The following is a 258,853-nucleotide window of genomic DNA, read 5'->3' as shown; positions in this document are numbered from 1 at the left end:
GAATTTCTCACGTTTCTATTCTGCACTGACCAGCATCTCGTCAGTGAGTTATTACAACTTTTTTTCTTTTTTTTTTTAATAATCATGGTTCAAACAAGAATAAAAGCAGGCATGGATGCAGACATCAGATGACCATTTTATCTGGAAAAGGTTCAGATAGGTCTCCTGGAGCAATTAAAAAAGCATCTTAGGTCTCAGGCATGGAGCATGGGACTTGCACAGATGATGCTGACTGTATGTTCTCAGGCACTGCCCCTCACCCAGCTCCTTCCTTGCTGTGTGACCCCCTAGGAGGGCACTGCCCCTCACCAAGCTCCTTCTTTGCTCTGTGACCCCCCAGGAGGGGGTCCACGGTGCTCTGCATCCACTCCCCGGCCAGCACCACCCACGACTGCTGGAGAGGCTGGTTGATCATGGCAGGAAGGTCCCTTCTCTCCAACCTCATTCCCTCCTAACCTTTCATAGAGCCTCTCTCTTTAGAGATTGACAGCTTTATCCATCTATCTAGCTCAAAAGGCTGATCTTAACTGCCCCGTGCCTTTTCACAATATTGTTTTATTGTTATTTATACAGGAAATGTATGGTTCCCTATGGAAAATACTAAAAATATGATGTAATTTCAACACCCTACCTTAGGCATCTCACACAGCCTAGGCTTTGTGTTTGTCAGACTAGGGATTCTCTCCTTCTTGTCTCATCTTTTTCTTTTGTTTATATTGCTCTTTTGTTTATTCTGTCTCATTGTTGACCCCTGAGTACCAGTTTACATGTTGTGCAAGTTCCACTGGTGTCTTCTTGTGAGTTGCACAGTGTGAGTGAGAGAGAATTGAGTCTTTTATGCCTCGACTTAGAATGTTTGTCTATCAAAATATAGAGGCAATTGTGAATTATTGTGCCACTAGTGCATTCTAACCATGATGTTTGATGTGGTTTGTTAAAATTCTTGTGCACTCACATTGTTTAAGCTGCTTTTACAGGACAGTATTTTCAGTTCAGACAGAACAAAATCTCTTCCTGCTCTCTGTGGCCTGGTTTCCAAGGCATTGACTTAACCAAGCTTTGTTGTCATCTTTGTACTTCCTTGGATGTCATCCCACTTTGCAGAATGAATCATAGAATCGCAGAACGGTTTGGGTTGGAAGGGACCTTAAAGATCGTCTAGTTTCAAACTGATAGGAAGCAGAGAGCAAGAAGCAAAATGTAGGCAGGTAAACAAAATTTTCAAACTGACATGTCAACTCCAGCATGCTTCAACTGGAGCAGAGGGAGGAGGTCGCTTCTACTGAAAACAAATATGAAGAGGAATTTGACTGAAAAGAGAGAGCAAGATCTAAAAAAAAGACAGAAACAAATCTGTAGAGATTTTATAAAATCAATAATGGCCAGAAGGACCACACTACTCTTCTGCACTGACCTCTAATTACATTGATAAGTTTTTACACCAAGCCTATGACATATACCTATTGCTGAATTTATTATTAAAGACACTTAGGTGCTACAGCAATAGGAGCTTACTAAAATCATGTAAAGAACAGACTAGAAAACATTGAGAATGAGCTACAATTTACCTTTAATTCCATCAAATCTTGGTCTGAAAGGTATAAGAACCCACCTTAACTGGCCCTTTCTTTTTTTTAACCAGATGTATCAACAGTCTTCAACACTTTTCCTCCTTCTAACCCTGTCTTCTAAGACCTGAGGTTTCCAAATTGACCCTTTTTAAATAACTTACTTCTGTAAAACCAGTAACTGGTTGGAGAAGGTAAGTGATCACTGGTTTTGATCAATTAAAAATTATTTATAATTTGGATGCTTCACTTTATATTCAAGCCAGCCCTCTCTGTGCAAATGTGCTCCAAGCCTTTATGCTCTTAGCTAGTCCGGCATTTTAGGTCAGGTGAAACAGATGATGTCCAGATTTGCCATAAATATTATCTGCCAGACTAAACTGTGCTTTCTCTTTGATCAAATTTTTAACTCTGTGATGTATGTGCGTGTATTTTCCTCTGACACTGTGACTGATTGGAATTATGCTGTAGCAAATCACAAACCTTCAGCTTGTGTGAGTATCATCTCTTTTCAAGGACCTCTTTTTATATCCTAATCCACCTTGGAGGCTGACCTCTGTGCTATGTACCCACCTCAGCACTGTATGAGGGAGTCCCTTCTCTGTTGGGGGCTCGTTGCCCAGCCAAATAATCTTATATTGGGCTGACTGACAGAATTCTAAGGGCCCTGTCCATCAGTTCTCTGTCACTAGCCCGACCATCGCAATAGCCAGCTCTCCTCAGAAAAGCTGGACTGGAGAGGGAAGCCAAGGAAAGCCCCTTCTTTGCCAAAGAATCACATTCCCAAGAGCATGAAAGACAGTTTGCAGTGGAGGAAGGGACCTAAAATTGGTGAATAATGTGACGACTAAACAACCAAAGAAAGGAGGAGAAAGAAGAAATTAAGAACTACCTGGATCCCAAATGGATTCAAAAGGGAAAGGATCCAGCAGATGGATGTGCTCATTGAGAGGGGCTGAGCAGGTGAAGCTGCCATCACCTTCTTGTGGCCGTAAACATTTCATTCCGTCGGATATCCACAGCTCAATTTGATGCTCTCCTTAACTGATGCATTTCATCATACCTGGATGTGAACTTTCTTCTTAAGATAAGTCTGTGCCCACAAATACAGATACTTTAAGATATGAGTACACTGGTCATTCTCTCTCTACCTCCTACTTGTTTAGTGCTGGGACCAGTCGTGTCCCAGCCAGGAGTGGTCTTGTAGGTATTAATATCGTAAGTGTGAGGAGGAGCACCCATGGACATGGGTGTCATGTCTCCTGCTGCTGCTCCCCATCCACACTTCCTACATGGAAGGTGCAAGAGGTGCTGAGTCCTTCCCCGTGCTCCTGTGAGCAGCTTCAGGGTGCAACCTGGGAGGTGTTTGGGGACATCCAGAAGATACCTAGAGAGCAGGGACTACGATGACATTGCCTCTGGAGAGAAGCAACTTATGGCCAGCGGCTGACCAGGCCTTAACAATTTTGGAGTGAACCTCCTGGGAGCCAGGGAGGAGCAGGGCGAGATTTGGCAACTCAGCCACAGTATGGGCTGGCAGGGGAGATCTGCTGGAAGGACACGTTATGTGTTCAGGCTTTTCCATTTAGGCATTTCTGCTCTGTTTCACCTGATTGCTTTATCTGCATGGAGGAAGATAACTATCATCATTTATGGCCGTATAAAACCTGACTTCATGGGAGTTTAAAAGCCTTCCTTCTTTTTTTTTTTTTTTGGACACAGTATGGGTGATGACTGAGGCCCGTTTACCTCAGTGTTTTAGCTGGGACACGGTGATTTTACTCCCTGGAAAGCCTGACAGCTCCCTGGAGCACCCTGTGTCGTGAATCAGAGCGTGCAGATGCAGAACGTGACTTCTCCGTAACCTTGTGAAGCGTGGCCATGGTTTTCAAGGCATCGCTGTCACCTCACTGGATCTTTACCAGTGTCTGATTTTGAGCTGTCCTTCCTTTAGAGTGACTCTTCCAGAGAGCAATGGTGCTCCTTCATGCTCAGCTTTTGCTAAAACACTGGAATGCAAAGAGCAAATCTCTTCTGCAGCTAATCCGTTGGTTTTGGGAATGGTTTTGTTCAGATGAAAGTGCCCATTCAAAAAGCCCCAACATGAGCCACCCTCGCTGTCATGGTTCCTCAGGGAAGCAATACGCATTATTTTCCTGAGCTGACACTAAGGAGGCTGTCATAGAATCATAGAATCACAGAATGGTTTGGGTTGGAAGGGACCTTAAAGATCATCTAGTTCCAACCCCCTGCCATGGGCAGGGAAACCCTCCACTACACCAGGTTGCCCAAAGCCTCATCCAACCTGGCCTTGAACACTGCCTGGGCTGTCACAAATGTCTTCTCCTACAGAGCTGACAACAAGTAGCCAAATGCAACAAGAAAAGGGGACAGGAAAGGTGTTCAGGTTGCGGATTTGGGTTGGTTTTTTTTTTTTTGAAGAAAGATGTGGAGAGTCTGTTGTGTCAGAGAGGAATCTAAACCAACGTGATCCATTTCAATGTATTGATGGCAACAATAATGAAAGACAAATACTAAATAATGAATATTAGGAAGGTAAATATTGCCATTTATATTTTAATAAAACCTGTTTGGGTTTTTTTCAGTTTTTTTTGGTGAGTCTAAAAGTCTTCTGGGCATCTTTGCAGAATTCAATATGGATCAGCATCGAGACATATCCACAGAATCCCAGAACGGTTGAGGTTGGAAGGGACCTCTGGAAGTCATATGGTCCAACCCCCCCCTCCCTGTGCTCAAGGAGGGCCACCTAGAACCAGCTGCCCAGCTCTGTGTCCAGATGGCTTTTGAATATCTCCAAGAATGGAGACTTCACAACTCCTCCAAGCAACCCATGCCAATGCTCGGTCCCCTTCACAGTAGGAGTGTGTTTCCTGATGTTCAGACAGACCCTCCTCTGTTTCAGTTTGTGCCCATTGCCCCTTCTCCTCTCTCTGGGCGCCACTGAAAAGAGCCTGGCTCCGTCCTCTTTGCACCTTCCCTTCGAGTATATATATCCATGATAAGATCTCCCCGGAGCCTTCTCTTTTCCAGGCTAAGCAGCCCTGCCTCTCAGCATCTCCGTTTCCATTGTTTGGGAATAAGAGTACATTTTGCTAAACAGACAAGCAGCAGCCTGTTGCAGATTCCTTTGCCTGCAGCAAAGCTCCTTCTCTGGCTCAGCAGCAGTTCCTCAGGGCCTTCACGGGTGGGTGTAGGCATGGCACCTCGTATCAAGTCACGCTCCTCTGCCTGCGGCTGTTCTCCAGGGTGGGAACGTTGTGATGAGACGTGTCAGGATATCCCTTTCTCGGAATGAAGCAGTTACTGGGAGATCTGCCAGTTTCCCTGGGCTTGTAACAAAGCAGGGGGAGGCTTTTTGAGGAATCCCTTTTCTGCTCGTTTGGTGGGTTTAGGGAGACTTGCCCACTGCCTGGACTCCCGGGCTGAGCTGCTTCTGGTTGCCAGGCTCCCCAGATCTGCAGGTTTCTTCACTCCTCTGTTTCCAGGTGAGACGGGAGATGAGGTAGCAGAAGCGTCACGTGCCGCTGTGGAGCTGGGAGCCTCTGACTTCATCCTCAGTTTTGCTTTTGGATGATGCCTATTTTGCAACCGTTTCACCCATCCCCTCTTCCTAAACCTGCACCATGGGTGGCAGGAATGATGTTTCTCCTTACCCTTCGTGATCTCAAGCAAAGTCTTTGCAAGTATTTAAAAGGCCAAGCGCCGATCAGGTTGGAGATGTGCAGAAGTAGTCAAGGCTGTTGGTATTTTTCAAGTATCTTTTATTCTCCTGTGCAATCTTGCAACTATTTATTTCATGGAGGCTCAGGTTAAGGCCATTGTGAGAAACAATGCTGCGTACCAGCAGCCTGTCTGCAGCAGACAGCCTTGGATTTCATTTCAGCTGAAGGGATCCCATTGGTGCATGTCAAAGCAGCTCCACGGCAGTGGGAGATGAGGCATGGGAAGCAGTGGCCATCGCTTGAATGACCTCACAAGTGCCTTCCTGATCTGAAAGCCAATGCTTGCATGAAGCCTCTGTAAAGGGACCCTGCAAAAAGCATGTGCCAAAGTAGCCTGGGGAAAGGAGGAGGCTGGACCGTTGGTTTCAGAGCTACAAGGTGGATAAACTGCAGGGACCCTCTCTCTGGGAGGTTGCTTACAGTGCAGGCTGGAGCTGAGACTTTGCTCAAGACAGAGGTGATCATTGGGAGCTTCCTGGGTCCCAGGCCTTCAACACAGAAAGGATCCAATGGATGAATGTTCTTGCAACAAACTTGTGTTCCTTGAGAGGGGCTGAGTGAGTGAAGCTGCCATCAACTCCTTGTTGCTCTGATCCCCTCTTCACCCCAGAAGACACCCACAGCCAGCAGGATAAAGTTCAATTTGATGCTCTCCTTAATTAATGCATTTCATCATACCTGCTTGTGACTTTCTTTTTAAGATTAGGCTGTGCCCAGAGATACAGATGCTACAAGATATAAGTAATTCTCTCTCTACCTCCTGCTTTTTTAGCACTGGGACCAGTTGTGTCCCAGCCAAGAGTGGCCTTATTGCTATTAATACCATGAGCATGGGGAGGAGCACCCATGGACGTGGGTGTCATGTCTCCTGCTGCTGCTCCCCATCCATGGAGAGCATGGGAGGTGCAAGAGGTGCTGAGCCCTTCCCCGTGCTTGTTGGGGGCTTCCTGTGAGCAGCTTTGTGATGCAACCTGTGAGGTGTTTTGGGGTGCCTGGAGGATATCTAGAAAGCAATAGCTGATGAGCAGTTCTTTCTATCCTCTCCCTGTGTAAGATACATCTCTTCCTAATGCATGTTCAGAGAGACCTGGAGGATGTCAGCCTTTTGACCATAGTGGAGACAATAATGTATTTCTCTGTGTGGTTTGAAGTATCTGTTGCATTGCTTTAGAAAGGGCTTGAGCAGGTGGAGCCAGTCTATCCCCGAGAGTGGATTGGTAGCCACCAATCCACCATCTCATCTAGGACAGGCTAAAGGGGCTGCGGGGTTGCGCTGGGCACCGTTGCTGGGGATGTTGCAGCAATATACGGCTCAGGAGAAGCAGGGTGTGGGCAGCAGCTGGCCAGGGCTTGGAGGTGATGGAAAGTGCTTCCTAGGGATGAAGGCACAAAGCCTAATGTAACTCAGAAAGCTACTGAGCTGGCACCGAGTGGCACAAACCGGTTTACAAAGCATTTACACTTCCATTCTACCTAATTGCCTTATCTTTATAGAAGAAGATAAACATTGTTGTAAATACCCTGATAAAACCTGTTTTTATGGGAGTCTAAAAGCCTTCTAGGCTTTTTTTCAATGCTCAGTACAGGTGAAGATCGAGCTGTGTCTGCCTAGGTGCTTTAGCTGAGTCACGGTCCCGTCGTGCCCTGGGCAGCCTGGCAGCCCTCCCGGGATACCCGTCCCTGCACGTCCCCAAGCTGCAGTGTGTGGGTGCAGGCACGGAAAACGTGGCGGTGGTGTTCAGAGCACGGCTGTGTTTCGCAGGTGGCCTTCCTGTAGGATGCCTGGGGCAATCTGTGAAGCCAAATTATTGCCCTTTTATGTTATACCCTGGCGCTCCCAGCCTTCAGTGTGTTTTTGAATTGTTGTATTCTCTCAGCCTTTCTTTAAAAACAAAAGTAAACAAACCCCAATAACTTATAGGAGGAAATGTCTGCTCTAATCGAGGAAGAATGACTTCCATCAGTCTTATTTGCTCCATGTCACGTTTATGGTTCTGGCAGTGTCAGTATGGAGCGGTACGTTGGCAGCAATGAAGGCTGGGTATGCGACACAGACGTATCTAAAGGGCTTTGATCGATTCTCACCTCCTGGAGTGCAATGGGCAGTACACAAACATAGCAGCATGTCATGGATTTTCAGTACTTACCACAATCACCGACCTGCAGCACCTGCCTGTGGGGTAGTTGCAAGACACCGATTTTACCAAGATAGAAGGGAAACTTTTCACCAAAACTCTTAAGATCAGGGTTAGAAATTCATTGGACCTGAATCACCAGAGCTCTACTGAATCTCAAGCCAAGCATGTTGTGCTACTCCAGAAGCATGTACCTTAACTGTGTGCAGAAGAGCTATGAAGGCTTTTTTCAGCTCAATAATTGTGCAGTATGATTGCTGTGTGTTCTGTGCTTTTTGGACCCTTCGTCTCTTCCTTTCCTCCTTTAAATTTTGGAGCTCTTCCATTGCAGTTCACTTTAGAAAAGAGCTGAGGCAGCATCTTGGATCTAGATAAATACCTTGACACCAACTCTGATTGCCTGAGCTAAGCAGTGGCTGGCCATGGAGGAGAGTGTAGGAAAGTTGTGATCTGTGAGGAAATCATAGAATCATAGAATGTTTAGGGTTGGAAGGGACCTTAAAGATCATCTAGTTCCAATCCCCCTGCCATGAGCAGGGAAACCCTCCACTACACCAGGTTGCCCAAAGCCTCATCCAACCTGGCCTTGAACACTTCCAGGGATGGGGCATCCACAACTGTGGTGGTGTGGCAGAGATCCAGCTCTTTGTGCTCTGAAGGGTTGATAGTGGATGTCAGATATGTGTCAGCTCAACCTCATGCGATTGTTTCTGGATATGAACAATCAGATGTGCCTGGGTGGCACTCGACACACCACATGAGAAGATATTTACATCTGGTAACTGGAAATAATTGATTTTTAAATGGCTCAGATGGTGGCTCATTGCTGTCATTGCTGCCACAAGACAGTTGTCAGTCTTTTATTTGAAGGTCTTATTAAAATAAATGCACTTGTGTCAAGGAGGAGGTATACTTAGAAATGATGAGTTAATCATGTTTATGTAACCAGAGTTGTTTGCTTTTATTACACTGCTACACTCTTAGTTTAAATTTTCGTTTTCTTGTTCATCTACAGACATTTTTTTTTATATCAGACTTTTCTAGAATCATAAGCGTGGTTGGTGTTTGTGGGTAAAGAGGAAGGGTCCTGTAACTCTCTGCAGATGAGATTCCAACTGCAATTTTACAACCTCGTTTGGCAAGAGAAGGCAACCATGTGCTGGAGTCAATTCAGGATAGGTATCATGACGGTTTTATTTTCTTTCACTCCAGAAATCAAATTGTTAACAAAGCTGGAATGTGCTTACAATCCCTTTACACAGAATCCACCTTTTCAATAGCTTTAGGAAGAACAGACAACTTCACCATGTTTTAAGTAAAGAGAGAAAAACTGGAATTTTTTTCTAAGGAAATTATTTTACTTGGTTACTTTGAGTGGCTTTGTGCTTCTTTTCCATATTCGAGGTCTAAGAAAGCTTGACAGACTCTCTGGTATTATGAGGGAATAAAGATCACAGGCCCTATCTTTTCCTAGATCATTTGCAGAAGATCCTGCCATTCTTCCTTCAATTTTGGTGTAATTTATTCTTGATCTTAAAGCTACTGATTTAGCTGAAGATATGTGCAAACCTTCCTTGTGTATATATGATGGCCCTTATAGCATATTAGGATTACCTGCATGTCAACTGTGAACTTTCAAAAAAAGAAATTATTATACTTCTAGGTCTTTTGGTTGTGAAAATTGAATTGCAATGTTTACACCTAGACCATCTTATTGTCTGAGTTTTCTGTACCTGAAAGGTATAAATAGTGGATTCTTCCTTACCCTGAGAATCTATAAAGCCTAATAACATTGCTTTAAGACTTTATTGCAGATCTTCAGCAAATCAGGAAGAGAGTGGAAGAATAACAGGTGGGGAAATCAGGGGAAGACTTAGGAATGGGATAGCAAAGAGATTAGACATGCGGAATGAGAGATGGAGAGAGAAAGGAGAGAGGTAGAGAAAGCAGGGTGATTGTGCTTTTAAATGTAAATGTGTTTTTCCTCTGAGTCCCTCTGAAAGCAACAAAGTTCTTTAAAAACAAATAACCAAAATGCTCTTAAAGTGCATCATATTTTATTGTAGAGCTTTTGCTGACGTTGTTTTCTTATTGACCTCAATGGGTTTCAAAATCAATTGAAAGCAGCTGTTTTAAATACACATTGAAGTCATCAGGAGAAGTGGTGTACAGTCTTTCCCTAGGATATACTTGTCTTTTCATCACAAGTTCTTATCATCAATCAGTGACTGCGTTTATGTTTGCTGCAGTGTAACATGTAGTAAGGCAGATGTACCGGATAAGGGTGCGCTGTAATATACAGCTGGTTTTACCAAATCCATCAAACCCACTTTCAGCTGAAATACAATATTATTTACTTTGGTTTTTTGTCAGCCGCTGTCAAGATTTTTCTCTTTTAATATTTTAGAGGATGGCTCTCTTTGGAGGAAATAAAGTTCAAATCACATTGATTTAATTTCTCATATCTATTTATATTGATTTTTGTGCTAGTGTATTAGGTTGAATGATTTTTATACAGTGAATATTCAGTGCATAGTTACATTGATATATTTGTTTAGCTTCCAGTCTTGACCCCTTTTTCAGACTAAGAATATCTTTTTGTATTAAACTTCAAATTCCTTTCCAGAGTGACACTGAGAAAACGTGTGCTTTACCTGAAATCATCTTGTCCCTACAAGAAATCGTATGATTGCTGCTGGATTTTTCAGTCTTACCTTGTGGAGTCAAAAGTGTCTCAGGCAGACAAGTACAAAGAATATGAACTAGTACCCGGAGAAGAAAGCCTGTCTAACTTAATATATAGTGAGATACAAGGTGATTATGTGAGGCTAAATGTATTGTAGGTTTTGGTCCTTTTAAACACCTTTCTTCTAATATTTCAAAGTATAAATGTAAGAACTTTGCCTAAAGAAGGCTTAAGGTCACTGCCACATCTCCAAGGAAAAGCAAGTGCCCTCAGCCCAGCTAGGAGTAGTACTCTGTACTTAATTGGAGAGTAAAGGGATCCTCAAAGTCTCTTCATGACATAGATGTCATATATGGCTTGATGCTTGAAGGAGAGCACTCAGAAAGGTCTGAAAGGGGGAGAACAGCCACTCCCCCATAAATACAGCACCCATAAATACTGGATTCAAAAACCCTACAAAATCTGCTGTTGCTGGAGCTGGAAATCATGCCTATAGTTGTATTTTATTACAGGATGGGTATGTTTGTAGTTTCTCTGTATCCTCCTAGGCCTGCAGAGGGTGCAAAATCTCCATGTAACAAGAAGCTGCGTTAGGGCTGCCTTCTCTTTCTGCGTTTCGCTTCTCTGATAACTCGTAAGAACACTTCACCAGCAGCAAGATCCTTGCTAGAAACTTAATAGTAGAAAAATTGGCGATAAAAGCATTTTTTGTTGCAAGCAGGGCTGTTGCCGTTCATTTGCAGGAGTCTTTGATGTCTAAGCCTGGTGCCTGAGCCATTCTCTCTAGCCTGGTGCCTACCTATACTGTCCCTTGTCATCTTACCTTTTTCCTTAATAATATAATTTCCTCGGCATCGTCTCTATTTTTCTTCTTCCTCTCCAGCCTTTTATTTTAATCTCTGCATTTCTTCTGGCTAACTGCTTCTGTTTGAATTCTGGCTTCCAGCTCTAAGCTGTTTCATTCACATCGTGAATGGAGGTAAATGGCCAACTACCTGGCTTTGGCAACATGTTTTATTTTCACATGATCTCGGCTGTGCATAGAATAGCAGAATAAAATATCAGAGAGATTATTGTAATTTCACTTTGTTGCTTTTCACTGATCTAGCGGAGGTCTTCAATGTCAGAAAGTGTGAAACCAATGATTTGGAAAGATTTCTTTTAAAGTAGTAGGGTTTCTGGGATAAAGCTTATCTGCTGTATCTCTTCTGCAAACCACATGCCTAGCTACCCCTCAATTACAGCAATATTATTAGGAAAAAACCCTCAAACTTACAATGCCTGGCAAGCGAGGTGCAGGAAAGATTTTAGCATATGGTGGTAAAACTCATCTAACTTGCATAACTTTCCTTTTCATGAGAAGTGGGGTTTTTCCTGTTTGCCTTTTTTTTTTTTTTTTTTTTATATTTGGTTCCATTCCAGCTTTGAGAGGGTTGGGTTACAACATGTTTAGATATACAGCAGTCTTGCAGATTGGTAAGATTCATGTGATGAGCCTTTGTGTAGGAATGAATGGGCACTTAAATTGGGGTCTCTCTGTATCTAGTCAAGGAGAAAATACTGTGGGGGTTTTTAAGTAAGTTGCAATAGTTTTCCAGCTGTTACAAAAACCTCTTCTGCAGTGAGCTGCTTATATGTCATCTTTGGGTTGATGGAAAAACTCAATGTGGATGTCAAGAGGCAAAATGAGTATCCTGATGCTAAGGCCCAGTGTAGTTCTTCATGTTCTGCGTGGCTGTGGATGGTGATGATACCAGGCTGAGTAGGAAGAGCTCCGTGAGTCTAGTCCTGATCTCACCAGAAAGCAGAAGCTGAGCCATTGCATTTAAGGGGTGGAGCTGCACAAACTGATTCTAACAGCAAAATGTTGGGAGAAGCGGGTAGACTTCTTTGTGTCTTTTATGTTTTTATGTTCAGTCGACACTTGTTTGATATCTCTGTTTGGCTTGTGTCCTGGGGAGAGCAGCTAAGAGATGTTTTAGAGCTTTACTGAATAAGGGTGGACAGGTACTTGATGGTGTGTGTCAGCTGAGAAATTATTTGTTACGTGCAAAGGATTATTTCCCAGTCCAAGACCTAGTGAAATTGTTTCTTATAAAACTGTGAGATGGTGTGAGAATCGCAAACTAGCAGGAAAATTTCATCTTGCCTCTAATACTTACCCAGTGCAAGTCATTTTGGCCAGAAGTTTCAAAAGTAGTCGCTTAGCGTAGTATAATTTGTATTTGAAGATTTTTAATAACTTTGACTAAGTGTGTACATGCAGTTTTTAAAGATGAAAATGATTAATTGTAAACAAGACGTTTGATTTAAAGATTTTATTAGGACAACTTCATAATACCTGTGTTCACATCATAATGACAATCTTGTGTTCTTTGTATCCAAGAACCACGAGATTTAGGTCTGCTAGAAAGAACACAGCCTCAGTGATATAATTTGGTAAGGAAGAGGAGTACTGCTCTTCAAAAATGGAAGATTTAAGAGCTTGGGGCTTATTATGTACCCACCTGCAGCTTTCTTATAAACCAGTGACATTTGTTTGAATAATTTAGAGGAAGAGCTATGAGTAGCCACCTACTCTTTGTGCACTGTGGTGGTCCTCTAGGATCAGAGAGCTGGGGGCTCCCAGTTGTAATAATTGCTCAAAGGGGCACGTAGTGCAAGGCAACCTCCCCGAGGAAACACTAATGGTACAGCTTATTGCAATCCGTGGCACATTAAGTAATAGAAGCCTTAGGATCAGGGAATTATTCTGCAGACTTCCTTGCTCATTATACAGAGATACAGGGGAGCCCCTTAGAGAGCCTATAGGCAAAGCTACAAATGATGAAGAATAAAATAGTGCCTTTAGATTTATTTACATGCTCGGCTGAGATGGCAGCAGTATCACCTCCCTGAGCAGCAAAGCGTTTGTTTTGGTTGATGCCCCGAATGTGGGTGGCAGGAGTGGCTGGTCTGAAGGGAGGGGTGAAGTGCAGAAGCCTGGCGTGGACCCATTAGCAGTCTCCTCCTTGGGACTTTGTTTTAAGGACAGCCTGGCTGGAGTGGAGAAGTTTAATGTGTGATTATTTCAACTAATATTTTATTAAGCTCAGAGTGGTAAGAAGGAAGCCATGGGGCTTATCTTCCCCTTGGGAAACTTCTATCTCTAGGACAATTTATTGTTTCCAAATATTTTATCATATTGTGCTTTATTATCAGCTGACATTTTTAGAAGTCTGACTGCAGTGTTAATTTTATTTTCCATGTATCCTAGAACGCAAGAATTGATGCAGGGCCTTGCCAGGTGGAAAAAAACACAGTGATTTTAGTCCTTTTTGCTGATGTCTTTGATTCTTACTTTTCTGTATTAAAACCGTATAATTCTAATAAAGAAACTGATGGAGCTTCATATAAATTTAGCAACCAGACAGACATCAAAAGTCGAATTAGTAACAGGGATAAATAAGAATTTTTACATAAAAATAGATGTATGAGGGATTGCTGAAGAAAGGCAGAGGAAAATAAAGGTCTTAATTGGCAATCCATTCCAAGCATGCTGCCTCCAAGGGACTTAATTATCTAAGCGACGAAGCTCTTGTTACAAGAAACGATTTGTAAAAGCTGCAAGGTTCTTGGAGTGGTGTTCCTGCCATGAATTTACCATTTACAAAAATAGCCATTGCTTTACCTTTACTTGTATTTATGAAGGAGAATAGACGGGGAAGGGCCCTGCAAAGACAACCTTATGGTAAGGCAGGGGCTGCAGTGTGGGTTGTTAAACTCATTTTTTTTGGAAAAAAAAACCACATTGACTAAAGTGGAAGCACGATGGGGCTCTCTAGGTACAAGATTTTTAACAGTTTTCTTGACTGAGTAGTTTCTAATGATGCAGAGGAGCACCTAAGCTGTGAAGTTCATGTCCAGAGCTGGATTTGGGCACAGACTCTTCTGAACACCCCAGAGGTCAGTACCTCTGGGACTCAGTTTGGTAGGTGTGAAGCACAAGATCTGGCCAGTTTTAAATGCTACATCTCTCTGATAACTGGCATAGTTTAAGAGCTCTTCAGCTTTTGTGGTGTCCCCCTTTGTAAGGTACTCAGCACTGCATATGGGCTCCTTTGTATATGCAGATGATGTCACTTCTTAGAAGGCAGTAAAATCCAGTGAAAAGTGATTTCCTTCCTGCTGGCTCTTTAAAGAGAAGACAGTTGTTTCACTCTGGCTTCACACTCAGGAATAGCTGGTTTAGAAAAACAGTCTGGCTCTGTTTGTGTCAAGAAAAGCCTGTGCAATATTCCGTGACCAATGGATAAATGGAAAGGATTAAATGGCTGAGAGAATACATTTAAAAAATTTTTTAAAATTACATTTTTCTGAACGAGAAGTGAGAGAAACTCTTAATATTTTATAATTAGGCACAATCAGGATAAATTCCAACCAAGACCCTGTATTCTGCAAAACCAATGTATGGTCAGAGTGAGAAGGAAGATTTTTCTTTTAAATGCTGTTGGATCCTCACTTGATTTCTCTTTGCAAACAGGATGCTGTTAGTGCATTAAACAGCAGGAAGCAAATTCTCCCCTCTCCTTCCTAGACAGTTCTCTTCCATACGATCCTTAATTTTGGCCACTTTTTGTTTTCCTGAGGCAATTTAATACCCACCAGGGCAAGGGACGTTATATCAGCACTTCAACCTTTTGTCAAAGAAGTCGTGATGCATGTTGAAGATTTGGTGGTGCATGTGCAGATTCTACATTAGGGAGTGGGTCAGGGCATCGGTGTTTCCAGGCTCTGATGCCCACAGTCCGGAGGACAGGCACGTGTGGTGATCCTTGTCTTGCCAGGCAGAACAGCCTATGGAAAACTGATAGAAATAGGTGAGCTTCTCCACATCCGTAGCTCAGAGTTTTGATATCACCCAAGTGTAACTGAAAGGGAGGGAGGGCAGAGGTGCCTTTGGGGATCTGTGGTTTCCTGCTATGGATCTGGAGCTTCCTTCCTTCCCACTGCCTGTCTGTCCTTAAAACAGTCTTGTTTTGTCACTTTGCTATCTCCTCATGGTTTCCCAAGGGAAAAGGAGATCAGCTGTTGTGTTTTAGAGATGAAGGAGTCCAATCCGAAGCAGGATTGCCTCTTCTCTTTGGGGTAGCTGCTGTGATTAGCTTCTGGCTTTCAAATGGTACTAAGTCATCACTATGTTTCTAGGACCCTTCAGTTTCATTATCTTTTAATATTAAAGAAACAGAAGTCTGCTACATCTTTTTTTTTTTTTTTTTAAAGCAGCTTTTATTGTTTGTGAAGGAAAATATATTGAAAGCTCTAGAAACCTGAAATTCTTTCATCAACTTCAGATTAGATGCATCAAGTCATCCTCAGTGTGAGCTTCCAGTTCATTCTGGGATAAGATTCCTACAATGACCTGACTAAGCAGAGGTAAATGTATGCCCCAGCCTGGTTTTGTTTGAGAACTCAATACACATGGCATAAAAATAAAGTGAGTTTTTTGGAACCTTTTCTGCTGGTTTTGTGATAATCATTCAGTCATTATATTTTTTTGCAGTTCTTTGCAAATGCAGATGAGAGCTTTAGTCAAATTCTCGATTCAAGAAGGCATCGTCTTAAATCACAATATATTAATTCTTTCTGCAGAAAAGAACAGAGTGTAGAGAAGGACCAAACTCCTGATTTATCTCTAAAGACAGATTGGGAGAGAAAAAAAAAGAAAGAGTTTGTCTTATCTAAATGCAAAATGCTTGTCTGGCTGTGTTTTTTAATGAACTACTCATTCCTTATAAAGAGAAGTTGAAATCCTTGTGAGGTGTTTCTTACACACAAACAAGCCTATGAACTTTCATAATATCAGGATATACAAATCTTCACCAAATAAAAAAAGGACTTAAGCGGGGTTTTGCATCGGAGCTACAATAATATTTTTCAAAACATTCATTTTTGTTTTACATTAGAATCCAGATGTTCTCTGAAACATTTCTTGAAAAAACAGATTTGCAGGTATCCGAAGCTGAAATACAATGGCTCCTAAACACCTGCATCGCATTTGGTGTAAGGCTTATCTGAAGTTGAGTTATAGTTCTCCCTGGGCCTGACTGAAACCCTGAGAAAATCAGGGAAAATGCTTCCCTTGTATTGAGTATGCTTTGGATCGGTCCCAGCAACGTCACCTGCTTGTTGACAGCAGCGTAGCATCAAAGTTGGCTCAAACCAGCCCAGTTCTGTGCTAATCTGGTCCTTTGAGCTTCTCTCTCCACCTGCACTTCTTAATGCACAAAAACATAGCGCGGGTGAGTTACATCATGGTGCCTGTGCTGAGACCCATGACGTGGCAAACCCCTCCGGTGCACTTTGACTTCTTCCTGGGAAAACTTTGGAGGGAACAGTCTCAAAAATAAATATTGGGTTATGCTCGGTACCTTTTCTCTAAATGTAAAAGTGCTTCAAAGAAGAATTTTAATCTTCGCTGTCTCACGCCTCTGCTAATTTGGAGACCTCTTGCTGGCCTTCTGCTGCAAGCTCTGCTCACTGGTACGTTTTGGCTCTAAATAAAAGCTGTGATCTATCAAGTGAGGTATTTTCATTACAATTAGAGGGACTGTTAATGCCATTAAAAAACACAGCAAGCCCTTATCTGAAACACTACGCACATATTTAGTCACCCATCTTTAGAAAGGTGGAGTCCAAGTGGAATCAAGTTGGGGCAGATATGGGGAAGCATGGATCGTTTCACTCGAGGAGCTTACAAGAGCCTGTCTTTGAAATAATCCAAAGAGAGACAAATAAAACTGAGGGACATGCCAGGGAGGGAGTAAGAGCTATTAATCGAAAGTTGATTTGAGGACAGCTTTTGAACAACTTAAATTTTTTGGTCTTTTTCAACAGCTAGTTCAAAAAGGGAGTAGCCCAAAAGTGAGTAGGTGTCAGTTTAGTTGTAATGATCAGCTGAACTAAAAGACACACTCAAATGTAGCAGCCATTAGCTGTTTGGCAGGCTTGGTAGAGAGGAAGTAAACCCGATTAGAGCAGAGAGAGAGAAAAACCCTTTGGCAGTGGATTTGCTAATGCAAAAAAATAGCTTCAGAATGACTGGGTTGTAAAATCCTAATGCAGATCAGATGGCAGTTTTTATTTCAGTCAAAGAGTCAATGTAAACTCTCATGTCCTTGATAGATTTTATCCTAACTAAATTGCTTACATAAAAACAGCTCAGGTTTAAATTTTCACTGATTTTTTACACTAAACTAGGTATCTAGAATGAAGCATGTTTTATCTCTTTCATAGAATCATAGAATGATTTGAGTTGGAAGGGACCTTAAAGATCATCTAGTTACAACCCCCCTGCCATGGGCAGGGACACCTTCCACTACACCAGTTTGCTCAAAGCCTCATCCAACTTGGCCTTGAACACTTCCAGGGATGGGGCATCTACAGTTTCTCTGGGCAACCTGTTCCACTGCCTCACCACCCTCACAGTGAAAAATTTCTTCCTCAGATCTAATCGAAATCTCCCTTCTTTCAGTTTAAAGCCATTGCCCCTTGTCCTATCACTACACGCCCTTGTAAAAAGTCCCTCCCCAGCTTTCCTGTAGGCCCCCTTTAGGTACTGGAAGGCTGCTATAAGATCACCCCGGAGCCTTCTCTTCTCCAGGCTGAACAGCCCCAACTCTCTCAGCCTGTCTTCATAGGAGAGGTGCTCCAGCCCTCGGTCTTTGTAGTGACTTCAAATCAGGACAAGAGATTTGGCATGTTTATGTCTAACCATCAGACACATTTTTCCAGCAGAAGTAACTACCAGTATCAACCGAGGATTCTTCTAAAAAAACAGTGAGAAAACTTTAGCTATTGAAGGAAACTCCCATTACCCATGCTGGTACTTTATGTCCTCTCTGAATACCAGAAGTTCATGGTTGTCAAGTTTTGGAATCATCTTGACTACATCTTAAAAATAGATTTCTGTTATTAAAAGGGTAATCGTCTTTCTCCCTTTCACTCTAGGAATTCCGAAGGAAAATACTACCATGTGAAAGAGAAGCCATTTCCTTGGTCACTTCATGTGCAGCTAAAACAAACGTCAGGAATAAGCAGAGTACATCTACTGCAAACAATCTGAATACTTCCATGTGCTCAGCATCCTGCCGATCTCCCTGGCACTCAGAGACCCACTGGAATGGGAGATGTCAGTTGTGTCCTCTGGCAGGGCTGAGAAGACCTTGTCTCTGCTGAACTGCTGCCATAGGATGGCACTGCAGAACACTGTGATGGCTTTTCCTACATGATCTTGCACTGGTAGTGCAGAGAGTAACTTCATTAACACTAGCAATCCTCATCAGACTTCCATTTTGCTATTAACATCTTACACCAAATAAAAAAATAAAAATCGCTTGCAAGCATCCTTACTATCAACTGCTGAAATTCTAATGACTTTTTAAAATGTTGCTGGTTTACACTCCAGCAAGCTGCAGGAAGATTAGTGTTCTTCACATTTTATCAGAGCCTTACAAATGCTATTTTGCTGAGTTCTTGTGAAGAAGCTTGTCTATCTTTTCCATAAATAATTAGTTTCCCCAAACGCTGGGTGCAGTTTCATTAAAGCTTTGTTATACTGTCTGTTTTATGTCACACTCTTTGAGTTTAGGTGTGGAATTCATTTCTTCTGTGCTGCTGATTTGCAAACAAAACAGATTGCTAATTTGACACGTACAAGAAAACTGGAAACTGAGCTGACATAAAATACTTGACAGCTCCCAAGTGTTTTGTTGTACATGCCAGAAAACATCCATAGAGTAAGGTGTGTTAATCAGCGACTGCTTTGTCGTTTTGGAAACGGAGCCCCTTTTAATGGGATTCTAAAGTATGACAATATCACCACAATGGTGTTTGTTATTCTGCTGTTGTAACTTATGTGTAGTTTACATTACTGCATTTTCTTTTTCACCGACTTTCATAGCCTGGTTAGCTGACTCATACACATAGTCACATGAAAATATACGCACAAAGGAAGATTTTGGATTTTTAGTTTATGGAAACTTTTGAAACTGCCTTTTTCTTATCTTCCTTTCCTATCGTTCTGATGAACTTACTGTTTTTAAATTCTTGCCATGCCACTACAAATCACAAATCTTCTCTCTTGGCTAATGCATATATTCTCTGATCCGATGGCATAAAGTATAGTTTTGTAATATTTGTATATTCTGCCTTACAATGGTCAACTTCAGAATGATTCCTCTAACATTAACATTTCTCCCTTGAAAATGACGCCAGGTTTCTCTAGCACTCCTGTAAGAACTCATAATATTTGCCAGCATGTGATTGTTATTATTTTTTTTGGTCCGGTCCAAATCTTTTCAGGCTGCAGTCAGATCCACGGATTGCAGAAAAAAAAAAATTTCTGATGATGGCAACCTCCACTGTGCTACCCAACACAGCTATCAGCTATTTGCAGACACGATGATTATCGGTGTGGTAGGTGGGTAAGGAAGAGGAGGGAGAAAATGATTCTTAACTAGCTCAAGTCAGTAAAAGTCTGTCTTGACTTCTAGATCTGTGATACTACAGCTCAGCCTGCAGCTTCCATTCAAAGTATTTTCCTTTTACAAAGGAGGGTCCAGCTAGGAAGAGTTGTCAGTGGGCTGGGTCTGTCCCTGTTAGCTCTGTCATTTCTTACCCCAGCAGCCCTTCGCCGTCCTTTCCCCCTCGCTGCCCACCTCCTCTCACTTTCCTTCTCCTCTTCCACTGGGCTCCTCTGCAGTCCCATCCACTTTGCTCCTGCACCTTTGCTGCCCTGGACTCACTCGCTGCTTCTTTTAGCTTTATAATGAAACACAGTTAAAAGAAAGTATATGTTGGGCGACATCAAACTGATGCTTTGATCGTGGAGTCGGTCTGCTGTTCCTACCCACAACGGAAATCTGTCTGTCATACACTTTTCCACGGATTTAATTAAAAGCAGCAGTGCCAGAACGGGATACCCCAGTTTTGTTTTGTTTTGTTTTGTTTTGTTTTGTTTTGTTTTTTCTTTCACCCGTTTCTATAGTTTTCTCCTTTAAGCTCTTAAGGGCAGGGATTCTGGCAGACATAAATTGGAAAAACAGCAGCAGGGAGATGGCCGTGTTATGTGACAAGGTTCACACTTGGAGGACTCACATCATGGGGAGACCAAGCCCTGTCTTGTTTTCCTGCTTAAAGCAGCCAGCGACTTCTCCTCTTTTCTAGCACGTTCTTCTTCCCTGCGCTTCTGCAAACACCTGAGAAATTAATCACTTTCTAGATCAAATTTACTTGAAAGGCCAAGTGTTTTCTAAAGATTAATTACTGGCCTGGGTCTCTGGAGGGCATCATTTTCCTTCCATCTGGCTGCTGTGGCTCTGAAGATCCAAATCACCTCAGCACATGCATCGTTTGCGGACCCTGTTGCTGTGAGTCAGCAGAGCTGAAAAAGTGACTTAACGTGTATCGTGGGTGTTTTTTCATAGGGCACAAGTAAAAACGTGTTCTTTCCTGTGAAACTCAAGTAAACCCCTAAATCAGGAGAACACAGGGACTCCTCTGCTGTAACACAGAGTGGATTTTGTATTTCAGAACTATGAAGTGTCGTGGTTTTAGACTGATCCAGCAACTAAAACTCACACAGTCTCTCCTTCTCCAGTAAAGTAGAGAGGAGAAAAAAAAATAATAAAGGGACTGAGGGTTGAGACAAGAACAGAGGGAGCACCCACCAACCATGGTCCCGGGCAAAACGGACTGGACTTTCTTAAAGCAAAACAGTTTATTAATGGTTACTTAAAAGGACAAAGGGAAACAAAACCGGTTACTTGAGAGGATAGAAAGAAACAAAGCCAGATCTTAAAACTGACACCTTCCTCCCCCCCACCCCACCCCCCAGCGGTGCACGGGGCAGGGACTGGGGGAGTGCAGGTCAGTTCATTCCGTGCTGTCACTGCTGCTTCTCTCTTAAAGGAGGAGGAGTCCTTACACCCTTTTCTCCTGCTCCAGTGGATCCCCTACCCATGAGGAAAAATCCACAAACTTCTCCAGCGTGAGTCCAGCCCACTGGAAACAATCCTTCCCCACAGATTGCTCCGGTGTGGGCTTTACCACAGTCTCGGGTACTTAGGGAGTTGTAGCCACTTGCTCCGGCGTGGGTTGTCATGCAGACTCCAGATGCCTCTCTGCCTTGTCGTGCACCCCAACACGACCATCCTCAGGCTCAGACATCTCCTCCCCACGGGCTGCGAGTGGGTCTCTGCTCCACCGAGGCCATCCTGGTTGCAGGGGGGCCGCCTGCTATCTCACCATCAGCCGCAGGGGAAACTCGGCTCCGGCACACCTCCTCCCGCTCCATCCTCACTGACCTGCTGTCGATGCGGCTGTTTCTCTCAGATCTCAGTCCTCTCCAGGTGAAGTCAGCCCAGTGGGCACCCCGGGAGTGGGGTGCCCCCGAGTTCCCCAGCCGGCTCCGCCGCCACCATTCTCCGTGGGCTGCCCAGCCGGGAGCCAGGGAGCGGGGGCAGTGCCCTCCACCCTTCTCTGCTCAATCCTGGGCAAAGCACCTTTTCTGGTTCCTTTGTCCCAACTTAAATAGGGCAATTCGCAGAGGCGCCCTATTGGCTCAACCCCGAGGGGGATGGCAGTCTGATCTGGTGGCCAGAACTAAGCCTAACCCGGTTCCAAAACCGGGAAGGTCACAGGGAGCAAAGCCCCTCTCCTGCCGCCAGAACCCCCACCCCCTCCACATCAAACCATGACATGAAGGAATACACTCCTTGTTCCTTTGCAATTATCTTAGGATAAGGCAAACGGTGGGAGGACTGGTCATTTGAGATATTTAGGCCAGGGCCCTGTGAGCACAAATAAGTCTTAATTCTCCAGTTAACCTTACCTCTGCCCATTTAAGCATGGAGCTCCTGGGGGGCTGAGGTTGGTTAGAAACAGTGAGGTCTGCTAGTGCTATTAGGATCCTGAAGATTCAGCTAAGTGGCTTTTATTTTCTTCCTTTTCTTCTTTTTCCCCTCCTATAACTGCTTCTAAAGTAGCTGTAGCTTTCCTATACTGTGTGCTGACTTACTGCATTTAAGAACACCCTCACACAACGCAAACATCCTCCCATGCATGAACTGGGTGTTGGGGATGTCCTAGGTGGTGAGCTTTTGCAACTATTACTGTAGAAGTCCCACAACCAGGAATTAGACAAGCTTTTCCTGCTTATATTGGAGAGTAGGTAAGTCTTTTAATTGATGCATAGCTCAGGGAAGATGTGATAGATAGGCAGCTATTTTTCTAGATAATGCTGGGGTTTTTTTCCCCCTATTCCTGAGACCTATAGCTGAATGTATCTGTGTTTTGCTATGTACAATCTGTTGCAATAAGCTCGTGAAGACATAGATTAGCACTAAGAGAACGTTTAACATTAATACTTAGAGTTATTAGCTGCAAATATAATACTCTGATTTCTTTGCATCTAATCTGGGTTTTAAAAAGATAAGGAAGTTACAGCGTCATATCAGCAAATAGCTTTTTCTATACTTCTCATGGACCATGATTAGTGTGGTTATTTATTACGGCACTTACATAATGATTGCATGGTATCTTCTGGCCACAGCAGTTGTATTTTAGTGCTTTTCACTTTCTTGTCTGTAATTTTACTTATTGGACTTTAGAGAGTAGACACTAAGGAGCTGGTGAATGGAGACACTTCTTGATTTTGTGTCTTCCATCCTGCTGCCCAGTATTCTGAAGAGTACATCTCTTGCTCAGTTTTTATGTTAGGTGATCCAAGGTATCAAAAGAGAGCAATAAGTCTGAGTTTGAAAAGCTCCAGTCAGGCTGGAGGAGAACAGAGAACCTAATAAAAACTGTTCTGTGCTCTCTATGCAGTTTTAGCTGGTTTGGTTATCTGGTAGATGGTAAGACTGAGACTCAAGGGAGAAAGTTAGGAAGATGCATTGTGACATGTTATGTGTCTGAGTCCCAGAAATTAAAGTGTTTCTAACTTTCCCAGTGCCTTAATCAGACTGTAACAGTGATACATCATCATTAGCTCCTATTTAACATCTTTGTTGGTGACATGGACAGTGGGATTGAGTGCACCCTCAGCAAGTTTGCAGATGACACCAAACTGTGTGGTGTGGTGGACACGCTGGAGGGAAGGGATGCCATCCAGAGGGACCTTGACAGGCTGGAGAGGTGGGTGGGCCTGTGAGAACCTCATGAAGTTCAACAAGGCCAAGTGCAAGGTCCTGCACGTGGGTCGGGGCAATCCCAAGCACAAGTACAGGCTGGAAGGAGAATAGATTGAGAGCAGCCCTGAGGAAAAGGACTTGGGAGTGCTGGTGGATGAGAAGCTCAACATGAGCTGGCAATGTGTGCTGGCAGCCCAGAAAGCCAATCGTGTCCTGGGCTGCATCCAAAGCAGCGTGGGCAGCAGGTCAAGGGAGGTGGTTCTGCCCCTCTGCTCTCGTGAAACCCCACCTGGAATACTGTGTTCAGCTCTGGAGTCCCCAGCACAAGAAGGACATGGAGCTGCTGGAGCAGGTCTGGAGGAGGGCCATGAAGATGATCCGAGGGCTGGAGCACCTCTGCTATGAAGACAGGCTGAGAGAGTTGGGGCTGTTCAGCCTGGAGAAGAGAAGGCTCCGGGGTGATCTTATTGCAGCCTTCCAGTACCTAAAGGGGGCCTACAGGAAAGCTGGAGAGGGACTTTTTACAAGGGCGTGTAGTGATAGGACAAGGGGCAATGGATTTAAACTGAGAGAGGGGAGATTTAGATTAGATATAAGGAAGAAATTTTTCACTGTGAGGGTGGTGAGGCAGTGGAACAGGTTGCCCAGAGAAGTTGTAGATGACCCATCCCTGGAAATATTCAAGGCCAGGTTGGATGAGGCTTTGGGCAACCTGCAGGAGCTCGAGAAAATGGCAGACAGTAAAACTATCTGTCTTGTCAGAGACTGTTAGAAAAAAAAAAAAAAACAGCTAGAGTTTAATCATCTTTTTTTGTGTGTGTGTGTTTTTTTGGTTTGGTTTGGTGCGTCTCCATTCCATCTCTCAGTTGCTGTTTGTTTCACACCTCCTGCCCGCCCTCCCAGATCTGTCAAGTCTACATTTTGTACTACTTACACTGGTGTTAAGTGTGACTTAGCCTTACAACAGAATCAGTCTTTCTCCTGGTAAATAGCTGGTCTGGTCTAATCTTTAACTGGATGCATCCCAAAGCATTCAACTTTAAAAAAAAAATAAAAATATTAAAAGGCATCTGAAAGCATCAGCAATTAAATACAAAGTACTAATCTCCCCAAACTTGGAACCACCTACGGCTTTTATTGCAAATACTTGTTGGGGAAAACTATTTCCACTGTTAATGGAGGTGCATAGGAGGCAAAGCAGTTGTCACAGTTCAAGAGCCAGAGAAAATTTTTTGTTTGTCTGTTTTTTACTGTTATTGCTTTCATTAAAGCAATGCTCTCACTGGAGCACCTAACTAGCTGTAATACTTGCCAAAGAAATGATATTTCTTTATCACAGTGTAAATCAACTCTGAGCACATTTTTGAGTACAAACACAACTAAGATGCTTCAGAAAAAAAATAAATAATGTAAGTCGAATATTCTAGCGTTATGTTTTGAGCAGAGCATGTGTGGAAGTCATAAAGAGGGGACTGAATTTTATTCCAACTTTTCCTCTGGTCTGAAGCCAGAGTTGCTTCTGGTGCTGGGGATACCTGTGCCCAAGCTGCTTAGGTTGGAGGTAGGACATCAAGGAGGTCTGAGAAGGCACTTCAAGAGGCTGGCTGTGAAGGATGATCTGGGGAATGGGAGGAGGGTAAGTCTGCCAGGGTCATACAGAAGCTCATTTTCTTGCTCTCGCAGGCACCGTGTTTTATAAAGCTTTTTATGAACTTGCTGTGAATTTATGAGTTTATGCGCCTTTTATGAACTTGCAGAAATTGCAAGCAGGTGTTCAGATCCCAAGGTTTCTCTGTCTAGTTGACTAGCCCAGTTCATTTTATTGACCAGCGCTTCCAACTTATCAAGTCTCTCCTTTTGATACAGAAAACTCTTGTTATCATTATTAATCCCTTTTATTTTTTACTTGGCAAGTTTTTGAATGATTGACTCCAAAATTATTTTTGCTGTGTTCTTCCTAAAATATCCTCACTGCTTCCTGCAAATAAAAGTGTCAAACACTGTCACCTCCTGTAGGCTGCAATTTTTGATGAAAAAAAGAAAAACAACACAAACGACAAAAACCCAACAAAAACCTGCCAGCTGTCATGGTGTGGGACTTTGGGGTCCTGGCACTATCAATAGCAGTTAGATCATCAAGGCTTTGTCTGCCATAGTCCTATAAAGGAGCCCACAACTGAAGTGTTGCTGCAGGGCATAGGCTCAGGCTGGCTCTGGGGCCGTGGTGGGACAGAGAGCCTGGGGAGCCTTCTCCTTCCAGCACTTGCTGTGCAAGGCTGGGAGAGAGCACGTGGCCCATCTTGCACCAGGACAGCAAAAATCCGGGATCTGCGTATCTGCTCTCCTGCATTTATAGGTATTCTCCAACTGATATAATTAAAAACCTAATAGTGGAGGTTCAAGATGGAAAAGAGATATTAGATAATATCGTTCACTGCTTTGGGGCCAGCACGAGATTGTTTCCTGTGAAATAACTCGCTGACTTCAGGGGAAGATGAGGGCTATAAGCAACATGCAGGCTCAGGCTCTTCCTGAAGAGCTGCAAGGCTTATATATACATCTTTATTAAAACTTTTATTAAAAAAAAAGTCATTTCCATGCCCACTTGCTCTTGCAGATTTCAGCGGTGCTACCTTATTTCTCTGTGATAAAAATACATTTATTAGTTTTCTGCTCAAAGGGAAGTAGAAAAAAAATAAAAGAAGAAATTGGAAATGAGTAAATACTTGGCCGTATTAAGTCAGTGGAAGCCTTCAGGTGGTTTGGAGTTTTACCCAAAACCTCACGCTTTTCCCCATTTATTTCATTGAGACATAATAGTTGTAAAAGAGTCTTATTTTGTTCATCTTATTTATAATTTTAAATAAATGGCTTATAATCCATAAATACCTCAGTTTTCAGGGTAAATAAGTCTCTTCAGTCATGACTAAAGTGGAACCCCAAGTGGGTTTAGTAGTTGTAGTCATAACAAGAAACAACAGACAGTGGCTGTGCTCTCTGAAAATCCTTCAGCTAAGTTCACTAAATGTTTTGGGTTTATTTTTTTTTCCCTCTCTGTCCTTAAGTTACAAATCCTCAGGAAATATGCTTTGACTCCCTTTCTGTCAACCACGCTATAAGCTGTGATCCTATATAGTGCTGTCTTTAAAGTAACTATTGCTGGGCAGGCTGTCCTAGATCTTGCTGATGTGGAGTTGTGCTGAGGCACGCCAGGCTGAAAAATATATTCCAATCATAGAATCATAGAATGGTTAGGTCTGGAAGGGACCTTCAAAGGTCATCTAGTCCAACCCCCCTGCAAGGAACAGGGATATCTCCAACTATATCAGGTTGCTCAGGGCCTCGTCCAACTTGGCCTTGAACGTCTCCAGGGATGGAGCATCCACCACCTCTCTGGGCAGCCTGTTCCAGTGAACAATCCTTCTGAGTCCTGGCAGTCCCAGGTGCTCTTTCCACATCCTGCTTCCGCATCTACCCATTCTGGGGTAGTAGAATTACTAGAAACTGCCACACCACCTTTGTATGCAGCGATGGTGCTAAGATTTCCGTATAGCCATAGTCACCAATTAATCTCTGGTTTAAAAGTGAGGTACTTCTCTTTTCTCCAGATGGAAAAAGATCTCATGAGGTGCATGCAATTACCCAATGCACCCTGTATGTTGTGTAGTGAGAAGCACTCTTGTACCTACCAAAGTTTGATTGTTACTGAAGCTTAAAAAAGAAACAAGAACCAATGAAACATCTCTGCTGTGAGCAACACCGAGGCACTTTGCTGCAAAGACTGGATTAAATGGGTGCAGCCCCAAAACCCTTCAGATAATCTGGTGTTACCAAAGTCCCTGGCTACGTGGTTCTGCTGAGATGCTCTGAACAGCAGTGTTGTGTAGTGCTGTGTGGGTACACGAGGGCAAGAAGCCTGAGGACTTGATGAGGAGTAGATGTAAGAAAGTGAAAGCACATGTGAACACGAGGAGGATTCCTTCTCTTGTGAAGGAGCCTGAAAAAATTAGCAGCTTAAAGTATCCATCTTTCTATGTGGAGTGATGTAGGAGAGTAATGCGTTTAAAACGTTGGAAGTTTGTAATACGTTGGACCGCTCGATGGATAAGGAATTGGCTGGATGGTCACACTCAAAGAGTTGTGGTCAACGGTTCAATGTCCATGTGGAGGCCAGTGACGAGTGGTGTTCCTCAGGGGTCAGTACTGGGACCAGTGCTATTTAACATCTTTGTAGGAGACACGGACAGTGGGATTGAGTGCACCCTCAGCAAGTCTGCAGATGACACCAAGTTGTGTGGTGTGGTGGACACGCTGGAGGGAAGGGATGCCATCCAGAGGGATGGCATTAGTGTGGTTATTTATTATGATTATGATTAGTGCTTGCAACGAGACTGTCTTTGAAGCTAGAGGTAGGCAGACCCAGCACTCCTGTCCTTTCCAACTCTGTGTGATGCCACCTGACTCGTGGGCTCCCTGAAGCTCTACCATACAGCAGGACTAAAGGAGAGTCGTGGCTCCCCTATGTAGTACAAGTTGGACTTGACTTCTTTTCATGCTGAGGTAGTGGCCTTGGCTGCTGGCGGAGAGAGTTCACCCAGATCATCAGCCTGTAATTTGTATACTAAGCAGCTTCCTTCCATAACCATCAAAGTCTGGTTGTTACGAAAGTTAAAATAAGCACCTCTGCTGTGAGCAACAGCAAAACATGATGACAGAATGGCTTACTTGCTAACACTTAGTCTGCTATGTGTCAAAGGCGAGTTCAGGCTTAAAAATCAAGCCCATTAACTGAGAAAATTTATCTTATTACCTGGATCAGTACCTGCAGCCTGACAGACTGAAAATATCACAACAAAGCAAGGATTCCTGACCTTTATAATTTGTTGTCATTACATTAAATTACCAGCCTTAAATTTATTACATTAAATACATACGGCACTGGAATTGCAGAGAGAGTTTTGCTCTGTGTTCTTTTCAATATCTTGAATCTCTAAGCTAATTAGAGTGACTTGACAACTCAAACCCATTTTCAGGTTGTGTACAAAAGTAGGGATTAGAAATTACTGCTGTTTAGAGTAATTTTAGCATAAGTCAAGTCTTTGTCGCAGTCTAAATAGTAATGGCGATGCAAGTATGTTACAAAGTCACTCTCAAAAATTTTTGAAAACAGTGCCAGTATCTGCTGGAAATTTTCAACTTACTTCAGTACTCTTTTGAAAAGTAGCCTCAAAAAGTTATTTCTCTGTTCTCAACTGGAAACTCACAGAATAATTTATATTGTACATTGCTTGTAAGGTTTTTGTTTGTAAGTATGTTGAAGAAGTCTCTCTGATGAGGCAGTGGCATGCTGATTTGTATCAGATGGGAGTCTGAATCAAAAGGCTCTTGCCTACTTGCAGAAGGTGCCTTTACAAATGATGATGATGAGAAAGAGAACTTTGAGATGCTACAGTACCAAGAGAACCAAGTTAGAAATGTTGAGCCATGTCTTAGTGTTTCTGAAAACAATGGAACCAACATGAGTGTTTGTTCCAAAACAGAAAAGCTCCAAAACTTTCTAACAAGTCTTACTGGGTTCAAAATTTCTGCTGTTCAAATGGACACACTGAAAGAATAAACACTGGTGTTTGCCTTGCATGGGTCATAGTAAATTTATATGTTGAGGTTGGCTTAAGACAGGCACTAACTGAAGCTATGAAGGAATGATGTTTTACTGCTCTATTAAACTTCACATTTTTATTAGCTTTGGTAAAAGGATAAAATGGGAATAATCTAGGCCAAAAAAAAAGGACTGAAAACATGTAATTGCAGCCTCTGAGAAGCAAGATGTCTTCAAGTGAGTTCAACAGTGGTGTCTAGGATTAGACAGACGTATGAGTGAAGTCTTCAGTTCTGTTGTGAACCTTTTCTTCTCTATGAAACGTCACAGCGCTGCCACGAACACAACTATAACGACTGTGTCAATCAAGAAAGGGTTGAATTGAGTCTACTTGGAGATGAGAAGCTACAATGCTCTGAGAAGAAGTCCTTGAGGCTTCAGGCCTTCCAGAGCAATGAACTTTCAACTCAGTGTATTTGCTAGCTGTTTATGTTATGCTTTCGTCGGGTGGTAATTCTCAGCTGTAAACCCAGCCCATGCCATCTGGAGCTTCAGACTGTACATCCCAAAGCAGGTACGAGTCTAGCACCACTGCTTAGGGTTTAACTGTGTGTCGTGGGTTAGGCCAATCCGGCAACTAAAGCCCACGCAGCTCTCCCACTCCAGTAAAATGGAGAGGAGAAAAATGTAATAAAAGAGCTGAAGGTCGAGACAGGAACAGAGGAGCACCCACCAACCACGGTCCTGGGCAAAAGAGGCTGTTTTCTTAAAGCAAAACTATTTATTAACAGCTACCTAGTAAGAGAAAAAACAAACAAAAACGGTTACTTGAGAGGGTAACAAGAAAACAAGGCCAGATCTTAAAAAAACACCACCACTCCCCTCCCTGCTTTGCCTCTTCTTCCCGGCTCTACCTCCTCCCCCCAGCGGCGCAGGGGGCAGGGAATGGGGGAGTGCCGGTCAGTTCATCCCAAGTTGTTACTGCCGCTTCTCTTAAAGGAGAAGGAGTCCTTACACCATTGTCCCTTGCTCCAGTGGATCCCCTACTCACGGCAAAAGCGTGAATCCTACCCGCTGGGGGGCAAATCCTTACCCCATCGGATTTGCCCCAAGTGCGGGCTTTACCAGTCCTGGGCTTTTAAGGAGCTGTAGCCACTCTCTGTGGCGTGGGTCATCATAAAAACTTTAAATGCGCCCTGGCGTGGGGCGGCACATCGACCTTCAATGCGCCTCCGTACAGACTCAGATGCGTAAATGCACCTCGCCCTGTGCCCATGATTCACAACAGTCTCAGGCTCAGGCATCTCCTTTAACAAAGCACCTCCCCATCGGCGGGGGCATCCCACGGACTCTAGATGCGCACCGTGCTCAGGCTCTGGCATCTCTTCTCGACGTGGGTCCTCCACTGGCTGCGAGTGGGTCTCTGCTTGCTCCACCGAGGACTGTTACAAAGGGGCTGCTCGCAAGGGGACTCAGCCGCGGCACACGTTGTTCCGTTCCATCTTCCCTGACCTCTTATCTGTGTGGCCGTTTCTCTTAGGTTTCAGTCCTTTCTGGGTGAACTCGGCCCGGTGGGCGCCCCGGCAGCGGGGCTCTCCCCGAGTTCCCCAAGCGCCTCCACCGCCGCCATCCTCGACGGGGCGGGCACCGGCCTGGCCGGGCGCCGGGAGCGGGGGCCGTGCCCCCCTCCCTTCTCCTTGCCCCTGGGCACAGGCACACACCTTTCCAGTTCCTTTGTCCGACGTAAATAGGGCAATTCGCAGAGGCGCCGATTGGCTCAAGCCCCGAGGGGGATGGGAGTCCGGTCTGATGGGCAGCTTCTGCCACCCGGACCTCCCCCTCCACTTCAAACCATGACACTTTGTTCTTAAAGTTTCATGTGAAAGCAGAAAGACCAAAAATCAGTTCAGGCTAAGTTTTATTCCTGAAGTACTGTCTTTTGAATTGCGCAAGCAATTATGTTTTCTCTGTCTGCTTCTATTTTCTTTCCTCATTTTTGTAAAAGATTCCCTTATCTGTTTTGGAGCTGACCCGACGTGTCCACTGGGGTGAGGAGGGGGTGAGTACACAGGAGAAAATACAGTCCCAGGTGAGATGGGGGGGGGGGAAGGGGAGCAAGAGAGAGGCAGGCTTTGAAACCACATGGCTGCATCATATAGCACTGAGCAAATTACCATTTGATTTGGTCTGGCAACTTTTGAACTTTTGATATATGGGCGCGTGGTCTCCATAAGATGTGTGAGTCTAAGGTGAGAGATTGTGTAGGTTCCTGCATAATGTGCAGCAAACCCAACGTGTATATGTCTTGGCCATCCAGACACAGCATGTGGAGGAGGTGATAATCAGTGTCTCGTTTTCTCTGTGCGTGCTCTGCATAGAAGAACGCATGTGTGAGGAGCTTCTGGTTGTCTAACGTCCTGTCAAAGGTAGCATTGAGGGAGGTGGAGAAAAGTTTGGTGTCATCGAGGTGCTGGCTGTCCTACCTTTGAGCTTCCTACTAAATCTATGCCCATGATATAATTCCAGCCTGAAGAAAGGGCTTTTTTGTTTCCATGCAGAAATCAAGTATTTTATACCAGGTTAGACCTTGTAAATCAAATTCTGTGTTTTCAAAGTGTTTCATCATTGGAAACTTTCCATGAAAAATACTTCTGCTTCAGTCGCTTTAGTGTTATATTGTTTAACTAAAGGACTTGCTAAGATTTTTTTCAAGACTAAAAAAAAAAAAGTATGAAGAAAATTAATTTTAGAAGGTCTAAGCAGGCTTAAATGATTGAAGAAGTTGTACTTGGAAGAAATCAGAGTAGAGGCATTTGGGAAATTGCCTTAAAAATATTCTGTGAACTGTGCAATGGTGCATATATTCTAAGTACTATGAACTGCCAAAATGCTGCCAACACCTCAGCACGCTTCTGTCCTTTGCATGATCCACACAGTGAGTAGGAAGGGTTGTCCAGGGCTTTGCGGAACCCACGCAGCTCAGTCGGATTGTGGGTCATGTCAAGAGCTAAAAGATACCTTCGACACTAATCACACATTATTTCTGTCTATCACATACAATATCTAAAAGAAAAGGCTTGAGTTTGTAAGTGCTACTATAACACCAATCAGTAACAATCATTTAGAAGTAATGGGTATGTAAGAACAAGGAGTTAAAATGAAAATCAGTAGGCAAACCCAACTACAACTGACTCTGCCAGATGCATGCCATAATTTACACTCTCCAGGATTTGTGTACATATTTATCAGTTTATGTTGACACTTAGGTAAATATATACACACAGAAACATATGCAAATGTACATATATTCATTTAGAACTACAAGGGGGACTTTCATTATGTAGAATGGCCAAGCGTCGTGTGCTGGCAATCAAATTCTAAAACCCTGGCTACTGCAGAACGGTACAGAAAAATGAAATCTGTTGAATCATGAGGAGCTGGGACCTTTCTTCTGAGTATAATCTCTGTAAATGAAAGCTGTGGACATGGTGAGACTAGTGTTGTACACGATCTAAGATTCTCACATCTGAACATAGATGAAATTCAGAAACAAAACGCCTTTCTGGACATTAAAAAATAATAATTATTTTGTGAAAACCAAGGAGATCTCCTGCGCTTCCAGGTTGTCAAAAGAGAGACAATGAGCTTGTTGCATGCCTAGCTTGCTGGTTGATTAATGGTTTTTCACTTTCACTGTGTTACACTGAAGATCTGCTGAAGTGGAGACTTCAGCAGGCTGAAGATGTGGCATGTTCACAGCCCAGGAGATATGCATCCAGGAAGCCAAGGGCTCTAGAAATAAGTATGTTTTTACCTTAAGCTATAAGCTGGTTTCTGTTAAGCAGATCTGGTACAGTTAAGAGAAGCTTGAATACTTTCATTCCTCTGTGCCCTCTGAAAATGAAGAAATAATTGGCTGGAAGTAGATTTGAATCCATTACACTTCAAAGAATACCAGGATTTGTGCATGTGTATGTTTTACAGTGAGTTCATACCACTAGTCAGCTTTCTTCCTGACCATGAATCTTTTTAGAAGAAAAGTATATTGCAGGGTTTGTTCTGAGCCTCAAGATGCTGGCTGTGAATAAACCATAACAATTCAGACCTGGCACTGAGGCATCCTGCTTCTGCCACCTTCTATTTTTGGATCTTCAGATTTTCCAGAATATCAGTGGTAAATGTTTTCCTGCACAATATTCCAATGAAGCATCACCATCGCTTTCTCCAAGGAAGAAGATATGTAATGCCATGTATTACTCTTATCTAGAGCTTCAGGAAATCTGTTGCTTAATTCAGAATAATATTTATCTATTTCTCAATAGGCTGCATAAGCCATTTTACATTTTTGAGGGTTGACTACGTGGGCCTTTGAACTTTAGCTTTTGAAATGTTGTGAGGAGAAAAAAAACCCCAAAAACCAGAATTCACACGTGGATCAGATAATGTTGATGTGCCATAGGCACAACCCATTTGCACCTGAGAGTACAGGCGGTAAAGATGTGAACGGTAGCTTGTTTTTTAGTTGATACTCAAGGAGGAGACACTATGCAGCTCCTAACGCACTGAAATTTTAATTTTGGTTAAAACCACTCAGTATTTCGATGTTAGGATTACTTTCATGCACTCACCTTCACGCTCACCAGAGCCCAACACTGAGGAATACACGTACCAGTGTCGCTAAACTGTCAGGTGCAGTCACTTGCAAGACCCCAAACAGGCAGAACGAGTAAGAATAAGTTGTAGGAGTTAAGGCAAGAAGAACGTGAGAAAAGTAGCAGTTTCTCCTCATCTCTGCCCACCCTCCCCCCAAGAATAAAGCAGCGTGGAGGAAGAACTTAACTTCTGAAATGCTTGAGGTGAAACAAGTCAAGGCAAGATGAGTGCTTGTTAACATACAGGCTCAAGAGAAAACCATATGTTTTAATAACCAAAGGGATGTTTATGATCACCTAATTCACACCTTACAGAGCACTGGCCATAGTGTTTCACGGGATGGTTTCTGCACTGACTCACTGTTTCTGAGTGAGAAAACTGAATTTTGAATGATGTGCAATCTTCATCTCTCAGATGAACTTGTAATATCAGCAACTTGCAGGTACTCTTGGTGAGACCATGATGCTAATATCCTTCTCTATTCTAATGTTATACCTATGCTAACCCCTATAGATGTTCCCAAATTAGCTCTAAATCAGGTATTATGGCTACCAGATGTGGACAGTCTATAGTGGCATGGAGCTTGCTGTGAAATCTTTACACCCTGTCAGGAAGCAGGGCAAAGACTGCAGGAGAGCTTGGCAATTGCTATCAATTGCCACAAGCACCTGGACCTTGATGACCTATAGAAGTTCATGTCATTGATTGTTGGCCTCTTAGTAGACTTGGCAGCTACATTTTAAAGACACATTAAGACAAATATCCCAAGTACCTATTGTGATTCTCTTAGCAGCAAAATTGGCTGAGAGAGAGGAGATAACGACAAGGTAACATTTGTGATCAAATTTCTATACCAACAGCACAAAATGTAAATAAAAATAATTATAAAGAACTCTCTTTGTCAAAGGGTGGCCAAAGATTAGCTTTCCAGCTCACATAATTTGGTCTAAAGTTACAGACGTGGAAATAATAGGCAGCTGGTTTCATTTGGAAGTCACACGATACAGTTCTCCTGCAGCCTTTTCCCTGCCGCAAATTTAGGCAAGCTTTGCATGAAACAGAAATAATACTTGCACTGTGCTTTTGAAGAGATTGCAGGCCAAGCCAAGAGAGCTGGAGTGGAGCAGGAGAGCCAAAGGATAGCACAAACCAATAATGAAAGCAACATGTGATATCATCTGGCCAGAGAAAGATGAGAACAGTGGTGGGATTTAACGGTTCATTTTGAAATACCCCTTGCAAGGAAAGGAATGTGTTCAGGGATCAGGATGGGGTCCTATGAATTAGGAAAATTGGGTTTTATTTCTGACCTTGCCATGTCCTATCTGTGTGATCTTCTCTCCATGCCTCAGTTTCCCAACCCATGTAAGTGCTCAACTTCATCGTTGTTCTGTGGACTCCTCCATGGAGGCTTTCAGCCTCTTTTGGGAAACCAGCTGAAGAGCTCAATAAGAGAATGTCACTATTTTAATTCACTATTAAATGTTCTGTATTTCAGATGAAACTAAAAGCTAAATAGAGTGAAAGTTCTGTACAGGGCCTTGGAGAAACGAGAAGGAAAAACTCCACTTCTTTGTATTTTAAACAGATTCACCTTTCATTGCGTCCTTCCTGAGCATGTCCATCTCAAACACCTCTGACAAGTGCTCTGGAAAGCTCAGTTTCTGCTAGCAAATGTGTTGGGAACGGAGTCTCTCAGGTCCATTAAACACCATCAGCGCGGTGTCTGACGTGAGCGCTGCACGGTCACGTCAGTGCTTTGCTGGTTTTGAAGCTTCTCATGGTACTGAGGTCTGGGCTTCGGGTCTGAAGGGAGGAGGAGGAAGAAAGAGGGAAACCATTAAAAGATTTTTGCAGAGGTGTAGCAAAGAGAGTCCTGTTTTGGATGATGAAGTCTTTTTCTGGGAGTGATTTCAGGGTAGGTAAGAGAGAAATGAGGAATGGTGTCTGGCAAAGAAGCCATTAATGGCTGAAGGATGTGCAGAACCTTCTCCTTACTTGTGAGGAAAAGTGCCTATACTTCCCTCACCAGAGGATAGCCATGCTTTTGAGAAGAACCTGAGGGATATTTGGAAGACAGCTTAAGGAATGACGTTCAAGAACACTTATTCTGCGAGAGAATCGGACCCTAAAACTGTCTTTGTGGCTGCTTGTTACTACAGCGTGGTCAGGCTGTGTTACAAGAGTACTGAAAGTTAATCTGTGTTTCTCCACTAGGGAAGACCATTCTCGGACTTCTTTTCCACTGGACCAAGAATAAGATTGGGCACACCTTATAAACCATAGACTATGAAGACTTTGAGGGAAACTTTAGGAAAGAGAAGGTATTTTTGGTCACCAGGATGAAACATTAAAGAAATATTAGGGAAGGACTTACTCCGAGAGCAAATGAAGATATTTCTTCACATTCAAAGAGCCTATATTTGTCATCCCAAAGTGTCAGCTATACCAGAGCTTTGCTGATGAGCCCTTTCCCACCTTTCCTGTGTGAGAGAGTTGAAGCTACAACTCACAACACGAATTTTTGCTCTATAGCCATCACTCAGTTCACCCGACAGCCGGGAAAGAGGGAAATGTCCCGTTCACACAGACACCACTAGAGGCCACCACAAACCTCAATAAAAGACTAAAAAGCCTCTAATTTCTAGTACAGTGCAGATTTACAAGGAGAAACCAGAAGTAAGGCCATAACCTGTGTCTCATACGAGCATATGTTTCATGTCTTCTGTAATGAAAGAAAATGTGGCTGAGCTGACATCAAGCTCCTGTATCCATCCGGTTTTTAATTTTTTCTAAAGGAAAATTTGCACTGGAAAGAGGGATTTGGTGTAAGAAATGTTTTTCATCATCATAGTGATTTTTTGTAGGGGTAATACACATTATCTTTTTTTTCCATGAAGGGGCAATATTAGGTCCAGAGAAGTTAAGAGACTAGCACAGGTTATTAGGTATTCTTATTAGTTCTTGCTGTAAAAGCATAACCTGCTCTGAGCCTCTTTTAAATTTTTCTGAGCCAGAGATTCTTTATTCTTTCATTTTTATTCTCTAGGCTCAGATATCACATGTTATAATGAAGAAAATGGACCACAACTCTCTTAAAATTCAATATTTAATGCAGTGAACAGCCTTGCACTGAAGTGCTGTCTTTTCTAGACCTGTTTACTGACACCAGTTTCCAGTATTCCCTGAACTACTTATAAACCACGTTCACCTGTAACATTGCAGCTGTAGGATCAGGAAGCCTACTTTAGCATTTTCCATGGCTGAATGCAGAAATTTGGCTCAGCCAGAATAAAGAGCAGAATTAAATAAAATCTGATCTGGAAGGAGATACCCGTTCCACCTTTCACTCTGTTTAGGAGCACGCCTCATGCAGAATATTTTGCTGTGTCCTAGATAAGGCTAAATGGATTATATTACATTTCACGACAAATTATTTCATACAAAGTTGGCTTTTCTCCCTACAAAGCCTCCATCTCTCACTTTCACCAATAAATATTGGCAGCAGCTACCCGAGGCTTTTGAGTCAGCCTTTCGCATTATCTTGCATGTTGCTTTGTGGTGTATCCTAGGACATGTTACCCAGTAAAGTCCCGTATTGGTACCACATACAGGAGACGTGTCTGGCTGAGGCGTGATCAACACCTTCTTAGGTGGGCATGGATTTTTATTTGAAAGTGAGAAATCGTGCTGATCTGAGTCTGTAATGCACGTTTGAGATGTTACCAGTGATTCTTTCTTTTTCTCTTTCCCACTCCCTCTCATTCTCCATGATGTTTGACGTTTCTGATGGCATGTTTTGAATGTACAAATTCCTGCCCTGCATCTAAGACGACAAAGCCAGGCTGAAGAGTTGATTTAGGAGGTACTTGTAGGATTACAGAGGGCGCAATGTGGCAGGAAATACCAAAAGGAGGCAATGACTGCAGTACCAGTGGTAAAATAATTTTCCCTGATAGCAAGATGGGTTAACTAGTGGACAGAGAAGGAAACTCTTGACTTCAGTGTATTTGAACTGTGTTGTCCATCACCATCACTGCTATTGTTACTGACTCTTCCACCTACTCCTTTGAGATAGAAAGACGCTTCTCTAAGCGGAACGATGTTGTCTTACTGTAGGGAAGAGGAACTGCTTTAACTTTACTGTGTAAAATTCCGTGTATGATGACGTAGAATAGGGAAGGCCTGTGGTTTGCATGAGGTAATGTTATGTGCAAGAGGATTGCACTAATGCAAAACCTTCCATTCCATCAGCTGTGTCTGAAGTGAGGAGTCTGGTGTTTGAAAAATGGATATTTTAGAGCTAATGGGCAGATGACATGGAGATGTAATGGAAATTCACACCAATGGGGTAATATTTTTTTTCTAAGTCAGTAATGAGAAAGGAAACAGGGTTGGTGCTGTACATGTTTTCTTCTTTTCATGATGGAAGCAGCGAGATGTGTGGAGCTGGATGTTCCATGCTAATTTTTTCTGCCTGTATTTCTCAGGTTTTTGTATTATGCCTCTTATAATTGTGAAAATATATATATATCGAGACCCAACTGACATATCACAGGTTTCAATGGTCCGTCTCAGGCGAGAGAAAAGAATTGTAATTCTTCCCTTAGCATTCAGCAATGGAGATCTTTCCCCAGGGGAAAGGGACCTGGGGGTCCTGGTGGACAGCAGGATGACCATGAGCCAGCAATGTGCCCTTGTGGCCAAGAAGGCCAATGGCATCCTGGGGTGTATTAGAAGGGGTGTGGTGAGTAGGTCGAGAGAGGTTCTCCTCCCCCTCCACTCTGCCCTGGTGAGGCTGCATCTGGACTATTGTGTCCAGTTCTGGGCCCCTCAGTGCAAGAAGGACAAGGAACTGCTTGAGAGAGTCCAGCGCAGGGCCACAAAGATGATGAAGGGAGTGGAGCATCTCCCTTCTGAGGAAAGGCTGAGGGAGGTGGGTCTCTTTAGCTTGGAGAAGAGGAGACTGAGGGGGGACCTCATTAATGTTTGTAAATATGCAAAGGGTGACTGCCATGAGGATGGAGCCAGGCTCTTCTCAGTGACACCCAATGATAGGACAAGGGGAAATGGATATAAGCTGGAACATAGGAGGTTCCGCTTAAACATGAGGAAGAACTTCTTCCCAATAAGGGTACCAGAACACTGGAACAGGCTGTCCAGAGAGGTTGTGGAGTCTCCTTCTCTGGAGATGTTCCAAACCCGCCTGGACGTGTTCTTGTGTGATCTGATGTAGGTGGTCCTGGTGTGGCAGGGGGATTGGACTAGATGATCCTTTGAGGTCCCTTCCAATCCCTGACATTCTGTGATTCTGGGATCTGCTAGATGCATTATGACATATTTGTTTTGTTTTCTCTGATTACACATGGGAGATTACCAGATCTGCTCTGGTAAATCCTCAACTCTCTTTGTATTTTTTTGTATGCTAAATAAAACCAACCAATTTTGTGCGTGCGTTCTGCTTTTCTCCTTTGAGCCTCTGTTTGTTTACATGTAACAAAGGTTTTGTTTGGACTGTAACAGATTCTCTTTGCCAAAATAAGGGTATTTTTATCTTGTGAATAAATACACAAGCCCTTACCAAGTGTGCTTTTATGAAGAGTTAAAGTGGTGCACATCACAGAGACGGACTCCGCGTGCTGTTGCTGCCTCGTGCCCCTCTGTGCTCTCGCTGAAGCGGACCACTGTCAGCTGTGGTGTCTCCCTGGGGCTGCTGCTCGTGGCTCCTTGACCTTCATAAATCACGTGAATCAGGATTCTCCAGTGGCCTCCGAAGGGCTGGAAATACCAACATGGTAATGCAATTTTCTCTCTTCCTCAACTCTACCTCCTCCCGTAACTCATTAGCTGTTCTCCTTGGGTGTTCAGGTTGCTGTGCACAGCCACCCAAAGCAAGTGAAAAACAGAGGTAATGTTTTCAAGTGTGCTTTAGGAAAAAGTCTTTTTAAAGTAGTTACTCACCAACGCCCAGTGAATTCAGTGGGAATTATATACCTAAAAATGTAACATGGGGATTTAAAAGCCTTTTAAAAGAACGACCTGTCCACAGAAGCACCTGAGGTGCACTGATTCTCTGTAAATGTTAGGCTCTGTAGGTCTGCATTCATCTTGCCTAACTTTAGGTACGTAATTGATGCACTTCAGTTAGGAACATAACTGTCCAAAGCCTCCCCTGTAGTCAGTAGAGAGAAAGACGTTGCTTGCAACCACTAAGATTTCAATTGCTGTCAGTAGGTGCCTTGTTATCTCCTAGGATACTCAGAGTAACTCAAGTTAAGTGCCTAAAATTAGTTAAAAGGGAGCTGGGGACTACCTGTCTGTCAATCACCTTAAGATTGCAATGTATGCAATGCTCTTGAGGTAACTTGTTAACTTGAAAAAAGTTTCTGACAGAAGTCAGAATGATTATTTTTTTATTGTTATTTTTTTAGCTAAGGAAAAGGCAGCTGACACTCTTCTTACAGCAGATACTCAGCCCTGCGCTACAAAACTAAAATGATAAAAGCCTGGTTTTTGTTGTAGGCACTCGCCGAAGCGGAATTATGACTATGGTGCTTTGGAAAGGATGGGCTCCACACCAAGGAGCTGTGGTGCTACACAGTGCTATTTCCATGGTTGTTCATGTCGCCTGCCTTTGCTTCCCCATCAGTTATACACCTGTGGAAAGGGTGCTGCTGTGAGTATATATTTTTAACCATTTATTTCTGGTGAATTTTTTCAAGAGGCTGCAGAATCTGTATCTTAGAAGAGGAAGTTTCTGAACAGCAGCCAGTGAACCAGGCCATGTCACAGACAGAGTCCCAGGTGGGTGGCTGAATGGATTTACGTATTATGTGGGAAAAAAGTAATTAGTTGGGATCTTCCATGGACTGTGTAAAAATGCTTTCCTATGGAGTCAAAGGGTACAAAGTAAGATGATCTTTTGGGTCAGAGGTTGTCTTATTTCCCTGTCTGTTTCTCAGTGTGCACCAAAATGTCTCTACTATTCTTAGACCCCTTTGCAAACACAGAAACTCATTGGCAGTCACTACTGGATTAAAAGATTTATCTCGAGAAACAGTCTGGCTGGTGTTGGAGAACGGATGGTAGATGGCAGAAATAAAAACAGTTGGATATGAAGAACGTGGTTTCTTTCTTGATTTTCTTTCCTGCATATGATCTGCTTTCACACCAAGTCATTAGTATTGGAGACTCAAGGAACGGTTGTACAATAATTTACATAATAAATCCTGGTGCTTAGTCTGCAGTACTGACAAACATATGTGCTGGTGGGCTGAGGCTCATTAGACGTAGCTCTTTCTCACCCGCTGCTGTTACCGATTTTAAAGACTACACTTAGCTAGATTGGAACTATTCTTGCTCTGAGTTAATGGTATGGAAACGTAAAGACAGTTGAAATGGTCCCTCAAAGGCTTGTTTTCAATTCAGAAGAACAGTGTGAACAAATTAATGGCAAGATCATGAGGAACTGTAAACCCAGATGTTAGGGTGGCTTAAATTAGGCAGGGGTGTCTTGCTGCCCTACAGTGTGGAGAAGAACGTGGGCCTCTGAACTGCTTCCTGCCAGAGGTTTTTGCGTGACCACAAATGGGAGATCTGTTGGAGCCTGTTTCTTCTGGCAGTGGTGGTTTTAGCCAAGCAAAAGCAATGGGTTTATCCCTACTCCTTAATGGCTTAATGCTGTAGCAAGAGATTCATCCCTGGGATGATCCCAGTGACCCATCCAGTAGAAAAGAAGCAAATACAGCTTTCTTCCATGGGCTAGGGGCCTTTGCAGACCATTAAAATTCTTACTTAAGTTAAAACACGGCTTCAGGGCTCAGAGAGATTGCCTTACATAGGACCTAATTACATGGTAGGTTCAGTTGTTGCTATATGAGGTTCTGCTCCGTTGCATGGAGTGGCACCTGGGCACAAGAATTTGCAGGTAAAGAATGTCCTGCAGCTCTGTGCACTTGGGCTTTTAATAAAGGACTTCATGAAAGTGTATTCCTTATCATGTTTTTTTAAAAAAATATACTGTTACGAGGCAGGGTAGGCTGAATCCCTTACATGTAACGTTTCTAGAAGCCACAAACATGATTCCAGTATAAGTCTCCAGAAGAAAAATCCCCCAGCTCTCCCACATAGCAAGACTTCCACTTCCATCATCAGTTTTGAAAACAGCCCGCACTTACAAATAGGGATGCACAGAATACTTTGCAGGATCAAGTTAGCTTTGAGCACAGCAGGATTAGAATTGTGTATGCTGCACGTTGCTGATTGCAAGATGTTGATGAGCTAATTAAAGGTTAAGTTGTGAGTTCCTTAATCAGGGGCTAATCAGTTTGTGGGAGTGTTGCCTGACAACAGGAAACCTATGGGAGGGTTAGGGGGTGTATTCTTTCCTCCTCGCCCCCAGCAGCAGGGTCTGGAGCTGTGAAGGAAGAGAAAAGTGGCTTCGGTGTTCTCTGCCTGCGTTCTTGCCTGATATTTTTGATCTAAATTGATTATTCTCTCCATATTTATCATTAAACCTTTGTATTTTACTTTGCCTTTTTACGTAAAGAACCAAAAATAGAGGTAACTTCCCTGTTCTGGGATTTCTGACCCTCTCTCAGGTGAGATTAATTTCTCAAGGGTCTTGGAGAATGCAAACAGAACAGCGCTTCTGTCTTTGATATCTGTGGCCTTGAGTGATTTCTTTGGCCTCTGTTTCTCAGAGCAACAGAGGCTTTAGCATCCTGACTACCTGCTTACATTTAGTCTGAAGTGTCTATTTCTTTATTTGTCTCCTGTATCACATGGATTTCTGGCTCTTTGGCCTCTTTGACATTTGAAGGAGGAGATTTGTTTCGGTGGACCCCACTTGCCCATCCAAGGTAGGATTTCTCTGGACAAGGTGTGCCAGTTACTCTTAGTATTTATAAAGTAGGAACTTCTCAGGGTTGTCTTCTTGCTATCCTTTATTTCATCCTTCTGAACTTTGGCTGTGCTCAGTGTTTGGCTACTGTCTTGTCTTAGTGGATAATAGAGTTCTGGACTATGTTCACTCACGAGTGTGGCCCATTCTTCTGGCTTTATGCCCAACTTTTACAGGATGTCCCTTTCACTTGTAAAACATTATAGAACATTAAGAGATGGAATTGCTCTCCTACCTAAAACAAATGTAAGAAGCTATTTAAACTAAAATTCACATTCTTCTAAGTCATGTTGATTTGCTCCAGTCTTTTATTCCGACTCTTTTGTTGTTTTCTTTCTCCCTTCTTCAAGAAGAGGTAGGGCAAAAGTTTCTTAAAAAATGTTGGAGGTTGCCAACATGTTCAGACTCTCAAAACTTTTATCAGCCAAGCTAATGGAAATATTACAGTGTCATGCAAATGTGAATGAGTTGGCAGAACATCTTGTTGCAGACAGGGGAAAAAAAAACCCTGCATACTGAGTGGCATATTTATACTTTTCAGGGGCCTACTTATTGGTTAAAATGGAACACATGTAGCTGTACTTTGTAAAAATAATGAAGTCAAGGATATAAAATAACTAGGCTCCTCTAGTTTTCAAACACTCTTTCAGATCAACAAGCTGAAAAGGTTTTTCAGGATTCTCTTGTGGCTTTATGCACAAAAGATGAAATCGTTCAAAGAACAGCATAAAGATACCATCTGATATGAGGATCACAATAACGCTCTCTCTGCTAAGAAAATAAGATCGGTACAGAAACAGTTTTGAATGAGGCTTAGCATTCATTGTTCCCTATAAAATTGATTGACAATTCTTTTCCAACTGTGTAATTTTTAAGAGAGCTACAGGAATTGTTCAGCCCAGTCTCACTTATATTTTTAAATAAAGCATTGTGTGCTTTTATTCATCATGGCAAGCATAGAAAAAATACCAGCACTTATCTGATCCTGGCTTTACATAATGCTGCATTAGTCAACAAAGTTTTACCTGCATTCCTCCTGTAGGTTACTGGGTCAAATACTGAAAGTCATTACCATTTCATGGCTGCTTGGTATCTTGTTTAAAAAGAAGTTGGAGAGCTTGGCTTAGCTCCTGACAGGCCAGCAGAGCTGTACCAGAGATGCGTAGGCTGTTTTGGACAAAACGAGAAGAAACTCGAAAAAACTGAGCTAAGCCCCAGCTTTAGGCTACGATCCAGCAATGAGTTCCATTGATGTTTCCATGGAGCTCAGTGCAGGATCAGCCACAGTTGTTGTTTTTTAAAAAAATAGTCTCGTGAGGCCACAGTGTTTCCTGTCTTGCTGGGAGCATGGGAGGAAGAACAGTAATTTTGTGTTATTTTGGCACATCTTCCATGCCTTTCAGGGGAGCACAGAATGGAGGCAGGAGCAAAAGGCAGATATATTGAAACACAGTGAATTTTTTTCCCCTTATTAATTTTTTTTTAATCCCAAAAGAAGTTCAGACTTGCAGTAAGTTATGAAAAAAGGGTTGATGCAATGGATTGAGACGTTTCTTTGGAGAAAGATTGCTTTGTCTCTTTTTATTTCTTTTTTTCTTTGAGAATTAGATACTAAAGATATCCCCAGACAGAAGACTGGTTCAGAATAATCCTAAGTGATGGATGCAGCTGCATGAACCTAGTTCCTGATTGTGTAGACTCTACGCTTACTTTAGCTCTACAACTGCCAATCAGCATCTCAGATCTGAACATCTCCAGCTGCAGCAGCTATATCATACATTCCTAACTTGATTTCAGCTGACACGGTTATCATGGTATAAAGGAAGGAGAGGCAACTTGAAAGAGTTATGCTTATCTTTATGCTTATCCCCAACCTGAAGCATATGACAAAACTCTTCCAGAACTTCCACAACTCCGCTGCCCTTTCTCTCAAAAAGACTGGCAAAACATTAAATAAATTAAACTTCATTCTGAAAGTTCATACGAATAACCTTTGCTCTTTTCACAAAGCTAGTGAACAGCTTTTGAGTGGGGGATGATGCTGCACCAGCTCCTGAGAGGAGGGGTGTTATTTTAAGCCAGCTGTAATTCTAGGCTTCTGCAATTGACAGCTCCAGTTACAGGCTGGGGTGGGAGCTGGCTTCTGGCCCTGAAAGGGAAAACACAAAGTCCTGCATACACTGGCTTCTAACACTGCTGATGCCACTCAATTACTGCACAGATCAATGGGACATGATGGTGCAACCCTGCTCCCTGCTTTGAGACGTCTACATCATACAACTCCCCAGCTCATGCAGACTCCTCCAGCTGGCGATGGAGCTGTCTGTACTCCCCTGCACTGATTCACCGTAGCATAGATGGCCAAGCCCTGTCCTGCAGATAAAGCCCTGTGCAAGATGGTTCCTCTCTGGTCTTCAAGTGGGGTCTGCTCAACTAAGTCTACACAGCCATAGTTTGGTGAACTGAATTCTCTTCCTCATCTGTATGCATGTCACTTAGCTGAGGCATGAATCCTTGAAGAAGTGTGGTGGGATATTGCATTTTTATCAGAACGTTACCTGCAGTAACTAGTTTGCAGTGCTTAAGCTTTCCAGGAGCCTGTTTTTCAGTTCCTCCATGCTCAGATCGCAGCAGGGGTTGTCCACACAGCTCTTTGGTATACTTCTTTCCCCACGTCCCTGACGTTGTGCAGCATTTTGGCTACTCAAGGCATGTGTAATTCAGACTAGCACTCGATAGTGCTCGTCATGTTTAAGATTGCTTTATTGCTCTCCCCAACCTAGATCTTTAATTCAGCATCCAATGTGCTCTGATTTCCTCTCTTTGAAGAAACTGCTTCCCACCTTACCTTCATTGCAAGAGATTCAAACTTAATCCACAGTCTGAGCGTCCTTCAATGCTTGCCTGTAACTTGAAATCTGAATCTGGGGCTGCTTTTTATTTCAAGGGCATTGAGCAAACTCAAGGAGCTGCTTAAGGTTTGCTTTTGGTTAGTGCCATACATACACAGAGAAGCATCTCCATCTGTGCCCTACTGTGTTTTGATTGGCACTGTGTATCCTCCGCCCAGAGTTACAGGTGTTATGAGGTTCTTCTTTGGGTTCTGAAGAAGTGTGTGCTGATGGGACAGTGCCCGGGTGTGGAAAGTAAAAAATGCAGATCTCACCCGACGCACGAAGATTTACGTGCTTTAGGTTTGACAGAATGGTAAATAGCACAGTGAAGGATACTTTAATAATTTATAACTGCCTTGTATAAATAACTCAGAGCTGTTCATGTTGGAAATAGACCATCGAATCAGAAAAAATTAAGAAATAACAGTTGAAGTTATTTTTACTATGTATTTTAGATCTGCCATTTTAAGACGTGCTCAGGTGCTTCTCTGACACATGCTATTTATCCTACTATGTTCACTAATTAGAATAAACATCTGAGAAAATTTGGCTTGCTTTCTTGTCTTTTTAGCTTGTACAAATGTCCTGTGGAACTTCAAAGGGCAAATGAAGTACCTTTGTAAGTTTTTTGAATGCTTTTTAAAAATTTTAATTTTTTTTCCCCCTTGCTCTCCTTCCCTAGATTGAAAGGACAGCCAGTGTTTGCCTGGATCTCTCTGTTTCAGCCAGGGACAGGTTAATAGTATAGAGAAAATAAGTAGTTATGCTAATACCAGAGGTAGGAAAGATGGAGAAATGTCACACCTTCCATGATGACTTGATGAGTTTTGTTTGTTTGTGTTTTACTGAGGAGTGTAATTTTATCGTAGCTCTTCTTGCGATGGGAATTTAGAGAAGCAGCCCGTTAGATACATTAAGGCTGGGTGAATAGCACATGTGGGAGGTTTTGTAGTCCCAAGGCAGCCAGAGCAGCTCTGGATCAACACTACAAGTTGAGGGAGAGAAATCCTCCAGAAATCCTTAGTCTATCCCTGTTTACTCAGCTTGTCTGTGGCATTTGGCACCGTAATATGCGTGAGATCCTGTCTGTCTTTTTCTTCTGACATATCGTGATGCTAGGAAATAAATCCTGGGTACTGCTGATCTTCACCTCCATTCATCAGCTCCCATCACGTGGGCGGGAGGAATAGGACCAGTTAGAAGTCCTGCAGTGTGAATTATGTTTCTTTGTGCCAAAGCAAGCTCTTCTGCTCCTTCTGGGTCTCTCTGAGCCGTTTGAAAGATGCAGAAGCTGCCACTTTGTCTGACGTTGCTCTGCCTTTCTTCTACGGCTGAGACCCTGCCACAAGCTTTTCATTTTAATTCCTCCATTGGTAAAATACTACTAATAAAATATTGTCACAGCAGCCAGAGGAGGACAAAATAAGATAGGCAATACTGGCCATTTTCTTTCAGCCTTCTGATAGCTGATATTTTTCTTCAGTTTGTAGTGTCTAGTTGCAATTAATTAAGTGAAAGAAAGCCAAATCCTCATAGTAATGGAGACTGAGAACATGAACAAAGTTAACATTAAGGCTGAATATCTCACTAAAAGCTCCAGGGTATACTTTTCCTTTAAATTTTACTATTTCCAGTCTCTCTGCCTTTTTTGTTTGTTTGTTTGTTTGTTTTGAGCATCACTTAAGATATTTTATGGTTGGTATCAAACATGCTGGTAAGCTGAATTACCTGAAGATTTCTTTAACTGCTTTGCCTCGTGATTCAAGTCTCCCTAAGCTCTCTTCCGTAGGTGTTCTGATTTTCAAACTGCTCAAAAGATTATGCCTGTGTTAGGGCTGGCAGGAGTCAGGGTTTGGGTTTGGTCTATAGAATATTTGATGAAGGGCGATGGAAACAGTGAAAACGAAGGGGGAGGACATCAATCCCTGTACTGCAGTGCTGTATGCTGTGCCTTAAGAAAGGAAAGAGGTGAGCCTTAGAGCAGGGGTTCCACACGATCAAAAGTGTGGAAAAGCATCTTGCAAAATTTCAAGCTTCCTCCGTCATTAATAATTACAGTTCTGCGTCATGCTTCCAGCTGTGGTATGAAACCAAAGGTTCTTTAAGCAACTGTTAGGACAATTTCCTCTTTTTCTAAAGCATTTCTTCACCCACTAACTCCAAATATAGTTAGTGATATTGTAAGCAGTTCAGTTTTCTAACAAGCTTACGTTTCAAAAAAAGGGACTGAAAGTATAATTACTGAAAATATTCTCAATTCAGATGATTTGGCTTCTGGAACAAAAATCAGCTTGTTTCAAACCATATTTAGAAGCTGAAGATGCAATTGTCTGAGACCCTCTTATCTCATGCTGCTACAGGACTCTGGAGACAGCTCCGTGGTGAGGTGATGTCCTCTTGGAAAACTTTGGTGCACTTGGAGCAAATCACTGAAGTTCAGGTCACTTGGCAAGGACACTGTCCTCTCCGCCCAAGTAGTGCAGGCTGTGGGAAAAAGCAACTTCTGCTTGGCCAGAACAAATCCCTTGTATCCAAAAGGGCAGGAGATGAAAAGCAAAAATGGAGAATCGCAGACGGGAACAACATCTAAGACTTTACATCATTTGTCTCACCTTGACTTATGGTCTGTAACAGGACATATAATTCTTGATGGCACTCCAGATCAGTTAAAACGAAGATATTTCATCAGCTTCAGCTAAACTTAAAACTGGAGCATGTTCACATAGCTAACATAAAAGAAATGTACTGTGTGATTCATATTATTATTCTTTTGTATTATGCTATTTATTTTACGTTATTCCCACATTTTCTGGTACTTTAAATATGCTGGAATAACTGCCAGCACATAATTACATGGTTGTGTTTGTCCAGAAGTGTAGTTGTGAGTTTGGCATTCAGGATTTTGGAAGTTGGGATAGTACCAGAGAAAGTTTGGATTGCAAAAATGCTGAATAATAAAAAAATGAATATTCATCTATAAATAATCTTGACAGACTTCAGAATTCCACAGTGATGAGGTAAATAAGGCAACAGCCCTCTTTGGTTTGGATATGCTCTGTGTTTAGAAAGCTATTCTGGTAAACACAGGCTTTAGAAACTTGGCTTTTCAATGAAATCTTAGGACCTGAAGCGACTTCATGGCAACGGGCCAGTGCTGCACCCTTCTGACGATGGGCATTGCCAATTAAAAGAAGTGGGAACAGGAATGGAATGCCACCGTTTGATGATGCTGTGAGCTGCACATACGCGTGTTGATGGCTGTGTGTCTGTGGCTGATCCTGCTCATGGGTGGTCATGGCAGACTCTACTCAGAAAGTTTCATTTTCATGAAGCTTTCAAAGTGGCATGCTTGTTCGCAAACGGGATTTTGTTTTAGCTTTTCGATTGATCACGCAAGCACCTTGCCAGGCTGAAAGTTGGCTGTTCCTTCGGTGAAATGCTGTGTGCTTCTGTGTTGCAGTGCCTCAGCTTGCCATCCTCATCCTGGCCACCAGTAAAAAGGAGAAAGCAGTTGTGAATTAGGCTGATTTAACATTATTGAGTGAAATAATATGGCTTACTTTCTGGTCAGGGCAGCAAAGCCCAGTGCTGTACAGAACAGAGGTCCACGTGTATCTCCTGCTATTGTACATCTCTGGGAACAGTCGGTTTTATATAGCAGCAGGTACAGGGTACATATGTGGTGTGTATACTTTTGAAGTACTAGAAATCCTCTGATAATGTCCAAAAAAAAGAACCATTCAGACAGGGCCAGAGTGGAGGAACAGAGGGAATAACAAATGAGCCAACAGTAATGACATCTGGAAACTGCATCACGGAATGCAGGATGCGCTTACCGGAGTCGGAGCAGCAGGCATGGTATGTGGCTTTATGATACCTACAAGCAGCACACAACCTGCTTTTGGCATAAACTCTCTGTAATCACTATTCCAATGCTTAATTTCACAGCTAGCATTTAGAACAAAGCAGATGTGAAGATTAGGTTTCAAACGCAGTAAACTGATTTATAAATCTACCCGGTGTATTGAAATACTTCTCATGTATTGCTGAGCATTCTAATTTAATAATGAATCTCCCCAAAAACGAACAAACAACTTCCCCTCCAAACTCCTACCACTACCACCAACCCATCATATATTTTTCAGTTATAGATTACTGTTTACCTCTGCTTTGGAGGGATGAGGCACTAGCTGTGTAATGAAACCAATCTGTGAAATATTCCTATACCTCTGTCTGCCCAGCCATTTATTAATTACTTAGCACTATGCATATTTTCATGACAAATTTTGAGCATTTCCTCTTAAGGAGAATGCTTTTGTAAGGGCTGCCTAGTGAGATTATATTCTACTTGTTTTTATAATTCCAAACTCCTGAAACGTTATCATGATCTGAAAAAAAAACCCATGCGGCTACAATAATAAAAATTACACTTACGCCATCATATTAACTGTTATAAAGTATTTTATATGTGTATTGAGATTTTATATAGCATAGATCCTGTGGTGTATAATTAGTAATGTATTGTTTTACATCAATACTGCAAAAATACACAGTATTTTGCATGCACAGCCTGGTATGAGGAGTGATGATGTGTGCAGCACGTCCTGCTGAGGGCTGGACAAATGGCTCAGGATAGACCTAGTGGTTGCAGATATATATGTTTCTACTGAATGTAAAACTGATGCCTAGCATCCTCAGCACACAATACCAAGTCAGGCTCTGTCTTTGTAGTTAGGCTGAACCCTATTAACACTCCTAATCGCATCACCCCTGGGGCTGGGACTGTGGTTTCCCATCTTACAACTGAGAAAAATGAACAAGAAAAATAGGAACGAGGTAGCTAAACTAGCAGAAGATGAAGGTCTTGGAGTTCTCATCTCCAGCCAGTGCTCAATATCCCAGCCCTTCACAATACTACATGTCACAGGAAAATGTCTTTGGTGCTCTGGGATACGTTTTATTTTGGGGAATGTATTTATAACTCCAAGAAAGACATCTGGACTTTTTTGACTCTTCTAAGCAAAAGGATGAATTAGATGTACAGACAAAAAAAAAAAAAAAAAAAAAGGAGAGTGATGATCTAATGGCAGAGTTCTCCTTTTGTCCCAATTGATTGATATTCTTGATGCTGGGACTGATTCCTTTCCTGATTGCAACCTGTGGCTGCTCAGGACCGCAGCAGGGATGCGGGAGATGAAGAGAAGCACAGTATCAGAGTGTAAACCCACAGCATGGTACTGAGAGAAGACTTGCAGACTTTGAAATGGTCTGGTTTCTGCGAATGCCACCCCAAGGAGAGGAGATAAGAATAAATGTTTCTGGAAGGTTCCCAGGAAGTTAGCACAATTTTAACTCAATCTCATATGGTTTTTGGAGGGTGCTTATTTCTGATGGATTTTGATGTTTATCTTATTCCTAAACAATGAACTCCTCAAGTAAGTATCACTGACCAGAGGTCAAATGCTTTACTCAAGGCCCAGAGGAAACACAGGGGGAAAAAAAGTGTGTGCGTGATGATGACGAAGATGCATACTAAAGGAGAAAAAATAATACCAGAGTAATTACAGTTTTATTTCTTTTTTCTCCTTGGAAAAAGCAGTAGACAAAGAAGGTGAGATTTCAATTTGATTCTCCCACCAATATATCATCATCCGATGTTCAGGAGTCTTTATGACATTTATCTAAGCTGTTCCAGATATGCATCTGCTGATCATGTAACTACCATTACGCCTCCCTTCCACAATGCACCGATCCAACCATCACACCACTTTTAGGCACATTGTTTCTGAAATCCTGAAATTAACACCAGAGACCTTTCCAACTGGAAAGAGTTTTGTTGGCATCAACCAGTTCCAGTAGGATGTTTCCCATAACTCAAACTCTCAGCTGCCTGTGGCTGGTTAAAGTAGTTGTTTCTAGCTGTTGCACAGTTGTCTTCGTTATTTTACACGGGGATTAACCGCATGGAAAAGTAATTACTGAAGTGCCTGATGTTTATGGGAGCCAGAATGAAACATAACGATGGGTCAGCACCCAACCCCAGAACTGCCTTCGCTCGGATTCTGGGCAAGTTTGGGCTTGGATGTGCACTAAGCAATTTGACACATCTCTAAATTAATGTTATCACATTGCTCTTCAATCTAGCCTGGGCACTTCTCGGAAAAAGCGTTGTGACACAGAAAGACATTTGCAGATGTTTTTATCTTCGCTCATTTTATGATTTGTGCTCTGTGTTGGTATCTCTGTCATGACTTGTTTGAAGAGAATGTGAAGTTGTTATTGCATTCTGCAGGAATGACAACGCTCTGCTCAAAAGTGGCTCAGTTTACCACTATTTTGAACATTTTGCTATCGGTGCACAAGGGATGAGGGAGGGGAGGTACTGGTTCAAGAGAAGCATGACTCAGTACGTTTCTTCTATGCTCAAGCCTATAAAGCCTTTTTTTTTTTTCTTTTTCCACAGGATGATTGCACTAGTTTTATTTTTCTGGAATCTATTGATTCCGATTCCTTGTATTTAACCTGATCTAAATTTTATTTGCTTAATTCCCTTTGGCCATTAAAGTGATTTATTTCTTTCCTTACAACTACTAACAGTTCCTTCCACTCTATTAGAGTTCATGCTGTGTAACAGGTCCTCCTGTCTAGTGGCTCTTTTGTTGTGACCATGAGGAAGATTGTTCTGTGACTTTCTCTTTTCATACCTGTCACAGAACAACTTTATTTCCCAAACCCAGAGGGATTCTGAGAGGTCCAGAGAAATCACAAAGAAGGGACCTTATTTTTCATCCAGTCTGTGGTATTGGGCTTGTGAGATTATTCTTCATCCACTCTAAGTTTAAAGACCTAGATTTGAACTTTAACACCTATTTCCAGGGTCACATCGTTGTTCATCACATTCTCTCCTTTTCTAATTTCAAACTTTTGTTCCGTTTCTTTTATTTTTCAGCTCTTTTTGTACCTACCCTGCATTTTGCCAGACCTGCTTTGAAATACTTTACTGTTCGATCAGGAGAGCTATTTATCTCGCATGACTTCTCTTAGCTCTCTTGCCTCTCTGAAGATGTGGTGATGTACGCCTCTGACAATCTGTTCCTAGATTTTTCTGATTTTTATTTTTGCTGTTACATACTTTAAGGGTAAATATACGGTTACTGAAATCCCTTCAGTTAGGTTATTTCTGCCTGGGAATTGAGGCTCTTGGAATTAAACACTTTGCACCAAGGGTGGCTATAAGAAAGTTGTCTCTCCAATGCCTCGTTCTTACAATGAGATCTGTGGGAGTAGACTTTTGCAGGTACCTGTAGTCCTACTGATTCAGTAAGATTCCCCACAGAGCAGCCCATTTGCCTGGAGCTCACTGGAGAATGGAAACCTATGTGAGAAATGACTCCTGCTGCTCCCTCGCTCCATACCTTATTGCCTGAGCACCAAACACCAAAAAATTGCATTGACATTTGTACTCTTTCACACTGCAAATTCAAATAATGTGTGTCCTAGTTTCCATGTTTCATCATCCCTTTGTATTTTAGTTAAATTTCCTCATATCCATCTCTATCTAATCTCCTCCTGGTGGTATGTTTCCTCTGTGTTCGTGTTGCATGCTGGAGATGCCTGGGCTGCACGAGTTCTTGATCCTGGTCACCTTCTGGAAGAGGTGATGCACATAGCAGCAGCAGTGGCAACTCCTCTTTAAGAAAGTAATGTCCAACATGTGGGTTGAAGAGTCCTGGAAGCAGGAACTCTTGGAGGAATGTGCTACAGGAAGCTTTCACCTGATTTTTTAAAAATTTGTCTTTCTACATGAAGGCTTTGCTCAGACCTGTTAATCGAGACTTGAGGGAAGTACAAATGGGTGACTGAAAGCCATTCTGTAAAGATGTTATTTCTTCAGGTCTTTTAAATAAAGCTGCATTTTTGTTTCACTGCTTTAATGTGTAGTTTTGGGGGTTATCCAGCACCTAGGAATTTTTGTAGTTTCCGCTTTTCCAGCTGATGCCCGCATGAGCCTCTTGGCTTTAAAGAAACATAAAATCACAAGCAGTGTCTGATCATCACTGCAATTAATTGAATGGGTGCCCTGTGTGACAGAGGGTAAGACAAAGAGGTATGAGGAGTTAACACCAAAAAGGTCTTACATAATCCATCTTGCCTCATTTTGCAAGTCTAACTATAATGTACAAGGAAAATGCAGAGAAGAATAATCTGATATCCATAGGAAACACACTGAAAAGGTTATTTTTTGTGTTCACCTGTCCTGCTGTTTTGAAAAAGTACTCAAGCATGTCTACCCCACTAATATTTGGAAACCTTTTACTCTTATATTCAGCTTTGCTCTATGTCTTGCTACAGCTCAGGAAAAGTTGTCAGAGAGATCTCCTTAAAGAGTTGTCAGAGAGATCTCCTTGAAGGTGAGATCCAGCAACCTTCTGAGATTTCCTGAGCAACCTGATCTAGTTGGAGATATCCCTGTTCCTTGCAGGCGGGTTGAACTAGATGACCTTTGAAGGTCCCTTCCAGCCCTAACCATTCTATGATTCTATGATTCTAAGGTGGCATCTCTGAGTCATGGAATCGAAGCTAATGGAAGCCTCTCACTCATGTCAACAAACTGCTTCTGTTCCCCCGGGATTGACCTGGGAGTATTGCAGATTTGTGGTTTGATGTGGTGCCTCAGAGGAGAAAAAATGCTGCTTTATAGCTGCAGCTGGAACTGAAGAGAAAACTACAAAATATTAATTCTACCTGCAAGTTTTCATGTTGTCATTTATTTGAAATTCACCTATCAAAGGGACACTAAGCACTGGTGATAGATTGTTTATTAAGGAATCCGATATGACAAATTGTTTAAATATTTGTTACGTATGAAGAAAAGCAAGTTTTAAATGAGTTGAGGAACTCCGTAGGGGGAAATACATAGCAAATACCATCACAAAAAGATGGAAGCCAGTGAGGGAGCCAAAAATTGAAATGAGTATATCTAAGGATTTGTAAGCCTTGTTTACTCTGCCTTCCAACTAAGGGCTCTAAGCAGTTGTAAAATTGTAGTGGCCATTGGGTCGGTAGGTCCCAGGCTGCCTCTGGAACCTTGAAACCCCACAATGATACGTGTCTCCACTGTGGAGCCCTTGGGTTGGCCAAGAAAGGTGATGGACTCTCATGGGCATTGCCTATGCAGGCGTTACTGAAGCTGCAGAGATTAACTGTGCAGCCTTCCGAGTTACCAAAAACAAAGACTTCATAAAATTCAAGATAATAACTGATCTTGTGAAAACATGTTGCTCTGCTGGTACAGACAAGTGTGTGTCATAGCTGAAATGTTATTACAGGAGGACTTCAAAGAACGAATGCGTTCGCTTTGCTATACACAGATTTCAATTGGATTTTTTTCCCAAGGAAAAAAACACATTGTAGTCAAGTCCTCATCCTGTTGCCATTAAACTTGGTCTAGCTTTAAAATGGAGCAGTTTTCTGGAGATTAGAGTAGTTCTCCTTTTTTATTTAAACATATCAATTAATTATTAAAATAGACACAAGTCAAATATCACAATACTTGAAAGGCATAATAATTCACTTGGAACGCTGAACTACGCCTTGGTGAGATCACTTTATACAAACCACCCAAAGTACGATAGCTTAAATTTTGCATCAGGCAGAAAAAATTGAATTTTTTTTTTTTTTTCATTTTAAACTTAATCAAAACATTAAGATACTTCAAAAGGCAAGATTCTACAATAATTTCAAGTAAATTAATAATATTGAGATATTTCTTTCCATCCTGTCAATGTTGTTATGTAAAACAAATTTTAAACTGAAAAAAAAAAATTATACTCCAACTAGTGAGACTAAAGCATTTGCTTCAGAAAACTTCATAACCAGATCATTTGCTTCCCTTTCAAGGATGCTGGTAATAATATTCCACTCCCCACCTCTGAGGAAAAATATAACGTGGAAGTATATTTTTGTGAAATGTTTCACTCTGACCAAATATATGTTACCGAGGAGAAAATTCTGACCAGTATATGCCTATTTACAGCTAAGTTTCTCTCAGTAAAAAAGTAAAGTGTACGCTTTGATGCATTTATTCTCATACTTGTTAGGAGGCTTGGCTCACAGTATCTTAGGATCTTCATCTTCCTACAGGCTTCAACCACTGGTTAAGCCAGGTAGGTATTACCAGTAATGTAAAACCAGTATAAAATATGGAATAGCACACGCAATATAAAGGAAGTAGAGAAAATGTGTTTCTCTGTGCATTCTTCTTAAGTCTGAGCGTTTTGCTTAGTTTTATTTCCTTACCTAATTATTGACTGCTAGTATTGAACTTCTGTGGGATTGACTTGTTTTGTTTCACCACTTCCTCAGCCTATTTCCTTTCCAAAAAACATTTTAGATGACTCACAGAGCCAGCTATGCAAATTGAACCACAAAACATTACAATGCCTTGAATGGATCACACGGATGCAGACATGGATGTCGTTTAATTCTTTGGGGCTTACGGAATGTGCCTACTGTGTCGATATCAAAACCAGGAGGGATGACCTTGCTTTGGGGCTGTGCTTCCAGAGAGTTCTCAAATACTTATTAAAACTGCTTTATAAATAAAACAGTAGAGCTTTTGACATTTAAAGGCTTCAAGACATGCCATATGCCTTACTGCAGAGCATTTACATGACTCATCTGCTGACCCCCCTGCTCCTTCTTAAGGTATAAACTTTTTGTAAAAGAAAACAAAAAGAACATGGTAATGGGTGGTAATTAGACCCAGCAATAGGTAGCAGATGCTGCTGTTCTCTGCTTACAGCAATACACCTTCTTAACACAACACCATTTCATTTGTACAAATGTAACCTTTTCTATAGCATGAAGGAGACTCAAAACTGGTACTTGTCCCAGAAAACACGTATGAGCCCTGATTTGTACCCTAAGCCCCGTCTTGCTGGATGCAAGAGAAAAGAGCAGTTAATTGTTTCAAACAGAAGCAGTTGTCCTCCCTCTCTCCACCTTCAGCATTACAGTACCAGGACTCCATTACCTCTGGGAGAAAACAGCTCTAAAACTTAGGATGGTAAGAAGGAGATGAGATAGAAACCAATTCCCTTTAAATCATTTTGTGCATTTACTTGTTTTTGTCTCCCATCTATTGTGAGCTGTTTATTTTTATTCCCTCCTAAGGGGATGTTGCAGCCATTAGTACCTCATCCCTCTTTATTGACTCTTGCTCCCACTACTTTATTGGCACCTGCCTGCTCTGCAGTTGGCTTCAGCCTTGTGAGTGTCTGTATTTCCAGTCCTAATGTCACCTGTAAAACCAATCACACATGAATCATAGAATCACAGAATGGTTAGGGCTGGAAGGGACCTTCAAAGGTCATCTAGTCCAACCCCCCTGCAAGGAACAGGGATATCTCCAACTAGATCAGGTTGCTCAGGGCCTCATCCAACCCGGCCTTGAACGTCTCCAGGGATGGAGCATCCACCACCTCTCTGGTCAACCTGTTCCAGTGTTCTACAACTCTCCTGGTAAAATTTTTTTCCTAATATCCAATCTGAATCTACCTCCCTCTATTTTAAAACCATTACCCCTTGTCCTATCACAACTGGCCCTCCTGAACAGCCTCTCGCCATCTTTCTTGTAGGCCCCCTTGAGGTACTGGAAGACCGCTATAAGGTCACTCCGGAGCCTCCTCTTCTCCAGGCTGAACAGCCCCAACTCTTTCAGCCTGTCCTCATAGGAAAGGTGCTCATCAATCATGCCAAGAAAACACATGCTGGTGCTTAGTGCTGATTGAGGCTCAGAACTGGGTTAATTAAGACAAGTCCCTGGAAATGCTGGAAAAGACTTGCAAAGAACTACAAACAACAGGAAGCCTCACAGCTTGAATATTGACTGGGACTCTTTGGAAGTACTATTTTCTCAAACGCAGAGGACGAAGAATACCAGGAGGAAAGAGTTATTTGTAAATTGGAAGTTGCCGTATGCAGACTGGGTAACAGAAGCTCTGCTTTTGCTTTAGCCCCAAAAAAGCTAAAACCCAAAAGAATTATTAGCCTATCTCCAAGAAATAATGCCATCAGGTATGTTTTAAATAACGCAGCGGCAAATTATCTGATTATTGTTAATTTCAGATCTGGTGGAAAACTGTGTCCCTTTTCATATTTCTAGTTGGATTGTTGAGCCTTGTAACAGCTGTGTCATCTCAGCCTTTGTCTAATGATGTAATAATTGCACACAGTACACTTATTGCTGACATGTATTAAAATTCGTGTTAAAAAGGCCAATTCTTTTTCTGTTGCGGAAGTCATAACTGAATAAGTTTATCACCATGGTTTTTCAGAAGGCTAGATATCCCAATCGTTTCCAAACACTTCAGCAAGAAACTTTTGTTGTATAACATATGTGCCAGTTTTGTGAGATACCATAAAAGCAAAAATATTTGCCATTTAATAACACATTTTTTTGTTTGATAAAACAAAGCCCATAATTCAATGGAATCTTGAGATGCCTTTCAGTAAAAGCCTGCTTTCTTCAGAATTTTTTTTTTTTCCCTGAAGCAGAAGGAAAAATTCATTATTTTGCCATCACTATCAAATTGTTCAAACCCATCAGTTTTTCATTCAATATCTATCTGATCCCATGACAACACAGACCTCAGAGAATTCAAGGTTTATGCTAGAGTAGGTGAGGGCTGGCCAGAACTGCAGCTCTTGTAGTTTGGATTTTCCCAAAGCTCCAAAAAACTCAGATCCAGGAGGGTTTTTTTTTCACCTGAGGGAAGCTCAAATACAGAAGGGTCGGGTTTTTTTTGCTTCATGTCTGTAGCAAACCAAATCCTCCAAATTACATTAGAAGACACAGCAATACAATCATCAAGCAGTTGCAGGTTCTGTATTTTGCTGGAACATTAAACAAACCCCTGGGCTTTTCTTTATTCGAGTATCAAAATCTGGGTCTCTAGGTCCTCCTTTCTTCTCCTCCACCCATCTGTCCTTCACATAGATGCTGGATTTTCAGAAAGCTTTTAAAAGTAGCTGGAGAAGTGCTGCCTCACATGGTACTTTGGTGTGGGAGATAAAGGCCTTAATCCCTCCTTTCCATAGGATGTTAGAAGCACTGTGGTTTGACAGGTCAGCATTGAGAGATGGAAATCACATGAGACATGCTGGGTATTCAGCAGTAAATCAGCCATCAGACCCAGGGAAACTCAGGGACAGTTTTATGTTGTAGTAATAGTTTTGCAGTAGTTTGAAAAGGCTTCAGTCTCGTGGTAGGGGACACAGAAGCTGGTCCCCTAAAGAGAACATTCCTTTCCCAACACTTTACATGCTAAAAAAATCCTGCTATTTTGTTTTTCTTTTTTGCTTTTAAATACACACAGAGAACTAGAATGCCTGTGATGCTGAAATCCGCTGTTAAGCCCATGGAAAGAGACTCCAGCCTCAGCAAACCATAGAGCTTTTTTACCTCCTCAATGTTTCTCATATTCTCACTTTCTGTGAGTAAAATAAATTCTGCCATCATTTAAATAATTGAAATATTTAAGAGTCAATGCCAGAAATCTAGTGTCTTCACTTGTTTCTGTTATTGTGCTCTTCTATTAGTTTTGAAGTTTCTAAGCCAATGCAATTCTTGCATTAAAGATAAGTAAAACAGTTTCGTAACACTTTCCTTACTCCTTCATTTGTAACACCTCCCTTACCCCTTCATGAAGAAAATTGAAAAGGTATCACAGAGGCTGTGGCCACAGATTTGAACCACTGAAAATTATTTAGGAAATGTTAAATAGTACTGAGTGAGAAGAGCAGGAAATAAACCCAACAAAATCCCCAAAACTCATCCTCTCATTTTCTCAGCTAGGGACATCCCTATCAGCTGATATTCTGCCTTAAGACCCAAGTTCACCTTGGAAAGATGTTGCGTCTTCCAGAGTCTCTTGCTAGAAGTGGTCCAGTCAATACATCTTCACGGGTGCCATGGCTGAGGGTACCCAGGAAGGGCTAGCCATGCTAAATTTCTACTGTAAGGACAGCTAGTGTTAATCACAGAAGGGTTGAGGCTGGAAGGGACCTCTGGAGGTCATCTAGTCTGACCTCCCTGCTCAACCAGGGTCACCTGGAGCAGATGGGCTGGAGTACAGGAGCCCGTGAATCAGTACTGAGCAAGCCCTACGGCTCCTGGGAGCTTCATTGTGTGCTGCTGTTGCTTAAGGTACAGGAAAAAGCTGTTTCAAAGGCTTTTATTTAGTTGCTCTACACGAGCTTTTTCTCAGCCTACGTTTTAATGCTTGACAGCTGAGCTTTTACAAGTTTTCAGAGCCATTAATCAGAGCAGTGTTTTGGGAAGCTTTTGCAATGTATATTTGAGAATTTGTATGGCACTGGTTTAAATTAAAGGCTAAGCCTGACTTTTAAGGCTGCTTTTGGCCTCTTTCCGTAAAGCATGGAGCCGTGTATTATTGTTCTAAGAACCCATAATTAGTAGCAAATGTTTGCAAAATGCTGAAGGTTGTTGCTAGGGTGCTCCTTCAGGCTGGGATGTGTGAGGGATGGTTAAATCTAATTTAGGTCTATGTCAAAAACTGTTTTCTTAAGCTGTAAGTATAGATCATTTTTATGCAGCGCGGTACATTCTGACTTTTCAGATGGGCAATGGGAATAAAAGCATTCCTTCAGGAATAGGTATGCCTTTGTGTGAGCAGAAATCAAGCTACTATTCTCTGAAATAATTTGCTAGTGAATCAGACATGAGATAGGAAACAGAACTTCAAGCTTACGAGGTCATTTGATTTTTTTAGTAGATGTGTTGATTTGTTAGCCCAGAACCACTCAAATGCCAAGGTATAATGCCAACCTTCAATTCCAACAAGGACCAGAACGTATTTATTTGTTTTGAAGGCAAACGATAACTTTTCCAAACTGATAGTAAAAGAATGATTGAGAAACATTGAAGTAACCCCCCCCAATCTCTCTCTCTAACATTATATGCCTCTTGCACATATATGTAAGGTTCCACGTAACAACATGACGATTGCTTTTTGCCATTTTCGATGCCAAGTTTTGAAAGACGCATGTAAAGGTGCTCAGTTTGTGCCAAAATGTCTCCGAGGCTATTTTGCTGTACAGCACACCAAATGCTAACACACAGGGGCTCTGCAGCCCCAGATGATTGCCAACAGCGCAAGCTGATGACCTGCTGGTTGCTCCGGCCGAAGGACGCAGGATGTTACAGCCAGGCTGTGGGATTCAGGTGTTGCCTCCGGTTCTGTTGCAGATACCCTGTGTGATTTTGGTTAAGTCAGTTAATCTCTCCATCTTTCATTTCCCAGCCTTTTCCTTGGAGGTTCGACACTCCCTGCAGCCCCCCTTTTTGGCCAGTGCCCTTGCTTCCGACACAGCATTCGTGCTCCCCATGCCAGGGCCCGGAGGGCACCAGTGGGTGCATCCCCTGCCCGCAGCCCCCTTGACGGGACCTTTACATGCTGCCCATGCCCGCTGGCAGTGAGGTCAGAGGACCCATGGGGGAACTTTGGGGCTACGGGAGGTGGGAACGGGGAGGGCAGGGAATGCTGCGGGAGCTGGATCAGGTACCTTGCCCTGCACAAAGACTTTGGGGACAGGGATTGCTGCTGAAACCCAGACCAGAGGGGTGGGTGGCTGTGGGGATATGGATAACACCTTTCAAGTCAATACCTTGCTGAATTAACATCTGCTGACCAAAAGCACCTGCTGGGGGATCAGCAGAGGGGGAAGGATTTAGGTACTGTTTGGGGTGAGTCAGGCACCAACCCAGCCCAAGTGGGAAAGCTGCCACAGATCATGGTCCTTTTCATAAGCAGGGATTCATGTGGGCTAACAGTGTGTCGAAGCTTTGGGTTTGGCCTCAGAGAGGCAGGTTTCCGTGCTCTGGTTCAAATAGTGTCAGAGTGAAGACAGAGAGAAGTAAGTGTTAAAATTTTCGTGGGTCTGTTGTCTTTTTCATTAGAGAGTTGTGGTAAATAATGGTGTCCCAGAGGGCAGGAACATAAGTGAGATTCAGCTTGCAGATTAGGTAGTTACAGAGTCACAGAATTTCAGGGATGGGAAGGGACCTCAAAGGATCATGTAGTCCAATCCCCCTGCCAGAGCCCGACCACCTAGATCAGATCACACAAGAACGCGTCCAGGTGGGTTTTGAACATCTCCAGAGAAGGAGACTCCACAACCTCTCTGGGCAGCCTGTTCCAGTGTTCTGTTACTCTTACTGGGAAGAAGTTCTTCCTCATGTTTAAGCGGAACCTCCTATGTTCCAGCTTATATCCATTTCCCCTTGTCCTCTCAAATAAATCAATATTCCCCTCTTTGGCCTTTCGCCTCTGTTTTGGCAGGAGTAAGTTGTTGGGCGTGTGACACTGACATTAGAGGAGACCCACTTCCCTGGCATTCCCTCTGTATCCAAACTCCTTGGCTTGGGCTTGCATGCACAGCACTTGCTGTCTGCGCTGGACCGCATCCAGCTCCCGGCGTGCCCTTGCAGGAGGGCAGGATCTGCATTATGAAAAGGCAGAGAGGCTTTTGTGCTCATTTAGTTTGGTCCTTTAATCTCGGGCAGCCAGATGCAGGAGACTTAACTGGGCTGATTAATTCAATTAATCAACAATTAATTGTTCTCCAGTTACCTGGATTGCTGAATCACAAAAAAAAACCCCAACCAAACACCTGCTCGTGTACAGTCTTTTCCTGAACCCTGCTTTCTTCAGTGCCATTTCATCACACATAATCATTTCAACCGATAGGGGCGATGGGAGTCACTTGTAATGAGTATTAAGATGCTCTCAGTGTCAGAGGTGGGACCTCTGTCCTGTCTGGTCACGTCCTCCTCATCTTTGCGGCTTCATTTCTAAATAAAAACAATCGTTTTTCCCACTTTTAGAGGGGGACAAGGAGATTATCAGATGTTTAAAGTTACTCTGTTTTTGCTGTTGAAAGTAATATCTGGATCTGGCTCTAAAGAAGTCACTTTATGCTGTAATTCACTGTAAGATGTGCATTTTTTCTTTTATGTAACCTCATTAAATCTGTCCAGCCCTAAGACATGTCTGTAGCATCAGGAGGAGCATCTTTCTGTCCCGATATTTTCATGGCTCTTGTCAAGAACATGACAGACATGTAGATATTTAATGTTTAGCCTTTGCTCTGGAGATGCCACAGGATCTCCTGGGATTAGGTTGCTCCATGCCATCCTTTCCTTTTCCCAAGTGCAACAGCCTAACGTGAGTTTCTTTCGCTTTGCCTGCCTGAACATCTCAAAGGGAATGAATGGTCTGCCCTCCATCAGCAGTCTGTCACTCGGTTTCCTGTAAATACACTGCCAGCAAAAGAAGTGCTCAGACGTCAAATCTGTGTTTGTTTGAGTAAATGAAGGAGAAAAGGCCATGACTGACAGGCCTGTCAGTAGTGGTAAGTCACTTCTGACTGCCAAGTTTGAGAAAACTGGTGTAAAGAAGCTGCAAAGTGTTGTGCAACTCACATTACAAACAAATTTCCCCCAATGAAGTTCTGAGCTTTCACTGAAGATTTTGTACTTAGGAAACATTTATAACAGACTTTCATTGCTTCAAGAACTGGACAATCCAGGTAATAAATGTGTTGAATAAACTCACCTTGGAATGGCAGAGTAGCCCACGCCAACACAGTATTGCGTTTTGTTCCCCTGTGGTGGCCAAGCCACTTTAAACATTTCCAAATTTCTTTTAGCCTTTGTGGAAAGGAGCATGGGTTTTCTTTCACTTTGTAGGGTGGCCAGCCCGCAGGCAGCCAGAGGTAGGTTGGAAATACTGTGTTCTGGGGCTGCAGTACCTCTTGCTTCTGAGAGTTATCTGCTGCACCATGTGTTGCTTCAGGCTGTGGACAAAGATGCAGATGTGACTGTTGCAGCTGCACTCTGTGCCGGGGTGTTATTTCTTCCCACTCGCATTTTTTCCTAACTGCATTTTTAAATTTGCTCTAATATTGACATCATTGCACGCCTGGAATGCAGACATGTTTATTGGGAGCCTGTCATAATGGGCCTCAGCTCACTGGTGGTTCTGCATCATCATGAGAGGGAACCAAGCCCATGGAGATTATCCGTGCAGTCAGCTATGAGATGCCAGAGTTTAAGTTCTGCATGTGGTGGGTTTTTTTTACCACCCTGCTTCTAATTCTCCTGGCTCCAAACAAAAGCTTCAGCATTTTGTCTCGCAGTCTGTGACCAAAGCTTCCGTGCCTGTCTGTGTTTGGAAGTAGATTTATCTTTAAGCTCCTGAGTCAAGGCAGCATTATCGTACCCATCTTGTTAACGGAGCACAGAAAAACACAGCAGCAGGATTTCCCCAGCATGCATAAAGTTGTGGCACAAGCTGTGTACAAGTAAACAGGACAGACTTATCACTGATTGTTATGTGTTTGGGTTTTTTTTGTTTGTTGTTTTTCTTTTTTTTTCTGGAAAAATACTCAAGTTAGATCTAGAAATTGTTTCAGAGCTTTTGGGTGGGTGGGCTGGGTTGTTTTTTTTTTTCCCCCCCATGTCTTCCCACCTTTCTTTAAGCTCCACAACCTTTTACCTTAAGGAAGGATCAAGGATAACCACTTGGATTTAGGAGCCCTTCTTACACAACTGTTAACTATCAAAATGTTGATTTTCAAGTGAAGACACCTGCATGACATGCTGCTGCTAATCAAATAATCAGAGGTATTAGAATCAGACTTGGTGAAGTGCTTATTGCTAAGCCATGAAGCCTAGAAAGAGACACCAATTACTTTCTCCTACTGCTTTGGACAGGAAATGTCTTGGTTTTAATGCCCTGCTGAACTCTGAATTTAATGGTAATTATCAGCAAGGCTATGTAAACTCTGAGCTAGTAGTTAGAAAAAAAACCAAACCATCAGACCAATGTATGAAGAGAGTAGAGTTAGTTTCATTTAAGCTGTAGGAGCAGTTTGTATTTTTAAGTTGTATATTCATAAAGTTTTGGTTCAGTGGTCTGTGTAGTATTTAGGTATGTGAATGTCTGACGTAGTTGTGATGCTGAAAAGCTGCAGCTAGGACAAGGCTTGGTAGTCTTTGGAAGCTGGTCTTTTCTAAATTTGTTTCCCTTTTGTCAAGGAAAGATCTTGGCTTTTAGCTGAGCATAGGTGAGTGTGGGTGTTTTTTGAAAAATGTTATCTTCTGTACATGGCTTGGCTTCTTTATTTATCTTGAACTTGTGAAAAGATATTTTAATGGTAGTAGTGGAAACAAAGAGCATAAAAGGGGAGTTGTAAGAGCCCACCGCCTGGAGGACAGGATTGCAGGCTAAAAATGATGAAGGTGGTTTTGCTTCCTCAAAAATACATTCTCTAAATGTGCATATGCTGAAAAAAGGTTGTGTGGCTTATGCTCTGGCTGGGTGATCCTGGGCCCCTACAGGTAAGGCTGGGCTGCAGTGTGTAATTTCGACTTCTTTTTCAGATGGACTCCATTGGAAAAGAAATACACAGGGCTTCAACTGAGAATGGGGACAGATGCATCAGGTAAGTGCTGTTTCTTGCATCTCTCTTGCTATGTGTGCAGACTGGCCAGTACTCATCGTGTTGATGATATGTCCTCTCCTTTTCATAGGAAGTTAAATTAATGTCGTGAACCTGTCTTACAATAATTCTACAAGGAGCTGTTGAGTTTCACCAGTCTTACAGGTCGTAGAATGTGCAAAATATCCTAAGAAATAACCGTCCATAAAAACAGTGCTTTGCACCCAAGTTTGGACTGTTATTTTAACAGTTGCTGGCTGTTCTTGTTTCTGTTAGATTGGTTCGAGTATAGAACATACCACCTTTAGCAAACACAGTTCATAGTATGGCTGCTACTACCTACACATCTCTGGAGAGTCTGTTTGTAAAGTCCCCCTGTGATGCAGCAGAGAAAGGCTCTTCACCCCTGGTTCTGAATAGGTTGGATCTGCAGGGTGAACGTACTGTGCAGAGACTCTTCTAAAGGCAAGTGCAATTTCAGTTTGTCAGCTTCAACTCTTATTCTGGCACCCTATTGCTCTTCAGAATGAGGAAATATCCACAAAAGTAATTGCTGCAAGTAACATTGCTTTGTGTAATGGTTTTGTGGACTGTTGTCATTGTATTTGAGAGAACTGTTAAAGGATCTCCATACCTTACTGGCTACTGTGTGTTATCTGACTTGACCTAGCCAGCTGGCAGGACTTAGGATGCTACTTCTTTTAGATAAGGAGCAATAGAACTTGAAGGGTGATATCCCTGGAAAAAGTTTAGGATGGCATCAAGAGTCTCTTGGTGAGAATTATAAGTTCAGACATGGTCTCTGCTATGTAATGATAGCAGGCTTACCTGCTGCTAACGCAAGAAGAGAGCGTGCTGATACTGGTGGATTAGATATTAGGAAGATTTCTGGGCAACCTCTAGGTACCACTTAGTAGGAGATCTGATGAGACCCTTCTCAGATTTGCAGAGAGTCACGAGTCGGGTGGGGAGGCAGCAGCCTGTCTCAGGTAAGAAAACTGCTTAGGTAGCCATGGCTGGTGCTTTTCATAGTAAGCAGTGTAGCAGAGGAGAATGTCTGAGGCCTGATTATGGCTTAAATTAGGCAGCCTACTTGGAAGCCAGGTGAAAACGTTCAGCTGAGATGAAGAAATATGTTCTAGTGTTTCATGGAAGGTCTCCCGAACAGATATTTAGCTCCAAGAAGAAAGACAGAAAGTTGAGGGAATGGCAGTGTGCAATGCAAAGATGTAGATTTATAGCTGTTCTTGCCCAGCTGTGACTTGGTTAGCACTAAAATGTGCCTACAATGTAGATACAAACTGAACCCAGTTCCCATGTTAATAGATTGTCCATCCCTTTCTGAGCACATCTGTTTGCTGTTGTTACTATGGAGATTGAGTACAGTTTAGTTTTCATTAAGCAAACAGGAGAATTTGCCAGTTCTTCAGCAAAGGCCTGATAAGGTAATTTCCTTAATCTACAGTTGAGGACAATGATGCAAGTCAAATGCTCTAAATGGAAAAGTTGTCTCTTAAACTGTGCTTTCTGGTAGTCACTGTGATGCTGTACCAACTTGTATACCGACTGGCCTGACTCTTAGTGTTTGTGATCTGCTGTCCCTCTGGGAGGAAAAAAAAGATTCCCTCTGTGTTGACAGTGAGGTGCTATTTAAAATCTATAGGCTGAATACAACAAAACTCCTTGTTTGGGGAATGTAACTGGTGTTCTAAGTAGCTGTGCTGGTTCCTCACTGCTGGTTGCTTTTTCCATGCTGTAAAATGATAGTTTCTGAGGAAGATGGTGCTAGATACAACAGAAAAGGCTGTGCAGGTTAGTGTGAAGATGACCAAAATGATCACTGACAGCATGAGTGTGATTGTGGAGTCAAGACCAGGACAAGTAGCCATAGGTGGAAAGAGAACAGTGGTAGATAAATATGAAAAGCTGGTAGGTTGCTGTTTTCTTATTAAGATTGATGAAGATTTAGGCAAGTATGTAATATGGTAGCTTTTGGCTTACCTGCCTATCATCATAGGTGATGTTAACACTCTAAGTTCAAACTCTACTCCTTTGGCTTCCATCAGACTGTATGCATCCATAAGTTGAACTGGTTGTGTAACGCTTCCAGTTTGACAGAGGGATGTCTTAATGGAGGGAAGTATAAAAATATCATCTCTTTTGTTGTAGTAAGGATAGGCAGACGGGTAGTAAAGAGGTGGTTGTGTGTGATTTCAAGTAGTCAGATTGGTACAAATGAGTTTGTGAGAGGGCAAACTGGCTTGACTGTGGAAGAAAATTACTATCACAAGACTGAAGTGAAGAGATCCTGGATATGTGCTATAAATCTGTCTTCAGTTAAATATTGGGATAATGACGGACAGATAATACTGTACAAATCATTTTTTCCTTCGTGTTTGACCTCTCTGAACTAGAGAATGACAACCCTTTCTTCTGTTCCCTCAGCTAAGCTTCTGCAATCTGAGATGAAGGATCTAGTGCACAAGCACAAAAGCAGAAAGATTCGTTCATGCACCTTGGTTCCTTTTCACTTGTCAGTATGCTTATGAGTATTTTCTAGTCCAGGTGAGAGAGGCTGAACAGTAAATTCAAAAGTCTGTCTTATTCATCAGATATGCCAGCTGGAGCATCAAGCTCCCTTTCATGGGATTTTTTACCTTGGTTCTGAAATCCTAGTTTCTTCCATAGTGCCAGAGTTTGGTGGTCAAAATAACTTACAAGTGCAAGCTCATTTTTGAGACAATCCTCTCCTCTTCCTTACACATTATTTTTCAGGAAAAAGATTGTTACTGCAACTCTATGAAGTGTGATAGGCCCTATTGTTTTGTTCAAGGCTCCATCAACTTAATATCCGGAGCATCATTTTGGGAGTGTGCAGATACAGAGAGAATTTGAAGGCAGCTTAATGACAGAATCAAGTGGTAGAGACTAATTTAGCTTGTGCATATTGACACCTTGCCTCAAAGCTTCAAAGTAGGCAGAAATTGGAAGATGCCCAAGATTAGTTGAGTCAAAGATGGCAGAAATGTAACAGAAGTCTCCCAGAAGGAAAGAAGAACATACGTATCTTGTTGCAGCAATGAAAGTTTAATGTTTCTGTAGCACTTTGGGGTATGGGGGAAGAGCTACACAAGAATCTAAACTAGTAACTGACAAGTGTCAACAGTATAATTGTGGACGCTGCTGCTGTGTAGTTTGCTGAGTGTCAGGTAAGCTCTGCTATCTCCAAGTTCTAGCCTGGGCTCTTAATATCTGCATCAGAGCATTTCCTCTCCTCTGGAGCATAGTTCCTAAATTTGCAAGCACAGATCCTTTGCTAATAGAATCCACATTTTCAGTAACTCCTGTTCAACCTCTGCTTGAAGTGTCATCTTGGTCTTGACAGCTGGGATCCACTTTCTGTGTAACTATTGCTAACTGGGAGATGGCATGCAGTTGTAAGAGGCCAACTTTGAAATAAACTGATCTAGAGTTAGAAGCAGAATGACTTCTCATGTAGCAGATACTGTCTCAATTGTTTGTCTTGGTCCAGTATCCAGAAATCAAGTCCTCCTTGATCAGGAATGTGTGGGGAAGATCTCCTTGGCCACTCCATTGCATAATTCCTTTTAAGACTTGTCTGGCAGTATCTTAATGAAAGTCAAGAGAAGGTGATCAGGTTCTGGGAAGATACTGAGCTGTTGGTGCATGTGACACATCGTGTTTGCAACTTGAGTTACACACTCACTCATTCCTTCCAGTAGCTGTATGCAAATTATGCAGCTGCACAGAGCAAGGAAAAGAAGTGTGAAGCTAGTTCCTAACAGATCAAGTTCAAACTTTGCTTTGTCCTCTTGGGATAATCTGTTAAACTCCAATTCAGACTCATTCTGATGCCAAATAGTACACTTAGAGATGTTGCTGTTGTAAATGAAGCTGCAGTCACAGGCAGCTCCTAAAGGGGCTTGTATAACCTGAGTGGTAATGTTAGTCAACTGTTCCTCTTGATTTGCAATTTGAATTTAAAATACAGAGAAGTAATTGCTGGAGCAGTTGCACAGTCAAGTCTAGCTCTGGCATGGCTTCCATAAGAGGCAGCTGAGTATAACACTTCATGCACTTCAATCATGAAACAAAACCTACTCCTAGCTCAGATGTTAATAATATGTTTTGAAATTTAATGCCACTATTGAAAATGTTTCTATACTCAAACAAAGGATTCCAATCTGTCTTCTGGTAACTATTTCTATTTAGACACCAAGGGTTGCAGATCAGCATGATGCCTACGCCAGTGAGTCTTTGAGAAACCAATAGCATTAAACTCCTAAACTATAGCTTCTTGAAAATACTTGGGCTATTTTCTCCTGGAACTCTGCAGGAGTGAATTCAAGACTTAGACTTGCACATTACTGAACTAAGCAGTGCTTTAACGTTTAGCAAGTTCTAATTAAATCCCCTCTCTCTGTCTTCAAATGGATGTGCCTTTCATTGGCACCTTGATTTTAGATCCCTTCTAAAATTGGAGGGGCAACAGCAGGACTAACATGTTGCGATGTCCTGAAACCTCTTCCTCAGTCTAAAGGAGATGGCAGGAGCATCTCTCTAATTTCATCCCCGTGCTGAAGAATGTAGATTTTGTCAAGAGTAAGAAAAGTCACTGTGTTTAGGTTGGACTTGATGAATACTTGTCTTGACAGTTTTACTCTTGTATCTGTACCTTGATGATTTTCTATATGTCTAGTTCCACTAGCCACCATGCTAACACCTTGGATCATGCTGACATAAATTTTTTGCATGTTTACAAGAACAGCATTCAGACTACTGGGCTAAAGCTACTGTTGATCTTATCCATCTCATCTTTGCTTGCAGCAACTTGCAAAAAATTAAAAAGTTAAATCTTCCTTCCTACACTGTAGTAGCTAGTTGTCTCCACGGGCATCGCACAATCAGGTTTGTAATGCGCTAGCTTGGAAGAACATTTCTTAATAACTGTGTGACCAAGCCCACATGTATCTAAGCCCATAATCTATCTAACATCATAGGAAGACAGTGATGTTGTAGGAACAGACACTAGAGCTTCCTTACTGCTGAATCTGTGATAGAAAGTTGATCCTATGCCCATGTCCCTTTCCTTGATACGGTCGACTATAACTACCTATAAAAACGATTGACACCTAACACAGCTTCTGCTATTAAGTTCAACAACTGTAATGATAGGCACCAAGTCATAGTTGAGGCTCAGATGTGCCTGACTCTGCTCTAAAGAGAGACATCAAGATGTAATTTGAAGGAGATTTTTACTCATAAGGAATGCTCCCCTGGAGGAAGATGCAGGCTTCTGAAAGAACTGCTTGAAGGTTATAAGGAACTACTTCAGTACAAACGAAGCTCTTCTACACCTCTGGTTGTCCTATATCATCCTTCTCTGGTACTTGCATGGAAATTCATTAAGCATTCAGAGCTGTACCGGAGAAGTCCATGTATTGAAAGAATACATGGGAAAGTTTCCAGAACCATCTGTGCTGGGCTTCATGAAAATCCCTATTTGCATTAATCTGAGCACAAGTAATGTTCTGTATCCTTCCTAACACACCTAAAACACACCTGAGAAAGAACATGCAGAACTTGCCTGTTCATCTCTGCTATCCTCCAACAGCAAATATTCCCTACAGAAACACTATTGGCATCCTCAGATTCTGCATCTGACCTTCCAGAAATGTGCCCGAAGAACTCTTGCAGTGAAGCATGAAGCTGAGCAATTGTTCTGCAGCAAAACTCTCACTGGCAATCTGTAAAGGGCAAAAAAAAACCCTGTTCTGACAATGAGTAAATGTTCTGCACACAGCAGTCACTCCCTCTGTGGTCCTAGTCCTCAGACCGGTAGATCCCTTACTACAATACCCAAAGCAGAGCCTAAAAGCTAAAATTCATGATGCTACTAAAGTCTAGAAATATTGACTCTATTGAGTGTTTTTGGCACATTAAAATCTACGTGTTCCCCAGGAGATACATTACTTGTCTTTACGACCAGCCTTTGCTCTCCCAAGGGTGAAATTACTGTATCAGTTTTCTTTCTTCCTCACTCTCTCACCTCGTTTTATTCCGGAGGGATGCTAACTACCTTTACTCTCAAAAAATGATCTGACAGTTATCCTTCTAGCTAAACTCTGAGCAATGTATCTCTCAGCTTGCGTTTAGCTTTGAAAGCTGCTGCTTCTATTTCAGGCTTGCACAGCTGAAAACTTGTCTAATTTTTCCAACCATACACTTTGTTCAATAGAAGTTATTACTTTAACCTACAAATACCATCCTAGACCAAACTTGCTACTTAAATGCAGCGTTTTTCCTTAGCTAGCACAACTGACTATCCCTCTGGTGTTTCAGTTTTAGGTATGAGCCTGAACAAAATGGCTTAATTGTGAACTAGTTGCTCTTTGCTCCAAGTACAACTCCACAGTCTCTTCCAAGTGGCCTCCAATTTTCCCTCTGTAACTTCATAAAGAATTTTGTTTCTGTTAAATCCAGGCAAAGACTTCTGCCTGTGATTAGACACTCACCCAAGGAGCCCTTTGCATGACAAATATTTGCAGGTTTGGAGCCATTGATGCGAGTGAGGAGATGGGGGGATGGGAGGGTGTCAAAGCAGGTAAATTGTGTAGTGCTTGTTCTAAGGTTATGTAGGATTAGACTAATTCTCTATATTCCTGCCCTGCTGCAGCTGCTTCATGTTATTCAAAGTCCTTACTCAAAGATGCCTGAGTTGTGACATGACGATCACCTGCAAGTCATGCAAAGCCATTTATCTGGGAAATTACTCAGCACCACTGCTTCAGTGTCTGCTCTTTGCGAGACAGCAGGAGAAACTCTGAATTAGCCACTGTCACTCTGCATACAGGTGTACGGATCATCCGGCTTGCAGATCCAAATCAAGTTTCTGGGCAATGTCCAGCAGACAGGCGACTCAATGTGTAGCACCCAGGTGACACACGGGGGGGTCGTAGGAGCAATCCAGCCTTGTATCGCCTCGGAGCAGAGACGAACCATGGGATGCTGTGTAGATACTCAACCCTGAGGTGTTTGATGAGTCCCAGACTAAACGGAGCGGTGCTGCGTTCTTCAAAGAACCGAAACTTGATGTAAGCCTTGAAATCCCTTTACAAAGCATATGCCCTGAGCCTCAATCCAACCATCGTCCAGTTGCCTGAGATAAGGTAAAGAGAAGCTGGAAGGTTTCTGCTTCAGCCGACAACTTTGTGTACTCAGACAGCTTTGTGTATTCAGACGATCGATAAGGGGAAACTCCCGGTCACACCCCAAAACCCCCCCTCAGGCATGGTACCTACACAGTCACGTAAATCGGGGAATAAAAGCTCTACGGTTTGGGTTGGGAATCGGGAGCTGCTTCTCCAACTACACGGCTGGTCTGGGAGGAGATTGTTCCCTCCTTGATCAGGACGTGGCCGAGGGAACTTCCCGGGGACTGAGAGCCCTTACCTGGAGGGGTAAGTTGTTATTTAGCGTGTTTTGAGTCTGCTGCGCTTGTGGGTTGTCTCTTGCGTGCTGTAGTAGTGCATTCTGTGACACTCTTGTGTGTCGTGATAGTGTGTTGTAATAATGTGTGTTTTATTTTTAAATTGTGGTAGTCCATCCCTCCACTGTATCTATAAAAACGTGCAATAGTGGCGTATTGAATCTGCAAGGGCGGTTCGAGTAAATTGTTATCTTGAAGCTTGCAGTTAAACCCGTGAGCGCGGTGCAAACACACCATTTGCTTGGACCTCGTAGCCATGACTCATCTTGATAGCATGTTGTTTTATCAGTACTTCCATGTATTTTTCTTTTTTTTTTAATAAATGTCAATTTTCTTGCATTGTTTACATTCCTGGTAGTTTACCAGTATAAGACAGGGAAAGAGCGGTTTCTAAGTGGCGTTTTCTACAAAATGTTGTGCCTCTCCCATTGCTGTCTCAATGGTTTACAATGCATTTAAGCTCCTCTAGCTACAGAGACTTTCAGAATTTTAATTTATAATTAAAGAAATTCTTATATTTGGCTTTCATAACAAGAACCACTTGAACAGTTTCCTTATTTAGTACACATGGAATTGACAATGTGTAGGGGGATGCTTGGGGTGTGTGGTTTTTTTTTGTTTGTTTGGTGGTTTGGTTTTTTTTTTTTAATATACAAAGAATTGTTCTCCCTCGTGAAAAGAGTGTGAAATATTTCTCCTCCTCATCGCTGCAGCGGCAATGAAAGCTCTAAACTTATAGAGAAAAAGTTGTTATTTTGCTCTGGGGACTGGGGGGTGCACATGAGAAAAAAATTACAGTTAGGCAAGCTACTCCCTGGGGGTCACTTTGCTCTGTAGTGCTCACGATGCATCGTACACCATATGTGCCGTAAACAGCGAAATTCTGAATAAAGATTGATATTTTTATTTTGTCTTATCCGAATCATCACCTTAATCACTTGTATTTTGATTTTGCTAGATCCCCATGTTAAACTTCTCTGGCAGCCTGATTTAGACCAGGCTGGGATTTGCTTTTTGCAGATGTTGTGATAACAAGTGCAGAATGCTGCTTTTGCATTCTTGTGCTGCTGTTTAGTTCATAGGGTGTAGGATGCTGTTGTTTGTTCTGCTATTTGGCCTTTTACTTCTTAATCTTGTTCTTCACCAGCACCTGCCCAGAATCTATCTTTACAGCAAAATATAAAATAGTGTTGCCATTATTTTATAAATGGTTATATATATGTGAAAAATAATAATTTATTGTTTATATATATTTATTTTATATATATTTATTAACTATATACATTGTTACCAATATTTTATACTGGTAGGTTATTACCTTCAGATGAAGCTTAAGCTTCAGTGAGGGAGATAATGATCTGAACTTCTGGGTGCCAGCCAGCAACAGTGTTGCTGCACTCTCTATTAACACTTTAGTAGAAGTCATTCCAGTTACCGCTGCTTGTTGGCGCCGTGGTGGCCTCAGGACTGACCACTTGGCGACTAGATATTTTGCAAGAATTTGAATGGTTTCAACATGCTCGTTTTGCATTAGAAGCAAACCAAACCCTGTGATACAGTTTTGCAAAACAGAACGATGTGTGAACATCTGGTAGAGGAGCTTGTATGATGGTTGTGTGACATGAGAGCTTTTGACTTTGAAAACCTCCCACAGGAAATTTGCAGAAACGGACTTCTGCATGAAATGCTCAGATTTGAGAGACGGTTCGAAATAAATGGCACTTATTCACCAAAATACAGAGCAATTGTTGAGACGCAGGTACTTGTTGATGTGAATGAAATACAGTGATCAAGCGCTGAGAAAACGTGACACAGAGTCAAATTTAAGCCAAAAATGTTTGGTTAAGTCTCAATAGCACGGTGCAGAGTAATTGGAGGTGCAGGTAGCTTGGCTTCTCACTTGAGTATCTCAACCCAGATGAGTGCTATGGTCTGCTTTGGCATCTGGACCTACCACTGCTTTGCACATGAGCACTTCGGCTTGTCTCTTCCTCTTCTCTCATTCCCTCCAACAGTTTCATCTGCATTGTAATAGAAAAATAATTAGGATTTCTGATCCTTTTCAAAAAAATAAGAAAAATTATATCGTTTGGATTTCTTGAAATCCTTGCCTGGTCTTGATTTAGATTTGAACTATAAACTGAGGAGTTGAGAATGAAAGATTTTTCAAGCATAGGATTGTCAGTGTGAGCCTCATATTGGGATAAGACAGAGGAAACATTAAAATTTTTTTTTATTTCTTTCACCAGTTAAGTAGTACATGGTCTCTGTACTCAATTCCTTGTCTTCTCATTAGATTTCCTGGTATAACAGGAATTTTGGCATTCTGATATTTTTAAGACTTTACAAACAAATAATCTTTTATCTATAGATTTTGCCCTTTATACACTCCCTCAGATCTGTGAAGACGTTTTCCATCTTTGAAAACACAACAGAGCTTTGCCGGTAACGCAGACAGAAAATGAGTCATGAAAGATATTTCCCTGTTTGCCTGCTGTTGCCACCCATGTCTCTATCCAGATTTAGGATTTCTATCATCTTTTTTTGCAACAAATCAATCACCTGAAACAGCCTACAGAGCTCTCCACTCTGTCCCTCTTCTTTCTCATTGACCTGAACTGTGTGGCCTCAGAGTGCAACTACATTGTCTTCACTTCTGGTATGGAAACCAGGACAGAGGGTTGGCTTCTGGTCAAACTTTGAAACAAAGGATGGGAATGGAGTGTGCTGCCTTCCATGTGGGAAATCTGATGGCTGGGTGACAGCAGGAGATTCACTGTATGTCTCTGCCTTGACTTTCTCTTTTGTTGTAAAGTAGGCATAAATGTTGCTTTCACTGATTAAGTTACCTTATTTGTTGCCCTAAGGTGTGTTTTTGTCCTTGGCTAGGAGTAGAGCTGAACATGAAAAATAATTTGTAAATGGAGAAAGGTGAGGGTAGCGGTATTCTCTAGTTTTATTATACAACTATGGTAACAGTGGGTTTTTTTTGATTGGCAACAAAAAGAGGCTTGCTTAAAAAAGGAAGGAGAGTGCTTTACTCATACCCTAAAGAATAGAAAGTTCTTCAGTGCAGAACTGTCAATGTACAGTGTTTATTTGGGTGTTGAGTAGGTTTATTGCTTTTTCTTTTTCAGCTGCAGTTAAAAGTATGGCCTTGAAAGACTCCTGTTCCTTATGCTGTTGGATTTTTGTGCTCTGAGATACCTGCAGTTATTTCTTGCTATGCATGGAGAATATGAATATCTTAGACTTAGATCCCAAAAATGGCTTCAAATGGTCAGTGATTGCAAAAAGCCTGTCTGAATGTATGCTGGTTTTATTAGGATCTGATGCTGTATGACATGAAGATCTACTACCATTCATGACAATTTTTTTTTGTGTTTGTCTATCTGAAATACAGTCTAACAGATTGAGGTTGTGGCACTATTTTCTTGTAAAAGTGTGCTCTGAAATATGGAGGTTGAGGAAAATTAAATGGCATCAAAGAAGTGACTACCAGTTTCCAAGCTGATAATTCACTGTGCTTTCCAACATGAAAACTTGGTATAATTCGAAATTGTATATAGAAACATCCTTTTATTTTTTTGAGAGAGCAATTATAAGACAAGGTTGTCCACACCAAGCAGTTTACAATTAAATTCCAATGTGAATCTCTTCCTACTCTCTACTTGATTTACTAGCCCCTGCCTTAAAATCAGTCTGTTGTACCTATCTGCATATGAACTCTGGATTTGCATCTTGCACTTCCAAAAATCCCAGGTACAATCACTCTGGGTTTGTAACAGTATTAAAATACTGTACTGGGAAAATATATTTCTGCTCACAACTTCTTTATATTCCCAGCTGGATATTGAAGGTGCCCCATATTCCACTAAACACTGTGATCTGATCAGAAGCTTGGGTTGCTCAGCCAGAGGGGAGAACCAGGACTGGTGTTCTGGGTGAGGGGGTGGTTGGGTGGTGAAAGTTGTCCCACCTAGCCAGCAGACCAGCAAAAAGACATCTGGGACTATGGAGGTGTTTTTTGCAGGTAGCTCTTGTAAGTGTCAGATGTAAAGCCAGGATGCCCAAAATCCTGAATTTGTTTGACCTCAAAGATACACAGAGTCATCACTGCCTAACTGCTGTGATGAGCTATTATTCAAAAGGAGACGAGCCCCCAGCAATAGCAACAAAAAGCAAATCTTCAGATGATGGCATGGGGATGATGAATTTTAATGAAGACTGAGAGGTTTAACCCCAAAGGCATGGCTCATTATGACAAAGTACAAGCAAAGCTTGAGGAGATGTGGTCCATGTGAGGTAAGGTCTCATTTTTCTTTCATCTTTGCTCGTTTCCTGGGATCAGGTAACCTCTTTTCAGTGCCAAGCATCAGTGCTAGAAGTGTGGCTGCTCCCATCACAAGAAAGCACAAAACACTGGAGAGTTGGACTTGCTGCCCTTTTGCCAGCACAGGGATGGTGCAGCCAGTGGGTGCTGTTGGGTGAAGTTACCCGTCCTGGAAATATCCAGCAGCTTACCTGCTCTGGCCTCTGCATCAATGGCAGCCAGAGCAAGTTTGCCTTCTGCAAGAGACAAAATGGGCACCAAATCCATGTTCATTTTGCTGTCCCTAACCAGTTGCTACTCTTTGCATTACCTACCTTGTCTCTGCCTCCACCTAACCTTGGTTGTACCTCTAGACCTTCCTGCTTATGTACACAAAAAAGAAGAAAAGGAAAAAACTTACTTGCTTTAAAATTTATTTGATCACAGGCCACTTCTCAATAATCAAAGCAAGAAGATTTAAATTCAAAATATTCAGTGTAAGAATATCTTCTAGGAAACAAGGATGGCCAGAATTATTGAAAGCTATCTGCTAATATCCAGTTCTTCAGTGCAGTGATCCTTTCTGCTCTCCTATGGCATTTAAGTGAGTTATAACTATCTGTATAAAAAAACTCTTCATAGGTAGTACACTTCATAAGCACTGATTAAAAAAAAGCCTGCAAAAGGGAGTTAAAAGGAAGTGGTCAACAAATACTGCTCTTATCTTTTTATTTATTCATTGTTCAACTTGGAGAAGAGAAGGCTCCAGGGTGATCTTCTAGCAGCCTTCCAGCACCTAAAGGGGGACCTACAAAAAAGCTGGAGAGGGGCTTTTTACAAGGGCATGTAGTGATAAGACAAGGGGCAATGGCTTTAAACTGAAAGAGGACAGATTTAGATTGGATATAAGGAAGAAATTTTTTGCTCTGAGGGTGATAAAACATTGGAACAGGTTGCCCAGAGAAGCTGTGGCTGCCCCATCCCTGGAAGTGTTCAAGACCAGGTTGCATGAGGCTTTGAGCAGCGCAGTCTAGTGGAAGGTGTCCCTGCCCACAGCAGGGGGGTTGGAACTAGATGATCTTTGAGGTCCCTTCCAACCCAAACCATCCTATGATTTTTATGATCTATTTTTCCAAAGTCCTCTGGATTAACTTGCATCAGTGTCTATATTAATACGTGGTTGTGCTCTAGGGAACAAATTCTAGGAAGGAAGAGTTAAGCTGCGCTCTTACCATTAAAACAAGATTTGTTGCCATCCATTGTCTATAAATTCCCTTGAGTCCCTTCAAATGATTGCAAGGCTTTATTAAGATCCAAGGAGTCCTTCGCAAAGAATGGCGGTGAACGCATTGGCACTAGACTGCACTTGGGAGAGGGGGGAGTGAAGTGTGCTCAGGGGTATAATGCTCAGGCAGTCAGCTAGAAAGACAGAGCCAGTTTTCCCTGGTTCTAGGCATTCAGTATTTCCATATAAACTCTGAAGGGAGATGGAATTACTGAAGATGTCCCCATCCTCTTGCCATTTAATATTTCTTTCCCCTCCACTCCCTAGCACTAATGTATTCCAGATTTTTATTAGCAAGGAAGTGCTACCTGGATCTCTCCCCACTTCATCTTCTCCTCTGTCAAGCATGTGGGTGTCTTGACAAATTACCACCTAGGCATCAGCTGGAAAATCAATTCCTTCCACACTACTTTTCACTGCAAAGATTAACAGCTGGTAAAACATGGATAAAACTGCCGAGGTAAGCGGGAAGCAAGTCTCTAAAAACCCTTAATCTAGGTAACATCCCCACCAAATGGGAGCAAACAGCTGTTATTTCGTTGTACACTCAGCATTTCTTTGAAACAACTTAGGTGAGATGGGACTTCTGATGAGTTAGGGATAGATAATGAATTGCTGCTCCAGCTGAGTAGAGGGATGGTAGGAGTCCTTAGGAGGAAGAGGATGTGCAAAGAAGTGTTAAGAAGCTGTTCTTCAGAACAAGCAGTCCAAAATAAATTACCTCTTCTTTCTAGGGGAAAAGAAAGCTAAACCAAAGACCTTGAAGTTGATCTTTTTCTTCATTGGCCCAAAAGTATCTTAATTCTAGATCTTTTAGGCTAACCAGGAACAGGTGAGAGTCCCTACTTAACTGAGAGTGTTAAGTCTCTACCTGACTTAAACAATTCTTTTTGTCATTAAATATAAAGTGAATTTCTGTGGTATTCCTCAGATCTGTGATCTGAATTTCTCTGGACCTGAGAGTTTTGCCCAGCACTGATTCCTTCTTATTTTCTTCTTGGCAGTTTATTAAGTATTTCCAAATGTACAGGGAGTCCATAGAATCTATTCTGTATATCCTAAAAGGGGCAGAGTGCTGTGCTGCGTTCTCTGTATGAGACAAACAAAAAGACTGAATGGTCCTTCCTAGACTGATCCATGAAGGGGCCTGTATCCAAGAAAACAAAGGTTTAGAGCGTAAGGATCCTTTGAACTGCATATACAGTATGGTTCAAAGAGCATCCTAGAGCTGTTCTGAAGTAAAGCTTCTGAGATGCTTATAGTGCACATGTATAATTCTTGACCCTGGCTGCTTTGATCTTCTAATCCACTCCTAATGCACTAATTTAAATATTACCTAGGATCATGTTGTGTAGCTCAGCTCAACTCACTCTGAAGATCACAGTATCTTCTAAATTTTTTTTGTGGGGAAAACACACTTGGATATGTTTGATTTAGCATCAAGGAGATGGATGCTAAATTGGATGGATTCTGTCGACAGATGAAGAATATTGAAAGTAAATATCTCTGTGGCACCTTCCTTGCATGCGAACCTCTAGTCATTTGATCTACTTAATTGTGGGAAAGGATGAATGTCAAAGGAAACCCAATTGAAACTTTTATATAAACCATGACTTTTTAATCTATTTATCTCCCTGTTTTATTTGGAAATTCACTTTGTCACTGTGAATAGCAATGAAAAGTGCCGATGGTGTTGCGCTTCTGAATTCTGTGGGTCTTAGAGATTCAGCCAAATCTCACCAAATAATTTTTAAAAGGTGACTTTTTCTCTCTTTCTTTCCAAATTTGTGGTTGCAATTTCCTGTTTGAGGTAATGCTGCTTCAACAAAATAATGATTATATTTCCTGACATTTTTTTTGAAAATACAAAAGTGGCTACACCTCCAGAGATGTGTAATTAGATTTCTTCATCCCTTGTCTGAGGACTCTTTGCAATTCAAAATCCATAGTGCTTTGCTAGAGATACTTAAGCTTTCATTTGTACAGATGCTTTCATCCAAAAGGGTCCCAGAGTATTTCTCAAACAGCTGGCTAAATCCAAAGTCTGTTGATGTAAGTGGAAAGACTCCCACTGACTTCAGTGACCTTTGGATAAGCTCATTAAATTGTAACAATGACAAAAAAATGTGTTCAACATATATCATAAGCTCTGTCAAAAAGTTACTTCGATGCTAATTTCTTTTTTTTTTAGTTTAGCTAGCTAGACTCCCTGCTTTTATAACTTTTATCTGACTTCCATTGAACTGTTCTGTTTTTCAAATTATTCCATAAATATCTGAATTATACAAGAGTCTGGGAGTAGTACAACTGAGTCATCAGGACATGTATGTAGTCAAATAGATCAGGACCAGCACTGGGAGCTGGGAATGGGTACAGACATCGTCGAGGGTGCCCACCTGCACCTGCCTGCCCATAGCTGCAATGGCTAGGCTATGGCATCTTCAGCTGGTGACAGAAGGATTCACCAACTTCAAATACCAGTTGAATGCATGGTTGCCTGCAATTTCAGGCATGGTACCAAGTATCCAAGCACCTGGGTGTTGGGCTGTTATTTGCATAACGTTAGCAAAGTTGTTTTGTAGTCTAGACATGGCTGGTGATTAATACTACACTTCAGTCTATTTTGAAAGCACACTTGGCTTTGAATAGAGTTTGAAGTAGTAAGATTTATGCATTGAAATCTTAATTCAGACCAAATGATATACTCTAGGATTCAAGTCTATGCTTGGATCAAAATTTACCCCCTTCCTAGCTGTCTTGATTCTGGCTTATCCCGGACTTGAGTTCCTTTGAACCTGTGCTGATGGGGACATCTAACGTGGTTCTTTTCATTGTTGTTCAGGGTTTTCTTTGTATTTCTCTTACCAGTTCAAGCAAAACTGTCACTAAGCTGTAGAAAAGGATTTCTTAATATCACACTGAAACAAGGAAAGCCAGCCTATAGAAATATGCAGGACTGTTTTATGCACACAGTGATCTTCTGTCTAAATATATGTGAGCGTTCATAAGCTGCTGCCATAGCTACCGCTTTGTGTCACTCCAGAAAGGCAACAGATCTTGCATAAATCTCCCTTTGTAGTCATCAAGGAACTCAAGATAGGTAGCTTTGGAAGTCTGGCAAAATCCACAGCCAGAGTTTCTGGCTCCCAGTGCCCTGCCCTAATCATTGAGTCACACTCTGCGTGAAGAAAGAGCAATTAGAATTGGACCTTGCTTTGTGTGAAACAAATGACAAAATAATTACTATACAACATCAACTAATTACAAAAAGCTTATGTCTGGAATAAAAGCAGATTTATATTTGAAGCTGTGTCAAAACGTTGTTACCTGCAGCTACTATTTTAATGTCTTTGTGTCTTTTGTAAAACAAGGAACCTTCCCAGTTACCTTTATAAGTTGGTGCTGAGCAATCAGTAATTCAGATTTCTTCTCCAGAAGACCTGCCTCATTAGTGTTTCAAGCAGTTATAGGCTTTATGTCAACATGAGAAATCTCCCTGAAGAGGTGTCAGTTAAAACTTCTGCCAGTCTTAAACTGCCAAGTGGAATTATAGTTAGAAAATATCCCTATGAAAATAGCAGCAGGATGCTCTATATGTTGAAATGTGTTTGAAATGCCAAAGATAGTCCTTCTGCTTCTTGTACCGTTCTGTAATAAGGATCATTCAGCCAGACTTTTGATACAACCTTAATAATGATTCCTAGTGTCAGCTACCTCTTCTGTGCCAGCCAAGGCCCAGCAATGCTTGTTCCATCCTGTGCAACTCAGAACCGAAGCACCACCCAAACCAGATATGGAATGAGAAGACGATATTTCTGCAATGTCAATCTTCTGACCATAACCAAACTTCTTAAAGTGGATATTCTCCAACTTGCTGTTGGAAATGTATTTCAACATATAAAAAAATATTATAAGAATTGCAAATTGATAACTATGTGTAAAGACCCAGTTTAAAAAGCACGTGTTTTGGAGCCAATTTTCTTTAAGATACAAGGACAGGGCTGTCTACAGAATTCAAAGCCATTAGCTGAAATTTGAACAACTGGAAAATTAATTTCCATTGACTTCAGTGGGTTATCCAGTGATTACTTGCTGTAGGGGGAGCTTAGGATAGTGTGGGTTGATGATAATTTGGTGGTTTCTAAACCAGAATGCTCTTAGGTGCTAAGATGAAGAATGTATTAAAGTCTAAAGAGGCATTGTTTGCATCCTTCCTATGTTTAACTCCACGAGGGCTCTGCCATCTTGAGTGTGCACACATGCATTAGAGTGTTTTCAAATTAAAAATTAACCATGCATGGGCTTTTTTTTTCTTTTAAGACTAGATCTAGGTATCTTGAACTTCCAACTCCTATTTTTTCAATTGCAAGAAGATTAATTTAATGAAATTCAGCACAACAGACAAGTGTTTCTGTTGGCTGTCCAGTAATATTTTCACAATTTTGTATCCAAAGCACATATCAGATCCTGCTACTGGCAATGCTGCTTTTTGGCTCGGTGATCTTGTCGCTGAAGTGAATTTCGTAATCAAAATCACAAGCTTTGTACTTGATTTACTTCAGTTTGTCTGTACTTGGAAAAAATTACTTTTTTTGAAGGATACAGCAGCTAAGTGCCTTGGATTTTTCTCTTTGTTTGGTTGCACTGTTGCACTGTGCATTGGCTTTTCTCTCTGTTTTCTATGACTTCTTTTCCTTTCTATTTTCCAACTCCTGTAAAACTTCCTGACACTTTAATCTCCTTTCCAGTTATCAGGACGTGTTGCAAACAAGTCAAGGGATGAAACGTTGCCTTTGCCCCAGCTGATACAGAAAGTCAGTGCTTCCTTTGAATCTGAATGGCCAAATTGTGGTGTGAGATGACTTTTCTCACACCTGGTGCTGATGGGACACTAGTGTAAGCCTGAAGGAAACCTAGCAGCAGAAAATTTACAAACTTGAACTGGAAAAAAAACTGGGGGGAAAAAAAAAAAAAGAGGGACAACACCAGAGTGCCTGGAGGGTTGTGGAGAGGCTGTTGCTGAGGACTGTAAGTTGGGCCATGTGTCTAATAGTCTTCATCTGCTGGTATTTGCGCTTCTGGGGATGGGCTGCGCATTGCTGAGGAGTGGAAAACTCAGGTTTTCATGCTGGTCATGTGGGAGACTCTAGTGATGGTGTATCCCAAAACATGTATTCAAAACATGATTTAAACTGAAAAAGGGGAGATTTAGGTTAGATATAAGAAAGACATTTTTCACTCTGAGAGTGGTGAGGCAGTGGAACAGGTTGCCCAGAGAAGTTGTGGCTGCCCCATCCCTGGAAGTGTTCAAGGCCAGGTTGGATGAGGCTTTGGGCAACCTGGTGTAGCAGGGGATGTCCCTGCCCATGGCAGGGGGGTTGGAACTGGATGATCTTTGAGGTCCCTTCCAACCCAAACCATTCTATGATTCTATTCTTGGTTGTGAGCAACAAAGAATTTTTGTGGGTTTTGTTGGTTGATTTGTTCGAGTTTGTTGGGCTTTATTTTGATTGTTTTTAGTACAGCAGTTGTATTCTAATCTTTATATGTGGATGTGGCTGTTTTGAAGCCGCAATGTTGTATGAAGGGCTTGTGCCCCTCAAAGTAAATCACATTTCCAACAGAAAATAACTACCAAACCTTAGTAGAGCAAGCATCCAGAATCCCTGATAAGGTAAGTAAGAAAAACAAGCAAATGAAAAAAAAAAAAAGTGCTAGTCTTGTTATCACTGTTGGCTTGTGTTATTCCTTGAACAGAAACAGGTTCAATATTTGGATACAGTTTCTAAATTGCAGGCCACTGAAGTTTCACCATGATTAAGTTTAGGTTTAAGGGTTCTTGGCTTGGAAGAAGATCCAAATGTAAGGAAAATGAGTATTTTTAAAAATTATTTTATACTTTGTTTCATCTTTATTTCCTCTTTATTTAAAATCCTATAAAATTTACTATATTCCCTCTTTTTTAATGTTTCTCCTATAAGAGATGTAGATGAAGAAGTAAGGTGGCATTTTTTCCTTACAGTCACAATTATTTATCAAGGATTATTTGTCAGGAAACAGCTACAGTGCTTATATTTGGAATTATGACTGCAACAGAGGGAACAGATAGCATCTTGTCTAGACAGTCTTGTTGTTATTGTCTTTATTTCAGTAAGATTTTCTTTGTTTTCCAGGAGAACCTTATGAAAAACATAATGTTATATCCAAGCATAAATTACATATGCTTGTTTTTAGAAAATATTTTGGTATTGACTTTTTGGTATTCAAAGATTGAGAAAAATGCTAGCTTTTTTAAGTTGAACTGTAAAAGGAAATAATTTTGAGAGGGTTTTTTTTTCTCTTTCCAGAGAAGATTTGAAGAGCTGTGTGGTAAATTTCATGGCACACACTTTGTATGCTGTGTAGTACCACGGTTAATAAACTTAGCATTGGCAGCCAAAGTGATTCCAAGCTTGGCAGGGTTTTCTGTAATTTGGAGAAGTGAGTTTTGGAATAGATATGACAGTTCCTGGCTACTCGTAGAAAACACCTTATAGGCTTGGCTCCTGTGTGCCTCTGAAGCCTCACCGGTATCAAAGGAGCGTGTGGGTTTTACACAGTTTTTCTGAAGGCGTAAATAAAACTATGATCAGCCGTGTTATTCTGTTTTTTAAAAGTCAGCATTTTCAGTGCTTTGAGCTTTTCATTTATGGAAGAAGTGTTGAGTTGTGTGTGTTTTTAGGTCCTTTCCTAAAAGCTCTTTCGTGGGAAACAGGGCAAAAAGTCCATGCTCGCTCTTAACCACGAGGTCAGAGAAGATTTGCCAAATGTGTTGAGGGAAATGACATTGACTTTCAAGATCTGATAGATGGGGAAGGGGAGAGGAAACTGGGACCCGATTCTCCTTTATCTTGGGCTAACTACTGCTTTACTCTGCCGTGAGGAGGTAGTGGTGCCCTGCCTGGTGACTCAGTCTTCTCCCAGTGGACCTCTGATTAGACCCAGACATGGGCTCACTCGTTACTAGGTCTGAAGTGCCTCAGTGGATGGTGAATGCATTTCAGTGCTCTAAAAAGAGCAAATCAGGGAATTACAATGGTACTTTGCAAAACTGGTGCTATTCTCCTCTCCCTGATTTTTCCGGTTAATCCAAAGTTTGTGGCACTAGTGGAAAAAAACACCTGAGGGCAGAGATGCAGGGGGATTGAGACTTTAAAAGTGCAAAGACTTTGGTGCCCTGGAAAAAGAGATCGAGCTTGCAGTTGAATACAGAAATATAATTTTATCTGGAATTCACAGCTCCGGCATTTTACTTCCTTCTAACTTGGAGCAAGCTTATGTATTTTTAATTTAACTGCAGAGGAGCTTCTGTCTCTTATCTCTCCAGTTTTTATTTTAGTAAACAAAAAAATATTTCCCTAGGTTGTTATTTAGCTCTCACATAGCTCCCTTTACCACTCTAATTTTTATTCCTCTGATGCTGGATTGCAGCAGGGTCTCAGTTTGCAGAGTCACTGCTACAGCTAATCCTCTCTTTTCTTCTTCTCCTTAGTTGATCATTCATATTTTGAAACTTCATAATCTCACCACCAAAACCTAGGCATTCTTTGGAGCATAACTTGAGAAGGAACACAGACCTCAAAAATGTCACTGAGCTCTGAACTCTCAAAACAAAACCCTTTCTGTGCTTAAACAGGATGCTACCAAGGGGTTTGGGCCAAAATTATAAGGGAAAAATACTCCTTGTATAAGGCATTTCATGTAGTATTTTAAGTAATGACTTGTACAGCTGAAAAAAAATCAACTTTAAATATTCATTCCTTTCTTGAAGTTCATAAACCAAACGAAAATCTAGCTCCAACCAGCTGCCTTTTCTCCTGGTTTCACTTTCATCTCCTCCGCTTCCATTGCTTCCCAAGTGAGTGCTGAACCCAGCACCCGGTGCTGTACCACAAGGCACTGTGTTTTCTGGGTGATGTCTGCAGCACAAATGTCAAATTTGACTTGGTGATGACAGGCTGATTAAAAGATTCTCCTTGCTTTCTGGTCAATACCACCGACCAGTTTGCATCCATCTGTCCCACTCTGCTAGTGTTAACACTCGCACCGCTTTACAGCGAGTAAGGATCCGTGTTCAAAACTTTCTCTTTTGTTTCAAACAGACCCCTGGAATGAAATGGGTTTGCCTGCATATTAAGTCAAGGCAGAAGCTTCTCTAAAAGTGCAAAGCTTTTAAAAAGGCACCAGAGCAAAATAAGGCTGTTCTTCAACGAAAGGCTTTCAAAATGAGAACCTGTAGTGATCTGTTGCTATCGGGCTATTCCCTCTGGTGAAAGCAAGTGGAATCTCACTTTGAGGAAAGTGAAGAGAAACTGAAGGTTAACAAAGCCCGTGGCAGGGCTCGAGGCAGAGCCCAGCAGGTAGGCTGTGCTAACACGAAGCTTCCACACCTCTGCAAAGGAGGAAGACTGGCACACCGACGCAGAAAACACTGCGCTGACAGCGATGGCATGTGCTTGTTCCGTGCTGCTGTTGCCATCTTGGTCATTGGCAAAAGAGCATCTCCTTCCAGAGCAAGCTAATCTCTTCCAGCCTGGTCAGGGGAGTGCTGCTGTAAATCTCTGCCGCACAGAGTTTTGACTAGAAGTAGATGTGATCACACAACAATTCCAGGTTCCCTGCTCAGCCAGTGTTTTTTTTTAGCTGGGAATTACGTTACTCAGTGTGTTGCTGAGCTTGCAAAGGTTTTTTTTGTCATTGTTATTACTTTGAAGAAAGGAGTCATAGATTTGTAAGAGTGAGTGATGGGAAAATATAACATCAGTTTTAACGTCAGTTCTTGTACAAAGGAGTTGTACTTCTCTTGAGGCTGATGTGATTCAACCAGCCAGAATTTGACTGTCATTGAATTCATGTGGTTCAGTATTCTCTATCTTTTTCTAGAGACACAAATAATGAGCTTTAGCTGATAGAGGCTCAGTACTATTCCTGTTGTTTAGGCTTCCTTGATGGCCACAAAGCTCTTTCTTTCCTTTTTGTTTTCCTCTGTAGCCGTTCCTCTTATCCTTGGTGACTTTCAGAGTTCTTGTGGCATTAATAAACAGTTGGTGCAGATGTCCTTGTGTCACATTGCAAATTAAACTGAAAACCTTACACGTAAATTCTTAATGTTTAATAAAAGTTAAAATTTGTGAGTACCAAAGTTAAGTGAATTCAAAGAATGCTAAATCTACACAAGTAAGGCCTCCAAATAGACCTGCTAGCTTCAGTTGGCTGCTGGTCTTGCAATGAGCTGAAACCAAATCCTGTCGACTTATGTTTTCAGAAAATCTTTCTGAAAGCTGAGAATCAGGGCTTCTCTCTGGCCCAGACTTTCAGTAGTGGGCTACGTCAGCAAATTTCCACAACCTTAGGCAGGGTCATGCATCATTTATAACAGATGGGTATGTGAAATGTCAGTTTGAGTTGCTTCTACAGTAAAAATACACAAGACGACATGAAACAATGATATATACTTAACCTTTGGTGGCCAGTATCCTAAAGGATTTATAAACACTCTTTTGTTTAAAACAAGTTTCTAACCTACTTGTGATTCTTCTGATTGTCTAGCATCAGCCTCTATAAATTCTTCTGTCTGCAATCCCTCATCTGCCAATGGAAATGATGCTACTTTAAAGCTTGTGCATCCTAGAGAGAGAATTGCTTGTCTTTTGCCTTTCTTTAATTCATGAACTCTCAGGGACTGTTTTCTAGGTGATTGCACCTTATGGGGATACAGAACTTATTGTTTTTCAGGAGATGGGAAAACAAGGCAACGGATTCTACTATGTTGTATAGTTCACACCTTCTGAAATGACAAAATGCTAACATAGCATGGTTGTCCTCTATCTTCTCTTTTATTGAGCCACAAACTGTTGCCATATGCTATAGAAACAAAAGCCATTCTGGATGTACTCCTGTTCGAAACCAACATCTCTTGCTCCACTCCTTCCATTTCCCATGAAATGAGGCTGTCTGACTGTTGAGTGAGTGAGGAATTAGGGATTTAACCAAAAATATATACCTCCTTATATTTTCACTTCATTCAAACTCAAGCTATAAATCTGAAGAGAAAAAAGATAAATTGGGCTGCCTCCGATGCAGCATCCGAACGGATTAAAGCTCAGAGAACTACTGAAAAAATAAGCAATTGAAACAAATTAATATTGGACTCTGCTCTTTTAGAGTCCTCCTTATCTCGACTGCGGTGCAGTGGGGGCATGTCCTCATGACTCAGTTGGCCGTTGCTGGTTGCCCAGCTCTGTTGCACCTCATCTTCTACCCGTTTTGCATTGCTTACAGCACTGTCAGTCTCCAAATCACCTCTGCTGATGTGGGTTCCAAAAGCCAGGAGAAGGGGGGAAACAGCAGTACCTGGGTGGGCTTAAGTGTAATTTATTTGTGTGCCAGCAGACCCATTGTGCTGGGTCTGATGCCCATAGGGGCATCTTGCTGTTTCCCCCAGGGCTGAGAACCAGTCCCTGACATCTGGCACAGCCTCAGCAACTGTCCCAGCTGGGCTCATCGGAAACCCACAGGTGAGCACAGGAAGGTGGGAACCTCTGGACCAAGAGGCTGGAGCCCTCTCTGAATCTGACCTGTCTCATTTTAAGAGCTAAAGCTAAGAATGCCACTGCGTTCCCCTGCATTTAGAAGTCCCTGTGATGCTTCTGTGAGTTGGCAGTGTGTGCGGGGAGGCTTGCTACAGACCGTGGGCAAATCACTGTAGCAGCACATCATTTCATGCTTACCAGAACCTTTTAGCCTCATGCTGAGCACACAGTATTTATTCCCCCCGCTGCTATTTAACGTATGTGTCATGTAGCTTCGTGGGGTTGTTCGTCAGTGTATGGCTGAGGCCCATCGTGGACTGTCTGAGAGTGGCACAGGAGAATACCGATGGCTTTTGTGACCCTACAGGCTTTCTACAGACCAGCTCTACATCTGTTTGTCTCAGGGCTTCAGCTGTGGACCAATAGCCTGTTCCAGGGCCTGGCTGTGCTGTTGGAAGAAGTCACAACCCCAGCTGCCCATCACCTGCTGTCAGTGAAGTGGCTTATATGACTCTCAACTGATGTGTTTCAGTTCAAAAAAGCTATTGCAGCCAAGATCTGCTTCTAAGTCAATCAACTTAAATTTTAGATGCAATGTGCCAGGAAACAAATACTGCAGCCCTCTAGGCACTTACGAGGAGGATGTGCCAAGCATTTGGGTACAGGGGAGAGATGGCAGGGTCTTACATCAGTGTACCTTGGTTTGCATCCAGATACACATGATCCGCGCTCACTTTGTTCTTCAGCTCTTTATTGAATGAGGAAGGATGGTTGTTCTCATTTTATCTGTTGCAAAATGAAGTTGCTCTGCATTTAGGCAGAAAGCTGACACCAAAGAGAAAGCATCTCTCAGTTCTTTGATCACATTGTAATGAACTATGTGAAGGAATCCTGACACATAAGATTATTTTGAAAACTCACGACTCTTTCTAGTGTGAAGAGAAGGACCAGGGCTGGAAACTGGGGGGAAAAATTCCTTGCTGTTTTTCTTGGAGATATCTAGCAGAATGGGCCTACTTGGAGGTGTTCTTAAATGTGTCTTGCTGGATTTCTATTGCTCCCCGCTATATTTTTTTGTAGAGGTACTGGTGTCCTGATGGGTACTATCTTTATCTATTTTCACTATTTTAATTTTGGGCTGGAAATCTCTAGAAAGTTTCCTATAAGATATTGCTGATCATAAGTGTCTGGTTTTAGGAATAGTTAGAAAAGCATTCAAATATAAACTTAGTGATGTCTAATGAAAACATTGCTCATTTTTGTAATTCTCATTTCTTTGTTTAAAAACCAAGATAAGAAAAGCCTGCAAAGAAGATTCATATCTTTTTAGTTTGCTTAAATTGTAACAAGGTGTGAATTTTCCACAGTTTTACATGGTTTTCTGGAAAACTAAATTGTCAGTAGGGGTAAATGAGACTGTTTTCTGCTTCAGGAAAAAAATATGTTTTTTTCCCAATTGTTTTTCATTTTCTAGTGAAATCTTGTCAGAAATAGCCTGTTTTAAATGTACTGAATCAAATCACCAACAGGACTGATGTAGACTGCTCTCTGTTTGTACTGGATTTACTCTAAAATTTTCAGTAATGCCAAAGCAATAACTTAAGCAGTCTAAAAATAATGTATTAAAAGGAGAAAGCTACAGAGTTCCTAGATGGTTATGTTTTCCTGTCTTTTATCTTTCATATCTTAATCCCTTTCACATCGGCTGTAAAGAACCACCTTGCACAGGCATATTTAAATTCAGTCTTTCTTGCAAACACACATTTTCTGGAGCCCATTACTTTTTCCACAACTTCTTGCTGCTGTGCATGAGAGAGACAGTTATTGTATTTAACTTTATTATCAAGCGCTCTCATTTAGCATCAGGTCAGCATGGTGCTAATCTTTTGCTAAGGAGCTTTGTGCCAGGAAGGAGTTTCTCATGAGTGGTTACTGTGAGAATTACTTTGCATATTAAGTGTCAGCTACTGGAGATGTGTGGTCAGCAACCTGAACATATACTGCCTCTCTCCTAAGGAAATTGCTTCGATTTTTGTTTGAAAATGGGAGGAGAGAAAATTGGCTCTGTCTGAAGGTAAAAGGTGCCAGAGATGCTTAATACAGATCTGAAACAATAAGATATAACTTTCTGTAACTAAATACCCCAAATCATAGAATCACAGAATGGTTCGGGTTGGAAGGGGCCTCAGAGATCATCTAGTTCCAACCCCCCTGCCATGGGCAGGGACACCCTCCACTACACCTGGTTGCTCAAGGTCAAAATCAGGAATCAAGATCCTAAAGTCAGCATTTGGTACATGGGCAAAGCTGCCTTCTGTGCCTGCTAGCGGGGATATATGGTCCATGCCCCCACTCTCCTGTGAAGCATTTGGCTGTGATCTTGCTTTTGCTCATAAGGAAGCGGGCTTTGAAATTTGGGCTATCTACTGCCTCTAAAGGCTTAGACTTCCACTATCTGGATTCCCTGGACTCTTCTGGAAGGGTCTTAGGGTACCCTCTGTGCAACACCCTCACGGCACTTGCTGAGGCCCTGAGTACAGCACAGGACTCTCTCACGATGTAATAAGCATCACTATATGTTACAAGAAAGCCGGACCAAAGAGCTTGGACCAACACACTTTCTTGCATCTGGTTAGCTAACCACTCTTAAGAAATACTGCACTCATCAGAATTTTAAATATCAGAAATTTAGAATTGTACATGGTGTACAAGCACTGTGCACCTAAAAGCTTTTGGAACAGGTATCAGCACATACTGGAAAATACGTACATGGAGGTCATGTCTGTGACGTGGGAAACGGGCATTTAAATCTCCCATTTGTTTCACTGTCTCATTTCTTTGAAAAATCCATACACACTTTGATACACCAGGGAGGAAAGCTTCTGAACAGGGAATAATTCTTGATATTAGTTTTTAGAAAAAATGAAAATTGAAGCACATAATGGGAAATTTCTCAAATGAAAACTTCAGGGGACACAGACAGAAAAAAATATTTCCAGTAAGGATTAGTTAACAAAATATCCTTAAAGGAAAATGGCAATAGGCTATACATCGTAATATTTTCTTTTTTTTCTTAAAAGAAGAGGAGGGGAAAAGTCCTTTCACTTGATCAAACCACTAGGCAAATATTTTTCTCCCTAAGAGTTTTGGAAGAGGGTTTGACTTACTGTGCGTATGATGGACATCACCTTGGAAGCTTTTATGCAGTTTGCAAAATGGGTCTTAGCTACACACGGGCACTTTCACATCCCAGATTCTCCTGAGCTTCATGTTAGACACAAGTCCACCTGTACTAGGACTTGCTCCAAGGCATACTGACATGAATGGCATGGTTGCGATTTCTGAAAGAGGCAGAATTCAAAAATATTCCAAAGGCCTAAAAAAAGTGAAAGCAGTATTTGATAAAATGCACAATTATTTTTTAGGGTTTTTTAAATACTCAGACTTATGCTGTGGGTTTTTTTCCCTACATCATGCAGGATTTCAATGTTCCTCAGAAAAATATATATACCTGCTTTGAACTTCTACCATAACTCCAGTGTCATTGGAGAACCCATTTTTCTCTTGGATGATGGCACCAGGATATACCTCGTCTCTACTCTTGTTTCTATGTTTGCATTTTTAAAGCTTTGAAGGCAGTCTCCTGATGATGACAAACACCAGCAGAAAGGAAGGATGAATTAGGACTTCTGATGGAATACTATCGAGTGCTGAAAGCAAATCTGAGTTGAAAATACAACATAGACTTGGAAAAGAAAACGTCTGACCATAAAATTAATATGGAAGAGAGAAGCCGAGCAAAAGCCAAACTCATAGGCCCTCTGTGATGAAAACCATGTTTCCAATCAAGTAGAGACAGTAAGGATGTCAGGGACACGGGAGTCTTTGGCAAACTGGAACTATTCTTAAACTTTCTTGAATTTTCCTGTTTTGTTTAGACTGTCAAGAGGTAGAATTTTCTTTTTAAACCTCTGCAAAAGGCTTAAAAGATATCCAGTGTCATTTTCTAATTTAAATAGTTTGTATTATGCAGCAGGAGGGAATGCTGGGAGACTTGCTAGGAGCCAGCACGAACACCTGAGATTCATATTTTTTTTTAAAAAAAATAAAATCCTTTTTCTTTGGAATTAGTCATGGCAGCTGGCAGAAGATCTGTTAGAGATTATTTCTCTATATCAGGAGGCTCAGATGAAGGATGGACTAGCTTATATTCCTGTGTAGATGCATGGTCCCCTTTAGTACTCAGCTGTAGGAGTCCAGATCATCTTCCAAGTTTATGAGGGAAGGGAAATTCCAGTGCTGAAAAGTGAGTTGAAGCAGCAGTGGAGGGCAGGGAGACACTGCAATTGATTTTCTTGTATTTATGATGTTGCTGCTGAGTTGTTTGAGTCAAACTTAAGCTAGTTAATGGCTCTGTTTGTTTATACATGTAGTTTTAAGATCGTCAACACTCCCTAGAGTGTGAGATGAGTGTTCTTTTGTTATAAACCAGTAAGAATTCAAATAAATTTTCCATAGCTTTGTCTTTGCCCTCTTGTTAAAAGAGAATTTTGAGGCTGTTTCTATTTTACTGCTCGGCAAGCTGGTTTTGGCCACCATCAATAGTTCTGACATACATACAGTGAAGCATCACAAATCCTGGTTGCTTTATCCAGCTCCACTGCTGTGTGAAGGTTTTTCCTACTTAAGACTATCAAACTTGCGTGAGGAGTTGAACTTAAGATGCCAGAAATGTCGGGGCCTTCATAGATGAACATAAATCTGGGGGCTGAATGATGTTTTATGCTCAGCGTAACTAAATATAAAACTGGCAGAGCAGGCCACGTGCATCTTACATTTTCACCTGCGTAAGAAGAAATGCTTCTGCTAAGAGAAACAGTTCTATATAGATTAATTGTGTGGTATTCTCACTTACATCCAAAAAATCAAATGCTGAACACTTTTTTTTTTTTTTGGGGGCGGGGGGGGGGGTGGTGGTGTGATTCCTCTTGAGATTTTGTAGGAATTATGGAAGCAGTGGTCTGTTTTTTTTTTTTCTTTTTCTGTCAATAGTACCAAAAGCAGTTGGAATTCAATTTTTCGGGAAGCTACTGCAGACATTGAAGGGTAAGTTGTACATGATGTAGCCCCAAAAACAGTGTGAGTAACACATTTGAATTGTGAGCTCTGTTACGCGTATTTGTAGAGCTGAGTAATAAAGGAATACTGAGCACAGTGCCTGGAAAAAACATGCCTTATATATAAGGGGTTTTGTCTGGAAAAACTACACTTTTAGTCTCTTACTGTGAGAGAGAACAGGTAGCTGGCTACTTGTTTATCAGGGTGGACCAAAAGTAGTTTCCTTTGTGAGTTGCAGTAAGCTGCCTTGATGTGGGCTTAGGTTTTCAGTCGAATTATTCTGCTTCCAGCAACTGCAGTGTCTGGCCTGCAGTTGTGATTTTACTTTATTTTAAGGGTGTTTTAATCACAGGCATGAATCTCTCTCTCTCCAGAGCACAGATGGCTAATGTTCATTCAAAGAATTATGACAAAGGAAGAGTTAGATGAGTTTTGTTCTGGAAAAGACAAGCTATTAAACTATTTCAGTCTGTCTAATCAATAATAGTTTTATTTCCTGTAACTACAGAAATCATACCAAGGAAATGACTATTTATCCTAGAACGCATTTAATATTAAATCTCATTGTCGTAGTTTGATTCTACCAAGGAAGGCCTTCCAAAGGCCAAACCTGAATTATCTTCCTGTCGTTTTATTTCAGACAAGCACTAAAGCATTCCTCTCATAAACCTTTTTCTCTCAAAGATAATTCCTAACAAAATCTAGTTTTTATTTCATACACTGTAGAGTGACTTGGGTTTAAACAGTATCTTTCATTGAGGTCTTCGTAGCCTGTTTATTGATGGGGCAAAGACACGAGTTTCATTATACTTCTACGTGGTTAGAGAAAATTACTAGATCATTTCTATAGCTGGGGGAGTTGGCCAACGTCACAAAAATGGTGAAGTGTTGAGATGGTGGCTGCTTAGTCATCTGGCTGTCCAGCAGAATGTGCAATCCAGAATGAGGTGTGAAGGCTTCCCACAAATCAGAAGTAAATGTTTTAGCTTCCTACAAAAACAAGAATAAATTCTAACAGTAGAACACTAGCTGTTTTATAAAAGAAACTTGATAGGGGCTGTTATGTTACGTGACTAGATATTTGGGAAGGTTAAGCATTTTTTTTCCCCACTTCTGGTTTTATTTTATTTTTTTGACTTTTGGATGCTCTAATGGATTTGGATAGCTTTCTTTGAAAGAATGAAGATAAATTTGTTCTACATAAAGGCTAGAGAAATGAATGTGTCTTTTGCATCTTGGCATTAGATCTGAGAAAAATGATTGAACTCCTGCCTTGCATGAGTGGTTCTCTCTCATTTCTGGTGTTACTACCTTGGGTTAAATATTTAGTGAAACTACAGGACGACCTTCCTGTGTGCCAAGTAAGTTCTCTAACCACTGGATAAAAGTCATACTCGCTCTCTCCTTTAAATAAAATTAAATGAATAAATAAATAAAAATAAACAAATAAATTAAAAAATAAATAAATTGTGCTAAGGAGAAGAGTTTAAGCAGAAGGTGATGAATTCTCCCTGTGTGCATGGGGTAAGAGGGACAACTAGCTTCTCACTCTTCCTCAAAACTATCTGGAGCAGAGCCCAACTCTGCTTTGTGGGATTCAGGAATATGGGTAGAAGAAAACCAGTTTTATAGATACTGCTGTGTCTTGAACATGTGATGGATACAGAGCAGGCAGCTGAAGCGCTTTTGGAAGAGCTTTGCTTTCCTCTATCGCGATGGATTCGGGTCGGCGAAGCTCTGAGAACTTGTACGTGTCACAAGGTGGCAGTGCAAAGTAACTTGGCGTTGGTTTGTCGAAGGGAAAATTCTTCCCAGGGAAGTTTGTGATTTCTGGGTGGCATTTCAGATTTCCTCAGAATCAGTCTGGAGAACTGGGAAACTTTAAAAGTGCTTACGGCTACAGCATGGATTTACATTTTCTTTAAATTCTTTTTATGCAAGTCTATTAAAAATAATTGCGTTAAGCAGAATTTTATAGGTATGTTGAAGGCAGAAAAAAAACAGCAGAAATTCGTCTGCTGGTGGTAGTAGAAAACCTGGCCAATATAATCACACAAATAAGTCCCTGTATCAACTGACTCCGTCAGAGGTGGTAACTGCATGCACTTTATTTATTCATTTCTGTGGGGCTGATACATCACCTTGGGCTGGTGTTAAAATGCTGGGATTTAACATCAGTGGATTCAGGTGGCTTAAGACCAAGAGGTGCAAAGAGACACTGGTGAAACTGTTGTAGCTGAATTGCCCTAAGGGAATGGAGACCAGGTTGTCTCTTGAAGATGAGGAACTGGAATTGATGTAACAAAGCGTGTAACAGAAATAGCAGGTTTGACTTGCAAAGTCTTTGGTGGGTTCCAGTGTACAAGATTACTGACCCCTGTTAGGAAAATCCCTTCTCTTCCTCAGAGGAGGAAGGGACAGACAGAGAAGGTTTTTCTCTTTGCTACAGACCTTGTTCTGTCAAAGCCACTCAAGAAAACAGAACCAAAGAATTAATTCAAACCCACTAAAATTAAGATCAATGGCTATCATTAGGGACGACAGTATGAGACCTTTAATGCTAGGCAATCTCACTGGCTGATTACGTTGAGCTCAAAGGTGACATCGCCTAACAGCATATTCAAGTTCAAATTTTTGGCTCCGCTCTCTGTAGGCTGCAGTTGGCAAGACAAATAACCAACAGCGAGTAACAGGGGAGAAATGAATGTACGTGGAGTGTTGCAAGAACAGGGTCCCCCAGCTGCTGCCTCTCCGCTGGTGGGTCCTATCACCTGCCTCCTGTCCCCAGTGCCTCTTCTCCCCTCTCCCCCCTGTTGTGTCACAGGAGATGCATAGCAGAATTTGCTTCTAATCTGGAGCAATACAGTTGTAAATGATACTGCCTGTTTTGCCAATTCGTGACATTTACAATGTTGAAGAGCTGCACTCTTGGGAACATATTGACATTTAATTAGTAAAATTACTGTGTGTTGGCTAGATCTAAATATCAATTTATTAAGGTGATATCTGGATAATTTATCATGCAATGTATGTTCTGTACTAGATTAAAAAATAATAAAAATAATGCTAATTAAAAGAGCACTCCAAAAATGAGTGAGCTACCATATGGCTAGCTACTGTAGTGTAACAGAATAACAAGTACAGTTAATTATGTCAAGCAAGAATATGTTAGAGAACCATTTAAATAATCACAGATCACCAGTGTCTGTTTACACATGCTTTGTATGGATTTTCCCTTCACACATTCCTCTACTTAGAGCTGATTTGCACACAGGGTCCTAAGTCAAAAGGCTTTAGAACGGCTCAGCTCTAACAAGATAAACCCATTTAAGAGTGTTAAATAAAGCTTGGCAAATGGCCGTGGCTATTTGCTCTACACCCAGTTGAGCTCATCAGTTCAACATGTGTCCAGGCTTTTTTCACTAAATAAGGTCAAAATTCTCCACTCCGTCCGGCGCTGTGTTTAGTGCGTGTCCTGACACCAGTGGAACCCTCTGTAGGACGCAGCCGTAGGCTGTGCAATTGATACCGAGCTGCTTGAGCTGGAGACTTCTGCAGGGGGAGAAAGTGTCTGTGTCTGGTTTCCCAGAGACAGCCAGTACGTTGGCCTATCAAGTCCCATCCAGCCAGGCAACGAGCTGCTCAAGCTGGCAGTAGTAAAAGGGACAGGAGAGTGGGAAGCTGTAGCAAAGCACAAGCTGGATGGAATTAGGCTAAATGCCTGCTGAACAACTTTTCTCTGATTGGAAATGAAAGAGCAACTCGATGGATCTATTTAAGCAAAACAAACTTACTTCAGTGCTGCTCTCTCGGGGCCAGATCATTTAGAAAACAAATGATGCTCGTGAGAGTTGAGGACATCAGCGCCTTGAGTACTAGCACCTCATAAAATGGAGCTGAAAATACAGATTTTTAGGCAGCAACAGATTCCACTAATCCACAGCAACAACCTTATCCCATATATGTTTTAATTAGTGCTGCAGAGCAACCAAATAATTCAATTCAAGTAAGCATCCAGAAGTCTTGTTGTTTATCTGAACTACAGCTGCATCTGCAAAACTTGGGCTGGAAATCTCCAGGGAACATGCTTTTCATTAGATTTCTAATATTTCCTTTTTCTGGACAGGCTGGAAAGATGAGAGCATCTTGCTCTTGCTCCTGGTCCCAGACAGAGCCAAGAAATGAGAGAAGCATGCGAAAATGAAAGGGGTGTGTGGAAGAATAACAAAGTTCTTCTTACTGAACCTTAAAAACATTTAATCTTGGATTTCATGAAAGGAATGAGAAAAAGGATCGATCTGTCCCGAATTTATCTGCCTAGGTTCAGTCATTCCCAGGACTTTGCTGACATCAACAGGCTCAGCACCAGAGATGTGCTCATTTCTCACCAATGACCTTGCTAAATGTCGAACTTTTTATACTCTCTTCAGCAGCAGGTGGCTTCTCCTTCCAGTTGCAATGTCAACTGCATCAGTAAAAATAATGCATATTATAAGCAGATACTTGAGATTAGGATAGTCTGTTAACACTATTTGGAGATGATCCGGCCAACATATTTCACAGAGGCCATCCAACCAACAAAGACATCTGTAACCAACAAGATGATCTGCATGCTGGGACTTAATATAATATATATACTTTACTGAAAATTAACTAGGAAACTTCAGGTGAAAGAGGGTTTAACAATTTCATCTTCTGTCATAAAACTAATCCTGTATGTCAGGGCTGAGCAAAACAGCTCTGCTTGATGTGAATTGCCAGATTGATCTGCTACTGCTAATATGTAGACACCTTGAAGGACACGATACCTAAGTTAGTTTTTCCTTTCTTTGTATCTGATGGGCTAATACAATGACTGTTGTTAGCATTTCACTTTTTTAATTCTATTTTCTCATTTTACAAAGCTCACCTGCTGTCCACTTAATTTTCCCATGGGTCTTTATATTCTACTTGGGCAAGAGCGTCTCTTTGAGAGAAAGGAAAGTCCCTTGGTCTCTCTTACTGTGATTCAAAGTACAAAGTCTTCATTCTCCTCCCTAAGGTTGTGGGTTGATCTTATTTAGTTTCCTCAGGCATAGCATCCACCAGCAGCTTTGTGCGTAAAAGGCATATGTGTACTCTCTTAATCTCGAATAAATTTTCATGGAATGGTTTGGGTTGGAAGGGACCTTAAAGATCATCTAGTTCCAACCTCCCTGCCATGGGCAGGGACACCTTCCCCTAGATCAGATTGCTCAAAACCTCATCCAACCTGGCCTTGGAACACTTCCAGGGAAGGGGCAGCCAAAGCTTCTCTGGGCAACTTGTTCCAGTGCCTCACCACCCTCAGAGTGAAGAATTTCTTCCTTAGATCTAATCTAAATCTCCCCTCTTTCAGTTTAAAGCCATTGCCCCTTGTCCTATCACTATACGCTCTTGTCAAAAGCCCCTCCCCAGCTTTCCTGTAGCCCCTTTAGGTGCTGGGACGCTGCTAGAAGGTCTCCCTGGAGCCTTCTCTTCTCCAGACTGAATAACCCCAACTCTCTCAGGCTGTCTTCATAGGAAAGATGCTTCTCTTTGACTTGAGAAATCCAGTGTGCTGATTTTGACTGGGATAGAGTTAATTTTCATAGAATCTGGTACGGGGCTGTGTTTGGGATTTGTGCTGAAAACTGTTTTGATAATACAGAGATGTTTTAGTCCCTGCTGAGCAGTGCTTACACAGAGTCAAGGTCTTTTCTGCTTCTCACACCACCCCACCAGCGAGTAGAATGGGGATGCACAAGAAGCTGGGAGTGGACACAGCTGGGACAGCCAACTCCAACTGACCAAAGGAATCCTGTATGATGTCATGCTCAGCATATAAAGCTGGAGGAAGAAGGAAGGGAGGGACATTGGGAGTGATGGCATTTGTCTTCCCAAGTAACTGTTAGGCGTGATGGAGCCCTGCTTTCCTGGAGATGCCTGAACACCTTCCTGCCGATGGGAAGTAGTGATGAATTCCTTGTTTTGTTCTGCTTGCATGCATGGCTTTTGCTTTACCTGTTAAACTGTTTTTATCTCAACCTATGAGTTTTCTCACTTTTACACTTCTGATTCTCTCTCCCATCCCACCAGGAAGAGAGTGAGTGAGTGAGTGGCTAGTGGGGCTTAGCTGCCGGCTGGGGTTAAACCATGACAGTCCTTTTCCCATGAGGCTCCAAGGGTTCAAGATAATGACAGATTTGATTGGAATGTGCTAGATGGAATATATAGCTGTTATTGCTGTTTAGCTATTAATTAGCAGGCTCCTGTGCTTGCCATGGGGCTTGCTTGCCTTCCTGTATATTAGAGTTTAGTGCTCATTAGGTGCTGCTTTTTTAGCTTTTGCTGCTTGCTGTACTGCTTACCTCCTTACTCTGCTGCACCTGGGAACGTTTTGGTTACAGCAATGACGATGATGCACCGGGCTGGAAGACGGCCAGGGCATCACTGCTGTTTCTGTACTGGGCAGGCTGGAACTCCAGTGTGAACTCGAGTTGAAGGAACTGTGACCTGTGGATGAGTCCGTGTGGGAGCAGGACTCATCTGTGGCTGTGGATAAGACCACACAAAAGCAAGTGCATCTCGAAGCATCTGTGGCCGTGGTTATGTCTATGCTGCAGAAGGTATACCTCCAAAGGGATTGTGGCCCAAGGATGAGTCCACTCTGGAGAAGGTACACCTCGAAGCATTTGTGGCTGCAGATAAGTCCACACTGCACCAGGTAGAACTTAAAGCATTAGTGGCTGTGCATGAGGTCATGCTGCAGCACCTGAAAGTGTGTGGCTATGGATAAGACCAAGAAAGAGCAGGTACACCTCTGGAGAGACTGCAGCTGTGAGTAAGGCTGTGTTGGAGCAGGTTTACTTCTGAGGGGACTGTGGCTGTGGACAAGGCCACGCTGGAGCAGATAGATATCTGAAGGCATTATGGCCTATGGAGAAGGCCATGCTGGAACAGGTGCTCCTCAAAGTGACTGTGGCTGTGGATAAGTCTATGCCACAGTAGGTGCACCCCTGAAAAGACTGTGGCTTGTAGAAAAAGCTCCACTTGGAGCAGGTCCATCCCTAAGGGACTGCAGCCTGTGGATAAGTCCAAGTCAGAGCAGGGGCAAGGGGAGAAGTTCATTGCAATGTTAAACCTTGTGGTCTGGTTCAAAGGGATCAGGGGTGGAAAATGTAATGGATATACCTTTGAATTGTTGTAGCCTATTATTTGAGTTGCGTGTTATAGAAGTTGCTGTAGCAGGAAGCCCTTGCTGCTAATCATACTAGGGGCAAGGAGGGGAGTTCATTGCAATGTTAAACCCAGTAACCTGGCCCAAAGGGGTTTGAGTTGCATCATTACAGTTAACAGGAAAGGGCTGGCGTAGAAAACTGAGGGAAGAATGGCAAGAGCAGCTTTTCCTTTATAAATATTTGTAAGGTAAATCTATTCCCTTGACAAAACAAACCTGACAGCTTATGCAAAGCTTGTTTTCACTCAGCATCAGGGACCAAAGTGAACTAAGAATTGTCTGTATCTGTCAATCAAATGATTGTGCTGGATCTGAAGGTGCTACGAGAAGTAACATTTCCACTCCTAACATTCCCCTCCACCTCCTTCTGTCAGCACTCAGTTTAAAGAACGAAATTCACCCTGTGATATAAAATTTAGTAATCAGTTTGCCCTTGTGGAGTGGTTTTAATCATAAGATTTCGCAAAAACAAAATCAGATGCAAGATCTAGAAAACATACTGCCGTGCTCGTTTACTTTTGGCAAGGAGAGTTTTATTATGCGCATGGCAAAACAAATTATAATAAATGGTCACCTGTGTCTTTATCCTATGCTCTTGTGAATCCCATGCCTCTGCAGCCACTGTATGCATGCTAGAGATTTGTAATTAGGGTCTGCAGCAACCGAAATCATGAAAATTAACTGGGATTTTAGTGTGAAATCAAACTGACATTGATTAGTAACCGCAGCGTCTGGGGTAAGTGAGGAGCTGGACTCGGAGAGAGCAGGAGGTTGGTTTGATATTCTCCCAGTGTTACAACTGCTGGGATGCGTTTTTCAGCCCTATCAAGAGGAAAATGCCTTGATGAGATTTTTGTCTTCAGGAAGCTTTGGGCTAGAAAGCAGAGTTTAATTGATTTCAGCCTAATCGAAAGCTGGCCATTTGAATCCAGAACGCAGTTGCACTACACAGGGGCTAAATTTTGACTTGCTCTGTAAAGCTTGGCTTGCAGCTTTTAACGTTTTACAATGTTTGGTTGTCTCTCCAGAGTTTCTTGAAATGCTTCTGTCTGGGACGCAAGGTGCACATAGGATGCATTACGGCATGATATTCTGTTTTAATCCCTAGACAGCTCAACTGCCACGTGAATGATACTTTTGATGCTAAATAATGCCAGGCAGAGCGACTCTCTGAATCTATGAACAGACTTAACCAAGAAAATATGGAAAGAAAACCAGGTGAAGGGGGCAGCCTTTTAATACTTCATCTCAGGTGGGTTGTCAGAGAAAATAGGTGCCCATTTCCCAATAAGTGTCCCCTTCCAAACTTTAGACTCTGTATTCTTGGACTACTCCCAAAATATCTGGCTGCATCACGCTTAGAGTTAGACCTGAAAGCAACCCAAACCGGCTCACGTCCTCCTGTAGAAGGGAAGGTGCGGGTACAGCAGGTAAACCAGTCTGCAGGCATCAAGTCCTGCATGCTCTGAGCACCACATGTTGCACAGAGCTTCATGGAACAGTAAGAATAACATTTGTGGGTTCTGATTTGTAAGCCAAGAGTTGTGATTCCCAGAAATACTGTGCAATCACTATGGGGATGAAACAAATAAGATTACTTCACTGGTATGAAGTACCCACAGCATATACTGTTAGGTTTCCTTCCATACAAGAAAGTTAATCCCAAGCTATTTGTGGTCTTTGGAAAGTAAAAAGAGGAATTAGATGTTATATGTTGTGTTGTTTGGTATTGGTTTTGTTTTAATGCCAAAAGTGGCCATTATAATAATTTAATCAGATCTTCTGCATAACTCAAGCCAAAGAATCCAGCCACTAATAGCTGCATCAAACTTGTAGATTTTAGTTGGGTTGTGTTTTAGAAAGACATCCAGAAAGAATGATAATGGGTTTTGGAATCGGCTTACCATCTGGAAGTTGGGAGGACAGCACAGACAGGATGTGTCGGGGGGAACAGATTAAACTACTTTTTTTTTTTTTTCAACTTCCAAATTTTGAAATATAGATATAGATAGGCAACTGATTGTTTTATAAATAAGCTGAGTGCTGCATTTGTAAATCAAACAAGATTTCTGAGAGCCTGGATCTGGGGACACCTGTCTTACAGAGGTGAGTGTAAGGGGGAGCGTGCCTATGTGATACTCCAATGTCTGATGGAGAATGAACACATGCCGTAAGCCATAGCAGAAGTCCTGTTCCTCTACCCAGTTTCTTATCTATCTACCTATTTATTCCTATTAATACTTAAAGGTATGAAGCATATGCACCTCCTACTTGCTTGACGCTTTCCCAAAAATGACTACATATCCTAAACTTTGGGGGGGCAAGAAGTACTAAAGACGTAGGGATTTGCACGCAATGGCTCCTGTATGCTCTCTCAGGCACACAGTGTGATCAACAGCAGCTAGCCCAGTAACAAATGCTATAGACTTGGTAGGATTAGCTCCAAGTAGTCTGTGATCACCAGAAACTAGGTTAAAACTCAGGATTTATTTTTATTTTAATTGCGGAGAAGAATACGTTTTTCTTGTTAGTTTTTGAGCTTGAACAGGTGATGTATTTTCCGCTTTGTTCCATAACAACAAATGCTAAATTACTCTTACTTGGTTGAAAATGAAGAAAAATTAAATGCTGAGATCCTCCTAACTGAAACTACTGTAGCAGTTTTTTAAGGAAAACATGAAAATAATGTCTTAGCTGGCAACAGTCGAGTTTAGGACAGAAAGTAAGAAATCATTTAGTGTCCAATACCTTACAGATAATTGTTTCAAAAGTATCTATTTTCACCTTGGAGAAAAGACTAGAGCTTTTGTGTATTCAGAGGCGAGAAACATCAAACAGCATTAGTGCCACAGTTCAGATAAATCAATATATTTGTTGATCTCTTGTTCAGAGATTCTGCTTGTAAACAGCTCATAAGCTCAGTTGTCTACACCTTTCCAGCAAGTGAATCCCTTTCTTGTTTAATGGATTCCGAGTTGATTGCAGCTGAACAGCCCTGCATTTCAACGGGTGATTTAATTTGTGATGACCTCCAAGGAACTCCACATAGCTGGAATATAGTATTTATGTCACCTATAAAAGGTATCTTTTTAATGGTTTGGTCATTCCCCAGTGACATCCTTGGCATTGACTGTGTTTGGAGCTTGAGTGAATCCTGATGTTTTTGGATCCTGAGTTAAAGAAATCACTGGAGAGAACTGATAAGCATCTCCCTTGCAGAAGACAGAACAACAAGCAGGTGGACAGAATACCGTTATCAGTCTGACGGTGAAACGCTAACAGCTCTGAAGTGACTGCTTTGCAGAAAAAGTTAATTCTTTCTTCCTCATCTCATATAAGACTATAAATAAGGGCATGGACCATAAAATGGAATTATGCACAGGGTTAGTATTTTTTTCATGGTTCAGTTATTGGAAAGGAAAAATAGGCATGAACTTGCCTTTTTGTTGGTTTGTTGGTTTTTGTTGTTGTTGTTTGGGGTTTTTTGGGTGGTTTTTTTTTGTGTGTGTGTTGGGTTTTGGTTTCAAGTCTTCAGTTAGGGCTTTTAAGATTTTCTTGTAAAATGATTCAACTACTGTTTCATAATATTTAACTCCTAGTATGAAAGAGTCTTAATCCAGCAGGATGGCTGCTGTAGCTGCACTTCCCTTTCCTGTTATGGCGAAGGGGTTAAAGTCCTAGTGCCAGTAGTCTTATTTGCAACAGCGGTCCAACTGCAGCTTGTCACTTGAAGGCATTCTGCAAAATTGGTTATTCTGTTAATATCTTCAGCCTACATGATGTAAATGCCCTGGACAGTTTAATATATTGATTCATCATTCTGCTGAGTGGCAGCTACTGTGTCCCAGGAATTTTTGTAAGGGCAACCTGGGCATATATTAAAAGAAAACTTTATTGATGTTGTTTATGTTATTTCTAGCATGGGAATGGGCAGTGAAATACTGACAAGGAACCTAGTTTCAGCATTCTCTGCCTAAGCATCAGCATAAGATTCCGAGGATATGGGTACGTGTATACTGTTAAATAAAAGATAGAGAGAAAGTGTTCTTGTCCCGACCGTCTGGTTCCCAGCGCTCCCTGGTTATTCACTCTCTTCCTCACTCTGATTTGGACTGTTCCAGTTAACTCTGTTGTAGACAACTGTGTGATGCAGTGGGTTCATCCTGCACAGGGTGGGTGGAAGTCAGAAAGTGCCTCTTTGTCTTGGGTCAGTCCATGATGGTGCTCTATTTAGCAGTTCGTTTATAGCCAGTGTCCCAAGAATTGACTCTACATTCTCCAAAATTGATTCTAGGTAAGGAGTAAGATGGGGTTAAACTCTCTGCTGATTGTTACAGCTTGCCTAGAGAAACTAGCATACAAAACAATGAAAAGACAGTTCTGTCTCCATTAAAGTAAGACTGTCTGTAAACATGCTGGTTGGTGACACCTCCTGTAAAATTATGAATTTATTGATCTTGTGGCATCCATATCAAAAATGTGTCCTGAATTATTAAGAAACTCATCTGACCCAATTACTTTTTTTGCTTTTTGACTAAGGAGTTAAATAACAAGTGATGATACCCAAATTCAGTTTACAAGTGGACAGAGTTGTACAACAGTGTTAAGTTTAAAATGCAACCCTGTTTCTCAGAGTGATTTTTAAATAGCTTTTCAGTGAAGGAAACTGTAATGAATCTGTAAAACTTTGTATTTTGCGAACTTAATACATTGCCTTTAATCCTAAGGTTGCATTCACCCATAATCTTTCCATATTCAAATGCTGTTTTCTTTAAATAGGTTTATAGGAAAATAAGTGCCTGGCAGTCACAAAGATATTTGCTTTGAAGTGGGTATTTTGCTGATCTGCTTACCAGCAAGGTGCATCCTTTCTTATTACTCGACTTCTTATAGCGGTCTTCCAGTACCTCAAGGGGGCCTACAAGAAAGATGGGGAGAGGCTGTTCAGGAGGGCCTGTTGTGATAGGACAAGGGGTAATGGTTTTAAAATAGAGGGAGGTAGATTCAGATTGGATATTAGGAAAAAATTTTTTACCATGAGAGTTGTAGAACAGTGGAACAGGTTGCCCAGAGAGGTGGTGGATGCTCCATCCCTGGAGACGTTCAAGGCCAGGTTGGACGAGGCCCTGAGCAACCTGATCTAGTTGGAGATATCCCTGTTCCTTGCAGGGGGGTTGGACTAGATGACCTTTGAAGGTCCCTTCCAGCCCTAACCATTCTATGATTCTGTGATTCATTGTTGCTACCACGTTAACTTATGCAAAGCGAATATAGTGTGTATGCAGCAGTTAAGTTTCATTAGAATGTCAGACAATGTAATATGCTTATGCTTTTGGCATAAAATGTTTTTTTTCAAGTTGAAAAGCAAGTTTAGGCAGGCTCAGATGCTAGCCAAATTGTGGCTTGTGAGCCTTGGACTCTAGCCAAACTGTGGGCTGCGAGCTATGGCCAACGGCCAACCTACGGTTCATGGACATTGTGTGTGGAGGTTGAGACACTGAGATTGGGAAAGTGGGCAGTGATATTTTGATCCATCAGGCAGGATCTTCTCACTCACTGCCTAATACTGTCCTTCATGGAGAGAGAGGTTTTGGAAGCTCTGTCCTTGAGACATGCAGGATTCCACAAGCTCCTTGTGCTGGTGCACTGGATGTCACCATGCTCCATTCTAGTGACCTCCACGCATGCACAGCTGTCACCTGGCTTGTGCATCCTAACCAGTAAACCGAAGCACAGCCCTGCAAGCCTTCTCCCTCCACGGTTTCTGTGGAAGTCGGAAGGCTTTGTTCATTGTAAGTCTGCTGGCTTGGAACAATCAGAGAACACAAAGCAATTTTTGAATGCCGTGCAAATGATGTCATACAAAAGTGACTAGTAACCAGATGATTCACTGCAAATGCAGGGGTAGGTTTAGTGTTTGTCTGGGTTTTTTTCCAGCTGAGCTGAGAGGGGGTTTATTGTAAGAGTCTGAGAATTGTTCATATTTGAGGGATTTAGGATCATGTCTGCTCTTCCCAAGTAGGTGGATTAGCATTGGAGCAGGAGATCAGGCATTGCAACTCCTGAAAGCTGTTCACGTTTCTGTTACTGTCCTATGGTAGTTGTGGCACGCTCATTTGACATGTTGACATGTCATCTTTCCCCATGATTACAGTGACAATGATCATTACTGGCTACAGATTCACTGGGCAATAGGAGGGGAGGATAAAAAGGGCTTGAATTTTCTGTTTAGCGTTCCTCTGCCATATTAACAGCAGCATACACAATTCCAGCTAGACATCTGCTTTCTCCTGCTCCTCACCCCAGAGAAGATGGGGTTATGCATAGGATTTTGGATTCTCACCCCGTTTGCAAGCCCCCTCTCCTCTACTCATACGCTGTCCTGGAAACCTCTAGTGCCAGGAGAGGGAGCAGCAATCTCACCTCATATCGCAGCTGCAGTTTCTTGCCCTCACCTTCCTCTGGTCAGTGCAACTCGAGGTAGTGGCATGTCACTTGATGAGCTGACATGAAAGGAAAGCTTTTGGAAACCAGAGATTCCTGGAAAGGGGCAGAGCAGCCTTGGGGAATGAAAATGAGGTTAAGGTCTCTCTAGTGCTGTGGGTACTGATGATGAGTCCAGCAGCCCTGTGGTATGACCTGTGTGTGCCCAGTATGAGCTGTTGTGATGGATGAATCTCTTCCACATTACAGTGAGCATTGAACATTACTGTCATGGGTGACAACGAAGTGTGAGGACATTGGGGTTTATTTAACAGTTGGGGTTCCTAAATAAAGTTTTACCTTTTAAAAACTTAAAAAATAAACCAAAACAAAAAACCTTTTAGACACACTTTTACCTTCCTTGATTATCTCTCTCATTTACAAGCTCCCCCCATCTGCATTACATTCACTAGGTGTCAGCTTCCCTTCCCCACTGAGAGGTTGCTGTTGACCTGGGAAGGTTGGACAGAAAGCCATGGTGCTTCATGCTGTGCCTCTGCTTCCAGTTGACAGTCTCAGGTGCTATTGGGCAACTCCTCTGGGCCTCCTTCAGCATTTGTCTCCACTCAGCAATTTGATCTCCCAGATCTTCCACTACTTCTAGTATGTTCTTTCAACTGGGGTCTTCACCTTCCTCTTTCCAAGCCCCCTTCTTCTCTCCAAGACTACTATTTCTCTATAGGAACTCTTATTTTTTGGACTCAAAAAACCACACCCCTCTGATTGTTCCAGTTTAAATAGTGTGTGAGAAGAAGCACCAACATATGGTCAGCCTCCTAATTGATGGTTCTGTCTTATGTCTCTTTCTCAATTAAAGGATTTGGGATGTACCACTTTTGTTTAGCTCAGGTGTTTTCAAAATCTAGTACAGCTGGCACTTCTTGCAGCTAGCAAGTATGAGGCTTCTGCTGGAGAATTCAAAAGTTCAGTTTTGGACATTCACCCACCTACACCAACACAAACTCAACTATCTGCTGCCTGTTAACGTTCACAATTTAAGCTGCTTTTTTAATCTATGACAATTATTTGCTTAGTCTTGTATCCAACCTTACCACCTTGCAATGGAAGTAATTGTGGATGCACAGTTAGTGAAGATGAGCAGGGAAAGGGATGGAGCGATCACAGGTTCTTCATTCATGTCATCCAGTTTGGTACATGCACACTGCATCAAACCATGCAATGCCAGGCAGGATCTGCAGAGACATGCCCTTCCTCCAGATCATGTCTGATGTGTCCTGGCTAGTGTCTGTACGTTTTAGAGAGATGCTAGGAAATGTAAAGAAACCAAATAGCTCAATGTTTTCATTTAGAATTGACTATCCAGAGCCAGTTTTCTTTTTTCACTTTCCACCCTTCAGCTTTCTCCTGTTGTCTCCTTGATGATAGAAGCCTCCAATATTAAAAACCCATTTCCTCTATCACCAGTCTGGCAGCAGCAGCCTGCTGGGTAGTGTGTATTGTCAGACTGCTCAGGTGGTTTACTTCTGCCATGAAGAAATGGGTGGCATGAGTGAGAAATGTGAGAATTTGACTTCAAAAATTAATTTATTTTTTCTATATTCTTGGTGGGGTGGTTGGTTGGTCAGGTTTTTTTATTCTGTTGGTGGAAAATGAGCCAGTTTCAGAAGTCACAGAGTTGATTGCAGGGCTTAGGCTGGGTCCTGGCAGCAGCTGCAGTGGAGGAAGCAGGGCTTCTGAAGGAAAAGGAGAAACCCACAGAACGAACCATATAGAAGCCCTTAGTTACTGCTGTCGCAAGCCGCTGACGTATTTAGTTGCTGAACTTGAAACTAAATGTGAGCAGCGTATCACATGAAGAACGAAGTAGTACATCATTATCTCTTAACCAGAATAGAAATTTACGGCCAAACTACGGGCTTTTATGTGGTTATGTGGTGAAACGCCACTTCATTTTTGGATTAGCCTGGGGACAGCTGATGCTGACTTCCTTGGCACTGAGGTGGCTCAGCAACGATGACTTTTTCTAAATGCCAGTTAAATTTGTTAGGCCAGAGATTGTTCATCGTACATAGAGGGCCATTTTACAGTTTTTCCACCTCTGGTTATGTAATTGGTTGGTATTACAAAGACTGGCAATGATCTTTCCACCTCTTATTAATGCAGCTCCTCCTTTTTTGTCCTCCGTTCAGAAACCTACCACTTTGGCTGCTTGCCTTTTGTATCGCTTCAGTTAGACAAGCCATGAAAATATACATCTTATTCCAGCACTTCTGTAGGAAGGGCATTAAAAATTCTTTCTGTGACTTCAGTGTCAGTGTAATAGTAAAGATCCTACAAGGAAATTAATAGAAATGTTCCACTGTGCTCTGGGCAGATGCTATGGGTGTATATAGAAAAAAAAAAAACAATTCCTGTCCCTGGTTAGCACCTGCTGTATCCAAAGGATAATTGTTTCTTTGTAATAATTGGAAGGAATGACTTTCTCTCTTTATCCACCAGCTTTTTGAATTGCATTTTTCTTCTCTTAAACTCCCTTCAGAAAGCATGCAGAGTAAATAATGAGAATTGCAGCGTGTTTGTTGGAGATGTTCTTAGAATTAAGATGACACATGGTGATTTGTGGTGATTAGTGTATAGATGAGGCCACAGATATTCTACCGACCTTCAAAATGTAGTTCAAAGCAAACTGCCATTTTCTCAGTTCCGACCGTCAGGACCAGCCATTAGAACTGCAGGATGCACTATTGTTAATAATGCAGGGTGACAGCAATGGCCTCATCCTTAATGGCAACGTGTTTTTGAGAGTTCATGTTTCTAAAGAATTTTGGATACATGTCCTCTGTAGGTGCTTAAGAAATTAAGAATAGCTGAAATTCCTCCACCTTGAACAGGACCAGATTGTGAATGCCCATGTTTCTCAGATCCCCTGCATTGACTTCAGTTAGCTTGGAATCAATCTTTTCTAGATCGCTTTGACTCAGATGTTAATTCTATCCAGTAGCTTCACACATCCTAGTCCATCTAGAGGTGACAAACCATATATACAGGTGACTTAGAAAATAATTAAGAGATTCTCTGATGCTAGCTCAGTATGTTAGAGTGCTCTTCACCTGATGTTACAGAGGTGGTCAAACTGCAAATTTCTTAACCAGTGTTGAAGTCAGAGAATTTTTGAATTGGAAGCTTTATTCCAGAGGAACACTTCCTGCCAGGTGTTTTGATCCTCATCCTTTTCTTATCTGGGGGAGCTGGGGTGGGCTGCTCTGAACACTGCAGTGACAATACAGATGTGATCTCTCTTCCATTTCTGACTGCGCAGCCTGTTTTGGATAGACTGAAACAGTAGTCTTGGCTATATTGTACATTTAATTTAATTAAAGGGCATAAGCTAAACATCTGGTTGGAAATTCTAAGGAAGAATGATAGACCTTAGCCTTGTTTTAAAAATCATATCAGTATCTCTCATCCAAAGAGCAATTGTCTGGTAGTCATGCTGATAGTATTGAAAATTGTGCAAGTCTCAGAATAAACTCTTGGAAGACCCTGACCGTGAGTGCACTTGTTTTTCTGCACAAGATCCAGTATTTTAGCTCTTCAGCCTAGTGTCGCTAATAACTATTTTGAACGTAAGAAGGCTCACATTATGTATTATGCAGAAAATGCTGGAGAAAGTCAAATGATGTGGCAGGTTTGGCTATAACGTGTCTAGAAACGTGAGTAAATGGAAATCAGAATTTAGATGTTAATAAATGGGATAGCACAAGGTTTTTGTTTTAGTATGTTGCTAAGTGATCAGCATAAAACCCTCAGTGAAGTACTGAGCCTCTGTCTGCTGCAACTGCTGTATTCGGATGGATTCCCAGGAGCCACACTAGGCAGCCTGTTTTTGACCCCGTTTACATGGGTTATCTCCTGATAGAAGCAAATTTTATGGGATTCAAACCACTTTTCCAAGCACATCTTGGGCTGAATAGCTGCTTGTTGTGTGGGGGGAAACTAGTTCTTCATCAACGACACTGTAAAGCTGCTCTGGGCATTTCTTTACTCTCAGTTCAGAGCTCTTGCTGCTAAGTGGCAACAAGCAGCAGCAAAGAGAGCTTGAAAGTGTTTTAACTCCTTGAATACTTTCTTGATTCTGCAGTGACAGATGCCACCAACCACCACACTCTGTTGTGGCTTTTCAGTTCATCCTTGTGTTTTGCACAAATGTTCAGATTAGGGAGGATGCTCCTTTCACTTCATTGCTCTTACTCACAAGAAGCTTTGGACGCAATGTGTGATGACACTTGGGTCTGAAGTTTTAATTCAAACTTGATATGAAACAAATTCTGAACTTCTGCACACAATCTTTTTCTGAAAGTCCTGCTACTGTGAGCCAGGAGTAAAGGTATCAATATTTAGGGTGCTGTCAGTTTACAGGTCTACCAGCATCTATTGACTATATGCCTGAATGCTACTGTGTTTAATTTTGCTTGGATGATTTCTGCTGTTGATGGTGTCACAGAGCTGCTTCAGTCGAGGAAGGTAACATAAGATTCCTGTTGAAAATTTTAAGAAAAATCAAACTTCACAGGCATTTCCCCTGGTGAGATAAACATACCAGTTATACTGCTTTTACAAAAACAAGCTTTGGTCTAACAGAACACTTTCTGTCCGCTGGAGAAAGAGAGTCTTGGAGCTGCAGCTCCAGGGGAAGTGATAAACTGAGAAAGAGGGATGGTCAGCAAAATAAACCAGTCTTGAACAGTGCTTTGATGGCTGAGGCGGCGGTCATGGTGTGGGGAGGATGGAAGGCAGGAAGAGGGTGGGAGGGAGAAGAGAGTCAGAGGATGAGGGGTGTAAAGGGGAAGGGAACATCTTGAAGAAGTATACGTGGAGGCATGATCTTGCTGAAACTGGTAGCTCTGTGTGCAAAGGACTCCACGTGAAGTTAGATCTCCTGCTGAGTGGAGACATCTCTCTTCACCCGGGCAGTTTCTGAGCAATGAAAACTTGGCATCAGGAATAAGATACAAAGCACTTGCTCCACTTGTGCTTGACAACCAGGTTAGCATACGGTGCATTTCCTTGTGAAACTGCAGCGTGACCAGATAGCAATGAATTATGGCCAATATTATACATTTATTAGTCTTACCATCTTTGCCAGGGCTGGGTTATTTGTTCCTGCTACCAGATCTGCAGACAACTTCCCAACAGCTGAATGTCCCCAGTCATTTTGTTCAGATCTCCAGTCATTTTGTTCAGATCCCCAGTCATTTTGTAGCAAAAACATGAATTACTTTGTTTGCAGTGCCGTCATTTTAACCGAGGATGTAACTTAAAAACACACTTAATGATTTTCCAGTCATGCCAGCTGTAAACACCAGACTGGTAGTGGGTTCTTGGTACCAGTGCCCAGCATCAGTTTTTGAAATCAAGTGTTATACTAAGAACTGAAAAATTATTTTAGAAGACATAGAAGGATGCAGCATTTCAGGACTAATTAAATTGAAAATATATTGAAAAAGCTGAAGGAGTGGGAGATGGGAAAGTTTCTAAACAAAAGAGAATGTAGGAAACATAGAAGTTCTCATACTTCAAGCAATCCATATGTATTGTTCCTCACTTAATTTGCTTTTAACAATCTCTGGTAATGGGTTTAGACTTAATCTTTGGATCTCCTTTTGAGACTCTATTCCCACTTTGAATTGCTTCAAATCTGCACTCAAATGAAAGAAGAGCACAAAATGTACTTTGCTTTGTATACAAGTGTTCTCCTCTTTGGTTAATCATTTCAGTGTGAGAGGAGAGGGGAGAGGCTGGTTTGTTTTATTTTTATGAATGCAGTACCCATGAAAACACAAGACTTAACTATTTAGGACTCTGGTTCCAGTGAAGTGGTGGAAGCACTTGGACTTTAACTCTAGTTATGGCTCATTAAGGGTAAAAGAATTAACATCCAGTTTCACAGAGAGATCTTGCTCTTTCTGTGCTCTGGTTGCTCGTTTCCGAGAGAGATGTTAGTAGATTGTATCTCACAGGGAGAGATATGGGAGCATGGGAGCAGCAAAAGTATCATGGACTGTAGGCTAGAGTTAAAGCTAAGAGTAGTCAGAAGCTTCTATTTCAGTGCTTTTTGGCTCTGACTCTACTCTTTGTTAGAACATATCATACGGTGCTGTATCCAACCTAATCCTTTTCTGGGACAAAAATAACTGTGAAGATGCTACAGACCGTGTCTGGACTGTATGTAATTACATGCGGATTGGAAAGAAAAGATTACATTTCTCCTTCCAGGGAGCCCTCAGTTGTAGGAGCAGAGAAGTAAATCTGCTCAGATTCAGGCTGAAATTATAGAGGACTTCTGTTAGAAAAGGAAACCTGTCTTCTTGACAGTGGTTGGGAAAGGCAGTGGGAGCTCTCTATGATCAGGGCTGCTCTTCTCAACCATCCAGCAGAGGTGGTGACTAAGACAAAAATATCTGAGAACAGCAGTGAAGAGCAGACTGAGACAGCCTGAAAGATTGGCCTTCACGTGATGGGATGAAGCAGAGGAAAAGAAAAATTGAGACTGACTGTCAAGAAACAGATTCCAAACAGAAATTGTGGAAACGCTTCTTGCTTGAGTGATTTAATGACAGAGCGTGCTGCTGCCTGTTTTGTGGAGACAGGAAATTGGTGTCTGTCTAGGGAGGTGAGTCAGGGATGGTTGATTTGCTCAGCAATATTTCATTAAGGTGTGCTTAAAAAGAAATAATTGTAGGTTTTACATAACTTCTATCTCTTCCTTCTAAAGACGTTATTTCAGAAAAGCCCAGAGTCTAGGGTGCACGGGGAACAAAAATGACTTTAAATATCTATTTCACATTAGAATTTGTATAGGTGTTCTGAAGGTCATGGAAGCCATATGGTGCCAAAGGCAGCATCTCTAACGGGGCACTTGCTCATCTCTCCATCCCTATATCCCTTAACCTGACCTACATGAATGGTGGAGCAGATTTGAAGGGAGGAGTGGAGGATTCTGCCCTTTAAGGCCTAGGATGACTGCTGCCTGTGTGCAGAGTCTTTCTCCTGCACAGTGGCTACTGGTTCTCTCTCATCCCTGCTCAGATGGATCCTTTAGCATCACTCTGGGGATGGTGTGAGGTGTACTTACCAAACAAGCATGAAACCACAGAGAATTTTCCTTCTTTAGCTTGACTTGAGCTGTTGAGGCATGAGAGAACTGCTGGAGAACATTTTCCTCATAGTGTTTCTTTAACAACTCGAGAATGACTCAGTGTCAGGAAGCAGAGGGACAGAAGTTTTTCTATATCTTCTAGGCTGCAAGGTTAGTACTGAATTAACAAAGTTTGCCTTTGTGTATAGCTACATGTAGCAATTATGTGCTTCTAGCTCTGCATGATTCCTCCATCTGTTGTAACAGCCACAGGCAATAAATAAATAAATGGCTTAAATCGCTGTAAAACTCTTCTTTGATATAGTTACAGACACAGCATCGGACAGCTCGTGTAAAATGCTGCTGTTGTTTGTTTTTCAAACCAGAGCATACCTGCCTCCCCAGAAATTCCTTTTCCCAAAACTATTCCAATACTTCAAACACAATAGTACTTTAATCTTCGTGAAAATAACCTATGTGAAAAATCTACTTCAATTAGACTACCTTTTTTTTTTTGTTGTTGGGGAGGAGCAGAAACCATTTAAGTATGTATATATATGTGTATACGTTCATAATAGTATTTATTTGTACACTCATATATGGGAATGTATAAAAATTGTATGCATATAAAACAGTGGTAAAGCACTTGAATGTCACTACTAATCAGCAATGCTCTCTTGTTTCTCTGTATTTCAGTTGTTTAACTCTGTAACATTTTATCTCCCCAGTCTGCATTCTGAATGGGAGTGCATTGGGATCCATGTAGCTGTCTTACTGGTAGTTCTCTCTTTAGACATTTGTAATGTCATCCCCAAACACTGGAGGAGCGCAATTAAATTGTAGAACTGCAAGCCATTGCTGGCCAGAAGCCAGACCACATTTCCAGGGAATTCATCACAACTTAAAAAGTAAAGGCAGGCTGGTCTGATCCACAGCTGGATGGTAAAACCTCCAAGAAACACCCAGGTGCTGAGGAAAGTGGTGTTGATGGGTTAACGTGCATCTTTTCTACATGCAGAGCTGCTGCAGCTCAATGTGCTCGACATGCTGTTTCTTAGTAAACATTAAACTCATTTTTTTCTGATGTTGTGCTGACTATGTGCTTCCAGTTGAAAGACATCTTGGTTAGCTGAAGGCAAGCCACAGTTAAAGCAAAACAAATAAACAAATAGAAATACATATTTTGTAAGAGGTTGTATCCATGCTGCCCACAAAATGGTAAGGCGTTCAGGTCCTTAGTAGTAAGGAGTCAGAATGGGGAAAGCAAAGCTGCAGCAGTTACGCAGCTACAGCCACGATATCCATCTCTCAGAGTGGTTATTTGCAGCCTGTGCTCCAGCCAAACTCTGATCAAACAGTTCCATTGGGTCTCTGTGAATTATATATGTGCTCTGCACCACCTGCATTCACCACCTAGTCCCTGCTGTTATCCTCATCTACTCTCTAGCATTTATCGTGCTTCACTGAAACAGCTTCACAAAAGCAAGGGAAGAGATTTGTGTGTATGAGAGTGTTTTGATAGCAAAAGATTGATGAGCCTGACTTCTTATTTCGTAGATGTGTGGCAACCCTTCATCTCACTAGGTTTGTCACTGTTTCTCAGCTCTCCAGAGACCTTTTCTGACTATCTCATTAGATTGTCTTCTTAGCAGAACTAATTTCTGGGCTTCTCCTGCTGTAGAAACCATGGAGTAAAATGTGCCTGTTGAAAGAGTGAGATACAGGAGATCACAGAGGTGCAGCATGAACTGTCTATGTGAAAAGGAAAAGCCTGTCAAGGCACCTACCCTCTTTCAGGTTGCCAAGAGAAACTGCAGGCTGCAGTTTGACCAGTCATCCACAACCCTCATCTCTACTATCAGCCCTCTGCTTTTGGGATCAGACGAAGAAACAGCCTCTGTGATCCCCCCTCAATGAGGTGAGCGCTGCTTCAAGTAAAGCATCAGTGACAGATGCTTCATCTATTCTCTTCACTGATTTTTCTTATTCACCCACTGACTAGACGTGACCTCTGTTGCCATCTGGAAGCTGGTGAGATGACAACTCACAGTTCCCTTTTACTGTCATTGAATCTTTCCCATTGTTCTCACAAAGTCAATGTGACGCAAAGCAAGTCTGATGTGCACACTTTTCTCATTTCTCCATTTCTGCCCCTGTGGCCAGGGCAAACGTTTCTCCTTCTGATGCCCTCTAAGTGCATGAAGTCCAGCTCAGTTTTCAACACAGAGTTAAACCATCTCAGTTGTTCAGAGATGTATTTTGTACCTTGTTTTGATTTTCTTTATCTTCTGTTTGCATATTCTTCTTTTAAAAAACAAGAGGCTATGACAAGTTTAGGTTATGGCCTACTGCTCAGCTAGAATTATCTGAGCTTATTTTTTCTACTGCCCTTATTTAATCTGATTTGTGGAGTTGGTTGGAACTTGAGATAACTGGCTCTTCTTCCCAGCTGTGGGGAAAATTATCTTTGTGACCCTCATATCCTCTTCATTGCTCTTTGAAATGTGCATAAGGGCTCTTATCTATCTCATCACACAGTGACTGGCTCTGTGACATTTGCTGTATTCCTAGAAAAACGGGTGCCTTGCTCATGTTATTTATATGTATTATAATGCAGCTTGCCAGTCTTCTATGAGCTGATTAAATGCAACCAAACAACCGTGTTGAACTTGCCTATAGTGCCTTTGAAAACAGCTAATTGGGCATGCCACTATGCTCAGACTGACTATACATCACCTCACTGAATATCTCTAGCTTGCAGAAATTCTCCACTGTCAGGTGTGCAGGGAGCTATGCCACAAACAAGAAAACCTACCCAGGGGAAAGGGTGTACAGTCATAAAGTTGGCTCTTAGGAAAGGTAGTAGGGATGACAACAAAAGGTAAATTAGGGCAATTAAATCCTAAGCGTTTCTCTGCTCCACATGTAAGGACTCCGGGCAGTAGATTATACAGTTTCTTGCCCATCTGTTGGGGAAGATGTCCCACAGGTAACAATCCCTTGCAGTGCATTGCCTCGCTCAGGCATCCAGTCTTAGTCGTGGTGTGGATCAGCAGGTGCCATTTATCTCTGATTTGTTTGCAGTTTGGACTCATTCTCTGTGGATGCCTTTGTGTGGCTTGTTCTGTGAAGTCCCCCATCTAAGTCCTTACTGCCGAAGTTGTATGCCTATTTAGAAAGGAGTGCAAGTTTCACGGAGAGCAACAGAGGGCTCTGAAACTGTATTTCTCTTGGCAGGGTGCTAAGGGGATCAAAATTCACATTAGCGTTGCTAATGTCTATCAAAGAACTCTTGGAGGTAGTTATGTGTTCGTGTGCTGTGAAGAGGGTGTGGATCTCAGACACGTACCTGTACCCGGTATTCCCTCTGGACTACCACACATGGACTTCCTCACTTGGCTTAGAGAGCTTTTTACATTGCAGGAAAGCCTTGTATCTAGTTTGGATTATGTCTCTGAGCTTCCACTCTCTGGCTTTAACATAGTAGTGTTCAGGTGTTTAACTTTAAGGCACCCTTGCAGGACCTTACTTGATTTACTTCTAAATCAATTATTTCTTTTCCATCTTGCCTTTTTTTTTTTCTTTTTGGATGTGATTCCCTCACCCTGTTTCCTCCCTGCTTAACTTTCACATGTTCTATGTTCTTTCGTACTGAGTGCCTGAGGTTCCCTACATAAAATGCTGAAAACTTTTCTAGCCTTTTACAGGACCATCTGCTGTAGAAAGGTCATATATTACCACCTCAGGTACTAATAGAAATGTCTTCTTCACTTCCTTCTTGGAAGATAACCACCTTCCTTATTTCTAGCAGGGGAAGTGCAAATCTACTGAAATGTTCAGCGCTGGGGTGACAAACTGGTGTGACTGGGCTTTGGACCAGTTTGTAACAGAGGGAACTGTCTGGTGGGCACCCCAGAGTTTGTTGACATCGGTGAGAGGAGTGTTTTATCTGTAGAGTTTTGATGGTTGGCCTCCTCCCTGTTGGGAATGCTGTGTCACTAGACGGGAGTGGTGCTCAGACCTACCAACTGGTGGGGGTAGCTATTGACAGGGGGTTCCCAGAAGAAAAGTGGCAATTTTAAATTCAGGAACACTTTTTCCAGCTGTAAACTGATCTGACAAAGTTAAGTAATGCAATCTTGTCTTCTCGTTTGTTCAGCTCTGGAAATAAGTCCATGTACAAACCACTTAAAGGTATGTCTAGGGGGCCATAAACTTTGCACCTCAACTTTAAATTTGTATCTTACACCTTTTTCAAACTAATTATACTCTTTAATATACCACCAATATAATGTGCCTCAGAAAGACATAGTTATATTTTTTCACTTTATATTTTGAAAACCCTATAAAAATTGGAAGTGATATTCTGAATCTTCAAACTGCATAACTAGTCAAATGTCAGTGGATATATCTGTAAGTTTGTTTTCTCAAGTAACATAATTTAAGAAATGAGTTATACAAAATATTATTGTGTCCCTCAATTTTATTTTATTATTCGTTCTAAGTTACTAATATACCCAGGAGCTACACTGGCAAGTGCTGTTCAGGGAATCTAAATGAACTGTCTAAAGTGAAGAGTGATCTTTCCTCTCTTTCCTTTTTCTCCAGTAGGCGCTTTCACATATTTCAGATTACATAAAATGGAAAAATTGTCTTCTTTCAGGGTGCTTTATTGACTTCTTTGGGTACATACCAGAGATAGATTGTTCCAGTGTATTCTTTGCTGAGAACCAGCTCTGAAAGCAGTCAGCAAAAGGACATGCGGGAATGTGCATGGTTTTTTCTGCATTTTTAAAAAGTTATCCTTGCAGGGGGAAAAGGCCACTCTACTTTTCTTAACATTTTTTGGCAAAAAACAAAGGCCTCTTCAGGCCTGAGGTTGTTTATCAAGAAGTGTCAGTTTTCTTTTCCCCTTTCTAGGCGCTGCCAAGAACATTTGACTGTTCTCTTCTCCATTTTGTCTGTGTTCAGTCCACCATGCAGTGCTCCATCATATCTTTTTACTAATAATACGTACTGCAAAACTTGTTTTATTAATCTACTTCGATATCCTACTCTCTGACGATAACAAGATGCAAATTTATATGGTCTCCTGAGCTCCACTGCCTTGTCTTCCGCTGCAAAGGTTGCAAGCAGGCTGTTTAGCCACCTTCTTCCTCCCTGTGGTTCATTCTCCCCTCTAGTTCTAGCAGTTGTTTCCCAGAAGACAGCTCCATGACCCAAAGACAGCCATGGGGCAGCCGGCAATGGCACTGCAGCTGAGGTCCCATAGGGAAAGCCATTTTAGGTTGTTCCCACAATTCAGAAAAAATGCTTTTTCTTGACCAATTATTTTCTTCAGGGCTTGACTTTTCTGCTCTCCTTTTAAAGCCCTCTCCTTAAAATTAGGAGCTGACCTGTTGACCTTAGTCCCTCCATCATGACCATTTTATCTCTCTGAGCTATTTTGTGCTACTTCAGCGGTGCAAAACAATCTTCAGAGTTGCTCAAACAGCTACTGGAGAAAGAGGTTGGTTAAGTTAGGAGTATGGAAATTTTCTGACCTGGACTTCGAACTCTGCTTAGTTTACATGTTTGCTGGCATGTGAATCCAGATATCAGTATTGCTTGACCTGGATCTTGCTACAGAATTCAGATCTGGAAAGGATCCAAATTTGAAGGATGTTCAGACCTAGTGTTTCGGATCAGCTCATGGGAGATACATGTTCCATCTGTAACATTTGAAACTTTGTTTATATTCCAATAACTTTCCACAGTTTTGAACCTTTCTCTGACAATAATAAAATTCTAGCAAAGGGACACTGGAAAAGAAACATCATCAACTGTTTCTTTAGCCACTTTGCTACCAGATAGACACGAGCATGCTTGGTACGTAATCCTCATGTGGGTAGAAAGCTGAAACGTGCACCAATGTGTTGACCAATAACAAGTTTCTGGCCAAATCCTGTGTGTTCAGCACTCCGAGCCTCACTGGAGTTACACCAAGGAGAATGCTGGCCCCAAAGAGTCTGTTCATTGTCGTTTTGAAATTCAAAAGAGAGAGAAAGTTGATTATGTCAGCATCTTCAAGCCATAATTCTTCCTGCTGCTTCCTTTAGAAAATATTCAAGATGACAGGAATTCTTGTAAATTCTATTTCATTATACATCAAAGCATTGGCCATGCTATTCTACTATTTTAAAAGATGCAACCATAATAAAACTATGAGAAAAGTTCTGAAAAAAGTTCCACGTTCATAAAGATCCTTTTGGGTGAGTATCTTAAGTTCAGAATTCTCTACTTTTCTTTTTTTGGTTGTTGTTCTAATGATATAAAACTAAAATGGTTTGGAAACATACCTGGCAAACAAGAGTTCTCATAGGTAAGAGCAAAGTCTGAAATTCTAAATATTTGTAAATCTTCGAGTTATAATCCACCATTTCTCTTTGACCTAGTTCTTATCTTTGCTGAGTGCCTCTGATCAATACCTCTAACCTGTCATCAAACACATTTCATATATATATCTCTCAAATAAGGGCATATGTCATTTGCCCCATTTACAAATAAAAACCAAGCTCAGACAGCTGAAATGATTTTACCAAAGTCACACGTAAGAAAAAGACTCCAGGATTCCTGCCTGGAGATCATCCAGAATCTTTACGCTACAATGTATTGGAATTGGTCTTTTTTTTTTTTCTCAAAGGTTAGTTATAAAGTTTATATTATTGCTAATATAAATATTCAATATAAAATGTTTATATTAGCAATATATAAACATTTCATTATATTTTCACATTTATAATAGGTTAAATACACGAGGATGGTGGAAACAATGTCCATGATACAGTTTCATGTGGGATTCAAGGGGTTACTAAAGCAATAGTTGATCTTGAAGAGTACGAGGAGGGGACTGTTTATCTTTTTTTATTGTCTAGTAAAATTTTCAAGGCTTTGTGTACCAGAAAGAGCTGCCAGGGTAACTACAACACAGACACATTTACCATTTACCTTCACCTCTGGTGACCTGGCTCTGCGGTTGAGAAGCACAGCAACAGACCATAATGTCTCCTATTATGGTCTCCTCATCCCGATAATCTGGACCTACGCGAGCAGTCTCTTTTCAGGGTGTGATAACCGTGCAGTCTCAGCCTTCTAGGGTGAAGTTCCCTGCATTTTATCACAATGTAAAGAGTACGTTTCCAATAAATAATAGAAGATGTCAGAGGATGTGGCTGAGGTGTACTTGAACCAAGCAAGTCAGCTCCACTAATAAATTAAGGCTCAGGAATCCTGATGGGGTCAATAAGCACTACTATCTTTTCTCTTCAAATGAGCAATCAGACTCTCATGCCAATGTAGACAGAAGTTTTGTAGCAGAGCCCAAAGCAGATTCCTGATCTTTCAGTTCCTATATACATTTCTTAATATTTCTTAGTGGTTTTAGATGAACCTGAAAAGAGATCCATTCCTTTCCGCTGAGAAACTGTCCCTGTAAACCATCGCTGGAGTAGTTCGTGTACTAGATCATTTTAAGTATGTAAATCAAAAAAAAAAAAAAAAGAAACATCAGTCATTCCTCAGGGCAGGGGAAAGTCACCACTGTTCTTGCTATTATGATTTCTCAGACTGATGCACCTGTGGATCCAATTCAATATGACTTCCAGCACTGCCAACTAGGACAGAGAAATGACAGCAGCTCTCGGGTGTATTTTCTGTTCTCTGTGTGCAGAGTTGTGTCTGGGAGAAGATTTTTCTTAGGGAAAACATCCACTGAGGATAGGAAAAGAACATTGGAGAAACTGTGATCTCGATGAGAAAGCTGCAAAGCTTAGTTTCAATATGCTATATCTAAAAATTCCCTTGGCTTCTCCCATCACCAATTTAGTATTTTTTTTCCAAAACATGAAAGAATTTTGTTTGAACATCAAATTGTGTTCAGCATGATACAAGGTGATCTTTTCAGGACGGTTAATTGACTTCCTATGTACAGAGGAGAAGAAGCTAAGCTAGTGACTGCAGACAATAGGACTTATGTGCTTTTGGCTTTCCAATTTCCCAGAAAAAAATGACATTAGAAGAAATAATATAATTTGTTTTCTCTGTCTGTATTCCTATATATTCCTTTCAATATATAGTGCTAAGAAGATGCTAATTATGGAGCTATCTTTTCCTGCAGCCCATTTCTAAGATAAATACTCATTGTTGTGAGTAAGAATAAGGAAATACCCTTCCCCAGCGCAGTGATGTAAATTTGTGCACACTGCCATCCTAGGAAAATTCTCCAGATGAAAAGAGAAGTTACAAGCAACAGGGAGATTTTTTTTTTAGACTTTTTTTTTTTTTTTTCTGCATAGAGGCCAAAATTTGAGGTGTGCCAAGTATTACTGCTCTAATCCTGTCTGGTGTTAGCTATTTGCTCAACCCTGGATGGAATATATGGAAGAGAAAGTAAATCTCTCCGTGCCAAAGAACTTGATTTAAGTAACATACTTTGAACTCCTCTGGTAAGTATCTTGGAAAGAATGGTTGTTGACTTGGCAAGAAGGTGATTTTTTGACTGAATTGGAAGGGAGAAGATGCCTACACAGAAGCGTAGAGAAAAAAAAGACACGGGCCTTAAATGGTGCTATTAGTTTCGTTAGAAGAGTGCAAGACAGGTTAATGGACCCAAGACAGTAGCAGACTTTGGGGAAAAGCAGCTCAGTGTGAGTTGCCAAAGCCTTTGAAGTCAGTACTGGCAACTTTTTGTTGGTATCCCTATTGGAAAAGTTATAAATGAATTTTTAAAAGGGATGTGATTGGTCTGAAAGAATGACTGAGCATGTAATTTTTTAGTCCATGCTTTACTGAGTATGGAAGTAGGTAGAAAGAGTAGACCACTAAAGGGCTTAGAGTGAAAAATGAAGGTGACTACAGCACGGATCTGCCTTCTGATGTTTGAACTGGGAGGAACAGCTAGGAGAAGATTTGTAACATAAAGCTTTTGATGATTTAATGCATCCAAAACCAGGCAACCCCTCCCCGCCACCCCCCTGCCCCGATATCTCACTGTAGTATTGTTAATGCTCATGAAATTTTTTAATCAACAAAATTAGAGAAAAATAGTTGCTGCTTTTGAATAAGCATCTTGATATAGGTTATTCATTCTGGTAGGAACAATACTCTCATCTCTTTCAATTTATTAGTCCAGAGAAAGGGAACATTGGTTTTTGGTAGGAGACTTTTCTTGATTTTTATTTTCTTTTTTAATCCCAGGGGTCATCAGAGGGTCTTCAGATGGCTACTGCCCTCTTTTCCATGGCAGGATCTCTGGGTGAGAGGGGTTATACAGGTAAATACTTAAACTTCTTTGTAGAATTACAAGATATCCTAGGCTGGAAGAGACTCTATGGATGTTATCTAGTCTTCTCCCCACTCAAGGCAGGGTGAGCTAACATCACATTGCAGAAAAGGGTGTTCCTTTTTCTCTCTTGTGCTACAACAAGCCACGCTTTCTTTCAAGAAGACGTTATCCATGTAAAAGAAAGAAACCAGTTAAAAATGCTTTTATCAGCTAGTACCTGTGTGTCTGTGTGTTTAAGTTATGCGATACCATCACTTTGCTTGGTGAGTAGTGGTGGCATACAGAAGTCAAGATTTATTTTTGAGATGTGAAACAAGAACTCTTCCTGAACACAATCTCAACATTTTAGTGTGTCCTGTAAATGTTAGTCATTGCCATATCCACACAGTAGTCTAACAAAAGCTTTAAAAAAGTCTTGAGGTAGTCTCAATAATCACCTTGGCAATTTTATCGTTATTTTATGCATACTTATGTCATCTCTTTCTCCCTGCAGTCGGAAGTGTTAAAATCTGTGATGATGAAAAGTTCATCTTTAAGTACCTTTTTTGATCCAGGACACAAGACCTCAAGAAAATGCCTCTGTCATGGGACTGATAGGAAGCTGTTCTCACAAGAACTGTAGTGACAGCTTCTACAAATCACTGCCCATCCACCAACAGAAAAAAGTCAGCAATTCTTTTAAGACAGTTGGGCAATTAGATAGGCTTGGTCATGACTGGTCTGATATGGATTCACTGTGGCTTTTAGATGAGACAATCAATGTCTATTTTTAATCTTACTGTCTTTTCTCTCCAAGATGTGGAGTTTGGGTTCCCAGTATGCCAAGAGTTGAATAGATATTTAATATGATGTATCAGAGAAATATGAAAAGGGATTTGGGGTCAACAAACTGTTCTCCCTTGCATCCAGTTAAGGGAACAGAAGTATAAATGTAAAGATTCAGGTCCCAAAGTTCCTGAAAACATATCAGGAATGATTTTTATGAACTTTGGTAAACTATGGAACAGGTCATTTTGCTCAGGATCAAAAGGGGGGAAGTCTGAGGCAGTCTGAAAACTGAATTCAGTCTTGCTGCAGGTCTTCAAGCAGTGAATTGCTATGTATTCTAGTCCTGTGCTGCAGTATATCTTTGTATTTGAAGAGAAAAATCAATTCAGAAAAGTGCCTATTGACAGTCCTACCGATACATTCACCAGTCTTTGGGAGTTCTGAAAACTTTTCCTGATTACTACCGACGTCTGCCATTGGTACACATTCACTTCATGTGATTAGAAGCAGCTTATATCCTTCTTGGAACTTCATAGCCACAGTAATTGCATGCTGAAAACACCACACTTTTTGTGCTTTTTGTGTTCAAAGTTCAGACCGGGTCACAGAAACAACTAGATCCAATCCATGAAGAGCCATGTGTGAACAGTGCATAGCCTTTCTCCCTCCGAGTTGAAAAGCGTGCTGTGGCTGTAAATCAGGCGCAGATGGTAGACTAAGAGACATCCTCTGCAGCTGGATGATAGATTACGAGACATCATCTTGGTCAGCCCAGTGGCATGGCCAAGAACGTGTCTTGTCAAGCCACACGAAAGCCCCGTGATGATGCAGATCTGAGGTTTGCACACCCCACTGAGGTGCTGTGTTGCTTCTCAGAAAGCGTTTGCATTAGAGACTTTTCTTTGAGATACAGTGGGTAGTTGTCTGAAATCTCTTTCTGGAGGCTCAGGGAGCCTCAGGGTGCTGTTCCACCCCTTCCTCAGTGACTAGTGACATGGGTGCTCAGCCTCAGCCGTGTTAACATGAGACGGTATCGCGTAATTTGGACAGGTCAGCAACTAATTCTCCTCACTGGATCCCCAAGTAAGTGCAGAGCAGGACAGAGCCCTAAGGATCTCTGTGCCATCGAAATGAGAAATGGACATTCAAACATGTGAACAGACGTAAATGAGCTCTGGACAATACAGATGTTATTTTCTGTCTTGAGAACTGGGCTAAACAGGCAGAAGGAACAACTCATGGAACCCAAAGCACATGGCACGCTTACATCTGAAATATACTGACCACTTTGGGAACATGGGTACTGAACTACACGTTGCTTTTTCCTCCTGGTCACTGCGAGAACACCATGAGCTGTCAGTGCATTATGTTGGCTCTGATCTCTGTAGTTCATTTAGCTGTCCTACAAGTCAAGTTGAATCTCATTCAACAAATCTCCACAGACTCTTTCACTTTACAGTCATTTCAGTATATTAAGGAAAAAAACCCTGAACAATCAACAACAAATATCTTAATTCGCAATTTTAAAAGAGAAAATTGATTTAAAAAATATTTAAAATGAATTCTTTTCCCTGACATGATAATTATTGTTCCCTTTACTCATTCCTGGAAATGGAAAATTTACTAGACAAGTAGTTACTAACCTTGGACTACTCATATGATCTGTGACATCAAGACATGCTCTGTGCAACTATTTTAATAAAGTAAGTTGTTTTAATAAATGTTTATGGGAGTCCACAGGGATGTTTGAGAATTAGAGGCCTACTGATCAAAAGTTAACACAACAGAAATTACAGAGCATACCAAATTGTATATGAGCTCATAAAAAAAAGAAGTTAGAATGGCTCTCCTAGAGATATTTTCTTTTTAAATATTTGTGAGAAATATCTGTCTTAAGCAGCTATCTAAATATTTCCTCTGAGCTCATCACAGCAACATCTACATTAGAGTGTGCTGGAGATTGTTTTTTACAAATGTTTTCTAAATGTTTCAATAAAAAAAAAAAAAAAAACACCAAACCCCAAACCACTCAAAAGCACTAACTTCTTGCATCAAAATTTTTCAGGTTTTTCCTCGAAGAGGACAAAGACATTACAACAGCCCAGAATTTGGTGGTGTATACTTAGGGCCAACACATAGGCAAAGCAGGACAGCACAACCTGCCTATCGTGTTGTGGATGTGTTCAGTACCTTCTGGTTTTCTATTTGCAGCCATCTCTAAAACCCCATGAAATACTCAAGAGCTATGAAGGTGAATTACACACCATGATCTTTCAGTCTCCAGCTCTGACATCTGCGAATATTGGGGTGATGGTAGGTTTTATTGGGAAAATCGTCTGAAATCAGGCTGGTAACTAACTCTTTGCTTCAGAATGATGACAAACCTAGCCCAGAAGTGAAGACCTGATGGCCTGCTACCAAAATATACCATCTCATACATCTCTTCTTTCCTCCCTACAGTATTAGTTATTTCAAAAGTATCTGAGATTAAACCTCAGATAACAGCTCTTCACTATGCATAAATGTCAGGGTCCTTCAGAGACCTTTAATTAGCTTCTTTTCTAGGAAGCCTGAAGATCTCTTCCCCACCTTTCTCCCTCTCTAAAATAACCTTTTGTAATTCCTGATGTCTTTCCTGGTATGTTTTCTATTGACTTGTAAACTTTGAATGTTTTAACTCCACACCAGAGAAATACTGCCCTTCAGAGAAAGACCGTAAAGGAAGTTTTGCAGGCTTTTCACGTTTATTGTGGTTATTTCAAATCCTGAAAACAGAGACAGGAAGCAAAAGGCAACTCATAAGTCTATCAAAAGAAATTTAGTATTTATAGATCTTATCCAACATTCTTTTGCTCTTTTCAGTTCACATATATTCTTTTGTTTATGGATTTGTGTGGAAAACATTTTGACATAATAAAACTATCTGTATTTAATTTTGTTGGTAACACTCACTGCTTTGGCATTGAATTCTGTTCTAAAGAGGGGGAAGTATGCCCTGCTTTCAGAGTAGGGCAAAAATGAAACAATTTGGATTGGAGTAGATATAAACTTTTATGCCTGAATTTAGTTTGAATCTTTGGATGAACGTGGTTGAGATTGTATCTGTACTTATGAAATGCAAGATTTTTGGATTAACAAGTGTCAATGTTCAGTGCTCTAGCAAAGGCTTCTGTGTGGAACTGCACAACTACAGAAAGCTCTGCATAGAGAAAGTAGTTTGGATTTTTTTTTACACTAGGGTTTTGTTTGTTTCTTTCTTTTTTTTTTTTTCCCCCTTTTCTTTTTTTTTTAAGTAGAAACTGAAAAGAACTGAAACCTTCAAATGAATTTCCTGGATTTTTGAAAGCAGAAATCAGTGACTCAGAGGAGGTGTTCTATTGCTGGCATTTCACAAGCCATTGTGATGACTTTAGGCAACTCATTTACCTTTTCCATGCAGAGTCTCCTTTGTTGTTGAAAAGGAAAAAGGAGTTGGGGGAAATGATTTTGATATTTTCTCTGATTCTTACAAGACCTTACTTATTGCTCTACTCTTGGGAGCTGAAGAATGGCTACTGTGAGAGATTTCAAGGAAGAAAACGGATTTTCCTGGATATTAGATTTGGTTCAAAATTATGCAGCTCTCACTTTAAAAAGCGAGGAGCAGCTCAAACCCAAGAGAAAGAAACGAAATGTGCCATCAAATGTTGATGTAGCCATCAGATCTGTGTGTATGGGAGAGATCATGTCTCCCTACAGCAATGAACCCTCTCCATGACATGAACTTCTGCCATCGGAAAACATTACTTTTTTAGTTCAGGTTTCAAAGGTACATGCTTTTGGGCATGACAACCCTGAGATCTCAAATTCACTTGGAAGTTCTGGGAGAAATGTTGTAGTGGCACTGATCTGCGAAGGTTTGCACAGAATCTGGGAGCTTTTTGCTCCATATGTCACTGGCATTACTTGATACAGTCTTTCATCATGTATCATAGAATCATAGAATGGTTAGGGTTGGAAGAAACCTTAAAGATCATCTAGTTCCAACCCCCCTGCCATGGGCAGGGAAATCCTCCACTACACCAGGTTGCCCAAAGCCTCATCCAACCTGGCCTTGAACACTTCCAGGGATGGGGCATCCACAACTTCTCTGGGCAACCTGTTCCAGTGCCTCACCACCCTCAATGTAAAAGTTTCAGTTGTTGAGATTTCAGGGAAAATTATGCTTCTGAATTCCTGAGAAAAATGTCATTTTCCTCTATTTGCAGCTAATTCTATTTAAAATAAATCAGGAATAGTATAGCTGGGATAACACTGAGTAAAGTTAGAGAGATACTTGTTTTCCTTAACTTAAAAACTAACCCTGAAATACAGAACAATCCAGAAAAAAGCTGGCTATCAGAAACCTGGCATTAATTACAAATTCCAGCTCTAATGTCTGTTGCACAATAATAATTTTATTTCTTTTCAGAAAGAAACAGACCCAAGTCAAAACCTCAAACCAGTCAATTTTTTCTGATTACTTATTTTGGTCAGATCACCTGTGTTCAAGTGCTACATATTAAATCTTGCAACTGCTCTTCAAGAAAATGAGAATTCCACATTTATTTGGGTTATGTCCCTTTGGGATTATATATTGTTTCCTTTATTTGAATTTTTTCCTGTCAAAATTTTCTTCTGTGTCTCCTCAGTATTCCTTGTAGCAATGACAGCTTTGACTGGGCTAGAGGAAGCAGCATGGAGTTAAACCATGCATACTGACAAAGTAGTTTTATAATAAACCATTCATTATTTTTTACTTTACTGATGTATTCTAGGCAACTAGAACTCACTGGATTTTGAAAAGAGGTTCTGTAAATTCCTGATGCTACATAAATAAAATTAAAAATGAAAAAAAATGTGTAGGTTTGGTCTGCAAGGTATAATTTGAGGTCTGTCTACAAATGGTTTTCGGTTTTTTAATTATTCTGCATGCTAATATTTCATGGTAGGACATAGAGAGATTTCAAGGTAGACAACTTGAACTTCAAATTTGGTTCAAAATTACGCGGTTCTCAATGCTCCTAGCGATACAGAATGCTTCAGCCTGTTTTAGGACTGTAGTACTTGACAAAGGAGTCTGTTCTGTAATTATATGATGATCCCTTATAAAAAAAAGAATTGATTCCGAGCTCTTCAGAGCAGCTGTGTTCAGCTTTAGCAATTTATATCCAGAGGCATTTGTAAATACTGCATTCCTGTGAAAGGGACCTCTGAGAAGCGATACAGCCTCTTGGCCCATACAACGTCCCTGGATATCAGAGTATATTGATACCACCTACCTTAAAATCCCCCTTATTTTAAAACAATAGCAGTGGGAAAAGAAAAATGCTGCTCGGAGGAATCTAGCAGAGGTGAAAGAGGCTGGTTCAAAATTTTTTACCATGAGAGTTGTAGAACACTGGAACAGGTTGCCCAGAGAGGTGGTGGATGCTCCATCCCTGGAGACATTCAAGGCCGGGTTGGATGAGGCCCTGAGCAACCTGATCTAGTTGGAGATATCCCTGTTCCTTGCAGGGGGGTTGGACTAGATGACCTTTGAAGGTCCCTTCCAGCCCTAACGATTCTATGATTCTAAAAAGGCAGAAGACCAAACTCCCATCATGTTCTCCAATTTAACAGCTGACAGTCAGCGCTGTAAACTTACCTCCCAGTTTCCTACCAGTATTCTTCAGACCAAAAATAGAGGAGAGATTCTTCAAGTGGATGAGAGAGGTTGGCTGTCTCCAAGTGTTTTCTGCACGTGTTGGCTACCGAGGCTGTGAACAAGGGCCTTGACCTGTCCCGTGCATAACCCCACCGGAGTCAGCGGAGTCCAGCCCCAGGACCTTAGCCTGCCTCCCGCTGCTGCGAGCTGCAGTAATGGCTTTCCTGATGTGGAACTGTGTTTACAGAAACCAGCCTGAACTGGCCTCACACAAGCCATCATCGTCGCCTCCTAGGAACCTCACAAAGCACAGGATGACAAGTTGCTGCTCTGTATTTTCATAACCCTATAGTAATTAGTGCCTGGCATCTGTAATGGAAAGACAGTACATAACATCAGTTCCTAAGATGGCACTGTTTTCATTATACGTTTAATTTTTCAAAGACCGTAAAGGCAGATACATCAAAATGCCAAGGAGCCTTTTTTAATTAAAGCCTCTATCTTTTTTCTTTTCTTCTCAAGATATGCAAATGGATTGAGGCATTAAAGAGAAAAGATAAAAGAACCCCAAGCACTGTTTATACCTAGCTTTTTTGACTGCAGCTACTTATTTTGCAGAAAATGTTATTTTGACTGGAGCAAGTTATAGTGCAGCTTGACGTAACTCAAGGCCGCTTTGCTCAAAGCTCCATCACAGTGACTGGAAGGATGTCTTACTGAGTTTGGGGAGGTTTCACCCCATGGCATAGATCCTGCACCCAGATTTCATGCAGTGCGCTGCCAGAGGTGGCATTCTCATACCCCCACTGCCATTCAGCTTTTTATGATCATGCTTTGGGTTACTTGGTTGGCCCAGGTTTGGAGCAAAACAAAAGAGTGGATTACAGCTGGTTCCCCTCTTCTGCGATGCAGCTTCCTCTGCTATAGCTTAATGCCCACACTATGTGTGATTGTATACCACTGATATAATGTACCTTCTCTTAAGAACAACAGCGCCATTATCCTTGGAAAATGGGCATAGCTGGCAGCAGGTGAAAAGTTGTCTCTGTCCAAATCACTGGCATAAATCTCCCAGACCTCTTAGCCCAAAATTTTACCTGAGAAGATCGGGATCAAGATCCATGTTATTTAGTTGGCAGGAAAACTTGTTGGTGGGTTTCACTGAGGTCATTTAAGAACCTTGGCACTGTAGATTTTTTTATCAGCCTTGAAATAGTTAGCAAGGACATTCATTTCTGTCCTTTGCTGTAGATGCTGCCCAACCTCTCGATTCCAGGCCTAGCAGCCAAATAAATTCAAATAAGCTGATTCAAGTGCTGAAGTGCTTATTCAGGCAAAATTCACTGTTTGTTTTCCTTAGATAAAGATTAAATAAAAACGGAATCAGGATTTCTGGAACTGGCCCCTTAAAAGCTGGAAGACAACACTTTGGAGACAACTAACAGAAGATCAAGGCATAAGAGTTCAGTACAGACAGCACTACTTTTTATTTTTATTTTTATTCTTTTCTTATATATTATCTACAAGCACAAGCTTTCGTATTTTTAATGTAAAAATGCATACAGATCATTATATATATAAAAATCAACTAGCCTTGTAGCGAACTGCCAGATGCAACTATCCCCAGGTTTGGGGACAACTTGTCTGGATCCAGGTGCAAACCCAGTGGCTGATCCTCACTTCCATCCGTAGTTGCACCGAACCCCCAGATATGAAGATTCTCAAAGTTCTAGGGAAGTCTTGGTTCCTGATCCAGGTCTTGCAGCATGGGCATGACTAACTCTTCATCAATTGAAGATAAATATTTTAAAACTTCATAAATGACAATCAACTTGTTGTAGGTAACAAGTATCCATTTCACCTTTCCTCCTCCTTTTTGTTTAGCGTCCTTCCCGTCCTCTCTCCACAGAAACGATAACGGGCAGAGGAGAGGAATTTAATGTCAGTGTCATATATGTGCATTTAAATAGCAGCAGCAGAAACAGAATTTAAGCTGTCGATGTCTGCTGCAGAAAGGCTACCGAATGTGGGGTCATGTTGCATTTGGCCTTTTCAGTGCTTGAGCGCTTTTTTGGCTCAGTTTGCATGTTGTAGAAATATGACACATTGGTAACATAGCCAATAGTATGTCGCAGAATTGTGAGCAACGGTAAATCAGATTGCATTTAATACTATGTATTATGAAGCAACAGATTATAATATACTATATTATAACTGGCTTGACGAGCAGCCCATTACACTGAGGAAAAAAAAAATTAATGAGCAATTAAGGAAAGAAATTTGTGTTTGTGTAGGAGGAAAGGTCATAAAATAGCAGCCTCCTTTTTGACTGAGTGTTTATCATGTTCGACAGTTTCCAAATTCAGTCTTCGCAAAGGAATGTTACTATTTTTATTAGAGGTTCTTTATGTAACAAGTCATGTTTGCACAGCGGAACGTTTTCTTTCACCAGGATTTTATAACTTCTCCATACAGACATTATAAAAGAAAAAATAATTTGCTGGGATTCTTTCGGAAAGTATGAAGGACATAACTTAGCCTCTCCTTCCTCTCAACTCTCCTAATATGAATATGATGAATTTCTTTTCTCTTGTAATTCATGTATTACTTTTTTTGATATTTTAAATGCAGCTTTGCTCTGAAACACAAGAAAGCTTTTCAGAGAAAAGAACTTTTGGAGTTGTCTTAGAGAGGGACAAATCCATCGCTTAGAATACTGACACAATGCCTTTCCTCATCAGCTGTGTTGCCACGGGATTGCAGGTAAGGATTTTGTTTACTTCAGATTCATGCAGCATCACTGATTTGGAAGATAACAGAATGACTTGGTGAAATGCTGGCTTTGGCTCCTGATGCTGTGACATCCATGTTTGCAAGTTCAGACCTTCAGCCAACAACTACTGGTGTGTGAAGAGGCACTAGCTCTTTGTTTGGGGACAGGTGTGTCATGGAGATAGTGATGTCACCTGTTGCAAGGACCTCCTGCCCAGAAGCACGTGGTGAAGTTTCCATTGCAGTGTGTGTAGCTGGCATGTGGCAACACACCTGAATGTGAGGACCAAAATATAGATATTGATTCCAGAAGAGTGGAATGAATTTTCACTATCTAGAATGGGGGAAACAGAGAAAATAAACAACAGTAGAAATAAAATATACACCTGAATGTGATGTTCTTTGACGCTTCTTGGGTAAAAGATTTGGATTTGAGAATGTGTAAAAAAAAAAATAATTTATTTCAGTGAACTATCTTTAAGTGAATCCTTTTGCAAAGTCCTGACCTGGGATTTTTCTCTGTGCACAGGGATATATAGGCTTGATTCTCCAGCCAGTTCCACCTCTTCTACGGCTACCTATAGCTGTACAAAGTGCTGCCCAACCAGATATCCTCAGTCTCCTACATTTGTGGTAATTTGTGTTGGATAGCCTTTGGGCGTTCCTTCCCCACAGAGGCAAATAACCGTATGAAGAACAGAGCAGTGGAGAAGAAACTTGTAAGCAGCTGCTACGAGAGGGCTGTTCCTCAAAGGGGAACACTGCCAATATTCCCATTTGTCATCCCGAGCTTTGGCTGTGGTTCTAGGTGATGGCAGTCTGAGCTGCACACCACGCTGTCTAAAGGGATGCAACACAACACGCTGTCTAAAGGGATGCAACACAACTGGCAGGGGATGAGCACAACCTGAATGAAAGTCTTTCAGTCTTGGTCCTTGCATCTCCTAGCATACAGTCAACAAGCCAAGTAACAAGGCAAAATGATGATCCGAGGGCTGGAGCACCTCTGCTATGGAGACAGGCTGAGAGAGTCGGGGCTGTTCAGCCTGGAGAAGAGAAGGCTCCGGGGTGATCTTCTAGCAGCCTTCCAGTACTTAAAGGGGGCCTACAGGAAAGCTGGAGAGGGGCTTTTTACAAGGGCGTGTAGTGACAGGACAAGGGGCAATGGCTTTAAACTGAAAGAGGGCAGATTTAGATTAGATATAAGGAAGAAATTCTTCACTCAGAGGGTGGTGAGGCACTGGCACAGGTTGCCCAGAGAAGTTGTAGATGCCCCATCCCTGGAAGTGTTCAAGGCCAGGTTGGATGAGGCTTTGGGCAACCTGGTGTAGTGGAGGGTGTCCCTGCCCATGGCAGGGGGGTTGGAACTAGGTGATCTTTGAGGTCCCTTCCAACCCTAACCATTCTATGATTCTATGATTCTATGAAAGCTTGATGGCTGGCTTAAATGAGATACATGAGAGAGGAAAAGGGAGGAGAGAAAAACGGACACCTTTTATCCCAGGCACGAAAATCTGATAAAACGCACTTTCAATTGAATGTGCCAGATACAGAGTCACAAAAAAACTGCTGGTTTAAACCACCGAGTGCTTCAAGTAACATCTGGAAGGTTAAACAGCTGGAAGTTATGGCCTTTTGATATGGTAGAGGCCATTCACATCTGATTTACATTTGGGCTTAGGCTTTAAAAACTTGCCTTTGCATGGATTCAGTTCTTCTTCGGTATAAAATAGAATAAGAGAAACTCCTTGAACTGAAGTAAGACCAAAACAAAAAAGGTAAAAGCTAAAAACTACCCATAACTAAATCAATAGTAATATGGTTATTTTCTTGTTCAATTTCCCAACACATATACTCCCATTTCCCCAAGTACAGTATTGCACTTTGAGGGGGAAATGATGAAATGCCACTGGACTAGCTGATTATTTCTTGATGAATTCTGCAGTTTCAGAGGATCTGGAAAAGCAGCTGAACTTCAGCTCTGTTGAAATGTGTGTCTTACTGGCTAAACGCTCCGTGGAAAACACCTTTCCTGTATTTTTTGCATATCTTGCTAAGAACATCAGCACTCATAGATTTGACAAAAATAACAACAAGGAAGGACAGTCTGGAGTTAAAGCACACAATGCGCCAGTTTAGAGCTGGTGATGGGCATCAGATGAACTTTCTGGTAAAACACAGCAGCCTCTATGTGTATTCAGTCCTTGAGAACACTGGTTGTGATGGTTGTTGATGGACTGAAGACTGAATCACACCCTCCAATGGCTACTGAGCAGTTGGGATGGCTGGAAATGATGTTTAGGCACTACTGACTTGCAGGGGATTGGAGCTGGCCTTGTAGAAGCAGAAGACACTCTGTCAGTGCCAATCCCCACAATCATCTAGTCCTTTGGAGTTTGCTTCATTTTTTCTTTTTTTCTTTTTTTTTTTTTTTTTTTCCCCACATCAGCCAGAAGCAGCGTGGCTAAATATATCTTGAAACAGGAAAAAAGTCTGATCCTGTGTTATTCAAAAAAGTGGTGTGGTTTGTCTTTTCTATTTTTTCATTGCAAAGCTTTGACCATTTTTAATTAAATGTGCTCTGCCTGCCTTGTCCCTAGTCCAAGCTAATATGCTCTAAAATGCTTCTCTGGCTTGGTACAGCTCTTTTTAGCTGCTGATTTTGGTAAGCATCTTATTAATTGCCTGCTTGACGTGGGTGGTGGAGCTTCGTCTCCGAGTCTTGCCCTGGACCATCTTTCGACGCCGTACCTCACGACAGAGCTCATAGAAGGCCTCCATAATGTTGCCCTCTCCTGTGCAAGCAGAGCACTCATAAAAAGCACATGCTAGTTCTGTGGCCAGCTTTTCACCTTCCTCTGTGCTGACCTGCCTGGAGTGATCCAAGTCTGCTTTGTTGCCCACCAGGATCAGGGTGACGTTTTTGGGTTTTTTAACTTCATCCAACAAGTTCTTAAGTGGCAGCACTTCCTCAAAGCTGCCTCTGTCTGTGATGTCATAAACCAGCACGAAGCCTTCACCCCATCGCACATGTCCTTCTTTCTGAATAGCGTCCTCCTGTTTTGAAAAGACAGACACCAGCCTTAGGAATTTGATTTATGAAGAAGACACTAGGCCTTCAGGTAGACGTTGGTCCTCCAAAGCCTGCTGTATATCTGCTTTACTTTACGCTTTATGAACGTCACCTTTTTTATCATGCAGCATAGGAGATCTGCTCTAGCGTAGTGCCACAGGCTGCCCGTGGGACGGCTGGTAGGAGGCAATTGGAACAGGGATTCTGTTGAATGATACCCAGCACATGAACTGTGCAGCGTGACCATCTGCCACGTTTTGCAAAGAAGGGGGACCTGGCTATGGCAAAACTGCTCCTCACTTTGGTGGGAATCATAGACCGAGGCTTGTCACTTGACTGTAGAAACAGACTGTGACTTTGTGCATAGTAATGATGCGTTGTTGGGTTGGCCCTGAATCAAGGAGCGAGAACAAAATCATTTTAATCCCTGACTTTCTTCTTCCGGTGTCTGAAAACTCTAAGCAGGGTCCCTTGCAGAAGGGGCTGGATGCAGCACGCAGGGTCCCTTGCAGAAGGGGCTGGATGCAGCACACTGGGTCCAGCAGCAAGCTGGTGGTGGTGTCTGTTCCGATGGCTGTTCTCTGTCCCCAGAAGCAGAGCCCACCTGCCACCCACCGCACTGCTGCCACCGCCGCACTCCCCTTCCCTGCTATCTGAGCCAAGGTATTGGATAACAGCACATGTACCCACGCACCTGACCAGCTGTGTCTAGTATCTCCATGGAAACCACTTCATCATCAATGGTAGCTTGGTGACGATATGTAGACTCTAAAATAAGAACACATTTTGTGAAATGTATTAAAAGAAGGCAATTTTTATTTTTTTAATCTTCCTTACAGCTACCCCAGCACAAGACCTGAGATGTAACATCCAACTTCACTAAATTTTATTTGTTGGAGCTCTTCCAGCCATTCTGGAGGACACTCAAGTCCTTTCCACGATGGTGGCTATTAGACACAGCTCTTTCTTTCCCATGTCTTACACCAACAAAGGGCTGTGCCTGTGGATGCTGCACTCCACACCCAACAAAGGGACAAAGCTGCCTGTGGCAAAGAGCTCCGCAAGGCTGCAGCCCGTTGTTTCATGTTTGCTCACAGGGAAGGCTGCCATCTACGAAACACAAATACCACTACTCTCAAAGTATCCAGCTCAATAGCCTGTCACTGCATAGCTTGAGGTCTGACACGATCAAAACCAGTATGGTTGCAGATCAGGGAACCTAACCACTAAGCTCAGGCCTTATACTGTGATAAAACTGCAGAACAGTTAGCTATTTTAGGAATGTATCTTTGAAACATGCTGAAATCATCACATTCCCCTCTTCTAGCAAGGGCTCAAGCAGTGATTTCCCTGTGTATGATTTATAAGGATAACCAACGCGTACTAAGCACTCACACTATGCTACAGGAAAAAAAAAAGGAACCTATTTACTGTGTCCCAGGTTCTGGAACCATGCAACTAATCAGAAAGCTAATGACAAAAGGGCTTGTTTTATCTTAATGACCCGATAAGTTAAATTTGATAGCATTTGATCTAAAGCTTGGAAAGTTCTCTGTGCTAACATTCAGATTTATTGCTGTTGCTAGCTCACAGATGTCCTATATCAAAAGGCAAATGCACATGCTCTAAAACTGTGGCCAGTGATTACGAATGCTTTGCACTGTCAGAGACACAATTCTTTTATTTGGTGCAAATCTCCTCAATAGAAACGAAAGACCTCTTGAAGGAAACACGTTTCTTGAATTTGAACTTCTGAAAGGGCTCATGTTTGGTGAAGGCTTTTCTTCGTTACACGCTTACGAATCTCACCTCTTCACAGCGATGAATGTTTCAGTGCTGCCAGTGCTGCAAACACTCTCTTCCCAAACCAAAAATGTCACTTCCCTCCTGTGCCATCTTAATTGCTTTAAGTAGCACAGCTGCCTCTAATAGGGACAAATGGTCAATTTAATTAGGCAGATGGCAAGCAATCCTGCTGAAGGGTTTCAGGCAACGAAGACCAGGGTTTTTAAAGGCTGTAAATAGCCCTTCTGTTTAGTATTGCAAGGCTGTTGAAGGAGTTGGAGTTCCACCTTTGTGACCCTGAGGCTATACCTACACATCAGAGTAAGATATACCCAAGTCTCTCAGCAGTATGGCTTATCTCTCCCTTCTGTACACCCTCCTTGCTGGAGCAATTCCCCCAGGGAAATGCAGACAAGGTAGGAGCTCTAGTTTGGAGTGGAAGCTGCAGTGATGCACCTTCAACAGGTTATTATGCTCAGTGCTGGGCTGGGACTACCTGTGCAGCACCTCATGCCCAAGGTTGTTTAGGAATTTACACTTTGTGTCTTTGGGGGAGAGTCCTGCGAAGAAGAGATGACTCTCTGAGTAAGTAAAGTGATATTAGCTCCTTATTTGCTCAGGCCTTGCAATGCTTAAATGCCTTCAACCATCTGGCCCTGCTTGACAAGTAGCTGTTGAGAATTGGTCCACACGACTTGAAAAAGTGCTCATCCAGCCATGTTTGCAACAAATCTGTGAAATGTCCTTCTCAAGAGGCAAAGTGTGGTGGGCCATGAGGTTCTTCCCTGTGAAATGGGAGAATAAATCTCAAGGAGTAGACTTGTGCTTGCTGCAGAAAAGCAGCATGATTCTTAAATGACACTTGAGTCCTCAAAATAGGACTCTGGCAGCACTTTGTTGCAAGTTTAGCTTACTTTGGCTGCTCATGTTGGGATGGAATTTGATCCTGGATGAGTAGCACTGATTTTGGTTGGATTAGTGTAAATATATCTTAGTAAACGTGTGTCTGCTCCTGTGCTCTGGAATGTGTGGTAGCTGGGCGATTTTTTATGAGGAGTGTAAAACAGCTGGATGTTTAAAGCATTTTTTGATGTAATCACAGACACGGCTTCTCCTTCATGGGAACAGAAACATCTGAAGAATCTGGTTGTCTCGTACGTTACGAGCCCTGAAGTTGTGATTTCAATCTGTTCACATCGATCCCAAGGTACTTCACAAATGCACAGCCTTCCTTTGGGATTTATCAGCATCGTTTTCCCTGCAGCGCTTTTTTTTTTTTGAGACATGCAGCTAGAGGAAAATTAGATGACTTGAGATACCTGTTGGATCCCTAACTGATACCATTGACAACACAGGTGGTTCTCTCAGCTAAGCACCCTTGACTCCTATTAGGGTTGATGAAGCAAAATGCGTGCTGGATAAAGCTTCTCTGAACTCTCTCCTGGGGTACATTACACCTCAAAAGCACCCAGAAGTCTAAAATTGGTCAGATGAATCGAGGCTGTACATGTCTCATGCTTGCATTGACACAGTGAAGTAGAAACAGCAAAGTGTAATAGTGTACCAGTGGCTCCCAAGATGACTATAGACAACTTGTCTCCAACTTGGAGACGTGGATCTGGCTGCTGCTGACCAAGCTACGGTGTGCCTGATGCTGTTGGTGCTGTGGAAATAGAGTAGTCACGTTTGGTGGTTTGTTCTGTTTCAACGTCAGTAAATCTGACCCCTTCTTGTCGGTCTGGGGATGTGCTGTGCTTCTATTCATATTCCCAATAACAAGATCAAAGGTGCTGATGAGTGGTGGCTTCGGAAGCTGATGTCAGATTTCAGGGTCATTTCCCACTTGGTTACAAAGCTGCAACCCCCCAGCACTCTTGCCGTGCAAAGCACTCTTGGTTCTCACAGTGCCATCGTTTGAAAAAATCCAGTTTATTCCAGAAACATTTAGAGCTGTCAAAAGGCCTGAGAAACATGTTGGAAAGTGGTAGCAGTTGGTTTGTTTTTAAGTCCATAACATGCTGCCACAATAATTCATTAGGAGGAACCGGATAAAATTTTCACGTTACCACAGCTGCTGAATAGTTATGGAAATAATGAGTTTTCATTATTGGGACAAAAAATAAATTTAAAAACTCCCCTGGGGCTCTCTGTGTTGATAAACATGTTACAAACCTCCCTATTCTTCTGAACAATGTGATTTAAAGAAAATGCAGACAAAACCTGCTGAACTTATACAGAGAAAACTTTGAAGCCCATGATCCACGGATTGTCCACGGATGTTGAGTCACAGCTTGACCACATCACATCCTTGTGCTATGCTTATTATGACATATTTAATAGAGTTTTGGCCTGTAAGACTCGGCTGGTCATTTATCAAACCTACTTGTCCACGACTATTCTGATCTGTTGAATACATCTGTTCCAGAAGATTATAGTTCCAAGAGGAAAAACTATTATCTGAGAAGTAATTGCTAAATCTTGGTTTATATTTGCAGCAATGTAAAAAGCTGTAGTGATGTAAAAAGCTGTTTTCAGTACTCGTTTATTTTGGACAGGCAATAGATAGCAGGGCTATGTCACAGCTCTGGAAGGAAATATTTGCATGAGAAGGGTTTAGGAAAACACTTGTAGTAGGAGTAGGTAAATCAGCTAAGATGGAGCAATGACATACACCATTTTACAAGTAAATTTAAAGAACAGCCTGGTCTCTTTTGCTTGCTTTTAAGTACAGAGACACACAAACTCTGTTTCCGTTCAGAATTTTACTTCATTTTTGTCAAGAAAGGTTAATAAAACAAGGCCATTAAAATAATTCTCCAAGAAACTTTGGTCTCATGGTGGCTTTCAGCCAGTTGGATTCAAGAACTGCAAGAGACTTAGTGAAAGAGTTTTTATGTAATAATTATAGCTGGGTTTCCAGACCAAAAAGCTATAGCTAATAGGTATGAACTTCTAAGTTACGGTTAAAGTCTCATTTGACAGCAATGCTGCAGTATGTTTAAAAGACTAAAATTTCCCCTAATTATTTCTGATTATATAATAAAGTTTCCTGGGATTTGGTTGGGTTTTTTTGTTTGTGTTTTTTTTTTTTTTTTTTTAAAATAAGCTCCCTGCTCATTGAGACTCCTGCAATCTTTGACATCCAGCAGGATGGCACCTGTGCCTACCACATTTGAGAACAGTGACTTTGACAGCCCATTGGGAAAACAATTTACCTGCGTTACTAACCCTGGTGCTGTTTGATATGTTCTCCAGAGCCTTCCTTCAGCCTGCCTTTGTGAAATCTGTCCCCCACTGCATTTCCTTGCTGCTTCAGGAACTTTTCACCTTTTAGAAAGCCCCTGGAAGTTGACTTTCCTGACTCAAAGTCTCTCCTGTCTTCCTTCCCCCACCCCAGCTCTTCTCAAAACTCAGCTGAATGTATTTTTTCTTGCTTGCAGCTGGCTATTACTTACTCCATCCATTATTTACCTTACAGGAGGGTTTTTATTCTGCAGTCATCAGTGGTTTTACAGGAACCACAGCTCTGCCCATGTGTATTTAGAAGATATTTCTAATGCTAATGCAATGTATTCCCACATGTGTCTTTATTAACTGATACTACAGACCTCAAAATAAGCATAGTTGGGTTATTAATTATTTATGAATAATGCCATCAAATGCTTTGCCATGTACTGTTCTTGCTATCATTATCATCATGTGTATAAGAACAAAAAGTATTAAAGTATTTAAAGTATTAAAGAAAAAGTTACTGAAAGGAAACTCTGACAGCTCTGACAATTGGACTTGGACTCTTCAAAGTTTTAAGTGTTTCCATGCGTGTAACCCCAAGAGTCAGGAAATACAGAAGGAAAAGTTCTAGGAGGTTGTACAGTACCTGTGATGTGCTTTATATGTACGACTATCATACTTCACAAACATTCCTGTCAAGCCACAAGTTTAAACCAAAATGTGTATGAAAGAAGGCGGCATCTGTTTGTAGTGATGTTTGATTCAACTCTAGGGAGCCCAGCCTGCTTCATACTCAGTCTGCTGCTGTGAGTGCTGCTTTTAGAATCATAGAATGGTTTGGGTTGGAAGGGACCTCAAAGATCATCTAGTTCCAATCCCCCTGCCATGGGCAGGGACACCCTCCACTACACCAGGTTGCCCAAAGCCTCATCCAACCTGGCCTTGAACACTTCCAGGGATGGGGCATCTACAACTTCTCTGGGCAACCTGTTCTACTGAATTTTAGAATTGATACGGTGCTGTGCAAAGGAGTTTCTTTTTGGTTTTGGCTATCTGCAGCAAACGTAGCCTTGTAGAAATGGGAGTTATGACGGCAGTACAGCAGGTATCCCCAAACTAGTCAGACTGAAGCTGAACACAAAAAAGTCATGGGGGAGGCATTGGAGGCAGCGAGTGTGCCCCAGCTTGTCAAGCTACTTTTAGCTACTGTTTTTAGTCGAAAGTAAAGCTCTCAAATATTTCTATCCTCTTTAGGTGGAACAAGTGGGAGATATAAAACTGGTCTCCAGAAAAACATTTTTTCTTGTTGATATTTTCAATAAATAACATATGTTGGCCTCCAAACTGAAATCCTAGAATGCAGTTTTCTTGAAGATAACTCTAAAAATAATAGGATGTCTATTTGTTGATTTCTGCGGCGCATGATTTCTCTCCTGCGTGCGAAGACTGGGTTTCTTTTGAGAAGGGAAGTGGTGTTACATCTCCTTTTCTACAGGTTCTATCCTCATCCAGCTTTTGCTGAGATAGGCAGAGAAACTGTGTGCAGATACCTGGGAACTGCATTCATTAAGGCATGCTAAAACAATTGCTAAACCAAAAGCAACGAAGCCAGAGCAGTGCTAACTAGTGGGCTCTAAGCTTCAAGGCTTTAACTGTTTTTTTGGTTTTTTTTTTTTTTTTTAATTTTCTGGTCTAACTTTCCCACCAACACTAAGAGGCATTAGTTCCTGATGGGAATTATGCCCATGACAAGTTTAAGTCTAAATAAACCATATTTTGCTACACTCCTCTGTTTGATTGTGGCAAGAAGTCTTTGTTAGCAAAGCTGTGAGTTTCATTTTGTTTCTTCCAATATAAATGAAAACTAGCCAGTGAGACTTTTCTCACATCTAAAACAAGCAAAACAAAAGCCTGCTCTCCTGAAGGTGCAAAAGCAAGAACTGGAAACTTCTGCTCATCTGGAGAACATTTCAGAATACGACGAGCAAGAAAAGTAGGAGAAAAATATTTTGCAGCTGTAGCCACAGCAAGAACAGCCACTGCCATTCCTGATTTTTGCTGTCTGTTGAGCTACCGTAAAAAGGCAATATTTTTATTACTGGCATCAGGAATATCTTCATCTTGAGACTCATATGAAAGAAAACAAACCACATTTTCAGATAACTGCTTCCCATGTTATTTTAAGCATCTTCCTCTGCTGCTCTCAATTACAATTTCATCATTTTGAGTCTTTGTCGAGCATTTTAGAAGCCAATGTTGGGGGTTTAAGGTGCTCTTGGCTATACCAGTCTATTTCCTTACAAACACCTCAGGAATACTGTCATGGCTCATTCCCATAACACATTCAGTAGAAATTCCTACTTCTGAGAAGTATGGTAAAAATGATGTAGCTTATTAAATGTATATCGAGTAAGTAATGTTTCTACTGTTTTGAAGTGGGGAAAAAGAGAAGCCCAGGAAGATACCTAGCAAGGCACAATCTGGACTATTGAGGACTGCATCCCTTAAGCACAGAGGCAGAAGGAATGAGTAATTTTGTTAATAAAAATTGAGGATACTAATAGCTAGAGTCTGGCTTGAAAATAAGGCTGTTTTCCAGCAACTTATTAAGTTTCTACACATTTGTCATGGTACTCCCCAAAACACAGGCTGGCAGCCATTCCTCCCAGCCCCGAAAGGTTGGCTACCATCACATCTCCCTTTGGCTGAAGGCCCATACTGGACCACAGATGTTACTCCTCGCTTGTGCTGGGATAAGCTGTAGCTGTCAACGTGGGTGTTCAGATGACATACGCAGAAGGCAAAGTTCTGCAAGATGATGGCAGAACTCTTTCCTCTTTTGCTTGCTATGGAAAATGTGTTTTTTTGTTTTTTTGTTTTTTTTAATTGTGAGCGTGTTGCTGATCTGGTCTATAGCACTGCGTAGACTGAAGTATCCTGTTGTGCAGCAGGAGGAAGAGAAGGCTGGGAGGGGAGGCTTCTCCAGGCTGCCTTCCTCCTGAGGCTGCTGGTCTGTCAACCTTTACACCCTAGGGCTGAGGAGACCATCAGTTAATGATTTATTAACACTTATTTTAGTATGGGCCCCTTTGTTAAAAGTTCTGTTTGCTGTCTGGGTAGTTTCTCTCTCAGCTGTGCTGCTGGGAGTTAGTATTTTTATGGTAGAGGCAGGCAGTAAACCTTCAGGAGTGATAAGACAAACCTGCTGAGTGAACCACAAGTCAAGAAAACTACAAATCTACAATATACAGAGACATGTGTTTCTTCAACTTGTGATCTGCAGCAGGGAAAGCAATCCTGGGGACGAAGGGTTTGTATGCAGATGGTATTCCAGCTGTCCAGACAGTGTGTTAGCTGAATAAACCAGAGATCAATGAGTCCTTGAGAACTGTATTTGGACCTGAGTTCTTTTTCATGGCTGCATTGGCACAAAATTAGCCCAGAAAGATAGTACTTGCATATTCTCTTATTAGAGTAAATTATTCTTTGTGAGATCTTGACTCCTACTGCTAAGCTGTTTCTGGTTATCAACCGTTTTGATGGAAGCTAGTTTGGATATTTTCCCCCTTCTGCTCTGTTGTTTACGTTGTTTGTACAGATCAGGTGCAGAAAAGGAACTCAGGCTAGCAAAATTTGCTAGTGTTGTAAATGTTAATTACATTACATACGGTATCTGCAAACTTCCCTTGTGGTCCCTCAACGATACCATTTTGTTAACAGAACCCTCAGCTACAGATGTGGTTATACAGGCAAAACTACCCGTCTGATGTAAAAACAATCTTCCTTGTAACAAGCCTTCCAATGGGAAAAGCCTTCTTGCCAACGTAAACAATATCTTCGCAAAGTGATTTCCGCTCTTCTTGCCACAGAGATGAAATTTATAAGCCTTGAGCTGGTCTATAGGAGATAGTTCTCTGCTGTGAGATAATTCAGGGCACTAAAAGAGGTGTCTGTCTCCCTTCCTGAAGCACTTGGTTACCTAGTGTATCTTTCTGCAGTCCTTTGGCTGTTTCATGTTATGCTGGAGAAGAACGGTGCCAGCATGGACCTTTCATAATCAAGCTAGAGGGACAGCAATTTTTACCACCTCATCTCCTGTCTCTGCTGCTTTACTGGTACCTACGCATTTTATCCATGTTCGATGCTGTCTTATGGGCTGTCTGCTTGTTGCATGAGATAGGACTTTACAGAAACACCAACTCAGGGTGGGTTTTTTTCCCCCTCCCAGAAGAAAAAGAGTGAACAAAAACCTGAGTGACTTAAAGAAATTGTGACATAGTTGGAAGGAATATTCTTTAAAAATGTCACTACTAATCCAGTAGTCCTAGCAAAATCATGATTTTTCTTAAGATTCATGTTTCTTTACGCTTACTTCTGCTCCTTCAGAGTAATGAATAGTCTTTTCTCTATCTCATTCAAATTAAATAAATTCCTATGCTTTCTGTCTCTGCCTTCAGAGATGGGCCAGTTTGTCATGCACTGTTCTGCTCAGAGACAGTTTTCCTTTCAGAGGATGAGCAAAGTGGTATGAAATATGTGAACAGCTAGAGAAAGACATCTAGGGATAGAGTGTGAGAAAGCCAAGCGACTCTTAGAAAGGTCAACAAAATTATTATCTCCTTGGTTGTTTAAAATTCAATCTTTGGAGAAGTGCTTGGTGTTTCTGTGCACCTTTGGTATGTGAGGCTTAACTCTATGAGTACCCGTTACTTATAGGATTTACAACCCTTCTATGAGATGGAAGGATTTTATAGGTGAGAAGCAGAGGCAGAGAGACTGCAGGCAACAAATCAGTGACAGAATCAAGAAAAGAACTAAGGAACCTGTCTCCTGCACTTCCTTGGCGTTTTATTTATTTGGTTTTTTCCCTATATGGCAAAAAACGGATGTTTTAAGTCACTGCGCCTCAGAAAGCACCTGATTCTCTCAACTGTACGTAAAAATGCTAATTCAGAACAAATAACCCACCTCAGTTCATAATCCCCTCTTTTTATTTAAATCTTAGATATCCCCATTCTGTTTCCAGTTAAGCAAATTGTCCCAGTTATGGTAGAACAATGAATGTGTTCTCAGACAAATACTTCAAAACTTATTTAAAAAAACCCACCAACTTAGCCATAGCTATGATGAATTTTTTTCTTTCACTGTTTGATCCTGGAGATTCTCCCTGTACGTCACGGCTTAAGGAGGCAGGTAATTTGCTGTTGCCCAGGAAGTACTCTGCAGGCCATCAATGCTGTCTGTCTACTGCTGTGATGACTTTGGGCTTCCTCCTCCTTTTTTACTCCCTCCAGGAAAAAATACATTTACCAATTTCCTTGATGACTTACGGTGATTCAGCATCTCCAATTTTAAAATCAGTTAAATATCACTTGTTTGATAGCAAACCACAATATCTCTCCACATCTTTGAGGTCAGGTGAAGGCATCCTAAATTCTAGGCACTGCCACTAGCTCACGGGGGAAAATCGCTGAGATCCAGACTGTTATTCCTGTTCATGGGCACTGAGGAGAGCAGCTATTCACAGCAGCCTTGAAAATCACGGTATGGAGCCCTGGTTCACTAAGGTCCATGGGATTCCTGCATTCAGGCCAAGAGTTTACCCACAGAGGGTAGGTGGCCAAATAAAGGTCTTTGCACCTCCACCCTGAAACTCATTTCCATAGAGTATGTCCATCCTTGGGATGATGCTGGCTGGCATTTGGAGCCAGATGATCTTTAAGGTCTCTTCCAAGCCCAACTGCTCTATGATTCCATGATTTCTACACTTCTGGTTTTGGGGCAGCGGTGAAGTGGTGGAGCTCCACAGGGACCACCAGCCTGCAGCAGCGCTGGTGGGCTGGGGGCTGCTGCCAGGCTGCGAGCTCTCCCCAAGCCAAGCTGCCCACTTCCTGCCAAGTGTTTCTGAAATGGTACATAGGAATGCTTGTTTCCGTGCTGCTTCTATGAACCTCTTCATAGAGCCAAACTGAAACACAGCACGAGTTTCCAGTTCTGCATTAAATCCACGGCGGACGTGTTGCTTGTGTTTGTGGAGCGCTTTTAGGCTGTGGCTTAAGCAGTGCCCTAACCAGGTCAAGTGTTTTTAGGTCTTCTAGCACCACACTAAATTTGTTTATTAATTTGCAAGCACTGTTCTATTTAAAAACATATAAACATTAATGAATTTTGGTGAAATCTGTGTGGTAACCCAACGCCCTTTCTCCGTACATATTTAATGAGCTAAAGAAGACTAAGTTTAATGTTGAATTCATATATTTAATGTTTTGGAAAAGAATTGTATGTATTTTCTTAAATATGCAGTTCCAGCCTGCTTCTACACAGAGCTCTTTCATTGGACCTTCTAATTCTGTTGCGCATGGGGGATAGTTGTGTGACTTATAAAGAAAGATAGAAAGTGGAAACTCATGTGCATTGATAATGCCAGGTAACCACTTAGCCTGAGGGATTAAGTGCTCTAAAAAAAAACACCACCAAAAAAAAACAAAAAAAAACAACGAAAACCAAAAAACAAAGAGAAAATAAAAACATGCCAAGATGGTGTCAGTGACTTGCTGTTTAAGCAGAAAGGATGGAGAAGTCAAGGCTGACAGTTAATGCTCCTCTGAAAACAACCTTTCCTGCAGTTGTCACCCCTTGGCTGAGAGCAGCAAAATAAAAAGCACGGTGATATGCACTTTTGTGAGGACACAGCTGTCCTACTGATGCTTGCACAGGTCCTACATCACGCGCAGAAGTGACGGAGCCGCAAAGCCCCGACTTCAGCAGCAGCTCCATGTGCCAAAGCTTGCAAGATTCAGCGATGCTCCTCCTGCCAGAAAATGTTATTTTGTGGTTTGTGACTTGGCTCCTGGAGATATAGCAACATATCCAGATGCTGCTAAAAATATGGTCCTTCGTTTTCTTCTGGCAGGTTAGAGTAGTAAAGAATATTTACAAGGTGTGTTTTTTTCCTTTCCAGTTCAAAATGTGCCACCCTTGAATTAAAAGAGGACAAGGTTTTTTACCCTGATGCTTAGTTTAGGATAATGTTGCATTTCCATGAGGCCTTGTACAGCTTGCTGAAAGCTTTCCTAAAAATAGGAATTATCTGAGGACTCTTTGCATCAGAGGTCTAATGAGTGGTTGAAAACTTGACATAAGACATAAATTATAAATATGACGTTTTTGTCACAGCCCCAGTGATTTTTGGCAAAACCTCCTGCTGCTTAGTAGCTGGATAGTTTGCATCTGTTTTACTCCTGTCCTTTCAAAGTTACTTGACAAAGCTGCCTACTCTCCTCGTAGGGCAAATGGATCTCACTGACAAAACTTAAACTTTTTATATTGGTGGAATATGTAGATTTCCCTCTCTCTACCCAACTGCCAGTCCATGTCTGTTAAGAAGAAATGAATCTATTCCACTAAAGCTTCTCAGGAGATGCAGCTTGGTGATATTTACAGGTAACTGGATGCTAAATCACTGCAGGATGATCAAGATAAAGACATAAAGACACAAATGCATTCTTTCAAGCACTGTTTCTCAAAGCTTTTGAAGGTACAGTGCCTTTCTGATTGATCTCTGAAGGCCTGAACAGCAGTTAGAATTTCAGGAGATTTTTTTTCTTAACACTTCAGAGCCGCCTTTGAATCCCATTGTGATCCATAGTTTGAAAAAACAATACTTTAAAAAACAATCTCTGGTGGGCAGCTTCCACCAAAGATTACTGTGATTAAGAACTAACTTAATGACAATAATTTATTAGTTTTTTAATTTCTCGAACCTTTTCCTCTGGGCAACTTAAAGCACTTAGCTTCACAAAGACTGTAATACATAATTTAAGCTGTTATCCTCTAAACTGAATCAGAACATAGGATTCAGTAAGTCAGAAAAGATTTGATTTTTGTTTTATTGAGATAGGACTGTTGCCCTCAAGAAAGCTTTCCGTGTTGCAAACAGAAGACGATTAGATTCCTGAGGGCCATGGTCAATTTGCAGTTGTATTCATTTGTAAAACAGAAACAAATGTCAAGTCTCGTACACCAAAAAGGGCACGGGGCCTTTATAACAGGGGAAAAAATAAATAAACTTTGCAGCTTGCTAATAACTTAGTTTTTGTGCTTAAACAAGGCAACAAGGATACTTTTGCATGCAGCGTCCCTGCAAGAAATTAGTGAACTTGGACTATACTTATACAAAACACTTTGTATACCTCTTCTATTGTCAAGTTCTTAAAATGATGTATTAGTGACAAAGATGTGAAGTACTAATACTAATAATACTAACGGAACATTATGCTGAACATCCCACTGTACAGTACGAGGCAGGTGACATATAATCCACTGATGAATATATCAACATTAAGCAGATAAAAGAATGCATTTGAGTTCAGGTTGTTCTGAGAATCATTTTCCCAAGATGAGACTTCTGATACCTGTCATTTCTTCATCTTATCAGACAAAAATACTTAGCACGATATTGGATACTCTGCTTTGTTGAAAGGGCTGCCTGGGTTTTGCAGTGAAGTGTGTTAAACTTTCATCTTTGTTTCTGCTGCACAAGTTTATGGCATTCTCTATTTCTTTAGAACTTACAATTTATTTTTTTTTTTTTTTCCCTTGAATTTTTGAGCTTTGTATCCCAGCCACCTTATTCTCTAGCAGCTGATGTTCGGGTTATCCAAAGGCAGAAAACTGATAGCATGCTAAATAATTTTCGGAGTGAAATGCTAACGCGACTGCTTGCAACGGCAAAATTCCCACTGCCCTCTGCGTGGGCAGAAATGTGCCTCACGTATTAGTTCTGCTTCCATCTGAGTGCGTTGCTGCTTCTCCATTCTGCCATCTTAGGTAATAATTTAATTTGCTGGAGCACCTCTGCTATGGAGACAGGCTGAGAGAGTTGGGGCTGTTCAGCCTGGAGAAGAGAAGGCTCTGGGGTGATCTTATAGCAGCCTTCCAGTACTTAAAGGGGGCCTACAGGAAAGCTGGAGAGAGACTTTTTACAAGGGTGTGTAGTGATAGGACAAGGGGCAATGGCTTTAAACTGAAAGAGGGCAGATTTAGGTTACATATAAGAAAGAAATTTTTCACTCTGAGAGTGGTGAGGCACTGGAACAGGTTGCCCAGAGAAGTTGTGGATGCCCCGTCCCTGGAAGTGTTCAAGGCCAGGTTGGATGAGGCTTTGAGCAACCTGGTGTAGTGGAGGGTGTCCCTGCCTGTGGCAGGAGGCTTGGAACTAGATGATCTTTAAGGTCCCTTCCAACCCAAACCATTCTATGATTATATGATAATTTGTTCCAGCTTTAAATGACCATAGAGAAGCTTTTTGCAGCAAATTTAAAGGTTGACTGAGGCTTGGAATTTTAAGTCTATGACTTTCCATTACTTCAGCTGTGCTACTATATACAGCATACCACGTGCACAGGGTGACATGCAACCTACCCAGCGTTGGGTCATACTCCCAGATGAACCGTTTGGTCAGGAAGCGTACGACGAGAGCTGGAGGAACAAAAAGATTCTAGGTGAGATGCACAAGCCATCAACTCGTCTGGTTTTTCAAGCTTTCCCAGCAAACTTTCCTGTGTCAATGGGCACGTAGCAGCTCCCCTGAACTGTGAGCAGAATTCAGCGTTGCTTATTGTGGCAGTTGGGATCTTTTCACTGTTAGTGGCCCACTTTACACTTGTGGAGGGAGGAAACAAAATGAAAAAAACTAAAACTCTTTATAGCTTTAATCATTTACCCACGTAACAATGCAGGACAAAGAACAGCAGGAGGCTTTTTGGTCGAGCTTTTTTTCACTTTTTTTTCTTGGCCACAATAGCTTCTATCATTAAAAAGCCAAAACAACCCTGTTTACAGCGCTATGAGCAGATGACCTTTGAAAAAACTACTGTTTTGGATGCTTTAGATTTCCTATAACCAGTGGAAAAAGGGTTGGCAGTTTTTGAACCAGGATGCTTTGAAACTTCAAAACTAGGGGTGTTCAATAGAATTTAATTTTTGAAAACTTTCCCTTCAGATTTTAAACCTTGTAAGGTAAGCATGTAATTGGCTAAATACCTTCCTTCTGTATTTTGGCATGCCTTCCTTACAACAATTTATCTTCTCTGTTCTGCCTACTTGTCACTGGAAGCAATCAGCTATAATATTTTAAACACCGATCAATGAATGTTACTAATAAATTTGCAGAAGTAGAAATGAAGCTTTAGATTTTGGAGCACTGGATAACTAGTTCTCAGTTTCAGTTTACCAGCTAAGATCTTGCTACTTATGTTCTTATACTTATTTTTTTTCTATCCCTTCACTCCCTTTAAAAAATAACCTATAAATGCTTTGTCAGGACATTGTCAGGACATTGATTATGTTCTAATTTAAAATTTCTAATCCTTTGTCAGAACATTGATTATGTTCTAATTTAAAACTAAGCAGTGCCTTGAATTTCTAGTGGTGTAAACGAAGCATTCACCACTGCCAACTATTCAAAATCCTTCCAAAATGGAGCTAGAGATACTGCTGGGCTCGCTATGATTGCAGTGATTTCAACTATAGGAAAAGTTTTCCTTGTCATCAGCCCTACAGGACTGTTCCGCTCTTCTTGCAGTTGCAGATGGACAGTAAAAAGTGACAGCTGAACCCAGTCCTGATCCTTTTCAAAATTAGAGCCATGAGAATGCCCCACATCCCAGATTTCTGTGCCCAAGAGCAGGACAAGGCAACAAACTGCAGAATAAATGCAATTAATTAAGCTTCACTTAATCAGGACCTATTTTTTAAATAGAATCAGACCATTAGTTTTCAGGGAGATTTAACTATTCCTCACACTTGGAGAGGTAGTAAGAAGCTAATCCTAAGGAAATGAGATCACTACACAAGCAGCAATTTTAAATCGGTGTTATTTTAAGTTTCTATTTTCCTTAGGAAATCCTTTTTTTTTTTTTAAGCCTTTGAAGAAACATTCTCCTTGGCCCTCAGACTGAATGTGGCAATTCTTAGGCAAAGTAACTTTTCAAGTCATAGTCCTAACATGGATGTCATTATACTACAAGAAGATCTCTGTGTAGCTTATTTTCCATCCATGACGATGTCTGCACCACGACTTTTTTCCCCCCACGTTTTACCTCAGCTGGAATAGTTTAAACATCTTGATGTTTCAAAAGTTTGGTCATGACTCTTCTCCAATTGCTAGTAATAGGTTCTCTAATTCTAGTAAAATAAGCAGCATGTTCTTTTTTTTTTTTTTTTTTCTTTTTCCATTTTGACTGGGGAAGCGATGCAGGGTAAAAGTTCTCCTGGCACACTTTCAGAAGACTCCTAACCATCTCGTTTTTCAAGAGCAGATTTTAAAAAAGCTTTCCTTTCACAGCCATATTCTGACGGAGAAGCAGTGATGCGCTACCTGTGTTGCAGTGCCTTACCCTGATCCTGTGCCTGGACCTGGAGCAGGTAATGGAGAGAAAGAGATGGCAGAAAAGAACCTGTCCAGCTATTTTCATATTCAAACATGGTCCACTTAGTCATGATAACCTTGGACGTGTAGATGGAAATTGCTGGAGAGGAGGGTCAAAGTGATGAAGGGAACTGGAAGAAAGTCCGTCAAGCACTGATGTCTGAGATAGGTGATAGAGAGCAGAGCTTTGAAGGAAAAGTGGGAGAAGAGCTGATTTTGGAGGTAGCCCAAATGAAGGAGGTGAGGGAGTGATGAGTGGTAAGAAGGAAAGGCAGAACTGGACCACAAGGTGAGCCTGGCAAAAAGTTGGTACAGCTGTGCGCTCCGGGGGAAACGGTACAGGTGCTGAGTGCTACCGAGGTGAAGAATTGGAGATGAGGGATGGGAGGTCTGCTGAGGAGGGGAAAGGGAGGCTGTGTTTGTCTCCAGCAGGGAGGCCTGTATGCAGAAATAACAATCACACAGGCAGGAGGGAGCTGAAGAAAAGGAAGGAAGGGTGGGAGATGGCTGCCACGCATAGGGCAGCATGAGATGCTCTCGATCCAGCATCTGTCCCGGTTATAACTATTGCAAGTCACATCGGATGAGAAACATCTTCACTTCTGCCTCATTAGGGGTGCTTAGCTGATGGGCCCCTGACACCCAGCTGAGCATTAAAACAGCGTAGGTGACTTTGCTACGTGATTTGACTGAAAATAGTCAATGAGAGGAGAGCTGGGAAGGGCATCCGAGTGCTTGGGCTGTCAGTCCGGAGCCCAGCTCGCTCCCATTGCCCGAGCAATGATCCCCTTGGAGCAGGGGTGTTAGTGCAGGTTTATGTTGAGCTCACTTACTGCCAGATGACATCACTGTTGTTTTAGTAAAATAACTTCTGCCAGCAGAAGAACCAGAAGCGAGGACATTAGGAATTCACCATGCTTAGCAATAGCACTCAGATTTCTGCTGCTGGCACAAAACGATGCTCTGGGCAAAGCAATAAAACTTCCCTGTGTCCTTAGTGATGCTGCACAGAGAGAGTTGAGATGGGCATCGCTTCCTTCTCACCTTAGCGAAGGTGCGTGCACCCTATTTGACCCGTCAGCCTTATTTAGACGTGCTTAACTCTAATACTAATAACTTGCCCAAAATAACCCAACACAGTAAAAAAAATAGAAGCCAAATGCTGGGTTTTGATTCAAAATCACATTGAGGTTGAGAATGTCTGAAATACATTATTTTCTGATTAAATCGGATGACTAATTCCAATGCTCATATTAAAACGTCCATTTCCAGGGCTCATCCTCAAAGAAGATGAAATGCATTTTGAAGGAGAAAGGATTCGGATCAATGTAGTACCTTACACAAGTGAATTTCATGGTCCTCCACTGAGACAAGTCCAGGCTCTTCCCCAAACACTTACTGCCTGTGAAATACAAGAACTTGCAGGCTTAGAAGGAAAGAATCTCCAGCAAACTGCAGTCTGGATTCCCGCTGTGTTTTTCGGAGACATGACCATTACCTAAGGGAATTGATGTCATGTCCCAGCAAAGGAAGAACAGACTCATGTCTCTTTCTGCCTTTCCTCACACCCTCACTTCCAAGTCAGCTGTTTTGTACACGGTTTAAATTAGGGTAGAACTTGGCCCAGGACTTTCATTCACTCATGTTTAAACCTTCTGCCTTAAAAGTTATTCTTGGAGAAGAAACATGACTATCTGTCAAACGCATTTGCAGGGTAACTCCACTGAAGACAATGAAGTTCTATCAGCAATTACCTTGGCATACAAGCTGAGATTATCAACCACATAATTAAGCCATTTCTTTGGGACTTGTGTGGTTGAGTTCCTTGCTCAGCTTTAAAAATCTCAGTCTATATGTTTTGGAACATTTTTTTTGGTGGTGTTTTGCATCTTGCTTTAGATCTTTGTTTGGATTTAGTAACGTATAAATGCTCTGGCTAAATTTACAATCTGCCTGGATACATATCTTCACAAATTTGCAATCGTTCCAGCTAGTACAAGCTGAGCTTTTGGGGGAAGAATGGAAGCAGTGTTATATTTGAAAAACATCACTCTTCCCCAAAAGCTACAGAGTTCAAAGTTATTCTAAGAAAAATAACAGTTCTCCACGGTGAAATAGCTGTATGATGACTCTCTTATGCCATGAGAATTTTCAGCTATAAAAATGGTCTGAAAGTAGTCCCATTATTTAACTTATCAACAAGTCCATTCCTGGTGCCACGACGATGTGTCATCATTAAACCATACTTGGCAGGAGACACCGGAGAGGTTAAAACCAGAGGTTCCAGTGATCAAAAGGCACCTTCACAAATGAAGTATTTATTTTTTTTAAAAAAGTGTATTTTTGTTAGAGAGTTCATCGCCCATTCACCCTCTTAGAGGTGCCGCATATGTTGGAATTCCTGTGCCCTCAGAGCACGTGGCGAGCTCTGTCCTGCAGGATGGCCACACCAGGATTCTGGTGCGTGGCATGATGCCTCCCGAAATCGCTCTGTGTCCGGCTTCGGGAACGAATGGTTTGATTTGAAGGCACTACCATGAGAATTTAATTTGCTCCTGAAAGATCAGCAGGTGGAAAGGAAAGGAAGAACTGTACCAAGTATAAAAATGGTCTGTTTTACACTGCCTTGTTGTATATTTTATGCATATTTTAATTACCATCTTAAGTGACGAACTGTTCAGAGAAATTACTGTGTATGCTTGTGTGTTTTTTCTGTAGCAGCGCAGTGAGATCCTTCACTGATTGATGATATAAATATAAAATATATATACTTATACATAAAAATGTAAGTATAGATACTTTTTAATATATATACTGTACAGCAGTATATATGTAACAGTGTATATATACTGTGTTATAGTAAATACAGACTGGGATCAAACAGCTATGTGATGAAACGTGTTGCTCTTGCCTTTCAGGAGGTTAGCTTGCCAAGCATAAGGTAAGCCTTTTTTCTTCAGTAGTAATGATGTGGGCTTCAGTTCTGCAGACCCAAATCTGAACATCAAAAATAGTCCAAATGCCTTTTTGTTCTAGTGGGGTATAAAGGGACTGGAATACCTGTCTCAAATCTCTGTCTTAATACCCATAGCAGGGTCATGAACTAAACCAATATCCCATGTCCAAGTACTTCAAAAACACTAACGTGCTTTCAAATGTAAAAATTAAGCACTGTGTATTGGATTTATCTTTCGAGTAAATAATATTTTACATGCTGAATATGCACATGGCAGGACTCCCAAGACTGCTTCAGATGTTAGTTCAGTAGGTTGTTCAATTAGATGTCAATAACTGACCTTTTGACAAGTTGTTTGGACAGACTGAGCTACTGTAGAAGAGACAGAGACCATAATCCTCCTCATCTGTGGTTTTCAGCAGTCTTCATCAGGCTATTCATCCTTTGGCCTGACCAAATGTCAGTGTAATTAGTGTCTTTTTTTAAAATCACTGTCACTTTTCAGTTTTTGCTACAAAGTGTTAGGGAGGATTTATTTTGTTAGTGGCAATTTCAGTTTATCTCAGATGTAACTGCATCTTATTGCTGTGGGAAGTATCCAATTCTAGGAACTTTTGTGTGGAAAGGGTCTGGAGAAAAGTAACTTGTTTCAAGGAGTTCATCTGAAACCCTGGCAGTCCATAGCACGGTGTATTTACTAATTTCATCTCAACTGTCTTAACAGCAGGCTGGAAGGAAGCACGACATCACATTCTTTTGCAAGTATTTTTTAATTGCAAGGAATGAAGTAACCAATAACTTATTCAGTACTGGATATGGAAAATCCAGGAGTAGTTTGTCAAAATCCTTGATTATAACCACATCCTAATGTTAACAGCAGGAAGTGTTTCTTGTCTTGCTTCTGGCATGGTAATTTCATAATAAAAGAACCTCTCCGTTTATTCATCTGGAATAGTCTCCTATGGATTTCACAAAATACACAGTATAATAATCATTCATCCCATTGCCACTGAACAGGAGGATTTCTGAAGTAACGTTCTGGCCAAAGCCTTCAGTGCTGGAGGCATTTTTTTTACAACGGTTGCTGCATATGCAATACAAGCAGCAGGCTTAATTTACATTACGTTATCCCATTCCAAAATGCATCGCTCCAATATAAGGTTGTTTATTTCACAGATCTCCTCTCATATAAAAGACAAACGACCAGGCTGGTGTGCCTAACGGTTTTGATCCTTTTAGGAACGCAGTGTGTGATATCCATACTTGCACCATCCCTCCTCTCTCGGCGCCGTTGCGTAACTTGTTATGTCGTCCCTTTGTGAAGACTAAACTTTCTGGTGTGCTACTACTAACACATATGGTTTTCCAAAACACAGTTCATGGTAACACCTCCAGATGTTTGCGTATCTGAGACGGAGCACGTCGTGATCGGGCTGTGGAGCAAGTCTTACGGATGAAATCACACAAATAACTTGCTTTTCTAGACGACTGACAGAGGTGAGCTTTGAATTCACATGCTCTTTTGAAAGATGCTGGGCAAAGTAAAGCAGAATAGGAGTCTCGGTATAAAACTTTGGCGTACGCCCCCACCCACCTCAAGGTGAAAAATAAAAAAAAAAAGTTTTGATTTATTTGAGAAAGAATCGAAAAAAGAAAGAAAATATTTTCAGAAGAAAGAAGGGGTGGAAAGGTTTTTTTTCTTTAAATACGCAGTACTTTGTTAAGACAATGGCAAATGACAAAATTTTCAGGGGGCTGCAGCTTTTTTGTATTTTTATGCCTCCCATTTCTCCCAGTGTTGACTTTAGAAAACATGCCACGCTCTTCTTTCGGCCAAATTAGTTTCGTCTTTAAAAAGGAAAAAGAAAGAAAGGAAATGAGAGAGGGAATTCTATAATATTTCAGATGGCAGGATGATCTTCTGGTTATTGTCAAAGCATTTTTGTATGAGTTAATTTCTATTGGCAAATACGCTTTGAACAGAAAGGCCATTTTTTTGGAAGGAAGCTAGTTTTTTAGATTTCTCTTTCGAAGAAAATGCCTAAACACCTCACCATTTGTTTTCCAAGATCCTGTAATTTAGGAAATGCAGATTTAAAACAAATAAACGAACCAACCTGACCTCACTTAGCCTCCCTTTTGTTCTTTTATTCATTGCAGCTTATTTTGTATCGCACTGGAGAAACATATGGGACTAAATTGTGGGTTTTTTAACCAGATGTCACTGTTACAGGGAGATGGCAAAGATGCACTTTCTTGGCTGCAGCATCCACCAGCTCCTGCGTTTCAGCTGCTCTGTGTGTGCCAAAAGGGATCGACGTTGATTTTGCTCTGCTGAGCCTGGCTAAAGGCGCAGGCGAGGTGAGTTACTGGAGTGGCTGAAAAGGAAGGGCTGGTTTTGGGGGTGCCTTGAGCTGCTCCTAGGACAGTGTGGAGCTGCTGCCTCATCCCCTGCCAGCACACAGGCAGGAACACGCGTGGGCGTAGAAGGAAGCAGTGGCCAATGCAGGAGTGGGGATTTTTGTTGCTGTTCCGGCTGATTTTTTTTTAATTTGTTTTGTTTTGTTGTGGGGTTTTCGCCATTGGTTGGGTTTTTTTAAGGCTCTCCTTCAGCTCTTGCCCTGCTCCCTCTTCCTTCCCATGCTCAGAAGGCCAGAGATGAATAGGAGGAACTGGAAGAAAGGGGAGAGAAGTGAAGTTGCCTTATTACAGAAGGTCTGCATGTTCTGGAAGAGCCGTGGACCCCTTTCCCAGGGAGTAGGGGAAGGAGCACGGTCTCATGCCTGAAGGAGATGAAGATTTTTGCCAAGAAAGTGAAAAGCCAGCTCTGCATGAATCCTTAGTGGGGTAAGGATGTTCTGTCAGAGCATCCCGGCTGCCAGTAGCAACCTGGCCATAAACCCTTCCCCCTGCCTACAGGGTAGGCTGCAGATAAGGAGCTCAGTGAGCCCATTTGCCTCGTGCTGGGGTTAGTGCTTGATAGTTTTGGGGGCTGGCTGGTATTTCACCATCCCACTGACTGCTGTTCTTGCCAGGAGCAAAAGACTTTTTGTTTCACGTGGTATGTCCTGGTCTGACAAACCCATTCTGGAAAGGCTCAACATGCTCTTTAGCTGCTAGGCTGAAGATTTTCATGTAACTTCAAAAGCTTAAAAATAGGCTTTTCCAGGTTGGATGAGGCTTTGAGCAACCTGATCTAGTGGCAGGTGTCCCTCATTTTCTCATCTTAAATTTTAAGTCCACGTATACTTTATCAGTTGAGACTACAGCTTGCAGCAAACGAAAACCAAGCTGTTCCCTGGCTTTTCCTGTGATACACTTTGTTTCTTTCACATGCACACCCTAGCTTTCTGGGTTTGGCTCCGTGGAAATGACAGATAACCTGGAAAAACTTTACACTGCAATCACAATCCAGCTGGAGCAGGGTATACAGGAAACTCTTGAAAGATCCTATGTCCTGTGCAATGTCCAGCTTGCTTTGACAGAGGAGGTTAGGTGAACACTACAAGTTCATATCAGCCCTATTGACTGATTTGTGGCTCATCAATCAATAGAGGCATGCCCGTAAGCTCCCTGTGTCACAGGGAAATGAAGAATTAGGGCAACAAAATACATTGAAAACTGACTCATGGATTTTTCATGATCCTCTTTTTTATGTCTGATGACACAAGCATTGATAAATGTTACATCTTTTTAATACAGTGCACAATACAATATTTATGGGAGTCCATGCTTTCCAAACTGTGCTGTTAGTTGATTTTGCATTGCAGCTCCTTGACTACCTGGAATTTTAAAGGCAGAAGACAAGGAATTGTTTTCTTTCTGATGGGCTCATTGCCAAGTACCTGAACCAGACACCTGGAGAAGTTCCCAGAAGAATGAATGGAGAAAGGCATGTGAGAACAGAAATATCAGACAGTGACATAAAGCACAATGGTTTTCAGGCTTGTGTGACCAGTTACTAGCAACATACTGTATAATCTTCCAACTGCCTCTAGCATCTCCTGGAAAGTGGTGGCAAATGTCCTGACAGCTGTTCTCATGTTTTATCTATGTGGTTTTTGTTGGTTATTTTTTAAACCCTCCTTCCTTTTCTCTGTGCTGTTAAGACATCTGCTCCTGTTGCTTGCTTGCCACCTGGAATCTTGAACTCTTGTTTGTAGCAGCAAGTTTTTTTTTACAGCAAACTGCTTTGCTATTACATGTGGAGAACTAAGAGACACCGCAGCAGGAGCAGAGAAGCTCTTTAAGAGACAAGGGTATCCTTTCCATAGTAGGATTTGTGATACTAAAGAACGGGAAAAGTGAATGACAGAAAAGCTGTGATCAACAGTTGAAGCAAAACATAAATGCTACGGACCACATGCTTCTTTCTCACAGTACACAGAAGTATGTTGCACAGTGGAGAAATGGTTAGCTGAAGAAGAAAGCTCAGTCTGAATAAAGGTTTTCTAGCATGCTGTAGAGATGCTCATTTCTAGAGGAGAAAAAATGACCCTAAGGGAGATGGGACCTATAGCCACCTAATGGTATCTAACAGCTTCACCTGCAGCATCACCTCTTTTCTTTTGCGGAGCAGGCTGGAAGAGCAGGTGTAGGTGGAGAGCAACTTTTCATAAATCACTAATGACCAAAGCCTGTTTAAATCTGAATCCTAGCTGGTGATCTGCCTGATCTCACATCACTGCTCATCCCATACAACCACTGTCAGTAGGAAGATTAAGTCATCCCAGAACCTGGAAGTAACGATTTCCTATCAGAGCTACGGCATGTTACAATGGGCAAAGATAAATGCTGCTAAGTGGTCCAGCCAGGATACTACAGTGTGGTGTGCTTGGTACCCAGGACTAATGACAGCATTAAATTAATTTAAACTAATCCATTGTTTTGATAAACAACTATCATCTCCTATCTCTGGCTGCAACTACGGTTTTTACGAGCGCTCGCTTGGTGCCCGTAATAACGCAGGGGTTATTATTAGCCTTCTGCTTGGAATCTGGACACACAATCCTGGGAACAGTTCAGAGTAAACTTTAAAATTATGGGTGCGTGTGTGTGGCAGGGGGAAAGCATGATCTAAATTTAAATGGTAAATTTCTGCTTTCATTTTCAATGCTTCGGGGCATTGAGCTAATAAACATGTCTTCAAACAAAAAATGCAGTAGTAGATAGTGGATGCTGTAAAATCTCTGACTTATCTCAAGTCTGAAACAGGGAGGATTAACATAACTAAGTTTATGATGTTCATCACAGCTGCCCTGCCTCCCCCGAGTGCAATAGCTACAGGGAGTGCTGTTCTGGTCTCAGCTAGCTAATTAGCTATACTTAGCTAAAACTCTGTATTAAGAGGAAGCTCTGTTATATATATTCAGGCTGAATAATGAGTTGCACCCCAAAAAACTGAGGTGCTATCTGTGTGAGATTCTCTTGGCCATAGAAATTACACAGATAGCAAAAGATAACAAGTCAAGTATTCAGGACTCTTCCAGTCGTTATCTCATTCAGTGGTTTATCCAGTTTAAAGTGACCTTAGTGATGGGATTTTTTTCATTCCTTTCACATGAGGCTGCAAACCCCTTTGTTCTAGGGGGACATTAAAGATCCCAAGGCAGTTTTGCAAATGTATTGTGTCATCTTTCCCTGCTAGGACCCTCTCCTCCATCCTGAGGTCCCGTAGGTACATGCCACTGCAGTGGATATCAGTGTCAGGTGCTCAGAGACCCTTCAGGATTAAGAAAGTTTGAAATTACGATGACATTAGCTTCTATTATTTTCTCAGGCCAGCGTGATAAACCTTTCATTGCTGAGTTTTTCTTTTAATGCTTTTTTTTTTTTTAAGAACACCTCAGTTTCACCCCGTGATCTTTTTAGAGCGAGCAGAGAGGATATAAGCCATTCCACTTTCTCTGCCAGCATTTGAATAAAGCCCTACACATTTATTTTCCCTGTTACTGCCCTGCAGAGTGCCATATAGCGACCGCAGCAATCCGCGTTTGCGTAGCCATTCATGATGACATCATACGAGCTGCGAGGAAACAGAGCCCTGGGAATCTACAATCTGACAAGTAAGAAAACGGCCAATTGCTCATCACAAAGGCTGATGCAATGGCTATGGAGCCAGTCCGAGACACGGTTTACATTCCTGGCTTCTCCACGCTTTTTGTTCGGCGTGCCCAGCAGGGCAGAGAGGTAGCCAGCGTGATGTTCAATAGCATTTAAATGGTGGTGGTCTCTAAGGACACCTTTCCCCAGTGCCCTCCCATCAGTCTCTCCCCACCGAGTCTTCTTTTGTGACCTATCTTCCTCTTTCAGCCCCCGAGCAGCTTTTGATAAATTTAGTCTTTGGTTTCTCTGCACATTCCTCTGTTCCATCTGGAACCTGGGCGTGATGGTACTGCTGCTGGGATAAACGGATTATCACTGCAGATAGGCTGATGCTGACAAAGCAGAAGTGTTTCGGAAATATAAATAGCACTTTTTACTCAGATGCTGAAACAATGCTTTCATAGATGTACCTTTAAGGAAAGTATTAATTTCATTTCATTGTTAGAAGCTGCATTTTTGATGAGCTGTGTAATGACAGCAAGGACAGTCTATAACCATCGATTCCTTACTGCTTTTTAAAAAAAGAGGCAAATTTAGCTGGTGGTTTTAGCTTTCCTGATGCACCCTGACATAGCCTCCCTAGGAGACAAAGATGAGCCTTGCAGTCTCACAGATGGCTCTACTGCAGGGTGGGATGAACTCTTCAGCTCCAGCTCAGTTCAGCCAAAGCTGAGAACTTTGCTCACCTTTCTTGTAGGAGCAAGGGCTATTTTTAAAGTAGTCTGATCCCCTCTTCAGTGTTTTAGTTTCATACAGAAGAAAAGATATGGTCTTTAAGCTCCACTTACAGGTATTGCCCTGCCCTGGGGGCTTGCCTTTTAGAGAGCTGAGCACCTGAGAGGGCTGTGGCCCTTCCTGCCCATCCACCTGGGGCTGATGTGACATGGAGCCCGGTGATAAGAAGCCCCAGGGCCGGGCAATGAAAGCCGCAGTGGTCCTACACCTTCCCTGCAGGATAATTGCTCAGTCATGCTCCTGCTCCAGGCAGTTAGCTGCTCTGGCTGCTCTACCTGCCGTCCTGGAGGACCAGCAGTCAAGGCAGTGATTTCTGCTCTGCCCACTGTTATGGAGGTCAGAGCCAGAGGAGGAAGATGATGAATGGTAAGAAGAGATGAATAATTCACTGCTCTAAAGGAATGAGCATGGTCTGATTAGAAGAGAGGCACACATCACGCTCTCATTTTAACTAGATAAAGTACAATTAAAGGTAGGTCACTCATTGATAGAGGAGATAAGGTGGCTGCGACTGTGTGTTTGGGAAAGCAGAGGAGCAGAAGGCTCATTGCAACCTATGGTCAGATAAGCCACTGTGACAGAAAGCATTGGCTGGAAAAGAGAAAAACATTCCTGGAAATAAAGCTGACAACGAAAGGGCAGAAAACTCACATGCCACAGAAATTGTTCCTAGAGGAACACGCATCAGGAGGCTATTTTTGAGTGGGCTGTTAAATTGTTCCACAGCCGGGAAGTGTCCTGCCATTGCTCAGCGTAGCCATATATTTCTGGGATGACTTTTGTTCTGAATTCTTCCTCCCTTGAATGGAGCCTGAGGCACGACCCACTGAAGTCATCAACAGCTTCGCCTGTCTTTCTCTAGAAGCTCATGCCCCCAGGGAGTTATTTCATCCGATAAGCGATGTTCTCAAATTGATACCAGCCGCTGCCCCACTTCTACAAGAAAGAAGCTAAGATTGAAGTCCCTGTGCCTACAATAGTTGGAAACAAGGAGGCTTAGGCTAAATTCCTGCATCGTACTGAGGTCCCCGAAAGAGAGAGCTTCTCATCTCTCCGATGTCTGCTGCGTGAGGGGTCTTGGAAACGTTTCACTAGATACTGATCGTAAGAGGCGAGTGTTTCCTTTGGTTTTCATGGCTCTGAAAAGCTGGGAAAATCATCTGGCATGTAAATTAAAGTACAACTGCTATGTCTCAATAGCTCTAATGTGGATCGGCTTACTCCTGGTCTTTAACGAAACTTGGTTAAACTAAACCGACTTCAAATATCATCGGGAAAAGGACTGTTAAGCCAAATTCTGTTTGGGCAGGGAACTCTTCAAAGCCCAGCTGGCTACTTTTTCTCCCTATCCTTTAGTTGCCCACCTGCTTGCCTGGGTCTTCCACAGCTGGTCAGATGGTGCCGGTGGGGAGCACTGCAGTCGCTTGTGGGTTGCCCTGAACCCACTGGTGGGTTTAGGGCAGCGCCTTGGCCGGGTTAGTCCCTTGGAAGTGTGTACTTTACAATTGTCCACCTTGGGCGGAAGGCATCACTCCAAGCGCTTACCTGTTCCCACCATTCTCACTAAGCCGAAGGCCTCATCTATTTATTCCAGCGGATCCTTCTTCAAGCCACTCTAATTACTAAAGAAAGCACGTAGCCTAACAGAGGAGGAAAACAACATCCCACAAACGCCCATAAACACACAGCTAATGAAACATGGACAATAACTGCTAGCTAGGATTAGACTCACTAGCTTCCAGCTAGCTGTGACCAGGGCGCCCAACGAACGGCAGACAGACGAGCTGTAAACCACGATAGGCGACTAATGAATCCAAAGAGGCAGCGTAGGGTTGGGTGCCAAAGGGGTCATGGTAAAAACGCTGGTTAAAGACAATCAAGAGGCCTGAGGGGGTGGACAGGATACTTAATATAAGGGAAGCAGAGGAAGTATGTAGAGAAAAACTAGCGTCACTATGACTTGTGTACATTGTCCTCGTCGGTAGAGATTTTACTGAAACTTTTTGGATGAAAATACTGCCATTGTAGGCTATTACTCCTCCAAGACCCACCTCTCATTTTTTTCTGAAAGGAAACCTGAAATACTTCAAATTAAGATAAAATTTTGTGGCAGGTTTCCCTATCCATCTGCTTGATCATTCTTTCTTTTCCTGCCCTTTTAGGAAGAATTTTTTTTTTTTTTCCACTAGAAGGATCTTAAGAGAAAAATATGTCATAACTTTTCAGCTAACAGTGTTTTGAACTAGTTCTTAGTAATAATGTTCCCATACCCTATCTTTCCCCTTACTCATCCAAATAGCATCAGTCACATTTCCCACCACTCTTTAGATTTCAGGATCTGTGCAAGTCTTGATTCTCAAACACAGGCAAGTAAGTTGGGAGCTCCACACACAGAGGACGAGTCCATGATTTAAGCCAAATTAAATTCACTTTAATTCCATTTGAAAAGGTTATGTAGTAGATAAATTTTCTTATCGTTCTCTCCAATAGGACTTGAATCGAAGCAAGAATGCATTTTCTCCTCCTTTGATCAGGAAAATAGCAAGTATCATAAAAAGGAGGTTAATGAGTAACTAGTCACTCCATAAGCTTGGTGCACGGCTGCACAGCTCATGGCCCATGGGTCTTTTCCACCTAGTCCTGGCAAAAAGATTTTTCCACTGCTCTGTAAGATCATTAAGTATATTTATCTCCAAAAACCCAATCTGAGCAAATTCCTATAATATAATTTGGTCTATGGTTGTCAAAATTGTGGATGACCCCAATTCAAAAGATTGGGAAATCTTTAAAAGGCATTTGAAAGACTTCCCAATCACTTCAGTGAGGCTAGATTTTTTTTCAAAGGCTCGGATCTAACATCACTGTCTGTTGAAAGTTCTGATTTACCATAAGCATAAGTATATGTAAGCTCTTAAGATGCAAATAAGGGCCTAATCGGATTTTCCAGAAGCACCAAGCTTCCTGGTACCTATTTGCAGCTGTAGGGACAATAATTATGTTAAAAATTTTGGTCCTCAGTCCCTGTTTATAACTCACAATTTCTGTCATTTTTATTATTTCTGAGAAGAGGTACCACCCCTGCTAGCTTTGCGAGTACTAATCCACCTCTGCCAGTTTAGACTTTCATTATAGGTTATACCAGCAATATATCTACTCATTCCCATAGTATTTTAATTCCCATTCTATTTTTAAACAATTGGAAGTTTTGTGCATTAATACTGAACTGAGTGAACAATACTATGGTATATGGGACAGCAAAGTAGCGGTGAAAAATCACAAACATAAACCAGCAGCAAGCACCAAAGTGTTAGAGTGTTTTGTTTTCTCAGAGGTGATCATGCTAACGAACAACGTTTTTTTTCAAGCCAAAGAAGTATAAGGTCCTGCATCTGGGTCGGGGCAACCCCCAGTATCAACACAGGCTGGGGGATGAAGGGAGTGAGAGCAGACCTGCAGAGAAAGATTTTGGGATACTGGTGGATGAAAAGCTGGACATGAGCTGGCAATGTGCGTTGGCAGCCCAGAAAGCCAATGGTATCCTGGGCTGCATCCAAAGCAGCGTGGGCAGCAGGTCAAGGGAGGGGATTCCGCCCCTCTGCTCTGCTCTTGTGAGATCCCACCTGGAATACTGTGTTCAGCTCTGGGGTCCCCAACAGAAGAAGGACATGGAGCTGTTGGAGTGGGTCTAGAGGAGAGCCATGAGGATGATCTGAAGGCTGGAGCACGTCTGCTATGGAGAGAGGCTGAGAGAGCTGGGGTTGTACAGCCTGGAGAAGAGAAGGCTCCGGGGAGACCTTATTGTGGTCTTTCGATACTTAAAGGGGTCTTACAAGAAAGACGGGGACAGACTTTTTAGTAAGGCCTGTTGCGAGAGGACAAAAGGTAATGGTTTTAAACTAAAAGAGGGCAGACTAGGTATAAATAGAGAAAATTTTTATCATGAGGGTAGTGAAACACTGGAATGGGTTGCCCAGAGAGGTGGTAGATGCCTCATCCCTGGAAAAAAACGTTAGGGGCAGCCCAAGGCTCTCTGTGAGTAAACAGAGAGCCTGTGGTTCTTCCACAGTGACCTGGTAAGGAAACTCATCTGCTTCCGTGAGTAAGAGATGAGATAAACAAAGGGCCAAAACAACCAGCACCAACTGACCAGGTCTGACTCATGTTTGTACTGCAGACTGGGTAGGTTACCAGCCTAAATAAAAGCCGAATTCAGGCTTGACTCATATGATCCAAGTGAAAAAGTAGTTTATCTTAAAGTTTGAGACTTTCTGTGTGTTACCAGAAAAGGGCTGCACGGGAACAGAGGCAATTCACTGCGAGCAGGATGAAGGGAGAGAAAGAAGCAAGAAATGTCAGTAGATCCCCAGTGGAAAGGACTGCAGACACTGACACAGACAAACGCAGTCCACAGTTCAAGCCAACCAACACACCAAAAAAAGCAAAAAAGCCCAACAGAGCTGCAAGATTCACCTTTCCGCAGAATTTCTGTTTTGCCATTTCAGTCTGTGTCTAAAGTAGATGGGACAAGGCGAGACAGGAGTGACCATTTAGCACTGGCCACAGGCTCTAGAGCCTGGGTCTTCACCTGCACCACAGAAACACGGAGTCAAACTCGAGCAAATGACTCCTCTGATCTTCATGGGCACTTTTATAGGCAGGGCTATTTCTGCCATACAAACGAATGCAGAACGCAGTCATCTGTGCAGATAATGGAGGCAATCTCCTGGCCACATTGCCTTTCCTTCCATTCTAGCCGTGCTTCCATGCACTAGTTTGAACAAAGCCACTTAGTATAGAGGCCTCCGGACCAGAGCGTTGGCAGCGGAGGATCCCCGTTTCTCTGGATACCTTCCCTTTCTTCTGCCAGCCAAATCAACCCAACGATGGCCACGCCACCTAATGAGATGAAGCCCAGGGATTCCAGCATGCTTTGCACGGTGTCTCTGCTCTGCACTCAATCATAACAGCCTGCCGAGCAGACCTGCTGCAGTTTAATTAGAGCGTCTGGGTCCACCTCCTGTTCCTCTGTAATAACATTAGTCAGAAGTGAACTGTCTGGTTCCTGCCTCGGGTAGCGTGAGCTGCTGATGTGGAGCTGGCCAGATGGGTAATTGCACCCCTGACTTTTAAAGGTCAGGCCTTACAGAATCTAATAACACTCAGAAGATTTCCAAAACAAGGTAAATGGAAAGAAGAGCCTGGATTCCTCCCATGAGATGCTGCCTGTTGAGCTGTAGGACAGCCCGACCACCCCTGCAGCCCACCTCTGCCGGTGAGGCCACAGCCAGGTGGGAAAGGGCACCTTCAAGGGTGGCTTCCCTGGGGGTTCTGAGCAGCTGGCACAGCGCAGGGCTGCACTACCTTCTGGGTGGGTGCTCTTCAGGAGGGAGGACAGAGAGAGGGAAAAGCATATCTAAAAGGAAGCTATAGAAACAAGCCACTACTCAGCTGATTTGCCCGACTGCATCAAATCCTAGAAGTTCTTCATCCTTGGCTTATCCTAATAGGAAAGCTGAATGGTTGCTCAAGCAGTGTCAGTTGGGGTAGAAAAACTCAAACCTGAAAACTGGCTTGAGGAGAATAAGATGTTTCAGTAAAGGATGAATGTTCCCAGTATTGCGCATGATCCAACTGTCCCAGTGAGGAAAGGAGCAGATCTGCTGAGGGGGACATCTAAGTAGGACCTAGAGTTTGTATGGTTTACCCATCAAAGCTAGTAACCTCTGTATTTGAAGAGCGCATTCTCTTCTGTTTTCACCTCCTCCGTAGGCGACAGCCCAGCAATCTGCATTGTGAGCATCTCTCCTGGCAGAGGTGGGCAGGCAGCTGGGGGCAATTGCTGCCCTCACCGTTCCCTGGCAGGAAGGGAGGGAGATCCTCAGCTGGGGCACTCCTTCCCCAAATAGATCCTTTTCCTCCTCATTCAAACACCTGAATCCAAAGGCTCTAAGTCCCAGAACCCTCCAGTGCCACCCTGTTCCTAACCCAGCCTGCCTGGGGCCAGGTGGGTCTTCATTGCCACAGCCACAGAAAGGGGCAAGTTTTGAGAGATGGCAATGAGGAGCTCTTGCTCTGCTGCTTCCAGAGGAAGAGGAGTCTGTCTGTTTAACTGCAGCTGGGACTTCCACTTCTCTTCTTGGCAGCCAGCCTTGTTTAAAATCTTCCATTTGCCAATCCACGACAGAGTTTACACAACATGAGTAGATTTTTTTTTGTCTTTCCATGCTTGACAGTTTTTAATGTTGTTTATCAAGTAAAAAGTTTGAACAGCTACTTTTATTTTTTTCCCATCTTTTTTCACCCCTTCTTACTGCACTTTTAAGGGCTTTTCCTTTTGAATTTTAGCCTGGTTTTTGCATGTGCTTGTTTTCAACTGACTTGCGTGTAGATGATGTTCAATGGAACATGCAGTTTGGTTAAGGAGATGTTTACAAATAGATATTAAACCACTCTGCTTGTTTGTGCAAAACAATAATTGAATAAACACTAGTTATTAGTTTACTTGCATGTTTGCTTTGCATTCTTTTACTTGGTTTCCACAAACAACGTAGGGTGTTTGTTCTATAATTAACAGTATTTAGAACATTCTTAAAAAAAAAATAATTCTTGGTGTGTCCTCTTTATAAAAACACATTTTTTGCAAGAATAAGACTTAGGGAATAGCTTTAGCTTTTCACTATTTAGGTTTCACTTGAAGTTTTCATTATTCATATCCTTTAATTTTTTTGGTTACATCTTCACCCACTGAGCCCTTGTTCTTTTTTATTGCTTATCCTCCTGTTTCCCCCACTATACCCATTTGCCTAAAGTATTCCATAAAATTAATAAAAGAAAGCCTAGCATAGATGTATTTAAGTTTCAGGTACTGAAACAGCTTTTATACTTCAGATTTCTGTTATACTCTTTCTACATCGATATGAACTGTCATTCACAAAACCCAAGCACATGCTGCTGTTCTTTACAATCGTACAACGTTACACCTTTTAATTTGTTTGTAATCCAGTGCAGCTTCCGGATCATTTTTGGCATTAAGCTTTTCCAGATTTCTCACCTAGTGCCTGTATTACCTTCCTACAGCTATTACCTTGACTTTATATGTAGAGCTAAATCTGGGGTTCCTCATTCCTGTGTAAGTATCTAACAGCCTTCAAAATATTTTGCCAGTCCTGCCGATTTTTCACTGATAAGGCAACTGATATTTCCTGTTCTCCAGTTAACGTTTCACAACTACACACTTGCACGTAGCTTTTATCCATGGGATGTTTTCAGCTATATAAGCAAGTTAATACAAATATTTGGTATTAGGGCTTACATAATTCTGTTTTCACCCACAATTCAGCAAGATGACTTCTTCACTAGAAGAACATATTTTACTGCTTTATGATAAACACAAGGTACACAGATACAGCATGATTTGCTGAGGGCCACCCTCCAGTTCTGGACTCCATCAGGTAACGCCACTATGTGATATTTTCCTGTGTAGGCTGAAATTATTCTGTAAAGTTAAGACTTTATTATCTGTAATTTTTTCATAAAATATAAAGTATGTTACATTCACCAAGTATAGTTCTATGAGGAAAAACAACAATCAGATTTACTTTGAATACCATCTTGATATCATAGAATCATAGAATGGTTCGAGTTGGAAGAGACCTCAAAGATCATCTAGTTCCAACCCCCCTGCCATGGGCAGGGACACCCTCCACTACACCAGGTTGCTCAAAGCCTCATCCAACCTGGCCTTGAACACTTCCAGGGATGGGGCATCTACAACTTCTTTGGGCAACCTGTTCCACTGCCTCACCACTCTCAGAGTGAAAAATTTCTTCCTTATATCCAATCTATATCTCCCCTCTTTCAGTTTAAATCCATTGCCCTTGTCCTATCACTACATGCCCCTGGAAAATGTCCCTCTCCAGCTTTCCTGTAGGCCCCCTTTAAGTACTGGAAGGCTGCTATAAGATCACCCCGGAGTCTTCTCTTCTCCAGACTGAACAGCCCCAAATTCATCCAAATTAATATGTTTATTTGTTTCTGTTGAAGCTTCTTTGTAAACTGAAATTGCTCAGCACTTCTTTTGAAGTCTGAAATAGTTAACTTACTTTTTCCATTAGTTTTTCATGTTCTTGTTGGTTTTGAATGAGACCAGGAAAAAAATACTGAACTTTACTCACAGAAAGTTTTCTTCAGATTCTGATACTCCTTGTGCAACCAGAGAGAGGTTGCAACGGAGCATCGAGGTGTTTCTGCACATGCAACCACAGTGCTGAGCTCTGCTGGCACCCACGTGCAGCGCTAAATTACGTACCGTGCGCGGGCTCACGAACAGCAGCTGCACTGTGTAAGCACAGCAGTTTGACAAGCTTTCATGGCGTTGCAGAAGTTCAAAGCAGGCACTGATTAGATTAAATGTTTCTTCAATTTGCCATCAAATTATAAAATTACTTTTTTTTTTTTGGCTTAAAGCAACAAAATGCAAGGTGTATGACAGCGAGGGTGCACCAAAAATTCAGAGGGCAGGTGGGGGAAAAATAGTAGGTTCACAATTCTGTACCTGCAATGCTCCATCTAGAAGTTGCAAGTATCTTTTTCTGTATTTTTCTCTTACCTTAAAATTTACTTACATATATCTTTCTGATATACATGTAGTTGTATGCTTTTTCTCAAACTTGGAGTCACACAGACTGTTCATATTTGTGCATATGGATAACATAGAACAGGGAGCACGTATAATTAAATGGTCACTGAGTCCCAAACTGACTCTTGATTCTTGAAGCTGTGAGTTGCAAAGGACATCATTCTAAGATGCCAGAGAAAATAAGCTTTTAACATGATTGCAGTCCAGGTGGCTGGACTACTCAGGAAAGCTAAAGATCTTGCTAGAGCTTTATGTAATAGAGCTCAAAGAGCTCAGACAACAAGGTTCCCACACTGAGACACTGGGTTCCCTGGTTCCTTTCTCACTGATGACAATCATAGCATCGTGAGCATCTTTATAGAATCATAGAATGGTTTGGGTTGGAAGAGACCTGAAAGATCATCTAGTTCCAACCCCCCATGCCAAAAGCAGGGACACCTGCCACTAAGTCGGCTTGCTCAAAGCCCCATCCAATCTGACCTTGAACACTTCCAGGGATGGGCATCCACAGCTTCTCTGGGCAACCTGTTTCAGTGCCTCACACTCTAAGAGTGAAGAATTTCTGCCTTAGATCTAATCTAAATCTCCTCTCTTTCAGTTTAAAGCCCTTACGCCTTGTCCCTTTCACTACATGCCTTTGTAAGAAGTCCCTCTCCAACTTTCTTGTAGGTTCTCTTTAGGTACTGGAAGGCTGCTATAAGATCACCCTGGAGCCTTCTCTTCTCCAGGCTGAACAACCCCAACTCTCTCAGCCTGTCTTCATAGCAGAGGTGCTCAAGCCCTTGGATCATCTCCACAGCCATCCTCTGGACCCGCTCCAGCAGCTCCATGTCCTTCTTGTATTGGGTGCCCCAGAGCTGAACACAGTATTCCAGGTGGGATCTCATGAAAGCAGAGTAGGGGGACAGAACCACCTCCCTCAACCTGCTGCCCACGCTGCTTTGGATGCAGCCCAGGATATGGTTGGCTTTCTGGGCTGCCAGTGCACATTGCCAGCTCATGTTGAGCTTCACATCCACCAGCACTCCCTAGTCCTTTTCCTCACGGCTGCTCTCAATCCATTCTCCGCCCAGCCTGTACTTGTGCTTGGGATTGCCCCGACCCACGTGCAGGACCTTGCACTTGGCCTTGTTGAACTTCATGAGGTTCTCACAGGCCCATCTCTCCAGCCTGTCCAGGTCCCTCTGGGTGGCATCCCTTCCCTCCAGCATGTCCACAACACCACACAGCTTGGTGTCATCTGCAAACTTGCTGAGGGGGCACTCAATCTCACTGTCCATGTCTCCAACAAAGATGTTAAATAGCACTGGCCCCAATACTGACCCCGGAGGAACACCATTCATCACTGATCTCCACTTGGACATTGAACTGCTGACTGCAACTCTTCGAGTGTGACCATCCAGCCAATTCCTTATCCACAGAGGTCTCACTGGCTCGAAGTAGAGGGAAAACAGCCAGTGAACCATGACGTGCATGAGATACAATGAGCAGTAGGGCAAACCCTCTGCGCAGATCAGAACAGCGTGACTGAAGCTAAGAGACAAGTTTGGGCTTCATTTGATTTTGTGAAATCAACGAAATCACGCTGATGTACACCAGCTAAAGATTTGGTCCGGTAGCACTGGCTTGACTTGAACACAAAAAGAAAGTGTTGCTAAAATTTAACACTTCCTATTGTTAATATTTTTTAACTGAACAAGAATTTGAGGGGGGGAATAGCAGTTGGAGGTACAAAAACTGGTGAGGTTCAAAGTGGCTGTCATCTCAACTCAGAGAAAGACAGTCACTATTCTATGAAAGTGCACTGCCGTAAGATGCCCAGTTTGACTTCTAGATGAAGTATGTTCAAAGACCTTTCCAGATTAGGATGCACATGTTATCCAATCTTTTTAGGAGTCAGGTTAGGAGTAAATCTTGTCTTGTTACTTGGATCATGTAAATTCTGGCATGCTTGATTACTGCTGCCTTAGTGCTTAACAATCCTGACTACCTACCAATGTAGACCTCATGGTTATTGTTTATGCTATGGACTCAGATCCTTCTGGTTAGTCATGGATTAGACATTCCCGGTAACGTGAACCCAGCATTTATATCCACGATAAAACAGACCTCAGGCCTGGCACTGCTCCTCTAAAGGTCTAAATCATTACTCTTTCATAAAGCATTCCAATAGCCTACCACCTATAATTAGAGATATTTATTGAAGACCATAAACTGTTTCAACATTTTGACAACGAAAATGATGCGATTTTCTTCTCTGGATGTGCAATGCACAAGTTAAACAGCTGCTGTTTGGAGTATTATTTTCTCTTAATTTGCTCTAAACTGCATCTACCAGCTATTGAGCTTTCCAGAGGGTGATGTTCTCACATTGTAACATCAGAGAAACAGGAAGAAGTGACTAAATTTCATCTTTCCCTTCACGATTACATGTTCTCTCTTACTCCTCATCTCTACTTAATTTTTATCCCATACTGTGCGGATTCTGCTGTGAATCTCTTACTTTTCTGTAGTGCCCTCCTCTGCATTTTTTAAAGCTCAATTTTTGGCTAAGGCACAGCTGAAGCAGTCTAGATTTCAGTAGTTAGCAATGACAATGAGGATGAGTTATTGTGCAATATAATTTCATTATGGTAGTTTTTAGGTTAGACTCTAGACCTGTCTAATGTACCTGTTCAACAACATTTACTCCGGAACCAAAGTTCTAAGGTAAAAGTGGCTATTTCTCTTCAAACATAGGAAAGTTTGAAGAAGAGGAACTCCCTGCCATTCTTTACAGGTTGTCGTTGCTTCTCCTGCTATGGGCTTTGTTGCTCACCAGCCTAAGCTGCAGCTCCAAGAATGTGGTTGCATCTTCCACAGCCAGGAGGCAATGGCCCACCTTTTGTAGGGAGGGCCTAAACCTTAATTAGATAATTATTAATACAAGCCAGCTGGATGATATATCCATAGGGCTTCAGCTCTCGTTAAAGTATATACTCTAGTTAGAAACTGAAGCTTGAAAAGTTGTTGCACTGCAGGAAATTCATCACAGGGAGAAGCTGCCTTGCTGCTACTAGTTGGAGTGGAGGATTGGCAGCTCCTACAGTGGAGAACCACATTTTCTTGAGCAGCAGAGCTTGAGGCTTTGCTGGCAAGTTACTCCTATTTCTATTGCACCCTCTGGACGTCACCAGGGACCATATGCAACTAATAAAGTCTTTCAGTCTGACAGTTTCTGCTTCTGAAGATTGGTCTGGGGATCTGAATAGGGCAAGGAAAGAGCAGAGCCTGTAGGGAGACATCCCAGCCAAGGCTGTAGCCAAGTGTGAGGCCATTCTGGAAAATCAACACAACTGATGAAGCTTGACATATTAATTGTCTTGTTTGCAGAACTAAATTAGGTTAAGAAGAACAATGATCAGTGGCTGTGATTAAAAGTTTGAAACGTGCCATGTATCCTGAGACTCGTGCTAGAGTGTGAGTGTCCTCTGCAACTGCTAGGTTTGAAGTGGCTGTTGGCAAAAAAGGGGCCAAGAAAACAAGCGAGATTGTCAAAGCCAGAGGAGAACATTTTTCCTCCTCCAGATTGTCCCCTGAAGAGCTACTGTGTTAGAATTTGGTTTTCAAAGCTACCATTAATTCGTGAACTAGCAGGATTTTAATGTTGCTTTAAGTGCAGCTGTCAATGCACCTGGAATGCTGGAGTCCCCAGTGGTACTTTTGTAATGGTACCTCTATGCAGTATTTGACTTCCACTGCAGCAACAAATAGTTTAAGTGGAAACTACACAAATGCAAAGGAGCACGTGTGTGTCCTTGAGCTCTTTCTAGCTCTGCTAGGGCTATGGCCACCGAATTTATTTCACTAAAAAATCTCTAGGATGACGCAGCCTCCTCCCTGAAAGATGCTCGGTGTATTTCTCCTTAAATTCATTCTCCACCAGGAAAGAATATGTAACACCCAAGTAACCCTGAGCCCAGATAAACAGCCAAGTGTTATTATAGTGCAAAACCTCCCTGTGGTTTTATTGCCCCCTTGAAACACGACTGCTACAGAAGTTTCTGTGGGAAACTGTACAAAAACTGCCCCTTTGAATGTATTAATTAGAATCTGGCAAGCTTATTTTGACTGGAAACAGTTCATGACAAAATGAACATATTTTTGGCCTTAAAAGGATGCTAAGACAGGAAAAACAACAAAACTGAGTTAATGTGTTATATATTTTTGTTATTAAAGCTAGATAGCGTAATTCTCAGTAGGAACTACTCTTGATCTACTGACTACAAGGTCTACCTTGTAACATGAAATTCTACAAAACAGCAAAGCTTTTTATTCTCAGTTGCAAGCTCGGGTTGTTTTAGGCCTGAGTGTTTGCTATCTAGAGATATGCATTCATCAACCCCACATGAACATGGCCTTTTGCGAGCAATTAAACGTCTGATATTTATGGTCCCACGCTGTTGTAGGATGAATGAGTCACATATTTACTTGGGAGATTAAACACCAGGGACCTGTTGCACAGCAAACAACCACGCCTGTAGGTTCTGAAGCACTCGTGGGCTGTAAAGCACTAGAATACTGATGCTGTTCCTCCTGAGTAATGTCAAAAATGTCTTTGCTACTTAAATACAGTCTCAGATGATACATAAAAGAACATCTGAGAAAGACAAAGAGAACCAAGGACAGGAATTGAGAGGCAAATAAGTTGGCTAGTTGTCACAACTCCATGTCATAGAATCATAGAATCATAGAATCATAGAATCATAGAATCATAGAATCATAGAATGGTTAGGGCTGGAAGGGACCTTCAAAGGTCATCTAGTCCAAGCCCCCTGCAAGGAACAGGGATATCTCCAACTAGATCAGGTTGCTCAGGGCCTCATCCAACCTGGTCTTGAACATCCCCAGGGATGGAGTATCCACCACCTCTCTGGGCAACCTGTTCCAGTGTTCTACAACTCTCATGGTAAAAAATTTTTTCCTAATATCCAACCTGAATCTACCTCCCTCTATTTTAAAACCATTACCCCTTGTCCTATCACAACTGGCCCTCCTGAACAGCCTCTCCCCATCTTTCTCGTAGGCCCCCTTGAGGTACTGGAAGACCGCTGCAAGGTCACCCCGGAGCCCAGGATATTGAATTGTTATCTAGACCTTGAGCTGCACTCGCTCTCCCCACACAGCTTCAAATGTCACTTGTCTGTGTCAGAGAAGATCTAGAAGTGCAGGAAGACAGGAAAAGAGAAGGGTGCAGAGATGCACTGTTTCCACTCTACTTTGGGGCAACTGCAGGGAGGCAATTAATTTCTGTCAGAGAAATTTCTGCCTTGGAAAATGTTTTGATTAGGAGAACCAGTGCTGTTCACTCAGTTCCAGTGCCATTTACCTTCTGGGTTGTGCTTGCTGCTTGTCTGTCTGCATGAGGAGCAGTAGAGACAGTTAGAGCTCAATTCAGTCGGCTGAACGGACGTATGAAGTGGCATTTGAAATTCCCTGTGGTACCTTACATGGCTCTGGCTGCCATTTAGAAAAAGCATGGGTCTTCGACAGGTCCTGTCTCACACCAGCCAGCCTCCCGTGGCTCTCTCAGGCAGCGCATCTCAGGTGGCACTACGTGACTCTGTTTGAGCAACTTCACAGAGCCCTGGCTGGATGTGAAGAGCATGTTCATGTAAACATGAACAAGCAGGTGTGTCGAATTTTGATCTCTGAAATGGAAACCTACCCTTAGTCTCTCTCAACATCTCCTCCACAGGAGATTTTCTGTGGGACTTCACACCTAAATGCACATCCACAGGACGTCGAAGAGCTTGGGAGTAACTATGGCCCAATAATAACGCTCAACTGATCCTATGCAGGAGATGATGTAATGCAAGACCATGTGGATTTTCACTTTTTTCCTGCTTCCTGCGGATGAATATGAGTTGCTTCCTACTAATACCTTTGATTTACATTTCTAAGGATTTTCCTCCTTACAAGAAGGCAAACGACAAGTGAGTCAGAGCCCACTTAGGAAAATACCCACCTGTGACAGTGGTAGTATTACAGTCCTACTGCATGATTCAAAACTAAACCATTTCTGTGGATACTGCTATGGGAGAGCTCATATACCACCAGATGTATCAACTGAATCAGGCTAAAATATCAGCTTGGGACAATTTCTGAGAGGTCAATACTCGCAGTTTATCTCATCTTAAATTGCTCCCACAGACAAAACATTAATTTTGCTTTTCAAGCAACCAGTGGGATAGCTACTCTGTTGTGAAAAATGAAGATGTACTATTTTGTGAAGGACACGTTATCTCTGACTGGCAGACGAAGGACATTTACACTCAGACCAAGGTTACCACGTCACAGAATTAGTGGAGAAGAGGGAGAAGGTAGAAGATAAGTTTCTTTAATAACTATTTTACAAATAGTGGATGGGAAAATTAAATGCCATTGCTTTCTGCTTTGGGGAGATACTTCTTTTTTTTAAGGGAAGACCAAACACAGCAAGCCAACTGCAAAATAGGCTCTGTCTTACAGGAAATATAGGAATTGCTAAATGTTACTCTGCACATACAACTTCCCCCTCCTCACTGCCCAGTTACAATCCTGCTTTGTGCAAAACTAATGAATCAAGTGACTGGAAAGGCCCTGATGAAAATAACATACACGTTCTTATATGGTGAGATCAAACAGAAACCTTTGCTGCAAGAGATCAGTATCAATGTTTGCGACACTACATAAACTGCGGTACAGAAAGGCAATTCTTACCCCTTAAAGCAGACATTGACATAAAGCAGAGCAGGTCAGACAGGGAACAGGAAAAACTGTACAAATACTTTGGGGTTATCCCTACCATTTGTTGATTCTAGTGCTATCCATTCATACTTGCTCACTAACATCAGTTTAGAGGCAGAAGGGAAAAAGCTACATAGTGTTTTGTAACTGATTTAGAATTGAATTCCATTTTGGACTCTGTGTTGTGCAAGTATTGGAGATCTTCATGTCTATTGCTGCACAAATCAGTGGATTAGACAGTTTTTGTGAGCCCTAAGTAGGACTATGTTCTTGCTTATGCTACAGCTCTTTATCTTGGAAAAGCAGACTTAAAAGCTTCCACTCTAATTCAGTGCATAGTCTTTGTTCATGTTTTAGCGGGGGGGGGAAAACTATTGTGGATTCTGAGACATTCCTGCACACCATGGACAAATAATACACCATGATCAATTTCCATAATTCTCATAAATTGTCCTGCTCACTCACCATTGCCTAAGGTAGGAGTGATTGAGGAAGTCAAGTATTCAGTCATTTCATTTTTGATGCTATGGGATTACATCTCTTTTGCCTTAATTTTCTTTGGAGCTTCTTTCCAAGGATGCTACTGTGTTCTGGATTAGGTCACACTCCATGCTTTTAGTCTCTACATGCTCACGCATGCAACTACTCACCCAGTGCTTGCTACTTCATGTAACTCCAGTGCTGCTGCCTGTACTTACACCTGCGTTTTACGTAGCGTGTGGTTTCGGTCAGTGCCTTTGGTTTGAGCCATTTTTCAAATCTCAGGTCCCCTCTTATCTTGCAACAGCAGTCTTTGCTTTTCCAGTTTGTACTCAGGCTTAAAGACTGAAAGGGAGGTCCCTTTTCAACCTGACATTCCCAAATGCAGTTCTTAAATCGTAGGAAGACAGACCTTTGAAAAGGTTAGGAAAATGTGGTTGACAGACAAATAAAGGGACTGCAAAATGAACATCCAAAGAGGTGTAATATTTCATTTGTAACCCTTTCAGTCACTCGTGACCTTTTTATTAATGAATGACATTTTTGCAACCAATCTATCAGTGAATCGGTTATCAGTGAATCTATCACCTCCCTTTCAGAAATATGCTGAGATCTTTATCATGTTGCTGCTGTTTGTGATTGTAAAATGGCCTGGAGCAAATATCCAGCTCATGTAATTTGACATAACTCCATGGAAATCACTGAAGTTAAGAATGCTTCTCCAGGGAGAGGATCAAACTCAGACTATGTGTGTATCTGGTATTTTAGGAACAAATTTTCAGTTTTAAACGTTTCAAAAAACACAGTTGCGACTCAAAATTATTTTGTCTTCCGCCATCTCCCCAGGTGCTCTAAAGGCACTTGCCATTTGGTTGAAAAAACCTCCTAAGCAAGTCCAGTCTCAAAGATTATTTTATTTATAAGCTACAAAGAACCCAAAATAGCTGCTGTGTAAATAGAGGAGAACGGCTCTTTCATCCGCGCTCTGTGTTTGATAGTTGTGATTTCATGAGCTGTGGCCAAAACCAGGAAACAGGCAGATCAAATTTCTCATGCTGTTAGTGCAGTTGATACTACCTCAGGGAAGTAATTATTGCCTCGGAGTTTGTTATAATACAGTGAACACAAACAATTTAAAACCCCTGTGTGCTGCATCCCCTTCTGACACCCACAAACCAGCAAGGGACCTCTCCCTGCTTGAAGATGCTGGTTGATCTGTTTTCCCACAGACCTGGCATGCCAGGGATATCCATGACACACACAACCCGACTTGCAGCATGCTGTTGCTACACTGCAGAGCCATGACCATGGTCTTATTTTCCCATTAGGCTTAAGCATGGTCAGAGTGGTGGCCAGATCGACATCCACATATGCTTTTCAACAACTCAAGCTGGAAGCAAATGGCTTGCAGCTGGGCTGAAGCTTTATCCTGCAGATGATGGACCTAGGGGTAGAGCTGGGACACAGAGACAATTCTACTGGGCACAGTCTCACTGCTAGTCCCTTGGCTCTGAATGGCTGCTCTCACTTTGAGGTACCTTTGCTCAAACAGCCTGATTGCATCAAGGAAGCCAGAGAGGACACACCACCCCTCATAGAATCATAGAATCATAGAATGGTTAGGGTTGGAAGGGACCTTAAAGATCATCTAGTTTCAACCCCCCTGCCATGGTCAGGGAAACCCTCCACTACACCAGGTTGCCCAAAGCCTCATCCAACCTGGCCTTGAACACTTCCAGGGATGGGGCATCCACAATGCTCAAATCAAATGCATGAATCCCAGTTAGATCAACTTAGGGTGTGATGCAGGTGGCAACCCATCTCTACAAGCTGCAATGAGTCTTGAGTATCCTGGCTTATCTCCAGATGCATTTGGATGGGAAAAGACTTTTGACCAACAGCCATGTGGAGCAGATCTGAACCAAGGATGAAAAGGAACATAATCCTGTTACTGCTTTCCCACACACCAGTCGTTAGCTGCTAGCACAAAATTTTCAGTTCACTTTCAGCTGGAAGTCTGACAAAGTAGGAAACAGAGCTAGTCATGCCTGCTGCCACCAGAAGCGCTTCCCCCCGGGGATCAGAAATGCGTTTAGTAGCTCCTCTTTATGAATATTTTGTTGATTTCCCAGCTAGCAGCAAAATACTCCAAAGAGGAATTTCACTCTGTTCTATGCAGATGATACACATAAGCGATTCCCAAGGGCACAATGAAATATACAGTGGAGATGCATTTCTATGAAAAAGTATTTTCTGAACGGTTTTGTCATTAGGTTCCTCCAATTTTACACTAGCGTACCCTTGCTTTGATAATGTGTTTTCCCTCATCCTGGTTTCCTCTTAAAGTACTTTTTTTTTTTCTTTTTTTTTTTTTTTTCCAGTGGACATCCTCCTTGCTTACAATCTTGCAAGCATGAAGATACATTTCACTTTTATTTTGCTCCCTTACCAAACAGGTATTATACAGAATGAGGATACAATCTGGCCTACAGTATTCACTAGTGTTCAGAAAACACCCATCACAATTTTTAATTCATTTCAGCCAAGTCAATTCCTTTTTCAGCTCTATTTTGGGTCAGATTATGATATCATTTGTATCTGAGGAATGTTTTCTGTACAGAGGAATTAATTCCAGCGTAGAAGGGAGCACTCAAACAGCAAGTACGAGCTAAAACATACTCTGCCCTCACGGTGATGCACAGGTCTTAGATGGTTTCTCTGTGTTAAGGTGACCATCACTCTTGAAGACGCTTCCACAGTGCAAAGGTATGTGTAGTACCAAATTTTCCTGTTAACTTGCTTGGACTCTGTTTCAGATTCATAGATTCATAGATTCATAGATTTCTAGGTTGGAAAAGACCTTAGAGATCATCGAGTCCAACCATCCCTAATCCCCATTAAACCATATCGCTAAGTAGATCATCCAGCCTATTCTTAAACACATCCAGGGATGGGGACTCAACCACCTCCCTGGGCAGCCTATTGCAGTGGCTGACAACCCTTTCAGAGAAGAAATACTAGGAGAGGTTGTCCATCAAATTGAAGACAGAGCATTTCCCTAGTTTCCCTCTTTGGCCGTCACAAGCGTGTAGTAAAATGCAAACGAAAAACATATTTATAGAGATGTTACTACTGCCTTCACTATCACCCATATTTGGAATACGAAACGAATAAACATTTATGAATAGCAGTAGCACAGTGGAATGACCTAAGATTGGCCTCTGACCTAAGGCACGTTTTACCTTTGCCTCTGCCCCACTGTGGGAGGGGACCACAGCGTCTCCGTCTGTGTCCCCGTTTCCCCGTTTGCAAAGTGCAAGATGTTGCGAGATCTTTATTACTCAGTGGTGAAGCACTTGCAGAACTTCAGGCCTTCTGAGATGCATGCAGGGCTCCACATGGCCTTTAAGCAGCTGCTGGAAACATGCCAAGGAGCAGAATTTGACTTAATGAGGTTTCCCAGATAAGGGAGTGGGAGTGGGTTCTTCTGCCCCAGCTAGATGTCATAGTAGGGGTGATATATCCTCAAGCTTCTGAAATGTTCAGTGAAAAGGTGACTCTCTGCCTCCTACAATATTTATTATTATATAATAACTCTTCCTTTCAGCTCATCTATCTTCCCTGGCTTCATTTCTTAAGGCAAATCATCCAAATTCGGGGAAGATGGACTTGGTGCTTTTTTTAAGCCATTGCAGGCTCTGACCTACAGAACTGGTTTCTCCCCTATCTTTTAATGGCATTTATACTGTTACAAGCCTTTCATCTGAGAGCAATAACGGACTTGGAAGTTGTGTAGAACCTTTACAAGAGTGACAGCTAGATCAGAAAGAAATGAGATGTGCTGCTTTTACTACCAATATAGCAGAATAAGGATGAGCTTCTCAGCTAGTCCAACGTTCTATTTAAGCTAACAACTGATTTATGCTTGTTCTGGATTTGGCACTGCTTTCTTATGGTGTCCTGCAGGGGCTGTAAATCAGACACACCATACAACTATGCATGATTTTTAGAATAACTTTTCAGTTTAAAATAGTTTTTTTTAAAAAATAAAACTTTGTTTTCCACATAATTGTTTTGCTTTACTTGCAAAATGTTGGGGGACATTTTTGTTTTGTTTCTGCACCAGCACAGATGAAAAATGCAGGCTTGTTGGTTTTCAGTTGCTTTTCTTTCACTGACGATTTTAATTACTTTGCAGAATAGTCCAAACTTTTACCTAATAGGAGCATGTTCATTTTCCATTATGAAGTAAAATATTTTCATTTTCCAATACTAACCACCATAAAAGAAAAACGAACCAGCAAAAGAACTAAAAATATGAATAGTCATGTATTTTCTGAGACTTCTCCCAAGCCCCAACTATTATTTTCTTAAACGCGCTCTGTTAATAATACTCTCTAAGATGTCATGTTATTCTCAATTCTTTTCATACGAGCACTCACATACAGCATATCAGCCTGTTCTAAAATCCCACTGATTTATTCTCTTACACTCAGCCAAATTAGGATAAAATTGCAGTTAAGAGTCTTTTCTTCCCCTGATGTGAGATCATTGCACTTTTTACTGTTGTTAATAAACATTGTCATTACAGATTAATTGTCTTATCTTTGAGACCCTTGTGTGGTCCTTGTTCTGTACAGAGCCACAGGGTGCAGCCTGTCTCCCCAACGTCTGTACCAGTGATGGAGACAGAAGGCTTCTGAAATCACACCTAGTGAGCTGTAGCCACCGAATCAATGCTTTATCACTGGATGTTAATATATTTACACTTGGTCTCCCCAAAAGTTAATTTGGTGACATTTGGCACGGTGTTATGAAGAGGGACCGAAAGGAATGAGCAGCAAAACATAGCTAAGGGTGTTTAAAGAAAAAATGTAGAGATTCATACTGCAGCTGTTTTAATTACTGATCATTTATGCATGATGAGAAGTAGCTTATTAAAATAGCTAAATGTAATTATCTAATCTGTAATCTAGACAGGTCTGACTGTCCATGGCCAAAAGCCAGCATGTCACCTCTTCTTCAGTATCTGTAATCATAAGCTTTTTCCAATCTGCTCAACAAGCCTTTTAGTATGTAGCACCTAAGTTCACATACTTCTTGCAGTTTATCAGTAGAATTAATTGATTCGATAAAATTCTGTTGTAACTTGCTTGTTTGAGCTCTCTCAGGCTGATACTTTCTGGACTTCTCCGAACACGATATCAATTAGTCCTTCAGAAAAAGTTGCTTATTTTTAACAGCAGTTCTACATAACCCAGTTTGGTTGCACCTCTCTGAGAGAGAGGCTGCCATGTACCCTACCAAGGGCATCTGCCCAGGGAACTGCCCAGACAAGTGTTTTTAAGTGGGTTACACTCACACTGTTCAGGGTTAACCTCACTTAGAATCATCCAACTGCCTTCATACCACCCAGCACTTCGCTCTGATCCCCTATAGACCCCATGGCTCTAAGAGACAGTTATTTTCTTTCTCATAGTTTTTCACTCAGAGATGCCTGAGATCTCATGTAGGCTAAAGGACAGCTTGAAAGAGAGTGGTCTTTCTACAGCCCGAGAGCATGGGTAGTATTTCATGCCATGAGAGAGTCATAGGAGAGGGCTTAGGGGTCTTTGGGAGTGCAGGGCTGGTGGGGAGGTGTTGGAGAACGATGCTTTGCTCTTCATCCCTACTGCTATAGGAACAGCCCAGAGAGCAAACTACTCCCAGAATCACTCTAGGAGGGGAGCAGAGGAATACAGTTGTTTTACTCCATCCCATGCGGATGACCAAAGGACCAGATCTGGGAGCAAAGCACGCAGATAAGTTATTTGACATCGTGAACATATTCTGAACAGGTGTCTTTGCAGCATGAGTCTGACCTGCTCATACAAATATGAGCAGGCAGCGTGTATTCTCATCTGGTTGGTTCCCTTTCCTTTTCCATTTATATTACTTAAATACTTAGTTTCCTTCATTTTATTTGTCCACATTTCAACAGTGTTGTAACTTCATAACCAAACATATGAAATTTAAGAGAGCTTTTTATTGACTTTTTTCCTTACTTATCCCAACACTGGCTATTTATTTTACAGTTCCTAAGGCACCCCTAATATTCAATCTTTTTTCAGTGCTGTCTTCACCACCTTTACCCCCTCGGCTGAAAGGTGACTCGGATATTACAGTGCGAGTTATTGTACATTCCTTTCAGGAATATTTAGAGAGATGCTTCGGCTATAAAGATTGTAACCAGATCTCAGTCTGTCCGAAAGGCTGGCTGTGTTTGGATCCAATTGTTCTGGTTTCTATCCATCTCTAGCAATGTTTAGTTATTCTTTAACTGTAAAATATGTTGTTCATATGCGTATTTGCTGTAATTTCTTCTGTTATAAGTGACATTTAAAGTTTTGCTCTCAAGGAATGAGGGTAGCAATCCCTGGAGCACTCAAATGACTTGAGCATACTGGAACATTTCAGCTAGTATAAACTGCAAATGTCAGCCTCTGCCATTGAGTGAACAAAGTTACTTAGAAAAGCATGCTGGCAAATATCTAAACTCACCACAATAAGTTAAAAAAAAAACACAAAACGCAACCAAAAACACAAACACCACCACCTCCAAACCCAAACCTTTAGCAGACTACAAACTTAGATCACAGGGGCAGGAAATGTAAGTCCACTAATCATCATTTCCTTGAAACAGGCTATTCTGTTTTAATACTTTAGCTTCCTTTCGAGCATATTTCTGATCCAAATTCTGTTGTTCTCACTAAGGGATGACAAGCTTGCTGCAGAGGACTCGATTCTGAATAGAAACTTCGGGAACACAGTGGGAATTCTGAAGCAGGCACCCTGGGTGCAATGTGCCCTCCTTGCCTACTCTTTCTTCTTCCCTTCTTTTCCCTCTTCTCCTATGCTCTGAGCTGGGGTTGGCGCAGTGCTACAGCCATAGCTGCTCTGTATAGTCAGCCCCATACTGGTGATGCTCTTCAGCTCTGCTCCTTACACAAGTGAGTGCCTTCAAATGGCTTCAGACAGGTTCAATGGAACAGTAAATGCAGAGATCCCAGCATGTAAATGTGCTGATCGCTTTCTGTTCTAACTTATTGTAAGTATTTTGGCATGATGCTGCTTCCATTCCAAGGGAGCCAAGAGCAGTTCTGTCAAAGGGACTGCTTCTCAAGAGAGGCTCCAGCATGACTAAGAAAGGATCTGTTATGGGGATGGAGCAATTAAAAAACTGAATGGAAAATATTTACACTACTCCCTAAACTTGCCTTTATACCTTTAACATTTATGCCTTATCAACTTGAGATGGAATTATTACTCTAAATTTGCTGAGACAGCATACACGAAAAAATCTTTTGACAACAGCTTCAGGTGCATTGTAAATCATACCTGTTTAGAACCATAACAAGCAAATGTCAGCAGTAGCCTCCAACGCTTTGATGTAAAACAAAAAAAAAGGCAGTTTAAAAAAATCTCTACAACTGCCTCTTCAGTGAAAGATGGTGAATTAACCTACTAATTTCTGCAAGGTTTAACTCAACAGTTTTATTATTCAGAAAAACGAGCACGTTCAACCACTCCACGTATTTGGAAAGAGATCAAATGTAGATGAAAGCTCCCACTTTCAACCTTTATCGATGTGTAATGAGACAATTTACAGAGCTGCTGTATCTTCTCTTATCAGCAGCCTCCTAAACCTCCTGAACTGCTAATGGCTTCTGAGAAGCAATTCAGGTCAGCATCTGGTGTCTTGCAAAAACCAGTGCGGCAACGTGTGCCGATGCATGAACAAAATCTGATTTCGAGATCTGACTCAAACAGAAATTTCCTATTCAAACAGGAATATTTTGCAAAATAGTTAAACTGCAAATATTTTGTTTCACTCTTTCTCTTTCCCCCCTTCATCCGTCCAGTTGGAACCCACAGATTCAGAAGATCGAGTTTTCTCATATGCTGCTCCTACATTTTGCCTTACAGAGGGGCCTGGGGCAAGGAATGTCCTGGGACGTGGCTGCTGCCCTTTGCTGCAGGGCTACTCGCTTTTATCACTCCCTCCGCCCACCTCTTCTCTTTCCAAGAGGTAAGCAACCAAGATGAGACCATGACAGATGTGCCCTCAGCACAGCCAGAAGTGTCTGGAGATCCACCCTAACATTCCTCCCAAATAGCCCGACTACCCATCTCAGAGGAACACGGGAAGTCAGCGTGCTGCTCCGTGCAATCCTACGGTCGAAAACCATTGCGTTCTGGTATTTTTCCCATCGGTTGGGCCACAGTGATCAACGGCGCACATGTCTCCAGACCACTGCAAAAGTGAAGACAAGCTGGTTTAGCTGCTGCCTTTGGTGCTGTAAGCCAGCCACGTTCGCAGTGGGCTGGGAGTATCACGTGCTGAGCCTTTTGCAGCTCCACTGAGGGTAAGCATCTCCTAGCTGAAGAGCAGTTACTACAGCCTGTATCACTGTGCTATCTGATCGCCTGTCATCCTGGGAAACCAGCAGGTATTGGGAAAAACCTCTCTTCATCAAAGGGGCACTACGTATTCCTAGTTAGGACTGACATGCACACAGGTTGGGAGGGGGAAGGATAGGAAGCCTCTTCTCAGTGCTGGTAACAACTCAGTGAGTTTTTGTTTTCAGCAGAATATGGGGAGTGAGTGGAGCTGAGCAGCTTCCCACAGCGGTATGGGGATGGAAGCAGTATGCTACAGTGTCAGGCCAAGGACAGGAGAGGAGGTGGGAAACGAAGGAGGTTTGTAAACAAAATAATAATAAAAAGAAAATGCAGCTTTGGGGAGACTGAAACTATTTGTCAAATGAGCAAGTGGTCTGGTCTGAAAGAAAGGAGAAAATGGTTTCAGAAAAAAACAAAGCGATTTTTGGTTTGGAAACAGCTTTTCTGTTGCTGATGTGATGTCATTCTGTAAAAGGTGTAAACATGAGGCTCTACTACCCTGAAGAAAAGCAATGCTATGTTTCATTTTGAATGGAACAAAATGTCCCAGCTGGGCTCTTTCCTTCAACTCGGCCCCCCAACCTTCCCTTCTGCTGGCGGGAGGGTACCGTGATCCACATCTGAGCTCTCGACCCCCCAGAGGCATTCAGACCCTCTTCCTCCGGTCACTCCTGACTACAAAGGAGGATCTGCAAAGTTCCACGGGCACCTCCCGAAGCGCTTGTGCTACCATTCAAAGCACACAGCGATGCAATGCCAGACAGCAGCAATCGCTGGGGCGAAGTGCTGTGTTTCCTGGCGACTATGCTAAGGCACACAGAAAACAAGGAGGTGATTGGTGACAGCCAGCATGGCTTCACTAAGGGCAAATCCTGCCTGACTAATTTGGTGGCCTTCTATGATGAGGTTACAGCATTGATGGATAGGGGAAGAGCAACTGACATTGTCTACCTGGACTTATCTAAAGCATTTGATACTGTCCCACATGACATCCTTATCTCTAAACTGGAAAGACGTGGTTTTGATGGATGGACCACTCGGTGGATAAGGAATTGGCTGGATAGTCGCACTCAAAGAGTTGTGGTCAACAGTTCAATATCCATGTGGAGGCCAGTGACGAGTGGTGTTCCTCAGGGGTCGGTACTGGGACCAGTGCTATTTAACATCTTTGTTGGAGACATGGACAGTGGGATTGAGTGCACGCTCAGCAAGTTTGCAGATGACACCAAGTTGTGTGGTGTGGTGGACATGCTGGAGGGAAGGGATGCCATCCAGAGGGACCTTGACAGGCTGGAGAGATGGGCCTGTGAGAACCTCATGAAGTTCAACAAGGCCAAGTGCAAGGTCCTGCACGTGGGTCGGGGCAATCCCATGCACAAGTACAGGCTGGGCGGAGAATGGATTGAGAGCAGCCCTGAGGAAAAGGACTTGGGAGTGCTGGTGGATGAGAAACTCAACATGAGCCGGCAATGTGCACTGGCAGCCCAGAAAGCCAACCGTATCCTGGGCTGTATCAAAAGGAGCATGGCCAGCAGGTCGAGGGAAGTGATTCTGCCCCTCTACTCAGCTCTTGTGAGACCCCCACCTGGAATACTGCGTTCAGCTCTGGAGTCCCCAACACAAGAAGGACATGGAGCTACTGGAGCGGGTCCAGAAGAGGGCCACGAAGATGATCCAAGGGCTGGAGCACCTCTGCTATGAAGACAGGCTGAGAGAGTTGGGGCTGTTCAGCCTGGAGAAGAGAAGGCTCCGGGGTGATCTTATTGCAGCTTTCCAGTACCTAAAGGGGGCCTACAGGAAAGCTGGAGAGGGGCTTTTTACAAGGGCGTGTAGTGATAGGACAAGGGGCAATGGATTTAAACTGAAAGAGGGCAGGTTTAGGTTAGATATAAGAAATTCTTTACATTGAGGGTGGTGAGGTACTGGAACAGGTTGCCCAGAGAAGTTGTAGATACCCCATCCCTGGAGGTGTTCAAGGCCAGGCTGGATGAGGCTTTGGGCAACATGGTGTAGTTGAGGATTTCCCTGCCCATGGCAGGGGGGTTGGAACTAGATGATCTTTGAAGTCCCTTCCAACCCAAACCATTCTATGATTCTGTGATTCTATAACGATCTTACTGAACAGTGTACACATGTTTATAGCGTTACCTGCATGAAATGAAACAGACAGAGACCATTATGTGGCATTAGCTTGATAAAGGAGTGGGAACGTTGTTACCCAGTTACCTGAAGCACTTTGGTTGGGTGCACTTTGTCATTAACTGCCAGCAATACCTCATTTTTACATATGCTTTCCTTTTTAAACCTTGTGCTTTCTACTAAGATTTAGCGCACTGAACTGGAAACCGGACTCTAGATGTTTAATATATCGAGGTCAGGGATGGCAATTTTATCTGAGGGGGGAAAAAAAAACGTGCAATTGCGAATCCCCCTCCCCAAGCTACTGCATTGGGATGGAGAGTGTTCTGCAGCTACAACTAAATCGGCGTACCTGGATCTGGGCGGTGTGTGAATAGGCATGTGCAGAGCTGATAGGATGCATCAAGCAGATATTTAGGTGCATCAAGGACTGTGTGCATAATGTGATGTCTGAGTAATTATCTTGGTGGACAATTAACCTCTAAAAGCATGCTTTAGAGCTATTTACGGCGCAGCTGGCAAAAGCTACATGACTAAGTGGCAACCTATGAACAGAACTGTCTGCTTCCTCTGACGGCATTAATTGCCGTTCACATCATCCAGCTCCACCGTGAAATAGCAGGTTCATGACTTCCCCTCACAGGTCACCAGAAGAGCAGCTTTGACAACCTAAAAAACAGGTGCGTGGGTATCATTCTCCTGGTTTTCAGTTGTCATTTCTGAAAGCAGAGCCATTTTCTTGAATTATAGGCAGAAGAGCTAATCAATTAGAGTAAACTGAGGTTACAGTGGGCATTTTAGTCATTCAGTTACGAGTGCATGTCAAGGCACATTTAGATGATCTACTTGTCAAACTTGTGAAGATAAATGTGTTATGTTAACTTCACTCAACGAACACCTGACATATGCATGATGGCCATATCCTCACGTGCTTTCCTCAATTCTTCTCCAAGCAAAGAACCCCTCAAAATCCACAAGCATATTGCTGCATATTCAACAAGACCGAGTCAAGGAGGGAATATTTATCTGCAAAGCAAGCTTGATTAAGTGTTCATCAGACAACAACGTGCAGGTATCCAAGGTATGACAATACTCCTAAAAAACCTTAGGCTTGATTTAATCAACACTATTACACTTTAAAAGCACTATGATGAACACATGGAAAGAGTTCAGGCAATTTTCTTCCTCTTTTTCAACTTAAACCGGGGAATGATCTTTGACTGAAGAAGCATCTTTGGCACTTTCTGCTGTTTTTCATGTTTCTAATATCTTTTATCATCGCTCTATCAAAGCTATCTGCTATTGATATCTACAGTGTAATGTCTTCTTCAAATACCATATTTATTTGTTAATCTATAAAATAGAAAACAACTTATGAGTGAGGCAATTATTTTAAACACACTATTCATGTAGAAAGCAAATATCTGATAGGCCACTCATGACATGAAGGATTAGACTCAGTGACCAAACCAAACTCTCTTCCAGTTCTATGTACCTGTATCTCCACTCTACTATTTACACAGAACAGCTTTATTTACATGAAATATGATCTAAATTTTTAAGTATGTTATGTGCATAAAATTAATGGGGCATCTGTTTGTTTAAACTAACTGTCATAGACACCTATTTTTTTTTTTTTATAATTAAAATACTTGCTAAGTTTGTAAAAAATCAAGCTTCAAGTATTTAGCATTCAGGTTGTCCAAAATATCTTAATTTAATTATTTTGTGTCTGTTATACAACCTTTAGGTACATGATCATGTATTATTTTTCAAGACCTCTGGCACATTTGATGTACTGGATGGAGGGTGGAATGCAGAGCCTTGATAACAAATGCAGTTTCTGCATATTGGAGATCTGCTTCATTGATTGAAGAACAACATGAGCTGGCAATGTGAACTGGCAGCCCAGAAAGCCAACAATATCCTGGGCTGTATCAGAAGGAGCGTGGCCAGCAGGTCAAGGGAGGGGATTCTGCCCCGCTACTCTGCTCTTGTGAGACCCCACCTGGAACCCTGCGTTCAGCTCTGGAGTCCTCAACACAAGAAGGACATGGAGCTGCTGGAGCGAGTCCAGAGGAGGGCCACGAAGATGATCAGAGGGCTGGAACACCTCTGCTATCAAGACAGGCTGAGAGAGTTGGGGCTGTTCAGCCTGGAGAAGAGAAGGCTCCAGGGTGATCTTATTGCAGCTTTCCAGTACCTAAAGGGGGCCTACAGGAAAGCTGGAGAGGGACTTTTTACAAGGGCATGTAGTGATAGAACAAGGGGCAATGGCTTTAAATTGAAAGAGGGGAGATTTAGATTAGATCTAAGGAAGAAATTTTTCACTGTGAGGGTGGTGAGGCACTGGAACAGGTTGCCCAGAGAAGTTGTGGCTGCCCCATCCCTGGCAGTGTTCAAGGCCAGGCTGGATGAGGCTTTGGGCAACCTGGTGTAGTGCAGGGTTTCGCTGCCCATGGCAGGGGAGTTGGAACTAGATGATCTCTGAGGTCCCTTCTGACTCAAACCATTCTATGATTCTATTACAAAGGTCTTTGGTGACTGTTAATAACGTAGCAGCTTTGTTGAGTTGATTAACACTGTGATCTGTGCTTTCGAGTTGTACTGGATAAATTGTGCTAATAGATGCTTTACTCTGTGGGCCTTTTTAGGCTCACAAGCAGAGAATTATCATTCCCAGCATTACTGGAGTAGCAAAATGTCTTTCAGTTTGTCCTTTCAAAGTGCAAAAGATGACATTTTCAGAAGTCTTATCAAGTCTGTTAAAGTCCCCAACTAAGAGTCTACTAAGTACTTTTTTTTTTGTCTCAAATAAATAATTTTTCCCCTAAAGTTGTGATTTCTCTTTAAAAGATATTAAAGGCTAAATTCGGTTTCCTGAAATAGGATGAACCCAAACGTATTAGTATTTTCCTCGTAAGCTTTTTAGGGATGAGATTGCGGTTTCTTTCATACTTTTATGCAGCAAAGAGCCAGTTCTGAGACTTTGATAATATAAACAAAATAATGGTAACAATGCATAATGAGTAGAAAGGAAGATTTAACAGAAAGAATCATTCTAGGTTTTGTAGAATAAGGCACAGAAAATCCCTGAAGCAAAGAGGAAAAGGAATTTGCATTAAAAACCTAAAAACTTTGTTACTGATGAACAAAAGAAAACATATAGGAAAGACAACATAAACAGTAGAAGATACACTCTACTCCTCCCTGACTGAGCCATGTGTTTCCATGCCTGTTTCTTCATTGTGCTGGGATGCTTCAAGAGGTAAAATCTAATTCGAACTGCTGATACATATGCCTAGAATCTGTTACTTCCTACTTTAAGAGGATTCATTAAACACTTATTGGATCAAATTCTGCTTTCAGTTACATAGATAACTGCAGATGGAAGTTACTGATGTCTTTGAAATTACTTTGACCTTGCCTCAAACAGAACTTGGCCTATTGTCATTATTCTAAATACGTGGAAAAGTGAAGAGGCGATAAGAATATAGGATTTTCTTTTAACTGGGTTAGTCTGTGGCATGTTTCAATTTTGATATCTGTGTAGCAGGGACAGAATATATTCATAAACTAAACACTAAACTGACTCCTTTATAAAAAAAAAATCAGATTATCAATATTATTAAAGCAGATCAGGTTTTGTTTGTTTATGGTGACACTGGTAGAGTTGTATTTGTGCGTGAGCCTTTGAAAAGTACGAAAATAGTTGTCCTCTTTCAGGTTGTAGAACCACTTGGAGCTTGATTTCCTTCTGGTGGGGTATTCCAGGACCATTTTATTTTGCAACACATTGTGCAATTAATGCCTAGGATGTAAACAGAAATCTTCCCAGCCGATGAAAGACTGTTATGATAAGGCTTCTGCAACTCAAAGTGGTGGTCTAAGGTCTTTGTCATGCTTAGACCCACACTCCTACGTTCATTTTTTCAAAGGAGGATTTAAATAACTCTATGTATATCAAAAGGATCTAGATTCTTAGAAAATGGAATTCAGAACAGGCAATCGTATTTTATTTTGAGCAATTAGTCACCAACCTGTCAATGCCAGCAGAGTTCAGTGAGAGTTTCATGTGTACAAAAATGGTCTTTGTCTTATTTAAGCACCAAGGATTGCTAACGGTAGTATGAATGACAGCTCGACTGTAATATTTCAATTTTGAACTTGCCCAGTTTTTCTTAACCTCTGCTGTACTACATCACATTTACAGTGAGATAAACTATTAAAATCTTACTGGCATAAAACTGCTGTGGCAGAGTAGGGAATCTGGTCAGAGACCACCTCCTCTCATCTCTTCATCATTTGCTACTTCACGGTAACATGAGAAGTCTGTCTCCGTACTCTGAAAGTAATGAAATTATATACAGAAAGGGCTGCAGGATGGTTGTCTACTTTCAAAGTCTCCCAGCCAAATATTTAACCAGGGCATGTCAGCAATTCGGTGCTAATTCAAACTCAATTATTCCCAAAATTGTCCCACACCATTCCAGATTTTTCAAGTTTGTGCTGCAGTTGAGATGTTGTATGCATTCCTTAGCATCCAATTTCCATGGAAATCGTTGAGACTGGAAAAGAGGAGGGATCAGACTTTCTCACAAGATTTCACAAGCTCCTTGGTTCCTGTCGACTCCAAACTGCCCTGGGAGCAGCGTCCCCTGTGGAATTCCGCTGCCTCTGTTTCTGGTTGACATCAAGAAGTGCTGAGGTCTGTGTAACAAGTTAACTTCTTCCCCCTCACCGCCGAATCTCAAATAGCACGTCAAGTTCAAACGCAGTCACAATTAGATGTTAGCTGTAAGCTCCCAATGTCCTCACCACAGATACTTTACTTCTAAAAGCAGACTGTTAATGTCAAACATTTCCATTCTGGCATTCGGAGATTATGAGTTTATTGCAGCAGCTGTAATCTTCATGTATTTCAAGGGAAATATATTAGGAGACGTTTTAAGCACTTTTTCCTCTATTAACATAAATCTTGGCATCTTGTGTAATAAAGTCAATTAACAGGGCATAAATTACCCCCAAAGTCCTGACACGATAAAGAAGTCCTAAAGGAAAAATAAAGCAAAATTAAGATTTCAGGTTTAAAATTGTGTGTGAGTTGGGAATGCAATTCCTCCACACCAGGTAGTCCTTCTGCCATCAGCGTACAAAAGCTGAGGCACTGGTAATGGGACACAAAACTTTTCACCAGAAGGTATTAAATCTCTGTAGCTCCACAGTGTGTGGAAAACATGAGTCTCTACTGTCTGGCTGCTTCTTGGTGGCTTGTGCAGAACAAGTTCCACGGAGACATTAGAAACAGGCTGGAATCTCCTTGTATCTGCATAATAAGTTTTTCCCCTTTTAGGCTAGCTATAGTCTGGGCTGCTCAGGCCCGAGTTCAACCTGAACAGCTCCAGAAAGTTCCCCAGCAAATGGTCTATGACGTAGAAGGCCAAGGACACGGGCTATCCACCTCCATGCGCTGCGGGTTCGTAGCTGCCAAAAGAGCCTGCAGGGACCCTTGGCCACTTCTACACTTGACCAGCACGAGCTGGCCACAAAACCAACAGGAATCAACGCACGAGCTGAAATCCCACTCCAGCCCTCCTCCTCGAGATGGGTTCAGCTGCCATCCTCCATAGCCTTGAGCTCCGACTCAGCCTGCCACCCTTGCTGCCTCTCCAGCATACCTCTTCCACCCAGGCCATGTACAAAACCAGGGATTCCAGGACAGGGAATGAGGCATGAAGAGGGACCTTCCCTCATTGACACGTGTTAGCAGTGGCTGCCCATGGCAGCTGGCTGCAAAAGCCCTCGCGCTGGATGTACGCTCCAGGCAGCACATCACAGGCTCATCAGTTGTCACCAGAGCTAAATGCGTCTTGGAGACAAAAATCTGGTGCTGTTTTCTCTTCTGATGCACACATGAAATCTCAAGCTGTTGAAAGCAGCTGGACGTGTTGGATGCCTACTGGGGACGGCCGCTGAAAGTGAGCATATACACCACATGGAGGTTGAAGTGGTGGTGGATCTACTGAGAGGTTTGAAGGTAAGCATGTGTGCAAGTACCCCTAATGGCATGTTGTTTCAACTCTGCACAGATGACAGTGCAGCTGTTAGGAGAAAACAGAGATGGTAATTGATGATGATTCACCTAAACATTTTGGGTAATCCCCTCAATTAAAGTCCCCAAATTTGCACTTAATTTATATTTAGTTAGATTGTTGTCATGCCTTAATAAAATAATATGGGCTTGTTAGGGATTTATGTATGGAAACTTAATTTCATTGCTGTGAGATTACAAATAATCCGTTGCATACTCAATTATTTGAGATGCTCTGGTTTATGTGACCGTCCCTTTTCCTAGAGCAGCTGCTTAGCTAAACTGAATGGAGACTATCTGCGGGGAGATGTGATGGAGGGGACGTGTTGGAAATGCCATTACTGTAGACGATGACAAACCCAAGTACCCACAGACCAGCTGGTTGGGAGCCTAGGTTGTGGTATCCTGACACCAGCTTTGAGTAAATGGCTTCCCAGGTGAGCTTCACCTCCCCACCCAACAGAGCAGCCCTTCACTGAGCATCTGTTCCCAGATTTGCCCTTTGGCTCTCCAGAAAGCAGCCTCACTGCTTACACTGATGTGACTTCAGCCCAGTTTGGCATGTACTGAAATGTGTTGCTGGCCTGGACTCGGGCCACAATGCCAGACAGAACCAACATTTCTCCATGGCACAGCTCTATGGAGGGCTCCTTCTAAATAGCATCCTCAGTAGAGGTATACAAAGACACTCTCTTAATCTGTGCCTTGAGCAAAATGCGTCGTGCTTCTTTTGTCTTCTGCTGGTTAGACCTCTGTTTCTGCTAGCCGAATAAATAGATTTTACCCAAGGAAAATAAGCCCACAGGATGGCAATAAAAACAGAAGAGGCCATACAGGTGACTAAACAATCTGGCTGTCCTGGGTTTCTTAGCTTGATGCCGAGAAAATGCTTTGAACGTTATTTTGAACCGAAGAAGTTTCTATGTATCCTTAATACCCATCTTCCCCTATTTGACGCCACTTTCTTCACCCATTCCTCTTGGATTTGACACCTATTTCTGTTTAGCAGCCTATCTGATCTTTTATTTCTTGACTATACAGTTTCAAAATGAATATAAGAGGTGGGACAATTTCAGAAGACAGACATGACTTTGGGAAACACTGCGAATGTGCCAAAGTCAACGTCATAAAGCCCTTCATGTAGTAGCAAACCCGGTAATTTTTTTCCTGCCAGCGAACGAGTCTTCGTATGCATGTCAAAACACTCACTCTCCCACTCTCCCAGAACTTTCTCGCACTTTTAGACAGAAAGCTGAAAACTGAAATGAAAATAGAGTTTCAGGGGTTGTACACCCTCTGTGCCTGAAACTGATCTATTTTTGACTCTCATTATCTCTTTCTCTTGGCTTGCTTGAGTGCACTTTTAAAGTATTTTCTTCCATGCTTAACATTTTATAAGGAGCCAAGTGAGAATAAGGTCTGCAGTATGTAGGGAGTGAAGCTCTAGGTAGCCATTTCAGCTCCTACAACCAGCTCCAGGAGGAAGTGAGGCAGGTAAGACATGAGATTTCTCTGACACGTGTCAAATAAGAATCCTGCTAGAAGCCCAAACATGGACAAGATATTCTCCTGTAGCAGCCTGTTATGTCGGTCAGGGATAAATAAAGGGAAGGTGAGGCATGAAGGGGCTTTCATAAATTCCCTGGGCCAGACAGCAACATCCTTGCATGTGCTGTAAAGCCTGAAGGAGTTGAGCTCTGAATGCTTTTATGTGGCCTTACACGGCGGGAGCTGCACCATCACCCATGCTGGAAGCAAGTGGGTGGTGGGCAGTGACGGTACCGTTACCTCTTTACAGAGCATCCCGTGATGGCGAGTGGCTCTGAAGCTGCAACGTATCGTACAGCCTGGGTCAGCAGCCTCACCTCGCTCCTCCACTCGCCCTGGTACTGCTTCTGCTGCCAACTGCTTTACCCGCTGAATGATTGCTGTTGCCAGCGTCAGAATTGGTAAGTACCAAAAGGAAGGCACTGTCCCTGGTTGCTCGTTTTTGCCCAGAGTGTTAAAGAAATGGTGACTATTGTATTGAGCTCTTCCTCTTTTATATAGGTTCTATCAATGAATCAAGTGGTAATGGATCTCAACTGAAAGAGGGCAGACAGATTAGATCTAAGGAAGAAATTCTTCCCTCTGAGGGTGGTGAGGCACTGGAACAGGTTGCCCAGAGAAGTTGTGGCTGCCCCATCCCTGGAAGTGTTCAAGGCCAGGCTGGATGAGGCTTTGAGCAACCTGGTGTAGTGGAGGGTGTCCCTGCCCATGGCAGGGGGGTTGGAACTAGATGATCTTTGAGGTCCCTTCCAACCCTAACCATTCTATGATTCTATAAAATAAGGACCCTGAGGTCACCAAATCTGCCCTGAGAAAGCTCAACTCTATCTAGTCTTGACAGATGTTAAACTTGTGGGTAAAAGCCTTCTGTGATTCTTCAGCCTTCCCACAGCAATCTGTTCCAGTGGTCCGTCGTCCTTGCTGGTAGACGTTTGTCCTTAAAGCCTAACTGAACTCTCCTTACTGCAAATTTAAGGCCATCACTTTTGTTGTACCCACAACTACACTTTAAATATTGGAGAACACTACTCGTTGCTCTCTTGGGCTTAAGCAGCTCTAAGTAAAGTGGAGTGATTATTTCATCATTCTTACAGACGATACTCTGATTTAAACACACTAGTTTAATATTTTCCCTATGTGCCTCAGACTGATTAACTCATGGTCATAGCTCCTGATTCATTATAACCCTCAAATCCTTGCTGGATAAAGAGACACCTAGTCAGCCATCCCCCAGGCTGTGTTCATGTGAGTAATTCCTTCAGCCTCTGTGACACACTTGTCACTTCTCTATGTTGTGTCACAACTTTTTTCTAAAAAGAAATGGTCTTTTTCTAAATTGAAGTAGTAATTTTCTTAAAAGAATGATCATCTTACACCACTTCTCCAACCCACCAGGATCATTTTGAATTCTTATTCTGTTCTCTGACACACTTGTTCATCCCAGCTTGGTATCATAAGCATATTCTCCATCCTATCATCAACATCATAAATTAACACACTGCAATGTGTCTGTCAGAGGTGAGGGGCTAACAAAGAATATTTGTATCTCCTTTATCATGCTTGTCCAAATGGATTACTTGAAAAAAGATCAAGTAATGTAACTACAAATTATAAATCCTCCACTTTTATGATTTTTTGATACACTCCAGCTTATATTTCATGTTGTTCTCCCACGAAAGAACTGCAAATTGACCCATTGTCTCTCTGCCACTGCCTCTCTTCTCTGTTCAGTTCTTTCCCTGAATCATCTTCCAGACAGGTGCATGCAGTTTTCTTATAACTGGTTTCTGACTGAACTGGGAAGAGCTGCTCTTTATGAACTTGCGCATAGCTAAGTGCCTCCATCACTGAAAAACAGTCCTTGATCTCACTGCAAAGCACCAAATTACTAAAGCTCCCTTGTTTCAGAATAAAATAGCAAGCTGTTAGAAATTTCTTTGCTGCTTCAGATTAAAATCCAACTGTGACTTCAGGTTTAAGGTTCAAGTAACTTCTGCCTTTTCATTCTTCTGAGCACCTTGATGAGTGATGCATTCACTCTTGTCCAGCACCCAGCTTAGGTATGTCTTATTTTTATTTCTGTCTGCTTCTTCTGACCACAAACATAAGTCTGGCCAACACAAAGAAAGCCATCACCACTAGAGAAGACTGGGTCAAGAATCATTATAATAAGCAAATCTAATGAAGTTAATGCAAATAAGAGTTGGAGAGACTATTACACTTCCGTACCTTAGTGAGTGATTCAAGCTGAGATGCAACTTTCTCAGAATCTGCACTGGGTTGAACCAGAATGGGTCATCTTTGGAAACCTTTTGTGCCTGAAGTTAATTTCCAACTTCTGCCATTTTGTCATTTCTAGTGAAAATCAGCATGTTTCTCAGAGCTTTGGCTCTTGGAGCCACACTATGATCTCCATTTTTATTACAAGAAATTTATGACTCTTGGTTACAAAGATGAGATGAAAATGTAGCCAAACACACTACAAAGACTCAAAAATATAAATATGAAATATGAGCAATCCTTTTGGTTTGGGTTTGCTTTTTTTTTTTTAATGTACAAACCCAGTTCCACCGTCTTGTGAAGAAATCCCATTATTTGAGGTGAAATCTAGGTCATGATTTTTGAGTCCTTGGGCTTGGCAGCATGATTTTTGGCCTGTAGCTCAAAATGTAGCCAGCCATCTGCACTTTGGGAACCCATTACCATTGTCAGAATCACAGAGTGTGATCCAGCAACTGCCCAAAGCAAAACAAAACCAAACCAAAATACTTCAAGACACTATAGTCATTATATCCATCTGTCTAGCTATTTATCAACTAGTTAGCTGAGGTACTCCACATGTTCTGGAGGCAATAACTTGCCATTTCTGTTTATTTTTGCAGGTGCCCTTGAACCAAGTAAAAAAAGCAAAGTGGCACAGGGTTGAGAAGGGGAGAATTTGTTCGCTGCGCACACTGAAACAGTAGGTCCTTTTCTCAAAACCTGAGAAACGATACGTGAACTGCAGTGAAGAATTTTTGGAGTTGGTTCAATTCGTTTTGACACTTTGGGGAATACTAATTGAGCGCTCAATAGCTTCAACACTGTGGGAGTGGGGTAAGCCAATCCAGGAAAACCATCAGCCGTGGGGAAACCAATTTCCTCTCTCAAACTTATTGTTCCTGTATGTCAAAGGCGATCCCAAGAGATGTGACTTGTTGCTGACACATTCCAGAAGTCATTTTATTTCCCTAGTACTTACTTTTTTCCTTTTTTTTTTTTTTTAAATCAACAGAAGCAGGCGCGAGAGTTAAGTATCACAAGGACAAAAGAGAAAGCTTTAGCTTATAAAAGAAATGTTGAGAAAAGAGGCAAGATAGCTAAGAAAAGGCAAAAACGCCAAACCTGATGGTTTCCACTGCCCTTAGAGTTCTATGCTGTCTATGTATATATGTGTGTACAAATAACTAGCGTATCTGCAAAAAGATTATTTACTTGACTGGTATCTCTGCTGACATAAAATAGAGTAGCTTTGCTGAACTCATTAAAATTACGTATCTGTTAGATCATGGCGGCTCAGACCACTACAAACCAAAGACATAGATGGTCCTTGGAACACGAAGCTATGAGATAAACATTGCTAGCCCTCAGCTACAGCATGCTCAGCTTCTGCTGAAGGTGTGACTATACCACACAGTGAGGACATGCCAGGTCTAGCCTCGTTCTTCAGCTGTGTTTGAGAAGCTATCAGGAAATGAAAGGACTACATTAGAAATAAGACTCTTCCTATTCCTCATTAGAAAGAGCTCTCCCAAAAACAGGATTACCGGCGGTCTCTGAAAGGATGAGTGAAGACCCTTGGCAGTCACAGGCACTTTTCACTAGGCAGGCATTACATCAGTGAACACGCAGAACGAGCAACGGGCATCTCCTAGATGCACTTCTCTTCCTTTTGTACAGAGTAACTGTTAAAAACACACTATTATTGGATTTGCACAATTCTTCTACAAAACTAGCCCCTCAGCAATTTCAAAGCCATTGCTTCATCTCCCTCCCATTTCCTGCAGGGATATTAGTGCCATCTGGAAAATCGAAGTCCACCTGACAAATAATCTGGTGAAACTAATAGCAACGGAGCAACAGCTTTCAAATACTCTTTGTGCTTCTTGGTTAAGCAGTCAGTATCAAAGATTTACTGTGTGTTTCTCCACTACATTAAAAGCCTATACTTGAACATTTTAAAACTTCTAAAGTGGTGTGCCAATCGTATGGCATCTGTCACTGGCAACAGTACCCATTCTACCGGTGGCAGAATTCAGCTACGGGGAAACCTACTGTGGTTCCCCTGGTTTTGTGGCAGACCCACAGTAGGTTGTAATTTCTTGCCTACTAGGTGTTTTCCCCGCAATTTCAACACATGAAGCTATTCCTCACATCTTTGCAAAGTTTACTAGTACTGTCACCACCGGTACCCCAGGGTCTCCCACGAATTACTTTATCCTCACAGCACTCCTTTGTTAGATGCCAGATTTTCCAGAGAGTGCAGACTCAAATTTTTCAGTGCTCAACACCTAAATTGGAGCCAGATTGTCAGAAAAGCTGGGTTGTCATTTAGGTTCTCAAATAAGGAGCAAGTTTTCCAAAGTTCCCAACAACCCTCGCAGAAGCGCCTGCTGCCCAGATTGTGTAAGAAGCCGAGGATCCAGCGTGCTAAACTTCTCTTCCACATATGAATATTACATTTTGGTGCGTAAATGGGAGGTGATTTCCTCGGAAAGCCTGGCTGTCAGAGTGGGAGGCTGAGCTCTTCAGAAAATCTGGATTGCTGTTGCAAGGTTACCACTACTTTGCAGCAGACAACCTGTCAGATAGAGCAAGACCTCAGTGCAGTGGAGTATTTGCAGAACAGGTGGGACCAAGATCAGGATTCAGGCTTTCAAACCATCCTTTTCTGTCCACGTATGTTCTTGCACATTGGCCCACAGTGTGGCTGGGTGATGACAGCATACGTGTGCAGCCCCAGTGAGGACGGCACGTCAGCAGGGTGTGAGGTGGGCACTGGCTAAAACGCAAGCTGAGAAGCATCCTGCGTGATGGCAGAGCTGCTGTACGCGACACAGAGAATGAGACAGAATTAAGTTCCTGGAAAGCTGCAGCATAACACTTCTTCTGCCCTCCTCCTACTCAGCAGAGCTGAGAAAAACAAAGACGTGCTGACTAGCTGTGCTAGCATCTCAATCAAAGCAATCCTAGCAAAAAAAAAAATTAGTTGTTTTTTTTTCTGCACTAATTACATCCTTTTACTGACTCCAGTTTACAGCTTGAACATCATGCACTGTGATGTAGATTCACCCAGCAGCAACTCCAGGAGCAGGTAAGGTGCATGCCAGCTGCCACGGGCTCCTGCTCAGGACAGCCTCGGAGTGGAAGAAACCCCCACTACTGAGGGAACTGGTAACTCTAAGCAGCACAAACAAAGTCCCTGGAGAGGGACTTTTTACAAGGGCATGTAGTGATAAGACAAGGGACAATGGCTTTAAACTGAAAGAGGGGAGATTAGATCTAAGGAAGAAATTTTTCACTCTGAGGGTGGTGAGGCACTGGAACAGGTTGCCCAGAGAAGTTGTGGCTGCCCCATCCCTAGAAGTGTTCAAGGCTGGGCTGGATGAGGCTTTGGGCAACCAGGTGTAGTGGAGGGTGTCCCTGCCCATGGCAGGGGGGTTGGAACTAGATGATCTTTGAGGTCCCTTCCAACCCAAACTATTCTATGATTCTGTAATGCTGAATGACATAGGGGTGGAAAGCAAGACTGCACAATAGCTCTTGGTCATTCCCACTGTTGACCCATGAGATTGCCCTGGCTTTGTTTTGGACCGCGCTAACTAGCTCCCTCCAAGACAAATCTGCTTCAAATGAAGTCAGCCCTGAGCTCTTTGGTGCCACCAGGTTTCAGGGCTAAGAGCTGGTCTTTAGGTCTATTTTGTGTAGCAGTACCGGCACAGCCACAGAGCCCAGAATACCCAGCCCTGCCAACAGGCAAGGCTAATTACTCCGAGCAGACGTACATCCCAGCTGGCTGTTCTGCTTCTCTTTCCTGAGCGATCCCACTCAGTGCTCACTCGGTGAGATCTGAACTTATTGTTTTGCATGGAGTAGCCACGCCTAAGGCTGAAATCCCACCATAACCATGCCCAAAGGAATGGCAAAACTCAGTGATTTTGGTGGGACAGAAGTCAGTCTCAAATGAAGGATGACACTTGGTTAACTGTTACGAATACTTGATAAGACACAGGAGACAAAACTTATTGTTAAGATATCTTATAACCCTTCTCCTCTTTGAAAACATAGGCAAAGATAATTTTCAAGCATTCCTATTTAAGCTCTGGTGATGGTAAGGCACCGTATTTTTCACTTCTAGTAAAGGTGGCTCAGTCTATATGGGACCAGAGAATGATGGCAAGGGCCAAACTCACAGTTGTCCTAAGCACCAATGGTGCAGGTAGAGTGGTGGATGCTCGTCATCTACAAAGGGTGTTGAAGGATCTTTCAAGGTGGGTCCAGATTCTCAAACCCAAAATGGCAGTACTTCACAGTTTCCCATTAACTCTGCTTCTCCCGGTCACGGGTGCAGTTCCTTACTCATTCCCTCTCTCCATACGACATCTTATATTTTTAAACATACTTCCAATCTGGCTGTGTTAATGTGACAGATGGGAATGCTCTGGCAGCTCCCTTCTGGTGAAACATTTATAAGGTGTTGTATGGCTTCAGAAAGCAACATATGAGGCAATGGAGGGTGGAGGGGTAGAGGGAGCAGCTTTCTTATTTTAATTTCAAGCAGCAGGAGCCCGAGTAGCGTGAGTCATAGTTCTTCAAACATGAATCCCAAAGCAAAGAACAAAATGGAAAGCGGAGAAATATAGATTAGGCAGCCAGAACAAACTTAATCCTTTGCATCACTGCGGACGTAGGTGGCGAGTTGTTTGGAAAATACCCAAGGGATGGGATGGGATGGCATGGCATGGCATGGCATGGCATGGCATGGCATGGCATGGCATGGCACGGCACAGCATGGGATGGGATGGGATGGGATGGGATGGGATGGGATGGGATGGGATGGGATGGGATGGGATGCCACACCCGGGTGTTTTAGCCACAGAGAGATGTAAATCATTGCTTAACTTCATTAACAGGGTGTAATTCAGCACGCTGAATACTGAGGGTGTGAGGAGCTGCGGCTCCTGTTCCCTCGTGTCCTGCAGGGAGGGAGGGTGTGCGGCTGCCGCAGGAAAGCTGCCCTCTTCACAGCCAGCTGGGATGTTTACAAAGTTTAGAAAGCGGGAACAGTAATTACCACCGCACTGAATAAGAAGGGTAGGTGGGGAGGATATTTCTGGTTTTCCTCACACCCCCTCCCAGCTATATCACTAACCCGAGTACTCCCATAATGCGCAATATAACGGTATCCCAGCAACTGGGCTGAAACAATACTATTTTGTACTTTATGTATAGAACAGTACCTGTGCAAAATTCAAAGCCCTTGACAAAGACGACAGCTGTAATTATCCTAAGGGCTAATTTTGTAAATTAGGGAGGCACTGGAATACCAGTGATGCTTTTGCCAATCAAACAGAGGGAACAGATGTGTATTTTTCCTGAAATCATTATTTATTTATTTTGGCCAAGAGCAGGTTCCAGTATGCTCTTCTGGATGGCTTCATCACAAAATCAGCCTTGATTACCTGCCTGGCAAAATAGGGTTAAGCTCATAAAGAGGCAATATCTTTCTGTGTTTCGTTACATGATGTTATTTAGAGATCCAGAAGTTTCTTGGCTGCTGTCAGTCCAACATACCTTTAATCTAGTCTTTACTTGGCCACTGCCAGATTGCACAGTTAGACACAGGGTATGCTTTCCTGTTTGCTTAGCTGGAGCCGTGGCACTTTAATGTTTACTAGCACTGCTGAGAAAAATTCCAGCAGGGTTGGGTTTTTTTTTTCATCTTTTCCCATTAACATTTGCTTATTTGTCAAAATTGAAACGTTCTGAAGAAATGGTTTGCTTTTGACAGTTTTCCTTCACAACCCAGGAAGCTTGGGGATCCGTCAGCACAAAGGCTGGGTTTCTTAGGGCTCTTGGCATGGCACTGCCTGTGGGGAAGAGAGCCAAGATGTCTGCTCCAGAGTCCTAGTCCCATGGCTTTTTCTTTTTATAGAGAATTTAAAAATATGTCTCTTGTCAGAATAATACCAAATTTCGAACCATCTAAATTCTCTGCTAAGCAGAATCACCTTTCAATGCTGCACTGCAATATTTATGCACTTAACACCATTGCCAGAGGCACCAAAATACAAAGGGGTCCTATTATCCAACATTTACTTGTATTACAAAGGTAATGCAATGTCTTTCTAGAGCACATGTGAAATAGAAGGTCTCCCCTCGTTGACTCCTTGCACTCCGATGACAAAGTCTGACTGGAAATGAATGTGCCTTGTTAGAGCTTGGATATATCCCAGATGCTTCTCACTGGCTTTTCCAATCCAAATACCTCCAAGCTTTAACAGCCACAGTATTTTTAGACCTCTCTAGCATCTTCCATCCCAGAGCTTTGTCACAGGCCTTGGAGGTGGAGGAAACATTACAAGCCCCCGTTCTGCAAACGAGGAGGCTGAAAGGGGGAGGTTGCCAAAGATCACAGCGCGGTTCCAAGGCAGCGTGGGGAGAGCAGGACAGATGGCCACCCTCGCAGGAGAGAGGAGCCGTGTTATTTCTGGCAGGCTCAGGCACCTCCGTTCTGCCAGCCTCCACTCTGGATGCTGGGATGGCTATAGGAGCCCTTCACTTTCTGTCCGGAAAAGTCACGTAACGCTACTTTGTGCTCTGAAACACAATCCGTGCTTTTCCCCTAAGCAGGCTGCCTTTCAGGAGTGAGCGAAACGACTTGCTCGGAGCGACAAACGTGCCAAAAAGGAAACGTTTTCCTGGCAAAATACTAAAATCCCTAACTGTGCTAACAGCGAGCAAAGAATCTCCTGTCCCTCTTTCCCCCAGCTTCAACATCCTTAATGGAGGGGACGTGTTAAAAAACGGTGGCTGGTCTGGCTGGTGCGAGCCACAACAAGTAGTTTCTGCCTGGTGGGTTGGCCCTTGGGGATGTGAGCAGCACCGATGCGAGGAGCAAGTGTAGAACCACACGGAGAGCAGAGCTCCACATCCTTGTTGTGCTCCAGCTGTGCCCCGCAGGGATTTAGAGACTAAATATTTCATTTACCCCGCAGAAAGGACTCCAGTGTTTTCTCAGGAGCTTGACATTGCGCAATGGCATTCAACTTGCAGAGCACAGAGAACTTCAGCCTCCTAGGCTGTTACCATTTATAGCATTTTGGGAACCAGTGAAACACGCTGCCTGTACATCATCTGTTACCATGGCCTGGAAGCATTCACTTCCAGATAGAAGAACAGCTGTAGTAAAGTAAAAGTTGTAGTAAATACATGGCATATAGCTGCACACTACATCAGAACTGCTATGAAAAGCAAATCAACCACATCCATTTCTTCCAAAACCTCCACGCTGAACAACAATCTAATTTTGCTGGTGGCCTGGCAGGACTGCCTTCTCTCAAACGAGTGGGGCTGCACCTGCTTACTCCGTGCTGGTGAATTTGACTTACAAGCATAAAATGACTTTTGCATCTCCAGGTCTGTTTTCATCGCAGTTCATGGACTATGAATAAATAACTACAGTCATCTGCAACAGAGGCATCTGCTTTGGCACATGAATTCAGTTTTTGGGCTGCAGCTGAATTCAGCACTTGAAAATAATTTTAAACGAAGTCTTCTAATTCTCACTTTGATTCATTCTGGGAATATAAGAAGTGACAAAGAACTGCACTCAGACTCCTCCTTTACAGCAGGACTCTAAGTGCAGTTCTTTGTCACTTCTTCTTGTACTAACAAAATGAACCAATGTGGGAATAGCAAGCAACACCTCCTCTTGCCCTACTAATTCTTGTGGATGACAAGTTTGTTTAGTATTTGAACAGTATTTCCTTCTGCCTTCCCATTTATAGTTTCCTAATTCTCTTTGATGTGGTCTTTAATGCCCACTGAACAGCATGACGGTTAAGGAGAAACTGGCTGGTTTGGAGCTGTTTGGTTGTATGCTGGGGAAAAATGAAACCCTCTGCCTGTCCATCTGCAGCTATGTTGTGTAAAGCCAGTAGAACAGCTACACCACGCGAATACACAGTAACATGACATCAAACCCCTCGAGTGTGTGTGATCACCATGAACCCCAAAGGAAAATGGAGAGTGAGTGCAGAGCCAGGTTGGAGCACCAGGAAGGAGTATGCCAAAATAGTGGGGGATCGGACAGGGATGGGACAGAACTGGTCCATGAGGCCATGGGTAAAGATCTTCAATGTGCCATTTCTCCTACAGTCAACAGACTGAGCTACGTGGAAGAAGGAACATGACAACTCAGATTAACAGATCAACCACACAGGGACCCAATGAATGTCATGGGACCCAAATACAAAAGGCTCATGGATGTCCAGGATGCTGTCAGAGCTATCTTTTTCCAGGCCAGTGCTTTGTTTTGCATGTTTGTATGTCTAGATATAAGTATTTTACTCTGGAACTATTTTCTAGTCATTCTTCTGCTCTGTGAGTCCTTTCATGATCATCTTTGTTCTTGTGCTTTTCTTGGTCTGTGTCTGCATAGCACCTCACACAATCTGGTCTGGTGTGCTGAGAACTGAACTCCTACGGCTACGGAAGTGACTAAATCTGGGAGGAGGGACACTAATGGAGTCCAAGGTTTTTTTCAGAGGTGGGTCCCAAGATTAAGCTCAGATGTCTAAAGAGGTGAGTTTACAATGCAATCATTTCTTCAGCTGGGGCTTTACATGCATGATTGGAACGCAGTATGCTTCAGGTAACTATTTTTCGAATTTGGATGGGGTTTGGTGAGCAAATAATTAAAATAAGAGACAGATGGCGAGATAGAGCAAGACAGCATGACAGAAAAAAAAATGCAGTTTCCTTAGGAAACCAGGATCACAAAGAGAACAGTAAAATGGGACATTTGGATTCACACGGTATTTTCTCATTCCACATCTTTTCTTCCAACAGTTTACCTTTTTACAGAAGTACCTTATTGTTTTATCCATACCAATTAGACTTTCGTTTCTTATGCAATTAGTCACACCTTCCAAATTCTCAGAGGCAGAACTACAGTGTATAAAATAATGGATACAGTGTATAAAATAATAAATACAAAGCACGTTTAAGATAATGTCTCAGTAATTATTATTATATTGCAATGCCCTTGCACATCCAGAAAAAGTCTTCTACATGATGATTCTACTAGGTAAGTTCTAAGATTTTTTAATTGTGTACCATTCTCTTTCACTTTTTTTTTTTGAGCAACAGCAATTCCAAATTACACATAAATCCAAAAATGATCATTCTAAGCAACTCAAGTCGAGTCATACAGCACCATTTCTGGTACTAATACATCCCTGCTCAGGAAAGATTCATCCAACAACCCATGGAATTCGAATCGCTGTCTGAAATTGTGCATTTCTCTGTCCCTTCCTACTTACAAAATGCAGTAAGTTGTCTAGAATCAGAGACTTTGACTGTATCTTTTTTCCCACAGGAATACGCTTTTTACCCAGGACTACTCCATGCACAGATTCTCTGAGACTTGATAGTTACTTCCAAATATCATTCTTCATCACAGTCTCCTGCTGCTAGTAAAGCAATTTGAGCACACAACTGAGGTGTCATCCCTTGATTAAGGTTAAAATTTTTAATGTCCAGAATCCTCTCTTCTCTTTAGCACACATTTTCTGAGCCAAATCCATCAGCTGTCTAAAACTCACTTTTTTTAAAAGCTAGGCTATTATAAAAGTTCTTGGTTGCTCTTTTAACAAGATATTACTTGGTAACAACAAGTAATATTACTTAATTTAATACTTAATTTAATACTTAATATTACTTGGTCTTCGTGAGAACAGTCTTGTTAGCCACGTGGTTCTGATCAAATTTAGTTTTACTACTATATTCTATTCTTCCTGCAGCTTCAGCTGGATTTGTTTTTACCCAACTACAGGTCTGGAACTGCTGAAATGGGGTTTGTATGCTCAGTGATTCCTATGAACCAGAGCTTCTGCACTGGTATCAGTCATTATTTACTTCCCAACTTTGGATGACAATTAGCAAGAGAGATTTGAACTCTTCTCAAACACAATATATTTTGCTTTGACATTTCCAGAGTTTTAAAATCAGATTTATGCTTAAAAGCCAGCTTGGTGATGCAGACCTGCTGAAACAAGCTTTAAAGGATAACAGTGTTTGTTGAAACAGATATTCAAGAGATAATGGAGCAGCAATGACCTCTTTATACTAAGATATGACATTCATGTAAAAAAACATCTCTCTCTACGTTATTCTGGGTGGCTAAAGATGACAAGTTGCTAGGCTCTTTTCCTACCTCACCCTGAATACTGGTAGCAGGAACCATATTGTGGTCCACTGTGACTTATTCTTAAAGGAATATACACCTGACTGCATCATCTCACCTCAAGCTAAACCTATTTCAAACCCAGTAAACCCTGCTTAAACTTTTTTGTGCTTTTTTTTTTTTTTTTCCTTTTATGCTCCAGTTTAAGCAGAAGCAAAGAGCCTCATAAATCTAATTAGAAAGTGTATTCTTGCAAGACTTCCAAACTGTTTTGGGATGTTCTGAAACTTTTGATAAATACAATCGAAATAGATTTGTCCTGTTCCTTTCTGACCAAGTTATGTGAAATAGTTTGAGATACTTTTTTAACAGCGAAATCTCTTACACAAGAGAATAGTTTCATAATAAGCTTAGTTACAAAACAGTTCCCTTTTATTTCTTTAGTTTCAAAGAAAGTCTCTCTCTCATGTTCACCAGCTGTCTCCTTCCCAGGCATTTCAAAAGGTGAAACTTGCTCATATGCAGTGGTGCATTCTAAGGCCTTAGTTCACCACAATTCCTGGTGTAATGATATAGGATATAAACATTGCAGAGGACATTTGTTGACCCTTTGTTCAAGGCTGTATACCCAAGTATCAAACCTAATAAAACAAAGGCAAAGTAGTGATGAGAAGACTACTTCATCTCCATCTTAGAAATGTTCCACCAGTTTAAGTTTTCTTTCTCTCTTTTTATCTTTTCTCTTTCTTTTCTCTCTTTTTTTTTTAAAAACAAAAAAAAAACAAAAAAACAAAACCACCTCTTAAGTAGATCTGGTTTCATACATGCTGCAGTAGGATCTAACCTATACACTGCAAGCCAGCTGAGCCTCTCTGGAAAAATGAAAACTGGGATAGATGAAACTATGAAGATCTATGAAAAACTGAAGCAGAATACTGGCAAGTTTTCACTATATAACTTGATTCTCAAATCTCCAGCCCATTGGAAATACTACCTAACAGGCTGATAGTGCCCATGTCCTGAGAGAACTTGCATGGAGTTTCTGCACAAGCAGAAAGGATTCCTCTTTATTCTGTTGAAGGGCAACATTTGACAAACTCCCCCTGATAAACTCTCCTTCAGCTATTAGCAGCTGAAAGATTGTGTTTTTGCTGGATAACTCACAGGTTACACAGACAAAAACATCACGTCATTAGCAAGGCCAGTATCAAATGTAGCTGTAAATCACCAAAAGTCAGCTTTTACTCATAGAACATCAAATGTAATGAAAATAGAGATAAATAACTTTCCTCATCAAGAGTGAGAAGTTAAACCTCAGCTTTCAAACTGTATTTCAGCACCACAGTAACTACTTGGCACACTGTTTTTCACAGGTATACTATTCTCAATGTCAGTAGCTGGAACTGGACGGTCCACTGTTGCACATGTCAAAACTACCTGTACTGCCAATGGACTCTCCCAAATTGTTCCATACTCAGATATGCTGCTATTGACTTCCTATCTGTTTCCATGGGCTTGGATCGAGAAGTGTGATGCATGCTCACAGCATGGTGTCTTCCCTTTCCATGAGCTTAACTCCAGAGTCGTCTGCCAAGCAAAGAGAGTTGCCAAGGAGCTTGTGGAGCCCATGCTGAAAGCTCTGCCACTGTACCTGCCCTGTCACTTGCACTAGCTGGCTCCAGGGCAGCTGTTTCTCCATCACCCTCTTCACTAGCGATGGTTGGGAGCAGCTGAGGACAAAGCCCTGATGGGAAGGACAGTCTGTAGCTGAGGAGTAAATGGGACCAGATGATGGAGATCAGCTGATTGCAGCACTCCCTTTAAATTGCAGGCTCTGGGCTGCTTAGGTTGGTCTAAGCTTAGAGGATATGATCTTTAGCAAGTGTGTGATGCAGGTCCTAGGAAGAAACTTAAAGGAGTTCAGCGTCTGGAGATGAAATGAGAAGCGTGATGAAAGAACATAGTGTGCTACAAGGTTGCTGAGGAGCTGTAGCCCTTGTCTGTTATGTCTACTCTAACTTCTCCTGGGAGAGCTAAATAAATCCTGCTGCCACTTTGCTTCCTCAACAAGGGGCAAAACTTTTGGTTTGCAAGGACAAAGGATGAAGTGTCTGGTTGTGCTCCTGAAGTGGAAGCAGCTATCTGCCTGAGGCAGGGTAAGGACTGTGGACCTCTGTTAAGGCAGTAGAAGACCTGACTTGTAGTGCTTGTCTGGAGCCTGGTTCACCCCTAAAAGGATGGTCTTGTGCTTTGGCTGGGAGTGGATGTACATCACAGTGACCACTGTGGGAATGCAGGGTCAGAAAGCTGGGAAGGAGTCATGCTACAAAGGTAAGAGCCCTGCACAGAAATTGGTGACTGTCTGGGAGTGTGGTATGATGAAAAACACCAAATCCAAGAGTCTGAGTTTTCACACTAGAAGGATGTGGCTTGTGAACACCACAATATTTCGTGGGAACTCAAGCTCCATGCTGTCTGGGTATTCATCTGTCAGGCTCTCAAATACTGCGCTTGCTGTAACCACCTGATTTATTTGCTGTTTCCTTTTTTAAATTTGTTAGTATGACTTTATATATATATTATTTATTTATATTTGTACATGTATTAAAAAATATCATCTTGCAATGTGCAGTGCCTGTTGCTGTAGCAACAAACATTATTTTACAGTGTCTGTCCTGAGGCAAATAATGATTTTTGTGCTTGGATATGCAATAGGCATTTTCATGTCATCCCCTCTTTTACATCAATTGCATGAATGTAATTCATATATACAGTTATGACAATGTAAAGCAAACAAAGCAGCAGTGAGAACTCTTTCCCATTACATAATCCTGCAGGAGAGAATGCAGGGAAGGCTCTATCTTCTGGCTCAAGTTAAAGGAGCAAAGGAAAAGCCTTTGGGGGTTGTAAACTGGACTGGCTGGGACAATTTTTCTGCTTTGCATTTCTTGTGTAGAGAGAGCTGCTTGAAAAACTTCCAGTTGATGCTTTGTGGGTTTTTTTTTCTGCTGGAAAATGCCAATTCATGGAAATCAACAAGTTTCATGGGAATACACTGAGTTTTTTTAAAAAAAAAATATTTTCATTGCACAGGAAAGTAAAAAGTGAATGGCGATGACAAGGTCAAGGAATGTTCTGATATTTCATTTCAAGCTTGTCAGTTTTAACGTTTCATCTTGCACAAGACTTTACACAGAGGCAAAAATGAACCGTGACTTATTTAAATGAGAAAAGCACTTTATGGGCAACTTTTGTAATTGGGCGGAGTTGGAAATGGAGTGTGCTGAAAACAACAGATCTTTTGTGGAGGTCCAAAATTGGCTGCTGTTGGTTTCTGCTAGGGAGTTGTTTCCTGGGTGCAGGAACTTGAAATGGGAGTGGACAGGGCTGTGGATGCCCACTGGTTGCCCACTCGAGGAACCAACCTACTGCTGTTATTGATGGTTTAAAAGAGGACTTTGGATCACTTGCATATTTCTAAGCCTGGAACTGTAGCTTCTTTCTAATGCTTTTTGTAAAGCTGTGGTACACAAGCTTGGGGAGAAGATGCTTTATGTATGGAAAACCTAGTCTAAAGCTTTAACTCACTCCTATCCCTTTCAAATACTAACACTGAATTACTTGCATCCCACATCTTATCTTGTAGTGTGATTTTTTTTTTTAATAAATCTTTAACTGTGGCTGTGAGGCTTCATGCCCACTTCTTTGAACAGCTGCGTGTGCATCTATCCTTCTGATGTGACAAAAGTACTATGTCATCAATTTTGTTTTGAATTAGTGGTCTCTGCTCAAGAACATGACTAAGCAAGTTCAGGTGCTTTAGCTGCTGTGTTTTGCCTTTTGTTAGTACAATGGCTTTGATTTCTTGAAGGGTTTTCTTTGATGTGGAGCTGGAGTGGGTGGTGTTGCAGGGGTTGAAAGTTTTGGGTTTTAAACTTGCAATAAGTGTTAAGAGATTTGCTTGTCTGAGAACAAAATATATGTGAACATGAAATGCTTCTGGAGAACAAAGTGTGCTTTGTTAATTTAGACACTCATGATCAACTCCTGGGCTAAAAGTGTTTCTTCTGGAGTTAGTCTAACTGAAGCAAAGGAATCCATTTCAACTCAATTCAATGAAAACCTGCTCTTCAAAAAAATCACTGTTATGAAGAAAATGCCATTTTTGTAATGGGACTATGCATGGACCACTTCCCATATACAAACTGTACCTATATTCAGGCCAGGAATGTGAGATTCAGCAGGTGCCTCTTGCCTGGTGGTGGAAGAAGAGCAACTCGGAGATCCAAGCACCCTGTGAGGCTACATATTGAGGCTGGTAGCCAGACCCCCCATCTGATCCCCGATGGGAAGCACTGGTACCCATCCCTCTATAGTAAGGTAGACAAGCCTGACGTGAATGCCTGTTTGAACAGCATGGAGTCAGATCTTTAGAGACTCTTTGCAATCCCAATATAAAGGCTCCTCCCACCATGTAAGTCAGACATTTTCTCTTATTTATTTAGTTTTCCTTCTAACTTATTTTATCTGTACCCAAGGCTCCAAATATCCTCCTTTACCAGTTGTTTCCCAATGTCTTTTCTACATGCTTTGGAGCACAAGCTGAGAATCCAATCTATGTGAAGGTACACCCTCACCACTTAATGGGAAACTCTGATGTGCTCTAACTTCTGAGTTATATTCACCTTCAGCCATACAACTTATTTGCATTAACCTAAGAGCTGATCTCTGTGTGCTGTAGTCAAATAACCATTGGGATGATCTAGGAGCTTTTCCTAAATGATCCTAATTCATTGTGCTGTGTGTTTATGAGCACATATGGCTTCAGCAGCTTTTTTTTTTGCATTGCCTTGATTTTATATATCTGTATTTATATATATATAAAAGATATAATTTTTTTTTTTAAGCTTAGCTTGGCCCAGCTGATGGGGAAACAGGCCTGACCCTGCCTACAGGTGGATCTTATAAGGTCCATCAAGGACTGAGTGCAAGATGACTCCCTGCTTCCAGGGAGAGCACAGCACACTACTATGATGGGAGCTACAGTGGTAGGAAAATCAAGGAGTGGTGGTTCTTGTTCCGCAGCATTCTCCTTCCCCTTCTCAGTCCCACCCTTGGCAGTACATGAGCCATGTGGGTCTCAAGCTGCTGCCATGGGCAGCACTGAATGATGGATGTAGGAATAAAAATGAACGCTGAATGCCACCAAGCCTGTCAAATGGGCACTTCCAAAGCAGGAAAGTTTGAATGCTTCTTTGCTTGACACCCCGGCCTGAAAAAGTTCTCATAACTTTCATCCAGTCTCTAGCCCTGAAAAGACTGGAGTTCAGCTAAGCTCCTGCCCACAAGTCAGGCTCACTGCTGGTGATTTTGGGTGCTCTGCTGTTCCAACCCACGCTGTGTCTGCACTATTGACAGAGCACTGGCCTGGCAGGCTTGCTGCCTGCCCCCGCTCTTTAGATGCCAGTCTGGACATCTCCAGAGCACAGTGGGTCGACTATTTGAGTCCACTTTATTTCCTAGCCTGGAGATCAGGTGCGCCTCCATGTACTATGGATTTGCTGCAGACTTCAAGTGCTTTGAGATCATGTTTCCCTCATAGGGTTCCTTGCTTTGAGAAAAGACTTGTCCAGAAATTATCACATGGCCACAGCTGTGTGGCAAAACACCCTTAAGTAAGCAGCTTCATCCTAGGACCCACAATGCAAAGAATGAGGTTTTGGGTCTACACTTCACCCAGCATCAGAGAGGCAGCCCTAAGATACCAAGGCAATGCTTTTCCATTCCCTTCTAGACACGGCATGGGGAAACAGCACGTGGAGCAATGTGGTCTTACGAAGTGAGAGGTGAGGGTGGGAGAACGGGGCTTTCCAACCAGGGCAGAGAAAAGGGAGACCAGAAAACAATGAGCAGAAAGTGAAACAGGAAGGAGTGAGTCAACAGTTGCTGCATCCTACCCATCTTTGCATTGCCTGTGCCTAGTGTGACGTGACTGTCATCGCTGTGTCAGTGGTAACTCCAATAATAGTGGAGCTGGGGAAAGGACTGAAGGTGGGAACTGAAGAGGAGGCTGAGGAGAGGGATGTTAGTGAGGGAAAGCATGCAAGGGGACTCCCAGGTGCAGAAACACAGCCCTTGCTTACTACAGACTGGCTTCCTTTGCTTGTCTGGCCCAAGCAACGTGCAGATCCTAGGAAAAACTGCTTTTTAAGGGATGTGAATGATGTGATGTCATGAAAACAGAAGTGGTGCCTGGCTGCAGTCAATAGACAGCACTGAGGAAACCTTCCTAGGTAGAAAATGTTCTGAATTCAAGACTTACTATCTGGGCCTGAACTAGTCAGTGGGGTTTTCTGCTGTTTTTTCTAGACTTTTGGCTTGACTCATTTGAAAGTTCTCCAAGAAAAACGTTATGCTGTTTCTATGGGATACACAACAAATCAGAAAGTTGGGTTTTTTTCAGGATCTGATAATCCTACTTCCCTTGCCTGCCAGTGTATCTTACTATGTGACCTAGTAACAATCTGTTAGCTGCTCATACTCTACTTTGATCCAGCAGCCACCAAAAACCCATGCATGTAAACACCATGTGTTGCCTGGAAAATATGGACGACCTTTTGAGCTTAGCAGCACATGAATTCCCTAAAGACACAAAGTCTGTCTCAATAAGTCACTCGGTATGCTGTACATAAGTTCAATCAGACATAGGCTAGAGAAGGGAAGACCTGAAGAATAGTCCAAGATGCAAGTTGGTGTCAGAAGGTCTGAAAGATTAATGTCACTTTGCCTTGATTCTGATACAGTACTATTTCTTGACAGGTTCAGTTAGGAGACCAGCTCTTTTACTGAGTTCAGTCTTTACACATTTCAGTGCTGATCCTGACAGTCTTGGTGACATTATCTGAAGAGATACTGAAGTGTAATTTCATAGTCCTGAGCTCTAGCTAAAGAAAACTGTCTCATTATCTTGAAACACCAACGCAGGTCTTGATGCAGAACCTGTAAGAAAAGTTGCATAAGGCACTGAAGCCCCTCCAAACAGGGAATATCATCACAGTGGCTTACAAACCAGGATGGGAAACTTCACTTTGTCTAGATGTGGAACTGTCAAGTCATTTGATACCACACAGGCAATATTGTAAGCTTGTGTTTTCCTTCTGGATCCCTCATGTGGGAAATGGAAGATACACAGCTTGAGGTCTTAGAGCAGTACTTTGAGCAAGGACAAATACCTGGAAAGGAATTCAACTAAATCATAAAAGACTAAGTTTAAAATCAGGACGGTTGTACAGAGAAGCATTCTAGAACAGCCCTTATGCTCCAAGTTAACGCTGTCCCTTCTTATTCCAGAACAATTTCCTTGTCTCCTGGGAATGCCAGCCCAGTTCTTTGCAGGACATGCTCATCTCAGACCTGCCTGTCATTGCAATGTGCTGAAGATGAGCTAGGTTTAACATACTTCTAAGGTTGTGCGTGCTCACTTTTGTCCATTAGGAGAACAAATTCTGCACGTTTTTCCTGACATACCTATAGCTGTGAAGCCACTATGTATGCAGGCAGTAGTACTGGGAGGAGGTCCTTTGGCCTGCAGAGCAGATTTAATTATGTCATCTGGCTTAAGCTGCCCTGACTAAATAACTACGTGGAGCGGGGGGCGTGTATACAATATTCATTACTAGTAAATCTTCACACTTACAGTAAAAGTAAGGATGCTTTTTGCCTAACTCCTTGCTTTGTATTGACTTCTGACTAGCTTTCTGTCCATAACCTTGGTTCTTGAAAGGAGGCATTCTTAATTCTCAGTGCACCCTGATGCCCACAGGAAGGCTTAATGTCACCAACCCACTTGGTTGCCATAGGAAAAGGGCATCAGGTATACATCTAAGGGCTAATTACAACTGGGATACTGCATGAAGATGTTCTCTCAACCACATCATTCTCAGGGACAGAAGCTTCTACAGGGAAGAGCTATTTCAGATGAGTGCTTCAGTGCCAATGGGAAAAACATTCGGAGAGAGTTTAAAATGGACTGAGAGGAAAAACATTTTCTTTAAACCAACTTGCTGAGTCTCCTACATTCCATTATGAAACATTTTCTAATCTCCAGTCTTTTTAAAGCAAGCGTATGAGCCTGTCCCTCACCACATTGACAGAAGTAGAAGAACATTCTTCTCTGAAGCCAATGTGCTTTGCACTCTTCAGAAGGATCCTGGTGTATTCCTGGGTTTGGTACTGCCTTGGAGCAGAGGGTTGACATGTTTGGTACCCATTGGTGTTACTGCTGTCACTGGCATTTTGTTTTGCTCAACCCCAATGCAACTTATGGATTTAGCAGTGACAAAAACTTGTACTGTCATAGACTGTATAGCATCCAGGCTGTTTGCACAGGGATTCATGCATGCTGATCTGCTTTTTAACACAAACGTGCTTAAATTGGGAAAACAGATATGCCATATCCAGCTGAGGCTAGAAAAATATTCTGTGTGTGAACTATTCATCCAGGGCCCCAGTGACAGCACTTTCTCTTTTAGAAACAGTTGTCTTTGAAAGCACCAAGGTCCCATCCTCTGAACTGCACAGACTTCCTAGCAGCCTAAGTCCTAGCAATTTTTTTCTGGTTGTGCTTGTGGTGTTTGACGAGATTGTTCTTTGAATGTGCTGCAGTGTAGGTACTTCAGGCCAGCATGTCCTAGCTGTGTCTGGGCTTGTGTGCCTAGTGAGTTTGGGGGGCAAAAAAACCTCAACAGTGAGGTGAGAGGAAAACCAGGAGCACTGGGGTATGTTTTGTAGGACATAGTGAAGGTATCCGAGTAGTAGACTGGTTACCTCAAGCAGGAGCAGTCAGAGTTGAAGGCTCCTTGAATCCTAGTGTCTTCTGGATTCATTGCAGAGAAAATGCTCTGTTGGATGCCCACGGGGTGCCCGGTGAATGGGCAGGAAATTTGACTTTGAGGATACTGCCAGAAATGTCTGGAGAAGATGGCAAAGGTACAGGTGAAGAAACAACCTTCTTGGCTAAAAATATTCTCATTGTTGGCTTTGTCTCCCCTGGAAAACAGAAGCTTTTCTCATATTCTCCCCTCCAAACATTTCTCTGATATTGCAATAGCCTCTAGAATGATGTTTCTCAGCCTGTGGCTTCTGAATTGCTGGTGGCTTGTGTGATATCTGGAAGTGGTCAACAAAACTGGCAAAAAAATAGAGCGAAAAAAGGAATTAAAGTGAAAACAAAGGTGCACTGAGGGAGGGCATTTAAAGCTAAGCCTAGCTTTTTGGGAAGCAATGCAGATTTTTTTAATATACGAAAATTATTTTGACATTAAAATATATTGAGGAAAAACTAATCTGGAGACCAAGGAGGTAGACAATATTAAAAGAAATCTCATCTACTTTTTCTCCCAGTAAATGAATTTCCTTAGCAACCCTAAATACACTCTGTTCTATATGGTATACGCTGATATATCTCTTATTGCCTCCAAGCCATTTTTACACAATTCTAACCCAAGCTGACATGTTTATATGTGGAGCCTCTCACTGCTGTGATATTAAACTACTTAAAGGTCTGAAAGCATTTACTGTTTCCAGGCTTTGTTGAAATATATATTATAATAATCGTGTTAGTGGTGAAGAGACTGACTGAAGCTTGTACAAGAAATCTGTGACAGATGGGAAACTTGAATTCAAGTCACTAGCTTTCAGAGTAAGACATGTATTCCCTAATGACAGCTACATGGTAAGTCATGGGGAGCCCAAACAAATTAGGGCCAGGCAAATCCGGATAGGCACTACATCATCCCCTTTTCCACGCACTAGCTGTTGCATGCATAGTCTTTCCCAAATAAAGAAGGAAGTTCACATCCCTTTAAGGCTACCTTGCACTTTCCACGGGGTAAGAACATGCAAACATATAGCTGTTGCCACACAGCAGCTAATAAACCATGGTGTGAAATTAATGCCTGCCCCAAGATCAGTTATTTGTGTAACCCCCACCGAGCATCACGTTGCACTTGTAAAGCAAAGCTCCTTGCAGGTACAAAGTGGGAGAACCAAACCTTTCAGTTGGGCTGACATCTAAGCCTTCATTTGGTCTTGAAGCCAACTGAGATGGCAAACATGTCTCCAAAATCAATGGCCCTTAACATTAGTACAAGCAAAAATGGCTTTTTGCTGACTTATACTCTGTAGAAGCATGCAAACTATACAAATGGTTTATCAGAAAGGCGACAAAGAAAACTCCTCACAGAAAGTGCATTTAGGGAAAGCTCTTTAGTTTTAAGGACAAACATTCCCCTGAGTCATAACTACATTTAATTTCCATATGTTAGAGAAGGAGGAGAAAGAGGAGGAGGAGGTTGTGGCGTAAATGAATTGGGAGGTTCCTGTAGTAAAAACTTCAGATGAGCAGTTGCTCCTTCAGGCATCTGCTTGTAGGAATATGCCAGACGAAAACTTTGCATCCATATGGTGCACTGCAAACAAGGCGCTCGGCAGTATACAAACATCAGCTGACTCTTGCACATCTCTTTTGTTTGCCTTATAGCAAACAGCAGAGAAAGCCTTCTAATCCCTGCTGGGGCTTGCTGGCTCTTACCATAATGAAAGAGGAAGCAGGAGATAAAAAGGCACTATATTCTTCAGGGGCTGGGAGAAGTCGATGGAGCAAATGATGAAGTGATTTGCCAAGACCATGCAAGGAGTGAACCACTATCAATAGCCCTTTGGCTCCTATTTCCTAGTCTGCAGCTCCCATTAGTATTAGATATGGGACTTCTTGAATTAAAGTGTCATAAAACTTGGAAACTGTGCCAACGCACCCACCGGACGCCCAAATAACCTCCTGGCTATCTGTACTCCTTATGGCACCTGGGCACATAAGCAAAGAACCTATCTTACAGCTCAGGTCCTCAAAATAAGCCACCCTGTGCTGGGGCACAAGTAGGCTGCACACCTCCTTGCTTTAGTGACTTAACGTGTAGCCCTCTTAACAGAGGGAGTTAGGATCTCAAGGCTGTGGGTTCAGATTGGTAGAGCTCTTCTGAAGAACACTCTGGTCCTACAGGCATTTTGATAAGGATGTTTGAAAGCGCAGAGGTGTAGCTACAGTATTGGTTTACAGTGAGACAGATCAAAATTTTCCTCTGCTTGGCTACAGTCAGATTAAGTTTATGCTTTAGAAATTACTCCTAGGAGTCTGGGTGACTTTTAAAAAAAAAAAACAAACACAAACTAATAACAAAACACACAAACAACTGAAAAAACTCCCAACACTTTGAATAGCTCTAGCTTGAAATTTTGTTAGACTCCTGAATAAGCAGGGGTGTGTGTGTTATCACCTCTCTTATAAGGGCTGTCTATCCCTACTTCCAAGGCTGCCAAATGAAAAGGATGCCCTATGGATGGGTACCTATGATATGGCTCAGCGAGAACAGAACTGTGTCTTCCAGATAAAGTGCTCTTGCTAAAAAAAGGAGCCAGGCAGAGGCAGAATAAAACATAAGCCAACAAAAGAATTGCATTAAACTGAAAAGTACCTGGCCAGATTCTGCCCTCTGGTTCACCAACATCAGTTTGTGTGGTCAACCCCTGTTGCAGAAGTTTCTAGCTGATAGACTTCAAGTTACAACTCATCTGTTCAGTCTCAAGAAATAACCACTCCATACTACTGTAGCTGTGGTGAAAGGGGTCCTCTGCCAGCAAAACAGACTCTTAGTGCCATTATTCTTTTTTTGTTGTTAAATATCTATACTGGGACTTCAAGTGCCTCTTGTAATGGTTGTTTTTCTTTGATGCAGACCTTTGAAATAGATTAATTCCAGAAGTCTTTTTGATTTGTGGAAGCTGAATGCATATACAATCATCTAGATGGCTGACAGCCAGCTGCACAAAAGTATTAGTCACAAAATTATTGCCATCTCTCATGACTTCACTGCAATTTTTCTGACTTTTCCTACCTTTACTGCAGCCCTGACTGATGGCAGCAGACTGAGAACCTCAGCTTTGTTTGAAAGCCCATGGAGATGTGTGTTCAGCCACCCTGATTATGCAGACAAGTTTGAAAATGTTGAGCAGGTGTGTTCTGAAACCTCACACCAGAAAGCAAATAAAAAGAATCTTAATAGCAGTTAATTGAAAATGTGAATTTTAAAATAATGAAACCTCCTTTCCTGGGGGGGTGGTAGTAGCATATGTTTAGGAAAGTGGTTAGTGCTGATCTGATGGTGTCTGGAGCTAATAAGGAAAGGGTGTCTTCTAGGAAAAACTTGGGCATGCAAAGTTGCTGCACTGTCTGTGTGATTTGTTCCCTGTAGCACAGGGGTACGAAATGCCCTGGGTCAGACCAGCAGTCCATCTTAGCCAAGTGCTTAGTCTCCGACTGCAGCAACAGCAGCTAGGTTCAGGATTTCACAACCCATTCTGTAAAGAAATACTTGCAGGGATCTGTTTTAAGCCAGTCTTGTACTGGTTTCATCAAGTGGCCTCATACTGTAGTATTCAATGAACTCTGTGTTCGTTTTGCCAACCATTTTTTTTCCCTCTGTTTTGCTTTCTAATTGGGGAGTCCAGTTTCTTCCAGTGTCTCATCGTAAGGCTGCTGTTACATCTCCTTAATTTCTCATTCTCTCATCCATCTTGACTGCAAAGCTTAATTTGGTCACAAATGAGCATCTCTGACTCTAGCTGGACTCTTGAGCTACCTATCCTGCAGAAGCACTTGCAGAACTACGCATTGCAGGAGTGCAGGAACTCCCCTCCACCATCCCCCTTCTCCTACTCTATCCCCAAGGAAGTTTCTCTTTATCATCCACACTTTGCACTTGTATAGCTTCTTCTATTTAAGGACTTTAGCATCTCTCTGAGATTAGTAAAGCCTTCTCCTTGTATCTCTGCATAGGATGGTGGGTAAGGCAGCTCAGAACAAAAGTTTTCTTAATAAGTAGCAGCAGAATTAAGAACAGACACTAAAAAAACTAGAACCAAAGTCTCCTGCTGTCAACCACAGCTCACTGTGGTTCATTTCACGACACAATTTCAATGTGACATGACTTCAGAGCATTATGCCAACCTGGCTTTAAGGTTAAATTTTGAAATGTATGTATGTTTTTGGCTGCTAATTAACTAATGGTGTAGACAGGCTTGGACTTTAGAACTGTTATTCATTTGCTATGTGCATGTAAGCAGGATCCTTGTACTTCTATTTATGCTAAAACTCTAGCAGTTAAAATTCACTGAGAGTACCCTTGAACATTCATGCAAACTTGTATGGATGACACTGCAAGTTGCGTTATGATTCTCTGGGAGGTGCAAAAAAGCAAGGAGATGCTCTCTTCCTCCCTCACAGGAAGAAAATTACTAAATATTCTGTATCAAACTAGTAAAGCAAATAACTTTTCTCCTTTCTAAATAGATTTTGCCCGTGGTAGGGGAGTTGGAACTAGATGATATGATCTTTAAGGTCCCTTCCAACTCCAACCATTCCATGATTCTATGATTTTTTGAGCCCACTGCTCAAAAAGCTTCAGGCTCTTCTCAAAATCACCTCCAGCTTTTCTTATACAAAAAATTAGAAATATGTTGAGGGAAAAACACTGTGAAGAAATAGTTATTTTCCAAGGTATTTTTGTAACTGTCTTGATAATGACATGTCATAAAATGTTTTTAAAAGCCTAGGATTTGGAAACTCTCACCTAGATATGAAGGCCTCTTGACTATCAATAAGGGATATAATAATACTGACAATTGAGGATTCAAGTTCTCGTGCTTAGTTTCTGGGTCTGTGCAACCAATCGTCCAAATGTCACAAAATGATGTGATGTTTCGTATTTGCAGACAGCTCCTGTACCTTTGCTGAAGGTAAGACTTTTATCACTCATTATAGAGGCAAAATTAATATGCCTCAAGTTAATATAAATACCGGTTTCATGCCCCTGCAAGCCACAGTGGAAGCACTGAATCAATACAGCTTCCAGAAAACTTTGAGCAAAGCAAAGCTTTGAGCAGGAAAAAGCTGACACAAAGGTGTCCAGTGTCGAAGGATGTGTCCTCAAGAAAGGCAGCAGATCTGTAAGACACCCCCCCCCCCTTCCCACTGTCCTGCAGCAAGGGACATCTTGGAGGGAACACAAAGAAAAGAGGTGGTAGGGGGAAGGAAGCGGAAATACAGAAAAAATCTCCTTTGTAACAACATGGAGACAGGGTATTTCGGGCCCTTAAACTCATATGTACAGGGACAAGTGCAGGAGGGGAGGTTTTCCTTCACGTAGCAGATACACTAGACAACAGTCAGAATGATTAACACTTGCATAGAGCAGTGATGGTACCATATAAATAGGTCTTAGCTAAGTTTTCAGTTCCACATCCTTAAGGGCTTAAGCAAACGAAGGCACAGTTTAATTAAGATATCATGGCATATGGGATCAAGAACTACATACCAAGCCATGCCTTTTTTGTTTTCCCTGAGTAATGCACAGACAATAGTCCAAATCTGGATAAACTCCCAGAAGTTTAGGGTTTTGTCCAAGAATTATTTTATTTTCAAGAGTCTATAAAATTGGCCTTATTGTTACTGGGGCAACAGATTTTCATCATGGCAATTTCAGACAAGGTGAAAAATACCATTCCAACAGCTTCCTTTGGTATTGCAGCAAGAAAAGCAGAGAGTGGGCAGAACTGGGGGAAGGGGAGAGGAAGCTGCTTTAAAAAAACTGGGTTAAACTCACTGTCTGAACATGAAATTGAAGTTACCCTTAAAAGAATTATTTTCCCCACAACTTGTTGCAGCAGCAGATGAACCTCAGAATTGCTCATTTAATTCACTTGTTGCATTTGGATGAAAACACACAGCAGAGGAGATGACCTACCTAGTTGTGTAGTAGGGCTCTGACTTCAGCTAGTTAACACTAAACATAACCTTGTTTCAATGTTCAGTGGCTCGCTGCACGCACTTCATGCTTATCTGTGATGTGTCCCCACGCAGCACGTGTATTTTTTTCACATAAATTTCCTAGTCAAAACCGTGCTAACGGTGTTTAACAGTGCCTGTGTTGGTGGTAAACGTGTTGAGCTCTGAGGGTGGGATACTTTTCACCCATCGTCTAAACAAGGCGCCAGCGATTCCACCAGATGAGATTTATTTCAAAGATTCATTGCGTTGTTGCTCTTGCTGCAGTAAAATTCCACCAGAGCTAAACAACAGTGTGCTGCTGAGCTGATGTCCATGCCAATGCACCCAGTGCCCTGAACTCCTCACTCAAGGCAGCCTAAACTGGAATCTCAGGCTAAACAAAAGCTTCCTCCCTGCTATGCGAGTGCTAAATCTTGGGGAAGGCATTTGGATTATCTGACTTTTTTTTTTTGAGTCTTATGGGCATCTAGCTATGATGAAGACCTAGAATTAACATGAGTATCTAGAATTAATAGAATGTACTGACAATGGTGTGTGGGGCTGCTGCTGCTGCATGGTATGTACTCAGTGTAGTAAAACTGCCTCCCAAGCTGCTCACTGGCTTCACTTGAACACTGTACTAGAAAATCCTCTTCCAAATAAAAAAAAAAAATCATCACTCAAAGGCCACAAGAAACCAGTTTCCCAGTTGAACTAGGTGGAAAAATAGCTGTCCTGGAATAGCTTCTGTCTAGGACGTTAGACAAAATAGAAAAATAAATGATATCCTGATGTCCCCTTAGTGGTCTGTGTTTGAGAAGAGATCTTATGAAGGTGGACTTTCTCTTTCAGCAGCACTTCAGCTTCCTAGATTCAGAAATAGCCCATGTAACCCTTGTGGTGTTTGAAAACTGGAGCTGGTTTTGCAGGATTGCAGGCTCTGCCAGGCTATTCAAAAGACAGTGAATATGAGGCCACAATCACCAGCTGCTAGAAGACACTTGGAGAGATATTTGTGTGTGTGCATGTACATCCATCTCCCTATGTATTTATTGATGTTTATTTTATTTAACTAAAATTTTCTCTTGAACCAGTGAGGTAAACCTCAGCCCTGTGCTTTAGCTTATTTTTTTTGTGTTGGTGAGGGGTCCTGGCTGGCCTGATGGCCCCTGAGGCAGGAGACCTCAGCTCACCCACAGTGTGACCACCACACAGGCAGCAGCAGGAGGGACATCTCCCTTTCCCAGCATCTTGTGACCTTGCCTAGTAGGGATGTATCTTTAAGAGAGTGAGGCTGAATCATTCTTTACATTTACAAAATGCAGTAATTCCAGCTTGCCCACTTTTTTCCCTTACATGGCTCCTTCAAAAGAAAGCTAGTCCTGTATCCAGAGCTGGAATGTCTTCCATAAGGATAAGCTTGTGAGGAAAACTGAACTCCCAGCTCCAACTCATGAAACACAACTCAGGACTTCCAGAGGTGTTGGCTCACTACCAAACATAAGTATACTTCCACAAGCACAGCAAAAGCATGCTCTTGCTGACATGCTAACCCCTGTTTGTCATATTTGAAGCTCCTGCTCTGGGGAACGATGATACTGGAACACCTATGTAAAGTGGCTGCAAGAATATTTTTTGAACACAGACACAACCCAATTTTTTTCTTAACCTTGTTCTTAGAAAGGACTGTATTACTTCTCCAGATATCTTCCAGAAAAAAAAAAGCAGCCTGAAGCAGATACCCAGCATGGAAACATCCAGCCTGAATAGCTAAATCTAAGCAATGTCCTGGAAAACTTAGAAGGGGGATCTCGTACTACCCTATTACTATTTAAGGCTACCCTAAGTAGTGTTGCTTCCAGCTCTACCTGGCAGTCTGAAAATTGATGAGCCTCATCCTTGTCAGGGAAAGAAACGCAGGAGCTGCTCAGACCTCACTTACACAACTCGGCATTTGGAGGCAGCACAGCTAAATAGTTCCTTGGATTGAAACTGTGACCGCAATGCTTTGTATGCTGATAACTAGCATTGCCTCCTGGTTATTTTAACTGCCAAATCTCTCAAACCACCACTCTTCTCACTCCTCTCTGAGCAGTCTGACCCAGGCTCATCCAGAAGTATCCCAAAACCCTGTAACTGGGGATGCCCTTGCTGTCCCGTGATAAGAAGCACTCTGCTAGATGCTTGTTATCTAGGAGATGAAGCCAGTAGGTTACAGCAAGTCTGTGTTTGTGTGGCTGAAAAAAATCTAACATGCTGACAGTGGCACCTTAAACCACACAAAGGGCAGGAGGAGTGTCCTTGGTCCAAAGAGTTGGGGTCTAGATGGAACTGGAGAGGTCTGGGTTGGACTCCTGGCACAGCCACCGGCTTGGTGTCAGTTCCTTCATGGCTTTGTCCAGTGCCTGTCCCCAGTACTCGAAATACGTGCAACATGGGTCATGGAACAACTGGCCCTGCTCTCCATGGACCTGCTCCAAAGCCCACAGAAGTAAACACATACTTTTTCATTCATGTCCCCAGAATTTGGATTGATCTCCAGATGTCTGTCAATACTTCTTAATTTTGGAAATATTGCTATGGAAACTAAATAATGATGGTAATTCAAAGGAGATTCAGAACAGTATTTTTCTGGAGGTGGAGAAAGAAAAGTCTTGCTGTAAATCACTGCAGATACTCCTGGATAAGTTCTGTTCAAGCTCCTGGAGGGGCTGAGCCTGAGGAAACCTGCTTTTAATTAAGAGTTTAAAAACCAAAACCCCCTAAAAAACCAAAACCAACAACATAATCTGAAATATCTACCTTCTCACACTTCCCTCAGTGAGCATTTTGAAATCTCCACTCTTCAAATCTCCCAGAGCTGTCTCTGAATCAAGAGAACTTCCTTTAAACTGGGACGCTCCCAGCAGATTATAACCTCCAAGGACAAGCCAGTACAGAAGTAGTGGCACCAACAAGCAGCAACTCAGATTGTTTGAAATCAAATATTATCTATATGTCAACCTGCTTCCATCTGTGAAGGACACAGTATTTGTTCAGGGCACTGGACAAGGTTATTTTATCTAGCATTTTGTGGAGTCTTGAATTAATTTAACCAATAATCTTTAGTTTCCCATAACTAATGTTCTGCTTTGCAAATAATCCGGTGACATTTCCATCTAGTTTTGAAGAGTTGTAACTAAAATTCACTTTTCCATGACTTTGCGTTTTCATCTTCCAAGAGTGTTAAATAGAAAATCTATTTTCTCTCTAAAACTGTCTGCTTCTAAATTCCACCATCCCCTCACCCCCCCCATATGTGCAGGATGGCCTCTGTGCAAATTTTCTTTGCCAGTATGTTTTCAAATCTTACACCCTGGTCAGAGGCAACAATATTCAGGTTAGCAAGAGTCAGCAGAAAGCTCTGCATCTTTGTTCTGATCTTAATGTGAATTTACAGAAGAAATTGCATCTGTATTCTGCTCTTCCACATGTCCTCTTAATCCTTATTCTTGCAAATAAGCTACTGCTGCACAAATTGTCCTGCTCATTTTAATGAATTCAAATGCATAAAATTTACAAGTTAGTTCTCATTAACACCCCTGTAGCACAGGCCAAACATTGCCTCAGCTAATGCTTTCAACTTTGTGCCATGAAGTTATACGTACTTGTTTAATTTAACAGAAAGTTACATCATTTTTTTCTTCAATACTATAAAGAGATTCCGTAACTGTACTATGAAAATCATTTGTCTTAAAATGAAGATGGGGCTCATGTGGTTAGATAGCATGTAGGAATAACCAGATATATAGAATGCAAACTCTACTAAGAAAAAGGAAAGTTCAAGTGGCCCAGAGGAGAGGATCATGACTATAGAAGTGATTTGGTGGGGGGTGTGGAAGGGCAACTAAGCACCAGGGAAAAATTCTTAATTTAACATTTTCCTGGTCAACAAGATCGTGGTTTCAAGTCAGGAAGGGTCACCACAGTCATCTACTCTGACTCCCTTGCAATGAAGGACGTAAAATGTTTGTCGCTGGGGAAATTATTTACTGGGGAATAAAGTCCTACGAGGTTTGAGTTACCTAAAATTGGACAAGTTCTGCACTGCTGAGGCTGCTGCTACAGAACCCTGCACTGACTCCCTAGGAGCAGAGACAGTCCATACACAGATCTCACGCTGCTGCCATTCAAAGCTTCTCCAGGATCATTCAATATCAAAATACTGTAGCAAGTGCACTATCCATGAGGATATTTAGGCAGCAATGTTCACTTTCATGTGCAGGAGTTGAGGGAGATGCTGTGACTTGGCTTCTGCAGAGACAGATGGCGTGTCCTCCTACAGTAAGGCAGTAAGTGACATCTGTTTCACTTCATCTCTGTGCCCAGAAAGCTTTAAGAATGTATGATTTTTTTTTTTAGAAGTAGTGGCTATGATGTTACGCTGAGGTAACAAAATTCCTTGATCGTGTCCCAGCACTTCACCAGAGTCCTTGAGTGATAAGAGAAGTTCACACATCGGTATCATTGCCTTCACTGCACATGCCTGTCCTGTGCTAAAAGATGTCCCAGCCCACGAGGCTTTTTCACTACTGGTTATCCCTCAGGTGAGAGGTACAGGGATAAACCGAAGGCAGAACAGTCACTAGTCACTGTTCATCAGCTTCTCTTCTCCCAGACTGTTTGGGGGGAGTTTTTGAGTGTGGGGTTTGGTGTTTTGTTCTGTTTTTTAGAATAGCTGCAAGGCAGCAGCCCAGGCTCTTTGCTTACAGGAATCAAACTCAGATCACCTGGTCATGCACCACCATTACTGAGACACTGGCCTTGCTCCTCAGAGCCTGCCATTCAACAGAGAACTAGAGAACGTCACCCTCTGCTCTAAGCTTCAGGCAGATAAGATTTTCTAGAGGTTGATGTTCAGCCTTAAAAAAACCAACCCAAGACGTGCACTTTTTGTTCTCCAAATACAAGAGAGATATCTTTAACACCATCCCTAAGACTCTTGAGAAACTGTAGAGCTGCAACTGGATCGTCCCTTGCAAGAGAGACCCATGTGCAAAACTGTTCTGATAGGCATACCGAGCATCCGATGTTCACAACTGCCCTGGAAACTTTTTTCTGAGCAGAACAGTTTGGGATCTGAGAGCACTTTTGCAATCAGCAGGTTCAAAGTGTTCTGAAATGTCATATGAAATACACCTTTGGAATGTCACAGGAGTGTAGAACCCCGACTTCTTGAGTCACCTACTCAAGCAAACAGAGAAGTCCTGGAATTGCACAACGATTTAGTACTTTTAACACATGATGATGTCAGTCTGCCCACGCTTGAAACTAAAGACTTTTTTCCATCTGCTATGTCTTTCCTATCCATAAAACACAAAAAGTATTTTAACCTTCACCAAGAGCAACAGTATTAACGGGAAGGAACAGAAAATGGCAGTGCACAATCAAGCTTCAAGGTGTTTTAATCATGAACGTGTTTCCCCAAGCCCTCGTCCAACTCCTGCTGTTGGTCATTGCATTTTCCCTGCCCTTTTGAACAACATGAATGCCAGCTACCTCCTGTGCAGAAACTAGAAGTAGGATCTGAGGTGGCAACGTACTGTTTTAACTTGGCTGTGAAGGTCATTCTTCTCTGTTGAGTTCCCTGCTTCTCTTTGCAGCCAGTCCCAGTCCGTGCTGCAGCACTGGGGACAAAAAGTCACCCGTGCAGCGCCCTGATGTGCAACAAAGGTCCTCAAACTTGGTGGTGTTAAAACTTTCACAGGTTATTAGAAAGTATCATTCAGTAAAAGTTTGGCAATTGAAGAAATGCTATAAAATAAGCCAGGGAAAATTATTTTAAGTGATTAAGAAGTCTTTTAGATACAGACCTAATGCGAGGTAAGATGTATGATACCGAACATTGAATCAGTTGTAATGATACTACTGAAGCTTTGTTCAGCTGGGTCTAGAGACCTCCTGCAGGCTAATTATGATACTTTTCATACCTGTAAGGTGCTAAAACTTACAAAATTGTTCTAGGGTCATTCTGCATTTTCCATAGTCTGTCTCTTGCCTCATCTTCAAGGGAGGCCAAACTAGCCTGCTCCAGAGCTGACGCTTGTCATACCACACAGATGAGTAACTGCCCATGATTTTACAGATCAATATGCATCACAGGTGCTATAACTGCTGAGGAAATAGGCACCTTTACTGAGGTTTTGGCAGGGAAAAAAAAGTACGAGAACGAAATTCCTATATAATTTGGTGGTTTATTCTGTAGAGGGGGACTAAGAAAACAGAACAGGCAAAGCTCCTTTCTTAGCTGAGAATCCAATGTGTCTGCCTTTTCAAGCAGGAAAGAGTGGAAACAGTGCATGATCTTTTCCTTGGAGCCCTAGAAGTCTGCAGAGCTATACAAAAGACCTGTTCAAACTATACAAGTATTTCTTACGGTACAGGCTCCCAACGTACACTGAGCACTATGTGAATTTCGACTGGTTTCCACCAGAGTGGTGCTGAGTCAAAGCTCAGGTGCCTTTTTCATGCTAGATCCTAAATATAAAATTAATGGAGAAAACAGTCATACTGAGTGTGTTTAAAATAGAGGTAGCTTGTTTTCATGAGAGAGGCTTGGTTGTTTCAGATGCCAGGTCAGAAACTGCAAACAAAAATCCCCAAGACATTACCAAAGTGATACTGAGGATGCACAGAGGGGATGGGGGTGGTGAGAAATAGACTGGTTTAATTACCCTGAACACTAACGAAAGAGTACTCTTGCATGAGACGTTCTTATTTGAGATTACTGTGGTGCACTGAAGATTAATTAAAGTCAAGATCTTGACTTCTTGCCTCAGCCAGTGCTTGCTCTTATTTCAGTGAGACAGTATCAGTTACACGAGGAGAAGGGTGGTCAGCTGGTGCTTCCAGGACAAGTCAGCTTCTCCCTCTGAATGGGTCTGAACCATCCAGCCTGGTCAGCTCCTTCTTTTCAAGCAAAAACTGAGCCTGAATTGCTTTTTTGTGTCATTTACTTTTGCATCGTTTACTTTTTGTGTCTTACTAGTACAGCTCATTAATGAATCCTTCCATGGACACTTACCGGGGAGAACTCTGATCTACATTTTTCACTTATCAAATCTCAAAAGCATGCGTCCCTTTCTGCTCAGTTTGGATTGTTTTCCATCTATGGCCAACCTGTGTTCCCTAGCCTCTAGCTGGATTATTCACAGCCCTAAGCCCAAGTTTATTTCTTTAGTCACAAAGTCATCAAATAGGACAGAGTATATGAGTATTTGATAATTAAAATACAGTAAGCTGTGTCCTGGGTAAAGTTGTCTCTTGTTGCCCTCAACCTTTCTGCCTGCAGCTCTTCAGAGCTTTATGGGAAAACTGCTGTGCTCCCTGTTCTTGTCATTTGATCAGCAAGGTAAACATAAATAAACAGGAGGAGTGGACACAAGGGCCACATCTGTGGTTGCACTTGCTAGGAAATGAATTACAAGAGCTCTCGATCCTCCTGCTTTAGTGAAGGTGTTGACCATGGCCAGGAAACAAGGCAAATTTCTCAGCTCCCTCTTGCAGCAAGGGGAACGGTGACCGTGTGGGCACAGCACGGCAGTGGGCAAACAAGAAGCTTGTTTGGCCAGATCCTCAGCTGGGATAAGCAGGCACCCACTGCCATAACGAGTACAAAGCCACACGTCACTGATGGACACCTTTCTAAAGAAATACATAAATAAGGACACTGATACTTCTCTGATAATCTCGTGACCTACTGTCGCGGACTGCCTGTGTCTTCCTCCAGAGGGTCGCAACCAAACGACTGTTGCGACCACAAGGTATCTCACAATCCGAAGGCTCTTCTAATCTCCAACAGAGAGCTCCCACTCGCCGCTCTCTCGAGGGCTCCTACCTCTCCAAACTCCAGGAGGGAAATGCCCCACTCCCTCTTGGGAGTGCCCCGCCTTTAAGCTTCCCATAGGTCACGTGGCCTCCGGCCAACCAACGTGACTCAGCACCTGTCTTGATGAGGCACAGGTGCTTCTCATGTAGCAGCCGGGAAACTTCCCCGACAATTCCCCCTTTTCTTTTAAAAAAAAATTGCCTCGCAGCCTTTAGGGGTTTCCAGCGTTTCAATTCCGTTTTCCGTCGCCGTTTGTTAACACCTTGGGACCGGGTCATGGGGAAGTCGTTCTCATATTTTTTTATCATACCATGTTGGCGGTGGATATATCCATTGTTCTGACGACGATGGATACATCCACCCTGGCTGCTCTGGCTGCTTTAGCATTCCCTCTGCGGTCTTTTCTGGACTGGTTCGCGGCTGATGCAGCGTTCCCGCAAAGGGCTTGCCTGGGCCATAAGACATCTGTACACGCTTTCTCTTTCTGCTGTTTCCCGACCGGCCGTTTGATTTGCAGTTTTTGGCGAGATGACCTATTTTCCCACAAATATAGCATCTTTGTTTGGTTAGAGCCGTGGCCAATGTGGTCATCTCGCTTTTTACGGGCCCGACTTTCGCACAAGCGATCACCATTTCTTCTAGGGAGGGGTCCCCTGGCAATACTTCAATGACTCTTCGACAATCGGGGTTGGCGTTGTCCTTTGCCAACTGTTTTGTCAGTAGTGCCCGTAGTCTACTGTCAAATATCTGCTTTTCTATTGCCCCCTGCAATCTCTCAACGAACTGTAGAAAAGGTTCGTTGGCCCCCTGTTTAATTGTTGAATATTTTGCCTTAGGCTCGGCCATTTCTGTTGTACGTAATAGTGCCTGCATCCCTATTTGTTTAACCTGTTCGAGGATCTGGGGATGCCATTGAGCCTGTATTGCCGGGTTACTAAATACTTGACCCGTTCCCATCAATACATCGGTACCTATAGCATAGCATGGGTCACTTTGGGGTAATTGAATATTCTGTAATGCCTGCTGGTCGGCCAATTGTCTCCAGACATTTGTGAAAACGGAGCGCTGCACCGGTTGGAACATGACCTGGGCTAGATGCTGAAAATCGTACGGCACCAAAGTTTCTAAGTTTAATAGTCGTAATAGTTGTGTCACCGCCGGTGAGTTTGGTCCGTATCGCGCTACCGCTTTCTGCATGTCCTGGATCACTTTCCACGACCAGCCCAAATGTTTATTGGGCTGGTTAGCACCCGGGAGGGCCAGTTCTACGGGAAACGCACTTGGCTCTCCTTCCATTTTCATTACCGATAGTTTTTTATTACTAACTGGTAACCCCAAGGCTTGTATCAAGTTCCAGTCCCCGGCCTCTATTGCCTCTTTCTTAACTTCGTTCCAGAAAAGTACTGGATCACGCTGAGCTGTCATGGCAGGCGGGGTAATTTCTGTTATTTCTAGCTGTGGAGCGGGGGATAAGCATGTCTCTAGAGGGGCCGGCGGGGCGGATTTTGGCGACTTTTTCTCTGGTGGAGAAACCGGTGGAAACTTTCCAGCTGAACTGTCGCTTGCTTTAGGGGTTTCTCCTGACATTTCCTTCACTGCAGGGGGGGTCATGGCCTGCTGCAACATGTTCACTACGGTTGCTAACTGCTGGGATATACCTTGCAGCATTGTCATGGCCTGTCGTACTAATACCGGCTGCATTGCTCGTACTTGTGCCATGTATGTCGCCGGATATGAATTTGCCAGGGGTGGGGTTATTAAATCAAACGGCGGAGCTGTAGGCTCGATACCTCCTGAGGAGGAAGGGGGGGTTGCTGGGGCAAAGGGTGGGGGACGCTCCAGTATCTCCTGGAGGGTGGGGCAAAGTTCCTGCATAGTCCCCGCTACTTTGTTGACCTCTGTGAACAGTGAGGACACGTCTAGTTCATTGTCCACACTGTTTCCCTCAGACAATTCGTTGCCCCCTTCGTATCCTTCGCTTGCGGATACATAATCTGTAAATTCCTCTTCCTCCTCTTCTGCTGACCCCTTTTGAATTATATTATCTAGGGTCTCCCATGTACGCAGAAGGTTGGTCCGGCCTCTTTGATTAACCACGGCTTCATAAAGTAACTTATCCCCTAGCTTTTTCCAAAGTTCTAGGTTAAAGGTGCAGGTAAGGTTGAATAGATCTTCGTGCCCCGCTGCCCAGTTAAGTAAACTATATAGGTCTTCATTACCTATGTTAAGCCCCGCAGCCATCCCTGCAGATTTGAGAAAGGTGAAGGTTTGATTTTCCTTGACAAAGTTCTGGCCCATTTTTAGCCCCCAGCAGCTCACCTTGTTTCAGGCGTCTAGGTTGAAACAGATCAATTCACAGCTCTCCTGCTGCTCTCGAGCTTCACTGGGTTTTATCTCCACCGCAGCTCACCCTGCAGTCCAGGCAGTTCGCGTTTCGACGAATCACGTCGGGGTCACCAGATGTCGCGGACTGCCTGTGTCTTCCTCCAGAGGGTCGCAACCAAACGACTGTTGCGACCACAAGGTATCTCACAATCCGAAGGCTCTTCTAATCTCCAACAGAGAGCTCCCACTCGCCGCTCTCTCGAGGGCTCCTACCTCTCCAAACTCCAGGAGGGAAATGCCCCACTCCCTCTTGGGAGTGCCCCGCCTTTAAGCTTCCCATAGGTCACGTGGCCTCCGGCCAACCAACGTGACTCAGCACCTGTCTTGATGAGGCACAGGTGCTTCTCATGTAGCAGCCGGGAAACTTCCCCGACAACCTACCACGCTCCCTGTAGACAAAGGTCAAGCTTCCTTAATCAGAGATAAATTTCCTGAAACTTTGCCTGGCGATAGATCTAACAGCCGTGGGCTTGTGGGACAAACTCATGCTGTGGATCACTGTTCAATTATTTCATCTTGGAATTTGAGCCTGGAGCAGAACCAGCTCCAGCGTAAGTAACCACAAGCATCCAGCTGGGTTACGCGGTAGCGCTTGGCATCACGGATTCTGCCACTGAGGTTGGTTAACACAAGGTGTTTGTTTTGGCACTCCTACTCCCGTGCCCCTTGTTCTGCAGAGCGTGGGGTTTGAGGGTTTTTTTTTTTTGTTTGTGTGTGTTTTTTTTTCTCTGCTCCCCATGGTTCTAATACTGCATTCTTCTGTAGTGACTCTCCAATATATTTCTATTTATTCTGCAGCCCTATTTCAACAAAGAAATAAATAGCCCACTCTGATTTTTTTTTTTTTTTTTTTTTGGCTTCTATGTTCTTTCTTGCACTTTCCTGCTCTGAATGTCAGACTTGAAGTTCTCACTTGTAAAGCTCCTCAAGGGCACAAGTCAATTGCTGAGTAGGTCAGGATCATGGTTGACAGCTCTGCATAACTGGCTTCCGTCATCGTGGGGAGTGGGATTTTCGTTTCCCACGGCAGGCACGGAGATAAGCCACTGAGAAAACCAGCCCTCTTGTGCAAATCTGTGGTATATTATATTATATTATATATTATATATTATATTATACTGAGAGCTGGATGGCAAATACAGCTGTGTGAAGGGAAGAAAGAAGGTAAAGACAAGCTCCTTCTATGCTTGTGGTCCTGTGAGTCAAAAGGAAATTAAGTCCTACTGGGTAAGCAGTGAAAGATGGGATTGCCAAATATGTTTTTAATGAAAACAAATGTCATTTCAATGCCTTATTTTGCCGTCACTAATTAACAGCAGGGGATGAGCTATAAAGGGCTACAGGGGTCCTGCAGGGACCTATAGGGGTTGAGGCTCAGATGTTGGGTAACTACTGCCTGCCCCGGGGCTATCTGCAGGCTGGATCTCAGCGGCTCTGGCCCTGAGGAGAAATCCTGGAAAGAAGCTTTGGCAATTCCTGAGTCACGATTCCCTCGGTGACTTGAGGCTATCAGGCTCCTCCTTCCTTCGCCTCAGTTTCCACGCTGGCCACTTGAGAATAGCCATAGCGGTGTGCCTCGCAGGAGGGTCACAGTGGTGGCCCTCGTTCCCACAGCCCTTTGGAAAGCTGGAGTGCTGGTCAAGTGCTGAAGAAATTAATTCCCTCCCTGGGACCAGTATATCCTGTGCGCTCTCCAGTCGCATCCTTCCAGCTTGAGAACTTTTCAAGCCGCTTATCTAAAGAGTTCCCACACGGCGATGTGTCGCTGCCCCAGGCCTCTGCTCTTGCTCAGCTGCAGCTTTCTCTCCACTCACCCCTGAGCAGCAGCAAAAAACCTGCGAACATTGGGAGCTTCACGTGCTTTCAAAAGCACGCTTGATGTTTTCAACATATTCTCTCATTTAGACTACTGTCTAAGGTTTCTGGAAAGGCAGCTGGAGACTCCAGCCAATTTTTATGGCGTTTTAAAGCTGCACATATGTTTAATATATCTACTACTTCCTTCCCCAGGGCTTCATGCTTCTCTCACCATTCATCTTTTCATACCGTACGCACAGAATATGAGTTATCTACAGTGTCACTACCATAATATATGGCATTTCCCAACACCTACATGGCAAATCCATTAGAAACTGTAACAGCTGCGGACTAACTCCAGCAGCGTGAATGCTCTACCTGGTGGGAAACAATCATAAAAAGTACTTTTCCCATTCAGAATTAAGAAAAGGCAGTAGAAACGGATGCACCTCCCCTTCTCAGTTATTTTTCTGACTCCAGGAAAAGGTAGGAGTCAATGAAATCAGGGGAGCTGGTTTAATCTGAGGCAAATGAAAAGAAACGCTAGTCCAAACAGCTGGCCAGGTGGCGAGCTGGTACTCCCAAAACTGGTAGAGTGGCAATGGGGAGCGCTTACAGCAGCGCCCCGCAAACTTCGTGCGGAAAGGGAAGGAAAGCCAAGGGGTGCCTTCTCCCAGGGCTGCAACTCTGCTTCTCCAGCAGCAGGTATAATAAAAGACTTGTCAGTAATGCTGAGCAAACACAGACTTGCCCAGAGAAGCTGTAGATGCCCCATCCCTGGAAGTGTTCAAGGTCAGGTTGGATGAGGCTTTGGGCAACCTGGTGTAGTGGAGGGTGTCCCTGCCCATGGCAGGGGGGTTGGAACTAGATGATCTTTAAGGTCCCTTCCAACCCTAACCATTCTATGATTCTATATGAATAAAAGCAGCAAAGGGATGAGGACACCATAGTTTCCTTGCTCACTGCCATCTTCCAGCAATTCCTCCCCTTGCCTGCTCTCCATGGTGTTGGCAGTGCCTGCAGGGCATGTGGTGAGAGGCTACAAACACCTTCAGTCAACAGTAGCTAATGACAGCCCTGTAACTACAGCCCGGCTGAAGCCTAAAGCATTTCATTGATTCTCCTACTTCAAGGCGGTGCTAGTTTTTCATACACTTATATATTTATTTTTGGGTGCTGTAAATGTAAAAGGCGTAAGGGTGGCACAAACATAAATGCAGAAAAATAAAGTTTGCTTGGGAAATACAGATGTACCTTGTTTCTCCTGCTCTGCTGCTAAGCCAAAATAGGCGAATTTACCCAATTCTGGGACTGAGGCTAGCTATGTAAAGACAAACACTGCTTCCCTTTTTAACCTGTGTGAAGCTGGCTTCACACAATGACTGTTTGGAGCAGTCAAAGCTTGGAGAATCTTCAAAGTCCAAGCCAGGGAACAGTTTCCAGGACAGTAGGAACCACTTCACAGTGGCTGTTCTTTGCCACATCACATCACTGCTGTCAGGTCAGCTCATCTGGATCTCCTGCACTGAACTTTTAATGAGGCACTGACAGTGTGGGCAAAGAGTAACGAAGAAGCTGGAGATGAGGAACAGAGATGGGAGGAAGCACTAAGTGAAGAGGCTGAGAAGGCAACTCTAAATACAAAGTTTTCATGTAAAGTACAAGGCAGAAGTGATTCCACTATACGCAGACTTTAGGGAACGTACTAAACTGGCAAGAGGAGAGAGAAGGGTGACAGCTGAGAAGAAATGGAGCAAAAAAAAAAGTATATGCAAGCCAAGGGGTAGGCAGGGATTCCAGATACCAGGGAGGTAAAGAACAAGTTTGTGGAAGAATAAAAATCTTAAGCATTTCTGAAAGGACCCGTTCGGGTCAGCAGCTTGGGAGATACCAGTGCCCTCAGTGACCGTGTGGGCAACAGCAGACTGGCCAAAACATGACGAGGCTTCATGGTAAGCAGGCGAAGGATTCCTGGGACTCCACCAGGAAGTTTTCCAGCTGTCTTTCGCAACGACTGCAGGAGACAGAAGCGGGCAGGGTGGCTATCTTATCGAGGCGGGCGCTGCAGGGGGTGGCTGGGCGCAGGCCTGGGGAAAAAATCTGTGCTGCACACATAAATCTCGAGCCCTGGCATTCCTTCCCGGTAATCAAACAGCAGGCTATGTTTAGCCCAACCTAAACAGAAACAAAGAACAGCAGGACTAGTCTTTGCTCCAACAGCTGCCACCAGCTGCTCAGAGGGGACGCAGGTAGAGCCGGTGTCAGATGTAGCTAAATGAGATGGAACAGGGAAGGTGGCTGTGCTTGAACGAACAATGTTGGCGTTTGGTTAGAGAAACTCTGCGTTTTATTATTTCATGGTTAGCCAGAAGGAAGACCAAACGTCGAGCAGAGCATGAACGCTTTCCACACCAAGGGCAAGGCGACAGCGAACCACGGACAGGCAAATAAGCAGAGGAAAGGGAGGAGGTAACAGATCCAAGCGGACCATCTTGCCACGCAGAGCAAATGCTTGTGCGTCTAGCCCAAGTTCTTGGTGTTCCCTTGCTTCAGCATAAAATAAGAATCAACAAATTGATAAAAACCAGCAAATGCACATATCGGGGCAACTGCAACAGCAGCCTCTCTCCTTGCCACCATGGCAAGGACTCTCAGGGCCACACATTCATGGGTGACAGCGACTTATTTCACTGATCCGTGAGCCCCAGGCTCACTCTTCTTACAGGCACCAGCATCATCCACTAAACAGGAGCATGGAAAGGTCATATTAATGCAACTGGTTGCTTGCAATATTACCTGCTCCAGGGGGATGTGTTACCATGCTTGCTGGGGGAGAAATCATCACAAAACCTCACCCAGAGTGACCTCATTACTGTTATGTTTCTATAGTACATATACACATACCTGGTGCGGTACCGTCAGTGAACCTGTACCTGGTCGAAAAGTGCAAAATTAGAGGATGCAAAAAGTGGGACTGTTTAATGAGTACTTTACCAGAGAAATATCAAGGGACAACTAATATAGAGGGTGTTAAACTTGATCACTGAATAATCTCTTAAGCATCTGGTTGTCGTTGCCGTTCTTAAGAACAAAGGGGAAAAAAAAAAGCAACTGATCTACTGTACCGGTGTAAAAATAAAAAAAAAAAAAAGAAAAAAAACCCCAAACAAAACAAAAAAATGTAACAGAAAATCCAGTCTCCTTCCACCCACGTTTCTGGATTTCAGAGGCACCTTATTACAGTAATCCTTCCTAGATACATCAGTTGGTATAGCATGGACTTTGAAGCTTTTGTGGTAGCCTTCCCTGCCTTACTAGTGGAGCTGGGAGGCCGATGACTAATCACTTCTTAATAACTCATGTTTCCTCCCCAAAAGTCCCTGAAATGAAACATACGAGCAGGGATTTGTGAAGTAGAAAATCACTTTGAAATGGGTTTCTTTCCCAGTAACCTGTACGTTTTTTGAAGGTGGGGGGCCAGGGAGCAGCAGCGGTGCTGAATTCGGTTCTATTCCCCGCACGCCAGACCTTGCAACTGGGAAGGGATCTCTGGTAGTGTATTTCAGACATATCCCCAAATAATGAAAACAAAACACGGATTTGTTGTAGGCCTCTCCAGCTTGAATTTGTTCTGTAGGAACTTTCGGATCCAGTTTGCTTTTCTCCTCATCCTGGGTTAGACAGGGAAAACAGTGTAAGCCAACAGATACAAATCTGCATCTACTCCGGGCTTTCCCAACTGTGACACTAAAATAACTGAAGCTGGTGAGATCTTCGTTTCTGAGACAGGACGGGCTCTTTGCAGGATGATATTTACTGATGCCACTTTATCAATCACACTCTTGCCCAAACGCAAACATCTGAGCTACTGCTGGATCAAAAGCAGCCCCGTGTCTCACGTACCTGGTTGCATAAGAAAATTATTTCCATAGCTGCCTAGAAGCAGACACGCATTTACTGGGGGGAGCCTGTGGGACCATTAGCATCTTCCCCATCACTTAAGCACCAGTAGAAACCACCCACGCTTCCATGTCACATACCACAGCTGCACAGCCCGTCCAGACAGATGAGAACTACATCTGCCCGTGGCTGGGCGCACCATCCACATAACACAGAAACTTGGAGTGTTCAGCCTGGCACGCACACAGCAAAAAGGCAAGTTGGACAGCACACGCTGCAGCTGGACATTCTGGCTTTTTTGGCCAAAATATAAAGGCTCCTAAGCAGAGGTATTTCGAGCATTCATAGTAACTGAATTATGAGTAGGAAAAGCATCAGCCATGCAGGGCTATCCAGTACGTGCCCTTCTTTTCTCCTCCTGGTTCTTACATTTTCACTCCTCTTTCTGGGCATGAATTGTACCTTGTGATGACATGGAAGAACAAGGCCTTTAAGTCATTATTAATTGTTACTACTGTATTTGTAAAAGGAGCTATTTAGGAAACTCTAACTTTTGTTACCATAGGAATGAAGCTGTAGGATTCAGCAGAAGAACAATTTAAACAGCAATGTTTAAGTAACTCGCTTCAACTTGAATTCTCCGCTCCCTCCAAGCTCCTCTTGGACAGAAAGAAAAAGACTTTAAAAGTGCTCTCTTCCCCTCCGTGCCGCCTGACTCTAGCCCAAATTAGGAGGTGCAGCCCTGTTATCTACAGCAGGGCTTAGCAATGTCCCTTCCCACCCACAGAGCGTCTCCTCTTCTTCCCCAGGGAAGCAGCAGCAAAGTGCTCCTTGGCTCGGGCAGAGCTCCTTATCCGTTATTTTTCAGCTAGTTGAAAGCAATGTTAATGCAACTTTTATACAATGAGAACTGGGTGAAAGCAGGAGCATCCAGCCACTGTACAAGTGCAGGTTGGGATGCTCATATCTGATGAGCCTGCCCAGATGAGCTGACACTCATTACACTGCTTAGTGTAATTCTGAACTCGGTGTCTTACTAGAGCACTCCTGTGCCCCTTTCTGAGTTGGTTTGCTCCCCCTTTTCTATTTGAACCGTTTATAGACTCATAGATTTCTAGGTTGGAAAAGACCTTAGAGATCATCCAGTCCAACCGTCCCTAATCCCCCATTAAACCATATTGCTAAGTAGATCATCCACCCTATTCTTAAACACATTCAGGGATGGGGACTCAACCACCTCCCTGGGCAGCCTATTCCAGTGGCTGACAACCTTTTCAGAGAAGAAATACTTTCTAACATGCAACCTGTACCTCCCCTGACTAAGCTTCTACCCATTTCCTCTTGTTTTTCACCCATCACTAAAGAAAACAGGACAGGGGAGTTGATAAGCAATTCTGCTGGCCTTCTCCAGCAGGCAGGAGGAGACAAGACAAGGAAGGAGAATAGTGAAAATCTGACACTCGGACTTGCTATTCCCCCTTGTTTGTTTTTTAAACCTTTGAACCATGGAAACTTGATAAGAATCAAGAAAATGGAGAAAAGTTTTGTTTTCCCTGGCTTTAACTCTCTTCTGAGATGCTATCACTATTCTGACTTGTGAACAGTGTTCTGGTTTCCCACCTCATGTTTGGGAGAGTCTTGGATTAATTGGAAGGGACTACTCAGTAGAACAAGGAATCTTGCACCTCATTAAACAGATGTCTAGTGTTAACAACGAGATTAGGATGTTCCTCAGCTCTCAGTAACAATTCTATCAACTTCCACAGTGTGTGAGGGACAGCTTTAATTCTCCACATGTCCCAAAGCACAACGCTGCTTTCTTCTTGGCTGCTTTGACTCACTGATCCAAAGTCCCGGTCAGGAACTGGAAGAGGAGCCTCTCCAGGATATTACAATATGTGTCTGTAACTCTACAGATGCTGTCAGGTGGTGAAGCCACTTAGAGATTAAGAACCTAATGCCTGGCTCTTCCTCAGCAAATGAAGATAAGCCAAGAAAGCAAGCCAGTGACCATATTTTGGCATGACTTTCTGGCAATTACAGTGGCCTTATTTATCACCCACTGTCTCCTTTTCATCACACGTATCTAGCGTGCTCCAGTGTTCTGCTTTGCATTCTTGCTTCTTGAGTCCGGCTTATCTTTCAGCTGTCTGGCCAAGCCTACTCCAGTAACCCACGACCACAGGATCCTGTCTCAACAACATGTTACAAGGGATAAGGAATTACATTACTAAAAAAAGACACTATCAACACTAATTTGACAGGGTATTTATCCATCAAGCCCAGCTACCTGAAGACTACTTTGTGCCCAGCTCTGCTTCTAGCAAAGGTGCAACAGCACTTGCACGGCTCCTACGGTCGGCTACAGGCACACAGGTATTTTCAGACACCCACACAACACCCACACTCTTAAATTAATGCTCTGAGTTGGCCGAGCTGCTGACACTGGATCCTTTTATGGGAACGCACAAGAGGGGTTTTCATAAGCAAGCTGGAGATTCTGGGAGGGCACGGTTGCTGCTCTGTCGAGGTGGTTGACAGCACCCTGTAGTCTTTCCACCCCCTTAAGTTCACCTTGCTCTGCTGCCCACTTATTTGCACCTTCATTTCCACACAGATCCACAGGCATGGTCACAGTCAAAAAGAAGGGACCTTAGTCATGTTTTACGTAATATTTCCTTGCGTGTCTAAGGAAAAAAATAAAAAAGAGAGAGGAGGAGGAGGACAACTCTGAAAGACTAGGATGTTTTTATTGGCTTTTTGTTAAAAATGGTCTCCCACCTAGTTTCAGTAGTTCAAGAAAACATATTTTTACCATAAAATCCTAGTACAGGGAAGTCTACAAAAAGGACACAACAGGTTAAAAAAGCTCTTGTTGATCCTGTACTGGTGAGGTGTTTTAACTGAACTCTCAACTGGTAGTTTTTCTATTCTTTAAATATAAACCCTCAAATGGTTCAGAATATCAGGGCGAGGGGAGTCTTTTAGTGTTAAATTCTCCTGCAAACCAAAAGCAGAACCCCTGAAGTTACTCTCAAAACTTAGAGGAGACAGTGAAATACAAATACAAAAGAGGGGTGGGGGTGAGCACAGCAGGAGAGAAGGAACAGTTCAAACTTATCCCAGCATACTATCAGCATTCCCTCAGGTATTTTATTCAAAAAGGTAGAATTTAATCTGCATTGTCTTTGTGTAAGTGGTATAATCTCTAACAACCTCTGCCTCGCACACGCCTTTTTTCCTGAAGACTGACAGCGTTCTGGGTAAAAGTGCTTTTATAAACAACCCGTTCCAAAGTCACCAAAACTATAATAGCAGTTTATGAGCCAGAACCTTGGCACTTCTAATATAAAAGTTACTTTGGGGAACCGGAGCCGGCCGACAGCAACTGGGAGTCTTGCCTAATGCTCTTACAGGTACATCCTACCTCCTGACTTCTTTCGTGCAGATTTATCTAAAATAAACAGTACCTTGCAGTTCCCAAACTGGCACGGGAGCATAATCACGCTCAGTTTGATCATGGCTGAAGAACAAACTTTAAATTTTTATTTCATCAATTTCTGATGTGTGAATCCTCACAAATCAGGTGACAAACCTGATACGAAGGTCTGCCATCACGCTACAGCGTCTGCTCTAGCCACAAATTCTCACAGGTGATCAGATTTGATCAACAACAGGATCAATTCAGCCTCCTGATTTCCTCACCCCTGTGATGCAAAGAGCTGTCAAGTTAATGCAACACCACGGAGCCACCCGAGAGAGCTTGCAGCCCTCGCATCATGCTCCTCGTCTCACCGAAGGAAAGGCTGCTTGAAGAAATGGATTTTGAACATTTATGCCTCCCCCTTGTGTTCCTACCATATGAACTCACCAGACTATGTTTGTTTCTCAAAAGATTGCTCCAAAGGCAAACTGTACACATCATATTTCCTTGTTTTCCTGGTAAATACGTAAATCCAAGAGAGGACTGAGAAAAAAAAATTCTACGAGTTGCTGAGTCTAAAATTTCCCACTGAAATCGACCAGAATTATGGCTATTACAGAAGTCATCCAATATTTAACACGAGGATCTGATCTGAGGGGATAGGGAGCATAATATAATACCTTTATCTAACACAAGCTACAAAGAGACAAACTAAATGCTAAACCTATTCCAGTGGAAAAGAGCAATCTTACCACTCATTTCATGAGAAGTGGGATTGTGTTGGGGTGAGAAGTTCGGGGTTTTTTTGGTTTTGTGGGGTATTTTAAAAGAGATAAAAGTAGTTTTATTCTGGAGAACCTGGAGAAAACAGTGTGGAAAGCAAGAGAGAGAGAACTTCTGACCTGATCCTGACCTCCCTGACAAGAATAAGGTCGCAGCTGTCCTTTTGTACAAAGAGTTTGTCTGCACAGGGGGAGCAAAGTTACCTGATGACAAGCAGAAGGAAAAAAAAAATCAGACAACAAACATACCTGACTTGCCCACACCAGCTCGACCGAAGATCGCCAGCTTCACTTCTGCGCTCTTAGCCATGCTGGAAGGAAGGGAGTGGTGACAAATTCACTCGATTATCAAAAGCAAAGCAGAAGAACTGTTCCCAGCTCCTGTCTTCAGCTTCACCGTGTCATTGTGACGTCAATGCAGAGCCTGGGGAAGAACACCATGAGGATAGAGCTGCAAGGAGCCAGGCTCTCCCTCACCCCCCCTCCTTTATTCTTTTTGAAACAGCCATGGTAACTGATGCTGCGCTCCCGCTTTAAACATCGCAGTAACATCCCTGACACATTTGGCATTGTTTGTGCAAAGCCTACCTTCAGCTTTCCAGCTCTTGTAATATTGCAAAAGGTACTTAACAACCCAAAGTACCTGCCTCACAAGGTTTCTTATTCCTTCTTTCTCTTTCAGTGGCACTCGCTTATATACTGTATTTGCCTCAACTCCAATGAATTAGTTTTTGTAGAATGTATTTAAAAGCCACGAGCACTCCCAGATAGTGCCTGCAGATAGCTGATCTTTCCTCCCATTCAGAAAGGTTTCAATTACTCAGCTGCAGTTGCTTAAAAACCTCTAAGCACTCATACCTTGCCTGTTCTGCTAAACAAATCCATACTCAGAAGTTCTCTAGTGCTCCTTGTTTAAGCTGCCTCGGCTCATATATAAACATTCGGCAAAGCGTGGGGTTAGAAAAAGGATGCCAGAATTCCTGGTGATACACTTTTAACAGGCCACAGGGGAATTATCTATATTCACAGCTTTGCTGCATGACCTTGAGCAAGTCACCTGCCACGTTGTCTCCTCGATTTCTCTAACCTGCACAATAAATAACACAACAGTACCTGTCATTGTAAAATGCTTTAAGATCTTGGGTGAAAAATGTCACCTGTGACGATGATGATGATGATCCATCCAGAGCCCGGACTAAATCCTCAAAAAATCTAGTCTCCCTTTAAAACAGGGTAGAACTTTACTTGCAAATGCAACCTGATAGGAAGGTCTGCCATCATGCTCCAGCGTCTGCTCTAGCCACGAATTCCCACAGAGCTTCCTACGTCACTATGTTAAGGCTACCCGCTCTACAGCAAAGCGGATTCTTGAAATAGAAGCCTGGGGGTTTTGAGTACAAAAAACAGCTTGTAAAAAGAAAGAGTAAAGCCACCTTATGCAAAGAAGAGCTCCAATACACCTCTGAGGTCTTTACACTCCGATTATATTTTGCCTAAGAGTAAATATCAGACCAGGCTCACTTTTCGGGAAGAGTCAGAAGCGCTCCAGAAGCTGCATCACCTTAGCGGGGTGGCTGTACGGGAACACCCGTTATCTCCCTCCCAAGAAAGGTCCCGGTCGCCTGCCGGTTCCTAACCCAACCCCGCGGGGCTGCGCTCCCGGCCGGCGGCGCGCCCTGCTGCTCCGCGCCCCCGCCCGCAGGTAAATTTTACATTTCTCCGTCGCCATCGATTCATCACCACCTGCCCCGTAACTTCGGCTGGGCTCTGCTCCCCGGACGGGTCCCGGCAGGTGCTGCCCGCCCGGCGCAGCGCGGCTCCCGCGGCTGCGGACACCGCCGCTCCCCGGTGCGCCCGGCTCCGCGGCGCTGCGCTCCGCCGTGCCGCATCTTCCCACTCCCGCTCCTCCCCGCGCCCCCCCCCCCCCCCCCCAACCCCTCCAGCTTCCTCCCTTCTCCCCGCACCCGCGGAGAAGCCCCCGCGGGCGCGCAGAGCTCCGCTCCCCGCCTTCTCCCCCGGCGCTCACCTCCTTGCGAGCAGCGCGGAGGGGGCCGCGGCGGCGCTCAGCGAGAGAGGCGCGGCCCGGCCCCGGTCCCAGCCGCGGTCCCGGCCCCGGCCCCGGGCGCGCCCGCGCTCCCGCCGGCGGCAGCGGCGCGGCCGCACAATGCGGAGAGCCCGCCCGCCCCTCCGCCCGCCCGGCGGCGGCTCCCGCAGCGCCCGCGGCCGCCGGGCGGCTCTGCGGCGCCCCCTGCGGGCCGCCGGGCGCAGCACGGCCGCGGCGGTGTGGGGGGCGCCGGGCGGGACTCGGGGGGCGGGCGAGGTGGCGCGGGCCCCTCGGGGCAGGGTCCTGCTGGTGTTATCCGGTGCCCGGCGCGGTCTCCGAGGGGGAGGAGCGCAGCCCTGTAATTGGGCGCGTTTGACGGTAGCGCAGCCTTTAATTATGCGGGGCAAGGGCTGCGGTTCGCGGGCATAAGTTGTGAGTCTGCCCCGCGGTTTAATTTAACATCCCGAGGACCCTCGTTGGTTCCCTCCTACTTGCTCGGTGCTGCTCTAGCTCCGTCCGAAGCCCGAGAGCCTCTCCCTGTCCTGACCAGCACGGAGAGCAAAGCGGCTGCCAGGTTGCTGCCTCATCAGACCCCGCTTTCCAGTCCCACCAGCTTTTTGCACGGTGCTCTTCCTCCCTGCATCCCAACGGGGCTTACGGCACAGGAGAGCATTGCTGCTTCCATTTGCAAACGGGGGAAATGAACCGTGTAATCCCATCTGTCCCTCCAAGAGGCTGGTGTCGGAGGCAGGGATCAAGTTCTGAAAGGACAGGACCAGATCCACCAGCAACTCTTACTTCCTTGTTGATTAAACTCTCCAGTAACAGAAGGATCCATTAGTAACAGATGTGAACCAGAGCTGGAAAGCACTTGAGAGTTCGGTGGATGTTCCTCCTCCTCTGTTTCTGTTCCAGCCCAGATCCGAATGAGATACAAGAGAAGTAAAAGAAAAAGCTCTCCCCTCACTGCCTTGATGCAAAATTAAATAGAAGTTGGGTTGGAAAAGATCTTCCATGATCCAAGTCTCTCTATTAGAGCACAATAAGCATTCAGCAGGCGGGGTGGCAGCCCTGAGGAGAAATGAACACCTATTATTTCTTCCAAGCTGTCCCAGCTCAGGCATTATGGAGCAGATCTTAAAATAGTTGTACTGCGTATCGTTCAAAGGCAAAAAAAATAAAAAAAAAAAAGAAGGCAGACGTGAGAGCAGTAGTGTGGTTTATGCTTTACTTGTTAAAAATAAATGGTGAGGCTTTAAGCCTTCACTCTGTTTGGTTTACATAATTTAGAGGGATTAGCTTTTTCCATCCTCCTAAGAGAGCAACTGGTGAGTGTCTGATTTTGCATCTGGGGAAACGTGTGTTAGTCTCGAGGCCCGACATTTGTTTTGTGTCTATGGAATTCACCCTGCGTGGGGCTGTCAAATTAAACACGATAACTGGCTTTTCCAAAGCAGCAGAGAATTTATTGGCCGTTAAAAATCCTAGTGGCTGTGCAGTCTGCGTGCGCTGGAGTCTCCTCTTGGTGCCAGGGAGTAAGAATTTAGTAAACACTGATCACAGACACAGGCAAAGGTTTCAGATGGTTGAGATCCACAGGGCTGGTCCAGGACCACTTCAGCTGCTGTTTGCTTTCTCTGTACTCACTGTGCCTCTCATACATAATGTCGATGGACGTGGGGCTTTTTTCCTACCCAAAACGGGTTTTGAAAGCCTTAGGGTTTAGTCCTCTAGATCAAGGGCCACCTTGGTTTGTCACAAGCAATGGGTTGTTGGTAGTTGTGTCTGACGTGGAGGCTTTTCTCACTGGCTTGCCACTTGTGCCGATCCTAAAATGTGCTCATGGGTGTTATCCTGCCATGGGTAATGGGTATTATCCCGGCATGGGTGATGGATATTATCCTGGCATGGGTAATGAGACCTTCCTTCGTGAAGATCATCAGGTGACTGACTGCCTGGACTATGGGGCAGGTTTGTTTTCTGCCCTTCCATCTCACGAAAATTTGGGAGAAGGGAAGCAAAGCTGAAGGTATGTGGGGTCCGATCCCAGATGATCTGTGTGCTGTCAGTCCAAATTCAGCCTGATCCAGCAGAAGTCAGGACCACTCCCTTTCCCACCCCACCAGAACCATGTGTCTTAGATTTCTCCCTCTTGTCCCTTGCATCTTTGGTGAGTCATAGTGTTTCACAGACTTACTTAAATCGTTTTTGAAGATAGCACTTTGTTATATTTTAAAAAATATTATTCTTGTTTTACCGGGAAACGGAGCAGTCCCAGCACAAGAGGATAGCTGGCTTATGGGAATTTTTGACTGTTGCGGAGCTGAGGGAAGCTCACTCCTTTTTGTAGGCTCCTCTTCTGCAGTGTCAAAGCAGCAAAGTGGATCTACCCACAGCCATCAGTGAGTTTATCTGTGGCTTTTTGACTCCTAGGAGCAACACTGAGCCTTGTAGTGGGGCAGAGCAGGTGACCTCCTCTCCCTGGGTGAGCCCAGGCACTGCAGGCGTGTTGCTGCTGAAGAGCTGGACCCAGCCACGCTGTGAACATGGAAACTGCAACTGCAGGTCCACAGCTGTAACCAGGTTCTGTCATGTGGACCTGCACCTCTTGATGCAAGGGATATAGCTGGCTTAGCTCCCCTCTTATCCACACCTGGTTACCTCCCTTTTTACTTAGGAAGATGCCCACCAATGGTCCAGAGCAAGAATTTTGGTTCATTTATGATCTGGTAAATGCCTGGTCTGCCAGTGTCGGGCAGTCAGAGCATCAGACTACCCCTGTTCACCAGAAACCCTAATGGCTGAGGAGCAGATAACGAAATAGGAACGTGAACAACTTGAAATGCAGATGACACCACACACCCTTAAGTCAAAGCAAAATGGTGTTTCAGGATTGACTAAGAGGTGCGTCCAAGCAGTTATGGTTGGCAGAAGTATTTTAGAAAGGCTCACAGTTTCAAGTACCAGGAAATAATGCTTTACTGTCTGAATAAGATATCTGAGTGTTGCCACAGTCCAGAGTGTTCTTTCTGTTTGGTCCGAAGGTGCTACCTGTTTATCGTCAAACACTTCTGCTGGCTTATCATTTTCATGCTGGATGCTTATGATGTATTTTCTGGAGGTGTTTCTGTTGTGAAAGCCACTGGTATTTGCTTCCTGAGAGGTGGGAGAGAGGTCTGGTGTGTCGCTGCAGGCCTGACAGCTGACATGTGAAGAGGACCAGCTAACAGGTGAAGAGGACATATGAACAGGAAAGGAATGCTCAAGGTGTGTTGTGCTTTTTTTCTGAAGCTTGAAATCCCATTACAGATGACAATTGTCGTTTTCAACAATTTCCAAAACAAAATTTGACCATGGGATTTGATGAGACTCAGGAGAGAGGAAAAGATGACCGAGACCTGATTTCAGAAGGCCATTTAGGAGCCTCTGGATCCTATGGAAATGAGTGGCATTTCATCCCCTTTGTGAAACTGAGTCCAAGCATCTACAAACTGTAGAGCAGATCGCGCCGTTGGTGACATGGATGAGGAAACAGACTCCTCTGCTCTGATTCCTGCAGTAAGGAAGGGGTTATTGAGCTCATGGCTACTGGCGGTGCTGCTGCTGCAGAAGAGCAGCCCAGATGAGCAGTGAGGATTGTCCTAGAGCAGAGCACACCTGGTCAGAGCTGGATCCTTGTCTTAAACAGCAACTCTCAGTGACTTGGTCTACTTTTTCACTCTTCCTTCCAGTGCTCTCCTGAAAGCTGAGACGATACTTGATAACTAGTAGAAAAACTACCAAATAAATAGCATGTTAACACAAATATTTGTAGCTATTGCTAAAGGTTCACGAGGAAGCATTCAATTGTTTTGTCAATTTTCACAGAATATCTTCCAAATGTTTTTGTGTTGGCTTTTGGCAATGCGCATAAATCTATTCAGTTATGCTAATCTAGTGCCATGGAAAAAATTGCAACTTTGTCATTAAATGTTGGATGAACTTTGCTGTTAGTTGGGTTTGTAGTCAATATGAAGTATTGCTGTTTTAATATTGCTTTTTCTCATATTTTTCCTTGTGGCTCATGAAACACTGAGTTTAAAATGATGGGTTTTCTTGAGTGTGTGCTAAGGATTTATAACTTCTCTTTCTCTCAACATTTTCCTGAAGAAAAAGCAAATATGTATTTTCAAGATGCAGGATTCGTTACTTAATAAGTGTTTATTTCTAATGCAGTAAATACAGCCACAATCCTGCGAACATTTGCTTGTGTTTAACCTCACATGGACAAGCTTAATGGAGTGGCCAAGGAAGCTACAGCTTCCCCGTTAGTATCACTTGAAGGTGGGCTGCAGAGTCACCTACAGAACCTGGGCTTCAACACTTTGTTCCATTTGGCCTCATGAGGTGCTGAAACAGGGCACTGGCGATGGACATGGGATGCTCTTCACAGCATCTTGTGGATCTCACACGTGCAAATACCTCTGTGGTGTGTCCTAATGCAGGCCTGCTGTCCCAGTCGGTGTTTGGCGTGTTCACGGAGACATGGAAACGCACGGCTTGGGTTTCTTGCAGTAGCAAGATTTTTGTAAGGTAGATTTAATAGTGATATATGTGCAAAGCTGAGAGGCACAGCCCGGTAGGAACTATTGCTGAGTAGAGTAGCAAAACATCAACTCACGTTTTTTAACAAATGGCTAACGGATACTCTTCGTATCGCCCAAGTTAAAATGCATAAATTCTGTTAAGCTGTGTTTCTTCTCACCTGGGCCGTTGGCTAGGTTGTATCCTGACAGTCTACCCTTAAAAATGGGCAAGCTCTGACTCCAGGCTCACGGCAATACAGCAGTGACAGCACCTGTTCTATCACTGTTTGGTGTGTTATTAGTTTTGCTCTTAGTTAAGGGTTTGCTTTTCTGGTATTGTTATTTCTCCCTCCGCACTTAACTCAGACCACAGAGAGATCCTTTAAAAGGTTTTGTTAATGTAAAATTAATTGCAGTATAACCTTAAAGAAAGTAGAGTGACTGTAACTCTCTCGTACGTATTTATAATGATTAAATACCTACTTGCTTTAAAACTGGAGAATTTCAGTCTGTATACCAAAGTAAGTTTGGACGAAAAATTAAATCACCTACATAATAGCCTGCAAACTAGCTAGTACTCTTCTGCTAGAGAGATTCATGTTATGGTTTTAATAAAGTACAGTTATAGAATTAAAAACCACTGGTAATGGTTGCAACAAATTTTGCAACGAATGTGCAATACCAGACTTTATTAATGAATGAGTTACCCTGATGTGTCATCTTAATTTCTTGCAGATGTATTCATGTTCTTTGAAAAGACCAGTGGAAATTGTCATAAATTCATTTGCTATTCATGTTAATGAATGCTAGCCCTTATTCTTCCTCAGAGGTATTATGATTGCAATCTGGATTGCCATAGGGACCCCACTGTAATTCATCATTGCTTCAGTGTTCAAATTCTCTGGTGGAACCAGATATTGGCGTCGACAACATCTGGAGTTTTACGTCTCTCATCTTTTTTCTGTCTCCTTCCCTCTGTTTAATCAAGAGAACGGGAAGGGGAAATTGCTGCCGTTGTTAATATCTTCAAGAAACTGAATGGCTGCTAGGACTTCGGAAGACATTTAGACCTGGGATGTAGGAGATACAGGTCTGTTCACAGAGGTGAGACTGAGGAACATCTGCTTTCAACACACTGTAAGGCATGTTGTCATGGCATGCTCAGAGAGGCAGGAGGCCACGCTTCCATCTCCCATTCCGAAGCCAAGCAGTGGATTTGGCAGGGGATGCCCTTTCATAGGAGAGTGTCTTGGGGACCACGGTACGTATATATATGTGAATATATAGCCCATTTCTTTCACTGGGGCTGTTTCATGTTGTATAAAACAGTTCTGTACTTATATCAAGGAGAGAGGTGGGTTGCTGTGGATTTGAAGTAGGAATCTTTATCTGTGCCTGATCAACAGACTTGCTTCCTACCCAAGCCCTTCAGATACGAGTCCATCCTCAGGAGTAGGGTTTAGCTGAGCTCAGGGATACATTACAAGGGAAATCTTGAGCGTGGGTTATTCCTTAGCATGGACTGTGTCTGTCTGTCCTTGCAGTGTATAACGACACCCTGCTTTGTGGGAACACAGCCATGGCCAATATCAAATAGTCATGTCAGCCTGCGTCCTTCCCAAAATGGCCTGATAATATGTACAGCAAGGTAGTGTGTGAATACTGGGCACAGCCGGCTAGCAGGATGGGGATACAGGATGCTGCCAGAGAGCATCCGTAGACATAGCTGAAAGGGCTAACCCTGCAGCCCTGTGGCTGGGATGAAGACAGGTGTAGCAGTCCCTACCACAGAGAACATTTAGTTACACTTAGGAAAACATCGCTGTGATAAAACGATAGCATCCTGCCTCAAAACAGTGTGGTGTTTATGGACAGAGTACAGTCTTGTGAGTTTGGAGAGGGCTGGATTCAGAACTCTTCAACCAAAGGAAAAATTCAGCTTGACGCCCTACACATAGCACTGGCTAAAGATAGGGTAAAGATAAAAGGGGGAAAAGTGAAGAAATAGTCACCATGAGAGTAATTTTTTTGACTTTTCTGTTTAAGCTATTGAGAACTGAAATGATTCATTTTGGGTTAGCCAAACTGCTGTGTTACCAGAAAATGAGATTTTTTTTTTTGCAGAGAAACAGACTTTTATCCTTTCCTTGGTTGCTTGCTGATTTCTACTCCTCTGTGTAAGACACAGCATTTTTGTTTATAAAATCCATTAATGTTTATAAATTCTCCAGAAATGTGCTTTTGTCCTCTGTCCTGCCTGCTGTGCTTGGGAGAAGCTCATATAAATATAATTCTTTATCCTCCTTCAAATCCTTAAAATTCCTCCTTGCCATAATCCCTAAAATCAACTTGACAAATATTTGTTTACAAATATGTTATGACCACTGCCTATCACGCCAAGTAATATTTTCATAATTTTTGTTCTTCTCCATCTACCCACATCCATCAGTTGTCTTCCAGGACTGTGAGTGTGTTGTGGTAGAGAACCAACTTTTGTGCATCCGAACGCTCCTCAACTGGAATGGCTTCTGCACAATTTTCATCCATGGGATGGTGACACAGAGTGTAAACATCTCCAAGGAAAAGCAGTAAGTGCATTTTTCAGTCAAGGACTGGGTGATCTGCTGTCCATGAGGCTTGCAAACTCAAATCTGATTCACGTGTTCAGGGTCGTTGGGGGTTGAATGATTTCTTCTGTCCTCCAGTGTGGGCTTGAACTATGTAATTTTGCCTTGAAGTGCACCTGCGTACTCCTTCTCTTTGGTGCTGTTTTAGAGAATGATACTCTGGGATTTATGTTACCACTTTTCTCCATAGTATTTGGGGACAAGATCTGGAGGGAAAAAAAACACCAATTATTTAGATACTTGACTTCTATGATGTTAGTGTCGTCTAAATACTTTTTTGGAACTGTGCCTAAATTCTTTATGTACAAGGTGATGAAGGCATTCAGGCAGCCTCTGACTCTTTCCTCTGTTCAGGGCACAGCTGGTGAAGGAAATGAGCTCTTTCAGCATCATAGGAGCTATTCATTGCTGAGCATTTCTGCGCTGCTCTGTGAGTGTAGGACACGAGGGGGATAACCCGTCCTCGTCTGGAAATCGTTATTGCTAATCAGCCTAGCTTTTGTACAGTAATTACTGTTATCATGTTACTTATCAAAGTTTCTGTGAACTAGTTTCTGAGACTCTGTGTGTGCACTAAAAGTTTCAGTCAGCAACAAAGACCTTTAGGCACCATTTGTAAATGAGGAATCAGTAAACCAAGATAAAAGTTTGTCAGGACAGAATGAGAGAAGCAGCCAGAGATACCCTCAAATGGAACAGAAGGCACCGTTCACAAACAGATGTTACAAAACCAAATTTCTCAGCCTGTTATCCTGCGAGGTGGAGAAACTGACAGGACTTATTTTAAAAAGCAACCAGTAGCACCATCATTTCAGAAACCTTTTAAGCACACGTCAAGTTCCCATGGACTCTCTGTCCAACCGAAGGCAAAGCTTGAAGGACTTGATAAGGCAGCAGCAACTGAAACAGCAGAAAGAAATACCTAAGATTAAGTCTCTAGTTCTTTGCCCAGGCTTCCCATCTTCCCATAAACACAACTCCCCTGGAAAACAACGTAACGTTATTATGGAGATTAACTAACCAAGCAGTAGCTAGTTTATTTAAGCTGCTCATTATTGCAGTATCCACTGATAGTGAGATAGCAGGAATACAATTAAAGAGTACTCCTTAAGGAACACTATCCACTAATGCCTGTACTATACCCTTATTTAGTATAGTATCATCCATAATAGTAATGCCTTTAAAAAGTCCATTAAATGTTTTGGCCTACAGTCAGACAAAAGATTAAAAAGAATAAATGTTTCATCTTGAAACACTTACAACTAATACTTAAAATTAGTTTAATTTCTTTTTGGTTTTGCTTTATCCAGAAAAAAACACCCTTCAGGAAACTCATAATTTAGAGCAATGAACATAGCTGCAATATCCTTGCATGATTAAAGAACATCCTGTACAGTGGTACATTGGGGTTTTTTTTTGTCTGTTACTTGAGTTTTTTGCCTCAGGAATGAAATAACACGTTTTCTCTAACATCACACAAGATTGTAGTTCTGCCGTTTCATGCATACAGGAGCAGAGCAAATGGACACCAAGAAAGAATAGTGAAGTCAAGTGAAGTAGCTTAGTCATAAAAATTTTACAATATTTTGGCTGGTGTTGGTTAAATTTATTCTGAACCGTGGGTTCTTAAACACAAAGACCAGTGTTTTTTCCACTGGTCAAGATGATTTCTGTTTACATCTGTTTAAGGCCAGAGGTAATCTGAAGTCCTTGTCGCAAAGAAAGAAAGATTGGGACTTTTCTGTCGTGTTCCGTATCCAGACTGAAACACGAAAACGTCATTGCTGTCCTTGGAACAAAACAAGGAGACATCAACATATTTGAAAGCGTCATGCACAAAGCAGAGAATGATAGTGTGTCTCTTGTCAGTAAAGTAACTCCGATGAATATAACACACGTGGTTGTAAATATGAGTACTAACGTAAGAGTTCATCATTTGCTTACCTAAAACTTTTGGTAAATAATGTTAGAAGATAGTTGTGTTTCAAATTTTTTGGCATCTGTTTGAGATGTCATGATATTCATGAAGAATTCCTAAGCATATTTTCTGAAAATCAGGCACCCAGAGCTGTCCATTGCTTTTGAAAACTCCAATTCTTGTCTAAAATTACTCTTAATTGAGCCAGTATTCATCTTTTGAGTGATTTAATTAGCGGATGCTTAATCTGGCATATCTCATACCAGTTTGATGTTCAGAGAACAGTGATGCAGTATTTTGTTACTGCTAGTTCCATATTAGATGTTTCCAAGCAAGCAGCCAAACCGAGGTAGCCCATACCACCCAGTTTGTATATGATATGGATGTGTGTCTGTGATGCTTTGCATTTCCTCGTAATCATAGAAGTATATTGGAACAAGTTTTCCGTTTGTTCTCTGAAGGCATCTTGGAGGGTCCAGTGTTTCAATACAACCTAACAACTTACTGCTGCTATAATCTGCTTCCAGCAACCCTTCTCACCTAGATGGAGGCTGGCCACCAGCATCCTGCCTCCTCTTATACTCAGAGCGACCTATTTTGGTGAGACACATTGAGTCTAGCACACTCTTTTTTTTTTTCCCCTCCATTAACTGTAAAGTGATTTTAGTTGAGTAGCTCAGATGGAGCCATTTACTATTGTTCAAATAAGTCCTATTTCCAGCTGAAGTCTTGAAGGTTTAATTCTCAAGGTCTATCTCTATAAAGTGTATTTCCCAAGAAGTGACTGCCTCGTAGCTGGAGGGGCAGGACTTTTCTCCAGGAGTTCAAAATTTGGCACTGACAGTCTATGTATGTGCCTTACCAGGCAGGTTTGTGGTTTTCCTTCCTGTTTTTACAGAAGATGAGAAACTTATAAAAATGACTCATATTTTTGGTACAATTCTATACACATTTTTAATCTATGGACAACGGTTTGTTTTCTGGACCAGAACAGAAGTGTTCTGGAAAGCTTCATATGTGTCATTCCTTTGAGCTTTTCACCCAAGAAACTTTGTCTCTTTGTCTCTCTTAACTCCTGGTTTTGTCTTCCTCCAGCTTTTATGATATAAAAAAAAAAAAGAAAATAAAATAACCTACCCACTGTAATTGTGGACTACGATCTGCCTGGCTTTATTATAAGATCTGAGGCAGTCAACATCATCACCTGCAGCTACACAAAGGGCTTGATTGCTCCTTCTCTTGAGCCTGAATGGGGGAGACAGCTTGGTTTTAAGGAGGTTCACTGTTCTCCTCAGTGCTAAACCCCACTATTACTGCCCTGGCAACCACAAGCCTTTCAGTAAAACCACCGTCTCCAGATGCACGCAGCTATTTATCGTGGGTTTCAGGGTGGCACCTCTTAAAAAGGCACAGACTAGCAGTCTCTATTTAGAAATTCGAATTCCTAGGCTGAATTTCAAACGAAACAAAGATATTTTCCCTTTTAGGTTTTCTGGGGATGCCATGGTGAGAGGAATGCATTTTTATGTCTTTTTTAAGGCAGGCAGCTTGTGCATTCCATGGCCCTGTGCCACCTGCATCATTAAGCCACCTTCTTCCCTGATTTGTATTAATCTTGTAAGCACCAAAACTCTGCTAACTATCCAGCCAAACTAAAAATAACCTCTGAAAAGAATCCAATGTAAAAATCTTGGCCTTCCAAGAGAGAAGGCAGTCTGCTCTTTACAGCACTTCTACCATGTTAGAACACCGATTAAGTTACTGGTTACTGATGGTAGCAAGAAATTTAAAGAAACTAATTGCTTGTGAGCTGGTTCTGAATGATAATTAGAGAAACCTGGTGTGGGTGCAGCTTTGAACTATCAAAAAGCTGGTAGAATGCCACTATGGAAGAAATACACTGAGGTTTTAAAATAACAGTGTTTGTGCATGGAAATTTCCCTAACGGGGTGCAAATTTATCCCTTCTTTCTTTGATTTGTGCCGATTGTTGAACACTCGTTCTATATTTTTAAGAGTGTTCCTGATTTTGTTCATTTTTCACGTGACAAATTGCAAGGTTGTATTAAGCGATCAAAAATTTGCAGAGCAAAAGTAACACTAGCAGTGCGGCTGCTCGTTAAATCTTGCTTTGCATGTATAACTCAGCTTGCAAATACTTAATATTTTAACAAAATGTACACCTCAAAATAAAAAGAAGAAGAAAGAAGCATTGCAATAGTCCTGCTCCATAAACCTAAACCAAAACTGGGGATGTGGGTTTGTAATTTTGGAGAGCTTTTATTTTAGGAAGGGAGACTCATCTTTTCGAATACCACTCTGTTGTCAGTGGAGAAAATGAAGGAGTCCTCCAGGTAATTCAGGACACCTGCAGAGTGTGACTTCTGGTTCATATAACCCTTAACTGCAGTATCTCCTGATCCCTGCTTACAAAGGGAGCAAAGATGTTTAGCCTCCCTATGGAAAATTAATCTCTTGGCATTAATCCCTTTGCCTGTTAAGACTTATAACTCCCTCAGGTGTCTTTCCGCTCGTGTGCCAGGTAAGGAGATGGCACGTAGGGATGAAGACTTCTAGAAATATTTATTTATGGCTACATCAACCACTAATGGTGTTACATACCAGCTTCAAATTGACTGGAAAAGGATCATTGCATACTGTGTGTGGTGTAAGGCTTTGAAATGTGATAGCCAGCCAGCTCCTGGCACAGGAAAGAAATTTCTAGATAGGGGCCTTAGTGAGGCTCTTTGGATGTTTTCATTTAATACATAGAAAAAACAAACAAAAAGACCAGACCATTAATGGCTTCTTTGTAATCTGTTGTTGGGTTTCAAACCACTGAGACCGTAGCGGAACAGCGTTGGTGCTCTGTAGCTAAATCGTAACAAGAAATGCTTTCCCTCTGTTATTTGGGACAACAGCAGTGGCTGAGTGAGCATTTCCAAAAAGAAGAGGTGCAGAGCACCTTCAGATCCCATGTCTGCCCGGTTTAGCACTTGAACTCTGAAAAGCTTTATCAATCCAGTGCAATTGGTTGGGAATATCTGAAAAAAAAAAGAAAAAAAAGTGTTGGAAAGGCTTGTTTACAATAGGGTTTCAGTGACTGAGTTTGAATTATATTTACTAAAAGCCTTTCTGTTTGGTGTGCTTGGTCTCAGACAACAACATTTCCATTTAAGCACCACCTTTAAAACCCACATCTCCCTCTAAGGTTTTTCTGCAGTGACTGTAACAATCCTTGAAATGCAGAAGGGATGTGTTTATTTCTAGGCTACCTAGTCCATTGTATGGTAGGATTAATTTATGCACTCAATGCTTTAAAATGTAATTGTCGTTTTCATCCCCTGTATTTGTCATGGACTAAATAAGGCACAATATCTGGGATTTATTAGCCCCTGGTTGGGGGTGCAGACCAGAGAAGGTGGCTGCTTTGGTGGTAGCTCCTTTTAGCATGCATATACTCAACTTGGAAAAGTATAGAGATTAGCACAGCCCTGTGCAAGAATGGCAACCTAATTTGTGAGTTATTCCACATCATGGTGTGTAGTCACATAGAATCATAGAATGGTTAGGGCTGGAAGGGACCTTCAAAGGTCATCTAGTCCAACCCCCCTGCAAGGAACAGGGTCATGGTGTGTAGTCACATAGAATCATAGAATGGTTAGGGCTGGAAGGGACCTTCAAACGTCATCTAGTCCAACCCCCCTGCAACAAACAGGGATATCTCCAACTAGATCAGGTTGCTCAGGGCCTCGTCCAACCTGGCCTTGAAC

At 42.4% G+C, this 258,853-nt stretch overlaps 1 protein-coding gene and 1 pseudogene across 2 annotated transcripts; one reads left to right on the top strand and one right to left on the bottom strand.

Annotated features, from left to right (window-relative positions):
• Nucleotides 1–135,670: 135,670 nt before the first annotated feature.
• Nucleotides 135,671–244,237, bottom strand: RERG (RAS like estrogen regulated growth inhibitor). 2 transcript variants are annotated; one of them, XM_086610605.1, is made up of 4 exons: nucleotides 244,177–244,237; nucleotides 150,534–150,590; nucleotides 136,789–136,862; nucleotides 135,671–136,078 (listed from the first exon to the last, which is right to left on the bottom strand). In XM_086610605.1, exons 1-4 carry the CDS (start codon nucleotides 244,235–244,237, stop codon nucleotides 135,671–135,673), a joined length of 600 nt encoding a protein of 199 aa, XP_086466731.1. The 2 variants fall into 2 exon arrangements, with proteins under 2 accessions (XP_086466731.1, XP_086466732.1); XM_086610606.1 differs by lacking the exon at nucleotides 150,534–150,590.
• Nucleotides 244,238–258,519: 14,282 nt separating this feature from the next.
• LOC147528928 (U6 spliceosomal RNA) lies at nucleotides 258,520–258,619 on the top strand (annotated as a pseudogene).
• The last annotated feature ends 234 nt before the right edge of the window (nucleotides 258,620–258,853 follow it).

This window comes from Tauraco erythrolophus, chromosome 4 (genome assembly GCF_009769465.1).
Source record: "Tauraco erythrolophus isolate bTauEry1 chromosome 4, bTauEry1.pri, whole genome shotgun sequence".
In the NCBI taxonomy this organism is placed as follows: domain Eukaryota; kingdom Metazoa; phylum Chordata; class Aves; order Musophagiformes; family Musophagidae; genus Tauraco; species Tauraco erythrolophus.
This window is presented reverse-complemented; position numbering and strand designations above follow the sequence as displayed.

What these genes read in the sequence shown, in the direction of transcription:
- RERG (XM_086610605.1), bottom strand. Translation starts at nt 244,237, where the DNA reads ATGGCTAAGAGCGCAGAAGTGAAGCTGGCGATCTTCGGTCGAGCTGGT. An exon ending in AGCTGGTGTGGGCAAGTCAG is followed by an intron (nt 150,591 to 244,176) that starts GTATGTTTGTTG and finishes TTGTTCCTCCAG; the next exon opens with CTCTCGTCGTACGCTTCCTG. An exon ending in TACTAGACACAGCTGGTCAG is followed by an intron (nt 136,079 to 136,788) that starts GTGCGTGGGTAC and finishes TTTTCAAAACAG; the next exon opens with GAGGACGCTATTCAGAAAGA.